At 44.8% G+C, this 288,358-nt stretch overlaps 2 protein-coding genes and 1 pseudogene across 4 annotated transcripts; all 3 read right to left on the minus strand.

The window, feature by feature from the left end:
• Positions 1-2,664: 2,664 nt before the first annotated feature.
• On the minus strand, positions 2,665-15,602 carry LOC138645817 (uncharacterized). The gene is made up of 4 exons (XM_069735339.1): positions 15,489-15,602; positions 3,764-3,905; positions 3,508-3,658; positions 2,665-3,431 (listed from the first exon to the last, which is right to left on the minus strand). The coding sequence occupies exons 1-4, from the start codon at positions 15,516-15,518 to the stop codon at positions 2,777-2,779; spliced, it is 978 nt and encodes a 325-aa protein (XP_069591440.1). The 5' UTR covers positions 15,519-15,602; the 3' UTR covers positions 2,665-2,776.
• Positions 15,603-15,731: 129 nt separating this feature from the next.
• LOC138645813 (oocyte zinc finger protein XlCOF7.1-like) lies at positions 15,732-175,836 on the minus strand. 3 transcript variants are annotated; one of them, XM_069735331.1, is made up of 3 exons: positions 175,527-175,836; positions 21,277-21,385; positions 15,732-17,072 (listed from the first exon to the last, which is right to left on the minus strand). In XM_069735331.1, the coding sequence occupies exons 2-3, from the start codon at positions 21,335-21,337 to the stop codon at positions 15,790-15,792; spliced, it is 1,344 nt and encodes a 447-aa protein (XP_069591432.1). In that variant the 5' UTR covers positions 21,338-21,385; positions 175,527-175,836; the 3' UTR covers positions 15,732-15,789. The 3 variants fall into 3 exon arrangements, with proteins under 3 accessions (XP_069591432.1, XP_069591431.1, XP_069591433.1); XM_069735330.1 differs by lacking the exon at positions 175,527-175,836 and adding an exon at positions 92,416-92,537; XM_069735332.1 differs by lacking the exon at positions 175,527-175,836 and adding an exon at positions 75,216-79,119.
• On the minus strand, positions 144,238-192,521 carry LOC138645821 (zinc finger protein 585A-like; annotated as a pseudogene).
• Positions 192,522-288,358: the final 95,837 nt, after the last annotated feature.

The raw sequence follows: 288,358 nt of genomic DNA on the forward strand, positions 1-288,358 counted from the left end.
GCTGCTCATCACCTTGCGGTAAGTAACAATTTTTGGGGGGGAATGTTGTTAGGTCTGTATTTTACTTGTGTCTGTGTCCAGTATGTGTGATTAAACCCACCCAGTCCTCTTGTTGGACAGGGGGCACACATACACACACACACACACACACACGTGAGATACGGCTGAGTGTTGCATGGTAAACCACGGCCCTGCCGCCTGCACTCTGGAGCGGAGTCTGCACCCACATACCAATACATGGAACCGCACGCTCCACAACGGAGTGCATGCAGCAGGTCCGGGGATTACCATGCAACACTCGGTCATATCTCGCATGCGTGTGTGCACAAGTCCCATCATGCCTTATTAATGTTTTTAACACCCTTTGTGTTGTGCTGGGTGTTAATGCCAGCATTATTGAATGGTGCTGGACGCATATAATAGCGGCCTTAACTTGTGACATGTTGTAATTACCTTTTTGTGTGACATTTCTAATTTTCTTTTTTGTTTCTTTCCAGATTTTTGGCCACAGGAGAGAGCTATACATCCCTGCACCTCCAATTCAGAGTTGGTAAATCTACCATCTCTAACATTGTGAGGTGTACATGTAACATAGTAACATAGTTAGTAAGGCCGAAAAAAGACATTTGTCCATCCAGTTCAGCCTATATTCCATCATAATAAATCCCCAGATCTACGTCCTTCTACAGAACCTAATAATTGTATGATACAATATTGTTCTGCTCCAGGAAGACATCCAGGCCTCTCTTGAACCCCTCGACTGAGTTCGCCATCACCACCTCCTCAGGCAAGCAATTCCAGATTCTCACTGCCCTAACAGTAAAGAATCCTCTTCTATGTTGGTGGAAAAACCTTCTCTCCTCCAGACGCAAAGAATGCCCCCTTGTGCCCGTCACCTTCCTTGGTATAAACAGATCCTCAGCGAGATATTTGTATTGTCCCCTTATATACTTATACATGGTTATTAGATCGCCCCTCAGTCGTCTTTTTTCTAGACTAAATAATCCTAATTTCGCTAATCTATCTGGGTATTGTAGTTCTCCCATCCCCTTTATTAATTTTGTTGCCCTCCTTTGTACTCTCTCTAGTTCCATTATATCCTTCCTGAGCACCGGTGCCCAAAACTGGACACAGTACTCCATGTGCGGTCTAACTAGGGATTTGTACAGAGGCAGTATAATGCTCTCATCGTGTGTATCCAGACCTCTTTTAATGCACCCCATGATCCTGTTTGCCTTGGCAGCTGCTGCCTGGCACTGGCTGCTCCAGGTAAGTTTATCATTAACTAGGATCCCCAAGTCCTTCTCCCTGTCAGATTTACCCAGTGGTTTCCCGTTCAGTGTGTAATGGTGATATTGATTCCCTCTTCCCATGTGTATAACCTTACATTTATCATTGTTAAACCTCATCTGCCACCTTTCAGCCCAAGGTGATGCCTTCAGTACCGTCATCTGGCAGAAGTTGCAGCCCATGGTGATGCCTTCCCCAACCGAGGAGACTTGGCTGCAGGTTGCAGCAGGCTTTCAGTCTGTGGCCAATTTCCCAAACTGCATAGGTGCAGTCGATGGTAAACATGTTCGGGTTCAGCAGCCACCACGATCAGGATCACGCTTCTTTAATTATAAGAAGTATTTTTCAGTGGTCCTGATGGCGGTGGCTGATGCCCATTACAAATTTGTTGCCATTGACGTTGGTGCCTATGGTAGTACTGGGGATTCTCGGGTGTTGCGAACGTCACAGATTGGGATGCAAATTCTTCGAGATGGCGGCACGCTCCCAGCCCCACGACCTTTGCCGGGTTCCACACATCCAGTGCCCTTCGTGATGGTATCGGATGAGGCGTTTCCCTTAACGACAACCCTGCTGCGCCCATACCCACGAAGGGGACTGGATGCCCGACGTAGGATTTTTAATTATCGGCTGAGTCGTGCACGCAGATATGTGGAATGCACCTTTGGGATCATGACTAGTCAGTGGAGGATCTTTCACACTGCCATTCAGTTGGACACAGACACCGTTGATGCTGTGATAAAGGCTTGCTGTGTACTCCACAACTATGCTCGTGAGTACAACACTGACGTAGATGTGGAGCACCAGCAGCCAGTATTTAATCCAGTGGTCAACGGTGGTCTGGGCAGGCCGTCCAACTCTGGTGTGCGTGTGAGAGAATCCTTCACTGACTACTTTATGAGTCCTGAAGGTGCCGTGCACTGGCAATACTCCTGTGCTGGTGTTGAGCAGCCTGACCAGCAGAGAAGGATGCATCTACACTGACCCCCCAAAAAATGTTGCCGACATCGCTGATAACAGTTTTGACAACATCCCGAAGAATGAGAAACGCCAGCAACCAACACAAAAGTTTGAAAAAAAAATTTTTGTTTCATGTTACCAAAAACAGTTTTAAAAAATTGGTTGTAATATAAATAAAAAATCTATTTGGGTGTAATTTGTTTTCTTTTTTTTTTTATGTCTAAAAAATTGTTGGTGTTTTACGAAAATAATAGCAGTATGACGTATACAATTGTTAACACATCAACCCATAAACCACTAATTGATAGCCCATAAACCCAGGATAGCGGCCTTGTCCGCATTGTAATAAAGAAGAGAATATTATGTGTGAAATATAATATATTTAATAGAACACAAATTCTTTGTAATCTTTACAAAAGATTTTTCAATTAGAAAAAAAAAAAAGCCCCTTTCAAATGCAACAGGCAACTGGAGCTAAAAAAAAAAAAAAAAAAAACTTTGTACCACTGAAAACTTTTGCCCACGTTCAGTTCAGAAATGTATATTCGGGAGAATAGAGGAAATTTGATCCCTCAGATTGATACGGTGCTCCCCCCATATGCTGCCTGTCTCCAGAACTTCCTTGGCTGTGGGCCAAATACTGGGGTCTGGTAGCTGTTGTTTCCGGTGTTCGGTGTCGGGGCCTGAAAAGTCCCAACACCCCCATCAGAACCTCATTGTAGGGAGAAATCGGAGCAGGGTCCTCCAGAGCAGTGAGGGACATCTGGACCATAGACATGAAAAGAGATTGTCTATCCGGTGGCAGGGAGCGTGTTTTTCTTGCGACAGTTTGTGCAAATGAGTCGCAATGGTCATCGGAACTAGATTTTTTTAATAAATCTAACGTGTCACAAGCTATTTGGACAGTTTGGTCATCTTGGTTCTTCTTTGTTTTTTTTTTGTTTTTCTCTGCTGCCACCGGATAGACAGCTCTCTTCTCCACTCTCACAGCTTCTGCGGAATCAGATGCTTCAGCAGCTGCTGAACTAGATGTTGATGCAGCAGCTGCTGAAGTGGATGCTGATTCAGCAGAAGCTGTGGGAGTGGAGGTAGAGATGGTCCCTCCCACTCCAGAGGAACTGCCTGCTCCATCCTCTTTGTCGCTGTCCTCCAAATCAGCTACCGACATGTTTCCTTCCGTCCTGTTGGTGAAAAAAAAATAATTAATTTTTCGCACAACATATTATATATAAATAATCATGTGGAGTGGATTTTAACTTTCTCAATGTCCTACTGGTCACAAGAAACTGCAGCTCTTCACTAAAGGGGAATTTAGTTTTGCTTGGCGAAGAGCCACTCTTTGAGCATTCATTGAGGAACTTTGTAAAACGGTCTCTGATGGAGCGCCAACGTTTCCTCACATCGTTATCTACCAAAAAAAGGTTACAAAATACAACAACATTTTTTGTGAGATCTAAACAAATTATATTTTTAATATACTCAAGGTTTACTAAATAAATTTAATTAAAATTACCGATTTGCTGCTGTGTACTCCCTGGATATTTGTCCCAATCCGGGATAAGGTCGCGCACTATTTTTGTCCAGGCTAGTTCCCTGAAGTATTTATCCTTGTGTGATTCATCGGCTGGGTCCCACAAGGCCGGATAATCACGAACCTACAATAAATACAATAGTGTCATCTCATAATCTATAGCACGACCAAGTAATGTTACACAATTGCTGGAAAAACCCCTAATAATTGAACACAAGCACAAACTGAAAACACAAACACCAATAAAAACGTTTGTGTGCAGTTGTTTTACCACTAGCTCTGTCGCCGTCAATCCTGAGTGGTGCGTGCGACAATCAACAACATTCAGTAAAAAACCCACTATAAACTGAAATAGTTAGGGTAGGGTTAGGGCTCATAACCCTAAGCACCCTACCCCAAAAGGGATCCTAAACATAACCCAACCACAAAAGGGATCCTAACCCTAACCCTACCCCTAAAGGGATCCTAACCCTAACCCTACCCCTAAAGGGATCCTAACCCTAACCCTACCCCTAAAGGGATCCTAACCCTAACCCTACCCCTAAAGGGATCCTAACCCTAACCCTACCCCTAAAGGGATCCTAACCCTAACCCTAAAGGGATCCTAACCCTAACACTACCCCTAAAGGGATCCTAACCCTAACCCTAAAGGGATCCTAACCCTAACCCTACCCCTAAAGGGATCCTAACCCTAACCCTAAAGGGATCCTAACCCTAACCCTACAGGGATCCTAACCCTAACGGGATCCTAACCCTAACCCTACCCCTAAAGGGATCCTAACCCTAACCCTAACCCTAAAGGGATCCTAACCCTACCCCTAAAGGGATCCTAACCCTAACCCTACCCCTAAAGGGATCCTAACCCTAACCCTAAAGGGATCCTAACCCTAACCCTAAAGGGATCCTAACCCTAAAGGGATCCTAACCCTAACCCTACCCCTAAAGGGATCCTAACCCTAACCCTAACCCTAAAGGGATCCTAACCCTAACGGGATCCTAACCCTAACCCTAAAGGGATCCTAACCCTAACCCTACCCCTAATGGGATCCTAACCCTAACCCTACCCCTAAAGGGATCCTAACCCTAAAGGGATCCTAACCCTAACCCTAAAGGGATCCTAACCCTACAGGGATCCTAACCCTACAGGGATCCTAACCCTAACCATAAAGGGATCCTAACTCTAACCCTACCCATAACTATATTGGGATACTAGTGTTAATGATAGGGTAGCTATTGTAAGGTGGCATTAAGCACGGTTAATAATGGAGAGGCGTCAATAAGACGCCGATCCATTATTAATCCTATTAAGGTTTACTATAATATATGTGGACCCCCTAAAAAAAAAACGTGTTGGGGTCCCCCTATATTTTTAGGCCAGAAAGGCTAAGCAGACAGCTGTGGGCCAATATTTGAGGCCCGGGAAGGGGTTAAAATACCCATGGCTGTTCCCAGGCTATGAATATTAACCCACAGCTGTCTGCGTAGCCTTTCTGGCACTAAAATATAGGGGGCCCCGAAAAAAAAAACGTGTTGGGGTCCCCCTATATTTTTAGTCCAGAAAGGCTAAGCAGACAGCTGTGGGCCAATATTTGAGGCCCGGGAAGGGGTTAAAATACCCATGGCTGTTCCCAGGCTATGAATATTAACCCACAGCTGTCTGCGTAGCCTTTCTGGCACTAAAATATAGGGGGCCCCGAAAAAAAAAACGTGTTGGGGTCCCCCTATATTTTTAGGCCAGAAAGGCTACGCAGACAGCCGTGGGCTTATATTCATAGCCTAGGAAAGGGGCCATGGATATTTGCCCCCCCCTGGCTACAAATATAAGCCCGCAGCCGCCCCGGAAAAGGCGCATCAAAAAGATGCACCAATTCCGGCACTTAGCCCCTCTCTTCCCACTCCCGTGTAGCGGTGGGATATGGGGTAATGAGGGGTTAATGCCACCTTGCTATTGTAAGGTGGCATTAAGCCCGGTTAATAATGGAGAGGCGTCAATGAGACGCCTATCCATTATTAACCCCTTAATCCCATATGACGTACTATCCCGTCCAGGTGACCTGGGACTTAATTCCCATGGACGGGATAGTACGTCATATGCGATCGGCCGCGCTCACGGGGGGAGCGCGGCCGATCGCGGCCGGGTGTCAGCTGCCTATCGCAGCTGACATCCGGCACTATGTGCCAGGAGTGGTCACGGACCGCTCCCGGCACATTAACCCCCGGCACACCGCGATCAAAGATGATCGCGGTGTGCCGGCGGTGCAGGGAAGCATCGCGCAGGGAGGGGGCTCCCTGCGGGCTTCCCTGAGACGATCGGTACACGGTGATGTGCTCACCGTGTACCGAGCGTCTTCTCCCTGCAGTCCCCGGATCCAAAATGGCCGCCGGGCTGCATCCGGGTCCTGCAGGGAGCACTTCCGGGTCAGGATCAGGCTGCAGCTGCAGCTCTAATCCTGCCCGGCTGTATGTTAGATCACCGATCTAACAGAGTGCTGTGCACACTGTCAGATCGGTGATCTGTGATGTCCCCCCCGGGACAAAGTGAAAAAGTAAAAAAAAAAATTTCCACACTTGTAAAAAAAAAAATAAAAAAAAAATTCCTAAATAAAGCAGAAAAAAAAAAATATTATTCCCATACATTTCTTTACATAAAAAAAAACAAAAAAACAATAAAAGTACACATATTTAGTATCGCCGCGTCCGTAACGACCCGACCTATAAAACTGGCCCACTAGTTAACCCCTTCAGTGAACACCGTAAGAAAAAAAAAAAAAAGAGCCAAAAAACAACGCTTTATTATCATAACGCTGAACAAAGAGTGGAATAACACGCGATCAAAAAGACGGATATAAATAACCATGTTACCTCTGAAAACGTCATCTTGTCCCGCAAAAAACGAGCCGCCATATAGCATCATAACCAAAAAAATAAAAAAGTTATAGTCCTCTGAATAAAGCGATGCCAAAATAATTATTTTTTCTATAAAATAGCTTTTATCGTATAAAAGCGCCAAAACATAAAAAAAATGATATAAATGAGGTGTCGCTGTAATCGTACTGACCCGAAGAATAAAACTGCTTCATCAATTTTACCAAACGCGGAACGGTATAAACGCCTCCCCCAAAAGAAATTCATGAATAGCTGGTTTTTGGTCATTCTGCCTCACAAAAAAATCGGAATAAAAAGCGATCAAAAACTGTCACGTGTCCGAAAATGTAACCGATAAAAACGTCAACTCGTCCCGCAAAAAACAAGACCTCACATGACTCTGTGGACCAAAATATGGAAAAATTATAGGTCTCAAAATGTGGAGACGCAAAAACTTTTTTGCTATAAAAAGCGTCTTTTAGTATGTCACATACTGCCAGTCACGGCTGCCAATCATAAAAATCCGATATAAAAAACGCTATAAAAGTAAATCAAACCCCCCTTCATCACCCCCTTAGTTAGGCTAGGTTCACATTGCGTTAATGGGTTAACGCTAACGGACAGCGTTGCACGGCGAAAATGTCACAATTAACGCCGTGCAACGGGTCCGTTAGCACAACCATTGACAGCAATGTGATTTTCAGGTGTAGCGCATCGCTAGAGCGTGCCATTTTCGGCTCGCGCTAGCAAGGTGCCATTCTTTTGTGGCGCGCCTCAGACGCTGCTTGCAGCGTCCGCGGCGCGCCCGAGGTCCGATCCCCGATCTTCCAGAGCGGGGACGTTAACGCGACCACTAAACACGACACCTAAAAAGACATTGTGTTAGCGCAATCCGCTAGTGCTAAACGGATTTCCCTAACGCAATGTGAACCTAGCCTTAGGGAAAAATAATAAAATTAAAAAAAATGTATTTATTTCCATTTTCCGGTTAGGGTTAGGGTTAGGGCTAGGGTTGGGGCTAGGGTTAGGGTTTGGATTACATTTACGGTTGGGATTAGGGTTGGGATTAGAATTAGGGGTGTGTCTGGGTTAGGTGTGTGGTTAGGGTTACAGTTGGGATTAGGGTTAGTGGTGCGTTTGGATTAGGGTTTCATTTATAATTGGGGGGTTTCCACTGTTTAGACACATCAGGGGCTCTCCAAACGCGACATGGCGTCCGATCTCAATTCCAGCCAATTCTGCATTGAAAAAGTAAAACAGTGCTCCTTCACTTCCGAGCTCTCCCGTGCGCCCAAACAGGGGTTTACCCCAACATATGGGGTATCAGCGTACTCGAGACAAATTGGACAACAACTTTTTGGGTCCAAGTTCTCTTGTTATCCTTGGGAAAATAAAAATTTGGGGGGCTAAAAATCATTTTTGTGGGAAAAAAAAGGATTTTTTATTTTCACGGCTCTGCGTTGTAAACTGTAGTGAAACACTTGGGGGTTCAAAGTTTTCACAACACATCTAGATAAGTTCCATGGGAGGTCTAGTTTCCAATATGGGGTCACTTGTGGGTGGTTTCTACTGTTTGGGTACATCAGGGGCTCTGCAAATGCAACGTGACGCCTGCAGACCAATCCATCTAAGTCTGCATTCCAAATGGCGCTCCTTCCCTTCCGAGCTCTGCCATGAGCCCAAACAGTGGTTCCCCCCCACATATGGGGTATCAGCGTACTCAGGACAAATTGAACAACAACTTTTGGGGTCCAATTTATTCTGTTACCCTTGTAAAAATACAAAGCTGGGGGCTAAAAAATCATTTTTGTGAAAAAAAAAAGAATTTTTATTTTCACGGGTCTGCGTTATAAACTGTAGTGAAACACTTAGGGGTTCAAAGTTCTCACAACACATCTAGATAAGTTCCATGGGAGGTCTAGTTTCTAATATGGGGTCACTTGTGGGGGGTTTGTACTGTTTGGGTACATCAGGGGCTCTGCAAATGCAACGTGACTCCTGCAGACCAATCCATCTAAGTCTGCATTCCAAATGGCGCTCCTTCCCTTCCGAGCTCTGCCATGCGCCCAAACAGTGGTTCCCCCCCACATATGGGGTATCAGCGTACTCAGGACAAATTGGACAACAACTTTTGGGGTCCAATTTATTATGTTACCCTTGTGAAAATACAAAACTGGGGGCTAAAAAATTTTTGCGAAAAAAAAATAAATTTATTTTAACAGCTCTGCGTTATAAACTGTAGTGAAACACTTGGGGGTTCAAAGCTCTCAAAACACATCTAGATAAGTTCCTTAGAGGGTCTAGTTTCCAAAATGGTGTCACTTGTGGGGGTTTTTAATGTTTAGGCACATCAGGGGCTCTCCAAACCAACATGGCGTCCCATCTTAATTCCAGTCAATTTTGCATTGAAAAGTCAAATGGCGCTCCTTTCCTTCCGAGCTCTGCCATGCGCCCAAACAGTGGTTTACCCCCACATATGGGGTATCGTCGCACTCAGGACAAATTGCACAACAACTTTTGTGGTCTAATTTCTTCTCTTACCCTTGGGAAAATAAAAAATTGGTGGCGAAAAGATTATTTTTGTGAAAAAATATGATTTTTTATTTTTACGGCTCTGCATTATAAACTTCTGTGAAGCACTTGTTGGGTCAAAGTGCTCACCACACCTCTAGATAAGTTCCTTAAGGGGTCTACTTTCCAAAATGGTGTCACTTGTGGGGATTTCAATGTTTAGGCACATCAGGGGCTCTCCAAACGCAACATGGCATCCCATCTCAATTCCAGTCAATTTTGCATTGAAAAGTAAAATGGCGCTCCTTCCCTTCCGAGCTCTGCCATACGCCCAAACAATGGTTTACACCCATATACGGGGTATCAGCGTACTCAGGACAAATTGGCCAACAATTTTTGAGGTTCAATTTCTTCTCTTACTCTTGGGAAAATAAAAAATTGGGGGCGAAAAGATCATTTTTGTGAAAAAATATGATTTTTTATTTTTACGGCTCTGCATTATAAACTTCTGTGAAGCAATTGGTGGGTCAAAGTGGTCACCACACATCTAGATAAGTTCCTTAGGGTGTCTACTTTCCAAAATGGTGTCACTTGTGGGGGGTTTCAATGTTTAGGCACATCAGTGGCTCTCCAAACGCAACATGGTGTCCCATCTCAATTCCTGTCAATTTTGCATTTAAAAGTCAAATGGCGCTCCTTCCCTTCCGAGCTCTGCCATGCGCCCAAACAGTGGTTTACCCCCACATATGGGGTATCAGCGTACTCAGTACAGATTGTACAACAATGTTTGGCATCCATTTTATCCTGTTACCCTTGGTAAAATAAAACAAATTGGAGCTGAAATAAATTTTGTGTGAAAAAAAGTTAAATATTCATTTTTATTTAAACATTCCAAAAATTCCTGTGAAACCCCTGAAGGGTTAATAAACTTCTTGAATGTGGTTTTGAGCACCTTGAGGGGTGCAGTTTTTAGAATGGTGTCACACTTGGGTATTTTCTATCATATAGACCCCTCAAAATGACATCAAATGAGATGTGGTCCCTAAAAAAAAATGGTGTTGTAAAAATGAGAAATTGCTGGTCAACTTTGAACCCTTATAACTCCCTAACAAAAAAAATTTTGGTTCCAAAATTGTGCTGATGTAAAGGAGACATGTGGGAAATGTTACTTATTAAGTATTTTGCGTGACATATCTCTGTGATTTAAGGGCATAAAAATTTAAAGTTGGAAAATTGCGAAATTTTCAAAATTTTCGCCAAATTTCCGTTTTTTTCACAAATAAACGCAAGTTATATCGAATAAATGTTACTACTAAAATGAAGTACAATATGTCACGAGAAAACAATGTCAGAATCGCCAAGATCCGTTGAAGCGTTCCAGAGTTATAACCTCATAAAGGGACAGTGGTCAGAATTGTAAAAATTGGCCCGGTCATTAACGTGCAAACCACCCTCGGGGCTTAAGGGGTTAAGCCAATGAAAGGGTTAACAAAAAAAACACAAAGACTAGAAAAAATATTTTAATGAAATAAAGACACACACTTTTTGACCATATTTTATTTAACGCCTAATCCGTCCTGAAGACCCTCGACCTGAAAAAAAGGCAAAACAAAAAAACAAATTCATACTCCCTGGCCCTGTCCGCAGAAATCCATCGAGGGTCCCACGAAGATCTTCCATGGAGAACAGACACATCCAGAGATGTGTCTGCTCTCCATGGCTGCAGAAACACACTGACAGGAGCCATAGTTCCTGTCGGTGTGTTACTGCGCATGCGCGAGCGAGTTTACCGGCGGTCATTGACCCCGGCACTCTCGCTTAACGGCAGTGCTGCGTGGGAAAGTTCAACGCAGCTGTACTGCCGGTAACCGAGACGCCGGCGCCATTGAACTCCGGGACAGTACGCGATACACTGCTAGGAGCTTCGCTCCTGGCAGTGTATCGCCGGAGAGCAGCCGATCGTCGTGGGACAATCGTTTTATGGATTCTGCAGACAGGGAGTATGAATTTGGTTTATTATTTTTGGATTTTTTCCTTGAGGATCGAGGGCTTCGCCTACAAGTGTGGTGTATGGTGAGTATATACTCTATGTTATGTGTTGTATGTACTGTACTGTGTGTCATGTTTGTGTATTGTGTGTTTGTGTTTTGTGTTACTTGACAGTTGTGCTAAGTCGCCGGACACAGGGACAACTCTCCCATCCTAAATACCGGATGGGAGTAGTAGTCCGATACGGCGACTTAGCACAATGGAGGCATATCGTCGCATGGGGACGGACACACAGACTTACCAGATCAATCAGACGCCCGACATCGATCCCCATGCGACGGTATGCCTCCATGATGACAGTCTCTTCAGGAACGACACAACACGCCCACGCACTTCCGCCCACGGACTTCCTCCCGCTTCCCCACACTTCCTGCTGCAGCGGTTCTGCACATCAAGCCGCAGTAAAACCCGCAGATATATTTTGGATCTGCAGGTTTTACTGCGATTTTGACCTCACAATGGAGGTCTATGGGTGCAGAACCGCTGCGGTTCAGGAAAAAGAAGTGACATGCTCCTTTTTTGCCGCAGCTATTCTGCGCGGCTTTTTAAACGAAATTACGGATCATGTGCACAGCATAGTAACATAGTAACATAGTTAGCAAGGCCGAAAAAAGACATTTGTCCATCCAGTTCAGCCTATATTCCATCATAATAAATCCCCAGATCTACGTCCTTCTACAGAACCTAATAATTGTATGATACAATATTGTTCTGCTCCAGGAAGACATCCAGGCCTCTCTTGAACCCCTCGACTGAGTTCGCCATCACCACCTCCTCAGGCAAGCAATTCCAGATTCTCACTGCCCTAACAGTAAAGAATCCTCTTCTATGTTGGTGGAAAAACCTTCTCTCCTCCAGACGCAAAGAATGCCCCCTTGTGCCCGTCACCTTCCTTGGTATAAACAGATCCTCAGCGAGATATTTGTATTGTCCCCTTATATACTTATACATGGTTATTAGATCGCCCCTCAGTCGTCTTTTTTCTAGACTAAATAATCCTAATTTCGCTAATCTATCTGGGTATTGTAGTTCTCCCATCCCCTTTATTAATTTTGTTGCCCTCCTTTGTACTCTCTCTAGTTCCATTATATCCTTCCTGAGCACCGGTGCCCAAAACTGGACACAGTACTCCATGTGCGGTCTAACTAGGGATTTGTACAGAGGCAGTATAATGCTCTCATCATGTGTATCCAGACCTCTTTTAATGCACCCCATGATCCTGTTTGCCTTGGCAGCTGCTGCCTGGCACTGGCTGCTCCAGGTAAGTTTATCATTAACTAGGATCCCCAAGTCCTTCTCCCTGTCAGATTTACCCAGTGGTTTCCCGTTCAGTGTGTAATGGTGATATTGATTCCTTCTTCCCATGTGTATAACCTTACATTTATCATTGTTAAACCTCATCTGCCACCTTTCAGCCCAAGTTTCCAACTTATCCAGATCCATCTGTAGCAGAATACTATCTTCTCTTGTATTAACTGCTTTACATAGTTTTGTATCATCTGCAAATATCGATATTTTACTGTGTAAACCTTCTACCAGATCATTAATGAATATGTTGAAGAGAACAGGTCCCAATACTGACCCCTGCGGTACCCCACTGGTCACAGCGACCCAGTTAGAGACTATACCATTTATAACCACCCTCTGCTTTCTATCACTAAGCCAGTTACTAACCCATTTACACACATTTTCCCCCAGACCAAGCATTCTCATTTTGTGTACCAACCTCTTGTGCGGCACGGTATCAAACGCTTTGGAAAAATCGAGATATACCACGTCCAATGACTCACCGTGGTCCAGTCTATAGCTTACCTCAGCTTACCACTGCTTACCACAGCAGTGACTGTTTTCCATAGGGTTACATTGTTATGTACCCTGCATGGAAAACAGCTGCGGAACCGCAGCGGCAAAACCGCTGCGGTTCCGCAGTAAAAAACGCACTGTGTGAACATGGCCTTAAGGTTGCGATATCCCCTCTATGTACTGTACTAAAATGTTTAGAAACCATGGATACATTCCTAGTAGTAAAGTTAGCAATATTAGCATCCCTAATATGTTCTGTGATGCGCGTTTTTAATTTACGTGTTGTACAGCCTATATACGATAGTTGACAGGCTGTACATTCTACTTTGTATACTACATTTTTTGTATGACAATTAATGAAATTGTTTATTTTATAATTTTTATTTTTTTCTGAGTTGGTAAAAGTGTTCCCAGTTAGAGAATGTGCACACGTACTGCACGCTGTAGTGCCACATTTAAAGAAACCCTTATATTCTAACCATGTGTTCATTTTTGGTTTAGCTGTGATTGTATTTGGAGCAATAATGTTCCCAATAGTTTGAGCTTTTCTGGCTACCACATTGACCCCATCTTTTAAGATATCCATAAAAATATGATCTTCATACAAGATGGGTAATCTTTTTTTGATAATATTCCTAATTTGTCCAAACTGGGAACTATACTGAAGACACACATGAGGCTTATTATTATAATTACGTCTCGCAGAAAGGTTGTTTCTATTTGATGTCAGTAAATCATCTCTACATTTTTTATTCACTATTTCTGTGGCTCTATTTAACGACCAATGTGGATATTTACGGGCACTAAACTTTTTCTTCAATTCCCTAAATTCCCTTAATCTATCTTCCTCCTTGCTGCAATTGCGTTTGGATTCGCCGACCGGTATGGCTTTTATTGTGTGGGCTGGATGACTGCTAGCAGCATGTAAGATGGTGTTCCCACTTACCGGTTTAATATGCGTTTTGCTTGCAATAAATTCATCCTTTGTGCCAGAGAGATCAAGATCCAAAAAAGAAATATCTTGTGGGTCCCAGACGTGTAAATTTTATACTGAAATCATTAGCATTGATATACTCCACAAATCCCGGTATGGCAGACACATCGCCCCCCCCAAATAATGAGGGTGTCATCGATGTATCTGCCATACCAGGAGATGCAATCAATAAATGGGTTATTGGCCGAATAAATATATTCTTGTTCCCAAAAGGCCATAGTAAGGTTTGCCAAGGATGGGGAATATTTAGCCCCCATAGGAACTCCCGATGTCTGTACATATATCTCATCCCCAAACGTGAAAACATTGTGTTTCATAAGAAAAGATATAACCTGCAAGCAAAAATCAATCAAATTCTGAGAATATTCTCCATATTCAGTAAGGTGAAATTGTAAAGCTCTTATTGCTACATCATGTGGTATGCTTGTATACAGAGATACAACATCACAACTGAGCCATGTGTAACTCTGATCCCATTTCTTATTTTTGAAAATTTTCAATACCTCTCTTGAATCCTTAATATACCCTGGCATTCTCAATACCAAGGGCTGTAGCAAAGAGTCCACCCATTCACAAAAGTGTTCCAAACTTGATCCAATACCCGAAACTATGGGACGCATAGATGGAAAGCCATCCCTTTTGTGCACCTTTGGGAGGCCATACATAATAGGCAACTTTGGATATTGCACATAAATATAATCAGCCTGTTTCTTGTTTAACACTGCCAAATTCAAACCTTCCGCAATTAAATCAGCTATTTGTTCATTAATTCTTTTGGTCGGATCTTCTTTCAGTTTCTTATATGTTACAGTGTCAGATAAAAGTTCAGTCATTTTTTCTCTATATTTAAATAAAAATTATAAAATAAACAATTTCATTAATTGTCATACAAAAAATGTAGTATACAAAGTAGAATGTACAGCCTGTCAACTATCGTATATAGGCTGTACAACACGTAAATTAAAAACGCGCATCACAGAACATATTAGGGATGCTAATATTGCTAACTTTACTACTAGGAATGTATCCATGGTTTCTAAACATTTTAGTACAGTACAAAGAGGGGATATCGCAACCTTAAAAGTTCAGGGTATTGAGAAAGTTTACTTACATAGTCGTGGGGGTGATATAAAAAGGCGGTTATTAACCAGAGAAGCCTTTTGGATGTACAATTTAAACACCCGTTTCCCTGTAGGTTTGAACAAAAGGAATGAAATTTCATACCACTATTGCTAATATCTTTCATATGTATTTTCTATATGTATTTTTAGTGCATCTTTCCATTCTGTTGAGCGATAAAATGCATGCAGTCGCGATCTGTAGGACCTTTTCATTTATCATGTGACTCTGCCAGACTGGCTGTATACCTGTTTTTTTTTCTTTTCTTTTTTTTTTCTTTTGAAGGTTAGAACAAAAGGAATGACATTTCATATCACTACGTTTGATATTTTATATATGTATTCTTTCTATGTATTTTTATTGTACCTTTACATTCTGTCTTGTGATAAAATGCATGTAGTTGCGATCTGTAGGACCTTTCTATTTATCATGTGATTCTGTTAGAGTCTGTGATAGGTCCATTTTTTCTATATAAGCAAGACTGAATGTGGGTTTTATATGGGCATGAATAAGATCCTGTGTGATCGAAACGCGTTGCCTATATTCATGTAACCACCTGCGCCCTGTTTACTCTGTAAGGATGTCCGTTTTAATGAAGTTGGACTAATAAAGAATTTTTCCATTTTATTGGAGCTGGAGTTTCCACGTTTTCGTATACTGCAAAGGATTACAATGCCTTCTTCCCAATGTGAGTTCTCTGATGTTTAACAAGTTGAGTCTTAAATAAAAAAAAAATTCCACATTCAGGACATGAAAATGGCTTCTCTCCTGTGTGAATTCTCTCATGTGTAAGAAGACTTGATTTAACTGTAAAACATTTCCCACATTCTGAGCATGAAAATGGCTTCTCTCCTGTGTGAATTCTCTCATGTGTAACAAGAGCTGATTTGACTTTAAAACATTTTCCGCATTCTGAGCATGAAAATGGCTTCTCTCCTGTGTGAATTCTCTCATGTGTAACAAGAGTTGATTTGTCTTTAAAACATTTTTCACATTCTGAACATGAAAATGGCTTCTCTCCTGTGTGAATTCTCTCATGTGTAACAAGAGTTGATTTGTCGTTAAAACATTTTCCACATTCTGAACATGAAAATGGCTTCTCGCCTGTGTGAATTCTCTCATGTTTAACAAGAGTTGATTTGTCATTAAAACATTTTCCACATTCTGAACATGAAAATGGCTTCTCTCCTGTGTGAACTCTCTCATGTTTAACAAGTCGCAATTTATCTGTAAAACATTTCCCACATTCCGAACATGAAAATAGCTTCTCTCCTGTGTGAATTCTCTCATGTGTAACAAGTTGTGATTTCTGTGTAAAACATTTCCCACATTCCGAACATGAAAATAGCTTCTCTCCTGTGTGAATTCTCTCATGTGTAACAAGTTGTGATTTATTTGTAAAACATTTCCCGCATTCCGAACATGAAAATGGCTTCTCTCCTGTGTGAATTCTCTCATGTGTAACAAGTTGTGATTTATTTGTAAAACATTTCCTGCATTCCGAACATGAAAATGGCTTCTCTCCTGTGTGAATTCTCTCATGTGAAACAAGATTTGATTTGTCTTTGAAACATTTTCCACATTCTGAACATGAAAATGGCTTCTCTCCTGTGTGAATTCTCTCATGTGAAACAAGAATTGATTTGTCTTTAAAACATTTTCCACATTCTGAGCATGAAAATGGCTTCTCTCCTGTGTGAATTCTCTCATGTGTAACAAGATATGATTTGCGTTGAAAACATTTTTCACATTCTGAACATGAAAATGGCTTCTTCCTTGTGGGAGCTTTTTTATTTTCCACACTTCTTCTGTGACTTTTATTTTGTTTAACAATCTGTGATGAACTAGGACATTGTATATTAAAATGATCCATGTCTGAGATGTTGGCAGATACTTCATATGGGTTTTGTGCAATACTTTTTTCGATTTTGGAGCTGCTGGTACGACCATCTGTCAAGAATATAACTATTGTGAATTTTTAGCCAAATAACTTTAATACTTATATATATCTAAATATAAAAACATTAAGAAAATTAGAAATAAAAAAATTACATAGAAATTGCAAAGTGTGTAGCAAAGTTCTGTTATTAACTGACTGTGGTGTAATTTACATAATGTGATGATTTCACAAAGAATCAATTGTGCTAATGCTCATTCTCAATCACTGGCCAGTGCAAACATAAAATAATAAAACATTTGTCATTGGTCGCATATTTTATATATAAGACGTAGCGGGCTGTAGCGTCACCTCTCTCTGTTACAGCTCCATGCACCACCTCAATGACTGGAAGCAAGCGGCTGCAAGGAACATACTTCAATTTCTCCTGGTAAAAGCTCCCCCAGTAAAACAGCCTAACATGCTTTAAATACTTTTTACCTACAGGTTACCAATATACTTGCAAGTAAATAGCATTTTTGGAGCTGACAATTTTTTTTTGGATCTTTAGGGGTTGATTTACACGGGCAGGTTTTGACCTATAACAAGCACAGATTCATGATATGGGAGAAGCTTTGTTCTCCCCATAGAAAATAGATGAATGCTTGGTCGAACCGTCATGGCTATGGTGGATTTCAGAGACAGTGCGGTCAGCAGACTCAGGTACAAGTAATGTGTCTATACTAACATCTCTAATTACATATCTATGTCTGTGGTCTGGACTGTTTTAGAATAATAAAGCATAATTGTTTTCCATATTGCATCCCGTTGTGTGTGCTGTGGAAATTATGTCTATTCTTCACTGAATACTTCAAATCGACCACTAGCACCCCATCTTCCATGTGACAGAGTGAGGACTTGCTCATATTGTGTCACTTGTGCCTAGAGAAATGCTCAGGTGTCAGTACTACTAGGTGGTGTCTGTCTCACACAATTGCTGACCGCTACATGCAGAACAGAGGAGCCGTATGCTCGTGTATTAGGAAGTCATGGCCATGGAGCAAATAGAAAGCTGGATAAGCCCAGGCAATTCTCTGCTTTCTGTTATCATCTACTAATGGCTGTGACTATGAGACAATTGTCATAAAACAGGTTTTTTTAATCTCCATATAGTTCAGTATATCAAATAGGTTACTTAGGTTACATATTAATCCTGGAACCAGAACTCTGATGGATATGATGTAAAACACTAAACTAGATAATATGCCAATGAGGTCTGTCACGCATCTTTGATGATCTATCATCCCAGTCTATTCCTAAATCTATATTATAGATACGCCACTGGTCTTATTACATATTGCACTATTACACTATAATCTGTATTTTAGCTGAATGGGGAAATCTATGGCCAAAAAACTGATAAAACACATAATAAAAACCAGTAGTATAAAATAAATGCACACTGGCACTACACTGATTATGGAAAATAAAAAGGGGGGAGATTAATCTAAAAACCTGAGCTGCTGGTGAAAGAACAGGATCTGTGTAAAGCCCTGCTGATAATGAAACACAGAGGTATAAATGTATAGGAGCTATCACCTGCACTATAAAAGTGAAAGTGAACGTAAACATGATGAATTGCTGCTGGCACTGAGGGGAAAAAAAAACAAAGATATGCAAATACAAGAGTCCGAGAACAATACAGCAGTGTCGGTCACAGTGAGGACCTTCCTTATGTCTCAAGCAGAGAGATACTTAAGGTACCGTCACACTAAGCGACGCTGCAGCGATACCGACAACGATCCGGATCGCTGCAGCGTCGCTGTTTGGTCGCTGGAGAGCTGTCACACAGACCGCTCTCCAGCGACCAACTATGCCGGTAACCAGGGTAAACATCGGGTTACTAAGCGCAGGGCCGCGCTTAGTAACCCGATGTTTACCCTGGTTACCATCGTTAAAGTAAAAAAAAACAACCACTACATACTTACCTACCGCTGTCTGTCCTCGGCGCTCTGCTTCTCTGCTCTGGCTGTGAGCACAGCGGCCGGAAAGCAGAGCGGTGACGTCACCGCTCTGCTTTCCGGCTGCCCGGTGCTCACAGCCAGAGCAGAGAAGCAGAGCGCCGAGGACAGACAGCAGTAGGTAAGTATGTAGTGGTTGTTTTTTTTACTTTAACGATGGTAACCAGGGTAAACATCGGGTTACTAAGTGCGGCCCTGCGCTTAGTTACCCGATGTTTACCCTGGTTACCAGCGAAGACATCGCTGAATCGGTGTCACACGCCGATTCAGCGATGTCAGCGGGAGGTCCAGCGACGAAACAAAGTTCTGGACTTTCTTCCCCGACCAGCGACATCACAGCAGGGGCCTGATCGCTGCTGCGTGTCACACTGGACGATATCGCTAGCCAGGACGCTGCAACGTCACGGATCGCTAGCGATATCGTCTAGTGTGAAGGTACCTTTAGCACACATGCACTTACTGAATTATCTGTAGTGATGATACAGCGTGGCTACACTTACTCCCAAGGAGTGTTCAGTAGTCGGTCCCACAATAGAGTGGAGCTGGAAGGTCGTGTCAGGGCTTTCACAGCTGCAATCCTCCTCATTAACCACGGGAAGTTGGACTGAACCACCTGCCTCAGGCGTGCCCCGGCCGGAAGCGACGCCGAAGCTATGGTGGAAAATCAGTCAGGATCACCTGATCATAAATTGAGACCCCCCAACATTAGTGGGGATGAATAGATAAGATTAAAATTAGTAAGATTTAAAATCGATATACATTCCAAAAATAGCTATAGCTAATAAAATGTAAATGGGTGATGGCTCATAGATGTATTAACCGGTTGGAGAGTTAACCAGGAGATTAGAGTATACGCCTAGACTATAGAGATACGCATAGAGATACGCATAGAGTATAGTAGACTATACGCCTTTTAAGTCCCTTTGGGGCTAAACTATCAAGGGTGAAAATCCATTTGGATTCCACCCTAGACATCATTTTTACGAAATTGCCACCTCTAGCATTCTGCTGGATAGCTTGGATTCCACAGAAAGAGACATTAGTACTTGAGCAGTTATGATATTCTGCAAAGTGCCGAGATAAAGGGTGTCCTGTATAGCCCTTATTTATGTTATCTAGATGTTCTTTTATTCTAATTTTTTATTTTTTTTTGTTATGTATACACACACTTCTTAGCCCAATATTTTAATAAAGGCATGTTTTTATAAATAATGTTTATATAACTCGCACTATTCGCAATGTCTTCTCCATCTCACGCTTAATATACCCACCAATAAAAGGATATGTATTCATTACTTAAAGGATACACTATCTAATGATCCGCGTAATTGCGGTGTTATTTAGTTTCTAATAAGCGTATAAGATTACATGTGCATCCGTTATCGGTTTTTATATATATTTAATTATTTTTTTACCCTCTTTCTTATTATTTGTTATTATTTATTTCGTATTTTTTGTGTACGCCCAACTTAATCTGCTTCATACACTTGTTCCTCTGTGAATGGCCAAATGTAATCATCACCACCAGATGCAGCAAGTGGATTGTCCACTCGATCCCCTCTGTAGGTCACGTGAAGAGGCTAGGAAGGGGTTAATGTTTGAGCACTATATAGGGAGGGGCCCCACAGGGAACTGCAGCCCTGAGGAAGAAGGAATTTATCCTTCGAAACGCGTTGGATTGCTTTTGTTCCCATACGCGCCCCGTCCTCTTACCTGTGTGACGTCACATTCTATTCACGCCCCTTCCACACTCCACCATAGCTTCGGCGTCGCTTCCGGCCGGGGCACGCCTGAGGCAGGTGGTTCAGTCCAACTTCCCGTGGTTAGTGAAGAGGATTGCAGCTGCGAAAGCCCTGACACGACCTTCCAGCTCCACTCTATTGTGGGACCGACTACTGAACACTCCTTGGGAGCAAGTGTAGCCACGCTGTATCATCACTACAGATAATTCAGTAAGTGCATGTGTGCTAAGTATCTCTCTGCTTGAGCCATAACGAAGGTCCCCACTGTGACCGACACTGCTGTTTTGTTCTCGGACTCTTGTATTTGCATATCTTTGGTTTTTTTTTTCCCCTCAGTGCCAGCAGCAATTCGTCATGTGTTTACCTTCACTTTCACTTTTATAGCGCAGGTGATAGCTCCTATACATTTATACATAATAAAAAACGTCAAGCCCAAAATTATCCAGTCCCGTGAATGAGGAGATATTGAGTCTTCTCTGCTTTATTTAGTGGTTACTCCTCACTGGGGCAGTTACCTGTAGGAACGTCCTCTTTGCACCACTCATCATCCCGCACATCACTTTCTCCTTTCTCCATTATGGCTTCAGCTTTGATTTTCTTCAGATATTTGCCTGGATGTCAAAGCTGTGAAAGTAATAATGTAAAAATCACAGACAGAAGGAAAACTTGCATGGAATGTTCTAGATGGAGGCTTTTACTACAAGGTCATGGGGCACCTGAGCCACCAAAAGATACTGACATCTCCGCCTCCTATATCACTGGTGCTGCCCGCAGTCAGTACGGTGGTGTGTAGTGATAGAAGCAGGCATCACTGTAAGTAACTACAAAAACCTAAAACTAACAAGGATACCTAAAATATAACCTTTATTAATACTCACTAAAAAAGTACTCTTTCCATAGACTGCAAAAATAGAACAAACATAATTATGTACCTGTAGGGCCCTAGGAAGTACCTACACTGAGACCTACCTAGCAGTAGAGGTTGGCACCCTAAGTTACTGCGGTAGGCGCCCCCACTCAACGTCGACTCACCCTAGGGAATCCCTAGAAGACCCTAAATAGGGAACCCTAGAAAAAACCTAGAAAATCCCTGACGGAAGTCCTGCCTAGCAGTGGGGGTAGGCACCCTAATGTGAAGCGGTAGGCGCCCCCACTCCACGTCGACTGACCCTAGAAGCCCTAAAAAGTCCCTAAATAGGGATAGAATAAAGAAAATGTCCCAAAAACAAACCCAAGCACCCCAAAAAAAAGGAAAAGGAGAAATACCTTAAACAAAAAACAAATATAGCGAGAAAAAATATATATATAAATCGGAAAAATATAGAAAAAAAGAAAAATATATACAAAAAAATAAAGAATATGCAATGAGTCTTTTGCTACTGCTTAAATATGCGTATATTTTGTATAATAGACAATTATGTCTATAGCAGTGTCTGCCTGCAAAACATTCAAAAAATAGGGTGAATGAGAAGATACTAGTATTGTCCAGATTCAATAAATAAGTGCGATCTTTTCTGGGTTAAGGAGTACGATACTTGAGGTTTAGTCAAATGCTAAAATATAAGAACATGGTCACCCGCTATACAAAAAGTCAACCATATAGTATACTAACATCAGAAACCTCAGTTAAGCAGCAAGATACAGCAACCAGAAAACCAGATATATCACTCCTTCCACCCAATTGAAAAATATATATGCTTGATAGAGATTGCCCGTTTATCACATTGAAACAGTGCTTTAGGATAAGTACCAACAAATTGCTCGTAATGTAATTGTCGTTTCAGTACACATTTCAAAAGAGCAGGTGCTGTTATTGTTTCAATATATGTTACAAAGTGACAGGTCCACCATAACCCACCAAACCGAAACCCCCACAGGTACAGTAAATAGTAGGGCAGGACACAATGATCCCCCTCATAAGACAGCAAAAAAAAACAGAGAGCATTCAATACTCATCTGCAGGTCCGTGGTGGATATGAAGCAATGTTAGATAGATCCAGGTAACACGGGTCCGTGGTGGGTATACGGCTTCATCAGATGGATCCGGACATCTAATCAAGCAAAAGACAGCAGTCTCCCCGACCAATGCCCGACGCGTTTCCCCCCCATATGGATGGAACGGGGGTTCATCAGGGGTATTATAGCCGCAAGCAAGAAAAAGATAAGAGCTGTGAGTAACTACATTATGGCAAAGTCATTTCCTTCATTAATCCCTTATTGAGCGGGCCAAATTTTTGGTCAGAATTCAATGTCACTTTATGGGATAATAGCTCTGGAATGCTTCAACAAATCCCACTGATTTTGAGAATGTTTCTTCGTGGCACATTATAATTTATAATAATGATAAATTTAGGTTGATATGTTTTGTGTATGTTTATAAAAAATATAAGACATTTGACAAAAATGTAAAAAAATGGCAATAGTCAAACACAGAAAAACATTAATAAATGACATTTCCCTCATGTCTGCTTTACATCAGCACCATTTATAAAATGTTATTTTATTTTAGCCTTTTAGGAGGTTTAAAAATGTAGCAGCAGTTTTTCATTTTTTCATGGAAATTTACAAAATTTATTTTTTTGAGGTACCTATCCAGATTTGAAGTGACTTTGGGGGTCGTATATATTGTAAAACCTCGAAAGTGATACCATTTTGAAAACATCACCTCCCCCTCACATATTGAAAACTGCTTACTTTACCCTTCAGGTGATTTTAAGGAATTAATGCAAAATGGCATGACAGGAATGAAAAAGTGTATTTTTACCACCTAACTGTCGCTAACTTCTGAAAAGGCCGCTATGGCCGGGAGACTCTGAGGCCGCTATTTGGCTGTGAATTCCCATGACAAACCTCAGGATCACACAATCATGATCTCAGGGTGTCGATCAGATTAAAGCAGAAGTGCCCACAATCTGTTAAGCATATATATGATGTAGTCACTACTGACAGCAGCATCTAAGGGGATAAACAGATTTGGACGGTGCCAACACTGATCGTCGCTGATACAGCAAGTTGTCAGCTATAGTGGACAGCCAACAGCTGCTGGATTATCACCTGTATAGGGATGCTAGTCACTTATATTTCTGGTTAGTTAAAAGACGTATTAAGTGGTTAAATGCACTAGCAGTTTTATTTTTGCATTATTTAAGCAATGTTTTGTCTGAAGATGTTGTATTCTTGGGATCCATGCTATTTTTTTGTGAGGTTGGAAGCATTTTTTTCTTTTCATGGCATTCATTTCTGCTGATATAAATATCATGTTAGAAAAGTTGTCCATCCATTTTTTTATATTTACATGAAGTTCAGTATGGTTTGAACCACATATGTCAAACTCTGGCCTGCAGGCCAAATCTGGCAGGGCGATTATATTTGGTCCACGATGTTTGCACCAGTCCCTGCCCCCTTCCCAGCCTCACTCTTTCAACTGTTCGACATCCTGGATTGCTATACAGTTGAAGGCAATAATTAATGAGGGAATCTCAGCCATAATTCTCCTTCTGCATCTGATGTCTCAGCATAGCGGGTGCGATAACATCACTATTCCACTCCAGCTGTGCTGAGCAGTGACGAGCTTCACAGTACTCGCTGTTGAGTCTGGAGCACTGGGGAGAGCTGAGCATTTTTATTTTTAATGTGGGAACCATTATGCCATATGGAGTACTTCTTGGGGCCAATATACTGTATGAAGGGTTATGTGGGGCCTATTGTACTGTATGAAAGATGTATGGCTATTCTGTGTGGACGAGTGTGTGGGGCTCATTATATTGTATGGAGGACTATGTGGGGCTCAATATATGGAATAGAGGACTATGTGGAGTCTTTACACTGTATGGATGACTATGTGGGGCCCATTATACTGTATGGAGGACTAAGTGCGGCCATTATACTGGGCCATTATACTGTATAGAGGATTATGTGGGGCCATTATATACTGTATTGAGGACAATATAGAGTTACTACACTGTATGGAGGACAATTTAGTGCCCACTATACTGTATGGAGGACTATGTGGGGCCCAATATACTATATGGATGACTACGTGTGGCCATTTACAGTATAGAGGACCATGTGGAATCATTACACTGTACACCGTGTTCCAAATTATTATGCAAATTGGATTTACTGTATATACTCGAGTATAAGCCAACCCGAGTATAAGCCGAGACCCCTAATTTTGTCACAAAAAACTTGGAAAACTTATGGACTCGAGTATAAGCCTAGGGTGGGAAATGCAGCAGCTACCGATAAATTTCAAAAATAAAAATAGATACCAACAAAAGTAAAATTAATTGAGACATCAGTTGGTTAAGTGTTTTTTAATATCCATATTGAATCAGGAGCCCCATATAATGCTCCATAAAGTTCATGATTGGCCCCATAAGATGCTCCATTGAATATTATGCCCCATATAATGCTGCACACAGGTTGATGGCATCATAAGATGCTCCATATAAAATGTGCCACATATAATGCTGCATTAAAGGTCATTATGGCCCCATAAGATGCTCCGTATAAAAATATGCCACATATAGTGCTGCATTAAAGTTAATTATGGCCCCATAAGATGCTCCATATGAAAATATGCCCCATGTAATGCTGCATTAAAGTTTGTTATGGCCCCATAAGATGCTCCATATAAAAATATGCCCCATGTAATGCTGCATTAAAGTTCATTATGGCCTCATAAGATGCTCCATATAAAAATATGCCCCATGTAATGCTGCATTAAAGTTCATTATGGCCTCATAAGATGCTCCATATAAAAATGTGCCACATATAATGCTGCATTAAAGTTTATTATGGCCCCATAAGATTCTCCATATAAAAATATGCCACATATAATGCTGCAATAAAGTTCATTATGGCACCATAAGATGCTGCACATAAAAATATGCCCCATGTAATACTGGATTAAAGTTCATTATGGCCCCATAAGATGCTCCATATAAAAATATGCCACATATAATGCTGCATTAAAGATCATTATGGCCCCAAAAGATGCTCCATATAAAAATATGCCCCATGTAATGCTGCATTAAAGTTCATTATGGCCCCAAAAGATGCTCCATATAAAAATATGCCCCATGTAATGCTGCATTAAAGTTCATTATGGCCCCAAAAGATGCTCCATATAAAAATATGCCCCATGTAATGCTGCATTAAAGTTCATTATGGCCCCAAAAGATGCTCCATATAAAAATATGCCACATATAATGATCCATACAGTTCATTATAGCCCCATAAAATGCTCCATATAAAAATGTGCCACGTGTAATGCTACTGCAATAAAAAAATTATATACTCACCTCTCATTGCTACCCGATGCTCCTCAGCGTCCCGTCTCTCGGCAGTGACTGTTCAGGCAGAGGGCACTCACTAACACGTCATCGCGCCCTCTGACCTGAACTGTCACAGCAAGAGGACCGGGAAGGCTGAACGTCGCCTGGCGGTGGAACGGGGAAAGGTGAATATGAAATACTCAGTTGCTCCCAGCGCGGTCCCTGGCAGCTTCTCCTGGACAGATGGTCTCCGGGAGCCAGCAGCTTCTTCCTCTGTTCAGCGGTCAACTGGAACTGCTCATTACAGTAATGAATATGTGGCTCTACCCCTATAGGAGTGGAGTCCATATTCATTACTTTAAAGCGGTACCATGTGACCGCTGAACAGAGGAAGAAGCTGCTGGCTCCAGGAGACCATGGGACATGCAGGGGCCGCGCCAGGAGCAGGTGACTATGCGACAGTCATCGCTTCCCCTCACCCGTCAACCATGACTCGAGTATAAGCTGAGAGAGACCCTTTCAGCCCCAAAAAATGGGCTGAAAATCTCGGCTTATACTCGACTATATACGGTAAATGTCATAAAGATTTAATTGTTTTGTTTTTCAAATAAACTCATGGATGGTATTGTGTCTCAGGGCTCAATGGATCACTGAAATCAATCTTAAACACGTGATAATTAGTTTTCTAGGTGATTCTAATTAAAGGAAAACTACTTAAAAATGATGTTCCACATTATTAAGCTGGCCACGGTTTTCAAGTAACATGAGAAAAAAAAAGGTTCTCTCTGCTGCCGAAAAGCATCAAATAGTGCAATGCCTTGGTCAAGGGATGAAAACATTGACAAACCTGGGAAACACACATTCGCCAGAAGACTCGCTACACTCATCAGGAGGGCGTTAAACTAGAAGAAGAGGGGACGGAAAGAAAAACATTAGACTCGAACAAAGAAGACCCAGGAAAACATACTCAGAAGGGAGGTAAGAACATTTCTAAAACAATCCACAGCGAGGAGATTGGAACAAAACAAAATCCTCTAAACTGCATGCTCGCAAACGCCAGAAGCCTGACAAACAAGATGGAAGAACTAGAAGCAGAAATATCTACAGGTAACTTTGACATAGTGGGAATAACCGAGACATGGTTAGATGAAAGCTATGACTGGGCAGTTAACTTACAGGGTTACAGTCTGTTTAGAAAGGATCGTAAAAATCGGAGAGGAGGAGGGGTTTGTCTCTATGTAAAGTCTTGTCTAAAGTCCACTTTAAGGGAGGATATTAGCGAAGGGAATGAGGATGTCGAGTCCATATGGGTCGAAATTCATGGAGGGAAAAATGGTAATAAAATTCTCATTGGGGTCTGTTACATACCCCCAAATCAGAAATCATGGAAAGTCTACTTCTAAAGCAGATAGATGAAGCTGCAACCCATAATGAGGTCCTGGTTATGGGGGACTTTAACTACCCGGATATTAACTGGGAAACAGAAACCTGTGAAACCCATAAAGGCAACAGGTTTCTGCTAATAACCAAGAAAAATTATCTTTCACAATTAGTGCAGAATCCAACCAGAGGAGCAGCACTTTTAGACCTAATACTATCTAATAGACCTGACAGAATAACAAATCTGCAGGTGGTCGGGCATCTAGGAAATAGCGACCACAATATTGTACAGTTTCACCTGTCTTTTACTAGGGGGACTTGTCAGGGAGTCACAAAAACACTGAACTTTAGGTAGGCAAAGTTTGACCAGCTTAGAGATGCCCTTAATCTGGTAGACTGAGACAATATCCTCAGAAATAAGAATACAGATAATAAATGGAAAATGTTTAAGAACATCCTAAATAGGCACTGTAAGCAGTTTATACCTTGTGGGAATAAAAGGACTAGAAATAGGAAAAACCCAATGTGGCTAAACAAAGAAGTAAGACAGGCAATTAACAGTAAAAAGAAAGCATTTGCACTACTAAAGCAGGATGGCACCATTGAAGCTCTAAAAAACTGTAGGGAGAAAAATACTTTATCTAAAAAAACTAATTAAAGCTGCCAAAAAGGAAACAGAGAAGCACATTGTTAAGGAGAGTAAAACTTATCCCAAACTGTTCTTCAACTATATCAATAGTAAAAGAATAAAAACTGAAAATGTAGGCCCCTTAAAAAATAGTGAGGAAAGAATGGTTGTAGATGACGAGGAAAAAGCTAACATATTAAACACCTTCTTCTCCACGGTATTCACGGTGGAAAATGAAATGCTAGGTGAAATCCCAAGAAACAATGAAAACCCTATATTAAGGGTCACCAATCTAACCCAAGAAGTGGTGCGAAACCGGCTAAATAAGATTAAAATAGATAAATCTCCGGGTCCGGATGGCATACACCCACGAGTACTAAGAGAACTAAAGGTACCGTCACACTAGACGATATCGCTAGCGATCCGTGACGTTGCAGCGTCCTCGCTAGCGATATCGTCCAGTGTGACAGGCAGCAGCGATCAGGCCCCTGCTGTGCTGTCGCTGGTCGGGGAAGAAAGTCCAGAACTTTGTTTCGTCGCTGGACTCCCCGCAGACATCGCTGAATCGGTGTGTGTGACACCGATTTAGCGATGTCTTCGCTGGTAACCAGGGTAAACATCGGGTAACTAAGCGCAGGGCCGCGCTTAGTAACCCGATGTTTACCCTGGTTACCATCGTTAAAGTAAAAAAAACAAACACTACATACTTACCTATCGCTGTCTGTCCTCGGCGCTCTGCTTCTCTGGTCTGACTGTGAGCACAGTGGCCGGAAAGCAGAGCGGTGACGTCACCGCTCTGCTTTCCGGCTGCCCGGCGCTCACAGCCAGAGCAGAGAAGCACAGCGCCGGGGACAGACAGCGGTAGGTAAGTATGTAGTGATTGTTTTTTTTACTTTAACGATGGTAACCAGGGTAAACATCGGGTTACTAAGCGCGGCCCTGCGCTTAGTTACCCGATGTTTACCCTGGTTACCGGCATCGTTGGTTGCTGGAGAGCGGTCTGTGTGACAGCTCTCCAGCGACCAAACAGCGATGCTGCAGCGATCCGGATCGTTGTCGGTATCGCTGCAGCGTCGCTTAGTGTGACGGTACCTTAAGTAATGTAATAGATAAGCCATTACTCACTCTATAGTGACGGGGTCTGTTCCGCAGGACTGGCGCATAGCAAATGTGGTGCCAATATTCAAAAAGGGCTCTAAAAGTGAACCTGGAAATTATAGGCCAGTAAGTCTAACCTCTATTGTTGGTAAAATATTTGAAGGGTTTCTGAGGGATGTTATTCTGGATTATCTCAATGAGAATAACTGTTTAACTCCATATCAGCATGGGTTTATGAGAAATCGCTCCTGTCAAACCAATCTAATCAGTTTTTATGAAGAGATAAGCTATAGGCTGGACCACGGTGAGTCATTGGACGTGGTATATCTCAATTTTTCCAAAGCATTTGATACCATGCCGCACAAAAGGTTGGTACACAAAATGAGAATGCTTGGTCTGGGGGAAAATGTGCGTCAATGGGTTAGTAACTGGCTTAGTGATAGAAAGCAGAGGGTGGTTATAAATGGTATAGTCTCTAACTGGGTCGCTGTGACCAGTGGGGTACCGCAGGGTCGGTATTGGGACCTGTTCTCTTCAACATATTAATGATCTGGTAGAAGGTTTACACAGTAAAATATCGATATTTGCAGATGATATAAAACTATGTAAAGCAGTTAATACAAGAGAAGATAGTATTCTGCTACAGATGGATCTGGATAAGTTGGAAACTTGGGCTGAAAGGTGGCAGATGAGGTTTAACAATGATAAATGTAAGGTTATACACATGGGAAGAAGGAATCAATATCACCATTACACACTGAACGGGAAACCACTGGGTAAATCTGACAGGGAGAAGGACTTTGGGATCCTAGTTAATGATAAACTTACCTGGAGCAGCCAGTGCCAGGCAGCAGCTGCCAAGGCAAACAGGATCATGGGGTGCATTAAAAGAGGTCTGGATACACATGATGAGAGCATTATACTGCCTCTGTACAAATCCCTAGTCACACCGCACATGGAGTACTGTGTCCAGTTTTGGGCACCGGTGCTCAGGAAGGATATAATGGAACTAGAGAGAGTACAAAGGAGGGCAACAAAATTAATAAAGGGGATGGGAGAACTACAATACCCAGATAGATTAGCGAAATTAGGATTATTTAGTCTAGAAAAAAGACGACTGAGGGGCGATCTAATAACCATGTATAAGTATATAAAATATAAGAGGATTCTTTACTGTTAGGGCAGTGAGAATCTGGAATTGCTTGCCTGAGGAGGTGGTGATGGCGAACTCAGTCGAGGGGTTCAAGAGAGGCCTGGATGTCTTCCTGGAGCAGAACAATATTGTATCATACAATTATTAGGTTCTGTAGAAGGACGTAGATCTGGGGATTTATTATGATGGAATATAGGCTGAACTGGATGGACAAATGTCTTTTTTCAACCTTACTATGTTACTATCCCTGTCTCAGGGGTTCTCTTGATGGTAGAGAGGTCTGGGTCTCCAACCTTACTATGATCTTTTTAAACACTAATCTGTCCCCTCCCCTACCCCATGGGGCTTGGTACAGAAATGTAAGAGAAACAAGACACAAATACAAAACAGGGATAACTGAATATCACTATCATACAACAGCACTTACCTAAATAGACAGGAGGATAAGGAAATGGAGGAATACACAAACCATCGGATTCATTTATCAATCTAATCCCTATCCAGAACAATACTATATCCACCATGACTGCAGTTCATTGGTTAACCCCTTTACCCCCGAGGATGGTTTGCACATTAGAGACCAGGCCAATTTTTACAATTCTGACCACTGTCCTTTTATGAGGTTATAACTCTAGAATGCTTCAATGGATCCCGGTGATTCTGACATTAGTTTCTCGTGACATATTGTACTTCATGATAGTGGTCAAATTTCCATTTTATTGCTTACGTTTTTTGTGGAAAAAAATGGAAATTTGGCAAAAAATTTTAAACTTTCGCAATTTCCCGACTTTGAATTTTTATGCCCTTAAATTACAGAGATATGTCACATAAAATACATAATAAGTAACATTTCCCACATGTCTACTTTACATCAGCACATTAGGGAGTTATAAGGGTTAAAAGTTGACCAGCAATTTCTCATTTTTACACCACCATTTTTTTTAGGGACCACATCACATTTGAAGTCACTTTGAGGGGTCTATATGATAGAAAATACCCAAATGTGACACCATTCTAAAAACTGCACCCCTCAAGGTGCTCAAAACCAAATTCAAGAAGTTTATTAACCCTTCAGGTGTTTCACAGGAATTTTTGGAATGTTTAAAAAAAAAATGAACATTTAACTTTTTTTCACAAAAAATTTACTTCAGATCCAATTTGTTTTATTTTACTAAGGGCAACAGGAGAAATTGGACCCCAAAAGTTATTGTACAATTTGTCTTGAGTACGCCGATACTCTATGTGTGGGGGTAAACCACTGTTTGGGCGCATGACAGAGCTCGGAAGGGAAGGAGCGCTGTTTGACTTTTCAGTGCAAAATTGGCTGGAATTGAGAGAGGATGCCATGTCGCATTTGGAAAGCCCCTGATGTGCCTAAACAGTGGAAACCCCCCACAAGTGACACCATTTTGGAAAGTAGACCCCCTAAGGAACTTATCTATATGTGTGGTGAGCACTTTGAATCCCCAAGTGCTTCACAGTTTATAATGTATAGCCGTAAAAATAAAAAATGTAATTTTTTTGCAAAAATGATTTTTGCCCGCAATTTTTTATTTTCTCAAGGGTGACATGAGAAATTGGACCCCAAGCGTTGTTGTGCAATTTGTCCTGAGTACGCTGGGGGGTAAACCACTGTTTGGGTGCATGGCAGAGCTCGGAAGGGAAGGAGCACAGTTTTACTTTTTCAATGCAGAATTGTGTGGATTGAGATCGGACATCATGTTGCGTTTGAAGAGCCCCTGATGTGCCTAAAGCATGCAATCCTCCCAATTCTAACTCCAAGCCTAACCCTAACACACCCCTAACCCTAATCCCAACCCTAACCACACCCCTAACCCCAACACACCCCTAACCCCAACATACCTCTAACCCTAATCCCAACCCTAACCACACCCCTAACCAGAACACACCCATAATCCCAATCCCAACACATCCCTAACCCCAACACACCCCTAACGATAATCCCAACCCTAACCCCGACACACCCCTAACCCAACCATAAACGTAATCCAAACCCTAACCCCAACTCTAGTCCCTACCCTAACTTTTGCCCCATCCCTAACTTTAGCCCGAACCCTAACTTTAGCCCTAACCCTAATGGGAAAAAATAAATACACTGTTTTATTTTTTTTCCCTAACCAAGGTGGTGATAAAGGGGGGGTTTGATTTACTATTCATAGCGGGTATTTATAGCGGGTTTTTATGTTTGGCAGCTGTCACACGCTAAAAGACGCTTTTATTTCAAAAAATATTTTTTGCATTTCTACATTCTGACAGCTATAATTTTTCCATATTTTGGTCCACAAAGTCATGTGAGGTCTTGTTTTTTGCGGGACGAGTTTACGTTTTATGGGTACTGTAACGGGGTCTACCAAGCTGGGGTACCTCTTTCAGTACCACCCCGTGTTTCAGGGGGTCCAATCTGCTTTTGCTGGATTCTGAATGAAGGACGCTGGCCGGACTTCCTTGATTACGTGAGAGCATATAAAAGCTGACTGCTACCCCACGTATTTCCAGTCTAAGAACAACCTTTATTTACAGCACACAGAATATATAACACAGATACACAGGGCAGGCCAATAGGAAACAGCTGGCCACACATACATTACAATAGCCGCAGGGGGCCGGAGCCTGCCACTATTTACTGTGGGAATTACAAAGGTGGGGGGAGGTCAGAAAGAGAATATCTTGTCCAGGGGCACAGCATGTGGACTGATGCATTTCACATGGAACCTATTATACATAATATATACTGCATAACATATTCTTGGTGCTGGGGGTTCTGTAACACGGCTCCCCTTTTCAGTGACGCGATCGGCATACACAGTCTGATCCTTAACGGATCGGTTTTGGGGATGACCGAAGTTTATGGGGTTGGTACGAGTTCCGTTTGTCGACTTAGTCCATCGGCATTACCGTTTTGTTTGCCGGGTCTGTAGTGGATGGTGAAGTCCAGAGATTGTAGGGCTAAACTCCACCGCAGTAATCTGGCGTTGTCTCCGGAGACCCGATTAAGCCAGACTAGGGGATTATGGTCCGTTTGGAGGGAAAACTGTCATCCATACAAATATGGTTGTAACTTTTTCAGTGCCCATACTATTGCCAGGCACTCCGTCTCGATGGCCGCATAGCTCACTTCACAAGGCAGTAGTTTCCGACTCAGGTAAGCTACCGGGTGTTCTTGGCCGTCCGGCCCGACTTGGCTCAGTACTGCCCCCAATCCAAACATAGAAGCGTCTGTGTGGACAAGGAAACGTTTAGTTGGATCGGGTGCGGCCAATACAGGGGTATTGGTGAGGGCGTCCTTTAGCTGGCGGAAGGCTTCCTCACACTCTGGGGTCCAGGTTACCTGGCGGGGTTGGTTCTTATGGGTCAGATCAGTGAGGGGCTTGGCTACGCTGCTGTAATTGGGAACGAATTTCCTGTAATACCCCGCTGTCCCTAGAGACGCCATGACCTGGGTTTTAGTGCGTGGGGTGGGCCATTTGGCTATGGCCTCGATCTTGGCTGGTTCTGGTCTCTGTTTCCCACTTCCCTCCCAATGTCCTAAATACTGAACCTCTGCTTTGCCCACAAGACACTTGTTTGGGTTCAGGGTGACTCCGGCCTTGTGGATCCTGTCTAATACTGTCTCTAGGTGACTTAGATGCTCTTCCCATGTCGCGCTGTAGATGGCGATGTCATCCAGGTAGGCACACGCATAGTCCTGGAGACCATCCAGAAGCCGGTCAGCCAGCCTCTGGAAGGTCGCCGGGGCAGTCTTCATCCCGAATGGCATGACTCAAAACTGGAATAAGCCAAACGGGGTGACAAATGCCGACTTGGGAATAGCATCAGGACTAAGGGGAATCTGCCAGTAGCCTTTGCATAGATCGATGGTGGTCAAATACTTTGCCCCTGCCAGCCAGTCTAACAAGTCATCCACACGCGGCATGGGATACGCATCCATCACTGTTTTCTCATTGAGCTTACGATAGTCTACACAAAACCGTGTACTCCCATCCTAATTGGGCACTAACACTACGGGGGAAGCCCAGGGACTATCTGACTCTTCAATGACCCCTAAACGCAACATCTCTTGTATCTCTTGTCGCATCCCTTCTCGTACAGACTCAGGGACGTGGAAGGGGGGTTGTCGCAGGGGGGTCTGATCCTGGGTCTCAACCTTATGTAGTGCCAGGTGAGTGTACCCGGGTTTCCCCGAAAACATCCTCTGTCTCTGCCTCAACAACTACTCCGGCTGCTGTCTCTCCCGGGGACCTAAGTCTTCACCCCAGTGTACCTGGTCCCATGTTTTAGACTGAGTCCTCTCCCCTAAGACATCAGGCAAGGGAAGTCCGGCTAAATCCTCTGCTTCAGGTGCACAGATGACCACTACCTCTTCAGGGCGCTCCCGATAGGGCTTCAGCATATTCACGTGGAACATGCGGAAAACCCTGGGGTCGTTACAATCGGTGACATTATAGGTGGTGTCGGCTATTTTCCCCACTACCTGGTAGGGCCCCTGCCATGCAGCTTGGAACTTGTTCTGCCTAGTAGGCTTTAACACCAGGACCTTCTGCCCTATTTCCAAGGTGCGCTCTCTGGTCCTCCGATCGTACCATACGCACTGGCGCCGCTGGGCCACCTGCATGTTCCCACGTACAGCCTGGGTCAGCTCCTGTAGGCGGTCCCGGAATTACAGCAAATAGGGTACAATAGGTACCCCTTCTATGGTGCCCTCCCCTTCCCAGTGTTCTAGCACTAAGTCTAGGGGTCCCCTTACCCGTCTCCCGTATACCAGTTCGAATGGGGAGAACCCCGTGGATTCTTGGGGCACCTCTCGATAGGCAAACAGGAGGTGAGGCAAGAATTTCTCCCAGTCCCTGTAGGTCCTAGTAAAAGTCCCAATGAGTTGTTTTAACGTCCCGTTATAGCGCTCACACAACCCATTGGTTTGCGGGTGGTACAGGGCGCTTCTAATGGACTTTACGCCGCACAGCTTCCACAGTTGGTTGGTCACCTCTGCTGTAAACTGGGTACCCTGGTCTGAGATAATCTCCCGGGGAAATCCAACCCGTGAGAAAACCTGGAGCAAGGCAGCCACCACCGTCTCTGCCAGTATGTTAGGTAACGCAACCGCCTCTGGATACCGTGTGGCATAATCTACCACTGTCAATATATACCTTTTCCCTGACGGACTGGGTTTGGCTAACGGCCCTTTCAGATCGACCGCTACTCGGCTAAATGGTTCCTCCACAATGGGGAGGGGGCGTAATTTGGCCTTGCATCGATCTCCACTCTTGCCAATGCACTGGCAACTGTCACAGGTCTGGCAGTATTGACAAACATCATAGGTTACCCCCGGCCAAAAGAAGTTTTGTGTCAGATGATGCCTGGTGCGACTGACGCCGAAGTGCCCGGCCAAGGGTATGTCATGAGAGATTCGCAGTAACTCCTGCCTATACTTCTTGGGAACTACCAGCTGTCATTTTATAGTGGGGCTCGTCCCTGTGTGGTGCTGCTCTGTGATCCGGTAGAGGAGTCCCTGCTTCCATATAAACTGTTCCCCTTCCAGTACCCCTCTCCCCTCCTGTGCCTTCCCACGATATCCCTCCAATGAAGGATCCTCAAGTAACTCCCTCTTAAATTCATCTGGGGTGGCCCAAGAAATGTGTCTGGCTATGGGAATACGTGTAGGGCTGGGATGTCTTACCTGGGTCTCCTCTGAGTGTGATTCCACCTCCGCAGCTCGAGCTTGTCTCTGGGTGGTCACAGGATATGTCTCAGCCAGAGGGGCAACCGAGAAGGCAGACAACATGGGCCCCAAGTAATTTCCCAGCAAAATGTCTGCAGGCAAATCCTTCATCAAGCCGACCTCAACAAGGCCATCCCCAACTCCCCAGTTCAGGTGAATCCTGGCAGTGGGCAGTCGATGTATGGCTCCCCCTGCTACACGGACTGCCACTGTCCGGTCCGTCTTCTCTTGGTCCCGGATGAGATGAGGCTTCACAAGGGTCAAAGTTGCTCCGGAATCTCTTAGTCCCTGCATGCGTTTCCCATTAACCCACACGACCTATCAATGCTGTTGTTGATTATCTGCCCGGGCTGCCTGCATGGGGTCTACTTCATGTAGCACTTCCTCCATGTCTTCCACCCCTTGGTTAGTTGTAGCCCCCAATGCCGGGTCAGCTTCGCCTTGGTAGCAGTGTACAGCGGCCCGGCGGAAGGTAGCTGTTCCCGCCTTTGGCCACTGGGTATGCTGAGTCCGGTTGGGACATTGTCTTTGCAGGTGGCCCAGTGTTGTTAATTCCGTTCTTGGGCTCCCTCCTGTGGTTTTGAGTGGTATGGCTGCTTCTTGGATTTAGCTTCAGCAGCTGTTTTCACTGATCGTCTTTCTTGCTCGGCTATATTAGTCTGGCCTTTTCCCTCATTCAATGCCAGTTGTCATTGTTCCTGCCTGGAGTCTTGCTCTTAGGATTTTCCTGACACTCTGACCAATTCAGCAAAAGCTAAGTCTTTCCTTGTTCTTTTGCAGTTATCTTGTTGTTGACTTGTGGTTCTCCACTTTCTATGTTTTGTTCATTTGTCCAGCTTATCAGTATGGATCTATTCAGCTAGGCTGGAAGCTCTGGGCTGCAGAGTTTGCCCTCCACACCTTTAGTCAGGTGTGGAGATTTTTGCATTTCTCTGCGGTGGACTTTTTCTAGTCTTTATTACTGACCGCACAGCGCTCTGTCCTGTACTTTTTCCTATCTAGCTAGAAGTGGCCTCCTGTGCTAAATCTTGTTTCTTACTACGTATGTCATTTCCTTCTCCTCTCACAGTCATTATTTGTGGGGGGCTAATCTATCCTTTGGGAATTTTCTCTGAGGCAAGATAGGTTTCCTGCTTCTATCTTTAGGGTTAGTTAGTTCTCCGGCTGTGACGAGATGCATAGCCAGTGTTAGGAGCATTCCACGGCTGCTTCTAGTGTTGTGTTGAGCTTAGGAACTGCGGTCAGTATAGTTGCCACCTGCACAGAGCTTGACGCATGTCGCTCCTTAATCACCAGACCATAACAGCCCAGCTGATGGCAGGTGTGGCATCGCGCCCCAGGGGAACTGTGGTAGGCCGGGTTTCTAGCTGGTCCCCCTACAATCTTCGGTGGTTTGGGGCCCTCCAGGTCCATGGGCGGACCCCTAGTGACCATCTTTGATCCGGACAACTGAGGCCTCCTGGCGTCATGATGTTCATCGGCCAGACGAGCGGCTTCCTCAAGAGTCATTGGCCGCCTGTCCCAAAGCCATTCCTGTGTCTCGGGGTTTAGTCCATTAAAGAATCATTCTAACAAGAAGAGCTGGAGGACGTCCTCCTTAGTGGTTGCTTGGCTCCCTTGTACCCACTGTAGCAGTGACCGCCGTAATTTACAGGCCCATTCAGCGTGGGTACTCGTTTTATAAGTCCGCGGAACTTTTGGCGGTATGTCTCTGGTGTCAGCGCATACCGGGCCAAGATCACTTCTTTGATCCGCTCATAGTCCATACAGTCCTCATCAGGTACCGTGCGATAGGCGTCCGCTGCCCGGCCTGTCAGCTTGCTGGCCAGAATCTTAACCCGTTCCTCCGGCTTCACATGATGAAGGGCACACTGCCGCTCAAAGTCCTGCAGAAAGCCATCAATGTCTTCCTCTGCCTCCCCCAACTGTCGGAAGGCATTATACTGGATCTTTTTGTGGCTTACTGTTGAAGGTACCTGGGCGGAAGCCAGAGCTCCCCCTGCTCGCTGACTCTCCTCTCTCCGCTCTGCCATCTCCATCTTGGCCAGCTCCACTTTGGTCCGCTCTGCCATCTCCATCTTGGCTAGCTCTATCCTGGTCCGCTCGGCCATCTTTTCCTTCAGATCAGTACGCACATCAGCCATCACCTCTCGTATGATCTCTACTGCAGGGTTTGGGCCATAGAACACCAGTCTGTTCTTTACCTCCCTCTGGAATTCAGTCTCCTCCACGTTCACATTGGGGGGCACTGCACTGTCGTGTTCCATGATGGCTGCTATCAAGTCCGCTTTTGTTTTGTTGCTGGCGATTAACCCTCGGGTTTCCACCTGATCTTTTAATGTAGTCCTCTTTAACTTCTGGTAGTTGTCTTCCATTCATTCCTTTCCTCCTGTAGAAGGGGTATCAGATCCCGCTGTCTGCCACCAGTGTAACGGGGTCTACCAAGCTGGGGTACCTCTTTCAGTACCACCCCGTGTTTCAGGAGGTCCAATCTGCTTTTGCTGGATTCTGAATGAAGGATGCTGGCTGTACTTCCTTGATTACGTGAGAGCATATAAAAGCTGACTGCTACCCCACGTATTTCCAGTCTAAGAACAACCTTTATTTACAGCACACAGAATATATAACACAGATACACAGGGCAGGCCAATAGGAAAACAGCTGGCCAGACATACATTACAATAGCCGCAGGGGGCCGGAGCATGCCACTGTTTACTGTGGGAATTACAAAGGTGGGGGAGGTCAGAAAGAGAATATCTTGTCCAGGGGCGCAGCCTGTGGACTGATGCATTTCACATGGAACCTATTATACATAATATATACTGCATAACATATTCTTGGTGCTGGGTTTCTGTAACAGGTACCATTTGCGGACACATGACATTTTTTGATTGCTTTTTATTCCGATTTTTGCAGAATGAGCGAAAACCAGCAATTTGTGATATTCTTTGGGGGGTGGGGGGGGGGGGGTTTATACTGTTCCGCGTTTGGTAAAATTGATAAAGCAGTTTTATTCTTCGGGTCAGTACGATTACAGCGATACCTCATTTATATCATTTTTTATATTTTGGAACTTTTATATAATAAAAACTATTTTATAGAAAAAATAATTATAACTTTTTATTTTTTTGCTGATGACGCTGTATGGCAGCTCGTTTTTTGCGGGACAATATGACGTTTTCGTTGGTGCCATGTTTATTTATATTTGTCTTTTTGATCACGTGTTATTCCACTTTTTGTTCAGAAGTGTGATGATAAAGCATTGTTTTTTTTTTGTTTGTTTTTTACGGTGTTCACTGAAGGGGTTAACTAGTGGGACACTTTTATAGGTCGGGTCGTTACGGATGCGTTGATACTAAATATGTGTTTTTTTATTATTTACATAAAGAAATGTATGTATTGGAACAATTTTTTTTTTCAATTTATTTAGGATTTTTTTTTACACATGTAAATATTTTTTTTTTTTACTTTGTCCCAGGGTAGGACATCACTATGTAGTGTCAGATCGCTGATCTGACACTTTGCATAACACTGTGTCAGATCAGCGATCTGACAGGTTGTGCTGCAGGCTTGCCGGTGCCTGCTTTGAGTGGGCGCTTGCAAGCCATCTCCCTATAAGACTCGGAAGGAGCCCCGCAGCCGTATTGGATCTGGGGCCTGCAGGGAGGATGGAGGAGACGTTTGGAGCAACGCGATCACATCGCGTTGTTCTGAGGGTCTCAGGGTAGCACGCAGGGAGCTCCCTCCCTGCGCGATGCTTCCCTATGCCAGCGGAATGCTGCAATCATGTTTGATAACAGTGTTCCAGAGATTAATGTGCCAGGAGCAGTCCGTGACAGCTTCTGGCACATAGTGCCGGATGTCAGCTGTGATAATCAGCTGACACCCGGCCGTGCTCCCCCGGGAGTGCGGCTGATTGCGTTGGACGTACTATTCCGTCCATGGGAATTGGGGCCCACCCCACATGGACAGAATAGTACGTTCAATGGTAGAAAGGGGTTAAAGTTTCTATCCCTAGGATACACAGCCATTACTTGTGCTATCTAAAACTAACACATAGCTTCCCCTACAAGTTTTGCATAACATGCTTCCCCATAGGGTTGGGGCTATAATTTTTTTTACAGAGAATATAATAGTGAGATTGCACAGGCACACTGCTGTGTGTTTTTAATTTATATACCACAATTTTTTAACAAAATATAATAAAATCCATGTTTTAATGCATCCCTTAATTAGGGCTTATTTATCCTCTGGGTAATTTGGTATTATGACTTTTCCATCCCTATGGGCCCCATACAATGTTCCATACAGAATAATGGCTCGATATAATGTTCCATACAGAATAATGGCTCGATATAGTACTCCATACAGAATAATGGAACTCATATTTCCCCATACAGTATATTGGCCCCATATAATGTTCCATAAAGTATAATGGCCCCATATAATGCTCCATACAGTATATTAGCCCTATATATTGCTTCACACGTATATTGGCCCCATATAATGTTTGAAAGTTCCACACAGTATAATGGGCCCGATATGAATCTACATACAGAATAATCGCCCCATATAACCAGGGATTAAAGCTTGAGGAAAATTTGTATATTCCAGGTGCATTCTGGGAAAAGCGAAGAGTCTCCCTCAGCAAGATCTTTAAGTACAGCCAGGACCAGCTGCTTGGAAAGCATCGCCAAACCAGGGATTGAAGTTTGAAGAGGACAATTTGTATATTCCAGGTGCCTTCGGGGAAAAGCGAAGAGTCTCCCTCAGCAAGATCGTTGGGTACAGCTGGGACCAGCTGCTTGGAAAGCATCGCCGTAATTTTGCCCCTTGGACATTATAGCAAGAAAGCTTCTCTGATTGAGTAGATTACACAAGAAGAAAAACACACAGCAAGTCAGCAGGATCTAGGAGCAACATGGCAGATGTGACAACCTACATGGTGAGCTGCAACATGTGCTACATGTTCACAGATCGACCAGAAGAAGAATCCAACTTCACCTACCAGAAGTGTAGACTACTGTCTCTTTTAGAAGAAAAGGTGCGGGGTCTGGAAGAAAGAATTGCAACTTTGAAACTCAAAGAAAATGAAAACTTCCTAGACTAAAGAAGCATCTCTACTGGTCACAGAAGGCAAAGAAAGTGTCAGAGAACCTCCAAAGCAGACGAGAGGCACTACCAGCAGGCAAAGAAGAAACGGGCACACAGCAACACACAGAACTGACAACAAAAAAGTACAGCCAAGAAGCGAAGAGTGGTAGTGGTGGGAGACTCACTACTGAGAGGCACAGAGGCAGACATCTTCAGACTGGACATAACCGCAAGAGAATTATGCTGCCTCCCAAGAGCTAAGATCAAGGATGTGACAGATAGTAGTAATAATAATAATTTTTATTTATATAGCACCAACATATTCCGCAGCTCTTTACAATTAAGCGTGAAAATGTACAGACAATAAATTCAGAACAAGTTAAGACAATTTAAACAGTAACATTAGTAGTGAGGTCCCTGCTCGCAAGCTGACAATCTACAAGGAAATAGGGGGCACAAGAAGTGAAAAGTGCTTATTTCAGGTCTGGCAATTATAATAAATAGGGATTTTCATACAAAGCTGCTTGATCCGGTCATCAGCCCGTGTGTTTAAGTGCAATAGTCAAGTATCAAGTGCAGTTATCATGTGCATGGAGGGTGTGGAGACAGATGAATAGTAAGGTGCAGATTCAGAATAATATTTGGAAGGAGGGAACATGGCAAAGTTAGTTTACTGAGTAGTTGGTGTGGTAGTCATGTTTGAAGAGATGGGTTTTCAAAGCGCGCTTGAATAGGTCGGGGCTAGGTATCAGTCGGATTGTCTGGGGAAGTGCATTCCAGAGAGCTGGCGCAGCACGAGAGAAGTCTTGGAGACGGAGGTGCGAGGTTTGAATTACTGGGGATGTTAGTCTTAGGTCATTTGTAGAACATAGGGCATGTGTAGGGCGATAGACAGAGATGACAGAGTAGATATAAGGTGGTGCAGAGCTGTGGAGAGCTTTGGGGGTGAGAGCGACAGTAAGAGTCTCAGCAGTTTCAAAGGTGAGAAAAGGTCGGATTCTGGAGATGTTTTTAAGATGCAGGTGACAGGAGCGAGTGAGTGATCGGAAATAGGGAGTAAAGGAAAGTTCGGTGTCGAATATGACCCCAAGACAGCGGGCATGCTGCTTGGGAGTTATGGTTGAACCCTCCAGGGTAATTTCGATGTTCGGCAGAGTGAGGTTAGTAGAAGGGAGAAACACAAGAAGTTCAGTTTTGGAGATACTTAGTTTCGGATAGAGGGAGGACATGATGTTAGAGACAGCAGACAGACAATCCTTGGTATTTTGAATTAGGGTAGGGGTGATGTCAGGGGAAGAAGTGTATAATTGGGTGTCATCAGCATAGAGAAGATACTGGAACCCAAATCTGCTGATTGTCCAATAGGGGCAGTGTATAGAGAAAAGAGAAAGGGGCCTAGGACTGAGACCTGCAGAACCCCGATAGTAAGGGGACGAGGAGAGGAAGAATAGCCGGCAAAAGATACAGTGAAGGAGCGGTCAGAGAGGTAGGAGGAGAACCAGGAGAGGGCTGTGTCCTAGAGGCCTATGGAGCAGAGCATAGTGAGGAGGAGCTGGTGATCCAGTGTCAAATGCGGCAGAAAGATCCAGGAGGATCAGCAGAGAGCAATGATTTTTGGATTTAGCTATTATTAGATCATTAGAGACTTTAGTGAGGGCAGTTTCAGTGGAGTGTAAAGAGCGGAAACCAGATTGTAAGGCATCAAGAAGAGTTATCCAAGAGATGGCGGATTAGACGGGAGTGGACCAAGCGTTCCAGGAGTTTAGAGATGAAGGAAAGGTTAGAGACAGGTCTGTAGTTAGCAGTGCAGTTCTGGTCCAGGGATGGCTTTTTAAGTAAAGGGGTTATGATGGCATGTTTAAATGAGGAGGGAAAGATACCTGAGGAAAGAGAGAGATTAAGTATTTTAGTCAGGTGAGTGGTGACCACTGGTGAGAGACTGCAGGAGATGTGAAGGAATGGGGTCACTGTTGCAGGTTGTAGGCCGAGCAGAAGCGAGGAGCTTGGAAACTTCTTCTGAAACAGGCTCAAAGATGTCTAGTGAGCTTGAGGTGCGGCAGGGAAGGGGATCCAGGCACTGAGGAGATTGGGCTGAGATATCCTGATGGATGTGTTTTATTTTTTCTAGGAAATAAGTGGCCAGATCCTCACCGCTGAGGTTGGTGATGGGAGCCTGTACTTTAGGTTTCAGGAGGGAGTTGAAGGTTTCAAAAAGTCGTTTTGGGTTGTTGGATAGTGAGGTGATGAGGGTGGTGAAGTAGGATTGTTTGGCAAGATGAAGGGCAGAGTTATAGGTTTTGAGCATGAACTTATAGTGGATGAAGTCTTCTGCTAAGTGAGATTTTCTCCACTGCCGCTTTTCACACCTTGAGCAACGCTGAAGAAAGCGTGTTTGCATAGTGTGCTGGGGCTGCCGTTGTCTGTGTCGGGTCTTTCTGCTTGTAGAAGGTGCTGCTTCATTCAGGGCATTCTTCAGTGTATTATTGAAGTGTGATAAGCTGCTGGGTATTAATGGCACGTATATTCTGATAAGTGTGGTAAGTGGGGGTGTCCTGGGTGAGGAGACAATTCTTGACAGAGAAGGGAAGAAAGTTGGTGTCCGAGAGCGGGAGAGTGGATTTAGTAAAGTTGTGCAGCGAGCCAGGATGGGAGAAAACCATGTCCAGAGTATTCTTGTCCTCATGCGTAGGGGAATTAGTAAACTGTGAGAGGCCAAATGAAGAAGTTAAAGAAAGAAGATGAGAGGCAGATTGGGAGAGGGGATCATTGATGGGGATGTTAAACTCTCCCATGATAAGGGTAGGGATGTCACAGGATAGAAAGTGAGTAAGCCAGGTGGCCTAGAAACTGGCGGGAGGAGCCTGAAGGGCGATAAACAACCGCCACTCGCAAGGAGAAGGGCTTAAAAAGTCTGACGGCATGGACTTCAAAGGAAGGAAATGTAAGTGAGGGAACGGGGGGGATGACAGCGATGGCAGGACAGCAACGGGGGAAGCCATGCATAGCAGGACAGGGATGAGGGGACAAAGCATACCCGGCTTATATTCGAGTCATTAAGCTTACCCAGTTTTACAAGGCAAACTTAGGTGTCTAGGCTTATAGTCGGATCATCTTATACTCGAGTATATACGGTAATCAGTTTTTATGAAGAGGTAAGATATAGACTGGACCAAGAAGAGTCATTGGACGTGGTATACCTTGATTTTTCCAAAGCGTTTGATTCCATGCCACTGAGGAGGTTGGTACACAAAATAAGAATACTGGGTCTGGGGGAAAATGTGTGTAAATGGGTAACTGGCTTAGTGATAGAAAGAAGAAGGTGGTTATAAATAGTATATTCAATGAGTCGTGACCAGAGGGGTACCGCAGGGGTCGGTGTTGGGACCTGTTCTCTTCAACATATTTATTAACGATCTAGTAGAAGGTTTGCACAGCAAAATATTGATATTTGCAGATGATACAAAACTATGTAAAGCAGTCAATACAAGAGAAGATAGTATTCTGCTACAGATGGATCTGGATATGTTGGAACCTTGGGGCGAAAGGTGGCAGATGCGGATTATCAATGGTAAATGTAAGGTAATACACGTGGGAAAATGGAAACAATATCACCTTTACATGCTGAATGGGAAACCACTGGGTAAATCTGACATGGAGAAGGACTTGGGGATCCTAGTTAATGATAAACTTACCTGGAGCAGCCAGCGGCTGCCAAGGCAAACCGGATCATGTGGTGCATTAAAAGAGGTCTGGATACACATGATGAGAGCATTATGCTGCCTCTGTACAAATCCCTCTTTAAACCGCACATGGAGTACTGTGTCCAGTTTTGGGCACCGGTGCTCAGGAAGCATATAATAGAACTAGAGCTAGTACAAAGGAGGGCAACAAAATTAATAAAGGGAATGGGGAACTACAATGCCCAGAGAGATTAGCAAAATTAGTTTTTTTTAGTCTAGAAAAAAGATGACTGAGGTGCGATCTAACAACCATGTATAAGTAAGTATATAAGGGGACAACACAAATATCTCTCCGAGGATAGGTTTATACCAAGAAAGGTGACGGTCACAAGGGGGCATTCTCTGCGTCTGGAGGAGAGAAAGTTTTCCTACTAACATAGAAGAGGATACTTTAGGGTATGTGCACACGTTGCAGATTTGCCTGTGGAATTTTCTGTGCAGATTCTGCATCTCTTGGCAGAAAACGCAGGTAAAAATCTTCGCGTTTTTGATGCGGATTTTCATGCATTTTTGTAATCTAAATAAAGATCTATTATTTAACAAAAAAAAGAATTGTGATGTAATTTCTTTGTCCAACCTCTTATTTTACATACTCCATGGAAGAATAATGTTTACACACACAGACAGAAATAGATAGACAGACAGATAGATGATAGATGAGATATATAATAGATAGACAATACCAAGGCCGAAGTTTAGTAATGAACCTAATAAAATGGTACATAAATAGTTAAATAAAGACACACACAAAATCTGCACGCAATATCTTTAAAGGGGTTGTCCACGACTTTCAATTAACCCCCCAATGTATCCCCCCGGGCCCCCTAATGAATTTTGTCAATACATTATGTTGGCGGTTTAGCCTGTGAGTCCGGGTCACGTGACCCCCAGACTGCAGCCACCGCTAATTTCCGCTGATGTCACGTCAATTTCCAGACTCTGGAAATTGACGCGACATCATCAGCAGGCGTGACCCAGCCTCCACAGACAGCGGTCACTCATCAAGAGTGACTGGGCTGTGGGCAGTGGTGGGGTCTGCTTGTGGGGCTGTGCTGGTATCTGCTGGCGGGGCGGTCTGCTGGCTGTGCTGGGATGTGCGGCTGGTGCGTTGCGGTGCGGTGGGTCTGCGGGCAGTGCTGGGATGTGCGGCTGGTGCTGGGATCTGCATGCGGGGGGTAGGGGGGTCATTGGTATGTGTGTCTCTGTGTGCAGGCATCGTCGGATGGGACTACAAGTCTCATCCTGCTATGCCTGCTACAGTGACAGTGAGTGACACATTAGCCAATGATGAGACAGTAGCAGTCCCATCATCCTGCCAATGTGTTGAATGTAAAAAAACACATATACAGTACATATATACAACATACATTACACACATACAGTGCATACAACATACTCCATGCAACATACACCATGCACCATGCAACATACAACATGCACCATGCACCATGCAACATGCACCATGCAACATGCACCATGCACCATGCAACATGCACCATGCAACATACAACATGCAACATACAACATGCACCATGCAAAATACAACATGCAACATGAAACATACAACATGCAACATACAACATGCACCATGCAACATGCACCATGCACCATGCAACATGCACCATGCAACATGCACCATGCACCATGCAACATACAACATGCAACATACAACATGCACCATGCAAAATACAACATGCAACATGAAACATACAACATGCAACATACAACATGCACCGTGCAACATACAACATGCACCATGCAACATGAACCATACAACATGCACCATAAAACATACAACATGCACCATACAACATGCACCATTCAACACGCACCATGCAACATACACCATGCAACATACAACATGCACCATACAACATGCACCATGCAACATACGGCATGCAACATGCCACATAGAGTACATACATACAGTACATACATACAACATACATACAGTACATACAACATAGAGTACATACTCGCCATCACCTTGTCACCTTGATCACCAAAGCCAGTGTCACCTGTAAAAAATAATAAACAAACACTATACTCCCTGATACGCACATATCCAATTAATACGAGTGTCCCACGATAATCTCCCGTGGAGAGCAGCAGCATCAGCTGATGCGACCGCTCTCCAGGGGCTCCAGGAATACAATGACGGAAGGTATCCTTCCACACTGTATTCCTTCGCCCCTGTGAGAAATAGTCCCTAGTCTCATTTGTGGCATTGCTGTGTGGGAAAATTCTCACACACCTTTGCCATAAAGAGAGACTCTGAACTAAGGTAACCCCAGTGATGCACTGCAGGAGCCATTGTCTCCTGTCAGTATGTACTGTATGTGTGTAATGTATGTTGTATGTATGTTGTATGTCTATATGTATGTTGTATGTGCACAGCCCCGCACACACCCGAACAGTGCCACACACACACACTTCCCTCCTCCTGAACTGCAGCGTTTCTCGGACCCACATCCGCACACATCTGCAGCAAAACTGCAGATCTTTTTTACATCTGCGGTTTTGCTGCGGATGTGCCCGACTCAATGGAAGTCTATGGGTGCAGAAGCGCTGCAGTTCCACACAAAAGAAGTGACATGTGCACAACAAGTCTGCGGCTCCCATAGACTTACATTGGTTGTGCACTTCACTGCGGATTTGATGCAATTCCGTGCGGCAAAAAATGCTGCGGATCTGCAATCAAATCCGCAACGTGTGCACACAGCCTTAGAATTTAGTGAACCTAGCAAAAAAGCCAAGCAAAAAACAAGTGTAGTATTGCACTTTTTTTGCAATTCCATCGCACTTTGAATTTTTTTCACATTTTCTGTTACACGACATGGTAAAACCAAATGATGTCGTTCAAAAGTAGAACTTGTCCCGCAAAAGATAAGCCCCCACATGGCCATATTGACAAAAAAAATTATGGCTCTGGAAAGAAGGCGAGCGATAATCGAAAACTAAAAAACGAAATAAGCTCCAGGGATGAAGTGGTTTAAAAACATGGATATGGACATATCTATGGAAATGGTTATAGATAGATATATAGATATATCTCTGTATGTATCTATCTATCCACCCCATATATATCTATCATCTTTCCGTCTATCCGTGTGTAATGGAGTGTGGGTTGGACAAATGTAAAAGAGGAGGTTGGACAGAAATGCCATCACAAATCTTTTTGAAGATAGAGGAGGGAGGGGTTTGGGTGTGTTTTGGAGTGGGTGTGCTAGGTTCAGGCTTACAGGCCAGTGCAATGCATCATGGAACTTGTAGTATTAGGGCACAATAAGTCAGGAGAAAGGAAGTTGTCGATTAACCCCATGAGAGCTGGATCCAGCACTGAGGATGTGCTGCTACAGCATGATAAAAGGTAATATTGCTAAAATAAACACAGTGGATGTTTTCAGTGGCACATAATAGCAAGATTTATGAAAACAAAAAGTTATAGTAGTGGACAACTTCTTTAATTTAAAAAGGACAAAAATGGCGCGGGCATCCGCGCAATTTTCTACACCAGAGAGGGAAAGTCGACGGCTGGGGGCCAATGTTTCTAGCCTGGGAAAGGAGTAATACCCATGGAGCTTCCCAGGCTATGAATATCAGCCTGCAGCTGTATAATTAGCCTTTACTGGCTATTAAGATAGGAGACCCCCCCTCAAAAAAAATGACGCAAGGTTCCCCTATAATTAATCGCCAGAAAGGCTACGCAGACAGTTGCGGGCTGATATTCATAGCCTAGCGAGGGGCCATGGATATTGCCCCCCACCCCAGCTACAAATACCAGCCCCCAGCCGCCCTAGAAATGGTGCATCTGTAAGATGCGCTAATTCCGCACTTAGCCTCTCTCTTCCCACTGCCCTGTAGTGGTGGCATATGGGGTAATAAAAGGTTAATGTCACCTTTGATTGTAAGGTGACATTAAGCCTGGTTAGTAATGGAGAGGTATCAATAAGACACCTTTCCATTACTAATCCTACAGCAGTGAAAGGGTTAAATAGAGACACAGCCAGAAAAAAAGTATTTTAATATTCTTAATTTCACCATACTTAAAACCATACCTAATTCCCCGAAACCATCGATCGCCTGCAAAAAATAAAAATTAATAAACCAACAGTATACTCCGTGTTCTGATGTAGTCCAATTAATGACGAGTGTCCCACGACGATCTCCCCAATAGAACACTGACAGAGATAATGGCTCCAGCAATGCATCGCTGAAGAGGTTACCGGAGTTCAGGCTCACTTTACGGCAATGCTGCATGGGAATTTTCACACACAGCACTGCCGGCGAGAGAATGAACTCGGGTGACCTCTCTCCCGGCAGCGGCGGAGGGATACATCGCAGAGGATAACCTCTGCCTGTCAGTTCATCGCAGTGGCCCTGTAGAGCACTGACATCTCCTGATGTTACTGTTCTACACGGAAGATCGTCGTGGGACATTTGTTATTAACTGGACTACGGCGGACAGGTAAGTATAGGTTGGTTTATTATGTTATTTTTATTACAGGGGATCGAGGGCTTCGGGGACTGATTGGCGAGTATGTACTGTGTTATATGTACTGTCTGTAATGTATGTCCTGTATGTATGCTGTATATTTATTTTACAACTGAACACATACATTGTCTGATGAGACTACTTTCCCATCATCGGCAATGCTTTCACTGTGAGCATTCACAGCCGGATGGGAGCAGTAGTCCCATCAGACAATGGCTGCTTACACAGACTCGCACACACATGCAGAGACACACACAGACCCGCACACACATATACACGCAGACCCCCACAGAGACGCACATAGTCTCCACCCACACACTTCCCTCCTCCCGATCTGCAGCGTTTCTCACACCCACATCCTCAGCAAATCCACAGATCTTTTTTACACGTGCGGTTTTGGTGCAAATGTGCCTGACTCAATGGTAGTCAATGGGTTCAGAAATGCTGCAGAACCGCAAAAAGAATTGACATGCTGTGAAAAATAAAACGTTGCAAATCTGCGCTGATTTTTCTGCAGCATGTGTACAACAATTCTTCATTTCACATGGAATAACATTGATGGTGCACTACTCTGCGGATTTGATGCAATTCCGCGTGTCCAAAATCGCTGTGGATCCGCTGTGGATCGCAACGGGTGCATATAGCCTTACTGTTAGGGCAGTGAGAATCTGAAATTCCTTGCCTGAGGAGGTGGTGATGGCAAACTCAGTCAAAAGATTCAAGAGAGGCCTGAATGTCTTCCTGGAGCATAACAATATTGTATCTTACAGTTATTAGGTTCTTTAGAAGGACGTAGATCTAAGGATTTATTCTGACGGAATATAGGCTGAACTGGATGGACAAATGTTTTTTTTTCGGCCTTGCTAACTATGTTACTATAGTGCTCCATATAGAATAATGGTGCCACATAATGCTCCCATCTCTCTTCTTGCTCCCTCTTTGACCGCCTACAATCTGGCTTCCGGTCACACCATTCCACCGAAACTGCCCTAACTAAAGTCACCAATGACCTCTTAACCGCCAAGAGCAAGCGACACTACTCTGTCCTCCTCCTCCTCGACCTGTCGGCTGCCTTTGACACAGTGGACCATTCCCTATTATTACAAACCCTCTCATCCCTTGGCATCGCAGACTTGGCCCTATCCTGGATCTCATCATACCTAACAGACCGGACATTCAGCGTCTCCCACTCACACACCACCTCCTCACCTCGCCCTCTATCTGTCGGAGTCCCACAAGGTTCAGTCCTTGGGCCCTTGCTCTTCTCCATTTACACCTTTGGCCTGGGACAGCTCATAGAATCTCATGGCTTTCAGTATCACCTCTATGCTGACGACACACAGATCTACATCTCTGGACCAGATATCACCTCCCTTCTAACCAGAATCCCTCAATGTCTGTCCACTATTTCATCCTTCTTCTCCGCTAGATTTCTGAAACTTAACATGGACAAAACAGAACTCATCTTCTTTCCCCCATCTCACGCGACCCCCCCAACGAACCTATCCATTACAGTAAATGGCTGCCCACTCTCCCCAGTCCCACAAGCTCGCTGCCTCGGGGTAATCCTTGACGCTGATCTCTCCTTCAAACCACATATCCAAGCCCTTTCCACTTCCTGCCGACTTCAACTCAAAAATATTTCACGAATCCGTTCATTCCTCAACCATGAATCTGCAAAAACCCTAGTCCATGCCCTCATCATCTCTCGCCTTGACTACTGCAACCTCCTGCTCTGTGGCCTCCCCTCTAACACTCTCGCACCCCTCCAATCTATTCTAAACTCTGCTCCCCGACTAATCCACCTGTCCCCCTGCTATTCCCCGGCCTCTCCCCTCTGTCAATCCCTTCACTGGCTCCCCATTTCCCAGAGACTCCACTACAAAACCCTAACCATGACGTACAAAGCCATCCACAACCTGTCTCCTCCATACATCTGTGACCTCGTCTCCCGGTACTTACCTACCCGCAACCTCCGATCCTCACAAGATCTCCTACTCTACTCCCCTCTTATCTCCTCTTCCCACAATCGTATACAAGATTTCTCTCGCGTATCACCCCTACTCTGGAACCCTCTACCACAACACATCAGACTCTCGCCTACCATCGAAACCTTCAAAATGAACCTGAAGACCCACCTCTTCCGACAAGCCTACCACCTGCAGTAACCACCGATCGACCAAACCGCTGCATGACCATCTCTACCCTCACCTACTGTATTCTCACCCATCCCTTGTAGATTGTGAGCCTTCGCGGGCAGGGTCCTCATTCCTCCTGTACCAGTTATGACTTGTATTGTTTAAGATTATTGTACTTGTTTTTATGTATACCCCTCCTCACATGTAAAGCGCCATGGAATAAATGGCGCTATAACAATAAATAATAATAATAATACAGAATAATGGACCTCATATAACGCTTCATACAGAAAAATGGACCCCATTTAATGTTCCATACAGAATAATGGACCCCATATAATGTTTCATACAGAATAACGGACCAAATATATTGCTCCATACAGAATAATGGACCCCATATAATGTTCCATACAGAATAATGAACCCCATATAATGCTGCATACAGTATAATGGTCCCATATATTGCTCCATTTATTAAAATAAAATAATTTCTCCCTGTTGTGTTCCCCACTGCCAGGGCTCCAGAGTCCACTGCTCCAGTCAGGTCTCCTCAGCATATTCTACGTTCTGACTCCCTGTGACGTCTCAGCACAGAGAGCGCTGTAGTGACAACAACGTGACCTCTGCACTGAGACGTCTCAGATAGAATGACTCTAAGCAGACTGGAGCAGTGGACACCAGCGCGCTGGCATCGGATTCGGGCCTCCCTAACTGTAGTGCACCGAGTCCCAGATCATCAGCTCACCTAGCCGGGAGCAGGAAGGTCTGCAGCAGAATTCTGCCATTTTCTGCCACCACCCTTCAGGCTCCCACATGACTCTTCTAGTCTTCTTCCGGGACAGGTCCTGTTTGTACTGCACATGGCAGCCTTTTTAGCGCATGCACAGTACAAACTTCAGGGGTGGGGAAGGAAATTCACTGGATGGTGTTTTTTTTCTGCCGGAGGCAACAGACAGCAGAGAAAAGCATCAGGTTTTTATGGACTGTAAATTTATAGACGGTTGGCAACTATGACCTTGATGCAAGCTCAATAACTGAGCCCACTTCTCTGCCAGCAGATGATGGATGTGATATTCAGAAATCATCTGCCTCTACAATTGCAAAATTAGAAACAACCAGCGCACCCCTGCTATATGAGTACGATTCTCAGTACAGGGGAAGCCACTCTTGCTACACTCCATGCTGTACAGATCCAAAAGAAAAAAATCCTCCAGACAGAAAATCCAGGTATAAAATAGAAATTTATCCCAGTGCGGTTAAAAAGTGAATGACATCTTCAATTCCATCCAGCAATATAGTATAAATTTCCTACGCATTTCTGACTATACACCAGTCCTTAACCCCTTCATGACCTTGGGATTTTTCGCTTTTCCGTGTTCGTTTTTCACTCCCCTCCTTCCCAGAGCCATAACTTTTTTATTTTTCTGTCAATTTGGCCATGTGAGGGCTTATTTTTTGCGGGACGAGTTGTACTTTTGAACGACATCATTGGTTTTAGCATGTCGTGTACTAGAAAACAGGAAAAAAATTCCAAGTGCGGTGAAATTGCAAAAAAAGTGCAATCCCACACTTGTTTTTTCCTTTGGCTTTTTTGCTAGGTTCACTAAATGCTAAAACTGACCTGCCATTATGATTCTCCAGGTCAGTACGAGTTTATAGACACCTAACATGACTAGGTTATTTTTTATCTAAGTGGTGAAAAAAAATTCCAAACTTTGCTAAAAAAAAAAAAAAAATTGCGCCATTTTCCGATACCGGTAGCGTCTCCATTTTTCGTGATCTGGGGTCGGTTGAGGGCTTATTTTTTGCGTGCTGAGATGATGTTTTTAATAGCATTTCGGTGCAGATAGGTTCTTTTGATCGCCCGTTATTGCATTTTAATGCAATGTCGCGGCAACCAAAAAAATGTAATTCTGGCGTTTTGAATTTTTTTCCTGCTACGCTGTTTAGCGATCAGGTTAATGCTTTTTTTTAGTTGATAGATCGGGCGATTCTGAGCTCGGCGATACCAAATATGCGTAGATTTTATATATTTTTTATTGATTTATTTTGATTGGGGCGAAAGGGGGGTGATTTAAACTTTTATATTTTTTTTATTTTTTTTACATTTTTTTCAAGTTTTTTTTTTTACTTTTGCCATGCTTCAATAGCCTCCATGGGAGGCTAGAAGCAGGCACAACTCGATCGCCTCTGCTACATAGCAGCGATCTGCTGATCGCTGCTATGTAGCAGAAATGCAGGTGTGCTGTGAGCGCCGACCACAGGGTGGCGCTCACAGCCACCGGCGATCAGTAACCATAGAGGTCTCAAGGAACTCTATGGTTACAATGGAGACGCATCGCCGACCTCCGATCATGTGACGGGGGTCGGCGATGACGTCATTTCCGGCCGCCCGGCCGGATGCGGTAGTTAAATGCCGCTGTCTGCGTTTGACAGCGGCATTTAACTAGTTAATAGGTGCGGGCAGATCGCGATTCTGCCCGTGTCTATTACGGGCACATGTCAGCTGTTCAAAACAGCTGACATGTCCCGGCTTTGATGCGGGCTCACAGCGGAGCCCTGTATCAAAGCAGGGGATCTGCCCTCGGACGTACTATCCCGTCCGAGGTCAGATAGGGGTTAATCATGGATACTAAAATTAAATAAACTATTGTGGTTGGGTGAAGTCATTTATTGTCACACTACTGTGTTTTCTCTTTCTAAATCATAATGACAACTCAAAACAACCAAATGACCCTGATCAAAAGTTCACAGACCCCATTTCTTAATACTGTATATTGCCCCCTCTAACATCAATGACAGCTTGAAGTCTTTTGTGGTAGTTGTGGATGAGGGTCTTTATTTTCTCAGATGGTAAAGCTGCCCACTCTTCTAGGCAAAAAGCCTCCAGTTCCTGTAAATTCCTGGGCTGCATGAACTCCCACAGTCCAAAGACATACTGATAGGGAATGTAGATTGTGAGCCCCATTGGGGACGACAGCGATGATTGTTTTGTTTTCAATGTTTTATTTATTTAGAATCATAAGATGGTTGACATCAGCAAACAAAGAATCAATTAGGGTAAACTCGAAAAACAGAAAAGGCATAGAAATTTCACTTTTTTTTTAAAGCCATTCAAGTCTCAAAGGAATAAATGTCATCTAGTAAAGTACCTAAAATGGCAGAAATAAGAAATACGGTAATATGCCTCCGTCAAAACATCATTAATACAGAAAATGAAAATTTTGGGGGGACAGCGATGATAATGTGTGCAAACTGTAAAGCGTTGCGGAATATGTTAGTGCTATATAAAAATAAAGATTATTATTACTATTATTAGCTCCGATTAATCAAAACCAGCAATTTTCTCGCTGATCTTGATGAGTGGAGGAATTGGAGCAAACGTTCCTGCTTCATTAAAGGGACACTGTCACCTGAATTTGGAGGGAACAATCTTCAGCCATGGAGGCGGGGTTTTTGGGTGTTTGATTCACCCTTTCCTTACCCGCTAGTACACGCCTGCGCAAGGTAAGATTGCCTTGTGCAGGCATGTACTACGGAGGACAGAGAATGAACTTCAATCCAATATTGCAGCCAGCATGCAGCCAGCGGGTAAGGAAAGGGTGATTCAAACACCCAAAAACCCCGCTTCCATGGCTGAAGATTGTTCCCTCCAAATTCAGGTGACAGTGTCCCTTTAAGGGGCGTACTTCATATATCAGGCGAGGCGCATAGTGGAGCACCCCCATAGGGCTGTGGGGTACTCGGTAACGGGTCCTGCGGTTCACAGGGGGGTATGTCACAGTGGCTGACCCGGTCCGTGGCCCTGGGACGTCCGTGTAAAAGGGGTAAGGTCTTTAAGGGGAATGTTTGGACACCACATGTGGTATTCGGTCAGGGTGACAGACTCTGCTTTAAGGGGTCCGCTGGGGTGATGTTATGGCAGCTAGATGGTATACCTTCCCACAGGTGAAGTATATCCCCAGGGCTTCCCGGTGTGTAGATGGTGAATGATGAATGGCACAGTGAAGAACGAGGACACAGGGTTGCAGTCTTTTTACCTTTACTGAAGACTTCAGCATCCACAGTCCAGGGCAACAGATCACAGGGCAGGCAGAATCCGGCCGGTTTGGAGGCAAGTCCAGAGTCCCCTTGTCCAGGTGGAAATCAGTAGCCTTCCCTTGCGCTGCAGTGGTGTAGTCCCTTACTGCCTATGGCTTCACATAAGGTCCTTACAGATGTAGCGTATTTCTCTCTGTCCCCCGTATAGGATAGGACAAACCCGTATGACTGGTGGCTAGAGGCTGTTTATAGGGACTCTAGCACGTCCCGGCCTCCACAGTTTGCCACCGTGCCTCCTGGGTGTAGGGCGGACAGGTAACTTGCAATTAGCTGTCCTGCTGGTCTCTGGAGCAAAGCATAAAGGTCGTTACTCCATTGATGTTTCAGCTACCGGGATTCTGTGCCTCAGAAGGAGGCAGCCTGTGTAGGGTTGGTCCCCTTCTGGTATCCACTCCTTTGCTATGACTTCCTTCACCCTCTTTGCAATACAGCCCTGCCTTCGAAGTGTCTCTTCCTGGTAGCTGCAGCTCTTAGGGCATGCACAGCTCCGTGTCCTTTCTCCTTCGTTCCCTGACAGGATCCCACCCCTGTCAGGGACCAACTCACTGAGCAGAGCTCAGCAAGCAACTCACTAACAGAACTCCTGTCTGGAGCTCTGTCAGGAACTAACTAACTTTCCCTACAGGCGACCAGTTTTAACTATGTGGGGAGTGACCTAATAAATAGGAGCAAGAGCTCCCCCTAGTGGCCTGGAGTGTGAAATGTGTTGCATGTTTGTGATACCTGGATGCAGTTGTCCTTCATTGCCTCCAAACGTAACATCACTCTCCCCTAGAGGAAAATGACATTACTGCAACGACCAGGACCCTGGGACGCTGCACATAGCGGTGTGCACCTCACTTAAGTAAGACTTGTGGTGAAGCGACCGCTACAATTCATGAATGTGAGGAGTGGGGGGCAGCCACGTCCCCACCCAAACCCACTTTTTCACAGCTGGGTGACAAAGGAGGACGCCAAAAGTCACAATTTTATTTTTTTTGAGCAACCGACTTGTGACAAAACTTTGACGAAACGCTCCCTTTGCTTGAGAAGCCATTTGAGAGACCGACTTTGATGCGACCCCCAGCCTGATCCAGGTGATAGGTCTCATGTGCATACATAGGGAGAGACCTGTCAATCATCTGAAGCAGGGTGGAGTCAAATTAGATTTTGTCAGAAACGCAGCAGCATTTTAGAGTAAAATATACCTGGCTGCAATTGTGCAGCATGAATCTAACTACAGGTTCTCTTTAACCCCTTTCTGCCAGCTGACGGGATAGTACGTCAGCTGGCAGACTCTCCCGCTTTGAGATGGGCTCCGGCGGTGAGCCCACCTCAAAGCCGCGACATGTCAGCTGTTATCAACAGCCGACATGTGGCCACAATGGGCACGAGCGGAATCGCGATCCGCCCGCGCCCATTAACTAGTTAAATACCGCTGTCAAAGTCTGACAGCATTTAACAAGCGCCGCAGGCCGCGCGGCCGGAAACGCTCACACCACTGACCCCCGTCACATGATCGGGGTCATCGGTGCATTGCCATAACAACCTGAGGTCTCCTTGAGTCCTCTATGGTTGTTGATGGCAGATTTCTTTGAGCGCCACCCTGTGGTTGGCGCTCAATGTAATGCTGCATTTCTGCTACATATAGGTGGACTATGCTTCACCTCTATGTAGCAGAGGTGATCGAGTTGTGCATGCTTCTAGCCTCCTGTGGAGACTATTAAAAGCATGCCAAAAAAAAAAACGATTTAAAAAAAATAAAAAAATATAAAAGTTTCTCCCCAATCAAAATAAAACAATAAAAAACCAAAAATTAAACATGCGCATATTTGGTATCGCCACGTTCAGAATCGCCCGATCTATCAATAAAAAAAGGATTAACCTGATCACTAGATGGCATAGTGAGAAAAAAAAATAAAAATGCCAAAATTATGTTTTTTTTGGTCGCCACGACATTGCATTAAAATGCAATAACGGGCGATCAAAAAATGTATCTGAACAAAAGTGGTATCATTAAAAATGTTAGCTAAAAATAAGCCCTCACCCGACCCGAGATCATGAAAAATGGAGACGCTACGGGTATCGGAAAATTGCGCAATTTTTTTTTTTTTTTTTTTAGCAAAGTTTGGATTTTTTTCACCACTGAGATAAAAAAAACCTAGACATGTTTGGTATCTATGAACTCGCAATGGCCTGGAAAATCATAATGGCAGATCAGTTTTAGCAGTTAGTGACCCTATCAAAAAAGCCAAACAAAAAACAAGTGTGGGATTGCACTTTTTTTTTTGCAATTTCACAGCACTTGGAATTTTTCTTCCCGTTTTCTAGTACATGACATGGTAAAACCAATGGTGTCTTTCAAAAGTAGAACTTGTCCCGCAAAAAATAAGCCCCCACATGGCCATATTGATGGAAAAATAAAAAAACCAATAAGAAAAAGATCCACAAAAGTGTATCTAAATGTTCGCGCTGATATAACCCCTATAGAATGGGTTTATATAAAAAAGTACATAAAAAACAGTCCATAAAAAACAATCCAATGATGGGAAAACACGCCTTAGGAATAATAAACGCCAGTATTCCTGGAAGTGTCACACAAATAGTATGTAAAAGCTGTAGCCTATGAAATACTCTTACCGCAAGCAGGTGAAGTCCATGCGGCTCAAGGGCGTCCTTATACGGCGAATGAAGATCCTGATGTTCAGCTGGTGAGTGCCGACTGTCCCGGCCGGCGACAGTATGGAACTCTTCACAGCCCCACGTGCAATAACGTGGTATCCAGCAGGCCGGCTCGTGCGCGATGTGAATGCGGTGCCGAGATAGGACCTGTGTACCGGAGTGAACCGTGTGACAGTGCACGTGATCTGAAACAGAGTACGGATGGTGGTGGGGACCAAGCAACTTCCGACGCGTTTCGAAGACGTCAGTCTCCTTCCTCAGGGATGGCCCCTGCCCCCAAATGAAGGTCCTTATATACCATTCGCACCACAGTTCATTGGAAACCAAACAATTCGATCTCACTATTAAGACCTCTAGGGATAATGGAATCCAGAATGAAAATCCATTTTGTTTCAGCCCTCGACATAATTTTATTAAAATTTCCTCCTCTCCAGTGCGGGGCTATTTTTTCGATACCCACAATTTCCATGTCTTGTATCATACCATTATGCTGTTCAATAAAATGTTTCGACAGCGGATGAGATAGGAATTTCTTCTTTATATTTCTGATATGCTCATTAATTCTTATTCTCAGGGGTCTTTTTGTCCACCCCACGTATACCTTTTTACATAGGCATGTGATCATATAAATGACCCCTGTGGTGGAGCACGTTATTGTCCGCCCCACGTATACCTTTTTACATGGGCATGTGATCATATAAATGACCCCTGTGGTGGAGCACGTTATAAATTCCTTAATGGAAAATATCATCTTATCTTTCTCGAAATGGGTTTGTTTTTTAGTCTTAACCTGCTTGCATATACTGCACTTTTGACATGGAAAAAAACCTTTCAAAAAATTCTTCGATAAGGTGGTTTGTTTATATAACGGTTTGTTTTGTATCGTGGGGGCAATCGAATTTCCCAAATTTCGGCATTTTTTGTATATGAAACGAGGATTTTTTCCCCCCCCCCCATAATTTTATCGTTTTTTAGTATATGCCAATGTTTTTTACAATTTTCCGCAGGATATTAGAATTCGCGTTAAATTGAGTGATGATAGGAATAAAGTCCGAATCCTCCTTTATTTGGCGTGTGGGGTTCAACAGCTCTTGCCTCTATGTCGAGATCTTGGGGCCTAGAGCAATTTCTATGAATGCGCATAAACTGACTTTTAGGAATATTTAATAGCCATTGGGGAAGATGACAGCTATCTAATGGGATAAAGCTGTTGGAATCAGTAGGTTTTTGATAAGTGCGTGTCTGTATGGTTCCTTCTTCGATAAAAATATTAAGGTCTAAAAAGTTAATGGAACAATTACTGGTGCTACCAATAAAATTTAAAAGAAAGTCATTTTTATTTAAATCAATTAAAAATTGGTTCAGTAGTTCCAGTAGTGACCACCGGACCAGATAAAAATCACATCATCTATAAAGCGTTGCCAGAGGACCAGGTTCGCGTGTAGCGGACCTCCCGGGTAAATAAAGATCTCTTCCCATCTGCCTACATACAAATTATGTATGGCAATTATGTAGGCAGATGGGAAGAGACCTTTATTTACCCGGGAGGTCCGCTACACGCGAACCTGGTCCTCTGGCAACGCTTTATAGATGATGTGATTTTTATCTGGTCCGGTGGTCACTACTGGAACTACTGAACCAATTTTTAATTGATTTAAATAAAAATGACTTTCTTTTAAATTTTATTGGTAGCACCAGTAATTGTTCCATTAACTTTTTAGACCTTAATATTTTTATCGAAGGAACCATACAGACACGCACTTATCAAAAACCTACTGATTCCAACAGCTTTATCCCATTAGATAGCTGTCATCTTCCCCAATGGCTATTAAATATTCCTAAAAGCCAGTTTATGCGCATTCATAGAAATTGCTCTAGGCCCCAAGATCTCGACAGAGGCAAAAGCATTAACTAACAAATTCCTGGAAAAGGGATATAACGAGGAAACATTAGGAATAGCAAAAAGTACGGCTTTTCCCAAATCACGTCAAGAGCTGTTGAACCCCACACGCCAAATAAAGGAGGATTTGGATTTTATTCCTATCATCACTCAATTTAACGCGAATTCTAATATCCTGCGGAAAATTGTAAAAAAACATTGGCATATACTAAAAAACGATAAAATTGTGGGGGATAAAATACCTCAAAATCCTCGTTTCATATACAAAAAATGCCGAAATTTGGGAAATTCGATTGCCCCCACGATACAAAACAAACCGTTATATAAACAAACCACCTTGTCGAAGAATTTTTTGAAAGGTTTTTTTCCATGTCAAAAGTGCAGTATATGCAAGCAGGTTAAGACTAAAAAACAAACCCATTTCGAGAAAGATAAGAAGATATTTTCCATTAAGGAATTTATAACGTGCTCCACCACAGGGGTCATTTATATGATCACATGCCCATGTAAAAAGGTATACGTGGGGCGGACAAAAAGACCCCTGAGAATAAGAATTAATGAGCATATCAGAAATATAAAGACGAAATTCCTATCTCATCCGCTGTCGAAACATTTTATTGAACAGCATAATGGTATGATACAAGACATGGAAATTGTGGGTATCGAAAAAATAGCCCCGCACTGGAGAGGAGGAAATTTTATTAAAACTGTCGAGGGCTGAAACAAAATGGATTTTCATTCTGGATTCCATTATCCCTAGAGGTCTTAATAGTGAGATCGAATTGTTTGGTTTCCAATGAACTGTGGTGCGAATGGTATATAAGGACCTTCATTTGAGGGCAGGGGCCATCCCTGAGGAAGGAGACTGACGTCTTCGAAACGCGTCGGAAGTTGCTTGGTCCCCACCACCATCCGTACTCCGTTTCAGATCACGTGCACTGTCACACGGTTCACTCCGGTACACAGGTCCTATCTCGGCACCGCATTCACATCGCGCACGAGCCGGCCTGCTGGATACCACGTTATTGCACGTGGGGCTGTGAAGAGTTCCATACTGTCGCCGGCCGGGACAGTCGGCACTCACCAGCTGAACGTCAGGATCTTCATTCGCCGCATAAGGACGCCCTTGAGCCGCATGGACTTCACCTGCTTGCGGTAAGAGTATTTCATAGGCTACGGCTTTTACATACTATTTGTGTGACACTTCCAGGAATACTGGCATTTATTATTCCTAAGGCGTGTTTTCCCATCATTGGATTGTTTTTTATGGACTGTTTTTTTATGGACTTTTTTATATAAACCCATTCTATAGGGGTTATATCAGCGCGAACATTTAGATACACTTTTGTGGATCTTTTTCTTATTGGTTTGTTTATGCACAATCTTGGGTGGTGATTGTTTGTGTTCGCAGCAGATGTATTAACCCCATATTATCTTAGCTACATTTTGCGCCACTTGAGATATATATTTTCACAGAAAAATAAAAAAAGTTATGGCTCTGGGAAGGAGGGGAACGAAAAAAAAAAAAAGCTAGGGTCATGAAGGGGTTAAAAGGGGTACTCCCATCTCCTATCCCAATATATAGTAAGTGTAATGATAATTATATTAGCAAATACCTCCAATTAGAAATGTAGCATAGTTCTTCTGATTAGCTATGTTGCAGGGCATTTCAGTAGCTTAGGTATCCATGGTCATGACCACTAACAACTCACTACATGAGTGGCCGTAACCATGGATACCTACACTACTGCAAAGTCTGCACATGAGGTATGCCCTGCGACATAGCTAATCAAAAGAACTATTTAATATATGTCTAACTGGAGGTATTAGCTAATATTATTCCATATTGGGACAGGATCTTGGAGATGGGAATACCCCTATAATCAGTCTCTAGCCCTCCATATGGAGAATACATTACTAGCAGATGGCCGCAGTACAGGGTCGGACTGGGGCATCGGGACACGGGAGAATCCTCCGGTGGGCCCCGCCCCCAGCCCCTGCCTCCCTCATTTGTGCCTGCCTTACATGCTCATAGCGTGCACCCAGCAGTGTGCACGCTATTATATTCTTCCACATCCACAAAGTCCTGGACAGCAGTGTAAATGCTGATTGGCTGAAATTCAGCCAATCGGTGTTAGTTTTCTTTGTGTGACCTCACAGTACAGCTCAGGCAAGGAGCTGTGCTGTGATTGGTCAGCTGTAGTGTTGAGCGATACCGTCCGATACTTGAAAGTATCGGTATCGGATAGTATCGGCCGATACCCGAAAAATATCGGATATCGCCGATACCGATATCCGATACCAATACAAGTCAATGGGACATCAAGTATCGGAAGGTATTCTCATGGTTCCCAGGGTCTGAAGGAGAGGAAACTCTCCTTCAGACCCTGGGATCCATAGGGATGTGTAAAATAAAGAATTAAAATAAAAAATATTGATATATTTACCTCTCCGGCGGCCCCTGAACTCAGCGCGGGTAACCGGCAGGCTTCTTTGTTCAAAATCAGCGCTTTTAGGACCTGAGAATCACGTCCCGGCTTCTGATTGGTCGCGGGCCGCCCATGTGACCGCCACGCGACCAATCACAAGCCGTGACGTCATTCGCAGGTCCTTAACGCGCTCATTTTTTAAAAATGAGCGCGGTAATGACTTTCAAAGACGTAGCGGCTTGTGATTGGTCGCGTGGCCGCGACCAATCACAAGCCGCTACGTCTTTGAAAGCCATTAACGCGCTCATTTTTAAAAATGAGCGCGTTAATAGCTTGCGGTGACGTCGCGGCTTGTGATTGGTCGCGTGGCGGTCACATGGGCGGCCCGCGACCAATCAGAAGCCGGGACGTGATTCTCAGGTCCTAAAAGCGCTGATTTTGAACAACGAAGCCTGCCGGTTACCCGCGCTGAGTCCAGGGGCCGCCGGAGAGGTAAATATATCAATATTTTTTATTTTAATTCTTTATTTTACACATCTCTATGTATCCGATACCGATACCCGATACCACAAAAGTATCGGATCTCGGTATCGGAATTCCGATACCGCAAGTATCGGCCGATACCCGATACTTGCGGTATCGGAATGCTCAACACTAGTCAGCTGCCCAAGCAGCACACAGCATGGCCATATATTGTGCAGAGGAGCAGAGGGATGGCTGCAGTCAGTGTGACTGAAAGTACATAAATAGTTATGATGCCGGCACCCTGAGTAGATCTCCAGCCACTAAGGCAGTTAGGGGAGGGGGCCCCATGCATCCTAAAGGTGACACAGGGGAGGGGGCCCACAGTGATATTCTAATTTTCTTGTGGGCCCCCTCCCCTATTGTGTCAACCACCTCTATTTTAGGGTATGTGCACACGTATTCTGGGTCCACTGCGGATTTTTCTGCAGCGGATTCCAGTGGATTTGATAAATCCGCAGTGGAAAACCGCTGCGAATTTATCGAGGATTTACCGCGTTTTTTCTGCGTCTTCCACTGCGGTTTTACAACTGTGGTTTTCCATAAGGGCAGTTGTAAAATCGCTGCGGAAAATGCAGAAAGAAGTGACATGCTGCGGAATGTAAACCGCTGCGTTTCCGCGCATTTTTTTTCCGCAGCATGGGCACAGCGTTTTTCGTTTCCCATATGTTTACATTGAACTGTAAACGCATGGGAAACTGCTGCGGATCCGCAGCAAAATCCACATCGTGTGCACATAGCCTTACTGTGGCTCCCCTTTCACTCTCTGAGCAGGCCCATAGGAAATTAGAGGTGAAATAGTGGGGGGAAAATAGAGGTGAAACAGTGGGGGAGGGGGCCCACAGGATATTGGGTGACACAGTGGTGAAGGGGGTTTTCAGGTGATTAACACCTTTACGACATCTGCCTTATATGTATGGCGCGTGTTAAATGCCAGTGTCAATCTCTGACTGCAGCATATAACACATGCCAGCATGCGTGCGTATCATTCTCTCACCCATTGGTGCCCATGAGGTCATCGTGGGTCGCCGATGGGTTTTAATGACAGCCAGGGGTCTTCTTCCTGTAGCCGAGCTTTAAAGGAGACCATAATTTCTTCTATATGCAGGGATGCTGTGGCATCACTGTATATAATAGCACGTGCGATCGGATGATGGCATCTTCATGTCCTCTAAGGCTATGTGCACATGTTGCGGATTAGGCTTAGGAATTTCTGGTACTGATTCTGCCTCTCCTGGCAGAAAACGCACCTGCGGATTTGTCGCATTTTTTGTGTGGTTCCGCAGCGTTTTTTATGTGCTTTTGCTACGGTTTTCTTGTGGATTTGTTGAGTTTTTTAACCCCTGCGGTTTTCTATAATGGAATGGGTACAAAAATGCTGCAGATTCACCAATAAGAAGTGACATGCTACTTCTTTTAAACCGCAGCGTTTCCGCAGCGGATTTTCCGCAAAGTGTGCACAGCATTTTTTTTCTCATTGATTTACATTGTACTGTAAATCAATTGCGGATCTGCAGCGTTTCTACACTGCCAAAAACGCTGCGGATTCGCAGAGAATCCGCAACGTGTGCACATAGCCTAAGGGGGCTAACTGTACCAGTGAAAGGTAAAAAGAAAATAAAAAAAAAATTCCTAAAAGTTCAAATCACCCTTTATATCTCATTGAAAATAAATATATTTTAAAAATAAAAAAACAACAAATATTTGGTATTGCTGGGTTCAGAAAAGTCCGATCGATCAAACCATAAAAACAATTAACTTGATCAGTAAACACCGTAAAAAGAAACAAATGCCAAATGTCCTTTTTTCTGTTCGCCACAATTCCACAAAAAAAGCTATAACAAATGATGAAAACCTTACATCTATCCCAAAATCATACTAATAAAAACAATGTCTTGCCCCCAACAGAAAGCTTTCCTGTGTGTAATAAAATATGCAGCAGTCGCCGTCTTCTGCCGCTGTGTCGTTGCTTGTGTCTTCATTGCAGTGGAATATGGACACCGGTAAGTATTTTACTACACACACTGGACCTACATTACTGCTCTCCTGTGTGGTGTAGTATATAGAGGATCTGTCAGCTCTCCTGTGTGGTGTAGTATATAGAGGATCTGTCAGCTCTCCTGTGTGGTGTAGTATATAGAGGATCTGTCAGCTCTCCTGTGTGATGTAGTATATAGAGGATCTGTCAGCTCTCCTGTGTGGTGTAGTATATAGAGGATCTGTCAGCTCTCCTGTGTGGTGTAGTATATAGAGGATCTGTCAGCTCTCCTGTGTGGTGTAGTATATAGAGGATCTGTCAGCTCTCCTGTGTGGTGTAGTATATAGAGGATCTGTCAGCTCTCCTGTGTGGTGTAGTATATAGAGGATCTGTCAGCTCTTCTATGTGGTGTAGTATATAGAGGATCTGTCAGCTCTCCTGTGTGGTGTATTATATAGAGGATCTGTCAGCTCTCCTGTGTGGTGTAGTATATAAAGGATCTGTCAGCTCTTCTATGTGGTGTAGTATATAGAGGATCTGTCAGCTCTCCTGTGTGGTGTATTATATAGAGGATCTGTCAGCTCTCCTGTGTGGTGTAGTATATAGGGGATCTGTCAGATCTCCTGTGTGGTGTAGTATATAGAGGATCTGTCAGCTCTCCTTTGTGGTGTATTATATAGAGGATCTGACAGCTCTCGTGTGTGGTGTAGTATATAGAGGATCTGTCAGCTCTCCTGTGTGGTGTAGTATATAGAGGATCTGTCAGCTCTCCTGTGTGATGTAGTATATAGAGGATCTGTCAGCTCTACTTTGTGGTGTAGTATATAGAGGATCCGTCAGCTCTCTTGTGTGGTGTAGTATATAGAGGATCTGTCAGCTCTCCTTTGTGGTGTAGTATATAGAGGATCTGTCAGCTCTCCTTTGTGGTGTAGTATATAGAGGATATGTCAGCTCTCCTGTGTGGTGTAGTATATAGAGGATCTGTCAGCTCTCCCGTGTGGTGTAGTATATAGAGGATCTGTCAGCTCTCCTTTGTGGTGTAGTATATAGAGGATCTGTCAGCTCTCCTGTGTGGTGTAGTATATAGAGGATCTGTCAGCTCTCCTGTGTGGTACAGTATATAGAGGATCTGTCAGCTCTCCCGTGTGGTGTAGTATATAGCGGATCTGTCAGCTCTCCTTTGTGGTGTAGTATATAGAGGATCTGTCAGCTCTCCTTTGTGGTGTAGTATATAGAGGATCTTTCAGCTCTCCTGTGTGGTGTAGTATATAGAGGATCTGTCAGCTCTCCCGTGTGGTGTAGTATATAGAGGATCTGTCAGCTCTCCTGTGTGATGTAGTATATAGAGGATCTGTCAGCTCTCCTGTGTGGTGTAGTATATAGAGGATCTGTCAGCTCTCCTGTGTGGTGTAGTATATAGAGGATCTGTCAGCTCTCCTGTGTGATGTAGTATATAGAGGATCTGTCAGCTCTCCTGTGTGGTGTAGTATATAGAGGATCTGTCAGCTCTCCTGTGTGGTGTAGTATATAGAGGATCTGTCAGCTCTCCTGTGTGGTGTAGTATATAGGGGATCTGTCAGATCTCCTGTGTGGTGTAGTATATAGAGGATCTGTCAGCTCTCCTGTGTGGTGTATTATATAGAGGATCTGACAGCTCTCGTGTGTGGTGTAGTATATAGAGGATCTGTCAGCTCTCCTGTGTGGTGTAGTATATAGAGGATCTGTCAGCTCTCCTGTGTGATGTAGTATATAGAGGATCTGTCAGCTCTACTTTGTGGTGTAGTATATAGAGGATCCGTCAGCTCTCTTGTGTGGTGTAGTATATAGAGGATCTGTCAGCTCTCCTTTGTGGTGTAGTATATAGAGGATCTGTCAGCTCTCCTTTGTGGTGTAGTATATAGAGGATCTGTCAGCTCTCCTGTGTGGTGTAGTATATAGAGGATCTGTCAGCTCTCCCGTGTGGTGTAGTATATAGAGGATCTGTCAGCTCTCCTTTGTGGTGTAGTATATAGAGGATCTGTCAGCTCTCCTGTGTGGTGTAGTATATAGAGGATCTGTCAGCTCTCCTGTGTGGTACAGTATATAGAGGATCTGTCAGCTCTCCCGTGTGGTGTAGTATATAGAGGATATGTCAGCTCTCCCGTGTGGTGTAGTATATAGAGGATCTGTCAGCTCTCCTGTGTGGTGTAGTATATAGAGGATCTGTCAGCTCTCCTGTGTGGTGTAGTATATAGAGGATCTGTCAGCTCTCCTGTGTGGTGTAGTATATAGAGGATCTGTCATCCCTCCTGTGTGGTGTGGTATATAGAGTATCTGTCAGCTCTCGTGTGTGGTGTGGTACATAGAGGATCTGTCAGCTCTCCTGTGTGGCGTAGTATATAGAGGATTCTGTCAGCTCTCCTGTGTGGTGTAGTTTATAAAGGATTCTGTCAGCTCTCCTGTGTGGTGTAGTATATAGAGGATCTGTCAGCTCTCGTCTGTGGTGTAGTATATAGAGGATCTGTCAGCTCTCCTGTGTGGTGTAGTATATAGAGGATCTGTCAGCTCTCCCGTGTGGTGTAGTATACAGAGGATCTGTCAGCTCTCCTTTGTGGTGTATATAGAGGATCTGTCAGCTCTCCTGTGTGGTGTAGTATATAGAGGATCTGTCAGCTCTCCTTTGTGGTGTATATAGAGGATCTGTCAGCTCTCCTGTGTGGCGTAGTATATAGAGGATTCTGTCAGCTCTCCTGTGTGGTGTAGTTTATAAAGGATTCTGTCAGCTCTCCTGTGTGGTGTAGTATATAGAGGATCTGTCAGCTCTCGTGTGTGGTGTAGTATATAGAGGATCTGTCAGCTCTCCTGTGTGGTGTAGTATACAGAGGATCTGTCAGCTCTCCTTTGTGGTGTATATAGAGGATCTGTCAGCTCTCCTGTGTGGTGTAGTATATAGTGGATCTGTCAGCTCTCCTGTGTGGTGTAGTATATAGAGGATCTGTCAGCTCTCCTTTGTGGTGTAGTATATAGAGTATCTGTCAGCTCTCCTTTGTGGTGTAGTATATAGAGGATCTGTCAGCTCTCCCGTGTGGTGTAGTATATAGAGGATCTGTCAGCTCTCCCGTGTGGTGTAGTACATAGAGGATCTGTCAGCTCTCCCGTGTGGTGTAGTATATAGAGGATCTGTCAGTTCTCCCGTGTGGTGTGGTATATAGAGGATCTGTCAGATCTCCCGTGTGGTGTAGTATATAGAGGATCTGTCAGCTCTCCTGTGTGGTGTAGTATATAGAGGATCTGTCAGCTCTCCTGTGTGATGTAGTATATAGAGGATCTGTCAGCTCTCCTTTGTGGTGTAGTATATAGAGGATCCGTCAGCTCTCTTGTGTGGTGTAGTATATAGAGGATCTGTCAGCTCTCCTGTGTGGTGTAGTATACAGAGGATCTGTCAGCTCTTGTTTGTGATGTAGTATATAGAGGATCTGTCAGCTCTCCTGTATGGTGTATTATATAGAGGATCTGTCAGCTCTTGTGTGTGATGTAGTATATAGAGGATCTGTCAGCTCTCCTGTATGGTGTATTATATAGAGGATCTGTCACCTCTCCTGTGTTGTGTAGTATATAGAGGATCTGTCAGCTCTCCTGTGTGGTGTAGTATATAGAGGATCTGTCAGCTCTCTTGTGTGGTGTAGTATATAGAGGATCTGTCAGCTCTCCTGTGTGGTGTAGTATACAGAGGATCTGTCAGCTCTTGTGTGTGATGTAGTATATAGAGGATCTGTCAGCTCTCCTGTATGGTGTATTATATAAAGGATCTGTTTGCTCTTGTGTGTGATGTAGTATATAGAGGATCTGTCAGCTCTCCTGTATGGTGTATTATATAGAGGATCTGTCAGCTCTCCTGTGTGGTGTAGTATATAGAGGATCTGTCAGCTCTCCCGTGTGGTGTAGTATATAGAGGATCTGTCAGCTCTCTTGTGTGGTGTAGTATATAGAGTATCTGTCAGCTCTCCTGTATGGTGTAGTATATAGAGGATCTGTCAGCTCTCCTGTGTGGTGTAGTATATAGAGGATCTGTCAGCTCTCCTGTGTGGTGTAGTATATAGAGGATCTGTCAGCTCTCCTGTGTGATGTAGTATATAGAGGATCTGTCAGCTCTACTTTGTGGTGTAGTATATAGAGGATCCGTCAGCTCTCTTGTGTGGTGTAGTATATAGAGGATCTGTCAGCTCTCCTTTGTGGTGTAGTATATAGAGGATCTGTCAGCTCTCCTTTGTGGTGTAGTATATAGAGGATCTGTCAGCTCTCCTGTGTGGTGTAGCATATAGAGGATCTGTCAGCTCTCCCGTGTGGTGTAGTATATAGAGGATCTGTCAGCTCTCCTGTGTGATGTAGTATATAGAGGATCTGTCAGCTCTCCTGTGTGGTGTAGTATATAGAGGATCTGTCAGCTCTCCTGTGTGGTGTAGTATACAGAGGATCTGTCAGCTCTCCTGTGTGATGTAGTATATAGAGGATCTGTCAGCTCTCCTGTGTGATGTAGTATATAGAGGATCTGTTAGCTCTCCTTTGTGGTGTAGTATATAGAGGATCCGTCAGCTCTCTTGTGTGGTGTAGTATATAGAGGATCTGTTAGCTCTCCTTTGTGGTGTAGTATATAGAGGATCTGTCAGCTCTCCTGTGTGGTGTAGTATATAGAGGATCTGTCAGCTCTCCTGTGTGGTGTAGTATATAGAGGATCTGTCAGCTCTCCTGTGTGGTACAGTATATAGAGGATCTGTCAGCTCTCCCGTGTGGTGTAGTATATAGAGGATCTGTCAGCTCTCCCGTGTGGTGTAGTATATAGAGGATCTGTCAGCTCTCCCGTGTGGTGTAGTATATAGAGGATCTGTCAGCTCTCCCGTGTGGTGTAGTATATAGAGGATCTGTCATCCCTCCTGTGTGGTGTGGTATATAGAGTATCTGTCAGCTCTCGTGTGTGGTGTAGTACATAGAGGATCTGTCAGCTCTCCTGTGTGGCGTAGTATATAGAGGATCTGTCAGCTCTCCTGTGTGGCGTAGTATATAGAGGATTCTGTCAGCTCTCCTGTGTGGTGTAGTTTATAAAGGATTCTGTCAGCTCTCCTGTGTGGTGTAGTATATAGAGGATCTGTCAGCTCTCGTGTGTGGTGTAGTATATAGAGGATCTGTCAGCTCTCCTGTGTGGTGTAGTATATAGAGGATCTGTCAGCTCTCCCGTGTGGTGTAGTATACAGAGGATCTGTCAGCTCTCCCGTGTGGTGTAGTATATAGAGGATCTGTCAGCTCTCCCGTGTGGTGTAGTATATAGAGGATCTGTCAGCTCTCCCGTGTGATGTAGTATATAGAGGATCTGTCAGCTCTCCTTTGTGGTGTAGTATATAGAGGATCCGTCAGCTCTCTTGTGTGGTGTAGTATATAGAGGATCTGTCAGCTCTCCTGTGTGGCGTAGTATATAGAGGATTCTGTCAGCTCTCCTGTGTGGTGTAGTTTATAAAGGATTCTGTCAGCTCTCCTGTGTGGTGTAGTATATAGAGGATCTGTCAGCTCTCGTGTGTGGTGTAGTATATAGAGGATCTGTCAGCTCTCCTGTGTGGTGTAGTATATAGAGGATCTGTCAGCTCTCCTTTGTGGTGTATATAGAGGATCTGTCAGCTCTCCTGTGTGGCGTAGTATATAGAGGATTCTGTCAGCTCTCCTGTGTGGTGTAGTTTATAAAGGATTCTGTCAGCTCTCCTGTGTGGCGTAGTATATAGAGGATTCTGTCAGCTCTCCTGTGTGGTGTAGTATATAGAGGATCTGTCAGCTCTCCTGTGTGGTGTAGTATATAGAGGATCTGTCAGCTCTCCTGTGTGGTGTAGTATATAGAGGATCTGTCAACTTTCGTGTGTGGTGTAGTATATAGAGGATCTGTCAGCTCTCCTGTGTGGTGTAGTATATAGAGGATCTGTCAGCTCTCCTGTGTGGTGTAGTATATAGAGGATCTGTCAGCTCTCCTGTGTGGTGTAGTATATAGTGGATCTGTCAGCTCTCCTGTGTGGTGTAGTATATAGAGGATCTGTCAGCTCTCCTTTGTGGTGTAGTATATAGAGTATCTGTCAGCTCTCCTTTGTGGTGTAGTATATAGAGGATCTGTCAGCTCTCCCGTGTGGTGTAGTATATAGAGGATCTGTCAGCTCTCCCGTGTGGTGTAGTATATAGAGGATCTGTCAGCTCTCCCGTGTGGTGTAGTATATAGAGGATCTGTCAGCTCTCCTGTGTGGTGTGGTATATAGGATCTATCCTGTGTGGTGTAGTATATAGAGAATCTGTCAGCTCCCCCGTGTGGTGTAGTATATAGAGGATCTGCCAGCTCTCCTGTGTGGTGTAGTATATTGAGGATCTGTCAGCTCTCGTGTGTGGTGTGGTATATAGAGGATCTGTCAGCTCTCCTGTGTGGTGTAGTATATTGAGGATCTGTCAGCTCTCGTGTGTGGTGTGGTATATAGAGGATCTGTCAGCTCTCCTGTGTGGTGTAGTATATAGAGGATCTGTCAGCTCTCCTGTGTGGTGTAGTATATAGAGGATCTGTCAGCTCTCCTGTGTGGTGTGGTTCATAGGATCTATCCTGTGTGGTATTTTTAAACTGCATGGTGGGCCCCAAGAATGATTTTTCTCTGGTGGGCCCAAGGTACTCCAGTCCGACGCTGCCGCAGTATATGGGGCACATAACAGACTTTGACAATTGGAAACATCAATACAAACATAACAAATCCCACGAGGCTGAAGTTGGTTTCTTAGGCTTTCACACATCCGTCTTTTTGTTTCAGGCTAAATCCGGCTCTTTAGAGAAAAACCGGAACCGGCAAAAATAAAAACCGGAACCGGTTTTTCCCCATTGACTTGTATTAGCGCCGGATGCCAGCCAGCCCCTAAGCACCATCCTGCCCGGCTGTACAGGGGACGTGCTGGGGCCGGTGCCCGGGCCTCCTGGCCGGATCTCCCCCCAAACCGCGCTGCTCCCACTAGATGGCGCCTGTATTCCTCATAGTGTGAAGAAGGAAATGCTGCAGTAATAAGCGCCATCTAAGCGGATCTGGAGGCCTCTCCTCACAGCTGTGGGCGGATATTAGCGGGGATTTGTTCGAGGCTGAAGTTGGTTTCTTATTCGTCAGTTTCTTATTCAGCAATTTTTTCTTTTCTGTTTTTTATAGGTTGGACAACAAAAAATAAGAATCATAATAATAAAACACAATGTAGTGAGGCGCCGTGATGTGAATACACTTAAAAACGGCTACAAAAACAATAAAACTGGCACAAAAATGGGCATCAAAGTGGGCACCAAAGAGCCCTGAAGAAAGGGTTATATGCCTTTGGGCCATTGATTTCACACTGCAGACATATAGAACAGGGCGCTCCACATCAAAACCAGTTATCTCCAGCCTGGCCCAAATGGGTTCTGGGCATCAGAACTGGCATCAAAGTGGGCAGTCAATTTTGGTCATTTGAATAAGTAACTGATGTTTTTAAGGGGTTAAATGCCTTTGGGCCACTGACCTGACACATAAAATACACAGATAGTGATGTCCCGCATCAAACTCATGTGCCTCCAGCCTGGCCCAAATGGGTTCTGGGCATCAGAACTGGCATCAAAGTGGGCAAACAGCCCATTTTCACAGATTTGAATAAGTATCTGATGGTTAAAAGGGGTTAAATGACTTTGGGCCTCTGATCTAACACTTAAAATACACAGATAGTTATGCCCCGCATCAAACCCAGGTCCCTCCAGCCTGGCCCAAATGGGTTCTGGGCACCAGAACTGGCATCAAAGTGGGCAAACAGACCATTTTCACAGATTTGAATAAGTAACTGATGTTTTAAGGGGTTAAATGCCTTTGGGCCACTGATCTGACACTTAAAATATACAGATAGTGATGCCCCGCATCAAACCCAGGTCCCTCCAGCCTGGCCCAAATGGGTTCTGGGCACCAGAACTGACATCAAAGTGGGCAAACAGACCATTTTCACAGATTTGAATAAGTAACTGATGTTTTTAAGGAGTTAAATGCCTGTGGGCCACTGATCTGACACATAAAATACACAGACAGTGATGCCCTGCATCAAACCCAGGTCCCTACAGCCTGGCCCAAATGGGTTCTGGACACCAGAACTGGCATCAAAGTGGGCAAAAGGCCCATTTTCACAGATTTGAATAAGTAACTGATCAGGGCCACTGATCTGACACTTAAAATACACAGACATTGATGCCCTGCATCAAACCCAGGTCCCTACAGCCTGGCCAAAATGGGTTCTGGACACCAGAACTGGCATCAAAGTGGGCAAAAGGCCCATTTTCACAGATTTGAATAAGTAACTGATGTTTTTAAGGGGTTAAATGCCTTTGGGCCACTGACCTGACACATAAAATACACAGACAGTGATGGCCCACATCAAACTCATGTCCCTCCAGCCTGGCCCAAACGGGTTCTGGGCACCAGAACTGGCATCAAAGTGGGCAAACAGCCCATTTTAACAGATTTGAATTAGTAACTGATGGTTTTAAGGGGTTAAATGACTTTGGGCCTCTGATCTAACACTTAAAATACACAGATAGTGATGCCCCTCATCAAACCCAGGTCCCTCCAGCCTGGCCTAAATGGGTTCTGGGCACCAGAACTGGCATCAAATTGGGCAAACAGACCATTTTCACAGATTTGAATACGTAACTGATGTTTTTAAGGGGATAAATGCCTTTGAGCCACTGATCTGACACTTAAAATACACAGATAGTGATGCCCTGCAAATGGGTTCTGGGCACCATAACTGGCATTATTTTCACAAATTTGAATAAGTAACTGATGGTTTTAAGGGGTTAAATGAATTTGGGTCACTGATCTGACTCTTAAAATATACAGACAGTGATGCCCTGCATCAAACCCAGGTCCCTCCAGCCTGGCCCAAATGGGTTCTGGACACCAGAACTGGCATCAAAGTGGGCAAAAGGCCCATTTTCACAGATTTGAATAAGTAACTGATGTTTTTAAAGGGGTTAAATGCCTGTGGGCCACTGATCTGACACTTAAAATACACAGATCATGATTCCCTGCATCAAACCCATGATGGGGAAATCAGGGACCACCTTAATAGATTCTTTAATTCACATATATATTTCTAATGTAGGTATTATTCAGTCCCACCATCCATCTATAAAAGACCACATGGCACTAATCAAGGACGCCCCAGACCCATTTGACTTGCCAATGGCCTTCTATAGATGGATGATAAGACTGAATAATACCTACACATGTACATGGGGGAAAATTGGGGACGCAAGAATGGAGTCAGTTTTGGAGGCAATAACAAGGGCAGGGAGATCATGTGTTTTAGAAGAGGACTTGGGAGCGTAGTATGTCAAAACTGTAGAATCGGGGGTGCACTTCCTAAAAGGACTACATACATGGTGCCAGGCGAGGGTGGGGGAATCCACAATTTCCCTTCGGGAGTAGTACAGGACCCCAATGACACAGTAGACCATTTCTGGGGAACTTGAAACTGAGACACTCAGATTTGGGTTATGAACAAATGGGAGAAGTAGATCAGAAAACAAAGCCAATACAGATACATTATGCTTTCAATGACGTTCAGGACAGTCACAGGACTAATGCTGCCAAAAAAGACCAACGACAGATTGAGTGCTATAACTGTGGGAAAAGGGGGCACATCAGCCATCAGTGCAGAGCACCCAGAAAAGAGAAACCAGCCCAAGACGGACGCTCCAACCCAAAACCCACAATAGGAAACAGGCAACCCCGTAGCCATCTACCCCCTTAGGGCACCCTCACACCCAAGCCCACAAGGGGTAGTCCCAGTACAGCTCCCAGATGGTAGAAAAATCCCATTCCTGGTGGATAAGGGGGCAGCCAAAACAGTAATCCGTCAGGAACATGTCAAATCATCAGACATATCAAACGATACCCTCTACACTCTAGGTTTTGTGGGACTGATCCAAGAATGTAAGTTGACTAAACCATTGCCCCTCCGATTAGTTGACCACACATGTCTCACAAGGCTACTGATCAGTGACAAATCACCTGATAATTTGCTAGGTTCTGGCATACTACAAGCAATACAAGCACATATCATGTACGAACCTGACGGTACAGTTAAGTTGATAGCTGGGATTCCAGAATCCACACTGTGTAAAGTACTGGCGCACCTGCATGTATCAGACTCCCCTCCCCAATTGAAGGCAATGAGTCAATGGCACAGGTCCCAGACATGCTATGTGCAAAGTCTAAAACTGATATCGACATATGCCAGTTCCTCCGGTAATGATTAACTTAAAACCAGGAGCAAAACCACCTCAAGTTAGACAGTACCCTTTGAATGCTGCTCAGGAAGAAGCTATAGGAAAGAATATCACAGATCTAATTGCTTCTGGGGCCATAAAACCTACAAAGTCTGTAGAAAACACTCCCTTATTTCCAGTAAAGAAAAAGGGTAGGAAAGGGGAGCCGGTCACGTATAGAATGGTACATGACCTTATGGGCAAAAATGCAGTCACTGACTTACTCACACTAGTGGTACCAAACTCACATACAATTATGTCACAGATCCCGACAACGGCAGCTTGCTTCACCTGCATTGACCTCGCAAATGCCTATTTCTCTGTGCCCCTACACCAGGACTGTCAATATCTTTTTGAGTTCACTTTCAGGGGCCAGCAGTATACTTGGATGATGTTACCACAAGGAGCCCACAACTCTCCAACCCTGTATACTGCAGTATTGCAACTTGTTTTGCAGGATTGGAATATTCCACATGCTGAGGTAGTCCTACTCCAGTATGTGGATGACCTGCTCCTTTGTGTCCCAGACAGAGATGTATGCTGTGCAGCTACAATCTCACTGCTTCAACACCTTGCTTCCAAAGGGTGTAAAGCTTCCAGAGAAAAGTTAGTTTTGTCAACTAAAGGTTGTATTTCTGGGACATTGCATATCACAGGGAGAACGCCACCTGACTGAGGACAGGAAAAGGGCAATTGAACTACTAAAGCCTCCCACAGGGATTCAACATCTACGCACTTTCTTGGGGTTAGCATCATATTGTAGACCTTGGATTCGCTCGGCATCCATTCTCATGCAGCCACTCTATGATTGTCTACCCACACAACCTTTTCACCTCAGTCAGGAAGCATTAGACAGTTTTTACTCTCTGAAACTGGCAACTGTCTCTGCTCCAGCCCTAGGTACCCCAGACTATGCAAAACTTTTTCTCCTTTATTGCACAGAAATGCAGGGACACGCTACAGGGGTCCTAACCCAGAAACATTGCCAAAATAACAGGCCTGTTGCATACTACTCTGCCCGATTACATCCTGTTGCCAGAGGAGCCCCATCATGTGTTCGAGCAGTAGCGGCCGTCTCACTTCTGCTAGACAAGCATCAGAGATTGTGCTTGACTACCAAGCAACCATCTACACTCCACATGATCTACACAGCATACTCAGCCAGGTCCAACCTAAGCACATTGCTGTAGCCAGACACCTCAGACTTCAATGTGCACTCTTAATGCCCCCCAATGTCACCTTAAAACGATGCTTGACTTTGAACCCAGCTACTCTAATTCCAATTGATGTAGTGGATTCAAAGTTGGGGGGGGGGAAGAGGAGGCAGGCCAAGGAAAACCATTGTTTTTGCAAAACTTGACAGAAGGACTATTTCATGCATACCATGAACATGACATGCCCTTATGGCTCAAGAAACTGCAGGTTTCTCACATGTTTCTGATGTACCTCTCACTAATCCAAATGTTAAGCTTTTTGTAGATGGTTCAAGGAGCATCGGAGAGGATGGCCGGTTCTACACTGGGTATGCAGTGGTCACACAGCATGAGGTAGTAAAAGCAGAACCACTCCCTCCTCATTTGTCTGCACAAGAGGCGGAGATGACGGCACTCATTGAAGCGCTTAAAGGGGCTGAAGGTAAACGGTACATTTACACAGACTCCAGATACAGTTTTGGAGCCGCACATGACTACGGTCCCATATGGAGGGCAAGAGACTTTCTTACATCAACAGGTACTCTTATTAAGCAAGTTCACCTCATCAAACAGTTAATGGACGCACTACTACTTCCAAAAGAGGTTGCCATAGTTAAGGTAAAGGCACACACCAGGCTCACTACCGACGAAGCACGAGGCAATGACAAGGCGGACCGAGCAGCAAAGGAAGCTGCAAGAAAGCCACGGCAACACGAAACCCCTGAGGTCCCCCCACTGATTATTGTAAGCACTGAGTATAACCAGTTGGACTTAAGTATCTTACAGGCTCTGACTCGGCAAGCAACCGGGGAAGAGAAAAAGGTCTGGTCGAAAGCTGGAGCTCGGGAGCATGAAGGTTTGTGGAAGGTGGGACAGCGGGTGTGTCTGCCAACATCTCTGTATCCTGCAATGGCCCAAGCGGCCCACGGTCCAACGCACCTGTCTAAGAATGCCATGTGTGCTTTGGTAGATAAGCAATGGGTCGCGTCTGGTTTCACAATGGTTGCTACTAGGTTTACACAGGCATGTGTCACATGTGCACAACACAATCCAGGTAGTGTAGTGAAAGTACCACAAAAACACACACCTAAGCCCCTCTACCCATTTCAATGACTGCAGATTGACTTCATACAACTTCCCAAGGTAGCATCGTAAGAATATGGTCTTGTGTGTGTCGACCTCTTCTCAGGGTGGCTGGAAGCTTTTCCGATGCCAAAAGGTACTGCAAGAGCCACTGCAGAGAAATTGATGTCAGAAGTTTTCTGTAGATTCGGACTGCCTGAAACCATAGAATCTGACAGGTACCCACTTCACAGGAGAGGTAATGCAAAATGTTATGCAAATGTTAGGGGTCACACAGGCATTTCACACCCCCTACAGACCACAAGCTAGCGGCAAGGTAGAAAGGCTAAATGGTACACTTAAGCTAAAGATCCAGAAAGCGAGTGAAGAATTGGGGAAGCCATGGACAGAGTGTTTGCCTTTAGCTCTGTTCTCCATCAGGTACACACCAAACAGAAAGACGACGGTGTCCCCTTTTGAGGTTTTGTTCGGGTCAGCACCAAGACTAGACCTGTACTTCCCCCAGACACTGCAGCTTCAGTGTGACAGCCTCACCAGCTATGTCCAGGGCCTTCAAAAGAGGCTCTCACTCGTGCATAAACAAGTGTTTGATTCTATTCCAGACCCAGAGAGCCGAGAGGGAACCCATTCTCTCCAGCCTGGAGATTGGGTGGTGGTTAAGAGACACACACGGAAACCACTGGAGGTTTGACGGACCCTTCCAAGTCCTCCTCATTACAGCCACATCAGTAAAGCTTGAGGGAAAACCCATCTGGATCCATGCAAGCCACTGCAAGATCCTGGAACAGAAGAGTGATCGTCCTGCTTCTGATGATGCTGATAACCTTATTCCAGAGAGGACAGAAGGCTCAGACAAGCCAAAGTGACACATAATAAAGCAGCCCCGTTTGGACTTGATTTTATGAGAAAGATGAACTGGATGAATTATCTTTACTATAATCAACAAAGCTTTATAATGTATGATAGGGATACACTGACAGAACTAGTAGACTCCTCTACAGACTGATAGAGGCACCATCAGTAAAATCATACACATAAAATTTAAAACCCCACAATGATGAATATGTTAGACGCTATAATTGAGAATAAGATATGACCTCCCCTCTTACGGGAGATTCGGCACAAGAAATTGAGAAGAAAGTCCGACACTGGCACTAGGCCTTTGGAGTACCTGTAGGTGAGGGGAAGATCCATATCTTTTCTCAAAAGGGGGGACTGATGGGGAAATCAGGGACCACCTTAATAAATTCTTTAATTCACACATATATTTCTAATTCTAACAAGACATGTCTAAGACATGTCCAGCTTTGCTATGTCATTTTGACCTTTGATTAGAACTGCTGACATGACTACATATTGTATTAGGGTGAGGCTAATTAGATGGACCTTGGGACCTTACAACACTAAACATGTATTCACAGTTCTTCTTATGGAAAATTACCTGATCAACCAAGAATGATCTCATATGTAATAAACAGCTGATGTGTGCATGATCAGAATGTACACGCCCACTCAAAAGAGTATATAAGGGCATGATAATTGTTTAAAACTTTATAGTTCTGGAAACAGATAATCTTTGTCTACAAAGCCTGCACATGAGGTATGCCCTGCGACTAGGGTTGAGCGACTTTTCCTTTTTTGGGGTCGAGTCGGGTTTTGCGAAACCCGACTATCTCAAAAGTCGAGTCGAGTCGAGTGAAATCGGCCGATTGTCTCGAAAAGTCGGGGATCGACCGAAACACGAAACCCAATGCAAGTCAATGGGGAAGCATAGTCGGCAGTGAGTGGGGGCCAGGAAAATACCTACAGTGCCCATTTTAATGGCAAAAACATCCATTCTTGTTACTGAAGCTTGTCAATCTTAATTTACCTTATATTAGTAGTTAGGCATTGGAAATTGGGGGTCATTTGGCTAAAGTTGTGGGGGGTAGGGCTGGTTCAAGTATTTAGTGGGCCCAGAAAATGTGGACCACGTCACGGCAGTGGAGCAGGGAGAGGTAAGTATTTCAACTTTGCAAGTGCTGTGATCCTGAGCAAGCAGGGGGGCCCACTCGTTGACATTGGCACTGACACAGGGCCCCTCAAAGTACGGCGGTGTGTTTGCACGGCGGTGGCGCCTCCCACCGGCAGCGACACTTTTGCGTACTATGAGGGGCCCTGTGCCAGTGACGTCGCCAACGAGTATTCCCCCCCCACCTGATGAAGGAACCTGCACTTTCATCTGCACCTTACTTTTTGTCCCTGTGTAAGGTGGTATAGTATGTGGGAAGGGGAACCTGACTTTCAGCAGGGTCACATTCTGGTTGTGTAGCATGCACGGGGAATGTAGCGTTCTGGGTCAACGTACCAGCAGACTCATCTATCAATGGCTGGGCAATTGGCAGGATGAGGAGGAAACACAGATATAGGCCCAAATAATAAAGTGGGCTAAATGCAGTTCAAAATTGGCAACAGGACTAACCAGGGGGCATTGCTTTGTTCAGTGGAGTACAACTGTAATGAGAGGCTGACACAGTGAGTAGGCCCAAATCCGTAAGTAGGCTAAATGCAGTTCAAAATTGGTAACAGAAGTAAACAGGCGGCACTGGTTTGTTCAGTGGAGGAGAACAGCAAGGAGAGGCAGACACCGTTAGTAGGGCCAACAAAACAAGTAGGCCAAATGCAGTGTTATATTAAAAACAATTTAACGAGAGCCTGAAGATAGAAGCTAGGGAAAGGCAACCTGGAGAACACCTTGGAGCGGAAGACACCGTTTGTAGAACCCAGACCCAACTTGTAGGCCTAATGCAGTGTTGTTTCAACAACTACTTAACAAGAGCTTGAAGATAGAAGCTAGGGAGAGGCAACCTGGAGAACACATTGGAGCGGCAGACACCGTCTTTAGAGCCCAGACCCAACTTGTAGGACTAATGCAGTGTTGTTTCAACAACTACTTAACAAGAGCTTGAAGATAGAAGCTAGGGAGAGGCAACCTGGAGAACACCTTGGAGCGGCAGACACCGTCTCTACAACTCAGACCCAACTTGTAGGCCTAATGCAGTGTTGTTTCAACAACTACTTAACGAGAGCTTGAAGATAGAAGCTAGGGAGAGGCAACCTGGAGAACACCTTGGAGCAGCAGACACCGTCTCTAGAACCCAGACCCAACTTGTAGGCCTAATGCAGTGTCGTATCAACAAATACTTAAAGAGAGCCTGAAGATAGAAGCTAGGGAGAGGCAACCTGGAGAACACCTTGGAGCTGCAGACACAGTTTGTAGACCCGAACGAAACTTGTGGCCCCAATGCAGTTTTAAAATTCCGACAGGCTGAAAACCAGACAATTGCAGCTCATTTTTTATTTTAAAGAGGAGGTCAGCTGTATTGAGTGGTGCAGACAGACACTGCTAGTAGGCCTTACACCACAAAGTTGGCTCGCTGCAGGTTTAAAAAAGGTTACATGGGTACACAGGCAGCATTGGTGTGGTCACCGGAGGACAATTGGTAGGAGGGACCGCAGACAGACTTAGAAGGCCTAAAATTAAAAACTTAGGCTCAATGCAGTTTGAATTATGTTGCAGGGGTACACAGGCAGCATTGGTGTGGTCACCGGAGGACAATTGGTAGGATGGACCGCAGACAGATTTAGTAGGCCTAAAACAACAAAATAGGCTCAATGCAGCTTCGATTATGTGGTAGGGGTACAGGCAGCATTGGTGTGGTCAGCGGAGGACAATTGGAAGGAGTGTCTGACACAGTTAGTACTCCCAAAAAATAAATAGATGTTAATGTCTCGCAAAACAACAAACCAAAAAAAAAGGGTGGCATGCTTAGGTACAGGGGTGGGCTCCTCTGCTGAGTTTCAGACATAGTAATTTGGCGCAAAGTATTTACTGGTGTAAATATAGAACACAGCCCCTGACTATTTTAACTAGCATCATACCTATCAACAAATTGGTATTGTCAGTGCCAGGCATTGAAAGATTTCAGCGCAATAGAATAAACATTGGTGGAGCTGTGAGAGATAATTTTGCAAGTGGTAGAGCACTGTTTGAGCTGGGGGGAGGGACACTCTTGTGGCCGGCGGTACAGGCCCAGGGCCTCTCATGTTACAACGGTGTGTCTGACGTTGGGTGCGCGCCACCACCACCAGAGACACTTCATTGTACTATGAGGGACCCAGTGGCAGTGCCGTCAACCAAAAGTGGGCACACCCACCTCTTCAGACAAACGGCACTCTCACGGGTGCTTGCACAAAGTGGCGAGACCACGGCCCCGTGGGGGGAGTTAGCCCATTTAGGGAGGTGTAAACATGTCGTATGCTGGACAAACAGCAGCTGCAAATTAAGAGATTGGAACAGTCAGTAAGACCAGTCCACAAGCAAGACCTTTTTATAGGAAAGCTAGGTGTCAGCCGGGAAAGGTGGGGCAAAATAATTAGAAATCCATGAGTGGTTCATTTTAATGAAGGTTAGATCATCAACATTTTGGGTAGCCAGACGAGTCCTTTTTTTGGTCAATATTGAACCAGCAGCACTGAATACTCTTTCTGATAGCACACTAGCTGCTGGGCAAACAAGCTCCTGCAATGCATATTCTGCCAATTCAGGCCAGGTGTCTATTTTGGATGCCCAGTAATCAAATGGGAATGACGGTTGAGGGAGAACATCGATAAGGGATTAAAAATAGTTAGTAAAAAAGAAGAATATGTGGCACTCACCCAGAAAAGCTGCTGAATTAAAGTCCTTTATTCATGATGCGATAAAACGGAACACCATACTGGACAAATGTTGTCTCCTGTCACTTTGAATTGATGCTGCAGTACCTGTCCTGTCTGCGGTCATTGCGAAATCACTCTACAACCTGGTCAGAAAACCCCTCTGTCCAACGCCACTTCTGATTTGTGCACCTCTAACACCTCTGCCCTGTTGCCCCCTGCAGCTCGTGTGAGAACCATCACCGGCGCTGTGTGCTGGGAATGCTTGAATCAAACGGTCTACAAGACTTGCTTGTTTGGTTGCCAATATTTGTTCGAGGTTTTCATGTGGCATAATATTTTGCAATTTGCCTTTATAGTGAGGACCAAGGAGGCAGGCCAACCAGTAATCGTCATCGGTCATCATTTTTATAATGCATGGGTCCCTTTTGAGGATGCGCAAGGCATAATCCGCCATGTGGGCCAATGTTCCAGTTGTCAAATCTGCGCTTGTGCTGGGTTGAGGGGCAGTTTCTGGCAAATCAACGTCACTTGTCTCCCTCAAAAACCCTGAACCCGGCCTTGCAACGTCACCAGTTTCTATTGCCCCCTGAGAAGCTTCCTCATCCAAAAAATACTCATCCCCATCATCCTCCTCGTCCTCCTCCTCTTCGCCCACCACCTCGTCCTGTAGACTGCCCTGAACAGACAATGGCTGACTTTCATCAAGGCTTCCCTCGTCCTCGGCTGCATACGCCTGCTCCTTTATGTGCGTCAAACTTTGCATCAGCAGACGCATTAGGGGGATGCTCATGCTTATTATGGCGTCTGCACTAACCAGCCGTGTGCATTCCTCAAAACACTGAAGGACTTGACACAGGTCTTTGACCACTGCACACCTGACAACTCCATGTCTGCCATCCAACTGCCTGCCCATGTATGTGTATCCTCCCACAAATACATAACACCACGTCTCTGTTCGCACAGTCTCTGAAGCATGTGCAGTGTGGAGTTCCACCTTGTTGTAACGTCGATGATTAGGCGATGCTGGGGAAGGTTCAAAGACCGCTGATGGTTCTGCATACGGCTGGAGTGTACGGGCGAATGGCGGATATGCGAGCAAAGTCTGCGCACTTTGAGGAGCAGGTCGGGTAACCCCGGATAACTTTTCAGGAAGCACTGCACCACCAGGTTTAAGGTGTGAGCCAGGCAAGGAATGTGTTTCAGTTGTGAAAGGGCTATGGCAGCCATAAAATTCCTTCCATTATCACTCAATACCTTGCCTGCCTCAAGATGTACAGTGCCCAGCCATGACTGAGTTTCTTTCTGTAAGAACTCGGACAGAACTTCCGTGGTGTGTCTGTTGTCGCCCAAACACTTCATTGCCAATACAGCCTGCTGACACTTGCCACTAGCTGTTCCATAATGGGACACCTCGTGTGCAACAGTGGCAGCTGCGGATGGAGTGGTCATGCGACTGTGGTCTGTCGACGAGCTCTCGCTTCTGCAGGAGGACGAGGAGAGGGGGCGAACGCCTACAGCCAACTGTTTCCTAGACCGTGGGCTAGGCAGAACTGTCCCAATATTGCTGTCCCCTGTGGACCCTGCATCCACTACATTAACCCAGTGTGCCATGATGGAGACGTAAAGGCCCTGGCCATGCCTACTGGTCCATGCATCTGTTGTCAGGTGCACCTTTGTACTCACAGACTGCCTGAGTGCATGGACGATGCGGTCTTTTACATGCTGGTGGAGGGCTGGGATGGCTTTTCTCGAAAAGAAGTGTCGACTGGGTAGCTCGTAGCATGGTACAGCGTAGTCCATCAGGGCTTTGAAAGCTTCGCTTTCAACTAACTGGTAGGGCGTCATCTCTAACAAGATTAGTCCAGCAATGTGGGCGTTCAAACCCTGTGTACGCGGATGCGAGGATGAGTACTTCCTTTTCCTAACGAGAGTCTCATGTAGGGTGAGCTGGACTGGGGAGCTGCAGATGGTGGAACTAGCGGGGGTGCCGGTGGACATGGCAGACTGAGAGAGGGTTGGAGATGGTATTCTTGCTGGTGCCCTACATACAGTGTTTCCTGCCACGAACCTGGTGATTCCCTGGCTGCTTTGGCCTTGCGACGAAACCTCCACATTTACTGCAGGTGGTGCGGTAAACGGTGGGCTTACAGTGAGGGAAGGGATGTAGCGTTGCTGACTAGCTTCATTGTGAGAGGGTGCTACAACATTAAGGGACGTTTGGTAGTTAGTCCAGGCTTGCAAGTGCATGGTGGTTAAATGTCTACGCATGCAACTTGTATTTAGATTTTTAACATTCTGACCTCTGCTGAAGGTCCTTGAACATTTTTTACAGATGACTTTGCACTGATCATTTGGATCTTGTTTAAAAAAAATGCCAGACTGCACTCTTCCTACTTTCGGATACCTTTTCAGGCATTGCACACTGAGTTTCTTTAACCGGATGGCCACGCTGTCCTACAACTGGTTTTGGTTTTGCCACACGTTTTTGGCCAGATACGGGCCTGTTGCAATGTTTATGCCTGCTGCAGCTCCTCCTCCTCCGCTTCACAGCTACTGCCGCCTGCACCCTGTTCCCCCAATGGCTGCCAATCGGGGTCAACAACTGAGTCATCTATGACCTCCTCTTCTATGTCGTGTGCAACTTCCTCTGTGTCACCGTATAAGCCGGTGCTATGGCGTTTGTGACGGGGCTCCATAGTCTCATCAGGGTCAGATTCTGGATCAGTACACTGCGAGGGCAATGTTCTGATCTGAGTCAGAGGAACAGCATAGTAATCTGGCTGTGGCTGTGCATCTGTGCCCTCCATGTCCGATTCATCTGGTAATGGGCATGGCCTGTTAACAATTTCCCTTTCTAACCCAGGAACGGTATGTGTAAAGAGCTCCATGGAGTAACCCGTTGTGTCGCCTGATGCATCCTTCTCTGTTGCTCTTGGAGAAGAAGTCAAGGAAGCGACTTGTCCCTGACCGTGAACATCCACTGACGACGCGCTGCTTTTAAATTTAGCAGTTTCAGAAGAGGAGGCGAAAGAGCTAGAGGCAGAGTCAGCAAGGAAAGCCAAAACTTGTTCCTGCTGCTCCGGCTTTAAAAGCGGTTTTCCTACTCCCAGAAAAGGGAGCGTACGAGGACTTGTGTAGCCAGACGATGACGCTGGCTTAACAACTCGAGACTTAGGTGCTATATTGCTTTTCCCATGACCACCTGATGCTCCACCACCACTACCATCATTACCAGCTGGCAATGACCGCCCATGGCCACGACGTCTTCCACCGGACTTCCTCATTGTTTGAAAAACGTAACCAAACAAACAAACAAACGGTATTTGTTACTGTAAAACCAGTTACAAGGTGTACTCAAACTTGTGGTGAATTTATATCTCCTTTTATAGGTGGGTGAGACTGCAGGGAAAATCAGGCCCACTGTATAACCGTATACAGCTTAAGTGGCAGATAGATATGGCACTAACAGGACTGACACAGATGCACACACTACCAATAAAAATCTCCCCCTTTTTATTTTTTCTGGGAGAATATTGAAGAAATCAGGCCCACTGTAATACAGTATATTTTCAGTGGTAGAAAATGAAAGACAGATGTCACAGACAGGACTGGCAGTGATGCAGATTTGCCAATCTTAATGTCCCACTTGTTTTATTTTTTTTCTGGGAGAAATGTGAAGAAATCAGGCCCACTGTTATACAGTAAGTTTTCTGTGGCAGAAAATGAAAGACATGCCACAGACAGGACTGGCACTGATGCAGATTTGCCAATTTTAATCTGCCCCTTTTTTTCTTCAGGGAGACTAGTGAATAAATCTGGGCCACTGTATTAGAGTATATTTTCTGTGGCAGAAAGTGGCTTGAAGAGATATAACAAAAAAAAGGGACTGTACTACAATTACTATCTCCCTACAGTAATCTCAGAAAAGTATGTCAGGCAGCAATAAAAAGGACTAAAGTGTGGACAAATAAACAAGATAGCTGTACAGAAAGGAAGGAGCAACAGGATTTGTGCCTTGAATAAAGCAGTTGGTTTGCACAGCGGCGTACAAACAGCAATGCAGCTATCAGGGAGCCTTCTAGGGCAGCCCAATGAGCTACAGAGCTGAGGAACAAAAATCTAGCCTCCACTGTCCCTGCAAACAAAAGATGGTGTTGGACAGTGTAAATCGCTACAGCACAAGTGGTTTGGGGGTTAATGTACCCTGCCTAACGCTATCCCTGCTTCTGACGAAGCGGCAGCAACCTCTCCCTATACACAGATCAGCAGCAGTAACATGGCGGTTGGCGGGAACGCCCCTTTATAGCCCCTGTGACGCCGCATAAAGCAAGCTAATCACTGTAATGCCCTTCTCTAAGATGGTGGGGACTGAGACCTATGTCATCACGCTGCCCACACTCTGCGTCCACCTTCATTGGCTGAAAAATGGCGCTGAACGCGTCATAGAAACGTGACTTTGGCGCATAGGTCGCCGACTGCGTGGCCGACCCCACACAGGGATCGGGTTTCATGAAACCCGACTTTGCCAAAAGTCGGCGACTTATGAAAATGACCGATCCGTTTCGCTCAACCCTACCTGCGACATAGCTAATCAGAAGAACTATATTATATATCTAACTGGAGGTATTAGCTAATATTATATCATATTGGGACAGGATCTTGGAGATGGGAATACCCGTATAATCAGTCTCTAGCCCTCCATATGGAGAATACATTACTAGCATATGGCCGCAGTGTATGGGGCACATAACAGACTGTGACAATTGGAAACATCAATACAAACATAACATATCCTACGAGGCTGAAGTTGGTTTCTTATTCCTTCAGTTTCTTATTCGGCAATTTTTTCTTTTCTGTTTTTTGTAGGTTTAACAACAAAAAATAAGCATCACAATAATAAAAGACAATGCAGTGAGGCGCCGTGATGTGAATACACTTATAAACGGCTACAAAAACAATAAAACTGGCACAAAAATGGGCATCAAAGTGGGCACCAAAGAGCGCTGAAGAAAGGGTTAAATGCCTTTGGGCCACTGATACCACAGTGCATACATATAGAACAGGGCGCCCCACATCAAAACCAGTTATTTACAGCCTGGACCAAATGGGTTCTGGGCATCAGAACTGGCATCAAAGTGGGCAAACAACCCATTTTCACAGATTTGAATAAGTACTATTGGGGGTATGTGCACACGGTCAGGAATTTTCGCATTTTTTGCACGCTTTTTCGAGATAAAAACACATAAAAAAATGCATCCAATCATATAGAATGTATTCTGCATTTTTTGTGCACATGATGCGTTTTTTTCTGCAAAAAAAAAAACGCATTGCGGGAAAAGAAGCATCATGTTCATTATTTTTGCGGATTTCCCATTGTTTTGAAGTGTCAGGAAAACGCAAAAAAAAAAAAAAAAAGGGCAAATAAAAATGCATCAAAACCGCACAAAAAACGCTAAAAAAAAACACATGCAGAATTCCTGCGGAAAACCTCAGGTTTATCTCAGGAAAATTCTGCATGCATTCCGGACGTGTGCACATACCCTGAAAATACACAGATAGTGATGCCCTGCATCAAACCTAGGTCCCTCCAGCCTGACCCAAATGGGTTCTGGGCACAAACATGGGCAAACAGTCCATTTTTGCAGATTTGAATAAGTAACTGATGCTTTTAAGCGGTTAAATAACTTTGGGTCACTGATCTGACTCTTAAAATATACAGACAGTGATGCCCTGCATTAAACCCAGGTCCCTCCAGCCTGACCCAAATGGGTTCTGGGCACCAGAACTGGCATCAAAGTGGGCAAACGGCCCATTTCCACAGATTTGAATAAGTAACTGATGTTTTTAAAGGGGTTAAATGCCTTTGAGCCACTGATCTGACACTTAAAATACACAGATAGTGATGCCCTGCATCAAACCCATGATGGGGAAATCAGGGACCATTTTAATAGATTCTTTAATTCACATATATATTTCTAATGCAGGTATTATTCAGTCCTACCATCCATCTATAAAAGACCACATGACACTAATCAAGGATGCCCCAGACCCATTTGACTTGCCAATGGCCTTCTATAGATGGATGGTGGGACAGAATAATACATACAGTAAAGTCCATATATATTTGGACAGAGACAACATTTTTCTAATTTTGGTTATAGACATTACCACAATGAATTTTAAACAAAACAATTCAGATGCAGTTGAAGTTCAGACTTTCAGCTTTCATTTGAGGGTATCCACATTAAAATTGGATGAAGGGTTTAGGAGTTTCCGCTCCTTAACATGTGCCACCCTGTTTTTAAAGGGACCAAAAGTAATTGGACAGATTAACCCCTTACCGGCATCGGACGTACTATACCGTCCGATGCCGGCTCCCCTGCTTTGATGCAGGGCTCCGCGGTGAGCCCGCACCAAAGCCGGGACATGTCAGCTGTTTTGAACAGCTGACATGTGCCCGTAATAGGCGCGGGCAGAATCGCGATCTGCCCGCACCTATTAACTAGTTAAATGCCGCTGTCAAACGCAGACAGCGGCATTTAACTACCGCTTCCGGCCGGGCGGCCGGAAATGACGTCATCGCCGACCCCCGTCACATGTCCGGGGGTCGGCGATGCGTCTCCATTGTAGCCATAGAGGTCCTTGAGACCTCTATGGTTACTGATTGCCCGTCGCTGTGAGCGCCACCCTGTGGTCGGCGCTCACAGCACACGTGCAATTCTGCTACATAGCAGCGATCAGCAGATCGCTGCTATGTAGCAGAGCCGATCGGCTTGTGCCTGCTTCTAGCCTCTCATGGAGGCTATTGAAGCATGGCAAAAGTTAAAAAAAAAAAGTTTAAAAAAATGTGAAAAAAATAAAAAAAACATAAAAGTTTAAATCACCCCCCTTTCGCCCCAATCAAAATAAATCAATAAAAAAAATATCAAATCTACGCATATTTGGTATCGCCGCGCTCAGAATTGCCCGATCTATCAAATAAAAAAAAGTATTAACCTGATCGCTAAACAGCGTAGCGGGAAAAAAACTCGAAACGCCAGAATTACGTTTTTTTGGTCGCCGCGACATTGCATTAAAATGCAATAACGGGCGATCAAAAGAACGTATCTGCACCGAAATGCTATCATTAAAAACGTCATCTCGGCACGCAAAAAATAAGCCCTCAACCGACCCCAGATCACGAAAAATGGAGACGCTACGAGTATCGGAAAATGGCGCAATTTTTTTTTTTTTTTTTTTTAGCAAAGTTTGGAATTTTTTTTCACCACTTAGATAAAAAATAACCTAGTCATGTTTGGTGTCTATGAACTCGTAATGACCTGGAGAATCATAATGGCAGGTCATTTTTAGCATTTAGTGAACCTAGCAAAAAAGCCAAACAAAAAACCAATGTGGGATTGCACTTTTTTTGCAATTTCACCGCACGTGGAATTTTTTTCCCGTTTTCTAGTACACGACATGTTAAAACCAATGATGTCGTTCAAAAGTACAACTCGTCCCGCAAAAAATAAGCCCTCACATGGCCAAATTGACGGAAAAATAAAAAAGTTATGGCTCTGGGAAGGAGGGGAGCGAAAAACGAACACGGAAAAACGAAAAATCCCCTGGTCATGAAGGGGTTAAATAATTTTAAATAAAATGTTCATGTCTAGTACTTGGTTGAAAACCCTTTGTTGGCAATGACTGACTGAAGTCTTGAACTCATGGACATCACCAGACGCTGTGTTTCCTTCTTTTTGAAGCTCTGCCAGGCCTTCACTGTGGTGGTTTTCAGTTGCTGTTTGTTTGTGGGCCTTTCTGTCTGAAGTTTAGTCTTTAACAAGTGAAATGCTGCTCAATTGGGTTTAGATCAGGTGACTGACTTGGCCATTCAAGAATATTTCACTTCTTTGCTTTAATAAACTCCTGGGTTGCTTTGGCTTTATGTTTTGGGTCATTGTCCATCTGTAGAATGAAACGACGACCAATCAGTTTGGCTGCATTTGGCGGGATCTGAGCACACAGTATGTCTCTGAATACCTCAGAATTCATTCGGCTCCTTCTGTCCTGTGCCACATCATCAATAAACACTAGTGCCCCAGTGCCACTGGCAGCCATGCATGCCCAAGCCATCACACTGCCTCCGCCATGTTTTACAGATGATGTGGTATGCTTTGGATCATAAGCTGTACCACGCCTTCGCCATACTTTTCTCTTTCCATCATTCTGGTAGAGGTTGATCTTGGTTTCATCTGTCCAAAGAATGTTCTTCCAGAACTGTGCTGGCTTTTTTAGATGTTTTTTTAGCAAAGTCCAGTCTAGCCTTTTTATTCTTGATGCTTATGAGTGGCTTGCACCGTGCAGTGAACCCTCTGTATTTGCTTTCATGCAGTCTTCTCTTTTTGGTAGATTTGGATATTGATACGCCGACCTCCTGGAGAGTGTTGGTCACTTGGTTGGCTGTTTTGAAGGGGTTTCTCTTCACCATGGAGATTATTCTGCGATCATCCACCACTGTTGTCTTCCGTGGGCGCCCAGGTCATTTTGCATTGATGAGTTCACCAGTGCTTTCTTGCTTTCTCAGGATGGACCAAACTGTAGATTTTGCCACTCCTAATATTGTACCAATTTCTCGGATGGGTTTTTTCTGTTTTCGCAGCTTAAGGATGGCTTGTTTCACCTGCACTGAGAGCTCCTTTGACCGCATCTTTACTTCACAGCAAAACATTCCAAATGCAAGCACCACACCTCAAATCAACTCCAGGCCTTTTATCTGCTTAATTGAGAATTACATAACGAAGGGATTGCCCACACCTGTCCATGAAATAGCCTTTGAGTCAATTGTCCAATTACTTTTGGTCCCTTTAAAAACAGGGTGGCACATGTTAAGGAGCTGAAACTCCTAAACCCTTCATCCAATTTTAATGTGGCTACCCTCAAATGAAAGCTGAAAGTCTGAACTTCAACTGCATCTGAATTGTTTTGTTTAAAATTCATTGTGGTAATTTCTATAACCAAAATTGGAAAAATGTTGTCTCTGTCCAAATATATATGGACTTAACTGTACACGTGTACATGGGCAGGAGTTCATCTTAAGGGGGAAAATTGGGGACGCAAGAATGGAGTCAGTTTTGGAGGCAATAACGAGGGCAGGGAGATCATATCTTTTAGAAGAGGAGTTGGGAGCGTATTATGTCAAAACTGTAGAATCGGGGGTGCACTTCCTAAAAAGACTACATACATGGTGCCAGGCAAGGGTGGGGGAATCCACAATTTCTCTTCTGGATGTAGTACAGGGCCCCATTGACACAGTAGACCATTTTTGGGGGAACTTGAAACTGAGACACGCAGGTTTGGGTTATGAACAAACGGGAGAAGTTGGTAGAAAGCTTTTCCATGGGGCATTTATAGCAGGGCTTAAGCCACAGCTCAGACAAAGGGTCCAAACAGCTAAGCCCGACTGGAGAACTTGTCCAATAGAGTAATTGGTGCGGGTGGCAAAAGGGGTTGAACTAGATCAGAAAACAAAGCCAATACAGATACATTATGCTTCCAATGACGTTCAGGACGGTCACAGGACTAATTCTGCCAAAAAAGACCGACGACAGATTGAGTGCTATAACTGTGGGAAAAGGGGGCACATCAGCCGTCAGTGCAGAGCACCCAGAAAAGAGAACCAGCCCAAGACGGACGCTCCAACCCAAAACCCACAATAGGAAACAGGCAACCCCGTAGCCATCTACCCCCTTAGGGCACCCTCACACCCAAGCCCACAAGGGGTAGTCCCAGTACATCTCCCAGATGGTAGAAAAATCCCATTCCTGGTGGATATGGGGGCAGCCAAAACAGTAATCCGTCAGGAACATGTCAAATCAGACAATACCCTCTACACTCTAGGTTTTGAGGGACTGATCCAAGAATGTAAATTGACTAAACCATTGCCCCTCCGATTAGTTGACCACACATGTCTCACAAGGCTACTGATCAGTGACAAATCACCTGTTAATTTGCTAGGTTCTGACGTACTGCAAGCACATATAATGTACGAACCTGACGGTACCGTTAAGCTGACAGCTGGAATTCCAGAATCCACAGTGTGTAAAGTACTGGCGTGTCTGCATGTATCAGACTCCCCGTCCCCACCTGAAGGCGATGAGTCCCAGATATGCTATGGGCAAAGTCTAAAACTGATATCGACATATATGCCAGTTCCTCCGGTAATGATTAACTTAAAACCAGGAGCAAAACAACCCCAAGTTAGACAGTACCCTTTGAGTGCTGCTCAGGAAGAAGCAATAGGAAAGAATAAAACAGACCTAATTGCTTCTGGGGCCGTAAAATCTACAAAGTCTGTAGCAAAGACTCCCCTATTTCCAGTAAAGAAAAAGGGTAGGAAAGGGGAGCCGGTCACGTACAGAATGGTCCATGACCTTAGGGCCAAAAATGCAGTCACTGAATTACTCACACCAGTGGTACCAAACCCACATACAATTATGTCACAGATCCTGACAACGGAAGCTTGCTTCACCTGCATTGACCTCGCAAATGCCTACTTCTCTGTGCCCCTGCACCAGGACTGTCAATATCTTTTTGCGTTCACTTTCAGGGGCCAGCAGTATACTTGGATGATGTTACCACAAGGAGCCCACAACTCTCCAACCTGTATACTGCAGCATTGGAACTTGTTTTGCAGGATTGGATTATTCCACATGCTGAGGTAGTCCTACTCCAGTATGTGGATGACCTACTCCTTTGTGCCCCAAATAGAGATGTGTTGTGAATTCTGTGGCTGAATTCACTCCTGTGGTCACGGGTGGTACTGCAGCTTCTGGGCTTCCTCCCTCAGGTGTTCTGGTGAGCTCGTTGGCTGCTTTGTTATTTAACTCCACCTGATTCTGTCTTCTTTGCTCCTTGTCAATGTTCCAGTGTTGGATCTGAGCTTTGGATCTTTCCTGTGGCCTGCTGCTCTGCTTAGATAAGTGCTTCTTTGCTTTTGTTGCTATTTTTTCTGTCCAGCTTGTCTATTCGTTTTGCTGGTAGCTCTGAGACGCAAAGGGTGTACCGCCGTGCCGTTAGTTCGGCACGGTGGGTCTTTTTGCCCCCTTTGCGTGGTTTTTTGTTTTAGGGTTTTTTGTAGACTGCAAAGTTCTCTTTGCTATCCTCGCTCTATCTAGAATATCGGGCCTCACTTTGCTGAATCTATTTCATCCCTACGTTTTGTCTTTTCATCTTGCTAACAGTCATTATATGTGGGGGGCTGCCTTTTCCTTTGGGGTATTTCTCTGAGGCAAGCCAGGCTTGTTTTTCTATCTTCAGGCTAGTCAGTTCCTCAGGCTGTGCCGAGTTGCATAGGTAGTGTCAGGCGCAATCCACAGCTGCCTTTAGTTGTGTTTAGGATAGGTTCAGGTATTGCGGTCTACAGAGATTCCACGTCTCAGAGCTCGTTCTATTGTTTTTGGGTTATTGTCAGATCACTGTATGTGCTCTGATTGCTGGCACACTGTGTCACTGGATTGCCATCATAACAGTACAAGGAGCCATACTAATGATTCTCAATAGAGGGGAAAAAAGAAGTTCTGACATCATTTTTTTTTCTCAGCTCTGTGTTCAGTCTTTTTTTTCCCCTAGACATTTGGGTGCTTCAGGACACAGCTGTGGACATGGATATTCAGGGTCTGTGCTCTTCAATGGATAATCTCGTTATAAATGTACAAAAGATTCAAGATACTATTGATCAGAAATCTATGCTAGAACCAAGAATTCCTATTCCTGATTTGTTTTTTGGTGATAGAACTAAGTTTCTGAGCTTCAAAAATAATTGTAAGCTATTTCTGGCCTTGAAACCTCATTCTTCTGGTAATTCAGTTCAACAGGTTTTGATTATTATTTCTTTTTTGCGCAGCGACCCTCAGGACTGGGCATTTTCTCTTGCGCCAGGAGACCCTGCATTGAGTAGTGTCGATGCGTTTTTCCTGGCGCTCGGATTACTGTACGATGAGCCTAATTCAGTGGATCAGGCTGAGAAAAATTTGCTGGCTTTGTGCCAGGGTCAGGATGATATAGAAGTATATTGTCAGAAATTTAGGAAGTGGTCAGTACTCACTCTGTGGAATGAATCTGCGCTGGCAGCTTTGTTCAGAAAGGGTCTCTTGAGGCTCTTAAGGATGTCATGGTGGGTTTTCCTATGCCTGCTGGTTTGAATGAGTCTATGTCTTTGGCCATTCAGATCGGTCGTCGCTTGCGCGAGCGTAAATCTGTGCACCATCTGGCGGTATTGTCTGAGATTAAACCTGAGCCTATGCAGTGCGATAGGACTATGACCAGAGTTGAACGGCAAGAACACAGACGTCTGAATGGGCTGTGTTTCTACTGTGGTGATTCCACTCATGCTATTTCCGATTGTCCTAAGCGCACTAAGCGGTTCGATAGGTCTGCCGTCATTGGTACTGTACAGTCCAAATTCCTTCTGTCCATTACCTTGTTATGCTCTTTGTCATCGTATTCTGTCATGGCGTTTGTGGATTCAGGCGCTGCCCTGAATCTGATGGATTTGGATTATGCTAAACGTTGTGGGTTTTTCTTGGAGCCTTTGCGGTGTCCTATTCCGTTGAGAGGAATTGATGCTACACCTTTGGCCAAGAATAAACCTCAGTACTGGGCCCAGCTGACCATGTGCATGGCTCCTGCACATCAGGAAGTTATTCGCTTTCTGGTGCTACATAATCTGCATGATGTGGTCGTGTTGGGGTTGCCATGGCTACAAACCCATAATCCAGTATTGGATTGGAACTCTATGTCGGTATCCAGCTGGGGTTGTCAGGGGGTACATGGTGATGTTCCATTTTTTTTTTTCTATTTCGTCATCCACTCCTTCTGAGGTCCCAGAGTTCTTGTCTGATTATCAGGATGTATTTGAAGAGTCCAAGTCCGATGCCCTACCTCCGCATAGGGATTGTGATTGTGCTATCAATTTGATTCCTGGTAGTAAATTCCCTAAAGGTCGTATATTTAATTTATCCGTGCCTGAACACGCCGCTATGCGCAGTTATGTGAAGGAATCCCTGGAGAAGGGACATATTCGCCCATCGTCATCACCACTGGGAGCAGGGTTCTTATTTGTAGCCAAGAAGGATGGTTCGCTGAGACCGTGTATTGATTACCGCCTTCTTAATAAGATCACTGTTAAATTTCAGTATCCCTTGCCATTGTTATCTGACTTGTTTGCTCGGATTAAGGGGGCTAGTTGGTTCACTAAGATAGATCTTCGTGGTGCGTATAATCTGGTGAGAATCAGGCAAGGAGATGAATGGAAAACTGCATTTAATACGCCCGAGGGTCATTTTGAGTATCTAGTGATGCCGTTCGGACTTGCCAATGCTCCATCTGTGTTTCAGTCTTTTATGCATGACATCTTCCGTGGGTATCTGGATAAATTCCTGATTGTTTACGTGGGTGACATTTTGATCTTCTCAGATGATTGGGAGTCTCATGTGAAGCAGGTCAGAATGGTTTTCCAGGTCCTGCGTGCTAATTCTTTGTTCGTGAAGGGATCAAAGTGTCTCTTCGGTGTGCAGAAAGTTTCATTTTTGGGGTTCATCTTTTCCCCTTCTACTATCGAGATGGATTTGCTAATTTTTATCGTCGCTTCATCTGTAATTTTTCTAGCATTGCCAAACCATTGACCGATTTGACCAAGAAGGGTGCTGATTTGGTTAATTGGTCTTCTGCTGCCGTGGAAGCTTTTCAGGAGTTGAAGCATCGTTTTTGTTCTGCCCCTGTGTTGTGTCAACCAGATGTTTCTCTTCCGTTCCAGGTCGAGGTTGATGCTTCTGAGATTGGAGCAGGAGCGGTTTTGTCACAGAGAGGTTCTGGTTGCTCAGTGTTGAAACCATGTGCTTTCTTTTCCAGGAAGTTTTCTGCTGCTGAGCGTAATTATGATGTGGGCAACCGAGAGTTGCTGGCCATGAAGTGGGCATTCGAGGAGTGGCGTCATTGGCTTGAAGGAGCTAAGCATCGCGTGGTGGTATTGACTGGTCATAAGAACCTTACTTATCTCGAGTCTGCCAAGCGCTTGAATCCTAGACAGGCCCGTTGGTCGTTATTTTTTGATCGCTTCGATTTTGTGATTTCGTACCTTCCGGGCTCTAAAAATGTGAAGGCGGATGCTCTGTCTAGGAGTTTTGTGCCCGACTCTCCGGGTTTATCTGAGCCGGCGAGTATCCTCAAGGAAGGAGTCATTGTGTCTGCCATCTCCCCTGATTTGCGGCGAGTGTTGCAAAAATTTCAGGCTAATAAACCCGATCGTTGTCCGGCGGAGAAACTGTTCGTCCCTGATAGGTGGACTAGTAAAGTTATCTCTGAACTTCATTGTTCGGTGTTGGCTGGTCATCCTGGAATCTTTGGTACCAGAGAGTTAGTGGCTAGATCCTTCTGGTGGCCATCTCTGTCACGGGATGTACGTACTTTTGTGCAGTCCTGTGGGATTTGTGCTAGGGCTAAGCCCTGCTGTTCACGTGCCAGTGGGTTGCTTTTGCCCTTGCCGATCCCGAAGAGGCCTTGGACACATATTTCGATGGATTTCATTTTTGACCTTCCCATTTCTCAAAAGATGTCGGTCATTTGGGTGGTCTGTGATCGCTTTTCTAAAATGGTCCATCTGGTGCCCTTGGTTAAATTGCCTTCCTCCTCTGATTTGGTGCCTTTGTTCTTCCAGCATGTGGTTCGTTTGCATGGCATTCCTGAGAATATTGTTTCTGACAGAGGTTCCCAGTTTGTTTCGAGGTTCTGGCGAGCCTTTTGTGGTAGGATGGGCATTGACCTATCTTTTTCCTCGGCTTTCCATCCTCAGACTAATGGCCAGACCGAACGAACCAATCAGACCTTGGAAACATATCTGAGATGTTTTGTTTCTGCAGACCAGGATGATTGGGTGTCCTTTTTGCCGTTGGCTGAGTTCGCCCTTAATAATCGGGCCAGCTCGGCTACCTTGGTCTCTCCATTTTTCTGCAATTCTGGGTTCCATCCTCGTTTCTCTTCAGGACAGGTTGAGTCTTCGGACTGTCCTGGTGTGGATTCTGTGGTAGACAGGTTGCAGCAGATCTGGACTCAGGTAGTGGACAATTTGACCTTGTCCCAGGAGAAGGCTCAACTTTTCGCTAATCGCAGACGCCGTGTGGGTCCCCGACTTCGTGTTGGGGATCTAGTTTGGTTATCTTCTCGTCATATTCCTATGAAGGTTTCCTCTCCTAAATTTAAACCTCGTTTTATTGGTCCGTATAGGATTTCTGAGATTCTCAATCCTGTGTCCTTTCGTCTGACCCTCCCGGACTCCTTTTCCATACATAATGTATTCCATAGGTCGTTGTTGCGGAGATACGTGGCACCTATGGTTCCATCTGTTGAGCCTCCTGCCCCGGTTTTGGTGGAGGGGGAATTGGAGTATATTGTGGAGAAAATTTTGGATTCTCGTGTCTCTAGACGGAAACTCCAGTATCTGGTTAAATGGAAGGGTTATGCTCAGGAAGATAATTCCTGGGTCTTTGCCTCTGATGTCCATGCTCCAGATCTTGTTCGTGCCTTTCATGTGGCTCATCCTGGTCGGCCTGGGGGCTCTGGTGAGGGTTCGGTGACCCCTCCTCAAGGGGGGGGGGGTACTGTTGTGAATTCTGTGGCTGAATTCACTCCTGTGGTCACGGGTGGTACTGCAGCTTCTGGGCTTCCTCCCTCAGGTGTTCTGGTGAGCTCGTTGGCTGCTTTGTTATTTAACTCCACCTGATTCTGTCTTCCTTGCTCCTTGTCAATGTTCCAGTGTTGGATCTGAGCTTTGGATCTTTCCTGTGGCTTGCTGCTCTGCTTAGATAAGTGCTTCTTTGCTTTTGTTGCTATTTTTTCTGTCCAGCTTGTCTATTTGTTTTGCTGGTAGCTCTGAGACGCAAAGGGTGTACCGCCGTGCCGTTAGTTCGGCACGGTGGGTCTTTTTGCCCCCTTTGCGTGGTTTTTTGTTTTAGGGTTTTTTGTAGACTGCAAAGTTCTCTTTGCTATCCTCGCTCTATCTAGAATATCGGGCCTCACTTTGCTGAATCTATTTCATCCCTACGTTTTGTCTTTTCATCTTGCTAACAGTCATTATATGTGGGGGGCTGCCTTTTCCTTTGGGGTATTTCTCTGAGGCAAGCCAGGCTTGTTTTTCTATCTTCAGGCTAGTCAGTTCCTCAGGCTGTGCCGAGTTGCATATGTAGTGTCAGGCGCAATCCACAGCTGCCTTTAGCTGTGTTTAGGATAGGTTCAGGTATTGCGGTCTACAGAGATTCCACGTCTCAGAGCTCGTTCTATTGTTTTTGGGTTATTGTCAGATCACTGTATGTGCTCTGATTGCTGGCACACTGTGTCACTGGATTGCCATCATAACAGAGATGTATGCTGTGCAGCTACAATCTCACTGCTCCTACATCTTGCTTCCAAAGGGTATAAAGCTTCCAGAAAAAAGTTACAGTTTTGTCAACTAAAGGTTGTATTTCTGGGACATTGCATATTACAGGGAGCACGCCACCTGACAGAGGAAAAGGGCAATTGAACTACTAAAGCCTCCCACAGGGATTCAACGTCTACACACTTTCTTGGGGTTGGCATCATATTGTAGGCCTTGGATTCACTCTGCATCCATCCTCATGCAGCCACTCTATGATTGTCTACCCACACAACCTTTTCACCTCAGTCAGGAAGCATTAGACAGTTTTTACTCACTGAAACTGGCAATTGTCTCTGCTTCAGCCCTAGGTACCCCAGAATATACAAAACTTTTTCTCCTTTATTGCACAGAAATGCAGGGATATGCTACAGGGGTCCTAGCCCAGGAACATGGCTGTAATAATTATGAGGGAAAACTCAGGAGACTCTTTGCGTGGAACAAGACAACTACAGGACACAGTTTTATAAGTGGTAAAGTCTATATTATTACACGGTGATTCAAACAGGTGCAGAGAGAAACTCAAGTCCACAACACTTGGTGTAAATATTAAACACAGCTTAGCAGTCTATAGGGAGCTTCAGAGGAAAATGACATCAAGCAGAAAGTCTAGGATGCAAAGGTATCCTTGAGGATACCTTTACACGAATAAGTCCTTGTTTAGTCCAAACACATAAATATGCTTATAAGGCAGATCAAGCAAAGTCTTATCTCAACCAGGAAGGCTTGGGGGATAATCTCAGGTTTAAGCAAAGCAGCAACAGCTTACATGTCCAGCAAATGCAAGTCAACACAAGTAGCCAGATGAAGGAGGATTACTGGAAACCGGTGTATGCAGCAGGAACTCAGAGCAGAGTAGCAGGATCTCCACACAGGTTCACAGGAGTAGGTACAAAGCCAGGAAGCCACCAGGGTCAGAAGCTGGATGCAAGGCAGAATACTCTAGCACAGACTAAAGGCTGGGTTGGAGTTATATAGCAGGAAGACAGAGTGCACATGAGACCAAAGACACCATCTTGAAAAAGGGCAGTAATGCACAAAAGGTAATAAAAAAATGTTCAGAGTCCTGACATTACTCCCTCCTTAGAAGCGGTCTCAGGACAATCCTGGACCTGGTTTTTCAGGGAATCTGATGAAAACGAGAAATCTTCTGTTGGGCATTGACGTTTTCCACATGTTCCCAAGAGTCTTCCTCAGGGGGATATCCCTGCCATCTTATCAGATATTGGAGCCGATTCCTGCAAATCCTGGAATCAATAATTTCCTCCACCACAAATTGTTCTTGCCCATCAATCACCACAGGCTGTGGAGGTGGCACAACACATCCCTGGAAGGTATTAGGAGATACAGGCTTTATTAAAGATACATGGAAAACTGGGTGTACCTTCATAGTCATAGGCAGCTTCAGACGGCAGGCCACAGAGCTCACAATACTGTTGATCTTGAAAGGGCCAATACATTTCTGTCCAAGTTTTTGTGAAGGAATGTTTAACTTCAGATTCTTAGTTGCCAACCACACGCAATCTCCTACCTTGAATATGGGTGCAGGTTTACGGAATCTATCAGCCGATCTCTTATAACGTTCTTGAGCTGTGGTCAGGGATTCCTTCAGAACCTCCAGATTTTGCCTCATCGCATTCAGCCTTTCTTCCACTGCTGGAACCGGAGAATTAATCGGAGACCTAGGTAAGATACACGGATGATAACCCAGATTGGCAAAGAAAGGTGTAAATTTAGTGGAGGCGCTCTGAGAATTGTTATATGAAAATTCGGCTAACGGCAGCAACTCCAACCAATCATCCTAGAGATGGCTGACATAGCATCTTAGATATTGTTCCAGCGTCTGGTTAGTACACTCAGTCTGACCATTTGTCTAGGGATGGTAAGCGGAAGAGAGACAAACATTAATATTGAGTGCAGAGAAAAACCCCTTCCAGAATCCACGGTCAGAGATGATCTTATCCGGGACCCCATGCAACCAAAAGACATTCTGTATAACTTCTATCTTTAGCTGAGTGGAGGCCGGTGCATTGATATAGACCTGAAGACACAAAAGAGAATGGTAAAACCAAAAACACTCAGTTTGAAAAAATGTTTGCAGTAATCCGCAAGTGCTAGTAAAAGATGTAAATAACAGGGTATTTGGTTGATACGTTTTTTGCAAAAAATGTATACTAAGCTGCTCTACCAATCTTCACGGTATACCCATATCAGAGCAGTCCTAACTAATGTATGCAATCCCTATCTGATGTATTTAAAAACCTGATCATCTGTATATTACCTGTGTGAACAGGGTTCAGAGAGGAAAAATCCATGTGTGCATACAGGGTAGAACAGCTTTTGTGCAGCTAGCCCAAGAGGAGTGGTGGAACTCCCCAGTCTTGTAGACACAAGAGAACAATTATGGAAACAGGAACACATGGGCTACTTGCACAGTGAACAAGTCTGTAAGAACATGTTCACACACCACCAAGAAACCTGAAGACACAAAAGAGAATGGTAAAACCAAAAACACTCAGTTTGAAGAAATGTTTGCAGTAATCCGCAAGTGCTAGTAAAAGATGTAAATAACAGGGTATTTGGTTGATACGTTTTTTGCAAAAAATGTATACTAAGCTGCTCTACCAATCTTCACGGTATACCCATATCAGAGCAGTCCTAACTAATGTATGCAATCCCTATCTGATGTATTTAAAAACCTGATCATCTGTATATTACCTGTGTGAACAGGGTTCAGAGAGGAAAAATCCATGTGCACACGTATCAACCAAATACCCTGTTATTTACATCTTTTACTAGCACTTGCGGATTACTGCAAACATTTTTTCAAACTGAGTGTTTTTGGTTTTACCATTCTCTTTTGTGTCTTCAGGTTTCTTGGTGGTGTGTGAACATGTTCTTACAGACTTGTTCACTGTGCAAGTAGCCCATGTGTTCCTGTTTGCATTGATATAGACCCCCAAAAGTGGGACGGAACAGGTAATGGTTGCAGAAGACCCGTTGTAAGGATTTGGACTATACATCTGTTCCTGTCTGCTGTTGCCCTCAGTTCGGTTACTTTAGCCCTTACCTAAGATGGAGTCACTGGCCTCACGGGGGCCATCTTGCTTCCTGTCAGACTTTCCTTGTTCCTGTCTGTGGTGTATATAAGGGAGCTCTGTATATTACTCATTGCTTGAGTATCTTGTTCCTGGACTTGTGATCAAGCTGGAAGAACTGCTATCTTGCTGGTTTCTTCGTTACCTTGGGATACCCCATCTGTCTCCGGATCTACATCTCTTCATCGTAAGACTTGTTTCCCTGGATCTGCTCTGCACTCGTCTCTGCTGCTAGACTGTTCCCTGCTAGGAGGCCTGGCCTGGTCTCCAGGTCTCTGGATCTGACATACTTGGACTTCCACGGTCTGTACACGTGCTTACTGCTTATCCAGCTCTGTCATAGCTGTTTACCTGCATACCATCATAAATATTATTGAACTCTTAACCTGTTGTCTCTCGGCCTCTTTTCTGACCCATGATACTTGTCTCCACTGCACTTAGCACTAAGTTTATAACACCCGTAGGTGCCACATGAGGAGTCTTGTAACGAGCACATACCTCGCAAGAGAGAACATAGTCCTCGGTATCCTTCAGGCAAGTTGGCCACCAGAAAAATCGGCTTAGGAACTCGTGTCTTCTACACCCCCCTGTGACCAGCCAACTTGAAGTCATGTACCAACTTGAGGATCTGCAGACGGACGACCTCAGGGACGTAGATACGTCGATCTCTGAACCACATGCCACCCTTAAAGACAAGATTAATATCCACAGGTGGGTTGGCCAGAAATACATCACCGTCATTAGCCTCTCTGCACTTCTTCCACAAGTCCTGATCGTGGATAACTCCGATGAAATTGGCATCAGATAGAATGGTCTTGGACGGAGCTCCAGGTACGGAATCCGCAGCATGGATTCGGGATAAAGCATCAGCCTTCCCATTACGAGAACCTGGACGTTACGAGATAACAAAATTAAATTGATTTAAAAATAAGTTCCAATGAGCCTGACGAGGAGAAAGACATCTAGCGGATCTAAGGAACTCTAAATTGCAATGGTCAGTTAGCACTATGATCTGTTGCGCAGCTCCTTGCAGATGATGCCTCTATTCTTTGAAAGCCGCAATAATAACAACCAGCAATTCCTTGTCTCCGACGTCGTAATTCTTCTCTGCTGAGGTTAGTCTATGGGAAAAGAAAGCACAAGCATGTAGCAGACCCTTCTCTCCAGTTCTTTGGGAGAGAATAGCCCCCAAAGCATTATCAGAAGCATCCACCTCCACAATGAATGAAAGTGTTGGATCTGGGTGTATCAACAGCGGTGCTGAGGTGAAACAGATCTTAAACCAATCAAAAGCTTCTTGAGCCTGTGATGACCACTTAAAGGGCTTCTCCTTTGTTAAGGAAGTAATGGGACGGACAATATCAGAAAAATTTTAAATAAAGCATCTGTAGAAGTTTGCAAAACCAATAAAACATTGGACCTCCTTAACGTTCTTGGGTACCGGCCAGTCAAGGATAGCCTGAATCTTACCAGATTCCATGTTCAGCCCCTGGGGAGAGATGATATAACCGAAGAACTGTATTTCAGAACGATGGAACTCGCATTTCTCCAGATTAATATACAGATGGTTCTCTTTCAGACGTCTTAAAACAGTTTTGACATGTTCTTCATGTTCCTGTAGAGAGTCAGAAAAGATTAGTATATCGTCCAAATAGATAACCACAAACTGGTCCAACTGATAGGGAAATCAGGGACCACCTGAATGTATTATCATAATTCATTCATATGTCTCTGAAATATGCCCAGGCATGTTCCACCTGACTAAGACTGATACTGCTGACTATTGACTAAAGTTGTTTACGAGGTGAGGCCAATCTAGATGGGACTTAGGACCTCCAACACTACGTGTCTTAAACCCAAGTTACCCCTTAGGTATCGATCACCTGATGATTTAAGAATGATCTCATATGTAATAAACAGTTGATTTGCGCACGAATATGATGTATACGCCTACTTAAAAGTGTATATCACTGAAGGTCCTTCCTGGAATTAAACTCACGGTTAGATACAGATTCATCCCTGTCTCTGTCCGTCATTCTCCGGAGCAACTCACATTTGGCAGCCATCCAATATCCCTGAGGGTCTGACTTGCAGACCGCCCCAACATTTTTGGCGTCCCTTGGGCGGGCGGCCAAACTGAAGACCACCAATATCTGGAAGTCCGGCAGCCGCAGACCTGAGACCAGGACACACAGACAACATCACCGGTGAAGGTAAGAACCTTAGCTTCTTACAATCTCTCTGTGTCTCCACCTGTCTCACAAATCTGCAGCCGGATTTCAAGGTATAATATAGTCGGATCTTCCTACAAGGCCGTCCATATTATTTGGCAAAGAACCATAGAATATCCTACGTGATACTTTAAAGGCACATTGGATTGGTCAATTTCATGTGCTGCTATCCCTGTTATATGTCTAGCACATGACTGAAGAGTGAATGAGTGTGTGAATTTACCCATGAGGAGACGTCCTTTTGGGCGGGTGAAAGAGATACGGTCTGAAAAACCGGTTGAATCGGGTTAGGGTCTCTGCAGTTCCCTACGGTGACTCCTTGGGGCATCCTGGGTCAGAGATCAAGTTTGTCTGTGTCTATCTGTCCTTGCACGCACAAGCTGCCCCTCTCTAGATGGTGTTGGTAGGTCATGTGATAATTTTGGTCACATTAATCTGCCTGCTGTTAGCTAGTTTTGTTCTCTGGTTAGCATACAGGGTTTCTCTGTATGCCATACTAAGTCTGAAGGAAGTGCCCTTAGATACATAGACCAGGAGGCCTAAGTGGGATTAGTGAGTGACGCTGCGGCGGTCACAAGGGCCAAATCACTAATCATTATCCCCGCAGTCCGCACGCCTATTGGCTGAGTTCTTTAGCGTAGGTTACAAAATGAGTGGAGAAGGGGAATGACGTTTCTGCACACCTGCACACCTGAACTGTGAAAACGGTGGAGGTTAGAAAGTGTAGATATTTAGGGTAGATAAATAGAGGCCGTGAGAAAAAGTTGGCACAATAAGGGGCTACACAGTGAAATATCAGTTATCAGTGTCAGTCAGAAAGACCAGAGAACGCAGACAGAGAGAGAAAGAGCAGGCAGAAATGGGGAACATAGATAGTAAAGAGCACAGGGAGGGGTGCAGCGCCCATGAGATAGTGAAGAAAAGAAAAGGCAAAATTGCTGTAAAGGACTCTAGTAAGTTGTTAAAAGTATTAGGAATGAAGAATGACCCCCTAGATTCTTTTCTTTGGGACTCAGCTCTAGCAGGGAGTATGGGATGGATTACGGATAACAAGTTGTTGGCACAGGCAAGGGCTTGGGCAGATGTAGCAAAAGAGTTAAAAAGAGAAGGAGGATGGGTTAAGGTAGAAACACCGCAAGGAATGAGGTTCAGACAGAAAGCAAAAACGCCTCCGCCATATCAACCTCATCTGACGGCTCCTGCTCTGCCAGGTCCGGAAGGGTGGGTGTGTGTGTGTGGACAGCAAAACCCCGACTGGCGTGAACAATGTTCTGCTTGCGGGAGACCAAGACCCTACGGGGCAACAACGACAGGACTTTATCCTGTCATTCACACACAAACAAGGACACAAGACCCTGGGCGCAATATGACAATAAAATCAGAAAGAAACATAGGCACATCAGTAGATGACGGAGACTATCAACCTCCACTCCTCCACACCTTGGACGAAACTGGCGCTGGGGCAGCCACATCCACCCCCATGCGCACAACCGCACCTATGATAACAACTGCCTCCCATTACAAACCATGGGGCCCAAAAGACCACATGACACTAGTCAAGGATGCACCAGACCCATATGACTTACCCATGGCCTTCTATAGATGGATGGTAGGATTGAATAATACCTACACATGTACTTGGGTAGACCTAGAGTCCATCTTGAGGGGGAAAATTGGGGACGCAAGAATGGAGTCAGTTCTGGATGCAATCAAAAGGGGCACAGGGAGAGGATATAGTTTAGAACAGGACTTGAGGACACAATATGTCAGAACTATGGAATCAGGAATAGACTTCCTACAGGGTCTACATACATGGTGCCAAGACAGGGTGGGGGAATCTACAATTTCCCTACTAGACATAGTACAAGGTCCCAATGATACAGTAGAACATTTCTGGGATAATTTGAAGCTTAGACACGCAGATTTAGGCTATGGAGACATGAGGGAAGCAGGTAGGAGACTTTTCCATGGGGCATTCATAGCAGGGCTTAAACCACAGCTCAGGCAGAAGGTCCAGGCAGCTAAGCCCGACTGGAGAATATGCCAGATAGAAGAATTGGTGCGGGTGGCAAAAGGGGTGGAATTAGATCAGAAGGCAAAGCCAGTGCAGATACATTATGCTTCCAATGACGTTCAGGGGCATAGGACATTCTGCCAGAATAATTATAGGGAATAACTCAGGAGACTCTTTGCGTGGAACAAGACAACTACAGGACACAGTTTTATAAGTGTTAAAGTCTATATTATAACACGGTGATTCAAACAGGTGCAGAGAGAAACGCAGCTTAACAGTCTATAGGGAACTTCAGAGAAAAATGCAATCACGCAGAAAGGCTATGAAGCCTAATTATTCTTGAGGATACTTGACACGAATAAGTCCTTGTTTAGTCCAAACACAGATAGATATGCTTATAAGGCAGTTCAAATAATATCTTAGCTCAACCAGGGAGGCCTGGGTAATAGTCTCAGGTCTTTGCAGAGCAAAAACAGCTTACATGTCCAGCAAATGCAGATGGAAGAAAAACACAAGCAGCAGATGAAGGATTACTGGAAACTGGTGTATGCAGCAGGAACACAGAGCAGAGTAGCAGGATCACCACACAGGTTCACAGGAGCAGGTGCAAAGCCAGGGAGTCACCAGGGTCAGGAGCTGGATGCAAGGCACAATACTCTAGCACAGACTGAAGGCTGGGGTGGATTATTATAGCAGGAAGACACAGTGCACATGAGACCAAGGATGCCATCTTGGAAAAGGGCAGTAACGCACAAAGGTAATAAATAATGTTCAGAGTCCTGACAGGCTGCAGGGAAGTGCTACTGTATAAGGATTTATTTAATAAGACCATACTATTGCACTATATTAGCACGTTCATTATGGCATGCCTTCCTGATTTATGTGATACTGGCAGCTACGTGGGGTATATGGCACTCATGATCTTTCGTGTCATCCTGTTGTAATTTTTACTGTGTGTTACACGTTATTAAATTTTCACAATAAAATACTCTTTTTAACCTAAGTACTCCCTTTTCCTCCTAATTTTTCTAGATAGTATATGGAGTTGGTTTCCTTTGCTGTCCTCTTTTTTGAGTCTTTGTTTTGCATAATTTTATACAATGTATTTAGACAATGTGGGTATCTGGTATCTATGTCTCACAGTGCAGACTATGCGGTGACCGTCCACCTCTGCCGCACACACCTGGAACGAACAGTTCGGCAGTTTTCAAACTACAGTTCCCAGAAAGCCAGAATGCAACATGGAACACGCCGCAGGGAATTGTGGAGCTCTACGCTCCGCCTGCCGCACGTGACCTACTCCGATACCATGATGCGATCATACGCCTGTTACCTAGACAACAGCCACAGCCTGACACTTCACATGCGCAATATACCGTGACGTGATTTGGAGGAGACCGGTCCTCGTGCAGGAGAACTGGAGGATCTTCGGAGAGGACGTCTCTCCAGTCCCTGGTAAGAGGAGCGTGAGGGGGAAGCTGACAGTGCGGAAACCTCTTGTTATGGAGGGGGGGAGGGAGGCCTCAGCTTAGTTTATAAGGCTGAGAACTGAGCGGTGACCTCTGCGGTATGAGGACACATGACCCAGTACTGCACCCTGTTATGCGCCGTGACCTCTCAGCAGCACATATACTAGCATATAATTATCCTCTGCAGCTAATTAAAGGGGATGACCTAACATGACTTTTTCCACTATCAGGACTTATTTTCCAGAGCACACACGTAGACTAGTAAGTGACCACTCATTACTATATATTAGGTCGGACTCGGAGTTCCACTTGCGAGAGCCTCGCATCACTTCACCCTGCACAGCCGCCCGTTCTTTAGACGGGAGTGTGCAGCTGCACAGAAATATGGACGTTTTGGATGATGCAATGCAAGGCTTGCGCATTGCTCTTGCAAGTGGGACTCCGACCTTACTGCAATTATTGGTCTCGATCCCAACTGCTTATCTTCCTGTTTGCATGGGAAAATTGCAGTCAATCCCTACTTCCTTTTATAGTTGCATAAATAGCAACAATCATCTGAGACCTTAACATGTTGCAGTTATCAGCCACACGAGACCAGGTTAATGCTCATGGCCGATAGTTGCTATAAAAATCATAAAGTTGACAACAACAGAAAATGCTCTTGATTTCACAGCATTTTTAGGCTAAAATGTAAAGTATTGATCAAGCCAAAGAACTTTCAGATGAACAGGCACCTCCATCCAAGAAGCACAAGTCCGGAAGTCAGAAAAGAAAAGAGAAGCAGTTATTGGAAGAGAAAGTGAAGAAGCTCACTACCATTGAGCACAATTTTAGGAAGTCTACACAAAAGGACAGTGGAGAGTCAACCAGTTGCACTGCAGCAGGAATTCAACCAAGTTTGAGTGTCTCTGTGGAATCATTTTCCAGCACTGATGAAGTTACTGAAGAAATTGAAGATTATTCACATCAGCAACTCCTTCTCAGTCTTTCTGAACCTCGGCCAGAACTAACCGATGATCCTGCTGAATGGCCTGATATAATTTCTGATGTGCTGAGATGCCAGGCAATAAAAAGGGGTCCCAAACAAGTGAGATTGAAAAATTTCCCGCTTACAAACTTTTTTGATGGTTCAAAGAGACGCTTCGCTTGTACCCATTACTATAGGTTGATGGGTACTGGAATAAAGGTTTTACGAGACTGGCTTGTTTACTCCACGGTTGGAGATTGCATATATTGTTTCTGTTGCCGGTTGTTTGACAATGAAGCAAAATCTGTGTTTTTGAGTCCTGGTGGTTTCAGGAACTGGAAACATGTCAGTGGTAAGGAATCTTTACACTCCCACAAAATATCCAGCCATCACTTCTCCAATTATGCAAAATGGAAAGAGCTGGAAGCTAGCTTAACATCTGGAAGAGCCATTGACACAAATTTAGGCAAATCCATTTGGAAGAACAACAATGGCGTGAAGTTTTGTTTTGGATACTGAAGGGGATTCGATGGTTGGAAAAACAATCTCCCATTCAGAGGATCATCAGATACTGTATTCAAAGAACACAACGGGATTTTTCTCCAGTTACTGGAACTGATCTCTGAATTTGATTTGGTTCTGAAGGAACACTTGCAGCATGCTAAAAAAGGCACAATATTGCATTATTTGAACAAAGATATGCAAAACAACTTTTTATATTTGATTGGAGATACAGTAATTCAAATAATAATGGAAAAAGTGAAGGGAGCTAAATTTTTCAGCATAATCGTAGACTGCACACCTGACATCTCTAAGCAAGAGCAGTTGTCCCTAGTGCTGTGATATGTGGTCTTGGATGAAATTAGCAAAACAGTGGAGGTCAAAAAAAGCTTCTTGGAATTTCTGCATGTCACAGACATAACTGGAAGAGGCCTAGCAATAATTGTGTTAGAAAGATTGACAGCATAGCATCAACTGTGTGTCTCAAATATTTGTGGCCAGTGCTATGATAATGGAGCTAATATGGGGGGACAATATAAAGGAGTGCAGGCCATTGTTTTGGAGAAAAACCCTCATGCATTCTTTGTGCCATGTTCTCCACATAACTGGAATCTTGTAGTCATACATGCTGCAGAGAGTTCCAACCGATCAAAACAGTTTTATGACCTTCTGAGTCGCATTTATGCATTCTTTTCTGGAGCAACTAAGAGGTGGGAAGTGGCCAATAAGCATTGATCACAATTAACACTAAAGGCTCTATCTCAGAAACGATGGTGTGCTCGGCTTGAATCAGTAAAAGCCATTTTGTTTCAGTTTCCTCAGCTTGTTGAAGCTTAAAAGTCTTTGTACATGGCACTAAATATTCTAGTGACACATACAGCGAGGCAAAGATTCTATTGGATTCTCTTTGTGAGTACCCTTTTGTAGTATCATTATGTGCTTGGTATGACATCTTGCTGCAGGTCAACCAAATCAGTTTGGCTCTACAGACGAAAACTATGAACCCCTCCAACACACACAATTCCACTGGTTGAGGCCATCACTACTGCCTTCACAGAGTATTTCACATTGGGGTTCAAACAAGCAGAAAGCAAATCTGCTAATATATGTAAGAAGCTTGATATACCCACCGAGTACCCAGCAAACAGAATTAGGAAAAAAACTCGGCAATGCAATGATAAAGATTGTAAACAGCAAGAGCACAAGAAGAAGGTTCAGAGATCCTCCAAAAAATAGAAAAAAAACAGCAAAACAAGGCAGAGCTTCTTACCTGCCTAGGCCTCTAAACAAATGCACTATCAGGATGCAGTGGACCCATGTGGTTAAGATGGAGACAACACAGGTGCAGCATAACCGATGAGGCAGCCACTCTCAGCCTACCAAACTAATGGAGGGGGTGGCTGCTTGGCACAATGCTGCACATAAAAGACTTGTATGTGGCGCTGTTCACACAATGGAGATGCACAGCATCCAGGCAAGCCTAGTAGTGACACCCTTCTATTAGATCAGGCGGGCCTGCCCAGCGCTATCCAAATGCACCCCATGTGAACAGACACCACAGTTTACAAGACAAAAATGGGCCCAACTGCACCCCGAAAAAAAGTGCAAAAAACACAAAAACATATAATTTTTTTTTTTTGTGAGGTATTAGTTTATACTTTGGCCAAAATACGCAAGCTCGTAACCCGCGTCAAGGGTCCCCACACTTACGAGTCCTAATTCTGAGGCTGAGAGTAGCTGCCTCATCGGTATTTATGCACCTGTGTTGTCTCCATCTTAACCACATGGGTCCACTGCATCCTGATATTGCATTTGTTTAGATGCCTAGGCAGGTAAGAAGCTCTGCCTTGTTTTGCTGTTTTTTTTTCATTTTTTTGGAGGACCTCTGAATCCTCTTCTTGTGCTCTTGCTGTTTAGAATTAGGACTCGTAAGCGTGGGGACCCTTGACGCGGGTTACGAGCTTGCGTATTTTGGCCAAAGTATAAACTAATACCTCACAAAAAAAATTTTTTTTATATGTTTTTGTGTTTTTTGCACTTTTTTTCGGGGTGCAGTTGGGCCCATTTTTGTCTTGTAAACTGTGGTGTCTGTTCACATGGGGTGCATTTGGATAGCGCTGGGCAGGCCCGCCTGATCTAATAGAAGGGTGTCACTACTAGGCTTGCCTGGATGCTGTGCATCTCCATTGTGTGAACAGCGCCACACACAAGTCTTTTATGTGCAGCATTGTGCCAAGCAGCCACCCCCTCCATTAGTTTGGTAGGCTGAGAGTGGCTGCCTCATCAGTTATGCTGCACCTGTGTTGTCTCCATCTTAACCACATGGGTCCACTGCATCCTGATAGTGCATTTGTTTAGAGGCCTAGGCAGGTAAGAATGATAAAGATTGCCAAGAGCCAGCGAGCAAGTGGAACGTTATATTTAAACCCAAGAGAATTTGAAGAAACATTCTTCCAGCCTTTACTTAAAACTGTGCTTGATGAAATCGAAACAAGATTCGTTTTCTTTAAAAAAAATTCATGGCCAAGTTTGGATTTCTCAATGACATAAAAAAGCAGCTACTGACTTGCCAACAGAAGGCCGGAGTCACACATGCGAGAAACACGTCCGTGTCTCGCATGTGAAACCCAAGCTCTGGCGCCGGCACTTGGGAGCGGAGCGTGCGGCTCCATGTGTTGCTATGCGGCCGCACTCTCCGTTCCGAAGTGCCGGCGCCACAGCTTGGGTTTCACATGCGAGACACGGACGTGTTTCTCGCATGTGTGACTCCGGCCTTAGAACAGCAATGTTTAATCTTTGCTGATCCAGCAGTTAATGGAAAGATTCTGCTGAAGGAATTGAAGACACTGGCTAGGATGCTGCCTGATAATCTAACTGCACAGGAAACACTGTTTTCTAACTTACTGAATCTGGCATTCCCAAATCTGGTATTGGCATTGAAGCTCCTGTTAACAGTGCCCGTTTCAGTTGCGTCAGCTGAAAGAAGCTTCAGTAAACTGAAGCTTATTAAAAATTTCCTCAGGTCCCAGATGTCGCAAGAAAGGTTAATGCATTGGCAATTCTTTCAATTGAGTCACAAGAAGCAGAATGTGTAGATTTTAGTCATGTTTTGCTGCTGAAAAAAAACAGGAGAAAAGCTTTTTAGCAATTTTCAAATAAAATCTTTGGTTTGCCACCAAATTCCACTACAGGTTTATTTTTTTTATTTTCTTGCTTTTATAGCTCTTAGGCCGGTTTCACACGTCAGTGGCTCCGGTACGTGAGGTGACAGTTTCCTCGCGTACCGGAGACACTGACTCACGTAGACACATTAAAATAAATGTTTCTCTGTACATATCAGCGTGTTTTCACGGACCATGTGTCTATTTGAAAAACACGGAGACATGTCAGTGTTTGTGGGAGCGCACGGATCACACGGACCCATTAAAGTCAATGGGTCCATGTAAAACACGTACCGCACACGTGTGCCGTGCAGGAGACAGCGCTACAGTAAGCGCTGTCCCCCAGCTTGTGGTGCTGAAGCCCCATTCATTTCTTCTCTCCAGCAGCGTTCGCTGGAGCGAAGGAATGAAAAATCTTTTTTTTTTTTTGCGGTGTAAATAAAGTTCCCTGTAACCAACCCCCTCCCTCCCCCTGTGCGCCCGCCCGCTGGAAAGAAAATACTCGCTACCCATAGGGGTGGAGCCGCATATTCATCACTGTAATGTGCGGCACCACGTGACTGCTCATACAGGACAAGCAGCGATGCTGAGAGGAAGCGCCGAGGGAGCTGGGTATTTTAATGCCAGCGGGTGGGCGCACAGGGGGAAGGAGGCGGGAGCTGACCGGAAACTTTATTTTAAACACACACACAAAAAAAACCCCAATGATTTTGCATTCCTTCTCTCCAGCGAACGCTGCTGGGAAGAAGGAATGAATTCTGGATTCAGCACTCAAAGCAGGGGACAGAGCTTAACTCTAGCGCTGTCTCCTGCACAGTGCGTGTGGTACCCAGTCGGCACACGGACGGCACACGGCTGCCGCACGTGTGCCACACTGATGTGCCACGTGAGCACACGGACACGGATAACTCCGGTACCGGAATTATCTGGACGTGTGGGAAAGGCCTTAAGCTGCATTTTTGCACATGTCACTTATTGGGGTCAGTCATCAGCACTACAAATCGACAGTGAATTCAAAACAATGGGACAACGAATACTGATGTGTTGTCATGCTGCAACCCATTTTGCACTTTTACAAACGTTCTACGTTAACCCCTTTCTGACATATGACGTACTATCCCGTCGAGGTGGGGTGGGCCCGTATGAACACCGACGGGATAGTACGTCATAGCGATCGGCCGCGCTCACGGGGGGAGCGCGGCCGATCGCGGCCAGGTGTCAGCTGACTATCGCAGCTGACATCCGGCACTGTGTGGCACATTAACCCCCGGCACACCTCGATCAAACATGATCGCGGTGTGCCGGCGGTATAGGGAAGCATCGCGCAGGGAAGGGGCTCCGGGAGCAACGCGATGGTTTTCCACCGCTTGTCGCTTACCGGCTTTTATTTAACAACCTCCTGTAACTGATGGTCACAATTGACCGAAACGTTTTCCTGTACTTACTACAATAAATTTTTCCTGCTGCATCTTACCTAAACTTGAGTGCTAGGTCTCTTACTATTAATGATAGGTTACCATGGTGATGATGACGTCAGAATGGTTGCCATGGCAAAGATGATGTCAAATGAATATATGGGTATGGAACTATGGGATGATGTGTGATGGGTATATGGGCATGGGACTATGGGATGGAGGATATGTATGATGGGAATATGGGCAAGGGACTATGGGATGGAGGATATGTATGATGGGTATATGGGCACAGGACTATGGGATGGAGGATGTGTGATGGCTCTATTGGCATGGGGCTATGGGATGGAGGATATGTACTGTATGATAGGTATATGGGCATGGGACTATGGGATGGAGGATGTGTATGATGGGTATATGGGCACGGGATTATGGGATGGAGGATAATCATTACAATTTGTTATAACTAACCACAGTTAGTTACTATGCCCGGGCAACGCCGGGCTCTTTAGCTAGTAATAATAATAATAATAATAATAATAATAAAAGATGGATAACCCCAGGCAATTCTCTGCTTTCTCTTACAATCTACTCCTGGCTGTGACTATGAGACAATTACCTTAAAGCAGGTTGTTTTAAAGGGAATGTCACCTCATTTTTCACATATAAGCTGCGGCCACCGCCATTAGGGCTTATCTACAGCATTCTATAATGCTGTAGATAAGCCCCCGATGTAACCTGAAAGATAAGAAAAACAAGTTAGATTATACTCACCCATGGGCAGTCCAGAGCGGTCCAGGTCCGATGGGCTTCGCACGTCTGGGTCGGCGCCTCCCATCTTCATGCAATCACGTCTTCTTCCCTGCTTCTGTCATGGCTCCTGCGCAGGCGTAATTCTCTGTCCTGTTGAGGGCAGATCAAAGTACTGCAGTGCGCGGGCATCGGGAAAGCTCAGAGGGATCAGCGCCTGCACACTGCAGTATTTTACTCTGCCCTCAACAGGGCAAATCAGTACCCTTGCGAAGCAGTCGTGACAGAAACAAGGAGGATGACATCGTATGAAGATGGGAGGTGCCAGACCCGGACCTGCGATGCCTATCGGACCCGGATCGCATCGGACCAACCCTGGGTGAGTATAATCTAACTTGTTTTTCTTATCTTTCAGGTTATATCATTATTGAATGCTGTAGATAGGCCCCTAATGGCGGTGGCCGCATCTTATAGGCGAAAAATGAGGTGATAGATTCCCCTTAAAGGGAACCTGTCACCCCGTTTTTTCAGATTGAGATAAAAATACTGTTAAATAGGGCCTGCGCTGTGCATTACAATAGTGTATGTAGTGTACCCTGATTCCCCACCTATGCTGCGAAATACATTACCAAAGTCGCCGTTTTCGCCTGTCAATCAGGCTGGTCAGGTCGGGTGGGCGTGGTCAAATCAGGCTGGTCAGGTCGGGTGGGCGTGGTCACAGCACTGTTACTTCCCCAGCTTTACGTTGGTGGCGTAGTGGTGTGCGCATGTCCCAGTGCCGAATGCACTTGCGCGCACGTGGACAAACAGCACGCGATCTGCGCTATTACTGTCTTCGGTGGGGGCGGCCATCTTCCTGGGGCCACGCATGCGCAGATGGAGTGCTCTGCTGCACGGGGCTTCAGGAAAATGGCCGCGGGATGCCGCGCGTGCGCAGAAGAGATCGCGGCGGCCATTTTCCTGAAGCCGAGATGCAAACTCCGGTGGTTGTAGGTGGTAATGCAGTTGTCCCTGAGTTGCAGTCCTGGGCAGGTGTATCTGCTGATTGCACTTCTGACTGGGGCATTAAGTTGTGCAGGATTCATTAGTCTTTGCCAGTTGTCTATGGTTTTTGGGAGGTGTTGGACCTCTGTCTGGATCCTCCTGCCTTGCTGCCAATTCAGCAAAGTGTCTGGTTTTGTTTCTGTGGCACACATGCTGTGTACTTTGGGATTCAGTGCTGTTCATTTGTTTTTTCTTGTCCAGCTTAGATTGTGTTAGTATTTTCTCAGTCTTGTTGGATTCTCAGGAGTTGCAGATATTCGTTCCACGTCTTTAGTTAGATGTGGAATTTTTTGTATTATCTGCTGTGGATATTTTTGGAAGGGTTTTAATACTGACCGCTTAGTATTCTGTCCTATCCTTTCCTATTTAGCTAGAGTGGCCTCTTTTGCTAAAACCTGTTTTCTGCCTGCGTGTGTCTTTCCTCTCCTACTCACAGTCAATATTTGTGGGGGCTGCCTATCCTTTGGGGTTCTGCTCTGAGGCAAGGTAGAATTCCTATTTCCATCTATAGGGGTAATTAGTCCTCCGGCTGTGTCGAGGTGTCTAGGGTTTGTTAGGCACACCCCACGGCTACTTCTAGTTGCGGTGTCAGTTTAGGTTTTGCGGTCAGTACAGTTTCCACCTACTCCAGAGAAAGTTCCATGCGGCTCCAAGGTCACCGGATCATAACAATTGTCATCCATATAGTATTACGTGCTTTATGTTACATTTCGATGGTATATAACACACTCCAAAAAAGCATTTAAAAGTTTCTCTGGATTCAATTAGTAATCCATACAGTTTTACATGGTGTGTGTCACAATGAACAAATAAGGCGGGCACCACCAATATTATAAGATATGGATATCAACTCAAAGCATATAAAGAAGACATAAGTAAAAACAAAGAAAAAGATATGCAAAGCTGTGAATTTCTCCTGGTATATGAAAATGTGTTTATTCAGATTAACACATGATATATATAAAGAAAACAAATGTAATTAAAAAAAAATCCAATTCAAACATACATGGGAAGTGGGTTTACAGAAATGCTCCTCTATCCTTATAGGATTATTGACCGATCATGATCAATGTGTGTTGAAACAAGTGAGGGAGGAGATTAATCCCTTAACTACCACCGATATGCTTTTTAACGGCTGTTGTTACAGGTACGTATTCTACAGTGCAGGTTTTTAACGGCACTAAGGAATAAGAGTATAGTGGCGCGGGTGACAACTGACACCCTGTGGTATTGGCCCTGGCTGGTTTTGTAACCGATCAGGGCCAAATAACCCTTGTTAATCATGACAGCGGTATTTAACTTGTTACCAGGGGTCACAAGATCCCCTTGGTAACCATCGGTCTTGAGACGAGTGATCAAAATAAAAATTTTACATGTCTCACAGTGAAAACATGTAAAAAAAAAATGAAAAAGTAAAATAGAATATGTAAAAAAAGTAAAAAAACAAACAAAAATAAAGTGCACAGAAATCACTAAAATCTGTTTCGCCACTGAAGATGCCATATTAGTGACAAAAACAAAAATAAACAAAAAAAGTACACATAATTGGTATCACCACGTCAGTAACGACCCACTCTATAAAACTGGTTCGATATTCAGTTTGGCGAACGCTGTAGATAATAAAAAACAGGCATAAAATGTCGCTTCTTCATCATAGTGACTCACATAACAGTGAATTAAAAGTAATACAAAAGTCATATGTAAAAAAAATTGGTAAAAATGAAAACGCCAAACCGTCCCGCAAAAAGCAAGCCCTCATATGGCTCAATCGGCAAAAAAAGTAAAAACAAGTTACAGCTTTCAGATTATGATGATGCAAAAACAAATTCATTTAGCTAAAATATTGTTTTTAGTGTTGTGTTAAAATAGCAAATCAGTGCAGCGCAGGGGTCCTGGGTTCAAATCCCAACTGTTGTATTAAAATAGCAAATCAGTGCAGTACTGGGGTCCTGGGTTCAAATCCCACCAAGGACAATATATGCAAGGAGTTTGTATGTTATCCCTGTGTTTGCGTGGGTTTCCTCCGGGTACTCCGGTTTCCTCCCACATTCCAAAAACATACTGATAGGGATTCTAGATTGTGAGCCCTATCGGGGACAGCGATGATAATGTGTGCAAACTGTAAAGCGCTGCGAAATATGTTAGTGCTACCTAAAAATAAAGATTATTATAATTATTATTAAAAAAATATAAATCTTGTATAGCTGTAATCATACCGACCCAACAAACAAATTGGTCATATTTCTTTTACCACCCGGTGAACGGCGCAAAAAAAAAAACCTTGAATTGCTGGGTTTTGTTCATTCTCTGTCTGAAAAATCTGAATTAAAAGCGATCAAAAAATATTATGTACCCCAAAATAGTACCAAAGAAATCTGCAACTCGTACTGCAAAAAATAAGCCATCCTACACCTGTTTGCCAAAAAAATAAAAAACTTACAGCTCTCAGAATATGGTGACAAAAAAACTACTTTTTATAAGAAAAGCATTTTTACTGTGTGATAGCAGCAAAACCTAAAAAAAACGATATGATTCTGGTATCGCTGTAGTTGCACCAACCCGAGGAATAAATCTGCCTTATCACTTATACTGCACGGTGAACCACACAAAAATAAAAGTAAGAACTATTCTTGTACTACTGTCTTTTTGTTCATTCTACCCCTCAAAAATCAGAATAAGGCTCACATTTATCTTGCGCTCTCCGCTGAGCGCTTATATGTGGGGTTATCGTGTAAATTCCCCAAAACCGCAATTCAGACAAAACTCCGACAGAACCACTCACGTATGAGGCAGATGGCGCCATTTTGGACTCTTCCAGACGTGTCTCGTCATTTTAGACGTCTTTTTAGCACATAACTGTCTGCAAGCACAGATCTGTGCACGCCTAAAAAGATGGATAACACTGAAGCAGATTCCAAATAGAGTACAAAGTGTCTCTATCTGCCTCATGGTGGGAGGCTCTGTTGGGGGTTTCATCTGAATCACATTTTTGAGGGATTTACATGGAAACCCCGATGTGGAGACACAACATTGTATCTTATTTTTAGCAAGCCAGAAAGAATAGACTGTTGTCTATATGTTGACTTCTATTTCTATTTTTTTCTGGTTGATGAAGAAAACAGACTTTTGCTTGTGTAAGCCTTTAATATTGACTTGTAAGTTGACATTTGATATAGCATATTGTGCTCTTATCCTTGATAACTAGTGATGTTTACTGATATGCTAATTATACATTGTCTAGGCCAGATAGTTTGTTGATTTTTTTACATAACAGAGGAGGGCAATCTATGCAAATAGATTATATAATCAAACAGTGTGACTTGGTCCTCACCATTTTTCCCCTTATCTGTGATGCTGGGTTGAAGGACACTTATTAAGAAAAAAAGAGATGATATGCCTCTATGAGACAGAGAGACAGAGATTTAGCCAAGACATCCAAACATCCAAGGACTCTACAGGACTGCAGCCAAGACATCATGGGTCCATCACAAGGGACACGGATTTATTATTCTACAAGATGCCAGTTGGAAGAATACAGATCTGCTCCATTGACCATAGCGAACCCATGGATATGTTTGGAGAAAGCCAGGATTGGTACCTGCCGGTCACCTGGCTTCATGGAGATGTTTGAAGCCAGGTTGTGACCCTCGGGTCAACTGGCCTTGCACCTCAATGGACTGTCATTTTCCTAAGCTTGTTGTTACCTTTTCTCTGTGTGCGTGCCACAGCTGGAGTAATCGACCCTGGAAGATGAAGCCAGGTTGCGACCCTATGGTGAACTGGCTTTGTACCTGAATGAACTGTCATCTTCCTATGCTTGTTGTTACCTCCTCTCTGCATGTTTCTAGTGGGGCAGATGACCCTGGAAGCTCTGAAGTAACAGCTGCCATTATCCTGGTGAGTCAGCAGAAGGGTAAGACTCTGTAATGTGCAGCATCATGGACTATTTTACTGGGATTGTTCTACTTGTTATCTGTCTGTTTTGTGGTTCAATAAAGCATTGCCACACTGTTTTCTGTTATGATCTGGTGGTTTAGGAACAACATGAGACAAGCTCTGAAGAAGGTGGTCTCTGTACTGACCGCAAACCCTGAACCTAGCAGCGCAACTAAAAATAGCCGTGGGGGGTACCTGATGCTCCCTAGACCCCTCAGCACAGCCTAAAATCTAACTTCCCCTAAAGATGGAAACAGGAAACCTATCTTGCCTCAGAGAAAATCCCCAAAGGAAAGATAGCCCCCCACAAATATTGACGGTGAGAGGAGGGGAAAATAACATACGCAGAAATGAAATCAGATTTTAGCATAGGAGGCCAGTCTAGCTTGATAGATAGGACAGGAAAGGATACTGTGCGGTCAGTATAAAAACTACAAAACAATCCACACAGAGTTTACAAAATCTCCATACCTGACTAAAGGTGTGGAGGGTAAATCTGCTTCCCAGAGCTTCCAGCTAACAGAAAAAAATCCATACTGACAACTGGACAAAAATAGAATGCACAGAACAATAAGTCCACAACATGTGGACTGAAATGAGCAAAGCCAGAACTTATCTTTGCAGAACTGGTCAGGAAACCAGGAGAATCCAAGCAGAGATGTGAATCCAGCTAGGAACATTGACAAGTGGCACAGGCTGAATAAAGAGCCAGACTTAAATAGCAGACAATAAGTGGAGGCAGCTGAAGACAGCTAACTCCAAGGGGCAGCCATACCACTAGAAACCACAAGAGGGAGCCCAAGAGCAGAACTCACAAAAGTGCCACTTACAACCACCGGAGGGAGCCCAAGAGCGGAATTCACAACAGTACCCCCCCTTGAGGAGGGGTCACCGAACCCTCACCAGAGCCCCCAGGCCGATCCGGACGAGCCAAGTGAAAAGCACGAACCAAATCGGTAGCATGAACATCGGAGGCAACAACCCAAGAATTATCCTCCTGGCCATAACCCTCCCACTTGACAAGATACTGAAGCCTCCGCCTCGAAAAACGAGAATCCAAAATCTTCTCAACCTCATATTCCAACTCTCCCTCAACCAACACCGGGGCAGGAGGGTCAACCGAGGGAACAACGGGTACCACATATCTCCGCAACAAAGATCTATGGAAAACATCATGAATAGCAAAAGAGGCAGGAAGAGCCAAACGAAAAGACACCGGATTAATAATTTCAGAAATTTTAAAAGGACCAATAAACCGAGGCTTAAATTTAGGAGAAGAAACCTTCATAGGAACATGACGAGAAGACAACCAAACCAAATCCCCCACATGAAGCCGGGGACCAACACGCCGGTTAGCAAAACGTTGAGCCCTTTCCTGAGACGTCAAATTGTCCACCACATGAGTCCAAATCTGCTGCAGCCTGTCCACCACAGAATCCACACCAGGACAATCAGAAGGCTCAACCTGCCCAGAAGAAAAACGAGGATGAAAACCAAAGTTACAAAAGAAAGGTGAAACCAAAGTAGCTGAACTAGCCCTATTATTAAGGGCAAACTCGGCCAACGGCAAGAAAGACACCCAACCATCCTGATCAGCAGACACAAAGCATCTCAAATATGTCTCCAAGGTCTGATTAGTTTGCTCAGTTTGGCCATTAGTCTGAGGATGAAACGCCGAAGAAAAAGACAAATCAATGCCCATTCTAGCACAAAAGGCCCGCCAAAACCTAGAAACAAACTGAGAACCTCTGTTAGACACAATATTCTCTGGAATGCCATGCAAATGAACCACATGCTGAAAAAACAATGGAACCAGATCTGAGGAGGAAGGCAACTTAGGCAAAGGTACCAGATGGACCATTTTAGAGAACCGGTCACAAACAACCCAGATAACAGACATCTTCTGGGAAACAGGAAGATCCTAAATAAAATCCATGGAAATATGCATCCAGGGCCTCTCAGGGACCAGCAAAGGCAAAAGCAACCCACTAGCGCGGGATCTGCAAGGCTTGGCCCGGGCGCAAGTCCCACAGGACTGCACAAAAGCACACACATCGCGAGACAAGGAAGGCCACCAAAAGGACCTAGCAACCAAATCTCTGGTACCAAAAATCCCAGGATGACCAGCCAACACTGAACAATGAACCTTAGAAATCACCTTACTTGTCCATCTATCAGGAACAAACAGCTTCCCCACTGGACAGCGGTCAGGCCTATCAGCCTGAAATTCCTGAAGCACCCGCCGCAAATCAGAGGAGATAGCAGAAAGAATCACCCCCTCCTTAAGAATGCCAACCGGCTCCAGGACTCCAGGAGAATCAGGCGAAAAACTCCTAGAGAGGGCATCAGCCTTAACATTCTTAGATCCCGGAAGATACGAGACCACAAAATCAAAACGGGAGAAAAACAGGGACCATCGAGCCTGTCTAGGATTCAGCCTGTTATGAACTGGTGTTTCAGAACCACAAGGGACCTAGTGGTTAAGAGCACACAAAGTGACCTGATAGTTACTAATAACATAGGACGAGCTCTGAGACGTGGGAACTCTGCTGACCGCAATCCCTAATCCTATCATACCACACTAGAGGTAGCCGTGGAGCGCTCCTGACCAGACCTAGGCGCCTCGGGCACAGCCTGAGAAACTAGCTAGCCCTGAAGATAGAAAAATAGGCCTATCTTGCCTCAGAGGAATTCCCCAAAGGAAAAGGCAGCCCCCCACATATAATGACTGTGAGTAAAGATGAAAATACAAACACAGAGATGAAATAGATTTTAGCAAAGTGAGGCCCGACTTACTGAATAGACCGAGGATAGGAAAGATAGCTTTGCGGTCAGCACAAAAACCTACAAACAACCACGCAGAGGGCGCAAAAAGACCCTCCGCACCGACTAACGGTGCGGAGGTGCTCCCTCTGCGTCTCAGAGCTTCCAGCAAGCAAGAAAAACCAATATAGCAAGCTGGACAGAAAAAATAGCAAACAAAAGTAACACCAGCAAAACTTAGCTTATGCAGGGTAGACAGGCCACAAGAACGATCCAGGAGAAAGCAAGACCAACACTGGAACATTGACTGGAGGCAAGGAACAAAGAACTAGGTGTAGTTAAATAGAGCAGCACCTAACGACTTAACCTCGTCACCTGAGGAAGGAAACTCAGAAGCCGCAGCCCCACTCACATCCACCAGATGAAGCTCATAGACAGAACCAGCTGAAGTACCACTCATGACCACAGGAGGGAGCTTGGCCACAGAATTCACAACATCAGCCGCTTGGCCGACTCGAGGTAAATCAGATTCTTATGATCGGTCAAGACCACAACACGGTGTTTAGCTCCCTCAAGCCAATGTCGCCACTCCTCAAACGCCCACTTCATAGCCAACAACTCCCGATTGCCGACATCATAATTGCGTTCCGCAGGCGAAAACTTTCTGGAAAAAAAAGCACACGGTTTCATCAAAGAACCATCAGACTCCCTCTGAGACAAAACGGCCCCTGCCCCAATCTCAGAAGCGTCGACCTCAACCTGAAAAGGAAGAGAAACATCCGGTTGACGCAATACAGGGGCAGAAGTAAATCGGCGTTTAAGCTCCTGAAAGGCCTCAACAGCCTCAGAGGACCAATTAGTCACATCAGCGCCTTTCTTCGTCAAATCAGTAAGAGGTTTAACCACACTGGAAAAGTTGGCAATGAAACGGCGATAGAAATTAGAAAAGCCCAAAAATTTTTGAAGTCCCTTCACAGATGTGGGTTGGATCCAGTCATGAATAGCTTGGACCTTAACAGGATCCATTTCTATAGACGAGGGAGAAAAAATAAAACCCAAAAAAGAGACCTTCTGAACTCCGAATAGGCACTTAGACCCCTTCACAAATAAAGCATTATCACGAAGGATCTGGAACACCATCCTTTCCTGCTTCACATGAGACTCCCAATCATTGGAAAAAATCAAAATATCATCCAAATATACAACCATGAATTTATCAAGATAATTGTGGAAAATATCATGCATGAAAGATTGGAACACAGATGGAGCATTAGAGAGCCCAAATGGCATCACAAGGTATTCAAAATGGCCTTCGGGCGTATTAAATGCAGTTTTCCATTTGTCACCCTGTTTAATACGAACAAGATTATATGCCCCTCGGACGTCAATCTTAGTAAACCAACTAGCCCCCTTAATCTGAGCAAACAAATCAGTAGGCAGAGGCAAGGGGTATTGGAATTAACCGTGATCTTATTAAGAAGACGATAATCAATACAGGGTCTCAAGGAGCCATCCTTCTTAGCAACAAAAAAGAAACCCGCTCCCAATGGTGACGAAGAGGGCTGAATATGCCCTTTCTCCAAAGATTCCTTAACATAGCTCCGCATGGCGGCATGCTCTGGCACAGACAGATTGAAAAGTCGGCCCTTAGGGAACTTACAACCAGGAATCAAGTTAATAGCACAATCACAGTCCCTATGTGGAGGAAGGGAACTGGACTTGGGCTCATCAAATACATCCTGGAAATCCGACAAAAACTCAGGGACCTCAGAAGAGGGGGAAGAGGAAATTGACATCAAAGGAACGTCACTATGTACTCCTTGACAACCCCAACTAGTCACCGACATAGTTTTCCAATCCAGCACCGGATTATGTTCCTGTAACCATGGAAATCCCAGCACAACAACATCATGCAGGTTATGCAACACCAGAAAACGGCAATCTTCCTGATGTGCAGGAGCCATGTACATAGTCATCTGTGTCCAGTACTGAGGTTTATCCTTGGCCAAGGGTGTAGCATCAATACCTCTCAAAGGAATAGGGCTCTGCAAAGGCTGCAAGGAAAAACCACAGCGCCTGACGAATTCTAAGTCCATAAGGTTCAGAGCAGCGCCTGAATCCACAAATGCCATGACAGAAAAGGACGACAATGAGCAAATCACGGTCACAGATAAGAGAAATTTAGGCTGTATTGTACTAATGGTAACAGACCTAGCGACTCTCTTAGTACGCTTAGGGCAATCAGAGATAACATGAGCCGAATCACCACAGTAAAAGCACAGCCTATTCTGACGTCTGAATTCCTGCCGTTCTATTCTAGTCAAAATCCTATCACATTGCATAGGTTCAGGACTATGCTCAGAGGATACTGCCATATGGTGCACAGCTTTGCGCTCGCGCAGACGCCGATCAATCTGAATGGCTAGAGACATAGATTCGCTCAAACCGGCAGGCGTAGGAAAGCCCACCATAACATCTTTAAGGGATTCAGAAAGACCTTTTCTGAAAATAGCAGCCAGAGCCTCTTCATTCCATTTAGTGAGCACAGACCATTTTCTAAATTTCTGGCAGTATAACTCTGCCGCTTCCTGACCTTGACCCAAGGCCAACAGGGTCTTTTCTGCATGATCCACAGAATTAGGTTCGTCATATAATAATCCGAGCGCTTGAAAAAATGCATCTACATTCAATAATGCCAGATCCCCTGTTTCATGAGAAAAAGCCCAGTCTTGAGGATCACCACGCAGCAAGGATATGATGATTTTCACCTGCTGAATGGAATCACCAGAAGAACGGGGTTTCAAAGCAAAAAACAATTTGCAGTTATTTTTAAAGTTCAAAAACTTGGATCTGTCCCCAAAAAACAAATCAGGAGTAGGAATTCTGGGCTCTAAAGCCGGAGTCTGGACAACATAGTCCTGGATATTCTGTACTTTTGCAGCAAGTTGATCCACACGAGAAAACAAACCCTGAACATCCATGCCAAAACATATATCCTGAACCACCCAGATATCAAGAGGGAAAAAAAAGACAAACCAAAGCACAGAAAAAAAAATGGTTCAGAACTTTCTTTTCCTTCTTTTGAGATGCATTTAATTCATTTTTGGCCACTTGTACTGTTATGATCTGGTGGTTTAGGAACAACATGAGACAAGCTCTGAAGGAGGTGGTATCTGTATTGTCCGCAAACCCTGAACCTAGCAGCGCAACTAAAAATAGCCGTGGGGGGTACCTGACACTCCCTAGACCCCTCGGCACAGCCTAAAATCTAACTTCCCCTAAAGATGGAAAGAGGAAACCTATCTTGCCTCAGAGAAAATCCCCAAAGGAAAGATAGCCCCCCACAAATATTGACGGTGAGAGGAGGGGAAAATAACATACGCAGAAATGAAATCAGATTTTAGCATAGGAGGCCAGTCTAGCTTGATAGATAGGACAGGAAAGGATACTGTGCGGTCAGTATAAAAACTACAAAACAATCCACACAGAGTTTACAAAATCTCCACACCTGACTAAAGATGTGGAGGGTAAATCTGCTTCCCAGAGCTTCCAGCTAACAGAAAAAATCCATACTGACAACTGGACAAAAATAGAATGCACAGAACAATAAGTCCACAACATGTGGATTGAAATGAGCAAAGCCAGAACTTATCTTTGCAGAACTGGTCAGGAAACCAGGAGAATCCAAGCAGAGATGTGAATCCAGCTAGGAACATTGACAAGTGGCACAGGCTGAATAAAGAGCCAGACTTAAATAGCAGACAATAAGTGGAGGCAGCTGAAGACAGCTAACTCCAAGGGGCAGCCATACCACTAGAAACCACAAGAGGGAGCCCAAGAGCAGAACTCACAAAAGTGCCACTTACAACCACCGGAGGGAGCCCAAGAGCGGAATTAACAACAGTTTTCCCCTCACCCTGTGTTGTCTGAGTAGTTATGCCCACGTTAAAAGGAGAGCAGGCATTTGGTGGGACATTCCCTGGTCCATGTGGTTTTGGCTAGCGGACAGGGGCGCCTGCCGATTCCCCGTGTCTCCACACCCAACCTAAGTGCTCAGTGTAGAATGCAAGAATGTGATCCAGTCTTAGTTTGGAAGCGATCAAAAAATATTATGTACCCCAATGTTACCAATAAAAACCCTAATTTATCCCGCACAAAACCAGCCCACATTCAGGTCCATCATCTGTCACTGGAACTATAGGAGGTTCCCACGTTACTGCTAAAACAAAGATTCTGGAAAAGCGACATGGGTCCCGAACCATCGAATAAAATCCAGGGAATTCTGCGCTCCCAAATCCAAATGCCTCTCTCCTTCTGAGCATCACTGTGCCTAAACCACAGTAAGCTGCAACAAATTTGGCATTATTGTAATGGAAAGAAGGCACTGAATGTTACAAAATAGTCATTGCAGCCTTAGATGAATTGATTGAGAGGTGCAGTTTCCACAATGAGGTCACTTTTGGGGGTTTTATGCTCTGGCACCTTCGGGGCATCGCAAATGTCACCCGTAAACTATTCTAGCAAAATCAGTGCTCCAAAAGCCAAATAGATTCTCCTATGGGGCATCACCGCATTCATGAGAAATTCTGCAATAAATTGTAGTGTCTAGTTTCACCTATTAGCCCTTGTGTACCTGCCAAATTTGCAGCAAATACAACAATTACATTTTACCACTAAAATGTCATATTTCCACATGTTCAATGTTATAGAATTCTGTGAGGCACCTATGGGTTAAAAAAAATCACTACACCCCTAGAAGAATTCCTTGTTGGGTCTAGTTTCCAAAATGGGGCCACGTATGGGGTATTTCTGCTGTTTTCATATGTCAGGGGCTCTTCAAATGCAAAAAGCCACTTTAGACCTCTGTTATGACCTGGTGGTCAGGACAATAATGGACCTGGTGGTTAAGAGCACACGGAATGACCTGATAGTTACTGATAATAAGGACGAGCTCTGGGACGTGGGAACTCTGCTGACCGCAATCCCTAAACCTATCAAACACACTAGAAATAGCCGTGGATTGCGCCTAACGCTCCCTATGCAACTCGGCACAGCCTAAGAAACTAGCTAGCCCTGAAGATAGAAAAATAAAGCCTACCTTGCCTCAGAGAAATTCCCTAAAGGAAAAGGCAGCCCCCCACATATAATGACTGTGAGTAAAGATGAAAATACAAACACAGAGATGAAATAGATTTAGCAAAGTGAGGCCCGACTTACTGAACAGACCGAGGATAGGAAAGGTTACTTTGCGGTCAGCACAAAAACCTACAAAAAGACCACGCAGAGGGCGCAAAAAGACCCTCCGCACCGACTCACGGTGCGGAGGCGCTCCCTCTGCGTCCCAGAGCTTCCAGCAAGCAAGACAACAAATTAAATAGCAAGCTGGACAGAAAAATAGCAAACCAAAGAAATACAAGCTGGAACTTAGCTTCTGATGGGAAGACAGGTCACAAGAACGATCCAGGAGAGAACTAGACCAATACTGGAACATTGACAGGTGGCATGGAGCAAAGATCTAAGAGGAGTTAAATAGAGCAGCAGCTAACGAATTAACCTCGTCACCTGTGAAACTCAGAAACACCCACCAGAGGAAGTCCATGGACAGAACCAGCCGAAGTACCATTCATGACCACAGGAGGGAGCCCGACAACAGAATTCACAACAGACCTCCACTAGGCTCACATGCTGTTGAGACTTTCATTGATTTTGTCCAAGACACATTCCATACATTACGGGATGATATTAACAGGGGTAGGTTATTTTATCCCCCTAATATCACTGTCACAGAACGCCAGGCCCTTCGTGGCCTACAGGAGGACAAAAGTCTGATAATTAAACCAGCCGACAAAGGCGGTGCCTTGGTGGTTATGAACAAATCAGACTATTTGTGTGAAATTTCACGCCAATTGACCGACACCACCATCTATCAAAGACTCCAAGGGGATCCCACTGCCACCATACGCCAGAAAATCACAGCTCTCCTTCAAAAATATACACACCTGGGGGTTCTAGACGCCAAAACCTGCGATTATCTTACTAACCCACATCCAGTAATACCGGTTTTCTATACTCTCCCGAAAATACATAAAAATTTGGAAAAACCTCCTGGAAGACGCATAGTGGCCTCCACGGACTCTACACTCTCCCCCATTGCTGTGTATTTAGAGAAAATCCTTACCCCTTTGATACAGACATCTAAGTCCTTTATCCTTGACACAGGGGCTTTCCTCAAGGTCCTGAAGGATCTGGGCAATATCCCCCCTAATGCAATACTGGTCACGTTGGATGTAAAAGATCTGTACACATCCATTCCACATGTTGAAGGCATTAATTCCGTTCACCAGCTACTCACGCACTCAAGAATGCATGAGGACCAGATCAATCTATGCGTGGAACTTCTAACCATCATTTTAACCATGAATCATTTTATGTTCCAGGATTTCTACCTTCAGATCCGCGGCACCGCAATGGGCTCCAACGTAGCGCCCCCTTATGCAAATTGCTATATGGCTGATTTTGAGGAGATCTCTATCTACAATCATTCTCTCTTCCTCACTAACGTTTTCCTTTGGAGACGTTATATAGACGACGTCTTCTGCATCTGGGGGGGGCTCGTTGGAGTCCCTTGCCTCTTTTTTTGAATGACTCAATGCATCATGGTCAGGTATCTCTTTTACTATGGCACACGATCCACATAGGATCAATTTCTTAGATACCATGGTCATACTGAATCCTGATGGTTCACTCTATACTGACCTCTATACGAAAAGCACTGATCGCAACAGTCTGTGCATTACACCAGTCTTCATCCTCCTTCCACGAAGTGATCCATACCGAAATCTGTTTCACCGAGTCTCTAACATTGTCTCTGATACAGACCTCCATTCGCTAAGGTTAAAAGACGTGTCAACCAAATTCTCACAACGGGGTTATCCGGCTGCAGTTCTCAGCAACGCCACTGTTCCCTCCCGTTCTAGACCCAATAGATCCTCAGGTCGTATTCCATTTGTACATTCATTCCACCCGTTCGCTTACATTTTACATAAATCGATATGCAGGCATTGGCATTTACTGACTAGTGCCCATCCAGACATCCCGGAATTTTGAGAACCCTTTCTACCCTGTTTTAGACAGGCTCCCAATTTGAGAGACTCACTGGTAAAAGCGGACATTGGAACAAACAAATTAGTACCCCGTCAACGATTCCTCCAGAATCCTAGAAAAGGGACTTTCCCCTGTCTCCATTGTACACAATGTCACAATGTCCTCAAGGGTCCGTCATACCACCATCCCCAGTCGGGCAAGACATTTAACATTCCAGATTTCTTGACCTGTGACACGTCATTGGTAGTATACCTGATAAAATGCCCATGCGGCCTGTTATATGTGGGTGAGACCACAGTCTATTCGTGACAGAATATCTAAACACAAATGCACAATACGCTGTCAACACCTTCTCTTGCCAATTCCCTCCCATTTTGCCACTCGGGGCCATAGTGTCACCCAGCTGAGATTTCAGGTGATCGAACATATACCACCACCCAGACGTGGTGGCAATAGGATCGCCCTACTTAAACGCCGGGAGGCCTTCTGGATACACACCTTGGAGACTCTACATTATTATTATTATACATTTCTATAGCGCCATTTATTCCATGGCGCTTTACATGTGAATACGGGGCAAATATAGACAAATACATTAAACATGAGCAAATAAGGCACACGGGTACATAAGGAGGGAGGACCCTGCCCACGAGGGCTCACAGTCTGCAGGGGATGGGTGATGAAACACTAGGAGGAGGGTAGGACAGGTTGTGCGGCAGTTCAGTAACTTCAGGATCACTGCAGGCTGTAGGCTTACGAAAAAAAACAGCAACCAGCAGCACTCAATCAGTCATGATGCACGCTCCAACGTCCATGGATCCACTGGACTGATACTCACAATATAGAAAAAGAAGCAGCATCCATTCCAGGTGAAAGGTATAAAGTCTTTATTCCACCACCATCATACAACGTTTCGGCCAGGTCTGGCCTTAGTCAAGTACTTGACAAAGGCCAGACCTGGCCGAAACGTTGTATGATGGTGGTGGAATAGACTTTATACCTTTCACCTGGAATGGATGCTGCTTCTTTTTCTATATTGCAGGCTGTAGGCTTGTCAGAAGAGGTGAGTCTTCAGGTTCTTTTTGAAGGTTTCTATGGTAGGCGAGAGTCTGATGTGTTGGGGTAGAGTTCCAGAGTATGGGGGAAGCACGGGAGAAGTCTTGGATGTGGTTGTGGGAAAAAGATATGAGAGGGGAGTAGAGAAGGAGATCTTGAGAGGATCGGAGGTTGCGTGTAGGTAGGTACCGGGAGACCATGTCACAGATGTATGGAGGAGACAGGTTGTGGATGGCTTTGTATGTCATTGTGAGGGTTTTGAACTGGAGTCTCTGGGCGATAGGAAGCCAGTGAAGGGCTTGACATAGGGGAGAGGCTGGGGAATAGCGGGGAGACAGGTAGATTAGTCGGGCAGCAGAGTGTAGGATGGATTGGAGTGGTGCCAGAGTGCTAGAGGGGAGTCCAGAGTAGAAGGTTGCAGTAGTCAAGGCGGGAGATGATAAGGGCATGGACTAGCGTTTTTGCGGTGTCGCGGTCAAGGAAAGCACGGATCCGGGAAATATTTTTGAGTTTGAGACGGCAGAAGGAGGCAAGGGCTTGGATATGTGGCTTGAAAGAGAGGGTAGAGTCGAGGATCACCCCGAGGCACCGGGTGTGTGGGACTGGGGAAAGTGAGCAGCCATTGACATTGATGGATAGGTCTGGTGGAGGGGTAGAGTGAGATGGGGGAAAGATGAATTCTGTTTTGTCCATGTTCAGTTGTAGAAAGCGAGCAGAAAAGAAGGCTGAAATAGCAGACAGTGCAGGATTTTGGTAAGTAAGGAGGTGAGGTCAGGTCCGGATAGGTAAATTTGCGTGTCGTCAGCGTAGAGATGGTACTGCATACCGTGGGATTCTATGAGCTGTCCCAGGCCGAAAGTGTAGATGGAGAAGATTAGGGGTCCTAGAACAGAGCCTTGAGGAACACCGACTGACAAGGGGCGAAGTGAGGAGGTGGTGTGGGGGAGGGAGAAACTGAATGTTCGGTCTGTCAGATACGACGAGATCTAGGAAAGGGCCAAGTCTGTGATGCCAAGAGATGAGAGGATTTGTAGCAAAAGGGAGTGGTCCACAGTGTCAAAGGCAGAAGACAGGTCCAGGAGGAGGACAGAGTAGTGTCGCTTGCTCTTGGCGGTTAGTAGGTCATTGGTGACTTTAGATAGGGCAGTTTCAGTTGAGTGATGGGAACAGAAGCCTGATTGTAACCGATCAAAGAGGGAGCAGGAGGAGAGGTGGCAGGACAGTTCAAGATGGACGTGTTGCTCCAGCAATTTGGAGGCATAAGGGAGAAGAGATATTGTGCGATAGCTAGACACAGAGGATGTGTCGAGGGAGGGCTTTTTGAGGATGGGTGTGATCTTGGCATGCTTGAAGGATGAGGGGAAGACATCGGTTGTGAGTGAGAGGTTGAAGAGGTGCGTTAGGGTTGGGATGAAGACCGTGGAAAGGTTAGGGATGAGGTGGGACATCCAAAAGGCATCAATAGAGATTACGACCTGGCGTCCTTCATATGATTATGTTATACTATTTGTTACGTATTTTTCTGTCTGCCATGGGAACCATGTTCCCTTATATTGAAGTGTCTAATTTCTATCCCACACGGCTACATCCATACCCCAATATAAGCTTATAACTGTGCCTTTAAATGTATAGATCTGACTGTCTTATATGAGGTATCTGCCGCCTATGTTATGCATTATTTATTTATTAATCTGCTCATGGGGCTCTGTTCCTAATAATCTTCTCCTTTTCTTATAGAGCCGATTATATTGAGGTCATAGGTGATTTCATCTGTTCACCACAGCTCCCTGCACCGAGGTTATCTCCACTGGATCGCTTCACTTCCACGCGCTGTCCACCTAGCATCCCTATAGTCTTCACCACAGCGCTGTCAACACTACGGAGGTTATAGGCACCTCCCCTCTCCAGGAACCTCCCCCTACATCAGCACATACCGCCCACAGAATCTGTGAAATGCATACCGCCGACCTAGTGACACGCACGGCCATAGCACATCTGGCGATGTCACCTCAAGCCTCGGCAGACGCACTGCAATTGCCGAGCCACCCATTCCCGGCACCGCCCCCTGCCAATGCCAATGTAATGCATGCACTTTTTAGTCCACACTAGACGAGCGGGGGACACCGTGTCTAGGACTACAGCAGCACACACCAGCAAAACGAGGTAATACAGATTCATCGTCGGCACTGGGCTCCTACTTTATGCAATTTTCTGTGTCTACTGCGCATATATACCTAGGTGGTATACTAATGATACCATCACTTATTTTTATTCCCAGTCCACTTTCGTGCTAACTTATTAACTGCTCAATATCCGGTACGTTCCCAAGCTCCTCCCACATATGTCTTCCATATGCACTGACGCCAGTAGCAACTTTTACCTTATATCACTACAGACGCAGACCACGCTGTACCTTTTCTCTGACATCAGTGTCACCATTTCCAAATAACTCACAACCAGTACGGTATGTTCCACCACCTCTTCTCCCGTTCTTCAGTCAGCTTGATATAGCTTTTGGTCTCATTCGGCTGGACATCTATTGTCTATCCTGTTTTTCACTATGACCTTAGGAATTCCCGTTATGGATTTGTCCTTGTTGTATTTTGTATATACTTTGTTTTTTTCTTTGTTGCTTTTTGCATTTGTAAATATTATTGTTTTTCACATTTGTAGTAACTGATGAAGATCCTGACATAGGACCGAAACGTTTTGGTACTACGATTAAATTTTTCTCACGAGCATTAAGTTGAGTGCCTGGTTCTTTCTTTCTAAGTTTCACATGGTGTGGGAACCTACATGGGCACCATTCATTAGTAGTGCACACGTCTCTACCTTCCACTTCAAATGCAACATGGCATTCACAATATATCAAAGGCAAATAGTGTTTTTTCCTTTCCTAGCGCTGCCATGTGCCCAAGCAGAAGTTTTTACCACATATGGGGAATAATTGTGTTCGGGACAAATTGTGCAACAAATTATGGGGTTCATTTTCTCCCATTATCCATTGTGAAAATAAATTTGGGGCTAAAACGTTTTTATGAAAATTAAACTTTTCAATATGATGACCTAATGTTATCAAATTTTGTGTACTTCATTTGGGTTCAAAATGCTCACTTTACCCCTGGATTAAATCCTTGAGGGGCTATAGTTTCCAAATTGGCGTCACTTATGGGGAATTTTCACTATTTAGGCACATAAGGGGCTCTCCAAACACGACATGATGCCCACAGACATTCCATCAAAGTCTGCATTCCAAAACAAACGCCTTCCTTTCCAAGCCTTGCCGTGCACCCAAAGAGTAGTATTCCCCCACACATGGGGTATCGCCAAACTCAGGAGAAATTGTACAACACATTTTTAAGTCCATTTTCTCCTGTTATCCTTTTGAAAATAAATAATTTTGGGCTAAAAGTACAATTTTGTGGGTAAAATGTAATTTTGTATTTTTAAAGCTCTATGTTATAAACTTCAGTAAAGCACCTGGGGGTTTAAGATGCTCATGACACATCTAGATAAGTCCCTTGAGGGGTTTAGTTTAAAAAATGGGGTCACTTTTGGGGGTTTTCCACTGTTTAGGCACTTTAGGGGCACTCCAAACACGACATGGCATCCGCTCTCTGTTCCAGCCATTTTTGCGTTCAAAAAGTCAAATGGTGTTCCTTCCCTTTCAAGCCCTGCTCTGCACCCAAATAGTAGTATTCACCCACATATTGGGTATCGGCATACTCAGTAGAAATTGTACAATACATTTTTACATCCATTTTCTCCTGTTACCCTTATGAAAATAAAAAAATTGGGACTAAAATATATTTTTGCGTTTAAAATGTCATTTTTTATTTTCACAGATCTACGTTATAAACTTCTGTGAAGCACCTAGGGGTTCAAGATGCTCACTACAAATCTAGATAAGTTACTTAAGGTTCTAGTTTCCAAAATGTGGTCAGTTGTGGGAGTTTCCACTGTTTAGGCACATCAGGGGCTCTTCAAATGCGACGTGGCGTCAGCTAATGATTCCAGCAAATTTTGCATTCAAAAAGGCAATAGCGCTCCTTGTCTTGTGAGCCCTGCCATGCGCCCAAACAGTAGTATTCAATCACATATGGGGTATACGTGTGTGCTCAGGAGAAATTGCAAAACACCTTTTTGAGTGCATTATTTCTCTGTTACCCTTGTGAAAATAAAATTTGGGTCTAAAGTAACATTTTTGTGAAAAAACATTAAATGTTAATTTTTTACTTCTACACTCCATTAATTCCTGCATAGCTCTGTAAGAGAATGGTCTGTCATAATATACTGAACAGCCATGTTGGCTCTAGCAGCCATCTTTTGCAAAGTTATAAACGAACTGACTTTGTTTCTAAAAAGCCAATAAGATGTACTTCTGAAAGTCATAGACAAATTGGAGACACAAGATGAGATCATTCCATTGCCATTCTGCTGCCGTGCCACACTATGGCACGGTTATGGCCAGACCATCGGCCAGATGTCCCAGCGTCGCTTTGTCTGTCTGGACTTCTGTTCGTGCCTGCATGCTTTATTTCACTATCCATGTGCTGTTCTGCTGTGAATCTAAACTTCAGTCTCAACTTGTCTACATATTTTTCCCAGCTCCTACAGCTCTCAGTAAGGACTTTCTTACAAGCTCATTAAAAGTTAATAAACTACTTGAATGTGGTTTTGAGCACATTGGGGAGTGCAGTCTTTAGAATGTTATCACTTTTGAGTACTTTCTGTCATATAGACTCCTCAAGGTCACTTCAAATGTGATGTGGTCCATAAAAAAGTTTTTTTAATTTTATTGTAAAAATGAGAAATCACTGGTCAACCTTTAACCCTTCTAACTTCCTAACAAAAAAATTATGTTTCAAAAATTGTGCTGATGTAAAGTAGACGTGGGAAATGTTATTGTTTTAACTATTTTGTGTAACATGACTCTGATTTAAAGGAATTAAAAAAATAAGAGATTGAAAAAAGGTTCTACATTTTTCCACAAAAAAACGCAAGTCATATAGAAGAAAGCATACCTCTATCATGAAGTACAATACAGTGGGGGAAATACTTATTTGATACACTGCAGATTTTGCCAGTTTTCCCACCTACAAAGAATGGAGAGATCTGTGCATTTAATACAGGTAGTAATAATATTTATTTATATGGCGCCAACATATTCCGCTGCACTTTACAATTAATCAATAATAAGGTAATGAGTGCAGAGTAGGAGGGATTCTTAAAGGAAAGTGAACAGGTCTGTCACGATAATCCCAAAAATGCTATATTATATTGTGAGTTTAGTTTCAGAAGGACATGGCTTTCTACACACACACAATGCAGCTGCGACCCCCTCTTTCTCCCCCCCTCTGCATTCCTCCACCCAAAGGCAAAGCCTAGAGCAGCGACACTGGGTAACTTGAAACTAGAGTGTGAGCAGAGTGTGGCTTTAAACTGCAGGTGACCAATCCTGCAAAGCCACCCATTGTCCCTCCCCTCTCACTCAGGAATGCCTTTGTCTGAGACTTTGGAAAAACCTAAATAACTATCAGATCAGTGCATATCATTAATCAGCCCTTTAGTGATGTCACAAGCTCAGAAGTATAAAGGTACCTTCACACATAACGATATTGTTAACGATATCGTTGCTATTTGTGACGTAGCAACGATATCGTTAATGAAATCGTTATGTGTGACAGCGACCAACGATCAGGCCCCTGCTGGGAGATCGTTGGTCGCTGAATAAAGTCCAGAACTTTATTTCGTCGCTGGACTCCCTGGAGACATCGCTGGATCGGCGTGTGTGACACCGATCCAGCGATGTCTTCACTGGTAACCAGGGTAAACATCGGGTAACTAAGCGCAGGGCCGCGCTTAGTAACCCGATGTTTACCCTGGTTACCATGCTAAAAGTAAAAAAAAACAAACACTACATACTTACCTACAGCCGTCTGTCCTCCAGCGCTGTGCTCTGCACTCCTCCTGTACTGGCTGTGAGCCGGAAAGCAGAGCGGTGACGTCACCGCTCTGCTTTCCGGCTCACAGACAGTACAGGAGGAGTGCAGAGAAGCAGAGCGCAGCGCTGGAGGACAGACAGCGGTAGGTAAGTATCTAGTGTTTGTTTTTTTTTACTTTTAGCATGGTAACCAGGGTAAACATCGGGTTACTAAGCGCGGCCCTGCGCTTAGTTACCCGATGTTTACCCTGGTTACCGGCATCGTTGGTCGCTGGAGAGCGGTCTGTGTGACAGCTCTCCAGCGACCAAACAGCGACGCTGCAGCGATCCGGATCGTTGTCGGTATCGCTGCAGCGTCGCTTAATGTGAAGGGGCCTTAAGTCACTATACTCTTAGCCCAGCCTTCAGTCTTGGCCCGGGAAGCGATCTAACACCAGCTTGGCAAAGCTGTTCCATGCATCTGGATGTATTTATCCTCCTAAGCCACAGGCCAGCCAAGATGATACCATGACATAACCTGCAAGTGTGCTCTTTTCAACGTTAATCCTATTTTATTTTGTAATCTGTAATGTATATATGAATTGTCTCCTTTCTAATATCTTTTTATACTTTGTAAACACTGCCTAATTTTTCATGGAGTAAAATATTTAATTGCTAGTTTGTATCTTCTGCTCTATATGACTGTGCTTCCTCTGAAGTGAATTACGGTACTGATTTGGGTTGGCTTTGGACCCGTGAATCAGAGCTGGTGGCAGCATACTTTGTTCTGTGTGATTGGGAATCTTTGCAGTGAAGGCGGCGTTGATAATTATTGTTCCTGCCTGTGTGGGAGTAGTTATATTGCCCTCGCTGCAGTGTGCCCAATGGCAAAGTACATAGCGGCAGCCTTTCTGGCGACTAATTACCCTTGGTGCAGTACCTAATCTGACCTGAGGGTAAGGGGGACGCCGGAGAGCTCCAAGTTCCAAACCGGAACTGGGATAGATAAATCCCCTTCAGAAGGAACCAGGGGGGCAACCAAACAACTCCGGTTCATGACAAATTGGTGTGAGTAGTGGGGAGGATAAAGATATCCTTCCCGGGATCCCTGACATACTGCTGGAAACACGTGACATATTGTTGGCAGCACGGTGTGAACCATGACATATTGGTTGCAGAGCGATGGGATAATAGAGCATTAGTGATCTGGCTTGAGCACTCATTCCTCTCACTAAAAACTTGCAAAATTCTTGCGAGGACTCTGCACAAATAAGTTTGGAGAGCAAGCTCAGTGTTTACTACCATAGTACTGAGACAATTGTGTGTACTTATCATTACCCCTATCCCTTTCTCTTCGTTTTTCTATCCTATCTTTTATTTGGCAATGTTGGCCCCAAAAGGAGAAGCGTGGTACACCCAGCAGGACACTTGTTGGAGTATGCATGTACCATGGCCTGGACTCCCATGGCAAATCCAAGGCTCAAATGGTCACTGAACTGATGCAGTTTGAAGCAGACCAAGCCTGGCCTCAGAGCCCAGCAGACGAAGAAGCCAGCACCAGCAAAGGTGGTGCTGTTGCCGAGGTCCAACCGCTGAATGCCGGCCCTACTTGCAACCAGGGGAACGCCTGCAACTGACTCTGCAGCAATGCTCCGCAGATGACACAGAGAGACATCTGCAGCTGGTCCTGCAATTCGAACAGGCCCAGCGGGAAGTGGAGAGCCCAGCGGGAGGCTGAGAGAGCCCAGCGGCAAACGGAGCAGGAGCACCAGCTGGAGTTAGCCTGACTCCAAATGCAAGGGTTGTCCCAGTCCAGCCGTGAGCACAGCGGCGCTCAGATCCCAAAATCCCGGCCAGAGCACTTTCCTGTAATGGAAAAGGACGGGGACTTGGACACTTTCCTGCGGACCTTTGAGAAAGCCAGCAGACAGTACCAGCTGCCTGGGGACCAATGGGCCCGATACCTGAACCCAGGGCTAAAAGGCAAAGCTCTGGAGGCATTTGCTTCTCTTCCGCCAGACCAAGATGACGACTATGAGGCCATCAAGCAGACCCTGATAACCAAATACCAGCATACACTGTACTGTTGTGAATTCTGTTGTCGGGCTCCCTCCTGTGGTCATGAATGGTACTTCGGCTGGTTCTGTCCATGGACTTCCTCTGGTGGGTGTTTCTGAGTTTCACAGGTGACGAGGTTAATTCGTTAGCTGCTGCTCTATTTAACTCCACTTAGATCTTTGCTCCATGCCACCTGTCAATGTTCTAGTATTGGTCTGTTCACTCCTGGATCGTTCTTGTGACCTGTCTTCCCATCAGAAGCTAAGTTCCAGCTTGTATTTCTTTGGTTTGCTATTTTTCTGTCCAGCTTGCTATTTAATTTGTTGTCTTGCTTGCTGGAAGCTCTGGGACGCAGAGGGAGCGCCTCTGCACCGTGAGTCGGTGCGGAGGGTCTTTTTGCGCCCTCTGCATGGTCTTTTTGTAGGTTGTTGTGCTGACCGCAAAGTAACCTTTCCTATCCTCGGTCTGTTCAGTAAGTCAGGCCTCACTTTGCTAAATCTATTTCATCTCTGTGTTTGTATTTTCATCTTTACTCACAGTCATTATATGTGGGGGGCTGCCTTTTCCTTTGGGGAATTTCTCTGAGGCAAGGTAGGCTTTATTTTTCTATCTTCAGGGCTAGCTAGTTTCTTAGGCTGTGCCGAGTTGCATAGGGAGCGTTAGGCGCAATCCATGGCTATTTCTAGTGTGTTTGATAGGTTTAGGGATTGCGGTCAGCAGAGTTCCCACGTCCCAGAGCTCGTCCTTATTATCAGTAACTATCAGGTCATTCCGTGTGCTCTTAACCACCAGGTCCATTATTGTCCTGACCACCAGGTCATAACACATGTCACTACAGACCTCAAGGACACCGGGGCTGAACGGAGCCTCATCCGACCCGAACTGGCGGCCCCTGAAGAGATCATTCCATTGAAAACCCTAACGAGATCATTCCGTTGAAAACCCTAACGGTCACCGGGATTGGGGGCATCAGCTGTCCCTTGCCAATGGCCCGGGTTTATACAGATTGGGGTGCTGGGAGCGGGGTGAAGGAAGTGGGGGTGTCCGCAAACTTGCCCACTGATGTTTTATTGGTGACTGATTTGGGGAGGATGGTTGCATACTACGTCCCTGACACACCTCCCCAATCTGCTAAAAAGTGTAACGTTAACCCTGATGAAGATGATGATGGGAAACTGAATGTGTTACCTGACAATGCTTTATCGAGTAATGATGCATCTGATAACCATTTTTTCCCTAGGAATGATGCTGAAAATGATGTAAATGTGCCAACTGAACCTGATAACCATTTTTCTGCAAAGGTTGAAGTGTCCACAGGTGCAGGAGTGCTCAGCCACATCACTCCGCGTGGTGGGATGGCTGAGGAACCCTTAACAGGAACAAGTGTCGGTGCTCAAGAAAATGGGGAGGTGCATGGGAACTGTTAGGAAGGTGATGCCATGCAATTGACCAGTGCCACCGAGGAAGGTAGCTGGCCCATAAGTAGCACTGCTCCTGGAATGTTTGGGGTGGATGGGGAGGTAGGACCCATAGCAGCGCCGGCTGATGGGTCTGTGGAAATCCCCAGGGAGACAGCCTATGTAGCTGCTGTCACCCCCAGAGTGCCCGGAACACAGATAACGTTCTGCCTTCTGAATCCTCCTCAGTCACCATTGTGACTGAACCAGATGGACACAGAGCAGGTCCCAGAGGGTTCCCGTGGGGAAAGGACCCTGATGTCGCTTCTGGCATCACCTAGCCAGGAGTTCCAGGCCGCTCTGCGCTCAGATGCGAGCCTAGAGAATTTGAGAGAACTTGCCAAGACGCCTACCTCCGTGGCTGATAAGGAGAGGGTGTTCTGGGAACGAGGGAGGTTGTACCGGGAAACAGTACCCGGAAAATCGCAAAAGTTATCGCGTTCTAAACTGTAGTAAAACACTTGGTGGTTCAAAAGCTATCAAAACACATCTAGAAAAGTTCCTTAGGGGGTCTACTTTCAAAAATGGTGTCACTTGTGGGGGGGTTTCAATGTTTAGGCACATCAGGGGCTCTCCAAACGCAACATGGCGTCCCATCTCAATTCCAGTCAATTTGCATTGAAAAGTCAAATGGCCCTCCTTCCCTTCCGAGCTCTGCCATGCGCCCAAACAGTGGTTTATCCCCACATATGGGGTATCGGCATACTCAGAACAAATGGCACAACTTTTGGGGTCCAATTTCTTCTCATACCCTTTCGAAAATAAAAAATTGGGGGCAAAAAGATCATATTTGTGAAAAAATATGATTTTTTATTTTGTCGACTCTGCATTATAAACTTCTGTGAAGCACTTGGTGGGTTAAAGTGCTCACCACACATCTAGATAAGTTCCTTAGACCACTTTCACACTAGCGTCGTACTCGGCCCATCGCAGTGCGTCGGGCCGACGTACCGACGCTAGCAGTGAATGCGCCGCACAACGGGGGCAGCGGATGCATTTTTCCAGGACACAATGGACACAACGCTGCAAAAAACGTTACATGTAATGTTTTTTGCAGCCGACGGTCCGCCACAGCACGGCGCAACCGTCGCATGACGGTTGTGACGTTTGGCAAAGCGTCGCAATGCGACGCTAATGCAAGTCAATGGAGAAAAAACGCATCCTGCAAGCACTTTTGCAGGATGCGTTTTTACTACAAAACGACGCATAGCGATGTGCAGTGCATGACGCTAGTGTGAAAGTAGCCTTAGGGGGTCTACTTTCCAAAATGGTGTCACTTGTGGGGGTTTCAATGTTTAGGCACATCAGGGGCTCTCCAAACGCAACATGGTGTCCCATCTGAATTCCAGTCAATTTTGCATTGAAAAGTCAAACGGCACTCCTTCCTTTCCGAGCTCTGCCATGCACCCAAACAGTGCGCGGTCGGAAATGCTGCACACGACGCACCAAAAAACGTTACATGCAACGTTTTTTGTGCCGACGGAGTGACGCAACACGACGCACAACGGTTGCGACGTGTGGCAATGCGTCGCTAATGTTAGTCTATGGGGAAAAACGCATCCTGCAGACAACTTTGCAGGATGCGTTTTTTCCCCTAAACGAAGCATTGCGACGTATTCAAAACGATGCTAGTGTGAAAGTAGCCAAAGAGACCAGAAATGAGGGGGAGTAAAAACCTTCCCCCCTTTGGAATGCCGGAACCTCCGCTAGTACTTGTTTGGATAACAGGTCTCTAATTTCCATCTCTAATGCCTCCTGCTGAGCCTGGGACTTTAGAGACGTCAATAGAAAAGAGTTCATAGGTTTCCGAACAAATTCTAACATTAAGCCAGATGATATGATGTTAATTGCCCAGGATTTAGCTGTGATCTCTCTCCATTGATGGCAGAAATGGAGTAGTCTGCCTAGCACCGGTAGGGTGGAGTTATCTAGTCTTATCTCCAGACTTGAAGGGGCATCTGTTAAACAGGTTACCCTTCTGCTTGAACTTTCTATTATTCCAGTGGTCCTTATAATCTCTTTTCCTGCCAAACGACGGCTTCCTGAATGCCCTCCTGTAGGAGGGAACGTATGGATTAGGAAACCCTTTTTTCTTTCTCCTGCTTTGGTCAGGATGTCATCCAATACTGCCCCAAACTGGTACTCACCCTGACAGAGTTTAGCGCAGAGCTTGGATCTGGTTTGAGCGTCACCTTTCCATCCCTTCAACCACAAAGCCCGGCGGGCTGCATTGGTTAGACCCGCCGTGCTGGCCACTAGGCAGTCAATTGAAGCGTCGGATAAGGCTGCCGCACCTCTAATTAAGGGACTGGAAGAATATAATGTCTCTGGACATACCGTTCTTAATATTCTGCTCTAGCTGGTCTAACCATACCAGCATAGACCTCCCAGTACACGTGGCCGATATTGCTGGTTTGAATGCTCCTATGCAAGACTCCCAGGATCTTTTAAGGGCATCTGACTTACGATCCATGGGATCAGTTAATATTCCAGCATCCTCCACCGGCAGGGAGGACTGACGGGAGGTAGAGACAACTGCCGCATCTACCTGGGAGGCTTTAGCCCAAGAGGCCACATCTTCATCATCGAATGGATATCGCCGCTTAGAATTTGCGGGCATGAAGCCTCTTTGCCCTTGTTTTTTCCATTCCTTTTTTACCAGCTCTTTTATCACTGGGATAACCGGAAATGCTTGGCCTTTCCACTGGGAGAGACCTGCAAACATAATCTCCTGAGGAGTTTGGGGTTCCTTAGCCTCTGACAACCCCATCGTGTCTCGTACCGACTTGACCAAATTGTTAATACTGTTAATCGGAAAACATGTGTGCTCCTCCTCCTCAGAGGATAAGGACTCTCGGGACGTATCTGAAAAGCTCCCCAGTGTCTGAAGGGGACTCGGCCCTGGGAGAAGTGAACTTGCTGCTGGATCATCTCCGCACGATACTAGAACCCCCCAGGGACTGTAGTTCTTCTCTGATCATTAACTGGATGTCCTCCGTTCTTACTGAACCCTCCTCTTGTAGGGTATTCCCAATACAAATTTGACATAACCTCTTAGGATAAGTGTCCGGAAGGGACTGGGAGCATAGTGCGCATTCCTTATGTTTGGATTTTTCATTCTTTTTAGCCTAAGGATACACAGAAAGGGGGGCATGAGTGTGATAGGTGTGATCAATAACACTCACGGAATGAAGCTTGTCAGCAAGATAGCGGCTTCGGAGACGAAGGCACAGGACTTCTTGTCCTTTCCAGCTTTGTACGTTGAACTACTCTGCTTAGAGTGTCCACTACCACTCTATCTGCTACTGATGCGTGTAGGCACCATTAGCTCCTCCAGTGGGCGTGAAACAGGGTCACTTTGGGATGACATTGCTGCGCACCAGCACACTGACAGGCCGGCGTTTTATATGTAGCTTCCCCTAAGTGACTCATTTTTTTTTCCTTACCCGGAAGTGCTCCACCACTTCCGGGTCCTGTGCCTCCATGCATGCGCCCGCCGTGCATCTCCCTGATAACCCCGGAAGTATTGCAAACTACTTCTGGGGAACTTTGCTGAGTGCGCACGCGCACACCGGCCTGCTCTCGGCCGCGTCCCAATCACAAACGGGCTCTGCCTAAACACACTTGCGGCAGCACCCTGATCAGCTGGAACAGGAGCCGTGACCAGATGACACGCGGCTCCCACAGACCTGCTCAGGTAGGGCAGCCATTGCGCTGCATCTCCCGGTGGCTTTTCCGGTCAAGGGGAGGACTTTGCCCCTTGGAAATATCCTCCGGCAGCACCATACCTCCTCACGTGAGCCAGGACGTCCATACCCGGGTTCTGGCCTCACGTATATCAGCTGAGGGAGGAACTAAAACAGAATCCCTCCGACGCTGCCTCTGGCACCGAAACCCCTGCCGCTCTTAACAAAACTTCACAGGGGGCAATCTAGCCCAGGCATCCTCTTTTCTCCACAGGTTCCCTTCTAGGAACAGGAAACCAACTGAGGAGCGAGGGGGGCTGCCCCTTTCTATCTCTCTGTAGGTTTCCTGTTCCATGGGACGGATCCCCTCTGTCAGTGGGTTATGTCGTGGCGAAAAGAAAAAAAAAGACTGACACCCTGCGTCTCTGGCTGTCTTATGTTTACCCGGCTGCAATCTGGATGATCAAGCGTGCAGTACACGGCGTGAGTAAAGTGTCTTGGTACCGGCGTGCGGTTGCCCACGGAAACTAGACAAAGGGAAGTCTGGCCTGATTAGGGACTGCACACTAAAGTCGTATACTATGTATTTCTAATGGACTGTGTGAAGAAGCCGTGCACTGTGTATTTCCAGTAGTCTGGGTGAAGAAGCCGTGTATTGTGTATTTCTAATGGACTGTGTGAAGTAACACATTAAAGGAATGTTTTGTCTGAACTTGCTTGGGTCACTGCCGGTTCACTGCGTATGGTGCTATCGCTGCATCACAACATTCAAAGCTGGAATATTGCATATTTTTATTTATTACATTTATTACCAAAATAAAGCACAACATATAAGGAAAAAAATATTTTCAGAATTACTGGGATATCAGACATTCCATCGGTATTACTGCAAAAAGTGACATGTCAAATTTCAAAAACTAGGTTTGGTCACTAATGGATTACAATGCCTTCTTCCCCAATGTGAGTTACCTCATGTCTAACAAGTTGAGACTTTAAATAAAAAAATATCCCACATTCGGGACATAAAATGGCTTCTCTCCTGTGTGAATTCCCTCATGTGTAACAAGATTTGATTTATGTGAAAAACATTTCCCACATTCTGAACATGAAAATGGCTTCTCTCCTGTGTGAATTCTCACATGTTTAACAAGAGTTGATTTATCTGAAAAACATTTCCCACATTCCGAACATAAAAATGGCTTCTCTCCTGAGTGAACTCTCTCATGTATAACAAGATGTGATTTGTGATTGAAACATTTTCCACATTCTGAACATGAAAATGGCTTCTCTCCTGTGTGAATTCTCTCATGTGTAACAAGAGTTGATTTGTCTTTAAAACATTTTCCACATTCTGAGCATGAAAATGGCTTCTCTCCTGTGTGAATTCTCTCATGTGTAACAAGAGTTGATTTCCCTGAAAAACATTTCCCACATTCCAAACATGAAAATGCCTTCTCTCCTGTGTGAACTCTCTCATGTGAAACAAGAGTTGTTTTCCTTGTAAAACATTTTCCACATTCTGAACATGAATATGGTTTCTCTCCTGTGTGAACTCTCTCATGTGTAACAAGATATAATTTTAGAGCAAAACATTCCCCACATTCCGAACATGAAAATGGCTTCTCTCCTGTGTGAACTCTCTCATGTGTAACAAGATATGATTTCTGTGAAAAACATTTCCCACATTCCGAACATGAAAATGGCTTCTCTCCTGTGTGAAGTCTCTCATGTGAAAGAAGATTTGTTTTCCTTGTAAAACATTTTCCACATTCTGAACATGAAAATTGCTTCTCTCCTGTGTGAACTCTCTCATGTGTAACAAGATATGATTTCCGTGAAAAACATTTTCCACATTCTGAACATGAAAATGGCTTCTCTCCTGTGTGAATTCTCTCATGTGTAACAAGATGTGATTTGTGTTTGAAACATTTTCCACATTCTGAACATGAAAATGGCTTCTCTCCTGTGTGAACTCTCTCATGTGTAACAAGATGTAATTTTAGAGCAAAACATTTCCCACATTCCGAACATGAAAATGGCTTCTCTCCTGTGTGAATTCTCTCATGTGTAACAAGATGTGATTTGTGTTTGAAACATTTTCCACATTCTGAACATGAAAATGGCTTCTCTCCTGTGTGAACTCTCTCATGTGTAACAAGATGTAATTTTAGAGCAAAACATTTCCCACATTCCGAACATGAAAATGGCTTCTCTCCTGTGTGAATTCTCTCATGTGTAACAAGATGTGATTTGTGTTTGAAACATTTTCCACATTCTGAACATGAAAATTGCTTCTCTCCTGTGTGAACTCTCTCATGTGTAACAAGATTAGATTTCCGTGAAAAACATTTTCCACATTCTGAACATGAAAATGGCTTCTCTCCTGTGTGACTTCTCTCATGTGTAACAAGATTTGATTTTTGGATGAAACATTTCCCACATTCTGAACATGAAAATAGCTTCTTCCTTGTGGGTGCTTTTTTATTTTCCACACTTCTTCTGTGACTTTTATTTTGTTTAAAAGTCTGTGATGAATTAGGACATCGTACTTTAAAAGGATCCATGTCTGAGATGTTAGCATGTTCTTCATATGGGTCTTGTGCAATACTTTTTTGGATATTGGAGCTGCTGGTACGACCATCTGTCAAGAATATAACTGATATGATTTTTGAGTCAAATTAACCTTAATACTTATATTTATCTAAATATAAAAAGTAAAAATAAAAAAAATACATAGAAATTGAAAATTGTGTAGCAAAGAGCTGTTATTAACTGACTAACGGTGAAATTTACATGATGTGATGATTTCACAAAGAATCAATTGTGCTAATGTTCATTCCCAATCACTGGCCAGAGGACACATCAAATAATAAAACATTTGTCATTAGTCACATATTTTATATAAAAATAAAAACGATCGTTGTTGACAGCACATTATCCCCTTTGTGTAAATTGAGGATGTTCTGCAAAAATAAAAAAGCCAAGAGATAAGGAAACAAATCATCATTCCTTCATCAAAATGAAAGCTAATAAGCCCCAATCACCTTCTATACCATCAATCACTGCTCATTGATGAAATTATATTCTCCTTGCAGCCGCTCGATTTTATTCTTCAGGAGACATAGAGGGATGTAGCAGTCACCTCTCTGTGTTAAGAGCTTCATGCACCACCTCAAGGACTTTAAGCGAGCGGCTGCAAGGAACATATTTCAATTTCAATTGGTAGCCGCTCTCCCAGTAAAACAGCCTAACATGCTTTAAATACAGGTCACCAATATATGTGAACGTAAATAGCATTTTTGTAGCTGACAGGTTATCTTTGTTCTCTCTCCCCATAGACAATAGATGAATGCTTGGCCGAACCGTTATGGCTATGTTGGATATCAAGGGCAGTGCGGTCAGCAGACTCAGGTAAAAGTAATGTTTATACGAACATCTATAATTACATGTCTATGTCTGTGGTCTGGACTGTTTTAGAATAATAAAGCATAATTGGTTTCCATATTGCATCCTCTGAGTGCTGTGGTAATTATGTCTGTACTTCACTGAACACTTCACATCGACCACTGGCACCCAATCCTCCATGTGAAGAGTGCAGGACTTGCTCATATTGTGTCACTTGTGCTTGGAGAAATGCTCAGGTGTCAGTACTACTAAGTGGTGTCTGACTCACACAATCGCTGACCGCTACATGAAGAACAGAGGAGCCGTATGGTCGTGTGTTAGGAAGTCATGGCCATGGAGAAATATAAAGATGGATAAGCCCAGGCAATTCTCTACTTTTTCTTATAATATACTCCTGGCTGTGACTATGAGACAATTACCTTAAAACAGTTTTTTTTTCTAATCTCCAGCTGGTTCCGTATATCAAATAGGTTACTTAGGTGATATATTAATCCTGGAACCAGAACCATGATGGATATGATGTAAAACACTAAACTAGATACTTTGCCAATGAGGTCTATCATGTGCCTTTGATGATCTATCATCGCAGTCTATTCTTAAATCCATATTATACACAACCGGTCTTATTACATGTTGCACTATCACAATGTCAACTCTATGTAATCTGTATTTTAGCCGAATGGGGAAATCTGTGGCCAAAAAAACACGCAAATTGGCTCTTCAGAGAGGAAGAGAACTAGAACTCTAGTGCCACCTATTGGAAGTAGCAATCCTAAAAGTCAATGTCGACCCTTTAACGAGCCTTGTCACAAGACTCAAGATAAAAGCCAAACCAGAATCTCAATTTGCAGATACTGTGTTTCAGGGTACTGAAGTCATGCAACAAGGCTCGTTAAAGGGTCGACATTGACATTTAGGTTTGCTACTTCCAAAAGGTGGCATTAGAGTTCTAGTCCTCTTCCTATCTGAAGAGACAATTTGCATATTTCCAGGAGGAGCATTGCAGCTTTAAGTCTCCTCATCTCGGCATGCTTAGCATGTCAATGTCCGCAAGGAGAAACAATACTTCTTGGATATAAAAAAAACACATAACATAAAACTTCAATTGTCCGGTCCGGTGAATGAGTAGAATGTGACTCTTTTCTCTGCTTTATTTAGTGGTGACTCCTCACTGGGGCAGTTACCTGTAGGAACGTCCTCTTTGCACCACTCATCCTCCCGCACATCACTTTCTCCTTTCTCCATTATGGCTTCAGCTTTGATATTCTTCAGATATTTTCCTGGATGTCAAAGCTGTGAAAGTAATAATGTAAAAGTCACAGACAGAAGAAAAACTCACATGGAATGTTCTAGATGGAGGCTTTTACTACAAGCTCATGGGGCACCTGAGCTGCCAAAAGATGCCGACATCTCCGCCTCCTATATCACTGGCACTGCCCTCAGTCAGTACGGCAGCGTGTAGTGATAGAAGCAGGCGTCACTGTAAGTAACTGCATTATGGCAAAGTGATTTCCTTCATTAAAGGCACTAGCAGTTTTATTTTTACATTATTTAAGCAATGTTTTGTCTGGAGATGTTGTATTTTTGGGATACACGCTATTTTTAGTGAGGTTGGAAACATTCTTTCTTTTTATGGTATTCATTTCTGATATAAATGTCATGTTAGAGAAGTTGTCTACCAATTTTTTTATATTTACATGAAGCCCAGTATGGTTTGAACCACATATGTCAATGTCTGTCCTGCGGGCCAAATCTGTCTGGCAAGGTGATTATATCTGGCCCACGATGTTCGCACCACCCCCTCCCCCTTCCCGGCATCACTTCAACTGTTCAGCATCCAGGACCGATACAGTTGAAGGTAAAAATGAATGAGGGATCTCAGCCATAATTCTCCTTCTGCATCTGATGTCTCAGCGCAGCAACTGCATCTGATGTCTCAGCGTAGCAACTGCAATAACTTTACTATTGCGCTCCAGCTGTGCTGAAAAGTGACGAGCTTCAGAGTACTCACTGTCGAGTCTGGAGCACTGGGGATAGCTGAGTATTTTTATTTTTAAAGTGGGGACCATTATGTAATATGGAGTATTTCTTGGGGCCATTATACTGTATGGAGAGATATGTGGGGCCATTATAGTGTATGGAGGACTATATGGAGGCATTACACTATATGGAGGACAAGTTGGGGCCCATTATACTGTATTTAGGTGTCACGCTGTGACAGATGTAAGTGAGAGGGGCCTAAAACAGTCCCGGGGAACTGCGTCCCTAACTATCCCTGTCTCAGGGGTACTCTTAATGGTAGTGAGGCCTGGGTCTCCAACCTTACTATGATCTTGTCCAGCAAGGGCCAGCTGGTGTAGATTGCCTTGACGCTACAATGGAAAGGGAAACAGTGGCTATCCTGGAAGAACGTGAAAGGGAGAACACCACCCCTGCCCAAGGTACCTTCCCTGCGTCTGTTCTGTCCAGGTCTACCACATTATTCTCCTTTTCTTTATGTCCACAAATCGAGTTTTGTGTTGGCAGATTTTCAAAATATTTCAAGTTACAGGAGGAGGAACAATTTAACTAGGGCACATCGATGGGTGCTGAAGGAATGAAAATTGATGAAGGATGCGCTTATTAAGCCAGTGGACAAGGTTTTTTTTTTTGGGGGGGGGGGGGGGGAGTGGTCATCTGGCCGACGGACCTGTATGAAAAGGAGGCTTTCCGCCAACTCAGGGATAGGGCAGCATACATTTCATTATCTAAAAATCCTGTTGGTGATTTCTCTGCAATCCTTAGTGGAATATTGGAAAAAGCTTTCAACAGGGCATCATCCCCAAGAGAATCTATGAGGGCCTTGTTGTCAAAAATCTGGTGATCCCTACTTTTTACTTGCTGCCTAAAGATCCACAAGAATTCATTGAATAGTACCTTCATCCATTGGTGGAGACGCTGCCCTCCTATGTCAGGAACACTACAGACGTCCTGGGGAAATGAAGTATGCAACCAGACATGCTCCTGGTCACAACTGATGTGGAGTCGCGCTATACAAGTATTGGACATTCCAATGGCTTAAGGGTGGCAAGATTTTTTCTTGAAACCAGCAATCTAGATCCTGATCTGCGCTCTCTCATCCTGGAACTGCTGGAATTTGTGCGGATACAATTTTTTTTACCAAAGGACCGGTTCTTTCTCAAGCAACGGTTCACTGAGATGGGTACAGCGTGTGCGCCATCGTACCCAAACCTCTTTCTCGGATTCTGGGAGAGGGAGGTCCTTGGTGATGGCGCTCGCGCCGCTTCCCATGCGCAGTTCTAGTATCGGTATATAGATGATTTTTTCAGCGTTTGGCAGGGTCCCAAGCCTGGGCTTCATGATTTCATCCATAAGCTAAATCAGAATCACTATAATATCAATTTAACGTATAAAATCGCAGTAAAAGAAATTGATTTTTTTGGACATCAGTTAAGATTGATGATATTGATGTCAGGGTCGTCACGACAATACCCTTCATCCACCAGTCATTCCAAATCAGATTAAGAGCATTGGTACCGGAGTGAAGGATGAGTCAGACAAAATGCTGGTTCAAACTCATTGCATGCTCGTACTTCCACACGTAGTGGGAACGTCACAGCAACTGGACTTTATTTCCTGATACACATTATATGATCTATTGGGGGAAGGTGTGCAGAGGGCGGGGTTAGGCGGGGTTTAAGCAATGTATCTAGTATTCAGTCCTTCTTGTTGGTCTGACGTCATCTGATGGATCCTCCTTCCTCCACGTCACTTTAAGTTTCCATTTCTCCAGAAACGATACTTTAGCTTCAGAAACGAAAGTAGATTCTTGGCAAGAACAAAAACTAAGGCAAAGGTGAATACTGGCAGCCATCTTAAATACAATTACATATGCATTAGCAAGCATGAAGGAAAAACTTATTGTTTCACAGCATAAGAATATATATAAAGTACAAAAGTGTATAAAGACATATATTTTCACCTTGACATTGATATGGTGCAGACTGACGTATTCCGTAAGGAAACGTCGGTCAATTCATTATTACATGTGTCTAGTGCACGTCTCCTCTACGATACGAGCTGTCCCAATAGGGCAGTTCCTACAGATGAGGAGGTTTTGCTCAGTGGATGGGCAGTTTGACGCCTAGGCTCTTGACCTCTCCAGAAGATTCCGGGATCGAGGTTACAGCCATAGGAGCACTAAACAGGGTTACCAATGGGCCAGGAAAGCAACGAGAGATCAACTTCTCTGTTCAACAACGACCAGCACTAAAAAGGATCAGCCTTTGCATTTATTACCACATTTAACAATCAATGGGGATCCATTTGTAGGATTCTACAGAAACATTAGCAAGTGTTAAAAACAGAACCCACTCTTGAACGAGTGATTCCGGACCATCTGCTTCTGACGGCGAGGTAGAAATTTGTGTGATATTTTGGTTAGAAGCCACTATGTGGCCAATCCTGCAAATCCTTTTGGGGCAGGTAGCCAAAAATGGTGTTGTTCTTGTGCAGCTTGCCGGAATATTGTCCGAGCTACATCATTTACAACAGCTAATGGTAGTAGGGATTACCGGATAACTAGTTATATCACATGTAGTACCACCCATGTGGTGTACTATGCCATCTGCATCTGTAACCTAATTTATGTGGGGCTTACCTTGCGTGAATTTAGGATTAGGACACGAGAGCATGTGAGGGACATCGTGGCGGCCAAACAGTTGGATGGAGATGTTGAGCGCAAAACCATTCCTAGGCATTTAAAGCTGTGCGATTACTCTGAACTGATCGCATTAAAGATCCGTGGGATAGATAAGGGGCATTGTGGTACGAGAGGTGGGGATTTGAAACAGGTCCTTGCGCAGCTTGAATGCCATTGGATTGTTACTTTGGGCACGATGTTCCCGCATGGTCTCAATGAGAAATTATCCTTTGTTCCTTTTTTATGAATACACTGCTGCATTTCCTTCATGGCCTGTATTAGGAGTCACTAGTTAGCATTATTTATGCTCACCTATGTAGCTGTTTGTTTTTGGTTTATAGATGGTTTTTGCATTTCCTTTTTCTTTTCTCCCCAATAAAGTTGTATGTTTTTATTTTTTCTCTTTTTTATGTTCTTTTTAACAGTGTTATATCACTAGGGACATCTTAGGGGATCTTCACCACTTCATTAGATGGTTCTCTATTCCTAATTATTGAATGGACTTCAGTATAATGTAGCGGACGGATATCGTATAAAATAGTGAAGATATTTATAAATATATGTGCTGAAGTCTTTATCTTCTGTCTTTCATGACCTATGTTCATTATATTCTTGTTCCTTCATTATTTGTTGTTTTCTATCTTTTTCATATATATTCATAGCATACTGCATTAATATACTTACCAGGCATGCTTTAATCTATTGCCCACATTTAAAATTGGTGCGGCATTGAGAGCATGTGCGGTGGGTCCCTTGCCGCCTCACGTCATTGAAGGCATCCTTTTGGCTCGGTGTGGGTAGATGACGTCACAGGAAGTTTTCTCCTTACACGCTCCATAGCCTGGACAGCTGGAGGTGACGTGTTATGGATTTTCAATCCCCATGGGTTACATATAATGTTCTATACAGAATAATGGACCCCATATATTGCTCCATACAGAATAATGGAACTCATATTGCCCCATACAGTATAATGGCCCCACATAATGCTGCATACAGTATACTGGCTCCATATAATGTACCACAGTATAATGGAACCCATATGAATCTACATACAGAATAATGACCCCATATAATGCTCCATATAGAATAATTGACCCCCATATAATGCGCCATACAGAATAATGAAAAAGAAAAAATAATCTCCAGCATGAATCTTCTAAAAAGTCAATTTATTGAAAACACTTTAAAATGCAAACATTTGCAAAAAAGAGATGGGGGTCCCAGGTGGTCAACGCCGACGCGTTTCGACCATCAGGTCTTAGTCATGGCATGAAAATGGAACCACATATTAACATTTTATTATTATTGGTTGTATAAAATGTTAATATGTGGTTCCATTTTCATGCCATGACTAAGACCTGATGGTCGAAACGCGTCGGCGTTGACCACCTGGGACCCCCATCTCTTTTTTGCAAATGTTTGCATTTTAAAGTGTTTTCAATAAATTGACTTTTTAGAAGATCCATGCTGGAGATTATTTTTTCTTTTTCATTGCTGGCTCTGGACTACGCCCCTGACCAAGGCGGCTCCGTGCATGGACATCATTGCACTGTTGAGGGATTGGTGAGCTGACTTATTTTCTTCCCATTTTTTCCTTTTTCCCTATTTTTGTATTATACAGAATAATGGACCCCATATAATGTTCCATACAGAATAATAGATCCCATATAATGCTGCATACAGTATAATGGCCCCATATATTTCTCAACACAGAATAATGGGCCCCATATATTGCTCCATTTATAAAAAAAAACAAAAACAAGAACAAATACTCCATTCTCCCGTTGTGTTCCCCGCTGCCAGTGCTCCAGAGTCCTCTGCTCCGGTCAGGCCTCCTCAGTATATTCTAAGTTCTGACTCCCTGTGACGTCTCAGCACAGAGAGCGCTGTAGTGACAACAACGTGACCTCTGCACTGAGACGTCTCAGATAGAATGACGCTAAGCAGACTGGAGCAGCGGACACCAGCGCGCTGGCATCGGATTCGGGCCTCCCTAACTGTAGTGCACCGAGTCCCAGATCATCTACTCAGCTAGCCGAGAGCAGGAAGGCCCGCAGCAGAATTCTGCCACCACCCTTCAGGCTCCCACATGACTCATCTAGTCTTCTTCTGGGACAGGTCCTGTTTGTACTGCACATGGCAGCATTTTTAGCGCATGCACAGTACAAACTTCAGGGGTGGGGAAGGAAATTCACTGGACGGTGTTTATTTCTGCCAGAGGCAACAGACAGCAGAGAAAAGAATCAGGTTTTTATGGACTGTCCATAAATTTACAGACTGTTGGCAACTATGACCTTGATGCAAGCTCAATAATTGAGCCCACATCTCGGCTAGCAGATGATGGATGTGATATTCAGAAATCATCTGCCTCTAAAATTGCAAAAATAGAAAAAAAAAAAACAAACAAAAAAAACAGCTCACCCCTGCTATATGAGTACGATTCTCAGTACAGGGGAAGCCACACTTGCTACACTCCATGCTGTACAGATCCAAAATAAAAAAATCCTCCAGAAAGAAAATCCAGGTATAAAATAGAAATTTATCCCAGTGCGGTTAAAAAGTGAATGACATCTTCAATTCCATCCAGCAATATAGTATAAATTTCCTTCGCATTTCTGACTATACACCAGTCCTTATTCATGGATACTAAAATTAATCATAATGACAACTCAAAACACCCAAATGACCCTGATCAAAAGTTCACAGACCCCATTTCTTAATATCGTATATTGCCCGGGGCGTGGCCTGAATGTCCATGTGAACGGACGCTTGGCTGAGCGCTCCCGCTGCTGTTTTGTTAAAATCCTGTAAGATCGCCGCTGACCAGCTTCTTGCGGTGCTTACCGGCTGTCAGAGGGTCCCGGGAGAGCAGCGGTGTTCAGCGGCAGCCCCGGGGTCAGTAAATATGACCAGGAGACGGCAGAAGGACGCCGGAGCCGGGGATGCAGGGGCCGGCCAAGATGTCGCCGATGCAAGGGAGAAGGCAGACAAGGAGAACGCTGCATGCCAGAAACGAATGGCGGTGGCGGCAGAGCTCCAGCAGTTTGCTAGAGTGGAGGCCGCAGAGGAAGCCGGAGCTGACACTGAGGAGGAGGAGGAGAGCCCTGCAGAAGAGCAAGAGGTACAGCAGAGGAGCGGGGATGGCAGCATGGCGGTGGTAGTAGGGGGATCTGAAGACATGGCGTCAGGAGCAGAGCCCACCCTCAGAGACGTTTTTGTGCTGGTGTCTTCATGCAAACAGTCACTGACCCAGCAGATACAGGATGTCAAGGGAGACACAGCTCAAATAAATGCAGCCCTGCAGAAGATTGACAAACGCATGGGGGTGGTAGAGGAGAGAGTGAGCACTGCGGAAGATCATATAGTGCAGCTGCAAAAAGCTGAGAAGTTTGCTCAAGCAATATCAGAGCTAGCTGCAAAAAATGAGGCTCTGGAGAATAGGTCCAGAAGAAATAACATACGTATAGTGGGCATCCCTGAAAAAACTGAGGGGAGGAATCCCACTGAGTATATTGAAAGCTGGCTGTTGGAGACCTTTGGTGACGCAATGCTGACAAAAGTGTTTGCGGTTGAGAGAGCTCATAGGGTCCCACCGAAACCACCTGTCCCTGGAGCGATCCCCCGTACCATGCTTGCCAAAATTCTAAATTACAGAGACATATCCTGAGGAAGGCTAGAGATATGACGGATTTGACAGTTGGAGGTCAAAGAATTGCTATCTACCCCGACTATTCCGCCCTGGTCCAGAAACAATGGATGATGTTCACGGGTATCAAGAGATGGCTGAGAGAACTGGGAGTGCAATACTCCATGATGTTTCCAGCACGACTAAGAGCGGTCACGTTTGATAAGATTCATTTTTCCAGACGCCGGAGGACACTACTCAGTGGATTGGCATCAATGCTAAAAGACTTAAAGGAAAGGGAGATTGAAATTATGGGGTGATCCGGATGGGGGATATTTCACTGTCAAAAGAAAAGAGATTTGTGACTGACAGTATATTTGTTATGAGGATGTGAAAGTTTGAGGGTGGAGCTGGGCATTACTAAGTAAATGGCCTGGGAGTGTTGAAAGGGCTGTTGGGTAAGGGGGAGGAAGGGTATGCGGCGTACTATAAGTTTATTTAGTTTTTTGCATTTGCAATTTAATACAAGTTGGAATCTTTTATTCTGTTAAGAATTGCACAGAATTTTGTTATAAACGGTAGCGGGAGGCGGGTGGAGAAGGTAATGTTAACAAGAGTGTTCGCAATGGGCGATGGTGCCCCACTCTTGAAAAGAGGCAGAATGTATAGTGTTGGGGGGATAGTGGGGGGAAGAGGGGTTTGGATAGGGGGGAGGGAAGTTAGACAGCTCAAGACCAAGAGTAACGACATATCTAAAGATGATGAGTCACATGATGGGGGGCCGCTTTAGGATACTGAGTTGGAATGTGAGAGGTTTGGCGGATAAGGCTAGGCGAGCTGCGAGTTTGCAGTATGCAAGGGACCAACGGGCTTCTATGATATGCTTGCTGGAGACGCACTTGGTGCGGGAGAAGGTGGACGTACTAAATAGAAGATGGATTCAGAAGGGATATCATTCTACCTTTTCGACGTGCTCAAGGGGTGTTTCAGTCTTGGTACCGGTGGGAGTGCAGTATGAAGAGGTGAAGATATGTGTGGATGGTCAGTATGTGGTGATACAATGTATATTATATGGAGTGAGGGTGTGCATTGCGGCAATGTATATTCCATCTCCCTGTTCAAGCAGGAAGATTAGAGAGGTGTTGGAGAAGGTGGAACCATGGGGACCGATACCACTGTTAATTATTGGGGACTTGAATAATATTTGTGATGATTTTTGGGATAAAAATAAGAACACCCAGAATAAGTCGGGGGGGGGGGGGGGGGGGGGGGGGAAGCACACTACAACAGTTGGCACCTATGTCCGGGAAATAGGTATGATTGACCTGTGGAGAGTTAGACATGTTGGAGAGGGAGGGTACTCATGTTATTCACCAGATCATGCTACGTTGTCCAGAATTGACATGGCGCTGGGTAATCGTCTGTTAGACACCATGGTGGGGGAGGTGCGTTATCTGTCGAGGGCCCTTTCGGATCATAGTCCAATTGAGGTGGAGTTTAAATTGTTGGGGACACAGGCCGTAAACAGGAGAGAATGGAAGATCCATCCTAATTGGTTACATAGTATTGATTTGGAATGTATAGGGCAGGAGGTGGCGGAATTCTTTGTTTTAAATGAGGGGAGTACAGATGCTCTTACTGTTTGGGATGGAATGAAGGCGTACCTGAGAGGGCTACTATTTAGAGATATTAGTAGGTGTAAGCGGAAGACGAGAGAGGCAGAAAAGGTGGTGGTTGATGAGTTGAGGGCTGCAGAGGACGAGTGGAGTGTTGGGAACTCCTGAGGCTGGGAAAAGGTTGAGAACAGCGCAAAATCATATGGGAAAAATTCTGTTGGGAAAAGCTGAAAGGAAGCGGGAATTTCAAAGGGTGACTTATTTTCAGGAGGGAGAAACAGTGGGCCACATGCTGTCGTTGGTGGCTTCTGCTCAGAGAAGTACCTCATATGTCCATTCGTTGGCATCTGTTGGTGGAAGCAGAGTATCTGAAACATCTGAGATTTTAAAGGTTTTTGCGGACTTCTATTCCTCCCGGGTTGATGAGTCGGTCGGAGATACAGTGGCTTTCTTGGAGAGTCTTGGGTTGCCGAAATTGAGTGAGGTGGATAGGGAGAGCTTGGAAGCCCCTATCACAGAGGAGGAACTGAGTCGGGCACTGAAGTCCATGGCCAGTGGGAAGGCGCCTGGGGTCAATGGGTTGCCCGCTGAAATTTATAAAAGCTTGGGGGAGGTCTTGATTCCTAGATTAAAGTCGGTTCTGGAGTCAGGGGTGCCTGCCAGCTTCTATGAGAGAGGCCATTATAGTGGTTATTCCGTAGGAGGATAAGGATTTGGGGAAACCTGAGTCATATCGTCCAATCTCTTTGCTAACCATGGATGTCAAGCTTCTGGCCAAGGTGTTAGCTTCCCGTCTGTCTAGTGTCATCAGTAACCTGGTGCATCCGGATCAGTCTGGCTTTATGCCCGATAGATCTACAGCGGTTAATCTGCGGAGGCTGTATATGAATCTGCAGTTGAAGTCTGATAACTGTGGCCAGAAAGTTATTGCGTCCTTGGATGCCCATAAGGCACTTGATAGTGTGGAGTGGGGATATCTCTGGCAGGTATTGAAGTGTATGGGTTTTGGACCGCAGTTTGTATCCTGGATTCAACTGCTATATTCATTGCCGACGGCTAGAATCAGAGTAAACGGGGAACTATCTCAGCCTATAAAGCTGGCTAGAGGCACAAGGCAGAGATGCCCACTCTCACCTCTTTTGTTTGGTCTGGCTGTGGAGCCCTTGGCCGCCAAGACTCGACAGTCTGATGAGGTCCCCGGGTTTAGGTATGGGAGGGTTGAGGAAAAGATAGCGCTGTATGCGGACGATGTTTTGTTGTTTTTGGCTGACCCGGATGATTCCTTGAGAGGGGCCATTGAGATCATTGAGAGTTTTGGTTCCTTGTCGGGGCTGACGATAAATTGGGATAAATCGGTCCTGTTCAAGGTAGATGGTGTGGGAGAGAATGTGAGTGAGCCATTGGGAGAGGGGAGGCTGAAGGTGGCATCTCATTTTAAATACCTTGGGATATGGATTTCGGTGCCAGTTACGGAGTTTTTACAGAGGAATTTGACTCCGGTCATGGGAGTGCTTAAGGCAAAATTAGATGCGTGGAATAAGCTACATTTATCGGTGGTAGGTAGGGTTAATCTTATTAAAATGGTGCTGATGCCCAAAATACTATACGTCCTTCATAACGCGCCAGTTTGGATTCCACGTGGGAAATTTCGTCAGATTAATGCCCTTTTTAGAAGTTTGATATGGGGAGGCAATACCCACGTATTAGCCTGGAAACGCTTCAGCGACCCAAGGAAGATGGTGGTTTGGCTTTGCCCAACCCTGAATTATATTGCAGCCCAGAGTCAACATTTGAAGGGCTGGGCGCGGGAGGCGTCTTCCAGTGCGGTACAACACTTGATGGAGGGGGTGACAAACCGACGTCCGGTGGTGCAGTGTTTGGAGGATGGCTCCTTGGGAGCTCTGGGGAAACTGTATCCAACCATGTTTCTGATACGTAAGTTGTGGAACAGATTGAGGCAGATTCGGGGGGTTACGGGATTGACTAAATTCACACAGATATGGTTTAATAATAATTTAGTGGAGTTTGCGGCTCTGGGGGTGCCGACGGAGTGGCAGGCTAAGGGAATCTGTTTTGTTAGTCAGATAGTTCAACAACGAGTGTTAAAATCCTTTTCCAAATTGCAGGGAGAGTTCGGACTGAGACCCTCTGGGGAATACCAATATACTCAGATGAGACACGCCTTTGGAGTTCAAAACAGGGGCGCTGGCATTAGGATTCAAGAAGACATAGTATTGGAATATGCGTGTGGTGACGGAACTACAGGGGAGTTATTTCCACCCTGTATAAAGACCTATTGCATACACATTTGTTGGATATTCCTATAAAAGCGAGAGCTAAGTGGGAGAGAGATCTAGGCCCAATGGAGAATGAAACCTGGGAGTCGGTATTGGAGTGGGTTCCACGAGTATCATTAAGTGAGCCGTATAGGCTGTCGCAGCTATACATCTTGCATAGAGTCCCCGGAAGTCTTGCATAAAGCGGGGTTGCGTGCCGACTGAGTGCCCGAGATGTGGGGCTGAGAATGCAGAAAAATTTCATATGATGTGGACGTGTCCAAGGCTGGCTGCTTTTTGGTTGGTTGTTCTGAGTCGTGTGGAAGGCGCGTATAGATGTAGGGTTCCGAGAGATCCGATAGTGTGCTTACTGGGATATGTGGATGAAATTGAAGTGGATAACACCTGGAAGATAGCAATTGCTAGTCTATTATATATGGCTCGGAAAGTGATTGCAAGGAACTGGATTAAGGAGGAACCGCCTGCAAGGGGAGAATTCCTTCAATATGTAAAACCTGGTCTCAAACTGGAAAAGGGGGTCTACAAGAGACGCGGGAAAATAGAAACGTTTAATAAAATGTGGTCTCCGTGGATTGAGCTGGGATGAGTAGGTAAAGGGAATGGGAGGCTGAGGGCCTTTGAATGGTGGAGACTGCTAGACGAATAAGTGGTCATGAGTGAATTAAGTGGTTTAGAGAGTCATTAATGCCAAATATAGAAGTTCTAATGGAGATGAGCTGTTTTTGGGGCGCTGGGTGGAGTTTGTTGGGTTTGGGGGGGGGGGGGGTTGGAAAATTGGGAAAATTTGTATGTAACAAACTTGAACGGTGGTTGAAAATGTAACCTTTATGTTTATTCTTAATAAAAATCTATTTAACCCCTCTGTGACCTTAGACGTACTGTGCAAACTGTCAGATCACTGATCTGTGATGTCCCCCCCTGGGACAAAGTAAAAAAGTAAAAAAAAAAATTTCCAAATGTGTAAAAAAAAATAAAAAAAAATATTCCAAAATAATGAACAAAAAAAAAAAATATTATTCCCATAAATACATTTCTTCATCTAAATAAAAAAAAAAAACAATAAAAGTACACATATTTAGTATCGCCGCGTCCGTAACGACCCGACCTATAAAACTGTCCCACTAGTTAACCCCTTCAGTAAACACCGTAAGAAAAAAAAAAAAAAACGAGGCAAAAAACAACGCTTTATTATCATACCGCCGAACAAAAAGTGGAATAACACGCGATCAAAAGGACAGATATAAATAACCATGGTACCGCTGAAAGCGTCATATTGTCCCGCAAAAAAAGAGCCGCCATACAGCATCATCAGCAAAAAAATAAAAAAAAGTTATAGTCCTGAGAATAAAGCGATGCAAAAATAATTATTTTTTCTGTAATATAGTTTTTATCGTATAAAAGCGCCAAACCATAAAAAAATGATATAAATGAGGTATCGCTGTAATCGTACTGACCCGAAGAATAAAACTGATTTATCAATTTTACCAAACGCGGAACGGTATAAACGCCTCCCCCAATAGAAATTCATGAATAGCTGGCTTTTGGTCATTCTTCCTCACAAAAATCGGAATAAAAAGCGATCAAAAAATGTCACGTGCCCAAAAATGTTTTCAATAAAAACGTCAACTCGTCCCGCAAAAAAACAAGACCTCACATGACTCTGTGGACCAAAATATGGAAAAATTATAGCTCTCAAAATGTGGTATTGCAAAAAATATTTTTTGCAATAAAAAGGGTCTTTCAGTGTGTGACGGCTGCCAATCATAAAAATCCGCTAAAAAACTCGCTATAAAAGTAAATCAAACCCCCCTTCATCACCCCCTTAGTTAGGGAAAAATAAAAAAAAATGTATTTATTTCCATTTTCCCATTAGGGCTAGGGTTAGGGCTAGGGTTAGGGCTAGGGTTAGGGCTAGGGTTAGGGTTAGGGTTAGGGCTAGGGTTAGGGCTAGGGTTAGGGTTAGGGCTAGGGTTAGGGCTAAGGTTAGGGCTAGGGTTAGGGCTAGGGTTAGGGCTAGGGTTAGGGCTAGGGTTAGGGTTGGGGCTACAGTTAGGGTTGGGGCTAAAGTTAGGGTTAGGGTTTAGATTACATTTACAGTTGGGAATAGGGTTGGGATTAGGGGTGTGTCAGGGTTAGAGGTGTGGTTAGGGTTACCGTTGGAATTAGGGTTAGGGGTGTGTTTAGATTAGGGTTTCAGTTATAATTGGGGGGTTTCCACTGTTTCGGCACATCAGGGGCTCTCCAAACACGACATGGCGTCCGATCTCAATTCCAGCCAATTCTGCGTTGAAAAAGTAAAACAGTGCTCCTTCCCTTCCGAGCTCTCCTGTGTGCCCAAACAGGGGTTTACCCCAACATATGGGGTATCAGCGTACTCAGGACAAATTGGACAACAACTTTTGTGGACCAATTTCTCCTGTTACCCTTGGGAAAATACAAAACTGGGGGCTAAAAAATAATTTTTGTGGGAAAACAAAAAGATTTTTTATTTTCACGGCTCTGCGTTATAAACTGTAGTGAAACACTTGGGGGTTCAAAGTTCTCACAACACATCTAGATAAGTTCATTGAGGGGTCTAGTTTCCAATATGGGGTCACTTGTGGGGGGTTTCTACTGTTTAGGTACATTAGGGGCTCTGCAAACGCAATGTGACGCCTGCAGACCAATCCATCTAAGTCTGCATTCCAAATGATGCTCCTTCCCTTCCGAGCCCTCCCATGCGCCCAAACGGTGGTTCCCCCCCACATATCGGGTATCAGCGTACTCAGGACAAATTGGACAACAACATTTAGGGTCCAATTTCTCCTGCTAACCTTGGAAAAATACAAAACTGGGGGCTAAAATATAATTTTTGTGGAAAAAAAAATATTTTTTATTTGCATGGCTCTGCGTTATAAACTGTAGTGAAATACTTGGGGGTTCAAAGCTCTCACAACACATCAAGATGAGTTCCTTAGGGGGTCTACTTTCCAAAATGGTGTCACTTGTGGGGGGTTTCTACTGTTTAGGTACATTAGGGGCTCTGCAAACGCAATGTGACGCCTGCAGACCATTCCATCTAAGTCTGCATTCCAAATGGCGCTCCTTCCCTTCCGAGCCCTCCCATGCGCCCAAACGGTGGTTCCCCCCCACATATGGGGTATCAGCGTACTCAGGACAAATTGGACAACAACTTTTGGGTCCAATTTCTCCTGTTACCCTAGGGAAAATACAAAACTGGGGGCTAAAAAATAATTTTTGTGGGAAAAAAATTTTGTTTTATTTTTATGGCTCTGCATTATAAACTTCTGTGAAGCCCTTGGTGGGTCAAAGTGCTCACCACACATCCAGATAAGTTCCTTAGGGGGTCTACTTTCCAAAATGGTGTCACTTGTGGGGGGCAACATGGCGTCCCATCTCAATTCCTGTCAATTTTGCATTGAAAAGTCAAACGGCGCTCCTTCCCTTCCGAGCTCTCCCATGCGCCCAAACAGTGGTTTACTGCCACATATGGGGTATCAGCGTACTCGGGACAAATTGGACAACAACTTTTGAGGTCCAATTTCTTCTCTTACCCTTGGAAAAATAAAAAATTGGGGGCAAAAATATAATTTTTGTGAAAAAATATGATTTTTTATTTTTACGGTTCTGCATTATAAACTTCTGTGAAGCACTTGGTGGGTCAAAGTGCTCACCACACCTCTAGATAAGTTCCTTAGGGGGTCTACTTTCCAAAATGGTGTCACTTGTGGGGGGTTTCAATGTTTAGGCACATCAGTGGCTCTCCAAACGCAACATGGCGTCCCATCTCAATTTCTGTCAATTTTGCATTGAAAAGTCAAACTGCGCTCCTTCCCTTCCGAGCTCTCCCATGCGCCCAAACAGTGGTTTACTGCCACATATGGGGTATCAGCGTACTCAGGACAAATTGGACAACAACTTTTGAGGTCCAATTTCTTCTCTTACCCTTGGAAAAATAAAAAATTGGGGGCAAAAATATATTTTTTGTGAAAAAATATGATTTTTTATTTTTACGGTTCTGCATTATAAACTTCTGTGAAGCACTTGGTGGGTCAAAGTGCTCACCACACCTCTAGATAAGTTCCTTAGGGGGTCTACTTTCCAAAATGGTGTCACTTGTGGGGGGTTTCAATGTTTAGGCACATCAGTGGCTCTCCAAACGCAACATGGCGTCCCATCTCAATTTCTGTCAATTTTGCATTGAAAAGTCAAACTGCGCTCCTTCCCTTCCGAGCTCTCCCATGCGCCCAAACAGTGGTTTACTGCCACATATGGGGTATCAGCGTACTCAGGACAAATTGGACAACAACTTTTTGGGTCCAATTTCTCCTGTTACCCTTGGTAAAATAAAACAAATTGGAGCTGAAGTAAATTTTTTGTGTAAAAAAGTTAAATGTTCATTTTTATTTAAACATTACAAAAATTCCTATTAAACACCTGAAGGGTTCATAAACTTCTTGAATGTGGTTTTGAGCACCTTGAGGGGTGCAGTTTTTAGAATGGTGTCACACTTGGGCATTTTCTATCATATAGACCCCTCAAAATGACTTCAAATGAGACGTGGTCCCTAAAAAAAAATGGTGTTGTAAAAATGAGAAATTGCTGGTCAACTTTTAACCCTTATAACTCCCTAACAAAAAAAAAAATTGGTTCCAAAATTATGCTGATGTAAAGGAGACATGTGGGAAATGTTACTTATTAAGTATTTTGTGTGACATATCTCTGTGATTTAATTGCATAAAAATTCAAAGTTTGAAAATTGCGAAATTTTCAAAATTTTCGCCAAATTTCCGTTTTTTTCACAAATAAACGCAGGTACTATCAAAGAAATTTTACCACTATCATGAAGTACAATATGTCACGAGAAAACAATGTCAGAATCACCAGGATCCGTTGAAGCGTTTCGGAGTTATAACCTCATAAAGGGACAGTGGTCAGAATTGTAAAAATTGGCCTGGTCATTGACGTGCAAACCACCCTTGGGGGTAAAGGGGTTAAATAAAAAAAAATATATCATTTATTGCCCCCTCTAACATCAATGACAGCTTGAAGTCTTTTGTGGTAGTTGTGGATGAGGGTCTTTATTTTCTCAGATGGTAAAGCTGCCCACTCTACTTGGCAAAAAGCCTCCAGTTCCTGTAAATTCCTGGGCTGCATGAACTCCCACATTCCAAAGACATACTGATAGGGAATGTAGATTGTAAGCCCCATGGGAGACAGCGATGATAATGTGTGCAAACTGTACAGCGCTGCGGAATATGTTAGCACTATATAAAAATAAAGACTATTATTACCGTATATAATATACTGGTGTATAAGCCGAGTTTTTCAGCACATTTTTTTTGTGCAGAAAACGCCCACCCCCTCTCTCAGCTTATACACTAGTCAATTGTGCTAGAGGGCAGGCAGGGGAGGGGGAGCGGCGGGTCACAGGGGCATGAGCCGACGGCGGTAACTGTGCCGTTAAAAAGAGAAACAAATCTTCATTTCTCTAAGGGTATGTGCACACGTATTTTGGAGCACTGCGGATTTTTCCACAGCGGATTTCTGAAATCCGCAGGTAAAACGCAGTGCCTGTTACTATTACTGCGGAATTAGTGCGGATTTCACTGCGGTTTTACACCTGCGGACTCCTATTGAGGAGCAGGTGTAAACCGCAGTGGAATCCGCACAAAGAATTGACATGCTGCGGAATATAAAACGCTGCGTTTCCGCAAGTTTTTTTCCGCAGTGGGCACTGCGGATTGCATTTCCCATAGGTTTACATTGTACTGTAAACGCATGGGAAACTGCTGCGGAACCGCAGCTGCAGTTCCGCAGCAAAATCCGCAGCGTGTGCACATAGCCTTATAGCGCACAGTGACATCCGCCAGCTTCAGCACACATTCTACTCACCTTCCTGTACGCCCTCGCTGCATCTCGTTGGTTCTGGCATCAGCAGCATTTCTGTCCGAGTGATGACATGACATGGCCCTGCTCATTAAGGTAATGAATATGCATGCCTCTCCTCTCCCATAGGCGTGGAGAGCATATTCTTTACCTTAATGAGCGGGGCCATGTGATCGCTCGGCAGGAAGAGCTGCAGGAACCGGAATGGGATGCTGCGAGGACGGGCAGGCAAGTAAGTAGGATGTTTGTTTTCTAATAGGAAACATGCATACAAGGACAGAGACAGGGGAGTCATGCATACAAGGACGGGGAGCCATGCATACCAGGACAGGGATGGTGGAGCCATGCATACAAGGATAAGGGATAAGGAGCCATGCATACCAGGACAGCTATGAGGGGACAATGCATACCCGGGCTTATACTTGAGTATATATGGTATTATTATTAGCTCCGATTTATCAGAACCAGAAATTTTCAGATTTGCAGTGTGCACCTCACCGCAAATCTTACTCCAGTCCCTGCTTGAGTAAGACTTGTGGTGAAGCGACCGCTACAAGTCATAAATTTGACGAGTGGGGGCAGCCACGTCCCCACCCAATCCCACTTTTTCAGAGCTGGGATACAATGGAGTGAGGACGCCAAATGTCACAATTTTATTTTTTTTGACCATCCGATTTGTAACAATACTTTGACGAATCGCCTCCTTTGCTTGAGAAGCCATTTGAGAAACCGACTTTGATGCGGTCCCCAGCCTGATCCAGGTGATTGACAGGTCTCATGTGCGTACATAGGGAGAGACCTGTCAATCATCTGAAGCTGGGTGGAGTCAAACTAGATAGTGTCAGAAACGCAGCAGCATTTTAGAGTAAAATATACTTGGCTGCAATTATATAGCTATACTTATGCTGCTTGTGGTTCAGGCAGAATTAATCTAATGACAAGTTCACTTTAACCCCTTTCTGACAGCTCCGGCGATGAGCCTGCATCAAAGCCGGGACATGTCAGCTGTTTTGAACAGCTGACATCTGCCCGCAATAGCGGCGGGTGGAATCACAATTCACCCGCCGATATTAAGAAGTTAAATGCCGCTGTCAAACGCTGACAGTGGCATTTAACTGGCGCTTCCGGCTATCGGGCCGGAAGTGAGCGCATCGGTGGCACTTGTGACACGTGACTGGGGGTCAGCGATGCGTCGGCATGACAACCAGAGGTCTATTGAAGACATCTATGGCTGTTGATGCCGGCTTGCTGTGAGCACCACCCTGTGGTCGGCGCCCATAGCAAGCCTGTAATTCAGCTACATAGGAGCGATATGAGCATCGCTCCTATGTAGCAGAGCCGATCAAGTTGTGCCAGCGTCTAGCCTCCCATGGAGGCTATTGAAGCATGGCAAAAGTTACACAAAAAAAAGTTTTAAAAAATATGAAAAAAAAATAAAAAATATATTAAAGTTTAAATCACCCCCCCTTCGCCTCATTCAAAATAAAACAATTAAAAAAAATTCAAACCTACACATATTTGGTATTGCCACGTTCAGAATCGCCTAATCAATAAAAAAAGATTAACCTGATCACTAAACGGCGTAGTAAGGAAAAAAAAAATTGAAACGTTAGAATTACGTTTTTTTGGTCGCCGTGACATTGCATTAAAATTTACGGTAATAACAGGCGATCAAAAGAACGTATATGGACCTAAATGGTATAATTAAAATCATCAGTTCGGCACACAAAAAATAAGCCCTCACCCAACCCGAGATCACGAAAAATGGAGATGCTACGGGTACTGGAAAATTGACCAAATTTTTTTTTATTTAGCAAAGTTTGGATTTTTTTCCACTTAGTTAAAAAAGAACCTAGGACTTGAGGCCTGGAACGCATCAGTGAGTCTCTGCGTGCGGTTCACGCATGCGCACGCGCTATTTTCACCTTGTCAGATGATCGGATGTGACCACTATTTATATGGGACTGGGATCTTGATTAAGCCACACCCCCTGAGGAAGCAACGACTTTTGAACGCGAAACGCGCGTTGGGGTATGTGACCAGGATCCAGCCGGGACCCCTACTTCACTCCACATGGGTAATTAAACCTTGTCTAACTGCATTTTTTGCACACTGGTTCATGGCCATTATGATAGCACTTCATGTGCTCACACTATTAAGTTAGGCCGTTTGATACCAGTAAATACGTTTATGTGCACTTGCTAGCAGCATATTTGCTGTTGTTCATGTATTGGTAATACATTGTGTCACTGTCCCAGACTGTGCTTTTAGGTCATTACTGTATCAATGGATTTAGTCACGAATCTGTCACTCTTTTTTATATGGTAATACTATGTATACGGTAATTATGTGTTTTCAATAAATTTTGTATTTTTGGTCTACCTTGCTGGCTACTATTTGACTCATGGTTCTCCTATCCTTGTAGCATTTATGGTTGAGTCGCCATTTTTTTGTGAATTACGGCTGATGTTTATTTATGTATATGTTTGGTGTCTATCAACTCGTAATGACCTGGAGAATCATAATGTCCGGTCAGTTTTAGCGTTTAGTGAACCTAGCAAACAAGACAAACAAAAAACAAGTGTGGGATTGCACTTTTTTTGCAATTTCACTGCACTAGGAATTTTTTTTTCCCGTTTTCTAGTACACGACATGGTAAAACCAATGGTGTTGTTCAAAAGAACAACTAGTCCTGCAAAAAATAAGCCCTCACATGGCCATATTGACGGAAAAATAAAAAAAGTTATGGCTCTTGGAAGGAGGGGAGGGTAAAAAGAAAACGGAAAAAAGCTAGGGACATGAAGGGGTTAAAAGGTGTACTCCCATCTCCAGGATCCTATCCCAATATATAGTATATGGAATAATAATATCATGACTAGGGTTGAGCGAAACGGATCGGACAAATTCAAAAATCGCCGAATTTCGGCAAAGTCAGGTTTCATGAAACCCGACCCGATCCTAGTGTGGGATCAGCCATGAGGTTGGTGATCTTCGTGCCAAAGTCGCGTTTCGTATGACGCGTTCAGCGCCATTTTTCAGCCAATGAAGGATGACGCAGAGTGTGGGCAGCGTGATGACATAGGTCTCGGTCACAACCATCTTAGAGAAGGGCATGACAGTGATTGGCTTGCTTTCTGCGGCATCACAGGGGCTATAAAGGGGCGTGCACGCCGGCCGCCATCTTACTTCTGCCGATCGTAGCATAGGGAGAGGTTGCTGCAGCTTCATCAGAAGAAGGGATATAGTTAGGGAGGGAAGATTAACCCCCAAACCGCTTGTGCTGTAGCAATTTCCACTGTCCAACACCAACTTTTCTTTGCAGGGACAGTGGAGGCTATATTTTTGTGCATCAGCTCTGTAGCTTATTAGGCTGCCTTATAAGGCTCCCTGATAGCTGCATTGCTGTTTGCACGCTGCTGTGCAAACCAACCGCTTTTTTAAAAGCAAAAATCCTGTTGCTCTTTCTGCACAGTTCTCGTTTATTTGTCCACTCCACACTTGTGTGCAGCAGTCCTTTTTATTGCTGCCATACTTGTCCTGAGATCATTGTAGAGAGATTGAAATTGTACTACAGTGCTTGTATTTTTTCATATATCTTCCAGCCACTTACATTGTGTTGTTTTATACACAGAGCCTGAGTTTTGGTTCAGTCTCCCCCCCAAAAAGGGGAGATTTAAATTCTCAAAGTGAAAACTCCTCAGTCCTGTTAGTTTGTTGTATATCTTCCAGCCACTTTCTGCCACTTACATTGTGTTGTTTTATACACTGGGCTTGAGTTTTGGTTCAGTCTCCCCCCAAAAAAGTGAGATTCAAATTCTCACAAAGTGGATATACTTCTGTCCTGTTAAGGTACCGTCACACATAACGATATCGTTAACGATATCGTTGCTTTTTGTGACGTAGCAACGATATCGTTAAGGAAATCGTTATGTGTGACAGCGACCAACAATCAGGCCCCTGCTGGGAGATCGTTGGTCGCTGAGGAAAGTCCAGAACTTTATTTCGTCGCTGGACTTCCCGCTGACATCGCTGAATCGGCGTGTGTGACACCGATCCAGCGATGTCTTCACTGGTAACCAGGGTAAACATCGGGTTACTAAGCGCAGGGCCGTAAACGTTAAAAAAACAAACACTACATACTTACCTTCAGCTGTCTGTCCCCAGCACTCTGCTTCTCTGCACTCCTCCTGCATCCTGTGTCAGCGCCAGCCAGCCGGAAAGCACAGCGGTGACGTCACCGGCGCTGACAGTGCAGAGGAAAGCAGAGCGCCGGAGGACAGACAGCTGAAGGTAAGTATGTAGTGTTTGGTTTTTTTTACGTTTACGCTGGTAACCATGGTAAACATCGGGTTACTAAGCGCGGCCCAGCGCTTAGTAACCCGATGTTTACCCTGGTTACCGGGGAACTCGGGATCGTTGGTCGCTGGAGAGCTCTCTGTGTGACAGCTCTCCAGCGACGCTGCAGCGATCGGCATCATTGTCGGTATCGCTGCAGCGTCGCTTAGTGTGACGGTACCCTTAGTTCTTCATATATCTTCCAGCCACTTACATTGTGTTGTTTTATACACAGGGTCTGAGTTTTGGTTCAGTCTCCCCCCACAAAAAAAAGGGAGATTTAAATTCTCACAAAGTGGATATACCTCAGTCCTGCTAGTTTGTTTTATATCAGCCAGCCACTTTCTGCCACTTAGATTGCGTTGTTATATACACTGGGCCTGAGTTTTGTTTCAGTCTCCCCCCCAAAAAAGGGAGATTCAAATTCTCACAAAGTGGATATACTTCAGTCCTGTTAGTTTGTCGTATATCAGCCAGCCACTTTCTGCCACTTACATTGTGTTGTTTTATGCACAGGGCCTGAGTTTTCGTTCAGTCTCCCATAAAAAAAGGGAGATTTAAATTTTCAACAAGTTTACATACACCTTCTACCTTGTTTTACAGTACCATATAACGGTTGTTATTTTGGTTAGATTTTCAAAAAAAAATGAGGAAGTCTGGTGGAAGAGCCCGTGGGCAGAGGTTGCCAGCTGGTACTGATGGTGGTGGTGCATCTGGTGGTAGTGCCAAAAGCACAATAACACCAAAGGCTGGAGGTGTTGAGCCAGCGTCATCGTCTGGCTACACAAGGCCTCGAAGTCTCCCTTATCTGGGAGTAGGAAAACAGCTTTTAAAGTCGGAGCAGCAGGAAAAAGTTTTGGCTTTCCTTGCTGACTCAGCCTCTAGCTCTTTCGCCTCCTCTTCAGAAAGTTCCAAATATAAAAGAAGCGAGTCGTCAGGGGATGCTCCCGGTCAGGAAAAAGACGTTTCCTTGTGTCCTTCACCCAAACCAAAAGTGAAGGATGCGGCAGGCGACACTACAGGTTACTCCATGGAGCTCTTTACACATACCGTGCCTGGGTTAGAAAGGGAAATTGTTAACTGCCCATTACAAGATGAATCGGACATGGAGGCAACTGATGCACAGCCACAGCCAGATTACTATGCTGTTCCATTGACTCAGATCACTACATTGCCCTCGCAGTGTACTGAGCCAGAATCTGACCCTGATGAGACTATGGTGCCCCGTCCCGAACGCTATAGCACCTTACACGGTGACACAGAGGAAGGTGCACAAGACAATGAAGAGGAGGTGATAGATGACCCAGTTGTTGACCCAGATTGGCAGCCATTGTGGGAAGAAGGTGCCGCTGCCAGTAGCTCAGAAGCGGAGGATGATCCGCAGCAGCCATCCACATCTCAACAGATGTCATCTGGCAGGCCCGTATCAGGCCAAAAGCGTTTGTCAAAAACAAAAACAGTTTTAGGACAGCGTGGCCATCTGGTGAAAGTAGCACAGCGTGCAATGCCTGAAAAGGTATTCCATAGTATGAAGAGTGCAGTGTGGCAATTTTTTAACCAAGATCCGAATGATCAGACAAAAGTTATCTGTAAGAAATGCTCAAAGACCTTTAGCAGAGGGAAGAATCTTCAAAATTTAAATACAATGTGCATGCTTAGACATTTAATCAGCATGCACTTGCAAGCCTGGACTAACTACCAAACGTCCCGTACCGTTGGTGCACCTGCTCAGAATGAAGGTAGTCAGCAACGCTACATTGCTTCCCTCACTGTAAGCCCACCGGTTAGGACACCACCAGCAGCAAATGTGGAGGTATCGTCGCAGGGCCAAAGCTGTCAGGGAATCACAAGGTTCTTGGTAGGAAACACTGTATGTAGGCCAACATCAAGAATACCATCACCAACCCTCTCTCAATCCGCCATGTCCATCACCCCCACCGCTAGTTCCACCATATGCAGCTCTCTAGTCCAGCTCACCCTACAAGAGACTCGTTAGGAAAAGAAAGTACTCATCCTCTCAGTTGGTTGAAAGCGAAGCTTTCAAAGACCTGATGGCCTACGCAGTACCACGCTATGACCTCCCAGTCGGCACTTCTTTGCGAGAAAAGCCACCCCAGCCCTCCACAAGCATGTCAAAGACCGCATTGTCCATGCACTGAGGCAATCAGTCAGTGGAAAGGTGCACCTCACAACAGATGCATAGACCAGTAGGCATGGCCAGGGACGTTACGTGTCCATCACGGCGCACTAGGTTAATGTGGTGGATGCAGGGTCCACAGGGGACAGTTCTGCCTAGCCCACGGTCTAGGAAACAGTTGGCTGTAAGCGTTCGCCACCCCTCCTCCTTCTCCAGAAGCGAAAGCTCGTCCACAGAGCGCCGTCGCACGACCACTACATCCGCAGCTGCCAGTGTTGCACATAAGGTGTCCCATTATCGAACAGCTAATGGTAAGCGTCAGCAGGCTGTGTTACAAATGAAGTGTTTGGGCGACAGACACCGCGGAAGTACTGGCCGAGTACTTGCAGCAACAAACTCAGTCATGGCTGGGCAGTGCATATCTGGAGGCAGGCAAGGTAGTCAGCGATAACGGAAGGAATTTTATGGCTGCCATAGCCCTTTCAGAACTGAAACACAAACCTTGCCTGGCTCACACCTTGAACCTAGTGGTGCAGTGCTTCCTCAAAAGTTATCCGGAGTTACCAGCCCTGCTTCTGAAGGTGCGAAGACTGTGCTCGCACATCCGCCGGTCACCAGTACACTCCAGCCGTATGCTGAACCATCAGCGATCGCTGAATCTTCCCCAGCACCGCCTAATAATCGACGTTGCAAAAAGGTGGAACTCCACACTGCACATGGTTCAGAGGCTGTGCGAACAGAGGCGTGCTGTAATTAATTTGTGAGAGGATACACATACACGGGAAGGCACTTGGATGGCAGACATGGAGTTGTCTGGTGTGCAGTGGTCAAAGCTACAAGACCTCTGTCAAATCCTTCAGTGTTTTGAGGAATGCACACGGCTGGTAAGTGCAGACGACGCCATCATAAGCATGAGCATCACACTAATGCGTCTGCTGATGCAAAGTTTGACGCACATTAAGGAGCTGGCGTCTGCAGCCGAGGAGGAGGGAAGGCTTGATGACAGTCAGCCATTGTCTGCTCAGGGAACTCTCCGGGACGAGGTGGCGGACGAAGAGGAGGATGATGATGGGGATGAATATTTATGGGAGGAGGATGCTTCTCAGGGGGCAATAGAAACTGGTGGCGTTGCAAGGTCAGATACAGGGTTTTTGCGGGACACAAGTGATGTTGATTTGCAAGAAAGTGCTCCTCAACCCAGCACAAGCAGTGAATTGACACCTGGAACATTGGCCCACATGGCTGAGTATGCCTTGCGTATCCTAAGAAGGGACCCCAGCATTATCAAAATGATGACCGATGACGATTACTGGTTGGCCTGCCTCCTGGATCCACGATATAAAGGAAAATTACAAAATATCATGTCACATGAGAACATTGAGCAACTATTGGCTACCAAAGAAGCAACTCTTGTAGACCGTTTGGTTCAGGCATTCCCAGCACACAGCGGCGGTGATGGTTCTCACACGAGCCGTAGGGGGCAACATGGCAGAGGTGTTAGAGGTGCACAAATCCGAAGTGGCGTTGGACAGAGGGGTTTCATGACCAGGTTGTGGAGTGATTTCGCAATGACCGCTGACACGACAGGTACTGCTGCATCGATTCAAAGTGACAGGAGACAGCATTTGTCCAGTATGGTTACAAACTTATTTTCCTCCCTTATCAATGTTCTCCCTCACAGGTCATTCCCCTTTGATTACTGGGCATCTAAAATAGTCACTTGGCCTGAATTGGCAGAATATGCATTACAGGAGCTTGCTTGCCCTGCTGCTAGTGTGCTATCAGAAAGAGTCTTCAGTGCTGCTGGTTCAATACTGACCGAAAAAAGGACCAGTCTGGCTACCCAGAATATTGATGATCTAACCTTCATAAAAATGAACCAATCATGGATTTCAAATTATTTTGCCCCACCTTTCCCTGCTGACACGTAGCTTGCCTGAAAAAATGTCTTGCTTTTGGCCTCCTCTTACTGACTTCTCCATTTCCTCTATTTGCAGCTGCTGAATGTCTACCACAGGCCATTTTTATACCTCCCTAAATGGGCTGACTTCCCCCACAGGGACATGGTCACCACCTGGCGCAAGCACCCGTGCGAGTGCCGTTTGCCTGGACAGGTGGGTGTGCCCACTCTTGGGCGACGGCACTGGCACAGGGTCCCTCATTGCACAATGAAGTGTCTCTGACGGTGGTGGTGCACAACCAACGTCAGACACACCGTCGTAATATGAGGGGCCCCGTGTCAGTACCGCCGCCCACGAGAGAGTGTTCCCCCCCCCCCCAGCTCGAACAGTGCTCCACCACTTGCAATACTTACCTCTCCCTGCTCCACCACTGTGTAGTCTGTGCTGTTAAATCCTTCAATGGCACTGCCAATACAAATTTGTTGAAATGATAGATGATAGTTAAAATATACAGGGGCCTGGTCTCCATTTAGACCAGTTAATACTTTGCGCCTACTACCACTGTCTGCTACTCAGCAGAGGAGCCCACCCCCGTACCTAGCTATGCCACCTGTTTATTTATGAACAATTTATTGGCAGACATTTAGCCCACTTTCTTATTTGGGCCTGCTGTGTCAGCCGTCATTATAGTTGTCCTCCACTGAACAAAGCAATGCCGCCAGTTTAGTCCTGTGACCAGTTTTGAACTGCATTTAGCCCACTTTATTATTTGGGCCTATATCTGTTTTTCCTCCTCATCCTGCCCATTGGCCAGCCACTGCTAGATGAGTCTGCTGGTACATTGACCCAGACCACTACATTCCCCTTGCACTCTACAGTCAGAATCTGACCCTGCTGAAAGTCAGGTTCCCCTTCCCACATGCTATATCACCTTACACGGGGACAAAGAGGAAGGTGCAGATGAAAGTGCAGGTTCCTTTATCAGGTGGGGGGGGGAAACACTCGTTGGCGACATTACTGGCACAGGGCCCCCCATTGTACGCAAAAGTGTCTCTGCCAGTGGGAGGCGCCACCCGCCGTCAAACACACCACCGTACTATGAGGGGCCCTGTGCCAGTGCCAACTAATGGCCCCCCCCTGCTTGCTCAGGATCACAGCACTTGCAAAGTTGAAATACTTACCTCTCCCTGCTCCACCGCCATGACGTATTCTGCGTTTCCTGGGCCCACGAAAATCTTGAGCCAGCCCTACCCCCCCACAACTTTAGCCAAATGACCCCCAATTTTCAATGCCTAACTATTATTATGAAGTAAATTAAGATTGACAAGCTTAAGTAATAAGAAATGATGTTTTTGGCATTAAAATGGACATTGTAGGTGTTTTCCTGTCCTCCACTCACTGCCGACTTTGATTCCCCATTGACTTGCATTGGGTTTCATGTTTCAGTCGGCCCCCCGACTTTTCACAATAATCGGCCGATTTCACCCAACCCGACTTTTGACAAAGCCGGGTTTCGCGAAGCCCGACTTGATCCGATAAAAGTAAAAGTCGCTCAACTCTAATCATGACCACTAACAACTCACTACATAAGTGGTTGTAGCCATGGATACTTACACTACTGCAATGCCTGCACATGAGGTATGCCCTGCGACATAGCTAATCAGAAGAACTATACTGCAGTAGTTTTAATTGGAGGTATTAGCTAATATTATTCCTGCCCCAATATGGATCTCGGAGCCGGAATACCCCTATAATCAGGCTCTAGCCCCCCACATGGAGAATACATTACTAGCAGATGGCCGCAGTGTATGGGGCACAGAACAGACGGTGAAACAGAACAAATCCCCGCTAATATCCGCCCACAGCTGTGAGGAGAGGCCTCCAGATTAGATGGCGCTTATTACTGCAGCATTTCCTTCTTCACACTATGAGGAATACAGCGCCATCTAGTGGGAGCAGCGCGGTGTGGGGGGAGATCCGGCCAGGAGGCCCGGGCACCGGCCCCAGCACGTCCCCTGTACAGCCGGGCAGGATGGTGCTGCAGCCCCGGGGAGAGCTCCGGCCTCACGCCCGCCCGCTCAGCATTATCACATCATATGGGGACGAGAAACAGAAAATCCCCGTCACCCCCAGAAGGCGCCATCCATAAATCTCACCGTGGCGATCACCGCACAGCTACAGGCGCGACATTCCGCCCCAGCACCAGACACGGGCACTGGAACCTTCCGCCGTCTACCGCGCAGCACACATCCCAGAAGCCATTGCGCGAGTGACGAGATCTTCTCTACGTCCCAGATAAAACCTTCCAATCTAATCGCACACAATGTAATAATAACCCAGATCGCCAATAATAATCGTCGCCATCTCCGTTATTCGTACGTTAATCCGTTGCAGTAAAGCGATTTGCATTGGGAGGGACTATATAGTTTAGCGGAGGGATACTACTTGTAAGAACCCCAGCTATAGTTTGTCTTATGATGTCATCAGCCTGCGACGGCAGCGTCAGAATGACGTTCTGCAATCCCAATGGCTGTCACGTTGCCGAGTCTGGTTAGGGAGTGCTAATAAAGCTTGGTTGCAGAGTCATAAAGTTCATATAATCTATCTACCTATATAATTGTCTAAGGGTCACTTCCGTCTTTCTGTCCTTCTGTCTGTCACGGATATTCATTGGTCGCGGCCTCTGTCATGGAAATCCAAGTCGCTTAACTCTCTTATTAATCCTGTGTGACCAACATTTTACTATTGATGCTGCCCATGCAGCATCAATAGTAAAAAGATCTAATGTTAAAAATAATAAAAAAATCGTTATATACTCACACCCACCGTCCGTCCGCCCCCGCATCCAGAACCGGCCTTTACTGCTCCTCGCGACGCTCCGGTGACCGCTCCATGCATTGCGATCTCGCGAGATGATGATGTAGCGGTCTCGTGAGACCGCTACGTCATCATCTCGTAAGACCGCAATGCACTCTTGAGACCGGAGCGCGCGAGGAGCGTCGGTAACCGCTTCTCCTGGATCCAGGGGCCAACGGAGGGTGAGTATATCACTATTTTTTATTTTAATTCTTTTTTTTAACAGGGATATGGTGCCCACATTGCTATATACTACGTGGGCTGTGCAATATACTACATTGGCTGTGCGATATACTACGTGGGCTGTGCAATATACTTCGTGGGCTGTGCAATATACTACGCGGGCTGTGCAATATACTTCGTGGGCTGTGCAATATACTACGCGGGCTGTGCAATATACTACGCGGGCTGTGCAATACACTACATGGGCTGGGCAATATACTACGTGGCTGTGCTATATACTACGTGGCTGTGCGATATACTACGTGGGCTGTGCGATATACTAAAAAAAAACAAAGCCACAAGGATCCCTAAAATATAACTTTTAATAGAAAAAGCTAAAACCACTATAGTTCCAAAATTGAGGACATCAACAAAAAATAGAAAAAATATATAAATAAATAAATAACCACAGGAAAAAATGTAATAGGAACTAACTGACCTTATCAATTCCCCTATTACTCTCCACTACCTGTCTGCAGAGGTTGGCACCCTAAGTTTCTGCGGTTGACGCCCTCGCTCAACGAAGACTGGCCCTAATAGCCCTATAAACTCCCTGTAGTCCCTACTAAATATCACACGTACTTTAATACCCAAAAAAGAAAGCAATATAAAAAATTAGCAAAAAGTATGTGAAAAATATAATAAAAAAATCAAAAAACAGAACACAGCAAAAAAACAAAAACAGTTTTATAAGCAAATAACCCTAAATAGGGTAATCATGAAGAGCCAGCCATTCCATAGAAAAGGATTACCCTTGTAGGCCAAAATGAAGAGTATCAGACAAAGTGGGATTAACCCTATGGATGCACAGCCCACATTACTCACAGGACTAGCTATATATATATATACGGCCCACAGATTCCTCATGATTTCTGATCAAAAATCTGCCTAGGCAGATAATTTTTATTCAATAACAAGAACCAATATAAGAAAAAATAGGAAAAATATGAAAAAAAAATGAAAAAAATCAAGCAAGACAAAACTCAGCAAAAAAAAACATATTAGTTCCTTTAGCCATTACCCTAAATAGGGTAATAATGTATATATTGTACCAATTTTGGGCAAAAAAGAGAGAATTATTGATGTCCCATTTATGCAAAAAAATACTCAATCATGGAGGACCACTCAAAACTGACCCATAACACAATAGTGAGGTCAGTATTACTTAAATGCAAGAAGCCGTATTGTTGAATCAACTTGCAGCAAAAAAATTATCACAGAGTGGTAGCCCCAGAGTGTAGTACACATACATATCCCAGGAGATATACACACACTGCGTCATTTAGTAGCTACAATGGCAATATCCTCTCAAGATAAATCATTAAGAACCACAAAAAGCATTTTTACTCATCCGATTCACAGAAATCCCTCAGTAGTGCTACGGATATCCATTTAGCCATAGACGAAAGCCTCCATACAGGATGTCATCCCTTATAATACTTGACGCGTTTCCCCAAACCCGTGGGAATGCCGGGGGTTCATCAGGGGGTATTGACCGTCCAAATAATGAGAGGGTAGTGAGATGCCGCTCATCAATACACTATATATAGCCTGCCATCTTACCGGCTCCACTGCCTCGTGGGGTTAGTCTCCACCCACCGGCGTGCGCCCACAATGCTTCTCATTGGGTCGCAATGCATTCTGGCCCACATGGATGACGTATCAGCAAGATGTAATCAGACATCCAGGGACAGCGCATGCGTCACTTGGACCGCAAATGCGCTCCAGGGTAGCCAGGAGGCTGGGCAGCAAATCCCCGCCCCTCATCCTCCCACAAACCATAGCGCCGTAATATACAGCCAGGGACAGTGCACGCGTCACATGGACCGCAGATGCGCCCCAGCACAGCAGGAAGGCCGGACGGCAAACCCCGCCCCTTCACCTCCCGCAGGTTCCAATGTCCTATAGAGGAAAGTAACACTGGCGCGCAGCAAGACAGCAGACAGACGGACTACAAATCACTCATAGCCGTCATACAGAAGTGTAAGAAAGTATATCTCGCCCTAAAAATCAGGGCATAAACGTCCAGTGGACTGAATGTAGGGGTATTAAATACAAGATGGATAAATGTTTTTAAACCAGAAAGTAATGGGCTAAAACACTTGAACAACCACAGCAGTCAATATAATTCAGTGCAAACCCCAGTGTATAAGATGAGACGGCGATACAATGCAATTAACAAGCATAAAAACAAAAAAGGAACTAAAATATATCACAAATAGACCCATTTAGTCTCTCCAAGGGTAACAATAAACCCAGGCAGAAATATTATATAATTTCAACAATGTTAGATAAAGCTCACGAAGGACAGCTGTTCATTGAGGCCAGAAGGACTCACAGACCCCATCAAATAGATCCACCTTGTCTCTTGTTGAACAATTCTCCTGTCCCAGCCCCCCGATCTAACTGAAGGAGGAATTACCTCAATAACCACAAATGCCAAAGAGCCAGGATCCCCCCCATGTACTGCATTAACATGTCGAGCCAAAGGGGTGTTGGAACTATAGTGGTTTTAGCTTTTTCTATTAAAAGTTATATTTTAGGGATCCTTGTGGTTTTGTTTTTTTTTTGGTATGTAGGATTCCGTTTTGTATTTGCGTCATGGTTTGTTGTCTGTGCGATATACTGTGGGCTGTGCAGTATACTACGCGGGCTGTGCGATATACTGCGTGGGCTGTGCAATATACTACGTGACTGGGCAATAGTCTACATGGCTACATGGCAATATACTATGTGGCTGGGCAATATACTATGTGGCTGGGCAATATACTACGTACTACGTGGCTGGGCAATATACTACATGGCTGGGCAATATACTACGTGGCTGGGCAATATACTACGTGGCTGGGCAATATACTACGTGGCTGGGCATTATACTACGTGACTGGGCAATATACTACATGGCTGGGCAATATACTACGTGGCTGGGCAATATACTACGTGACTGGGCAGTATACTACATGGCTGGGCAATATACTACGTACTACGTGGCTGGGCAATATACTACGTGGCTGGGCAATATACTACATGGCTGGGCAATATACTACGTGGACATGCATATTCTAGAATACCCGATGCGTTAGAATCGGGCCACCATCTAGTATAAATATAATTGTCTAAGGTCCACTTCCGTCTGTCACAGAAATCCCGCGTCGCTGATTGGTCGCGGCCGGCTGGGGGCGAATTGGCCCCTCCCTACTCCCCTCCAGTCAGTGCCCCCTCCATACTCCCCTCCAGTCAGTGCCCACATAGCATTTTAGCAGTCCGTTAACGCTGCCATTAACCCTGTAAGTGTGACCAACTTTTAACTATTAATGCCATACCTCCCAACATTTGAGGAAGGGAAAGAGGGACAAAGTTAGTGGCGCGCTGCGGCAAATTTTGGCTACGCCTCTGACTACATCCATTTCACAATTAGTCACGCCCCAACCACACCCATTTAGCACTGCTGATCACAATGTTTCATAAACAATAATTATAAAAAAAAAAAATATGGCCACACAGTGCTCCATACTGTATAATAGCCCCACATGATGCTCCATACTGTATAATGACCACACATGATGCTCCATACTGTATAATGGCCACACATGATGCTCCATACTGTATAATGGCCACATATAGTGCTTCATACTGTATAATGGCCCCAAATGATGCTGCGTACAGTGTACTGGCCCCACGGCATGCTCCATACAGTATAATGGGCCCACATGATGCTGCATACTGTATAATGGCCACACATGATGCTCCATACTGTATAATGGCTCCACATGATGTTCCATACTGTATAATGGCCACACATGATGCTCCTTACTGTATAATGGCCACACATGATGCTCCATACTGTATAATGGCCACACATGATGCTGCGTACTGTATAATGGCCACACATGATGCTCCATACTGTATAATGGCCACATAATGCTCCATACTGTATAATGGCCCCACATGATGCTGCGTACAGTATACTAGCCCCACATGATGGTCCATACAGTATAATGGGCTCACATGATGCTTTGTACAGTGTAATGGCCCACACGATGCTGGGTACAGTATAATGGCCCCACATGATGCTGGGTACAGTATAATGGCCACACATGGTTACCCCTCCCCCATCATTACCTTCTCCATCACTACACACACACACTTTTCACCGCGCTCCCTAGCAACAGCCGGCAGCTTCCACTCCCACCGCGCTGAATGATGTCATCCAGCTGCGCCGCTGACTGCTTACGTGACTGCAGCTGTGATACACCACTGATAAAGACCTCTCCGTGTCTCCTGTGCCAGTCAGTGTCAGAGAGGAGCAATATCTGCTCCAATCCGACACAGCTAGCATCCGCTCCGTACACCTCATACACACACGAATCCGATCCGTACACCTCGTACACACGTGGCTCCGTTCCGTACACCTTGTACACACATGGCTCCACTCTGTACACCTCGTACACACACACGGCTCCGCTTTGTACACACGTGGCTCTGCTCCGTACACCTCGTACACACATGACTCCGCTCCATACACCTTTCACACGCTGCTACGATCCGTAGACCTCGTACACACGTGGCTGCACTCCGTACACATGGCCACGTACACCTCTTACACACACGACTCCGCTCCATACACCTTTCACACACTGCTCTGGTCCATACACCTCGTACACACTCTCTGCTACATCCACTCTGTAAACGCCATCTGACCTCACACATACGCCTACCCTCGTCCAGCGCCGTGACAACCAGCAGAGTCCTGTACATGGAGGCCCTCCCGATCATGTGACCCCTGACTCCTCCCATCCTGTGACCTCATCACAGGTCCTGTGCGCACAGAGCAGCCAATATGTGGTGTGCTGCTCTGCGGGGGCAGGGTCTCCGGGAGCTGACCGGGTGATATAACACACCTCCCAACCAGTGCGGGACAACTAATGTCCTGCCCGTGATCGCAGGGCTGACTGTCAAAATCGGGACAGTCCCACTGGATGCGGGACGGTTGGGAGGTATGATTAATGCTGCCTATGCAGCATCAGTAATAAAAACATATAATGTTAAAAATAATAATAAAAATCATATTCTCACCTTACGGCTTCCGCAGCAGCCTTTCCCGCTCCTCGCGACGCTCCGGTCCCAAGAAGGCATTGCGGCAATGACCCCAGATGACGTAGCGGTCTCGTGAGACCGCTACATCATCATGGGTTATTGCCGCAAGGCGTTACTAGGAACGGAGCATCGCAAAAGGCCTGGGATGGATCCGGGGCCGCCGGAAGGTGAGTACATAACTATTTTTTATTTTAATTCTTTTTTAACATGGTTATGGTGCCCACATTGTTATATACTACGTGGGCTGTGTTATATACTACGTGGGCTGTGTTACATACTGCATGGGCTGTTATATACTGCGTGGGCTGTGTTATTGTTTCCGAACAAATTCTAATCTTAAGCCAGATATGATGTTAATTGCCCAGGATTTAGCTGTGATCTCTCTGCATTGATGGCAGAAATGGAGTAGTCTGCCTAGCACCGGTAGGGTGGAGTTATCTAGACTTATCTCCAGACTTGAAGGGGCATCTGTTAAACAGGGTACCCTTCTGCTTGAACTCTCTATTATTCCAGTGGTCCTTATAATCTCTTTTCCTGCCAAACGACGGCTTCCTGAATGCCCTCCTGTAGGAGGGAACGTATGGATTAGCAAACCCTTTTTTCTTTCTCCTGCTTTGGTCAGGATGTCATCCAATACTGCCCCAAACTGGTACTCACCCTGACAGAGTTTAGCGCAGAGCTTGGATCTGGTTTGAGCGTCACCTTTCCATCCCTTCAACCACAAAGCCCGGCGGGCTGCATTGGTTAGACCCGCCGTGCTGGCCACTAGGCGGAGTCAATTGAAGCGTCGGATAAGGCTGCCGCACCTCTAATTAAGGGACTGGAAGAATATAATGTCTCTGGACATACCGCTCTTAATATTCTGCTCTAGCTGGTCTAACCATACCAGCATAGACCTCCCAGTACACGTGGCCGATATTGCTGGTTTGAATGCTCCTATGCAAGACTCCCAGGATCTTTTAAGGGCATCTGACTTACGATCCATGGGATCAGTTAATATTCCAGCATCCTCCACCGGCAGGGAGGACTGACGGGAGGTAGAGACAACTGCCGCATCTACCTGGGGGGCTTTAGCCCAAGAGGCCACATCTTCATCATCAAATGGATATCGCCGCTTAGAATTTGCGGGCATGAAGCCTCTTTGCCCTTGTATTTTCCATTCCTTTTTTACCAGCTCTTTTATCGCTGGGATAACGGGAAATGCTTGGCCTTTCTGCTGGGAGAGACCTGCAAACATAATCTCCTGAGGAGTTTGGGGTTCCTTAACCTCTGACAACCCCATAGCGTCTCGTACCGACTTGACCAAATTGTTAATACTGTTAATCGGAAAGCATGTGTGCTCCTCCTCCTCAGAGGATAAGGACTCTCGGGACTTATCTGAATTTAGCTCCCCGGTGTCCGAAGGGGACTCAGCCCTGGGAGAAGTGAACTTTCTGCTGGATCATCTCCGCACGATACTAGAACCCCCCAGGGACTGTAGTTCTTCTCTGATCATTAACTGGATGTCCTCCGTTCTTACTGAACCCTGCTCTTGTATGGTATTCCCAATACAAATTTGACATAACCTCTTAGGATAAGTGTCTGGAAGGGACTGGGAGCATAGTGCGCATTCCTTATGTTTGGATTTTTCATTCCTTTTAGCCTAAGGATACACAGAAAGGGGGTCATGAGTGTGATAGGTGTGATCAATAACACTCACAGAATGAAGCTTGTCAGCAAGATAGCGGCCTCGAAGACGAAGGCACAGGACTTCTTGTCCTTTCCAGCTTTGTACGTTGAACTACTCTGCTTAGTGTCCACTACCACTCTTTCTGCTACTGATGCGTGTAGGCACCATTAGCTCCTCCAGTGGGAGTGAAACAGGGTCACTTGGGGGTGACATTGCTGCGCACCAGCACACTGACAGGCCGGCGTTTTTATGTAGCTTCCCCTAAGTGACTCTCATTTTTTTTTTTTCCTTACCCGGAAGTGCTCCAACACTTCCGGGTCCTGTGCCTCCATGCATGCGCCCGACGTGCATCTCCCTAATACCCCCAGAAGTATTGCGAACTACTTCTGGGGAACTTTGCTGACTGCGCACGCGCACACCAGCCTGCTTTCGGCCACGTCCCGATCACAAACGGGCTCTGCCTAAACACGCTTGCGGCAGCACCCTGATCAGCTGGAACAAGAGACGTGACCAGATGACACGCAGCTCCCACAGACCTGCTCAGGTAGGGCAGCCATTGCGCTGCGTCTCCCGGTGGCTTTTCCGGTCAAGGGGAGGACTGTGCCCCTTTGGAAATATCCTCCGGCAGCACCATAACCTCCTTGCGTGAGCCGGGACGTCCATACCCGGGTTCTGGCCTCACGTATATCAGATGAGGGAGGAACTAAAACAGAATCTCCCCCGACGCTGCCTCTGGCACCGAAACCCCTGCTGCTCTTAACAAAACTTCACAGGGGGCAATCCAGCCCAGGCATCCTCTTTTCTCCACAGGTTCCCTTCTAGGAACAGGAAACCAACTGAGGAGCGAGGGGGGCTGCCCCTTTCTATCTCTCTGTAGGTTTCCTGTTCCAAGGGACGGATCCCCTCAGTCAGTGGGTTATGTCGTGGCGAAAGAAAAAAAAAAAAGAGACTGACACCCTGCGTCTCTGGCTGTCTTATGTTTACCCGGCTGCAATCTGGACGATCAAGCGTGCAGTACACGGCGTGAGTAAAGTGTCTTGGTACCGGCGTGCGGTTGCCCACGGAAACTGGACAAAGGGAAGTCTGGCCTGATTAGAGACTGCATACTAAAGTCGTATACTATGTATTTCTAATGGACTGTGTGAAGAAGCCGTGCACTGTGTATTTCCAATGGTCTGGGTGAAGAAGCCGTGTGTTGTGTATTTCTAATGGACTGTGTGAAGTAACACATTAAAGGAATGTTTTGTCTGAACTTGCTTGGGTCACTGCCGTTTCACTGCGTACGGTGCTATCGCTGCATCACAACATTCAAAGCTGGAATATTGCATATTTTTATTTATTACCAAAATAAAGCACAACATATAAGGAAAAAAATATTTTCAGAATTTCTGGGATATCAGACATTCCATCGGTATTACTGCAAAAAGTGACATGTCAAATTTCAAAAACTAGGCTTGGTCACTAATGGATTACAATGCCTTCTTCCCCAATGTGAGTTACCTCATGTCTAACAAGTTGAGACTTTAAATAAAAAAATATCCCACATTCAGGACATAAAATTACTTCTCTCATGTGTAAATTCCCTCATGTGTAACAAGATTTGATTTATCTGAAAAACATTTCCCACATTCTGAACATGAAAATGGCTTCTCTCCTGTGTGAATTCTCACATGTCTAACAAGAGTTGATTTATCTGAAAAACATTTCCCACATTCCGAACATAAAAATGGCTTCTCTCCTGTGTGAACTCTCTCATGTGTAACAAGTTTTGATTTCTCTGAAAAACATTTCCCACATTCCAAACATGAAAATGGCTTCTCTCCTGTGTGAACTCTCTCATGTGAAACAAGAGCAGTTTTATTTTTAAAACATTTTCCACATTCTGAACATGAAAATGGCTTCTCTCCTGTGTGAACTCTCTCGTGTGTAACAAGTTGTGATTTCTTTGCAAAACATTTCCCACATTCCGAACATGAAAATGGCTTCTCTCCTGTGTGAACTCTCTCATGTGAAACAAGAGTCGTTTTCCTTGTAAAACATTTTCCACATTCTGAACATGAAAATGGCTTCTCTCCTGTGTGAACTCTCTCGTGTGTAACAAGTTGTGATTTCTTTGCAAAACATTTCCCACATTCCGAACATGAAAATGGCTTCTCTCCTGTGTGAATTCTCACATGTCTAACAAGAGTTAATTTATCTGAAAAACATTTCCCACATTCTGAACATGAAAATAGCTTCTTCCTCGTGGGAGCTTTTTTTATTTTCCACACTTCTTCTGTGACTTTTATTTTGTATAACAGTCTGTGATGAATAAGGACATCGCACTTTAAAAGGATCCATGTCTGAGATGTTAGCATGTTCTTCATATGGGTCTTGTGCAATACTTTTTTGGATATTGGAGCTGCTGGTACGACCACCTGTCAAGAATATAACTGATATGATTTTTGAGTCAAATAACCTTAATACTTATATTTATCTAAATATAAAAAGAAAAAAATTCATTGAAATTGAAAATTGTGTAGCAAAGAGCTAAAATTAACTGACTAATGGTGTAATTTACATGATGTGATGATTTCACAAATCAAATCAATTGTGCTAATGTTCATTCCCAATCGTTGGCCAGAGGAAACATCAAATAATAAATATTTGTCATTAGTCACATATTTTATATGAAAATAAAAACGATTGTTGTTGACAGCACATTATCCCCTTTGTGTAAATTGAGGATGTTCTGCAAAAATAAAAAAGCCAAGAGATAATTGGTTTTCATATTGCATCCTCTAATGAGTGTTGTAGTAATTATATCTATTCTTCACTGAACACTTCACATTGACCACTGGCACCCCATCCTCCATGTGAAGAGTGCAGGACTTGCTCATATTGTGTCCCTTGTGCTTAGAGAAATACTCAGGTGTCAGTACTTCTAGGTAGTGTCTGACTCACACAATCGCTGACCACTACATGCAGAACAGAGGAGCCCTATGGTCGTGTGTTAGGAAGTCATGGCCATGGAGAAATATAAAGATGGATAAGCCCAGGCAATTCTCTACTTTTTCTTATAATCTACTCCTGGCTGTGACTATGAGACAATTACCTTAAAACAGTTTTTTTTCCAGGTCGTCCACATGACAGCACCACAGGAGGTTGCTCTTCATATCCTTGATAGGGACAGGAACACAGAAGAGGTTAAATAGCCCCTCCCCACCTCCACCCCTCAGTGTTTTTCCTGTCCCTATCAGGGACGGACGCAGGAGAGAGATCTCCAAGAAGATCAAGATTTTACCTGATGGGAAATCAGGTTTCGGTCGAGCAGGAGCTCCCGTGTGCGGTCCCATCCTCCTGGAGGGGGCTCTGGCCGCGAGGATTCGGAGGTCGCAGGATACCGACGGAGGTCCCTCCGCGACCGGGTAGAGCTGTGTGCTCCCCATAAAACTGCCTCATCCCCTTTACAAGGGGCTCTGAGACAGCAGCTGCGGTGCTGAGCGCTCCCCTCAGGCTCCACGTGCGGCCGGTGCTGGCGTTGTACCCGGGACTTCCGGTCCGGCGCTCCGGTCGAGTGACTACTTCCAGGGGGCGTGGCCGGATTCCCGGGGTCGGCAGCGCAAAGGCATTTCCGGGGCGCCGGGAAGCTGCGGGAAGGCCGGGGGGGGGGGGGGGGGAGAGCAAAGACCGGAACAGCATCCGGACTATGCGCCAGGAAAGGTCCCAGGCTGGTCGGCGTGCGTTCCAGATGACGCATGCGCAGTACAGCTGGGGACCTGAAATCACCGTGGAGGCCAGCAGCTGAGCTCGGAAGGAGGACGAATCAGATGTCTTGAAGCTGGGTAAGATTGACTACTTAATGACGGACATCTGACAGCACATTTGACTCAGGAAGATGGAAGGTGCTACTCGCCCAGACGTCCAATCCTTAGAGCTAGCCACGGACCATGATAAGGACATTCCCGAGAGGTCAGCTACTAAAAAAAGGACTATTAGATGCCCATTGTGCACCACCAAACTCCCAGAAGGATATAAGAAGAAATTATGCGAAAAATGCATCGCTAAACTTCTTAAAGACGAACAGGCTTCGCTGTTGGATAATATCAAATCCATGATTAGAGACGAAGTCCAAGCTACAGTGTCTACAATGGTGCCACCCCAGTCTCCGCGGCCTAAAAGGCCTAGATGGGATATAGATGCGAGTTCCGAGGAAGGAGAGGTCTCAGGTTATTCCGATCCGGGCTCGGATGAAGAGGACAATACATTTACTGTGCTTCCAGAAGAACGGAAGAAATACTTGTTCTCATCCGAAAATACGGATATACTACTAAAAGCAGTAAGAAGCACGATGAAAATAGAAGACTCGTCTGAGCCTCTATCGGTTCAAGACGAGATGTTTGGGGGCCTGAGAACTCGCAGGAATAGAGTTTTTCCGGTCAACAATCACATAACTGCGATGATAATGGAAGAGTGGGAAGACGTAGGGAAAAAATTAGTAGTCCCGAGAGACCTCAAATACCGTCTTCCCTTTGACCCAGAAGAAACTAAAGTCTGGGAGTCGGTTCCAAAGATCGACATTCCTGTGGCCAAAGTCACAAGGAAAACGGCTATTCCCTTTGAGGACTCGTCAGGGTTAAAAGACCCAATTTATAAGAGGTCAGAAGATCTTCTTAAGAAAGCCTGGGAATCGTCAGCCGCCATTATGAAGAAGAATATAGCGGCTACCTTTGTAGCAAGGTCCATGAGTCTTTGGGTGGACGAGCTGGAGAGTCATATTAAAAATAGAACTCCAAGGGAAGAAATCCTTAAATCCTTTTCAGTTTTAAAGATGGCGACTGATTTCATGGCAGATGCTTCAGCGGAATCCGTACGCTTTGCTGCCCGGAATAATGCACTGTCAAACGCAGCAAGAAGGGCCTTATGGCTGAGATCGTGGACGGGAGATACCCAATCCAAGAACAAGCTGTGTTCGATTCCATTCTCAGGTTCTCACGTCTTTGGTCCAGTCCTTGACGAGCTACTTGAAAAAGCATCTGATAAGAAGAAAGGCTTCCCTGAGGAGAAGCCAAAGAAACCGCAATTCTTCCGAAAAACTCGCTCCCACCCAAGACAGGACTATAGAGGCAAGGGGAAGTCCGGTAGGTGGAGCTACCCTAAAGGAGGCAGAGGAAGAGGTTCCTTTCGAGACCAATCAACAGGACCCAGCAAACAATGACGCCAACAATATAGGAGGGAGACTACAATACTTCCAAGAAGGATGGCAGAACATAACTCCGAATCAGTGGATTCTACAGACAGTGGCACAGGGTTACAGGATAGAGTTTACTCATCTACCCCCCAAGAGATTCTGCGTAACAGAGTCATCAGCAGTACATCAAAGGCTGATAACAGACATACAGGAACTCTTAGAATTAAATGTCATAATACCGGTACCCCATCATCAACATTTTCAGGGGCATTACTCCAGTCTGTTCTCCATAAGAAAACCAAACGGAGATTACCGAACAATAATAAACTTAAAACCATTAAACAAATGGGTGGCGTACAAACGCTTCAAGATGGAATCTCTCAAATCAATTACACCGTTAATAAAAAAGAACTCTGTAATGTGCACGCTAGATCTCAAACATGCTTACTATCATGTTCCCATCCATCCCTCAGATCAAAAATTCCTCAGGTTCGCAATAAGAAACCACAAGAAAACACTTCATTTCCAGTTTCAGTGCCTACCATTTGGTCTCTCCTCTGCCCCAAGGATATTTACTAAGCTCATGGCGGAGGTCATGGCCTACTTAAGAGAGAAGGAAGTTCTCATTGCACCATATCTGGACGATCTGTTGCTGATCGCAGATTCATCCCAACAGATGGAAGAATCCTTAGAAATTACCACGTCACTCCTGAAACGTCTGGGGTGGGTAATAAATGCAAAAAAATCGAGTCTCGAACCAGAGACGCAGAAGATATTTCTAGGGGTACTACTAAATTCCGAACTAGAATACTCCTTCCTACCAGACCAAAAACAACGGTCAATAAAAAAAGAACTTCAATCAATAAAAAAACGGAAATACATCTCCATCAGGAAAGCAATGAGGATTCTAGGTCTGATGACCTCATGCATTCCCAGTGTACAGTGGAGCCAGTTTCACTCCAGAACGCTTCAAAGGGAAGTTCTTTCGGTATGGAACGGAAGAAAAGATTCACTAAACAGGATGTGGTTACCCAGCAGGGTAAAGCAGTCCCTCTCATGGTGGATCAACATAAAAAACCTCAAAAGAGGAAAACCATGGAAAATATCTCCATGCATAAATATAACCACCGATGCAAGCTCAAGGGGCTGGGGAGCCCACATAGAAGGTCGATACCTTCAGGGGACATGGCCACCATCGATGCGCGACAGTTCCTCCAACTACAGGGAACTCAGAGCGGTCTGGGAAGCACTAAAAAGGTGCCAACACGAGATTCAGGGACACCACATCCGAGTCTTCTCAGACAACTCGACCACGGTAGCTTTTCTCCTACATCAAGGAGGACCAAGGCACCGTCCACTTCAGGCACTAGCAGAAGAAATATTCTCCTGGGCGGAAAATACCGTAAAGTCCATCACGGCAGTACACCTAAAAGGTTCACAGAACCAAATAGCGGACTTTCTCAGCAGAGAGAAGGTACAGCCATCAGAATGGTCTCTAAACGAAGAAATCTTCATTCAGTTAATCCAACAGTGGGGCACCCCACAAATAGATTTATTCGCCTCAAGGAGCAATACAAAAACGAAAATTCTTTTCGCTAAATCCAAGAGACAATCCAACTGGCATAGATGCATTGGCTCAACAATGGGACATGGAACTCGCATACGCGTTCCCGCCACTAGCCCTAATTCCCAGAGTTCAGAGGAAAATCCAGGAAAGTCTAGCGGTAGTGATCCTAATAGTGCCATATTGGCCCAAGAGGAGCTGGTTTCCTCTGCTGAAGTGGATGGCGGTGGAAGACCCAGTGTTACTACCACTGAGACGGGATCTTCTAATACAGGGACCATTGGTCCATCAAAATCTAAAGATGCTACAACTCTCAGCATGGATCTTGAAAGGGAGATCTTGAGATCAAAGGGACTGTCTGAGTCAGTTATCTCAACTATGAAAAAAAGTAGAAAGCCGGTGACCTCTGCTATATACCAGAAGATTTGGAAGAAATTTTGTGCACAGACCAATACTCCAATATCCGTTCTCCAACAACCAGATATTCCTCAAATACTAAATTTTCTCCAAACAGGTTTTGATATGGGCTTGAGATCTAGTACGCTAAAGGTATAAATCTCAGCTTTAACTGCCTTTTATGACTATCCACTAGCGAATCATCCCTGGATAATGAGATACATCAAAGCTACACAACGTCTTAGACCAACAATACGAAGCTCAGTACCCTCATGGAACCTCACTTTGGTACTAAATGAGCTACGGAAAGCTCCATACGAGCCACTTGATCAGGCAGACCTAAAATTCTGTGACATTCAAGACTGTTTTCCTCGTCGCAATAACGACAGCAAGGCGAATAGGCGAAATTCAAGCCCTGTCCATAACAGATCCATACTTAAAGATACAGGAAGATTGCATCGTTTTAAAGTTGGATCCTTCATTTCTTCCAAAAGTTGTGACGGACTTTCACAGAAACCAGGAAATAGTTTTGCCTACGTTCTGCCACAACTACAATAACGAAAAAGAACGTTCTCTTCATTCCCTGGATGTTAAGAGAACAGTATTGCAGTATCTAAAACTTACAGACAGCTGGAGAATTGACTCAAATCTCTTTATCCAGATGTCTGGGAAGAATAGAGGCAAAAAAGCCTCAAAAGCGACTCTGGCTAGATGGATCAAATCTACCATTTGCGCTGCGTATATTTCAGCCGGTGAATCTCCTCCAGATCACCTAAAAGCCCACTCACTGAGAGCAGTATCTGCTTCATGGGCAGAGAGTGCGGGTGCATCCATGGACCAAATTTGCCGGGCGGCAACTTGGTCTAGCTCAAATACCTTTTGCAAGCACTACAAGCTGGACGTTCTCTCAAAGCAGCAGACTAGCTTTGGGAGAAAAGTCCTCCAAGCTGTAATCCCGCCCTAATAGGAGTTATTTGGTATTTCTCCTGTGGTGCTGTCATGTGGACGACCTGGAAACTGGGAGTTAGTCATACCGGTAACGGTATTTCCAGGAGTCCATCATGACAGCACCCATTATTTGCCCCCCCTTGAACTCTTGTCTAATATGTGATATGAACATGTAGAGAGGAAGTTCAATAAAATTGTGTTGTATCCATCCTGATGTGGTACTTTGTAAAATCACTGAGGGGTGGAGGTGGGGAGGGGCTATTTAACCTCTTCTGTGTTCCTGTCCCTATCAAGGATATGAAGAGCAACCTCCTGTGGTGCTGTCATGATGGACTCCTGGAAATACCGTTACCGGTATGACTAACTCCTAGTTTTCTAATCTCCAGCTGGTTCCGTATATCAAATAGGTTACTTAGGTTATATATTAAACCTGGAACCAGAACCATGATGGATATGATGTAAAACACTTATCTATATACTTTGCCAATGAGGTCTATCATGTGCCTTTGATGATCTATCATCGCAGTCTATTCTTAAATCCATATTATAGATACACAACCGGTCTTATTACATGTTGCACTATCACAATGTCAACTCTATGTAATCTGTATTTTAGCCGAATGGGGAAATCTATGGCCAAAAAAAAAACACGCAAATTATCTCTTCAGAGAGGAAGAGAATTAGAACTCTAGTGCCACTATAGGAAGTAGCAATCCTAAAAGTCAATGTCGACCCTTTAACGAGCCTTGTCACAAAACTTAGGATAATAGCCAAACCAGAATCTCAATTTGCAGATACTGTGTTTCAGAGTACTGAAGTCATGTGACAAGGCTCGTTAAAGGGTCGACATTGACTTTTAGGATTGCTACTTCCAAAAGGTGGCATTAGAGTTCTAGTCCTCTTCCTATCTGAAGAGACAATTTGCATATTTCCAGGAGGAGCATTGTGGCTTTAAGTCTCCTCATCTCGGCATGCTTAGCATGTCAATGTCCGCAAGGAGAAACAATACTTCTTGGATATAAAAAAAAACACATAACATAAAACTTCAATTGTCCGGTCCGGGGAATGAGTAGAATGTGACTCTTTTCTCTGCTTTATTTAGTAATGACTCCTCACTGGGGAAGTTACCTGTAGGAACGTCCTCTTTGTACCACTCATCATCCCGCACATCACTTTCTACTTTCTCCATTATGGCTTCAGCTTTGATATTCTTCAGATATTTGCCTGGATGTCAAAGCTGTGAAAGTGATAATGTAAAAGTCACAGACAGAAGGAAAACTCACATGGAATGTTCTAGATGGAGGCTTTTACTACAAGCTCATGGGGCACCTGAGTCGCCAAAAGATGCCGACATCTCCGCCTCCTATATCACTGGGGTTGCCCTCAGTCAGTACGGCAGCGTGTAGTGATAGAAGCAGGCATCACTGTAAGTAACTGCATTATGGCAAGGTCATTTCCTTCATTAAAGGCACTAGCAGTTTTATTTTTGCATTATTTAAGCAATGTTTTGTCTGGAGATGTTGTATTTTTGGGATACATGCTATTTTTTGTGAGGTTGGAAACATTCTTTCTTTTTAGGGTATTCATTTCTGATATAAATGTCATGTTAGAGAAGTTGTCTACCAATTTTTTTATATTTACATGAAGCCAAGTATGGTTTGAACCACATATGTGAATGTCTGGCCTGCGGGCCAAATCTGTCTGGCAAGGTGATTATATCTGGCCCACGATGTTCGCACCACCCTCTCCCCCTTCCCGGCATCACTCCAACTGTTCAGCATCCTGGACCGATACAGTTGAAGGTAAAAATGAATGAGGGATCTCAGCCATAATTCTCCTTCTGCATCTGATGTCTCAGCGCAGCAACTGCAATAACTTTACTATTCTGCTCCAGCTGTACTGATCAGTGACGAGCTTCAGAGTACTCACTGTCGAGTCTTGAGCACTGGGGATAGCTGAGTATTTTTATTTTTAAAGTGGGGACCATTATGTAATATGGAGTATTTCTTGGGGCCATTATACTGTATGGAGAGATATGTAACCAATATAGTGTATGGAGGACTATATGGAGGCATTACACTGTATGGAGGACAAGTTGGGGCCCATTAAACTGTATTTAGGTGTCACACTGTGACTGATGTAAGTAAGGGAGAGGGGCCTAAAACAGTCCCTGGAACTGCATCCCTAACTATCCCTGTCTCAGGGGTACTCTTAATGGTAGTGAGGCCTGGGTCTCCAACCTTACTATGATCTTGTCCAGCAAGGGCCAGCTGGTGTAGATTGCCTTGACTCTACAATGGAACGGGAAACAGTGGCTATCCTGGAAGAACTTGAAAGGGAGAACACCACCCCTGCCCAAGGTACCTTTCCTGCGTCCGTTCTGTCTACCACATTCTTCTCCTTTTCTTTATGTCCACAAATCGCGATTTGTGTTGGCAGATTTTCAAAATATTTCGAGTTACAGGAAGAAGGACAATTTAACTAGGGCACATCGATGGGTGCTGAAGGAATGAAAATTGATGAAGGATGTGCTTATTAAGCCAGTGGACAAGGGGGGGGGAAGAGTGGTCATCTGGCCGACGGACCTGTATGAAAAGGAGGCTTTCCGCCAACTCAGGGATAGGGCAGCATATATTTCATTATCTAAAAGTCCTGTTGGTGATTTCTCTGCAATCCTCAGTGGAATATTGGAAAAAGCTTTCAACAGGGCATCATCCCCAAGAGAATCTATGAGGGCCTTGTTGTAAAAAATCCGGTGATCCCTACTTTTTACTTGCTGCCTAAGATCCACGAGGATCCCCTAGTTCCGCCAGGGCATTCTATTGTTTCTGGCATTGGGGGGCTATGTGATCCAACATGTAAATTAATTGAATATTACCTTCATCCATTGGTAGAGACGCTGCCCTCCTATGTCAGGAACACTACGGACGTCCTGGGGAAACTAAGTATGCAACCAGACATGCTCCTGGTCACAATTGACGTGGAATCGCGCTATACGAGTATTGGACATTCCAATGGCTTAAGGGCGGCAAGATTTTTTCTTGAAACCCTAGGCCCTGATCTGCGCTCTCTCATCCTGGAACTGCTGGAATTTGTGCGGATACAATTTTTTCACCAAAGGACCGGTTCTTTCTCAAGCAACGGTTCACTGAGATGGGTACGGCGTGTGCGCCATCGTACCCAAACCTCTTTCTCGGATTCTGGGAGAGGGAGGTCCTTGGTGATGGCGCTCGCACCGCTTCCCATGCGCAGTTCTAGTATCGGTATATAGATGATTTTTTCATCGTTTGGCAGGGTCCCAAGCCTGGGCTTCATGATTTCATCCATAAGCTAAATCAGAATCACTATAATATCAATTTAACGTATAAAATCGCAGTAAAAGAAATTGATTTTTTTGGACATCAGAGTTATGATTGATGATATTGATATGGTGCAGACTGACGTATTCCGTAAGGAAACGTCGGTCAATTCATTACTACATGTGTCTAGTGCACGCCTCCTCTACGATACGAGCTGTCCCAATAGGGCAGTTCCTACAGATGAGGAGGTTTTGCTCAGTGGATGGGCAGTGTGACGCCTAGGCTCTTGACCTCTCCAGAAGATTCCGGGATCGAGGTTACAGCAATAGGAGCACTAAACAGGGTTACCAATGGGCCAGGAAAGCAACGAGAGATCAACTTCTCTGTTCAACAACGACCAGCACTAAAAAGGATCAGCCTTTGCATTTATTACCACATTTAAAGAGCAATGGGGATCCATTTGTAGGATTCTACAGAAACATTAGCAAGTGTTAAAAACAGAACCCACTCTTGAACGAGTGATTCTGGACCATCCGCTTCTGACGGCGAGGTAGAAATTTGTGTGATATTTTGGTTAGAAGCCACTATGTGGCCAATCCTCCAAATCCTTTTGGGGCAGGTAGCCAAAAATGGGGTTGTTATCCTTGTGGTTCTTGTGCAGCTTGCCGGAATATTGTCCGAGCTACATCATTTACAACAGCTAATGGTAGTAGGGATTACCGGATAACTTGTTATATCACATGTAGTACCACCCATGTGGTGTACTATGCCATCTGCATCTGTAATCTAACTTATGTGGGGCTTACCTTGCGTGAATTTAGGATTAGGACACGAGAGCATGTGAGGGACATCGTGGCGGCCAAACAGTTGGATGGAGATGTTGAGCTCAAAACCATTCCTAGGCATTTAAAGCTGTGTGATTACTCTGACCTGACCGCATTAAAGATTCGTGGGATAGATAAGGGGCATTGTGGTACGAGAAGTGGGGATTTGAAACAGGTCCTGGCGCAGCTTGAATGCCATTGGATTGTTACTTTGGGCACGATGTACCCGCATGGTCTCAATGAGAAATTATCCTTTGTTCCTTTTTTATGAATACACTGCTGCATTTCCTTCATGGCCTGTATTAGGAGTCACTAGTTAGCATTATTTATGCTCACCTATGTAGCTGTTTGTTTTTGGTTTATAGATGGTTTTTGCATTTCCTTTTTCTTTTCTCCCCAATAAAGTTGTACGTTTTTATTTTTTATTTTTTATGTTCTTTTTAACAGTGTTATATCACTAGGAACATCTTAGGGGATCTTCACCACTTCATTAGATGGTTCTCTATTCCTAATTATTGAATTGATTTCAGTATAATGTAGCGGACGGATATCGTATAAAATAGTGAAGAAGATATTTATAAATTTATGTGCTGAAGTCTTTATCTTCTGTCTTTCATGACCTATGTTCATTATATTCTTGTTCCTTCATTAATTGTGGTTTTCTATCTTTTTCATATATATTCTTTGCATACTGCATTAATATACTTACCAGGCATGCTTTAATCTATTGCCCACATTTAAAATTGGTGCGGCATTGAGAGCATGCGCGGTGGGTCCCTTGCCGCCTCGCGTCATTGAAGGCATCCTGTTGGCTCGGCGCGGGTAGATGACGTCACAGGAAGTTTTCTCCTTACACGCTCCATAGCCTGGACAGCTGGAGGTGACGTGTTATGGATTTTCAATCCCCATGGGTTACATATAATGTTCTATACAGAATAATGGACCCCATATATTGCTCCATACAGAATAATGGAATTCATATATTGCCCCATACAGTATAATGGCCCCACATAATGCTGCATACAGTATACTGGCCCCATATAATGTACCACACAGTATAATGGAACCCATATGAATCTACATAAAGAATAATGACCCCATATAATGCTCCATATAGAATAATGGACCCCCATATAATGCGCCATACAGAATAATGGACCCCATATAATGTTCCATACAGAATAATACATCCCATATAATGCTGCATACAGTATAATGGCCCCATATTTTTCTCAACACAGAATAATGGGCCCCATATATTGCTCCATTTAGTAAAAAAACAAAAAAAAAATACTCCTTTCTCCCGTTGTGTTCCCCGCTGCCAGTACTCCAGAGTCCTCTGCTCCAGTCAGGCCTCCTTAGTATATTCTAAGGTCTGACTCCCTGTGACGTCTCAGCACAGAGAGCGCTGTAGTGACAACAACGTGACCTCTGCACTGAGACGTCTCAGATAGAATGACGCTAAGCAGACTGGAGCCGCGGACACCAGAGGGCTGGCATCGGATTCGGGCCTCCCTAACTGTAGTGAATCGAGTCCCAGATCATCAGCTCACCTAGCCGGGAGCAGGAAGGTCTGCAGCAGAATTCTGCCATTTTCTGCCACCACCCTTCAGGCTCCCACATGACTCTTCTAGTCTTCTTCCAGGACAGGTCCTGTTTGTACTGCACATGGAAGCCTTCTTAGCGCATGCACAGTACAAACTTCAGGGGTGGGGAAGGAAATTCACTGGACGGTGTTATTTCTGCCAGAGGCAACGGACAGCAGAGAAAAGCATCAGGTTTTTATGGACTGTCCATAAATTTACAGACTGTTGGCAACTATGACCTTGATGCTCAATAACTGAGCCCACATCTCTGCCAGCAGATGATGGATGTGATATTCAGAAATCATCTGCCTCTAAAATAGGAAAAATAGAAAAAAAAAAAACAAACAAAAAAAACAGCTCACCCCTGCTATATGAGTACGATTCTCAGTACAGGGGAAGCCACACTTGCTACACTCCATGCTGTACAGATCCAAAAGAAAAAAATCCTCCAGACAGAAAATCCAGGTATAAAATAGAAATTTATCCCAGTGCGGTTAAAAAGTGAATGACATCTTCAATTCCGTCCAGCAATATATTATAAACTTCCTACGCATTTCTGACTATACACCAGTCCTTAATCATGGATACTAAAATTAAATAAACTCTATTGTGGTTGGGTGAAGCCATTTATTGTCACACTACTGTGTTTTCTCTTTCTAAATCATAAGGACAACTCAAAACACCCAAATGACCCTGATCAAAAGTTCACAGACCCCATTTCTTAATACCGTGTATTGCCCCCTCTAACATCAATTAGAGCTTGAAGTCTTTTGTGGTAGTTGTGGATGAGGGTCTTTATTTTCTCAGATGGTGAAGCTGCCCACTCTTCTTGGCAAAAAGCCTCCAGCTCCTGTAAATTCCTGGGCTGCATGAACTCCCACATTCCAAAGACATACTGATAGGGAATGTAGATTGTGAGCCCCATCGGGGACAGCGATGATAATGTGTGCAAACTGTACAGCGCTGCGGAATATGTTAGCGCTATATAAAAATAAAGATTATTATTACCGTATATAATATACTGGTGTATAAGCCGAGTTTTTCAGCACATTTTTTTGTGCAGAAAACGCCCACCCCCTTTCTCAGCTTATACACGAGTCAATTGTGCCAGAGGGCAGGCAGGGGAGGGGGAGCGGCGGGTCACAGGGGCATGAGCCGACGGCGGTAACTGTGCCGCTGTTAAAAAGAGAAACGAATCTTCATCTCTCTAAGGGTATGTGCACACGTATTTTGGAGCACTGCGGATTTTTGCACAGCGGATTTCTGAAATCCGCAGGTAAAAGGCACTGCGTTTTACCTGCGGAATTAGTGCGGATTTATTGCGGAATTAGTGCGGATTCCACTGCGGTTTTACACCTGCGGAATCCTATTGAGGAGCAGGTGTAAACCGCAGCAGAATCCACACAAAGAATTGACATGCTGCGGAATATAAAACGCTGCGTTTCCGTGCTTTTTTTTTCCGCAGTGGGCACTGCGGATTGCATTTCCCATAGGTTTACATTGTACTGTAAACGCATGGGAAACTGCTGCGGACCCGCAGCAAAATCCGCAGCGTGTGCACATAGCCTTATAGCGCAGTGACATCCGCCAGCTTCAGCACACATTCTACTCACCTTCCTGTACGCCCTCGCTGCATCTCGTTGGTTCTGGTGCCAGCAGCATTTCTGTCCGAGTGATGACATGGCCCTGCTCATTAAGGTAATGAATATGCATGCCTCTCCACTCTCATAGGCGTGGAGAGCATATTCTTTACCTTAATGAGCGGGGCCATGTGATCGCTCGGCAGGAAGAGCTGCAGGAACCGGAATGAGATGCTGCGAGGACGGGCAGGCAGGTAAGTAGGATGTTTGTTTTCTAATAGGAAACATGCATACAAGGACAGACACAGGGGAGTCATGCATACAAGGACGGGGAGCCATGCAGCCATGCATACCAGGACAGGGATGGTGGAGCCATGCATACAAGGATAGGGGATAAGGAGCCATGCATACCAGGACAGCGATGAGGGGACAATGCATACCCGGGCTTATACTTGAGTATATATGGTATTATTATTAGCTCCGATTCATCAAAACCAGAAATTTTCAGATTTGCAGTGTGCACCTCACCGCAAATCTTACTCCAGTCCCTGCTTGAGTAAGACTTGTGGTGAAGCGACCGCTACAAGTCATAAATTAGACGAGTGGGGGCAGCCACGTCCCCACCCAATCCCACTTTTTCAGAGCTGGGTTACAATGGAGTGAGGACGCCAAATGTCACAATTTTATTTTTTTTGACCATCCGATTGGTAACAATACTTTGAGACGAATCGCATCCTTTGCCTGAGAAGCCATTTGAGAAACCGACTTTGATGCGGTCCCCAGCCTGATCCAGGTGATTGACAGGTCTCATGTGCGTACATAGGGAGAGACCTGTCAATCATCTGAAGATGGGTGGAGTCAAACTAGATAGTGTCAGAAACGCAGCAGCATTTTAGAGTAAAATATACCTGGCTGCAATCATATAGCTATAGTTATGCTGCTTGTGGTTCAGGCAGAATGAATCTAATGACAAGTTCACTTTAACCCCTTTCTGACAGCTCCGGCGGTGAGCCTGCATCAAAGCCGGGATATGTCAGCTGTTTTGAACAGCTGACATGTGCCCGCAATAGCGGCGGGTGGAATCGCGATTCAAACGCCGATATTAAGAAGTTAAATGCCGCTGTCAAACGCCGACAGTGGCATTTAACTGGTGCTTCCGGCTATCGGGCCGGAAGTGAGCGCATCGGTGGCTCTTGTGACACGTGAAATGACAAAAAAAGACTCGCACATCCAAACTAGTGTGAATAGTTGCATACCAGGAGCAGCTACCTCCATACATAAATATACAAAAAAGGTTGCACTCTATCGTGCAAAAGCATGTCTAATATGAAATATATGAAATATGAATAGCAAAATGGCTTTTGAACATTAGGAAAATATTTAAGAGACGCTTTGCACAGAATTTGATATAATCAAATAGTGTGAGCCCATCAACCAGTCGTCAAGGTGGTCTCATAAACCTGATGGGTCCCTGACCCCCCTGTCCAAATGTGAACACTTACCAAAGGCCAATGTCTGTATGCCTGGGTGAATGTGGACACCTCTGTTCAAAAGCCATTTTGCTATTCATATTTCATATTAGACATGCTTTTGCACGATAGAGTGCAACCTTTTTTGTATATTTATGTATGGAGGTAGCTGCTCCTGGTATGCACCTATTCACACTAGTTTGGATGTGCGAGTCTTTTTTTGTCATTTCTATATTATCTTACTGACTGCGCACTCCTCCCATCACCATGTGGTTTTTAATTGCATCTCATCACACTTGGTCCCGGCCAACTCATATGTAGGCTTTACTGAACAGAGGTGTCCACATTCACCCAGGCATACAGGCATTGGCCTTTGGTAAGTGTTCACATTTGGACAGGGGGGTCAGGGACCCATCAGTTTTATGAGACCACCTTGACGACTGGTTGATGGGCTCACACTATTTGATTATATCAAATTCTGTGCAAAGCGTCTCTTAAATATTTTCCTAATGTTCAAAAGCCATTTTGCTATTCATATTTCATATTAGACATGCTTTTGCACGATAGAGTGCAACCTTTTTTGTATATTCTTGTGACACGTGATCGGGGGTCAGCGATGTGTCGGCATGACAACCAGAGGTCTATTGAAGACATCTATGGTTGTTGATGCCGGCTTGCTGTGAGCGCCAACCCTGTGGTCGGCGCCCATAGCAAGCCTGTAATTCAGCTACATAGCATCGCTCCTATGTAGCAGAGCCGATCAAGTTGTGCCAGCGTCTAGCCTCCCATGGAGGCTATTGAAGCATGGCAAAAGTTACACAAAACAAAATGTTTTAAAAAATATGAAAAAAAAAAATATATATATAAAAGTTTAAATCACCCCCCTTTCGCCTCATTCAAAATAAAACAATGAAAAAAAAATTCAAACCTACACATATTTGGTATTGCCATGTTCAGAATCGCCTGATCAATAAAAAAAGATTAACCTGATCACTAAACGGCGTAGTGAGAAAAAAAAAAATTGAAACGTTAGAATTACGCTTTTTGGGGTCGCCGTGACATTGCATTAAAATGTAATAACGGGTGGAAATGGCATTGGCTCCCTTTTGCATATCTGGTGGGGCTGCCCCTTGATTAGAACATTCTGGGACCAAGTGTTCAGAAATTATGGTTTGATCACAGGCAAGCACATCACCGGTACTCCGGAGATGGCATTGCTCTCCATGATTCCCGGTTCGGTGAGATCCCAAAAAAAGGATATCCTCAAATTTTGTCTAGCGGCTGCTAGAACGGTGATCCCCCGCCGATGGCGAGACCAGGTTCCCCCCGATATTGTGGAGCGGTTTTCAGAATTTGAAACCATCTTTAGGATGGAGGAAATTGATGCAGACCTTTCACAGACAAGGGTCTCCTTTTTAGGTATCTGGACTGAATGGATTCTATTTAAAGATTCTGCTCGTTTCCCTAAGCTGTTTACCTGAATACACCTGTCTATTCTACAGTCGATTACTATGCTACTCTTCCTTTCTTTTCGTGTTCTCATTTTATATTTCTTTTCTTGAGCCCCACCTACTCGGGCTCCCCCCTCTATTTCTTCTTCTTTCAATCTCCCCCCTGGGTGAGCTGTTCACCTGCCACCAGCTCGGTGTGATAGGTCTATACCATGATTTATCAGTTACTTTTAGGGCCCCTTTCCACTTGTGAGAAAAACGGACGAGTGCAATCCGATAAAAAATCGGATTGCACACGGACCAATGTTTTTCAATAGGTGACATTCCATTTGCGATTTTTTTTTTTTTTTTCCCAGCCGAAATCGGACTGAGAAAAAATCGCAGCATGCTGCGTATTGCTGAGATTCTCGGACGAGACTCGCCAATGCAAGTCAATGGGTGCGAGAAAAAAAACGCACAGCACTCGCACCATGCGAGTGCTGTCCGATTTTTACGCACCCGTGTCCTTAGAAAAGCCGGCAATTCAGCGCAGAGTACAGTAAAATCACAGTGACAGGTTAGATGAGAGTAGATATATACACATAGTATATACACATAGAATAGGTATATATACATATATATATGTCAGGGAGACACCTATATATATATATATATATTTATATTTAATGCAGCGCGAGATAGCTTTAAAGCTGGTAATTCAATTACCGGCTTTTGCTTTCTCCTTCACAAACCCGACATGATATGAGACCTGGTTTACATACAGTAAACCATCTCATATCACCATTTTTTTTGCATATTCCACACTACTAATGTTAGTAGTGTGTATATGCAAAATTTGGGCGTTCTAGCTATTATATTTAAGGGTTAAATGGCGGAAAAAATTGGCGTGGGCTCCCGCACAATTTTCTCCGCCAGAGTAGTAAAGCCAGTGACTGAGGGCAGATATTAATAGCCTGGAGAGGGTCCATGGTTATTGGCCCCCCCCTGGCTAAAAACATCTGCCCCCAGTCACCCCAGAAAAGGCACATCTGGAAGATGCGCCTATTCTGGCACTTGGCCACTCTCTTCCCATTCCCGTGTAGCGGTGGGATATGGGGTAATGAAGGGTTAATGCCACCTTGCTATTGTAAGGTGACATTAAGCCTAATTAATAATGGAGAGGCGTCAATTATGACACCTATCCATTATTAATCCAATTGAAAGAAAGGGTTAAAAAAATACACACACACACATTATTAAAAATTATTTTAATGAAATAAAAACAAAGGTTGTTGTAATTTTTTATTTAACGCCCAATCCACTCAGTGAAGACCCTCGTTCTGTGATAAAAAAAAAATAATAAACCAACAATATACTTACCTTCCACAGATCTGTAAAGTCCAACGATGTAAATCCTTCTGAAGGGGTTAAAACATTTTGCAGCCAGGAGCTTTGCTAATGCAATGCTACTCCTGGCTGCAAAACCTCAGGGAATGAGGCTAAATATAGATCACTGAGCTATATTTAGCTTCATTTGCGGTGAGGCGCCCTCTGCTGGCTGTTCATAGATCGTGGGAACTTTCCTTTAACCATAAAATGTAATAACGGGCGATAAAAAAAGAACGTATATGCACCTATATGGTATTAAAATCATCAGCATGGCACACAAAAAATAAGCCCTCACCCAAACCGAGATTACGAAAAATGGAGATACTACAGGTACCGGAAAATTGACCAAATTTTTTTTTTTTTTATTTAGCAAAGTTTGTATTTTTTTCCACTTAGTTAAAAAAGAACCTAGACATGTTTGGTGTCTATCAACTCGTAATGACCTGAAGAATCATAATGGCCGGTCAGTTTTAGCGTTTAGTGAACCTAGCAAACAAGCCAAACAAAAAACAAGTGTGGGATTGCACTTTTTTGCAATTTCACTGCACTTGGAATTTTTTTTCCCGTTTTCTAGTACACAACATGGTAAAACCAATGGTGTTGTTCAAAAGAACAACTCGTCCTGCAAAAAATAAGCCCTCACATGGCCATATTGACGGAAAAATAAAAAAAAGTTATAGCTCTTGGAAGGAGGGGAGGGTAAAAAGAAAACGGAAAACAGCTAGGGTCATGAAGGGGTTAAATGGTGTACTCCCATCTCCAGGATCCTATCCCTATATTTAGTATATGGAATAATAATATCAGCAAATACCTCCAATTAGAAATGTAGTATAGTTCTCCTGATTAGTTATGCTGCAGGGCAGTAGCTTAGGTATCAATGGTCATGACTAGGGTTGAGCGAAACGGATCGGACAAATTCAAAAATCACCGAATTTCGGCAAAGTCGGGTTTCATGAAACCTGACCCTATCCTAGTGTGGGATCAGCCATGAGGTCGGCGATCTTCGCGCCAAAGTCGCGTTTCGTATGACGCGTTCAGCGCCATTTTTCAGCCAATGAAGGATGACGCAGAGTGTGGGCAGCGTGATGACATAGGTCTCGGTCACAACCATCTTAGAGAAGGGCATGACAGTGATTGGCTTGCTTTCTGCGGCATCACAGGGGCTATAAAGGGGCGTGCACGCCGGCTGCCATCTTACTTCTGCCCATCTTAGCATAGGGAGAGGTTGCTGCAGCTTCATCAGAAGGGATATAGTTAGGGAGGGAAGATTAACCCCCAAACGGCTTGTGCTTTAGCGATTTCCACAGTCCAAAACCAGCTTTTCTTTGCAGGGACAGTGGAGGCTAGAATTTTGTGCATCAGCTCTGTAGCTTATTAGGCTGCCTTATAAGGCTCCTTGATAGCTGCATTGCTGTTTGCACGCTGCTGTGCAAACCAACTGCTTTTTTAAAAGCAAAAATCCTGTTGCTCCTTTCTGCACAGTTATCTTGATTATTTGTCCACTCCACACTTTTGTGTGCAGCAGTCCTTTTTATTGCTGCCATACTTGTCCTGAGATCATTGTAGAGAGATCGAAATTGTACTACAGTGCTTGTATTTTTTCATATATCTTCCAGCCACTTACATTGTGTTGTTTTATACAATGGGCCTGAGTTTTGGTTCAGTCTCCCCCCCCCCCCCCCCCAAAAAAAAAAGGGAGATTTAAATTCTCACAAAGTGGAAATTCCTCAGTCCTGCTAGTTTGTTGTATATCAGCCAGCCACTTTCTGCCACTTACATTGTGTTGTTTTATACACTGGGCTTGAGTTATGGTTCAGTCTCCCCCCAAAAAAGTGAGATTCAAATTCTCACAGAGTGGATATACTAATGTCCTGTTAGTTTGTCGTATATCAGCCAGACACTTTCTGCCACTTAGATTGCGTTGTTTTATACACAGGCCCTGAGTTTTTGTTCAGTCTTCCCCCCAAAAAAAGGGAGATTTAAATTCTCAACAAGTTTATATACACGTTCATCCAAAGAAAGAAAGCAGAAAAAGGCAGCACTCACCGATCCATCACGAGAGGTAACTTTTATTGTATCACGTAAAAAACATCACGGCTGGGAGTACAGATGTGCAGAGTGCGGCAAGCCTGACGACGGCCGTTTCGCGCCCTCCTGGCGCTTCCACGGGTCAGTGAGTGAGCGTCCAGGGAGACGGAGGAAGTAGGTGCACGGAGGTAAGATCCCTCCCCCCACCATCAAACCTACCTCGCCCCACCTGGCGCTACACTCACATACAAAATACATTAAAAACAACTTAAAAACAACAGTAACTTATTATGCACTAATCACATTAACAGATAGTGTTCTGGACAATGAACAATATGTATGGAAAATATTACGTGTTCTTCTCCCTAATCCCATTAGCTTTGATCACATTTGGATTAACCATATAACCAACGGGCTGATAACCATTCAAAACCGCACCTTCTAAACGGCAATATCATAAGGGAAAACATTATGATAATCATATATACTTAAATCTACCAAGAAAGGGTATCTATTACTAACTTATATTATAAAAAAAGGGTAAATTGGAGAGCGTCTATTTAAACTAGCTCACACCACAAAATGTCCATACCTGCTCACAAGAAAATGGACATGTCTATCCGATCGTTTAACCCTAAAGGGCCCATTGCCCGTGTATCCATGATCCATCTAGCTTCCCTCCTTAGCAACATATTGTGCAAATCACCTCCTCGACTAGGTAGGGTCACTTTTTCAATTCCAGCAAAACTCATAACAGAGGGGTCTCCTCTGTGGGTATCATGAATGTGATTGTGATCGATTAGTCTCGGTACACCTTTCTTGGTAGTGATTGATCTGAAATGTTCACGGAACCGCATATAAAGGCATCGAATCGTCTTACCTATATAGAATCTCCCACACTCACAAAAAAACACATATACTACGTACTTTGTTTTACAAGATATAAACTCGTTGACAGTGTGCCTTACAGGGCCAATATTTAGATCTTGTCCTGTGACAGGATACTGGCAATAGGAGCAGTGACCGCACCGATGGTTCCCCCTGGGTGCATTCCTTTCTAGCCAATTATTATTGTCTAATGTTACCCGATTACGAACTAGTATATCTTTTAACCTTGTACTGCGCTTGCTGGAAATTAGCGGGCCTCTACTTACAATATCACCCAGATCTCTGTCCCTTTCCAAGAGATGCCAGTTCTTTCTAATTACGGACTGTATTTGTTGGTCCATGGGACCGTACTGAAAGCAAAATGTAAACTGCTTAGAATCCGGGTGCTGTCGTGGGCTCTATAAAAGAGCATTACCGGTGAGTAATCCGGTATTTTCTATTCACCACGACAGCACCCACTAGAGAGAATTACAGAGACTATAGACTGGGTGGGTGTACTGAGTCAAGGACCGATACACCAAAGGTTAGATCAGAAGCAGAGGACAGATCTAATCTATAATGCTTATAGAAGGTATTAGGTGAAGACCAAGTTGCAGCCTTACATATAAGGTCTATTGGCACATTCGCCCTTTCTGCCCAGGAAGTCGACAAGGCTCTTGTAGAGTGTGCTCCTATATGCATTGGAGGATCTCTTCCTCCCGCTTTATACGCCAAGATTATGGCCTCTCTGATCCAGCGAGATAATGTGTTCTTTGTGACTCTGGCACCCTTGGTTTTACCCTGGAAAGACACAAAGAGAGCCCTACTCTTCCTCCAGTCCCTAGTTCTCTCTAAATAGGCCAAGACAGTCCTTTTTACATCTAGGGTGTGAAGTCTTTCTTCTTCTGGAGTTGAGTGGTTCTCATAAAAGGTAGGTAACAAGATTTCCAGGGATCTATGAAAGGTAGAGGCCACCTTAGGGAAATAACAAGGATCTGTTTTTAAAAGTATCCTATCCGATGTTACAGATAAAAAGGAAGGATCTATAGATAATGCATGAAGATCACTTACTCTTCTAGCAGAAACTAACGCCACTAATAATACAGTTTTCAAAGAAATATTTTTTAGTGAGGTTGCATGGAGAGGCTCAAAAGGTGGCTGTGTCAATGCATTTAGGACTATAGATAGATCCCACTGAGGAACCTGTGGTATACTAATTGGTCTCGATCTCTCACAAGCAGATATAAACCGGGATATCCGTTTATTACCCGCAACGTCATAATTAAAAAGAGCTCCTAAAGCTGAAACCTGAACCTTCAGAGTGCTTACGGAGAGTCCTAATTCCAGACCTTTTTGTAGAAATTCCAACATTGGAAATATAGGAACTTCAGAGGAAATTTGTGTAGTATGGAACTGAAGAAATTTCTTCCAAATTCTAACGTAAATCCTGGTAGTTGAAGGTTTTCTGCTTTTCATAAGAGTATCAATTAACCCATTAGAAAACCCCCTGAGATTTAGTAACCGCCTCTCAAACTCCATGCAGTTAAGTTCATGCCCTTTGCCTGAGGATGGAGGAATGGACCCTGAGAGAGCAAGTCCTTGGACTGAGGCAGAATCCATGGATCTGACACTGACATTGCCCTCAGCCATAAGAACCATGGCCTTTTGGGCCAGAATGGGGCTATTAACAGCACTCTTGCGCCTTCCTCCCTTATTTTTCTTATTACTATAGGCAATAGATTCCATGGAGGGAAAGCATAGGCCAGGTCGAATGTCCATGGCACCTGGAGGGCATCGAGTATGTCCGGCTTGTCCTCCCTGTTTAGAGAGGCAAACACCTTGACCTGCCAGTTGGATCTTGTGGCAAACAAGTCTATTTGAGGAACACCCCATCGAGTTGTTATCAATTTGAAAATTTTTCTGTTTAGCATCCATTCCCCCTGATGAAGAGTGTGACGGCTCAGGAAATCGGCACGCAAGTTGTCTGTGCCTCTGATGTGTACTGCTGACAGTGATAGCAGATGACCTTCAACTAACTCCATGATGTCTGATGCCACCTCCCTGAGTTTGTCCGACCGCGTACCTCCTTGATGGTTCAGATAAGCCACCGCAGTGGTGTTGTCGGAGAATACTCTTGTATGAGAGCCGCTGAGCTGAGGAAGAAAGTGAAGTAGGGAATAATATATAGCCCTCAACTCTTTGACATTCGAGGAACTATTAAGTTCTGAGCTGGACCAAAGATCCTGAACCCACTGATCCTGAAAATGTGCCCCCCAGCCTTCAGGACTAGCATCTGTGGTCACTATACTAGAAGGGGTGATTACCCATAGAACCCCCTTTGAAAGATTTTCCTGATCCAACCACCACTTAATGGAGTGTACTACTTCCGACGTTAGGAAAACTGTTTTATCCAGACATCCTCTATTCTTAATGTCCTCCTCCAATACAAATTTTTGTAGATGCCTAGTATGGAACTGTGCCCACTGGACCGCAGGAATGCACGATGTTAGAGAACCTAGTAACGACATGACCTGTCTTAGTGACATACTACGTTTTTTTATTGCTAAGGATACCTTATCAACTATGGAAATTTTCTTATCCTCAGGCAGCTTACAAATCTGGTCAACCGAATCCAGAAGGAGCCCAAGGAATTTCTGACACGTTACAGGCTGAAGTCTAGATTTTTCCCAATTAACCAGCCAACCCAGGAATTGTAAGGATAACACTACTTCCCGTAACCTCTGCTCACACTGTAGGGGATTTTTACCTACAATCAATAGGTCATCTAGATATGGAATGACCAAAGTATCCTTTACCCATAAAAAAGACATCACTTCCAATAGTAATTTAGTAAAAATCCTTGGGGCCATAGATAACCCAAAGGGCATTGCCATGTATTGTAGATGACGAATTTTCCCCTATATACTAACTGCTACCCGAAGAAACTGCTGGTGTGAATGATGTATAGGAATATGGTAGTAAGCATCTTTAAGATCCAATACTACCATGTAACAGTTTGGAAATAGATTTTTTTATAGCTGAACGAATGGATTCTATCTTGAATGTTTTAGGTCTTATAAAGGAATTCAGCTTTCTTAAATTAATTATAGTTCTGAAAGAGCCATCCGGCTTACTAATCAGAAACAAGGGAGAGTAAAATCCCCTCCCTATCTGGGAAGATGGAACCTCCACTAGGACTTGTTTGCGTAGGAAAGATTTAACCTCGGTATCCAGGCCTCAGCAAGAGGCACTTGAACTTAAAGTGGTAAGAAGGAAAGAATCCGGAGGGGTTCTAATAAAGTCTAATGTGAGGCCTGAAGATATTAATTCAATAGCTCATGGATTAATTGTTATTTCTTTCCATTGTTGACTAAATTGTTTTAGTCTTCCACCCACTGGAGAAATATAATTAATGGAATTTATCTGCTGGCTTGAAGGTGCGTTTATTAAACAAATTTCCTTTTTGTTTAAAATCTTTATTATTCCATCTGTCTCTGAAGCCTCCCCTCCTTCCGAATGGTGGCTTCCTGAACGCCCTTCTGTAAGACGGAATAAAGGGATTAGGAAATCCTTTCTTCCTTTCGCCCGCCTTAGTGAGTATATCATCAAGGACTGTTCCAAAAAGGTACTCACCCTGACAGGGTATGGCACATAATTTGGATCTAGAATGGGCATCCCCCTTCCAGTTTTTTAGCCATAAAGCACGCCGAGCCGTATTGGAGAGAATAGCTGTTCTGGCCGCGAGGCGGAGGGAATCAATTGAGGCATCCGATATAAAAGCAGCAGCATCCTTAATTAAAGGGATAGATGCTCGTAATTTCTCTCTGGATACGCCACTTTTAATATTTTGATCCAGCTGTTCCAGCCAGACTAGCATTGATCTGCTAGTACACGTGGCTGAAATTGCCGGCTTGAATGCCGTGACACAGGCTTCCCACGATTTCCACGGGTAAGGAGAAACGGCGAGATGTAGACGCAACTGCCGCATCAACTTTTGGTATTTTGGCCCAGGTATTCAAATCTTCGTCATCGAAGGGGTAGCGCCTCTTACAGGATATTGGCACAAACCCCTTTTGACCTCTACTCCATTCTTTCTTAACGAGGTCTTTTATGGCCTGGTTTACCGGAAATACGTGGCCTTTCCGCTGAGAAAGACCAGCGAACATGACTTCCTGTGGTGTTTGGGGTTCTTTTGACTCAGATACCCCCATCGTATTTCTCACTGACTTGACTAAGTTGTTTATGCCCTCAGTTGGAAAACAGACAAAGTCTTCTTCCTCTGAAGAATTGGACAGCTGAGAGACATCCGAGTCGACCTCCCCACTCTCTGCTGACGTGTCAGCTTTAGGTGAGGATACTCTTCTTTTTCTTTTTTCAATATTTACTGAAGAACCACCTCCTAACGACTGAAGTTCTTCCCGAATTATAAGCCGTATCGCATTCATTTTAACCGATTCCTCCTGCCGTAAGGTGTTATCTATACACGCCTGACACAGACTTTTAAGATAGGAGTCAGGCAGGGGTTCGGTACATATAGCACATTGTTTGTGCTTGCTCGTCTCCGTCCTCTTTGCCTAGAAACAATATAAGCAAAGGAATCAATATAAGCTTCAGTCAAGCTATATATACACTCACCCAGCGTATTATTTTATACCGGCTACGGGGTTGCCTTAGCTTGGGATGTAGAACGGGACGATTTCCTTCCTGATTTGTCAGTGGAGTCACTTATTTTAGAGTGTCCACTACTCCTTTTAATGGCTTCACCACTAGGTACTAGTGGCACACTGACTGCACTACTAACTTCACTTTATAGTGTAGCAACTCCCTGTACACATCCCCCCTTTTTTTTTTCTTTTTTTTTACTCACAAGTCCGGCGTCAGAGCAATGGGACCGCATAGAGGAATCCAATATGGCGGTTCCCCCGGAAATGGTACTCTAACCCCCGCGACCCGGAAGTTAAGGCCCTTTCCGGGACGCTGACGCTACTGCGCATGCGCCCGCGTCTCTGCTCCTCACCGGAAGATGCCGCTGTAAGTGCTGCACCCACCACCATGTCGCCTCTTACCTTGGAGGGACAGGAGGGAAAACCAGATCGGAGAGTCGTCACACCGCCGCTCAGCTCCACTCAGGAGGGCACCACTGGTCCGGTCGGATAAGGTACTTGCCGCACTGTCAGCGCTTACCCAACGGTGTCCCAGCAGGGAGACCGTTGGTAACCTTCAGGCTTCCTGTCAGCCGCACCAGATGAGGGGGGAGCCCGCAGGATCATTCCCCCGACACTGTCTACCCGCTCTGGGGCCTCTGTCGCTCAGCAGTCGGTACAGGCGGTAGCCCAGGCAGGTCTTCCTCTTCTTAGTACCATAGAGTCTTCTCTGTGGGTTCCCATCTAGGAACAGGAAACCAACTGAGGAGCGAGGGGGGACCGCCCCTTTTATCTCTCTGTAGGTTTCCTGTTCCTAGGGGCGGATCCCCTCTCTCTAGTGGGTGCTGTCGTGGCGAATAGAAAAAAGACGTTTCCTTGTGTCCTTCACCCAAAGCAAAAGTGAAGGATGCGTCAGGCGACACTACAGGTTACTCCATGGAGATCTTTACACATACCGTGCCTGGGTTAGAAAGGGAAATTGTTAACTGCCCATTACAAGATGAATCGGACATGGAGGCAACTGATGCACAGCCACAGCTAGATTATTATGCTGTTCCATTGACTCAGATCACTACATTGCCCTCGCAGTGTACTGAGCCAGAATCTGACCCTGATGAGACTATGGTGCTCCGTCCCGAACGCTATAGCACCTTACACGGTGACACAGGAAGGTGCACATGACAATGAAGAGGAGGTGATAGATAACCCAGTTGTTGACCCAGATTGGCAGCCATTGGGGGAAGAGGGTGCCGCTGCCAGTAGCTCAGAAGCGGAGGATGATCCGCAGCAGCCATCCACATCGCAACAGCTGTCATCTGGCAGGCCCATATCAGGCCAAAAGCATTTGTCAAAAACAAAAACAGTTTTAGGACAGCGTGGCCATCTGGTGAAAGTAGCACAGCGTGCAATGCCTGAAAAGGTATTCCATAGTAGGAAGAGTGTAGTGTGTCAATTTTTTAACCAAGATCCGAATAATCAGACAAGTTATCTGTAAGAAATGCTCAAAGACCTTTAGCAGAGGGAAGAATCTTCAAAATTTAAATACAACGTGCATGCTTAGACATTTAACCAGCATGCACTTGCAAGTCTGGACTACCAAACGTCCCGTACCGTTGGTGCACCTGCTCAGAATGAAGGTAGTCAGCAACGCTACATTGCTTCCCTCACTGTAAGCCCACTGGTTAGGACACCACCAGCAGCAAATGTGGAGGTATCGTCGCAAGGCCAAAGCTGTCAGGGAATCACAAGGTTCTTGGTAGGAAACACTGTATGTAGGCCAACATCAAGAATACCATCACCAACCCTCTCTCAATCCGCCATGTCCATCACCCCCACCGCTAGTTCCACCATATGCAGCTCTCCAGTCCAGCTCACCCTACAAGAGACTCTCGTTAGGAAAAGAAAGTACTCATCCTCTCATCTGCGTACACAGGGTTTGAATGCCCACAATTCTAGACTAATCTCGTTAGAGATGATGCCCTACCGGTTGGTTGAAAGTGAAGATTTCAAAGACCTGATGGCCTACGCAGTACCACGCTATGACCTACCTAGTCGGCACTTCTTTGCGAGAAAAGCCATCCCAGCCCTCCACTAGCATTTCAAAGACCGCATTGTCCATGCACTGAGGCAATCAGTCAGTGGAAAGGTGCACCTCACAACAGATGCATGGACCAGTAGGCATGGCCAGGGACGTTACGTGTCCATCACGGCGCACTAGGTTAATGTGGTGGATGCAGGGTCCACAGGGGACAGCCATAGTTGGACAGTTCTGCCTAGCCCACGGTCTAGGAAACAGTTGGCTGTAGGCGTTCGCCACCCCTCCTGCTCCTCCAGAAGCGAAAGCTCGTCCACAGAGCGCAGTCGCACGACCACTACATCTGCAGCTGCCAGTGCTGCACACAAGGTGTCCCATTATCGAACAGCTAGTGGTAAGCGTCAGCAGGCTGTGTTACAAATGAAGTGTTTGGGCGACAACAGACACACCGCGGATATACTGGCCGAGTACTTGCAGCAACAAACTCAGTCATGGCTGGGCAGTGTATATCTTGAGGCAGGCAAGGTAGTCAGTGATAACAGAAGGAATTTTATGGCTGCCATAGCCCTTTCAGAACTGAAACACAAACCTTGCCTGGCTCACACCTTGAACCTAGTGGTGCAGTGCTTCCTCAAAAGTTATCCGGAGTTACCAGCCCTGCTTCTGAAGGTGTGAAGACTTTGCTCGCACATCCGCCGGTCACCCGTACACTCCAGCCGTATGCTGAACCATCAGCGATCACGGAATTTTCCCCAGCACCGCCTAATAATCGACATTGCAAAAAGGTGGAACTCCACACTGCACATGTTCAGAGGCTGTGTGAACAGAGGCGTGCTGTAATTAATTTGTGAGAGGATACACATACGCGGGAAGGTACTTGGATGGCAGACATGGAGTTGTCTGGTGTGCAGTGGTCGAAGCTACAAGACCTCTGTCAAGTCCTTCAGTGTTTTGAGGAATGCACACGGCTGGTAAGTGCAGACGACGCCATCATAAGCATGAGCATCCCACTAATGCGTCTGCTGATGCAAAGTATGACGCACATTAAAAAGCTGGCGTCTACAGCCGAGAAAGAGGGAAGGCTTGATGACAGTCAGCCATTGTCTGCTTGGGGAACTCTCCGGGACGAGGTGGCGGACGAAGAGGAGGAGGATGATGATGGGGATGAATATTTATGGGAGGAGGATGCTTCTCAGGGGGCAATAGAAACTGGTGGCGTTGCAAGGTCAGGTACAGGGTTTTTGCGGGACACAAGTGATGTTGATTTCCAAGAAAGTGCTCCTCAACCCAGCACAAGCAGTGAATTGACACCTGGCACATTGGCCCACATGGCTGAGTATGCCTTGCGTATCCTAAAAAGGGACCCCCGCATTATCAAAATGATGACTGATGACGATTACTGGTTGGCCTGCCTCCTGGATCCACGATATAAAGGAAAATTACAAAATATGCCACATGAGAACCTTGAGCAAATATTGGCTACCAAACAAGCAACTCTTGTAGACCGTTTGGTTCAGGCATTCCCAGCACACAGCGGCAGTGATGGTTCTCACACAAGCCGTAGGGGGCAACATGCCAGAGGTGTTAGAGGTGCACAAATCCGAAGTGGCGTTGGACAGAGGGGTTTCATGACCAGGTTGTGGAGTGATTTCGCAATGACCGCTGACACGACAGGTACTGCTGCATCGATTCAAAGTGACAGGAGACAGCATTTGTCCAGTATGGTTACAAACTTATTTTCCTCCCTTATCGATGTTCTCCCTCACAGGTTATTCCCCTTTGATCACTGGGCATCTAAAATAGACACTTGGCCTGAATTGGCAGAATATGCATTACAGGAGCTCGCTTGCCCTGCTGCTAGTGTGCTATCAGAAAGAGTCTTCAGTGCTGCTGGTCCAATACTGACCGAAAAAAGGACACGTCTGGCTACCCAGAATGTTAATGATCTAACCTTCATAAAAATGAACCAATCATGGATTTCAAATTATTTTGCCCCACCTTCCCCTGCTGACACGTAGCTTGCCTGAAAAATGTCTTGCTTTTGGCCTCCTCTTACTGACTTCTCCAATTCTGCCATTTGCAGCTGCTGAATGCCCACCATAGGCCATTTTTATACCTCCCTAAATGGGCTGACTCCCCCCACAGGGCCGTGGTCAACACCTGGAGCAAGCACCCGTGCGAGTGCCGTTTGCCTGGACAGGTGGGTGTGCCCACTCTTGGGCGACGGCACTGGCACAGGGTCCCTCATAGTACAATGGAGTGTCTCTGACGGTGGTGGTGCACAACCAATGTCAGACACACCGTCGTAATATGAGGGGCCCTGTGTCAGTACCGCCGTCCATGAGAATGTTCCCCCCCCCCCAGCTCGAACAGTGCTCTACCACTTGCAATACTTACCTCTCCCTGCTCCACCACTGTGTAGTCTGTGCTGTTAAATCCTTCAATGGCACTGCCAATACAAATTTGTTGAAATGATAGTTAAAATATACAGGGGCCCTGGCCTCCATTTAGACCAGTTAATACTTTGCGCCTACTACCACTGTCTGCTACTCAGCAGAGGAGCCCACCCCCGTACCTAGCTATGCCGCCTGTTTATTTATGAACAATTTTTTGGCAGACATTTATCCCACTTTCTTATTTGGGCCTGCTAACTATGTCACCCATCATTACAGTTGTCCTCCACTGAACAAAGCTTTGCTGCCTGTTTAGTCCTGTGACCAGTTTTGAACTGCATTTAGCCTACTTTATTATTTGGGCCTATATCTGTGTTTCCTGCTCATCCTGCCCATTGCCCAGCCACTGCTAGACGAGTCTGCTGGTACATTGACCCTGACCACTACATTCCCCTTGCACTCCAACCAGCCAGAATCTGACCCTGCTGAAAGTCAGGTTCCCCTTCCCGCATACTATATCACCTTACACGGGGACAAAGAGGAAGGTGCAGATGAAAGTGCAGGGGGGGGGGAGAGGGGGGGGGGGACACTCGTTGGCGACATCACTGTCACAGGGCCCCTCATAGTGCGCAAAAGTGTCGCTGCCGGTGGGAGGTGCCACCCGCCGTCAAACACACCACCGTACTATGAGGGGTCCTGTGCCAGTGCCAACTAATGCCCCCCCCCCCCCCTGCTTGCTCAGGATCACAGCACTTGCAAAGTTGAAATACTTACCTCTCCCTGCACCACTGCTGTGACATATTCTGGGCCCACGAAACTCTTGAGCCAGCCCTACCCCGCCCCCCCCCCCCACAACTTTAGCCAAATGACCCCCAGTTTTCAATGCCTATTATTATGAAGTAAATTAAGATTGACAAGCTTCAGTAATAAGAATTGATGTTTTTGGCATTAAAATGGGCACTGTAGGTGTTTTCCTGTCCTCCACTCACTGCCGAGTTTGATTCCCCATTGACTTGCATTGGGTTTCCTGTTTCGGTCGGCCCCCGACTTTTCGCAATAATCGGACGATTTCACCCGACCCTACTTTTGACAAAGCCGGGTTTCGCGAAACCCGACTCAATCCAAAAAAAAGTAAAAGTCGCTCAACTCTAATCATGACCACTAACAACTCACTACATAAGTGGTTGTAACCATGGATACCTACACTACTGCAATGCCTGCACATGAGGTATGCCCTGCGACATAGCTAATCAGAAGAACTATACTATACAGGTCCTTCTCAAAAAATTAGCATATAGTGTTAAATTTCATTATTTACCATAATGTAATGATTACAATTAAACTTTCATATATTATAGATTCATTATCCACCAACTGAAATTTGTCAGGTCTTTAATTGTTTTAATACTGATGATTTTGGCATACAACTCCTGATAACCCAAAAAACCTGTCTCAATAAATTAGCATATCAAGAAAAGGTTCTCTAAACGACCTATTACCCTAATCTTCTGAATCAACTAATTAACTCTAAACACATGCAAAAGATACCTGAGGCTTATATAAACTCCCTGCCTGGTTCATTACTCAAAACCCCCATCATGGGTAAAGGTACCGTCACACTTAGCGACGCTGCAGCGATACCGACAACGATCCGGATCGCTGCAGCGTCGCTGTTTGGTCGCTGGAGAGCTGTCACACAGACAGCTCTCCAGCGACCAACGATCCCGAGGTCCCCGGTAACCAGGGTAAACATCGGGTAACTAAGCGCAGGGCCGCGCTTAGTAACCCGATGTTTACCCTGGTTACCAGCGTAAAAAAACAAACAGTACATACTTACATTCAGCTGTCTGTCCCTTGCCGTCTGGTTCCTGCACTGACTGCTGGCCGCAAAGTGAAAGTGAAAGCACAGCGGTGAGTCACACAGCGGTGACTCACCGCTGTGGCTGTGCTCTGCTTTCACTTTATGGCCAGCAGTCAAGGCAGGAACCAGACGGCAAGGGACAGACAGCTGAATGTAAGTATGTACTGTTTGTTTTTTTACGCTGGTAACCAGGGTAAACAGCGGGTTACTAAGCGCGGCCCTGCGCTTAGTTACCCGATGTTTACCCTGGTTACCAGTGAAGACATCGCTGAATCGGTGTCACACACGCCGATTCAGCGATGTCTGCGGGGAGTCCAGCGACGAAATAAAGTTCTGGACTTTCTTCCCCGACCAGCGATCTCCCAGCAGGGGCCTGATCGCTGCTGCCTGTCACACTGGACGATATCGCTAGCGAGGACGCTGCAACGTCACGGATCGCTAGCGATATCGTCTAGTGTGACAGTACCTTAAGACTAGCGACCTGACAGATGTCAAGAAGGCCATCATTGACACCCTCAAGCAAGAGGGTAAGACCCAGAAAGAAATTTCTCAACAAATAGGCTGTTCCCAGAGTGCTGTATCAAGGCACCTCAATGGTAAGTCTGTTGGAAGGAAACAATGTGGCAGAAAACGCTGTACAACGAGAAGAGGAGACCGGACCCTGAGGAAGATTGTGGAGAAGGACCGATTCCAGACCTTGGGGAACCTGAGGAAGCAGTGGACTGAGTCTGGTGTGGAAACATCCAGAGCCACCGTGCACAGGCGTGTGCAGGAAATGGGCTACAGGTGCCGCATTCCCCAGGTAAAGCCACTTTTGAACCATAAACAGCGGCAGAAGCGCCTGACCTGGGCTACAGAGAAGCAGCACTGGACTGTTGCTAAGTGGTCCCAAGTACTTTATTCTGATGAAAGCAAATTTTGCATGTCATTCGGAAATCAAGGTGCCAGAGTCTGGAGGAAGACTGGGGAGAAGGAAATGCCAAAATGCCTGAAGTCCAGTGTCAAGTACCCACAGTCAGTGATGGTGTGGGGTGCCATGTCAGCTGCTGGTGTTGGTCCACTGTGTTTCATCAAGGGCAGGGTCAATGCAGCTAGCTATCAGGAGATTTTGGAGCACTTCATGCTTCCATCGGCTGAAATGCTTTATGGAGATGAAGATTTCATTTTTCAGCACGACCTGGCACCTGCTCACAGTGCCAAAACCACTGGTAAATGGTTTACTGACCATGGTATTACTGTGCTCAATTGGCCTGCCAACTCTCCTGACCTGAACCCCATAGAGAATCTGTGGGATATTGTGAAGAGAAAGTTGAGAGACGCAAGACCCAACACTCTGGATGAGCTTAAGGCCGCTATTGAAGCATCCTGGGCCTCCATAACATCTCAGCAGTGTCACAGGCTGATTGCCTCCATGCCACGCCGCATTGAAGCAATCATTTCTGCCAAAGGATTCCCGACCAAGTATTGAGTGCATAACTGAACATTATTATTTGATGTTTTTTTTGTTTGTTATTAAAAAACACTTTTATTTGATTGGATGGGTGAAATATGCTAATTTATTGAGACAGGTTTTTTGGGTTATCAGGAGTTGTATGCCAAAATCATCAGTATTAAAACAATAAAAGACCTGACAAATTTCAGTTGGTGGATAATGAATCTATAATATATGAAAGTTTAATTGTAATCATTACATTATGGTAAATAATGAAATTTAACACTATATGCTAATTTTTTGAGAAGGACCTGTATGTCTAACTGGACGTATTAGCTAATATGACTCCATATTGGGGCAGGCGCTCGGAGCCGGAATACCCCTATAATCAGGCTCTAGCCCCCCACATGGAGAATACATTACTAGCAGATGGCCGCAGTGTATGGGGCACAGAACAGACGGTGACAACTGGAAACATCACTAGAAACAGCACAAATCCCCGCTAATATCCGCCCACAGCTGTGAGGAGAGGCCTCCAGATCCGCTTAGATGGCGCTTATTACTGCAGCATTTCCTTCTTCACACTATGAGGAATACAGCGCCATCTAGTGGGAGCAGCGCGGTGTGGGGGGAGATCCGGCCAGGAGGCCCGGGCACCGGCCCCAGCACGTCCCCTGTACAGCCGGGCAGGATGGTGCTGCAGCCCCGGGGAGAGCTCCGGCCTCACGCCCGCCCGCTCAGCATTATCACATCATATGGGGACGAGAAACAGAAAATCTCCGTCACCCCCAGAAGGCGCCATTCATAAATCTCACCGTGGTGATCACCGCATAGCTACAGGCCGACATTCTGGCCCAGCACCAGACACGGATACGGACACTGGAACCTTCCGCCGTCTCTCGCTCACCACACATCCCAGAAGCCATTGCGCGAGTGACGAGTTCTTCTCTACATCCCAGATAAAACCTTCCAATCTAATCGCTCACAATGCAATAATAACCCAGATCGCTAATAATAGTCACCATCTCCGTTATTCGTACGTGAAACCTCTGCAGTAAAGCGATTTGCATTGAGAGGGACTATATTGTGTAGCGGAGGGATACTACATGTAAGAACTCCAACTATGTAGTGTCTTATGATGTCATCAGCCTGTGACGTCAGCGTCAGAATGACGTTCTGCAATCCCAATGGCTGTCGCCGAGTCTGGTTAGAAAGCGCTAATAAAGCTTGGTTGCAGAGTCATAAAGTTCATATAATCTATCTACCTATATACAGTGGGGCAAAAAAGTATTTAGTCAGTCAGCAATAGTGCAAGTTCCACCACTTAAAAAGATGAGAGGCGTCTGTAATTTACATCATAGGTAGACCTCAACTATGGGAGACGAACTGAGAAAAAAAAATCCAGAAAATCACATTGTCTGTTTTTTTAACATTTTATTTGCATATTATGGTGGAAAATAAGTATTTGGTCAGAAACAAACAATCAAGATTTCTGGCTCTCACAGACCTGTAACTTCTTCTTTAAGAGTCTCCTCTTTCCTCCACTCATTACCTGTAGTAATGGCACCTGTTTAAACTTGTTATCAGTATAAAAAGATACCTGTGCACACCCTCAAACAGTCTGACTCCAAACTCCACTATGGTGAAGACCAAAGAGCTGTCAAAGGACACCAGAAACAAAATTGTAGCCCTGCACCAGGCTGGGAAGACTGAATCTGCAATAGCCAACCAGCTTGGAGTGAAGAAATCAACAGTGGGAGCAATAATTAGAAAATGGAAGACATACAAGACCACTGATAATCTCCCTCGATCTGGGGCTCCACGCAAAATCCCACCCCGTGGGGTCAGAATGATCACAAGAACGGTGAGCAAAAATCCCAGAACCACGCGGGGGGACCTAGTGAATGAACTGCAGAGAGCTGGGACCAATGTAACAAAGCCTACCATAAGTAACACACTACGCCACCATGGACTCAGATCCTGCAGTGCCAGACGTGTCCCACTGCTTAAGCCAGTACATGTCCGGGCCCGTCTGAAGTTTGCTAGAGAGCCTTTGGATGATCCAGAGGAGTTTTGGGAGAATGTCCTATGGTCTGATGAAACCAAACTGGAACTGTTTGGTAGAAACACAACTTGTCGTGTTTGGAGGAAAAAGAATACTGAGTTGCATCCATCAAACACCATACCTACTGTAAAGCATGGTGGTGGAAACATCATGCTTTGGGGCTGTTTCTCTGCAAAGGGGCCAGGACGACTGATCCGGGTACATGAAAGAATGAATGGGGCCATGTATCGTGAGATTTTGAGTGCAAACCTCCTTCCATCAGCAAGGGCATTGAAGATGAAACGTGGCTGGGTCTTTCAACATGACAATGATCCAAAGCACACCGCCAGGGCAACGAAGGAGTGGCTTCGTAAGAATCATTTCAAGGTCCTGAAGTGGCCTAGCCAGTCTCCAGATCTCAACCCTATAGAAAACCTTTGGAGGGAGTTGAAAGTCTGTGTTGCCAAGCGAAAAGCCAAAAACATCACTGCTCTAGAGGAGATCTGCATGGAGGAATGGGCCAACATACCAACAACAGTGTGTGGCAACCTTGTGAAGACTTACAGAAAACGTTTGACCTCTGTCATTGCCAACAAAGGATATATTACAAAGTATTGAGATGAAATTTTGTTTCTGACCAAATACTTATTTTCCGCCATAATATGCAAATAAAATGTTAAAAAAACAGACAATGTGATTTTCTGGATTTTTTTTTCTCAGTTTGTCTCCCATAGTTGAGGTCTACCTATGATGTAAATTACAGACGCCTCTCATCTTTTTAAGTGGTGGAACTTGCACTATTGCTGACTGACTAAATACTTTTTTGCCCCACTGTAATTGTCTAAGGGTCACTTCCGTCTTTCTGTCCTTCTGTCTGTCACGGATATTCATTGGTCGCGGCCTCTGTCTGTCATGGAAATCCAAGTCGCTGATTGGTCGCGGCAAAACAGCCACGACCAATCAGCGACGGGCACAGTCCGGCGGAAAAATGGCCGCGCCTTCCTCCCCGCAGTCAGTGCCCGCTCCATACTCCCCTCCAGTCAGCGCTCACAGGGTTAATGGCTGCATTACACCGCGTTATGCTGCGGTGTAGCGCACTCCCTTAACTCTCTTATTAACCCTGTGTGACCAACATTTTACTATTGATGCTGCCCATGCAGCATCAATAGTAAAAAGATCTAATGTTAAAAAAATAAAAAATTGTTATATACTCACACTCACCGTCCGTCGGCCCCCGCATCCAGATCCGGCCTTTACAGCTCCTCGCGACGCTCCGGTGACCGCTCCATGCATTGCGATCTCACGAGATGATGATGTAGCGGTCTCGTGAGACCGCTACGTCATCATCACGTAAGACCGCAATGCACTCTTGAGACCGGAGCGCGCGAGGAGCGTCGGTAACCGCTTATCCTGGATCCAGGGGCCAACGGAGGGTGAGTATATCACTATTTTTTATTTTAATTCTTTTTTTTTAACAGGGATATGATGCCCACATTGCTATATACTACATGGGCTGTGCAATATACTATATGGGCTGTGCGATATACTTCGTATACTTCATGGGCTGTGCAATATACTACGTGAGCTGTGCAATATACTACATGGGCTGGGCAATATACTACGTGGGCTGTTCGATATACTACATGGGCTGTGCGATATACTACGTGGGCTGTGCAATATACTACGCGGGCTGTGCAATATACTACGCGGGCTGTGCAATATACTACGCGGGCTGTGCAATATACTACGTGGGCTGTGCGATATACTACGTGGGCTGTGCGATATACTGCATGGGCTGTGCGATATACTGCGTGAGCTGTGCGATATACTACGCGGCTGGGCAATATACTACGTGGCTGGGCAATATACTACGTGGCTGGGCAATATACTACGTGGCTGGGACATATACTACGTGACTGGGCAATATACTACGTGGCTGGGCAATATACTACATGACTGGGCAATATACTACATGGCTGGGGAATTTACTATGTGACTGGGCAATATACTACGTGGCTGGGCAATATACTACGTGGACATGCATATTCTAGAATACCCGATGCGTTAGAATCGGGCCACCATCTAGTATTATATATACCCCCTGACGAAGCAGCTAGCGAAACGTGCGTTGGAGTGGTGTGTGCGGGGCAGCGGCATCCCTATACTGGTTGGTGTATTTTATAGTTGAAATTGCACTATATGTGTGTGATGTACTTGGCAGCATGTGTGATCTGGTTTATAATTATGTCTTTGTGATTTATTTTTGTAACACATTGTTTAGTTGTATTTAATTAAATTGGCACATCATTTATAGATTCATTACACCAAGGACACTTTATTCTTTACTAATTCAATTAATTAAATATTTGTTGTACAATTTTTTTTTATATATATATATATATATATATATATATATATATATATATATATATATATATATACACATATTTTTTTTATATATACACACATATAGATTTTTCACATGATATATACTTTTTCACATTTAAATTTTATTTAGTCATGCAGATATAGTTTTCGGATCGCATATGCTTTCATATTACATACATATTTTGTATGATTCTATTTATTGTTTACGTTAAGAAATTTTTATATATATTTTTCTCATTTTTTTATATATATAGATTATATGCCAATCAGTTGGGGTTTGCCCTGTCCTGCACATACAGGGATTGTGTTTAAATAAATTATAAATTAAGATAATTAAATGTAATATTAAATATCAGATACTAAATCCCTAATAAAATTTCTGTCATCAAGAGAGTCATTTATGCATATACATTCAAGAGCATTCTAATATATTGTTTTTTTTTATATTTTTTTGTATTTTTTTATTTTGTGTAAATCTTTATTTATTTATTTTTATTTTTCATGCTTTTTTGGTCTTAATAAAAGGTTTCCATATATATGTGCATGATTATGGTAATATTATTGTGTCTTTATTGTTATGTTTTTATTTGAATAAAAATACTTTGTATATATTTTCTGGTCTGATGAATTTTTTTAGGAGTTTATATATATAATTGTCTAAGGTCCACTTCCATTTGTCACAGAAATCCCCCGTCGCTGATTGGTTGCGGCCGGCTGGGGGCGAATTGGCCCCTCCCTACTCCCCTCCAGTCAGTGCCCCTTCCATACTCCCCTCAAGTCAGCGCCCACATAGCGTTTTAGCAGTCTGTTAACGCTGCCATTAACCCTGTAAGTGTGACCAACTTTTAACTATTAATGTCATACCTCCCAACTTTTGAGGAAGGGAAAGAGGGACAAAGTTAGTGGCGCGCGCTGCGGCAAATTTTAGGCCACGCCTCTGACCACACCCATTTCACAACTAGTCACGCCCCAACCACACCCATTTAGCACTGCTTATCACAATGTTTCATAAACAATAATTATATATAAAAAAAGAAAAATATGGCCACACAGTGCTCCATACTGTATAATGGCTCCACATGATGCTCCATACTGTATAATGGCCACACATGATGCTCCATACCGTATAATGGCCACACATGATGCTCCATACTGTATAATGGTCACACGTAATGCTCCATACTGTATAATGGCCACATATAGTGCTCCATACTGTATAATGGCCCCAAATGATGCTGCGTACAGTGTACTGGCCCCACGGCATGCTCCAGACAGTATAATGGGCCCACATGATGCTGCATACTGTATAATGACCATACATGATGCTCCTTACTGTATAATGGTCACACATGATGCTCCTTACTGTATAATGGCCACACATGATGCTCCATACTGTATAATTGCCACACATGATGCTGCGTACTGTAATGGCTCCACATGGTGCTCCATACTGTATAATGGCCACATTATGTTCCATACTGTATAATGGCCACATTATGCTCCATACAGTATAATGGACTCACATGATGCTTTGTACAGTATAATGGCCCATACGATGCTGTGTACAGTATAATGGTCCCACATGGTTTCCCCTCCCCCATCATTGCCTTCTCCATCACTACACACACACACCTTTCACTGCACTCCCTAGCAGCAGCTGGCAGCTTCCACTCCCACGGCGCTGAATAATGTCATCCAGCTGCGCCGCTGTCTGCTCACGTCGCTACAGCTGTGATGCGCCACTGATAAAGACCTCTCTGTGTCTCCTGTGCCAGTCAGTGTCAGAGAGAGGAGCAATATCTGCTCCAATCCGACACAGCTAGCGTCCGCTCTGTACACCTCATACACACACGAATCTGCTCCATATACCTTGTATACGTGGCTGTGCTCGTACACCTCATACACACACGACTGCGCTCCATACACATTGCATACTCTTCTCCACTCCGTATACCTTGCATATGCGGCTCCGCTCCGTACACCTCTGTCCCGATATGGTATGAAATATTATAAGTAGTTTTCTTGCTAGCCTGCGTGGGCTAAGCCCCCCTTCTTGGAGTGATGCTGCAGCAGTTTGTAGCTTCAAATTCCTTCCCTTTCACTCAGCCAAGAGCTGCTTTGCCAATGCATGGGGGAAGAGAAGTTTTATGGCCGAACGGTATTTACGACCAGGTTAGAATCTTCCACTATCTGGAACTGGAAAAATGGCTCCAAAATTCATGAAAGATTCTTTGTTTGGGTTTTGTACGATACTATGCACCAGGTTTACGTTAAGACCACGAAAATATATATTCGTATTCTCACTCGGTGTATCGACCCATCCCCCGAAACACGGGCTTCTAACTCCATCTGGTAAAGAAGTAGGGTTTTCTTGGTAAATATGTATCCCAGATAGGACATATTTGATCTCATTAGAATGCTCACGTTAATCCGAGATGAATTATGGGTTCATTATGACTATGACATGTTTTGTAGCGAAGTTATAGCAAGTAGATAAATTTAAGATTGAAGTACTCAGAATGTAGAGAGAGGAGGGTCTGGATAAGACAGCCTTTCTGTGATGTCACAGCCTTCAGGTTTTAAGTGTCTGGCAGGCATCCCCAGCTTCTTCTTGTCCTATTTTCCTGGAAGAGCGGAGTACATCCCATGAGCTGGGACGTATGGAAAACTGCCCTAGCCTGGGTGCCTGCCATGCTTTGAACATGTGAGTGTTATCTTTTCTCCTTTATTCCCTTTATGTTATGATTACCCGTGTACATATTTGCAATTGTCTCATTTGTAACATCTTTATAAAATATTTTTGATAAAGCACTGCCAAATTTTTATGGGATATAATATTTAATATTAGTTTGTTCTCCTGTTCTAAACCGTACCCTAAGTCTTCTGAAGGGAAATACGCTACTGTTGTGTTGGGTTAGCTTCGGACCCGTTTAATCGAAGCTGGTGGCGGCGATACCATGTGCAGGCTTTTGGGGTGCTGCTGTAGCGACTGCGGCGTTGATAATTATTGTTCCTGCCTAAGTGGGAGTAGTTTATCGCGTCGCTGCAGCGTGCCCAATAGCCAGTACATAGCAGGCAGCCTGTCTGGTGACTAATTACCCTAGGTGCAGTACCTAATCTGACCTGAGAGTAAGGGGGGCGCCAGAGAGCTGCAAGTGTTAAGTGGAACTGTAAGCGGGATATACATAAATCCCTGCAGTTCGTGGTATATAGAAAAGCAGTGGGATACCTAAAATAAGCCCCTGCTGTAAACTAAGAGGTCAATAGCCTTGTGTGTGGTTTTTCATCACATCGTGGAGTGGAGGGATAACTAAGATAAGCCCCCCTGCACATGTGATAGCCGTCTGTTGGCCTAAAGTCACCTCAATCCGTGATGTAGGGGTGACGGTCACGGTGTGAATCCTGACCAATTGGTGACAGCGGTCAGGGGAATCGTGATAACCTCGTACACACACACGACTCCACTCCGTACACCTCATACACACACATAACTCCGATCCGTACACCTCGTACACACGTGGATACATTCCGTACACCTTGTACACACACACGACTCTGCTCCATACACATTGCACACTCTGCTCCGCTTCGTATACCTTGTACACACACGGCTCCGCTCTGTACACACGTGGCTCTGCTCTGTACATCTCGTACACACGCAGCTCTGCTCCGTACACCTCGTACACACATGACTCCGCTCCATACACCTTTCACGTGCTGCTCCGATCCATAGACCTCGTACACACGTGGCTGCACTCTGTACGCATGGCCCCGTACACCTCTTACACACATCCGGGACGGTTGGGAGGTATGATTAATGCTGCCTATGCAGCATCAGTAATAAAAACATAATGTTAAAAATAACAATAATAAGAAAAATCATATTCTCACCTTCCGGCGTCCGCGGCAGCCTTTCCCGCTCCTTGCGACGCTCCGGTCCCAAGAATGCATTGCGGCAACGACCCCAGATGACGTAGCGGTCTCGTGAGATCGCTACATCATCACGGGTTATTGCCGCAAGGCATTACTGGGAAAGGAGCATCGCGAGGAGCATCGCAAAAGGCCTGGGCTGGATCCGGGGGCTGCCGGAAGGTGAGTATTATTATTATTATTATTTATTTATATAGCACCATTGATTCCATGCTGCTGTACATGAGAAGGGGTTACATACAAGTTACAAATATCACATACAGTAAACAAACTAACAATGACGGACTGGTACAGAGGGGCGAGGACCCTGCCCTTGTGGGCTTACATTCTACAGGATTATGGGGAAGGAGACAGTAGGTTGAGGGTTGCAGGAGCTCCGGTGTTGGTGAGGCGGTAGCTCCGGTGTTGGTGAGGCGGTAGCTCCGGTGTTGGTGAGGTGGTAGCTTCGATAGTGATGAGGCAGCAGCGGTGTCAGTGCAGGCTGTAGGCTTTCCTGAAGAGATGAGTTTTCAGGTTCCGTCTGAAGTATATAACTATTTTTTATTTTAATTCTTTTTTAACATGGTTATGGTGCCCACATTGTTATATACTACGTGGGCTGTGTTACATATTGCATGGGCTGTTATATACTGCGTGGGCTGTGTTATATATTGCGTGGGCTGTGCTATATACTATGTGTACTACGCTATTGACTACGTGGGCTGTGTTATATACTATGTCGCTGTGCTCTACACTACGTGGGCTGTGCTATATACTACGTGGCTGTGTAATATACAACGTGGCTGTGCTATATACTATGTGGCTGTGTTATATACTACGTGGGCTGTGTTCTATACTGCATGGGCTATGCTATATACTATGTGGGCTGTGCTATATACTATGTGGGCTGTGTTATATACTGCATGGGCTGTGTTATATACTCCGTGGGCTGTGCTATATACTGCGTGGGCTGTGCTATATACTACGTGGGCTGTGCTATATACTACGTGGGCTGTGTTATATACTGCGTGGGCTGTGCTATATACTATGTGGCTGTGCAATATACTACATGGCTGTGCTATATACTACTTGGCCGTGTTATATACTATGTAGCTGTGCTATATACTACGTGCCTTGTTGTGAATTCTGTTGTCGGGCTCCCTCCTGTGGTCATGAATGGTACTTTGGCTGGTTCTGTCCATGGACTTCCTCTGGTGGGTGTTTCTGAGTTTCCTTCCTCAGGTGACGAGGTTAATTCGTTAGCTGGCTGCTCTATTTAACTCCACTTAGATCTTTGCTCCATGCCACCTGTCAATGTTCTAGTATTGGTCTAGTTCACTCCTGGATCGTTCTTGTGACCTGTCTTCCCAGCAAAAGCTAAGTTCCAGCTTGTATTTCTTGGGTTTGCTATGTTTCTGTCCAACTCGCTATTCTTATTGTTGTCTTGCTTGCTGGAAGCTCTGGGACGCAGAGGGAGCGCCTCCGCACCGTGAGTCGGTGCGGACGGTCTTTTTGCGCCCTCTGCGTGGTCTTTTTGTAGGTTTTTGTGCTGACCGCAAAGTAACCTTTCCTATCCTCGGTCTGTTCAGTAAGTCGGGCCTCACTTTGCTAAATCTATTTCATCTCTGTGTTTGTATTTTCATCTTTACTCACAGTCATTATATGTGGGGGGCTGCCTTTTCCTTTGGGGAATTTCTCTGAGGCAAGGTAGGCTTTTTTTTCTATCTTCAGGGCTAGCTAGTTCCTTAGGCTGTGCCGAGTTGCATAGGGAGCGTTAGGCGCAATCCACGGCTATTTCTAGTGTGTTTGATAGGATTAGGGATTGCGGTCAGCAGAGTTCCCACGTCCCAGAGCTCGTCCTTTATTATCAGAAACTATCAGGTCATTCCGTGTGCTCTTAACCACCAGGTCCATTATTGTCCTGACCCACCAAGTCATAACAGTACAGGTGGCCCAAAGTACTAATGATTTGTTTTTTGGTGATAGATCTAAGTTCTTGAATTTCAAAAATAATTGTAAATTGTTTCTTGCCTTGAAACCTCGCTCCTCAGGTGACCCTGTTCAACAAGTAAAGATCATTATTTCTTTGTTACGTGGCGACCCTCAAGACTGGGCATTTTCCCTTGCGCCAGGAGATCCGGCATTGCGTGATGTTGATGCGTTTTTTCTGGTGCTCGGATTGCTTTATGACGAACCTAATTCAGTGGATCAGGCAGAGAAAATCTTGCTGGCTCTGTGTCTGGGTCAGGATGAAGCGGAGATATATTGTCAGAAGTTTAGAAAGTGGTCTGTGCTCACTCAGTGGAATGAATGTGCCCTAGCAGCAATCTTCAGAAAGGGTCTCTCTGAAGCCCTTAAGGATGTCATGGTGGGGTTTCCCATGCCTGCTGGTCTGAATGAGTCTATGTCCTTGGCCATTCAGATCGATCGACGCTTGCGTGAGCGTAAAGCTGTGCACCATTTGGCAATACTATCTGAGCATGGGCCTGAGCCTATGCAATGTGATAGGACTTTGACCAGAGCTGAACAGCAAGAACACAGACGTCGGAATGGGCTATGTTTTTACTGTGGTGATTCCACTCATGCTATCTCCGATTGTCCTAAGCGCACTAAGCGGTTCGCTAGGTCTGCCACCATTGGTACGGTACAGTCTAAATTTCTATTGTCTGTTACTCTGATTTGCTCTTTGTCATCCTATTCTGTTATGGCATTTGTGGATTCAGGCGCTGCCCTGAATTTGATGGACTTGGAGTATGCTAGGCGCTGTGGTTTTTTCTTGGAGCCCTTGCAGTATCCTATTTCATTGAGAGGAATTGATGCTACGCCTTTGGCCAAGAATAAGCCTCAGTACTGGACCCAATTGACCATGTGCATGGCTCCTGCACATCAGGAGGATATCCACTTTCTGGTGTTGCATAATCTGCATGATGTGGTCGTTTTGGGGTTGCCATGGCTACAGGTGCATAATCCAGTATTGGACTGGAAATCTATGTCTGTGTCCAGCTGGGGTTGCCAGGGGGTACATGGTGATGTTCCATTTTTGTCTATTTCATCTTCCACTCCCTCTGAAGTTCCAGAGTTTTTGTCGGATTATCGGGATGTATTTGATGAGCCCAAAGCCAGTGCCCTACCTCCTCATAGGGATTGCGATTGTGCAATTAATTTGATTTCTGGTAGTAAGTTTCCTAAGGGCCGATTGTTCAATTTATCTGTGCCAGAACACGCCGCTATGCGGAGTTATATAAAGGAATCCTTGGAGAAAGGCCATATTCGCCCGTCGTCATCACCGTTAGGAGCAGGGTTCTTTTTTGTGGCCAAGAAGGATGGTTCTTTGAGACCTTGTATGTCATGATCCCAATGGCAGGGGATCACAAAAAGGACAAGCACAGATACAAACAAGCTCTAGGGCGATGGAACCTGAGCTGACCGCGACCCTGAACCTAACACACAAATAAAAGTAGCCGGGGAACGTGCCTACGATGATCCTAGACGTCTCGCTCCAGCCGAAGATCTAACTTCCCCTATCAGAAGAAACACAGACCTCTCTTGCCTCCAGAGAAATACCCCACAGCAAATAGCAGCCCCCCACATATAATGACGGTGAAATGAGAGGAAAGCACATACGTAGTATGAAAACAGTTTCAGCAAAATGAGGCCCGCTAAAGCTAGATAGCAGAGGATACAAAAGTGAACTGCGCGGTCAGCGAAAAACCCTTCAAAAAAACATCCTGAAATTACTTGAACTCATGTGCCAACTCATGGTACATGAAAAGCAATTTCAGCCCACTAGAGCAACCAGCAGCAGAGAATCACATATCTGCAGGCTGGACTAAAAACCAAATTAAGCAAAACACAAAACAGGAAAATCCAAACTTAGCTTGTCCAGAAGGTTCTAGGAGCAGGGAGCAGAGGTAACAAGACACACTGGATACATTGATAACCGGCGAGGAAATGCCAGCAAAGCCAGGTTAAATAGGAAACTCCCATATGCTGATGGAACAGGTGGAACCCAGAAACCCAGGAAAGACAAGTCACCCAGTACCATCAGTAACCACCAGAGGGAGCCCAAAGACAGAACTCACAACAGTACCCCCCCCTTGAGGAGGGGTCACCGAACCCTCACGAGAACCACCAGGGCGACCAGGATGAGCCCTATGAAAAGCGCGAACCAAATCATCAGCATGAACATCCGAGGCAACCACCCAAGAATTATCCTCCTGACCATAACCCTTCCACTTGACCAAATACTGGAGTTTCCGTCTGGAAACACGAGAATCCAAGATCTTCTCCACAACATACTCCAATTCTCCCTCCACCAGCACTGGAGCAGGAGGCTCAAGAGAAGGAACAACAGGTACCTCATACTTCCGCAACAACGACCGATGAAACACATTATGAATAGCAAATGATGCTGGGAGATCCAAACGAAACGACACAGGGTTAAGAATTTCCAAGATCCTATAGGGACCGATGAACCGAGGCTTGAACTTAGGAGAAGAGACCTTCATAGGAACAAAACGAGAAGACAACCACACCAAGTCACCAACAAGAAGTCGAGGACCCACGCGGCGACGGCGATTAGCAAACTGCTGAGCCTTCTCCTGGGACAACTTCAAATTGTCCACCACATGACTCCAAATCCGATGCAACCTATCCACCACCATGTCCACTCCAGGACAATCAGAAGGTTCCACCTGACCAGAGGAAAAACGAGGATGAAACCCCGAATTACAAAAGAAAGGAGAAACCAAGGTAGCAGAACTAGCCCGATTATTAAGCGCAAACTCGGCCAGCGGCAAAAAGGTAACCCAGTCATCCTGATCAGCAGAAACAAAACACCTTAAATAAGTTTCCAAGGTCTGATTAGTTCGTTCAGTCTGGCCATTCGTCTGAGGATGGAATGCAGACGAAAAGGACAAATCAATGCCCATCTTAGCACAGAAAGTCCGCCAAAATCTAGACACAAACTGGGATCCCCTGTCAGAAACAATGTTCTCAGGAATCCCATGCAAACGAACCACATTCTGAAAAAACAGAGGGACCAACTCAGAGGAGGAAGGCAACTTAGGCAAGGGTACCAGATGAACCATTTTAGAAAAGCGATCACACACAACCCAGATGACGGACATTTTTTGAGAGACAGGGAGATCCGAAATAAAGTCCATGGAAATGTGCGTCCAAGGCCTCTTCGGGATAGGCAAAGGTGACAACAATCCACTGGCCGATGAAACCCAGGAAAGACAAGTCACCCAGTACCATCAGTAACCACCAGAGGGAGCCCAAAAACAGAACTCACAACACTTGTATTGATTACCGCCTTCTTAATAAAATTACAGTCAAATTTCAGTATCCTTTGCCGTTGCTGTCTGATTTGTTTGCTCGTATTAAAGGGGCTAGTTGGTTCACCAAGATAGATCTTCGAGGGGCGTATAATCTTCTGCGTATTAAATAAGGCGATGAATGGAAAAGAGCATTTAATACGCCCGAGGGCCATTTTGAGTACCTGGTTATGCCATTAGGGCTTTCCAATGCTCCATCAGTATTTCAGTCCTTTATGCACGATATCTTCCGAGAGTACCTGGATAAATTCCTGATTGTGTATTTGGATGATATTTTGGTCTTTTCGGATGATTGGGAGTCTCATGTGAAGCAGGTCAGAATGGTGTTCCAGGTCCTTCGTGCGAATTCCTTGTTTGTGAAGGGGTCAAAGTGTCTCTTTGGAGTTCAGAAGGTTTTATTTTTGGGGTTCATTTTTTCCCCTTCTACTATCGAGATGGACCCTGTTAAAGTCCAGGCCATTTACGATTGGACTCAGCCGACATCTGTGAAGAGCCTGCAAAAGTTCCTGGGCTTTGCTAATTTTTATCGGCGCTTCATCGCTAATTTTTCTACTGTTGCTAAACCGTTGACTGATTTGACCAAGAAGGGTGCTGGTGTGGTCAATTGGTCTTCTGCAGCTGTAGAGGCTTTTCAGGAGTTGAAGCGTCGTTTTTCTTCTGCCCCTGTGTTGTGCCAGCCAGATGTTTCGCTTCCATTTCAGGTCGAGGTTGATGCTTCTGAGATTGGAGCAGGGGCTGTTTGGTCGCAAAAAAGTTCTGATGGCTCGGTGATGAAGCCATGTGCTTTCTTTTCTAGAAAGTTTTCGCCTACTGAGCGTAACTATGATGTTGGTAATCGTGAGTTGTTGGCCATGAAGTGGGCATTCGAGGAGTGGCGTCATTGGCTGGAAGGAGCCAAGCATCGCTTGGTGGTCTTGACAGATCACAAGAATTTGACTTATCTTGAGTCTGCCAAACGGTTGAATCCGAGACAGGCTCGATGGTCGTTGTTTTTCTCCCGTTTTGATTTTGTGGTTTCGTACCTTCCGGGCTCTAAGAATGTGAAGGCTGATGCCCTTTCAAGGAGTTTTGTGCCTGACTCTCCGGGTGTTCCTGAGCCGGCGGGTATTCTCAAAGAGGGGGTAATTTTGTCTGCCATCTCCCTTGATTTGCGGCGGGTGCTGCAAAAATTTCAGGCTGATAGACCTGACCGTTGCCCAGCGGAGAAACTGTTTGTCCCTGATAGATGGACTAGTAGAGTTATCTCTGAGATTCATTGTTCAGTGTTGGCTGGGCATCCTGGAATCTTTGGTACCAGAGATTTGGTCGCTAGATCCTTCTGGTGGCCGTCTTTGTCACGGGATGTGCGTTCTTTTGTGCAGTCCTGTGGGACTTGTGCTCGGGCTAAGCCCTGCTGTTCTCGTGCCAGTGGGTTGCTTTTGTCCTTGCCGGTCCCGAAGAGGCCCTGGACGCATATTTCTATGGATTTTATTTCGGATCTCCCCGTCTCTCAAAAGATGTCGGTCATTTGGGTGGTCTGTGATCGCTTTTCTAAGATGGTCCATTTGGTACCTTTGTCTAAATTGCCTTCCTCCTCTGATTTGGTGCCATTATTTTTCCAGCATGTGGTTCGTTTACATGGTATCCCGGAGAACATCATTTCTGACAGAGGTTCCCAGTTTGTTTCGAGGTTTTGGCGATCCTTTTGTGATAGGATGGGCATTGATTTGTTTTTCTCCTCGGCTTTCCATCCTCAGACAAATGGCCAAACCGAACGAACTAATCAAACTTTGGAAACATATCTGAGATGCTTTGTTTCTGCTGATCAGGATGATTGGGTGTCCTTTTTGCCGTTGGCTGAGTTCGCCCTTAATAATCGGGCCAGCTTGGCTACTTTGGTTTCGCTGTTTTTCTGCAATTCTGGTTTCCATCCTCGTTTCTCTTCAGGGCAGGTTGAGTCTTCGGACTGTCCTGGTGTAGATACTGTGGTGGATAGGTTGCAGCAGATTTATACTCATGTGGTGGCAAATTTGACATTGTCCCAGGAGAAGGCTCAACGTTTCGCTAACTGCCGGCGCTGTGTGGGTCCCCGACTTCGTGTTGGGGATTTGGTTTGGTTGTCGTCTCGTTATGTTCCTATGAAGGTTTCCTCTCCTAAGTTTAAGCCTCGTTTCATTGGTCCGTATAAGATTTCTGAGGTTATCAATCCTGTGTCATTTCGTTTGGCCCTTCCTGCTTCTTTTGCCATCCATAATGTGTTCCATAGGTCGTTATTGCGGAGATACGTGGCGCCTGTGGTTCCATCCGTTGATCCTCCTGCCCCAGTGTTGGTTGAGGGGGAGTTGGAGTATGTGGTGGAGAAGATTTTAGATTCTCGTGTTTCGAGACGGAAACTCCAGTACCTGGTCAAGTGGAAGGGTTATGGTCAGGAAGATAATTCCTGGGTTTCTGCCTCTGATGTTCATGCTGCCGATCTGGTTCGTGCCTTTCATTTGGCTCATCCTGGTCGGCCTGGGGGCTCTGGTGAGGGTTCGGTGACCCCTCCTCAAGGGGGGGGTGCTGTTGTGAATACTGTTGTCGGGCTCCCTCCTGTGGTCATGAATGGTACTTCGGCTGGTTCTGTCCATGGACTTCCTCTGGTGGGTGTTTCTGAGTTTCCTTCCTCAGGTGACGAGGTTAATTCGTTAGCTGGCTGCTCTATTTAACTCCACTTAGATCTTTGCTCCATGCCACCTGTCAATGTTCCAGTATGTCAATGTTCCAGTATTGGTCTAGTTTACTCCTAGATCGTTCTTGTGACCTGTCTTCCCAGCAAAAGCTAAGTTCCAGCTCGTATTTCTTGGGTTTGCTATGTTTCTGTCCAGCTCGCTATTCTTATTGTTGTCTTGCTTGCTGGAAGCTCTGGGACGCAGAGGGAGCGCCTCCGCACCGTGAGTCGGTGCGGAGGGTCTTTTTGCGCCCTCTGCGTGGTCTTTTTGTAGGTTTTTGTGCTGACCGCAAAGTAACCTTTCCTATCCTCGGTCTGTTCAGTAAGTCGGGCCTCACTTTGCTAAATCTATTTCATCTCTGTGTTTGTATTTTCATCTTTACTCACAGTCATTATATGTGGGGGGCTGCCTTTTCCTTTGGGGAATTTCTCTGAGGCAAGGTAGGCTTTTTTTTCTATCTTCAGGGCTAGCTAGTTCCTTAGGCTGTGCCGAGTTGCATAGGGAGCGTTAGGCGCAATCCACGGCTATTTCTAGTGTGTTTGATAGGATTAGGGATTGCGGTCAGCAAAGTTCCCACGTCCCAGAGCTCGTCCTTTATTATCAGAAACTATCAGGTCATTCCGTGTGCTCTTAACCACCAGGTCCATTATTGTCCTGACCACCAGGTCATAACAGTGCCTGTGCTATATACTACGTGGCTGTGCAATATACTACGTGGGCTGTGCTATATACTGCATGAGCTGTGTTATATACTGTGTGGGCTGTACTATATACTACGTGGCTGTGCTATATACTACGTGGCTGTGCAATATACTACGTGGCTGTGTTATATACTACGTAGCTGTGCTATATACTACGTTGGCTGTGTTATATGCTACATGGGCTGTGAAACTCTTTTGCCCGGGGCCCTCAAAAACCTGGAGCTGGCTGTGGCTTCACTGATTGGTCGTGCCCGGCTGGCCGCGAACAATCAGCGACAGGCGCAGTCCGGCCGCGGATTGGCGCGGGATTTGAACCACGCCTTGCTAATTGGTCGCGCCCGGCCGAATCCTGTGTATTCATTGCATTATTCTGAAATCTACAAAAATAAATTACATACATATTCTAGAATACCCGATGCGTTAGAATCAAGCCACCATCTAGTCAGAGATAATCGAGAATGAAAAGTCATTAATTATATCGTGACCAGACACTTTTTTTTCTATTCTTTAGATTTTTTTCTTAAATGCTTTTTTTTAATAGCTCTAAATGTTTTCTCATTTCAGCACCCAAATAATTTTTTCCTTTTTTTCAGTGACTCCTTGTTTGAACTTTAGTTTTATGCTTTTTTGTCATTTTTATATTCTTATCTTTTTTTATATATTTTTTTTCTTTGATATCAAGGGAAAGTGTTGAAAAAAAGGAAATATCTGGCTTGTTTTCACACATTTTTTTTAAACTTTTTTATTTTTTGCCACCACATGGGACCCCTATCATATATTCTAAATTGGGTTCCCATTAGGTAGCAATTATTTTTATACATTGAATAGTTGGAGGACGGGGGACTCGGCAGGGCTAGAAACAGGGATACAGATTGGCCTTTCTTTTTTTTATTATTTTGTTAGTATTTTTTTCATATTTTTTCTTTATTTTTTTTCATTATTTTTTATTTTACTTGCTAATATCGCGCCTTTAATTCCACAGCACTTTACAGACATTATCATTTTTCATTTATTTCATACATTGTACCCCACTGAGGTCATAAAAGACCTTTGGGGGGCGGTCAACTCAATATTTATACATTTCATTTAATTGGTAAACATATAACCCCAGCCCATTCTCCTACATATAGGGTGGGCAACACTCTGTCAAATATGTCAACATACTGACCATTTGGCCATTAAACCAAACCATTCACGAGATGGCCCCCTTTCTAAATAGGTACCCTGATCAAGTGAAGGCGGGTATTATTTTTTATGGTTTTGCAGATGGTTTTAGGATTCCTCCCCTGTGTCACGAGGTTCCTTTCTCGATTAAGAATTTGCGGTCGGCAATGTTGCATGCCGAGGTCGTTGATACTAAGCTAAAAAAAGAAGTGGAGCTGGGTAGGATGTCGGGGCTGTTTTTGCACCCGCCGACTGAAGGGATGGTTGTTTCCCCTTTGGGGGTAGTGTTGTGAGTTCTGTTTTTGGGCTCCCTCTGGTGGTTACTGATGGTACTGGGTGACTTGTCTTTCCTGGGTCTCTGGGTTCCACCTGTTCCATCAGGATATGGGAGTTTCCTATTTAACCTGGCTTTGCTGGCATTTCCTCGCCGGTTATCAATGTATCCAGTGTGTCTTGTTACCTCTGCTCCCTGCTCCTAGAACCTTCTGGTCAAGCTAAGTTTGGATTTTCCTGTTTTGGTGTTTTGCTTTATTTGGTTTTTAGTCCAGCCTGCAGATATGTGATTCTTGCTGCTGGTTGCTCTAGTGGGCTGAAATTGCTCCTCATGTACCATGTGTTGGCACATGAGTTCAAGTAATTTCAGGATGGTTTTTTGAAGGGTTTTTCGCTGACCGCGCAGTTCACTTTTGTATCCTCTGCTATCTAGCTTTAGCGGGCCTCATTTTGCTGAAACTGTTTTCATACTGCGTATGTGCTTTCCTCTCATTTCACCGTCATTATATGTGGGGGGCTGCTATTTCTGTGGGGGATTTCTCTGGAGGCAAGAGAGGTCTGTGTTTCTTCTAATAGGGGAAGTTAGATCTTCGGCTGGAGCGAGACGTCTAGGATCATCGTAGGCACGTTCCCCGGCTACTTTTATTTGTGTGTTAGGTTCAGGGTCGCGGTCAGCTCAGGTTCCATCGCCCTAGAGCTTGTTTGTATCTTTGCTTGTCCTTTAGTGATCCCCTGCCATTGGGATCATGACAGTATAACCGGCCCACAAAGTGTTAATTGTATTGGCTGAAGTAGGAGGATAAGTAGTCTGAGGAAGTTTTTTTTTTTTTTTTTTTCTTTTCTTTCTCGTTCCCTCAGAGTTTGCTGCCTAGCCTTATTGCAGCCTGGCTACTTCCTCCTCCTCTTAATCTTTGAATGGCTCTGATCCCAGCTGTTTATCATGGACGTCCAGAGTTTGGCTTCCAGCCTGAATAATCTTGCCACTAAGGTTCAAAATATACAGGATTTTGTTGTACATGCTCCTATGTCTGAACCTAGAGTTCCTGTCCCAGAGTTTTTTCTGGAGATAGATCTCGTTTTCTGAATTTTAGGAACAATTGCAAGTTGTTTCTTTCTTTGAAATCTCGCTCCTCTGGAGACCCTGCTCAGCAAGTCAAGATAATTATATCTTTCCTGCGGGGTGACCCTCAGGATTGGGCATTTGCATTGGCACCAGGGGACCCTGCGTTGCTTAATGCGGATGCGTTTTTTCTGGCATTGGGTTTGCTCTATGAGGAACCTAACCAAGAGATTCAGGCTGAAAAAGCTTTGTTGGCCCTCTCTCAGGGGCAAGATGAAGCAGAAATTTATTGTCAAAAATTTCGGAAGTGGTCGGTGCTTACTCAGTGGAATGAGTGCGCTCTGGCTGCAAAGTTCAGAGATGGCCTTTCTGAGGCCATTAAAGATGTTATGGTGGGGTTCCCTGCGCCTGCTGGTCTGAATGAGTCTATGACTATGGCTGTTCAGATTGATCGGCGTTTACGGGAGCGCAAACCTGTGCATCATTTGGCGGTGTCGTCTGAACCGTCACCTGAGATAATGCAATGTGATAGAATTCAGTCCAGAAGTGAACGGCAAAAGTATAGGCGGAAAAAAGGGTTGTGCTTTTATTGTGGTGATTCAGCTCATGTTATATCAGCATGCTCTAAACGCACAAAAAAGGTTGATAAGTCTGTTGCCATTAGTACTTTACAGTCTAAGTTCATTCTGTCTGTGACTCTGATTTGTTCATTATCATCCATTTCCGTCGATGCCTATGTGGATTCAGGCGCTGCCCTGAGTCTTATGGATTGGTCATTTGCCAATCGCTGTGGGTTTAGTCTGGAGCCTCTGGAAGTCCCTATTCCTTTGAAGGGAATTGACTCTACACCTTTGGCTATGAATAAACCTCAGTACTGGACACAAGTGACCATGCGTATGACTCCCGTTCATCAGGAGGTGATTCGCTTCCTGGTACTGTATAATTTGCATGATGTTCTAGTACTTGGTCTGCCATGGTTACAAACTCATAATCCAGTCCTTGACTGGAAATCAATGTCTGTGTTAAGCTGGGGTTGTCAGGGGGTTCATGATGATGCACCTCCGATTTCTATCGCTTCATCTACTCCTTCTGAGATTCCTGTATTTTTGTCTGACTATCGGGATGTTTTTGAGGAGCCTAAGCTCAGTTCGCTTCCTCCTCACAGGGATTGCGATTGTGCTATAAATTTAATTCCAGGCAGTAAATTTCCTAAAGGTCGTTTGTTCAATCTGTCAGTGCCAGAGCATACTGCTATGCGGGATTATGTTAAGGAGTCCTTGGAAAAGGGACATATCCGTCCATCTTTGTCCCCTTTGGGAGCAGGTTTTTTTTTCATGGCCAAAAAAGATGGTTCCTTGAGGCCTTGTATAGATTATCGTCTTTTGAATAAGATTACCGTAAAATATCAGTATCCTTTGCCATTGTTGACTGATTTGTTTGCTCGCATTAAGGGGGCTAAATGGTTCACTAAGATTGATCTTCGGGGTGCGTATAATCTTATACGAATAAAGCAAGGTGATGAGTGGAAAACCGCATTTAATACGCCTGAGGGCCATTTTGAGTATTTGGTAATGCCTTTTGGACTTTCTAATGCTCCTTCAGTCTTCCAGTCCTTTATGCACGATATTTTCCGTGAATATCTGGATAAATTTATGATTGTGTATTTGGATGATATTTTGGTTTTTTCTGATGACTGGGAGTCTCATGTTCAGCAGGTCAGGAAGGTGTTTCAGGTCCTGCGGGCCAATTCCTTGTTTGTAAAAGGCTCAAAGTGTCTCTTTGGAGTCCAGAAGATTTCTTTCTTGGGGTATATTTTTTCCCCTTCTACTATTGAGATGGATCCCGTCAAGGTTCAGGCTATTTGTGACTGGACGCAGCCTACATCTCTTAAGAGTCTACAGAAGTTCTTGGGCTTTGCTAATTTCTATCGTCGTTTTATAACTAATTTTTCTAGTGTTGTTAAGCCTTTAACAGATTTGACTAAGAAGGGTGCTGATGTTGCTAATTGGTCTCCTGCGGCTGTGGAGGCCTTTCAGGAACTTAAGCGCCGGTTTTCTTCTGCTCCTGTGTTGCGTCAGCCAGATGTTTCGTTCCCTTTTCAGGTTGAGGTTGATGCTTCCGAGATTGGAGCGGGGGCGGTTTTGTCACAGAGAAGCTCCGATGGCTCAGTGATGAAGCCATGCGCGTTTTTTTCTAGAAAGTTTTCGCCGGCTGAGCGGAATTATGATGTTGGTAATCGGGAACTTTTGGCCATGAAGTGGGCATTTGAGGAGTGGCGTCATTGGCTAGAGGGTGCTAGACATCGTGTCGTGGTCTTGACTGATCACAAAAATTTGATTTACCTTGAGTCTGCCAGGCGTCTGAATCCTAGACAGGCTCGTTGGTCACTGTTTTTCTCTCGTTTCAATTTTGTGGTTTCATACCTGCCAGGTTCAAAGAATGTGAAGGTGGATGCTCTTTCTAGGAGTTTTGTGCCTGACTCCCTTGGAAATTCTGAGCCCTCTGGTATCCTTAGGGATGGGGTGATTTTGTCTGCTGTCTCCCCAGACTTGCGACGTGCTTTGCAGGAGTTTCAGGCGGGTAAACCTGATCGTTGTCCGCCTGAGAGACTGTTTGTTCCGGATAATTGGACCAGTAGAGTCATCTCCGAGGTCCATTCTTCTGCGTTGGCAGGTCATCCTGGAATATTTGGTACTAGAGACTTGGTGGCCAGGTCTTTTTGGTGGCCTTCCTTGTCGAGGGATGTGCGTTCTTTTGTGCAGTCTTGTGAGGTTTGTGCTCGGGCTAAGCCTTGCTGTTCTCGGGCCAGTGGATTGTTGTCACCTTTGCCTATCCCGAAGAGGCCTTGGACGCACATTTCCATGGACTTTATTTCGGATCTCCCTGTCTCTCAAAAAATGTCCGTCATCTGGGTTGTGTGTGATCGCTTTTCTAAAATGGTTCATCTGGTACCCTTGCCTAAGTTGCCTTCCTCCTCTGAGTTGGTCCCTCTGTTTTTTCAGAATGTGGTTCGTTTGCATGGGATTCCTGAGAACATCGTTTCTGACAGGGGATCCCAGTTTGTGTCTAGATTTTGGCGGACGTTCTGTGCTAAGATGGGCATTGATTTGTCCTTTTCGTCTGCATTCCATCCTCAGACGAATGGCCAGACTGAACGAACTTATCAGACCTTGGAAACTTATTTAAGGTGTTTTGTTTCTGCTGATCAGGATGACTGGGTTACCTTTTTGCCGCTGGCCGAGTTTGCCCTTAATAATCGGGCTAGTTCTGCTACCTTGGTTTCTCCTTTCTTTTGTAATTCGGGGTTTCATCCTCGTTTTTCCTCTGGTCAGGTGGAACCTTCTGATTGTCCTGGAGTGGACATGGTGGTGGATAGGTTGCATCGGATTTGGAGTCATGTGGTGGACAATTTGAAGTTGTCCCAGGAGAAGGCTCAGCAGTTTGCTAATCGCCGTCGCCGCGTGGGTCCTCGACTTCTTGTTGGTGACTTGGTGTGGTTGTCTTCTCGTTTTGTTCCTATGAAGGTCTCTTCTCCTAAGTTCAAGCCTCGGTTCATCGGTCCCTATAGGATCTTGGAAATTCTTAACCCTGTGTCGTTTCGTTTGGATCTCCCGGCATCGTTTGCTATTCATAATGTGTTCCATCGGTCGTTGTTGCGGAAGTATGAGGTACCTGTTGTTCCTTCGCTTGAGCCTCCTGCTCCAGTGCTGGTGGAGAGAGAATTGGAGTATGTTGTGGAGAAGATCTTGGATTCTCGTGTTTCCAGACGGAAACTCCAGTATTTGGTCAAGTGGAAGGGTTATGGTCAGGAGGATAATTCTTGGGTGGTTGCCTCGGATGTGCATGCTGATGATTTGGTTCGTGCTTTTCATAGGGCTCATCCTGGTCGCCCTGGTGGTTCTCGTGAGGGTTCGGTGACCCCTCCTCAAGGGGGGGGTACTGTTGTGAGTTCTGTTTTTGGGCTCCCTCTGGTGGTTACTGATGGTACTGGGTGACTTGTCTTTCCTGGGTCTCTGGGTTCCACCTGTTCCATCAGGATATGGGAGTTTCCTATTTAACCTGGCTTTGCTGGCATTTCCTCGCCGGTTATCAATGTATCCAGTGTGTCTTGTTACCTCTGCTCCCTGCTCCTAGAACCTTCTGGTCAAGCTAAGTTTGGATTTTCCTGTTTTGGTGTTTTGCTTTATTTGGTTTTTAGTCCAGCCTGCAGATATGTGATTCTTGCTGCTGGTTGCTCTAGTGGGCTGAAATTGCTCCTCATGTACCATGTGTTGGCACATGAGTTCAAGTAATTTCAGGATGGTTTTTTGAAGGGTTTTTCGCTGACCGCGCAGTTCACTTTTGTATCCTCTGCTATCTAGCTTTAGCGGGCCTCATTTTGCTGAAACTGTTTTCATACTGCGTATGTGCTTTCCTCTCATTTCACCGTCATTATATGTGGGGGGCTGCTATTTCTGTGGGGGATTTCTCTGGAGGCAAGAGAGGTCTGTGTTTCTTCTAATAGGGGAAGTTAGATCTTCGGCTGGAGCGAGACGTCTAGGATCATCGTAGGCACGTTCCCCGGCTACTTTTATTTGTGTGTTAGGTTCAGGGTCGCGGTCAGCTCAGGTTCCATCGCCCTAGAGCTTATTTGTATCTTTGCTTGTCCTTTAGTGATCCCCTGCCATTGGGATCATGACAGGGTAGTGCCTCAAAAAGAGCCGAATAAATTTCGGTTGATTCAGCATTTATCCAAAAGGCCGGTCGGTAAATGATGGCATCGCCCGAGAGCTGTGCTCTGTTGAATATACATCATTTGACGCAGCGGTACAGTGGGTGAGGAGACACGGCCCCGAGGCTTTGTTGGCAAAGATGGATATTGAATCGGCCTTCCGTTTGCTTCCGGTGCACCCGGATAGTGTTCCGCTGTTAGGTTGTTTTTGGAATGGTGGTTACTATTTGGATAGATGTTTACCAATGAGTTGCGCCATTTTTTGTTCAATGTTCGAGACATTCAGTACTTTCTTGGAGTGGGCGGTTAGGGAAGTTGCGGGAGTTCAGTCAGTTATCCATTATTTGGATGATTTTTTGTTTATTCGTCCGCCTGATTCAGCAGTATGCCGGAATGCGTTAATGGCTATGTTTTGGGTTGCGGAGCGTTTTGGGGTTCCGTTAGCGGCGGAAAAGACGGAAGGTCCCAGTACAGTTATGAGTTTCCTGGGCATTTTAATTGATTCCGAGAGAATGGAGTGTCGGTTGCCAGAGGACAAGCTGGCCCTCCTGCAACAAGAGGTGGATAGAGTTAGGAAGATGCGGAAGCTGACTTTGAAAGAGTTGGGTAGGTTGAATTTCGCGTGCAGGATCATAGCCATGGGTAGGATATTTTGTCGCAGGTTGTCGGTCGCGACGTTTGAACAAGGAGCACAGGGATGACTTGCTAGTGTGGCAACGTTTTTTGAATAATTACAATGGGCGGTCATCAGAGGCGTAGCTAGAGCTTTTGCCGCCCGGGGCTGTTCCCGAGTTTGGCGCCCCCCCCTCCCCCGGCTCAATACACACAAAGGTTACCAAAAAATGGTTTTCCTGTTTTGTAGAACTTAAACTGGGCCTAATGGTGTCACCCCCACATGCCAAACCTGTGACTTAATACCACCACACCATGACCAGACCACATAGTGACCGAATAATACTACATACAAGGGACAAATACCACCGCACCATTTCCAGACCACATATTACCACCACATAGTGACTGAATACTACAATACTGATCAGGAATTAAAAAAAACAACAACACAATACTATCACCATAAGTGCCAGTATTCACAGGAGATCTGTACTTAGTATGCAGTGTCTGTGTAGAGGTAATACAGAGATCACTGGTGGTATTATACACAGGAACTCTGTATATAATGTATAGATAATACAGTGATCACTGGTGACATTGTACACAGGACCGCTGTATATAGTATACAGTGTATAGTGTCAGTGTATAGGTAACACTGACTCACCAGTGACGTCTCTAGGTGAAGTCCTTCATCTTTCATCCAGCACAGACCGCCATCATTCCTTCCAGCCAGGACTCGTTTCTGCAGGAAATAACACAGTTATCTCGAGCTCCGCTTGCAGAACACATTACTTAATTTTTCACAACTTCTACATTACACCACATGAAGAAAAAAAGGTGACATAGTGTCACTCTGCACAGTAACAGGACCGCCCCCTCATTTAAAACAGTATACTCAAAAAATAAAATAAATACATCACTGCAGTAATAATATCCCTTAATTACCCCCTATGGTAATAATATTCCCCACCCTGGCCCCGTTTATCTCATTCCTGGCTCCAGCCATATGTTCTTGCATCCTGCCCTCATGAGTATCCATTCTACCCCATATGATTTCCCCATCCTGCCCCACCAGCCTCCATCGTATCCGTCCTGCCCCATGATCCAATCCTGCCCCATGATCCAATCCTGCCCCGTGTCTCCAATCATGCCCCGTATCTACATTCTGCCCATGCCTCAAGTCCTGCCCCCAGTGTGTCCAGCATATTACCCCCATGTTGTCCAGCATTGCCCCAGTGTGTCCAGCATATTACCCCCAGTGTGTCCAGCAATCTGCCCCAGTGTCCAGCATTGCCCCAGTGTGTCCAGAAATCTGCCCCAGGGTCTCCAGCATTGCCCCCAGTGTGTCCAGCATTGCCCCCAGAGTGCACAGCAATCTGCCCCAGAGTGCACAGCAATCTGCCCCAGCATGCACAGCAATCTGCCCCAGCGTGCACAGCAATCTGCCCCAGCGTGCACAGCAATCTGCCCCAGCGTGCACAGCAATCTGCCCCAGCGTGCACAGCATTGCCCCAGCGTGTCCAGCAATCTGCCCCAGGGTCTCCAGCATTGCCCCAGTATGTCCAGAAATCTGCCCCAGTGTGTCCAGAAGTCTGCCCCAGGGTCTCCAGCATTGCCTCAATGTGTCCAGAAATCTGCCCCAGGGTCTCCAGTATTGCCCCAGTGTGTCCAGCAATCTGCCCCATGGTCTCCTGTATTGCCCCAGTGTGTCCAGCATTCTGCCCCATGGTCTCCAGTATTGCCCCAGTGTGTCCAGCATTCTGCCCCATGGTCTTCAGTATTGCCCCAGTGTGTCCAGCATTCTGCCCCATGGTCTCCAGTATTGCCCCAGTGTGTCCAGCAATCTGCCCCATGGTCTCCAGTATTGCCCCAGTGTGTCCAGCATTCTGCCCCATGGTCTCCAATATTGCCCCAGTGTGTCCAGCAATCTGCCCCATGGTCTCCAGTATTGCCCCGGTGTGTCCAGCAATCTGCCCCATGGTCTCCAGTATTGCCCCAGTGTCTCCACCATTGCCCCCAGAGTCAGACATAAAGAAAAAAAAATCCTCACCTCTCCCGTTCCTAGCGCAGGTCCGGTGCAGCCAGTCAGCGTCTCTCCGTCTCTGCAACGCTCAGGACAGAGAGGCTGAGCGGCGCGCACAGTGATGACATCATTGCGCCCTCTGCCCTGAGACGTCGCAGAGTCAGAGGGCGCTGAAGACGCTGCAGCTGCCGGCGCCGCAGGAACCAGGAGAGGTGAGTATTAGGCCGGCGTCACACTTGCGAGTTTTATGGACGTAAGAGCGCAGAAACTACGTCCGTAAAACTCGCAAAAAATACGGCACAATTATTCTCTATGCCCCTGCTCCTATCTGCCATATTTTACTGATCAGTATTATACGGCTTTCTACGGCCGTAGAAAATCGCAGCATGCTGCGTTTGTCACCGTATTGCTCAAGTAAAACGCCAATGAAAGTCTATGGAAGCCCCAAAAATACGGATTACACACGGACCAGCAGTGTGACTTGCGAGAAATACGCAGCGCTGTTACAGAGAAAAGCCGGTAATTCAGTGCGGTGTACAGTAAAATCACACTGACAGCTTACAGTAGAATAGGTAGAATAAATATGTACACATAGAATAGGTATATATATATATGTCAGTGAGACACATATATGTATATATATTCTTACTTCATACAGCCGCGATATAGCAAAAAGCCGGTAATTCAATTATCGGCTTTTGCTTTCTCCTTCCTAAAACCCGACATGATATGAGACCTGGTTTATATACAGTAAACCATCTCATATCACCATTTTTTTTGCATAATCCACACTACTAATGTTAGTAGTGTATATCTGCAAAATTTGGCCGTTCTAGCTCTTAAAATAAAGGGTTAAATGGCGGAAAAAATTGGCGTGGGCTCCCGCACAATTTTCTCCGCCAGAGTAGTAAAGCCAGTGACTGAGGGCAGATATTAATAGCCTGGAGAGGGTCCATGGTTATTGGCCCCCCCCCTGGCTAAAAACACCTGCCCCCAGCCACCCCAGAAAAGGCACATCTGGAAGATGCGCCTATTCTGGCACTTGGCCACTCTCTTCCACATTCCCGTGTAGCGGTGGAGTATGGGGTAATGAAGGGTTAATGCCACCTTGCTATTGTAAGGTGACATTAAGCCTAATTAATAATGGAGAGGCGTCAATTATGACACCTATCCATTATTAATCCAATTGAATGAAAGGGTTAAAAAAAACACACACACATTATTAAAAATTATTTTAATGAAATAAAAACAAAGGTTGTTGTAATATTTTATTTAACGCCCAATCCAATCACTGAAGACCCTCGTTCTGTAAAAGAAAAAACATAATAAAACAACAATATACTTACCTTCCGCAGATCTGTAAAGTCCTGGGAGCTTTCTAGGTAAGTTCCCACGATCTATGAACAGCCAGCAGAGGGCGCCTCACCGCAAATGAAGCTAAATATAGATCATTGACCTATATTTAGCTTCATTCCCCGGGGTTTTGCAGCAAGGAGCAGCCTGCATTAGCGGAACTCCTTGGTGCAAAATGTTTTAACCCCTTCAGAAGGATTTACATCGTTGGACTTTACAGATCTGCGGAAGGTAAGTATATTGTTGGTTTATTATGTTTTTTTACTTACAGAACGAGGGTCTTCAGTGACTGGATTGGGCGTTAAATAAAATATTACAACAACCTTTGTTTTTATTTCATTAAAATAATTTTTAATAATGTGTGTGTTGTTTTTTTAACCCTTTCATTCAATTGGATTAATAATGGATAGGTGTCATAATTGACGCCTCTCCATTATTAATTAGGCTTAATGTCACCTTACAATAGCAAGGTGGCATTAACCCTTCATTACCCCATATCCCACCGCTACACGGGAATGGGAAGAGAGTGGCCAAGTGCCAGAATAGGCGCATCTTCCAGATGTGCCTTTTCTGGGGTGGCTGGGGGCAGATGTTTTTAGCCAGGGGGGGGGGGTGTTAGAGCAGGATCCATTTTATACTGCTTGCCTCCATTTTGTGTAAGTGTTATTATAGGTCAGATATGTTGGCATATGCAACAGATTGGGACTTATTATAAGTGAAAGGAGGACTTTATACTAACCAGACAGCAGATGGCGATAGTGTGTAAAGTAATATACTTGCTCTAATGTGGGGAGGGAAGCTCTCAGTGGTTGGTTTTTTTTTGTTACTTTCGGTTTTGCTTTTCTTCATGAATGTGTTGTCTTCAGTGCACGGACTGTGTGACACTGAATTGTATCTCATGTTTATCCAGTATGAAGTAAATACTGTTTACTCAAGATATCTTGCTGATTGAAGCTTTCCTAAGTACAGCGGTGACTGCAAGAAGACGCACTCTGCAACAGGTTATGGGCCCAGGCACCCCAGATAACCCCAGACATCCCAGGCATCCCAGATAACTCCAGGCAATCCAGGCACCCCAGACACTACAGGTCTGCACTACAAGCTCAGGCAGAAGGATCCTGGTTTATAGCCCAGATAACGGAGCACACAGATAAGCTCTGTAAACAGAAGGAACTAAATCCAGATACAGAGTGACAGAGGAATTCAGCATCCCAGGAGCTGGATATAATTGCAGAGAATTCACAGGACATACAGGAGAATATCTTCAGTACAACTCTCTAAACAAGTAAGACTATATAAAGATGATGAGTAACACAGAACTGAAATTTACAGTAGCTAAACTGAATAGTGAAAATTATCAGTTATGGAAATTCAAAGTAGAGATGTTGTTATCTAAGGATGATCTATGGGAAGTAATTGTTACAGCAAGACCAGATCAAGATAATCAGACATGGGATAAGAAGGATATAAAAGCTAGAGCCACGATTAGCTTATTAGTGGATGATGCTCAATTAATACATATAAGAAATGAAGAAACAGCTAAGGGAATGTGGGAAGCATTAAGAAAACTGTATGAAAGACCTAGCTTGAATCACAAGTTATTTTTATTAAGAAAGCTGTACAGTATGAGATTGAGTGCAAATGACGATATGCAGAAGCACATATTCTCAATGATGGAAGTGATATCACAGCTAAGATCTATTGGTGAAGATGTTAAAGAAAGTCATGTAGCAGCTATATTGTTGTGCAGTTTACCAGATTCATATACAGCCTTGATAAATGCCCTTGAGACGAGACCAGAAACTGACATTACATTAGATTTTGTGAAAACAAGACTAATAGATGAATATCAGAGAAGAAAAGAACAAAGAAATGATTCTTCTACTGAAAAGGACAGTGAAAACGCTCTTAAAGCTACAGAATTCCAAAAACCCTATAATAAAGAGACAAGAGAATGCTTCAGATGTAAGAAAAAAGGCCATTTAAAGAAAGACTGTACCATATGGAAAGCAGAACAACAAAAATTACAACATAATAAGCATACAGAGAAAGTAAAAAACACAATTTCCGATTCATGTGAGAATAATTGGAATGGCACATTTAAAGTAACAGACAAGAAATCATCACTTGGTTGGTTTATTGATTCAGGAGCAACGAGTCATATGACAAGTGACAAGAATTTCTTTACTGATCTTGATTTAGATAAGAAAGAAGCTATTTATCTCGCAGATGGAAGCAAAATAACCGCAGAAGGTATCGGACAAGGTATGCTAAATTGTTCAAACAAGTTCGAGCAAGATTCAAAGATACTTGTACAAGATGTGTTGTATGTTCCAAAATTGGAAGGCGGATTATTATCTGTGAAACGTTTAACAGCAAAAGGACTTACAGTGAAATTCAAAGACAATGAGTGTGCAATTATTGCAGGAAACAAGGTGATAACCAAAGTCAAGGCAGATGAACAATTATATCATTTTGACACACCAAAGGAACAGATGAAGGTATGTACACATGATCACAAAAACTGTATTCACATGTGGCATAGACGTCTAGGACATAGACACCCTGACAGTATAAGCAAACTACAGAGAAAAGAATTGACAAAAGATTTAAAGATATCAGATTGCTCAATTACCATAAGATGTGATTGTTGTATAAAATCCAAAGCCACAAGGATATCTATTCCAAAAGAAAGTGAGATGACAAGCGAAAGACCACTTGATTTGGTGCATACTGACGTATGTGGACCCATGAAAGTGACTACATCAGGAGGCAATAGATACATGTTGACTTTTATAGATGATTACTCAAGATACACAGTCACATACTTAATTAAAAACAAAAGTGAAGTTTTTGATAAACTTGTAGACTATGTAACAAAATCAAGTAACAAATTTCAAAGGAAGCCAATTGTCATCAGAAGTGATAATGGAGGTGAATTTACAAGTCACAGAATAGAAGACTACTTAAGACAAAATGGGATAGAACACCAGAAAACTGTTCCATACACACCTGAACAAAATGGAGTAGCAGAAAGGAAAAACAGAACTCTAACAGAGATAAGATGTATGCTGACGGATTCCAAACTACCAGAGAAATATTGGGGTGAGGCAGCAATGACAGCTACTTATCTACAGATCCGACTTTTTTCCAGAAAACTGACGAAAACTCCATATGAACTGTGGCAAGGTATGAAACCAAGTGTCAATCATTTAAAAGTTTTTGGATGTAAAGTTTTCATATTCATTCCAACAGAAAAACGTTCCAAACTTCAAAACAGATCCATGGAAGGAATATTTGTTGGATATAGTGAAAATTGCAAAGGATACAGAATCCTAGATCCCAAAACAGACAGAGTTACGGTGAGTAACAGTGTGACATTCATTGAAGATTTAAATGAAAATATTATGATTTCAGTTGAAACTAAAAATGAGAAAACCAATAATGACACAACTGAAGAAATATCTGATGAGAAAGAAGTAGAAGTTAATGAAGAACAAAATACTGAAAGTGAAGAATCACAACTACAAACAGACACAGAACCAAGACGTTCAATGAGAGAGAACAAAGGAAAACCACCAAAACGTCTCTCATACAAGACAAGCACAAGAAAAATCTATGAGCCTACTTCTTGGGAAGAAATATCTAAACTGCCTGTAGGAGAAGACTATGATGAGACATTTGCTCCAGTTGTCAAACACACTACAATAAGAACTTTACTTACAGTTGCAGCAATGAAACAGATGCAACTGAGACATCTGGATGTAAAGACAGCTTTTCTGAATGGAGATTTAACAGAAGACATTTATATGGAACAACCTCCAGGATTCAAAGATGAAAGAAATCCAAACAAAGTTTGTAAACTACAGAAAAGCATATATGGTTTAAAGCAAGCAGCTAAAGCGTGGAATGACAAAATCACGGAAGTACTTACAAATGAAAAAGTTCAAAGAAGCAAAGCTGATCCATGCTTATACACAAGAAGGCTGATTAATAGATGGATTTACATACTCATATATGTAGACGACATTTTGATTTGTTTTGAACAAGAAAGGGATAACGAAAATATTCTAAAAATCCTGAAGCAACATTTCGAAATCAAAGACTTGGGAAATGTAAAACAATACCTAGGAATACAAGTAGAAAGAGAAGAAGATGGAAGTTTCCTACTGAATCAAAATCACATGATTCAAGACATAACAGAAAAATGTGGATTAAAGGATGCAAAAACAGTAAAGTCTCCAATGGAAACTAATTATCTCAAAGAGATGAACAGTGAACAAAATATGCTACCAAATAATGAAGAATACAGAACAGCAATAGGAAAACTACTGTATCTAGCAACCGTTACAAGACCAGACATCGCAGCAGCAGTAGGAATCCTGAGTAGAAAGGTATCAAAACCAAATAAAGCTGATTGGAATGCCGTGAAGAGAGTAATACGTTATTTGAAAGGAACTAGCAATGTTAAGCTGAAATTACCCACAAGCGATGATTGCATTTTAACAGGATATGTTGATGCAGATTGGGCTGGAGATCCAACTGACAGAAGATCTACCAGTGGACATATTTTTTTCCTCTCAGGTGGACCAATAAGTTGGACAAGTAAGAAACAGTCAATTGTGACACTATCTTCAACAGAAGCAGAATATGTTGCCGCAGCACACGCGAGTCAAGAAGTACTGTGGTTAAGACAATTGTTGACAGAATCAGGACAACCACAGTTGGCACCAACAAAACTAAAAGAGGACAATCAAGGATGTCTTGCTCTTGCTCAGATGGAAAGAGTCAATCCAAGAACCATACATATTGATGTGAAATATCATTTCTTGAGAGATCATCAGGAACAAGGAGTCTTGAAGTTAGAGTACTGCCCTACTGAAGAAATGACAGCAGACATTTTCACGAAGGCGTTGAATGCTGATAAACATCAGAGACTAATAAAAAAGTTGGGTTTGATTGAATAAGTCCTTACTGTTGAGAAAGGGTGTTGGCATATGCAACAGATTGGGACTTATTATAAGTGAAAGGAGGACTTTATACTAACCAGACAGCAGATGGCGATAGTGTGTAAAGTAATATACTTGCTCTAATGTGGGGAGGGAAGCTCTCAGTGGTTGTTTTTTTTTTTGTTACTTTCGGTTTTGCTTTTCTTCATGAATGTGTTGTCTTCAGTGCACGGACTGTGTGACACTGAATTGTATCTCATGTTTATCCAGTATGAAGTAAATACTGTTTACTCAAGATATCTTGCTGATTGAAGCTTTCCTAAGTACAGCGGTGACTGCAAGAAGACGCACTCTGCAACAAGATAAACACGTTGTTATTCACTATTCTTCATTTTAGCTGTTATTGCAGATTGTAGCAGGGAATGTCCTTGGTAAAATAACGAATAATGTACTGTGTAAAAATATGTTTGCGAAACCATAGGGAGGCAAGGGAGTAATACACTCCGACGCTTAGCCCATAATATGGAGAATCCGCCTCCAACACAAGAATGCATAAAAAGTGTGTGTAAGCTTATTAAAACTAGAGATATACTTCAGATACAGCCCTGGTGCATTGTGTCTTATCGCTCCGGTGCCGTGACGTCATCTCTACGGTGGACTCATCAGAGAGTAGGTCGAGACCTGCGACAACAATTCTGGCGCCCGAACAGGGACCTGAGTGCTTCATCTGAGACCCGGCCGACTCCAGTAATGGACCAGGGGACTTCCCGGGACTAGTGGCATCACACAGCGCTGGGGTGAGAATACTGATTATATTCTGCCTACATCATTCCACTTGTGGACGGGTTCTCCCCTTCTTCTAGTCGACCAGGATCAGGTAAAATCACGGGCTTGCCCGGCTCAGGTACCCTTGAACCCAGATATTGACCCTCATTGTGTTGTTACTGATGACTCCACTGTTAGACTAGAATGATTTACCCCATGATCTTTGTGTGGTGTGCTTGTGGAGTGTTTGTTGTTTGTCTGTTCATATACCTGTGCTATCAATCTTGGAAGCAAGCTAATACAGTAACCTGTGAGCACAGTAAACCTGTAGTTTAGGACTAAGGCAGGAGGACATAGCCTACTCTAGGTGAGGAGGAAAGGTCCGTCTGATAGTTTTCAGCCTGCATGTATAGGACTAACGCAGGATGACATAGCCTACTCTAGGTGAGGAGGAAAGGTCTCTCTGATAGTTTTCAGCCTGCACGTATCGTAGGAGGACATAGCCTACTCTAGGTGAGAAGGAAAGGTCCGTCTGATAAGTTTTCAGCCTGCAAGTATACTAGCAATAGAATTGGGAACCAAGTACAGGGTTCCATAGTGCTAGAGAATTAGTCCAGGGAAAGTAATCCAAGAGAATTAGTCCAGGGAAAGTAATCCCAGAAGCAGGTTAGTGTGCTCTTGAAGGCAGGAGGCTTCCACCCCTCAGGGGAATTAGATTCAGGTAAATGACATGACTTCATGAAAACCAGTCTCAAGTGGTACACGATCCAAATTAGAGGACGGTGCAGCTGACAGTGGACCTCCGACTTACCATGTTGCTAGTAGGTATCAGCCATGGTCTCCCACAGAACAGATGTCTTTGACTGCACAGCTGCCAGACATTAATCAACGACCTATGACTTTTGCCAGACAGTGTGGGGTGATACAGCACACTTACCAGGCAACCAGACAGGATATGCAACAGTTAGTGCGTTCAGCCCTGGGGGAAGCACCTTCTACCCGACTGACAGCTGAGACATTTAAAATGTACCCAGGGGGAAATGGTCCCCAAGGCGGAGAACCTAACAATGCCAGGTCAGGGTCTGACTTTGTTGAGGCACTAGAAAAAGCCTGTAAGATTAGACAGGAGGAAGTATCGGTGCATTTGGAAGACTGTGTACAGGACCCGAAGGAGCTCCCCATTGATTATTTCTACAGGTTGCAACAACGATAGTCTGATATGGGTTATGGTGAAGATGATAGAACTGCGACATGTTTGTTAAGTCATGCATATATGCAAGGGATTGATAAGTATGTGAGAGAGAAGGTGATGGCAAGTAGACCAGATTGGAGATCCTGCCCCCCAGGCAATCTTGCTAAGATTGCACATGGAGTCAGTTTGGACTCGCAGAAGCAAAAGACTAAGGTTCACTTTCAGAGGAGTGGACCCTCACAGAGAAGTGGAGGACCCACTATGGGTCCTAGATTGTGTTACGGATGTAAGAAACCAGGACTTTAGGAAAGAATGTCGCACAAACCCATACCCAGATAAGGTTCCCACCCCTGCTACCCCCCAGACCGACGAATAGGTAATTGGCAGCCTGCAACTGTGTCCTCTAGTCCAGGGGTCCCCAACTCCAGTCCTCAAGGCCCACCAACATGTCATGTTTTCAGGATTTCCTTAGTCTTGCCCAGGTAATAATTGCATCACCTGTGCAATGCAAAGGAAATCCTGAAAACATGACCCGTTGGTGGGCCTTGAGGACTGGAGTTGGGGACCCCTGCTCTAGTCACTCTACCTCCCACCCCCGATTGTACAGTACAGGTGAGCCTGCCAGGAGGAACTACAGCAGACTTTCAGGTTGACACGGGAGCTGACAACTCAGTTATCATGCTTTCAGACTGTCCATTACCCTTCCGTGACACCACTGACTTTGTCATGGCCACACCTTTCAATGTGCCGACCCAGACCTTGGGACTGACAGAACCCATTCCCCTCTCCATTTGTGGGAAGACCATTCTGACTCAGTTAATGGTAGCCCCCAGGGGACAATGTAATTTGCTAGGTGCTGACGTTTTACGGAAACTACAGGCGGTTATTACTTACCATGATGATGGAACAGTGACTATGACTCCTCAACTTAAACCCAGTACCCTCTGCAAGATCATGGCCCTGGATGCAGCTGCAAGTACTGCAGAAGGTGATCCGCCTATTGCACCTGCCCTGGATCAACTCCCCACTGATCTGTGGGCAAAAGACAAAACTGATGTGGGAAAACTCAAAGTTCCTCCCATAATAGTCAAATTGAAACCAGGGGCAGCACCGCCCCTATTGCGTCAGTACCCTCTGAGTGCTGCTCAGGAGGCTGTAATAGACACACAGTTACAAAAATTGCTGGAATCAGGGGCTGTTGTGCCTACACAGTCCGTTTGCAACACTCCCCTGTATCCAGTAAAGAAGAAGGTTAGGCCTGGGGAGCCGGTGAATTATAGAATGGTCCATGACCTCAGAGCAGTCAATGCCGCAACAGAACTGCTTGCTCCCTTGGTTCCTAACCCACACACCTTGTTGGCACACATACCTGTTAATAGTATTTGTTTTTCAGTGATTGACTTAGCAAATGCCTTTCTCAGTGTTCCATTGCACCCAGATTGCCAGTATCTTTTTGTTTTTACCTTCCGCAATAAGCAGTATACTTGGGCTGTCCTACCACCAGGAGCCCAGAATTCTCCTACTATCTTCTCACAGTGCATGGCACAAGTCCTACAAGGCTGGCATGTTAAAGGAGTAGTTCTCATTCAGTATGTTGATGACCTATTGCTGTGTGCTCCTTCTCGTTCTTTTTGTAAGATGGCCACGATCTCTTTACTCTTTTTTCTTTATGAACAGGGGTGCAAAGTATCCAAACAAAAATTTCAGTTTTGCTTAAGTACTGTCGTGTTTTTAGGACATTGTCTCTCTCCAGGGAAAAAGCACCTCACCCCTGAGCGAAAACAGGCTATCATGGACATGCAGCCCCCACAGAATGTGCAGGGCCTCCGTGTGTTTCTACCGTGTTTCCCCGAAAGTAAGACCCTGTCTTACATTAATTTTAACCCAAAAAGTCCCACCCTGTCTTACTTTCGGGGGAGGTCTTACATTAGCCGAAAAAAAAAATGACAATTTCTTTTTAACCAATAAATTAACATTTATTAACATACCATACCATACCATAACAGTGCCGTATCCCACTGCACACAGCCCCATACCCCATAACAGTGCCGTATCCCACTGCACACAGCCCCATACCCGATAACAGTGCCGTATCCCACTGCACACAGCCCCATACCCCATAACAGTGCCGTATCCCACTGCACACAGCCCCATACCCGATAACAGTGCCGTATCCCACTGCACACAGCCCAATACCCCATAACAGTGCCGTATCCCACTGCACACAGCCCCATACCCCATAACAGTGCCGTATCCCACTGCACACAGCCCCATACCCTATACAGTACATGTTTCCCTACTTGGTTTTTAAATGCTGGACGTTTTCCTCTGCGGTGCGGCTGTGGGTGCGGAAGGCCTGTGCTGCAGGGAACGCTGTGCCAATCAGCAGGGAAACAGCGGTGACGTGGGGCTGGGGCGGCCAATTACAGCCCGAGCTGCTGGGCCAATCAGCACTCGAGCTGATTGGCCAATCAGCGCTCGAGCCGGGGGCCGGCGGTGACGTGGGGAGCAGGGGCGGCCAATGAGCTGTTGAGCTGGGCGGATTGCGGGGTTAACACGGCGAGTTAACCCCATGAGCGCCGGACCCGCCCAGCTGCACCTGAGGAAACCTCTGGAGCCTGGGGACCCAATGGGGGACAGCGGCGGCCCAAAGGTAAGGGCCTTACATTTCACAGCGGCCCCCCCAACCCTGCCTTACATTCGGGGGAGGCCTTACATTGGAGGACCCCCCCGAAACCCCCACCCTGTCTTACTTTCGGGGGGGTCCTACTTTCAGGGAAACACGGTAGGACTAACTTCCTACTGTCGTCCATGGATTCGTTCTGCCTCCATCTTAATGCAACCTCTATATGACTGTATGCAACCTGTCCCCTTCTGTCTTACACCAGAGGCACTTGACTGTTTTTACTCTCTGAAATTATGCATTGTTTCCTCTCCAGCTTTGGGCATCCCCAATTATGCCCTTCCCTTTAACCTCTTTCTTCATGAAAATGCAGGACATGCTACGGGTGTGCTGACTCAGCTTCATGGAGACAAACAGAGACCTGTTGCTTATTACAGTGGCCGCTTGGATACAGTGGCAAGAGGAAGTCCTTCCTGTGTTCGGGCTGTGTTGTCTGTCCAGCTGTTGCTACACAAGTCTTCAGAGATTGTTTTGGATCACCCACTGACAGTCCATACCCCACATGATGTACATAGTATCCTTAACCAAGTACAACCTAGCCACCTGTCCATGGCTAGACAGCTGCGACTTCAGTGTGCTATTCTCATGCCTACTAATGTGACTTTGAAAAGGTGCACTGTCCTAAACCCCGCTACTCTTCTCCCAGTTCCTATGGATCCAAATGGGGGAGGGGGAGGTGACGACATGGAAAAGGGCACTCTTTTTCTTTCTAGAATGGATCCAGAGGAACAAGATCAGGTTTCCAAACCACATGATTGTCTAGAATTGATGTCTCAGGAAACAGCTGGTCTCCCTACTGTCTCTAGTGTGACCATACCTAATGCTGATTTTGAGCTCTTTGTAGATGGATCCCGTCACCAAGATGACCAAGGACGCTTCTGTACCGGATATGCTGTGGTCTCAGAACATGAGGTAATCAAGGCAGAGTCAATGCCAGCTCATATGTCTGCACAAGAAGCAGAGCTCAAGGCGCTTACAGAAGCGTGCAAACTAGCAGAAGGTAAGACTGTAAATATCTACACTGATTCCAGGTATGCCTTTGGCATTGCACACGACTATGGGCCTATCTGGAGAGCCAGAGCTTTCCTGACAGCAAATGGCCACCCCATTAAACATGCTGAGGCAGTCCAGCAACTTATGAATGCACTACAGCTTCCCACCCAAGCAGGCAGCATAAAGGTAAAGGCACATACCAAAGGCACTGATGGACAGACGAAGGGTAACGCACTGGCAGACCAGGCTGCTAAGAAAGCAGCAAGCAGTCCTGTAGCCTCTAAAGTACGTCACCTGGACACCCCACCATCTCCACTTGTGTCAAAAGACATCTTAGCCCGGTTACAAGAACAGGCAAGTAAGGAGGAGAAAGAAAGGTGGCAAAAGATAGGAGCCTGCTCTGACACAGTCACTGGACTATGGGGGAGGGGTGAAAAGGTCTGCCTACCACAGGCACTGTACCCAATGATGGCACAGGTTCTGCACGGGAATGTGCACCATTCGAAGACGGCCATGTGTGACACCTTACAGAAACAATGGATTGCTCCCGGGTTTTCCACCTGCTCAGAAAGGCAGGTACAGAGCTGCATGATATGTGCCACACATAACCAGGGTAGGACAGTGAAGACTCCATCCAAACACACTCCCCGACCCCTTTACCCATTCCAGAGACTGCAGATTGATTATATTCAGTTGCCTAGGGTAGGGACGTATGAGTATGTGTTGGTCTGCATTGATTTATTTTCAGGTTGGCCAGAAGCCTACCCAGTTGCCAAAGCTACGGCTAAGACAACGGCGAAGAAACTGATGGCTGAGATCATATGCAGGTATGGAGTTCCTGAAGTCATTGAAAGCGATCGGGGTTCCCATTTTACTGGAGAGATCATGTCAGAGGTAATGGCAGCACTGGGGGTAAGTCAAGCATTGCATACTCCATACCATCCACAGAGCAGTGGAAAAGTGGAGAGACTAAATGGAACTCTTAAGCTTAAAATCCAGAAGGCAATGGCAGAGACTGGTAAACCATGGACAGAATGCCTTCCACTGGCTTTGTTTTCAGTAAGATATACCCCAAACAGGAAGACAGGACTGTCACCGTATGAGATTCTGTTTGGCAGGGGCCCCAATCTTGGATGTTTCTTTCCACAACAGTTGCAGCTCAAGTACCAGGACTTGACTAGCTATGTGCTGGCCTTACATGGACACCTTGCTAAAGTGCATTTAACTGTCTTTAGTTCTCTTCCAGACCCAGACAAGGTTCCTGGATACCATCCCTTGGAGCCAGGAGACTGGGTAGTGATAAAGCGGCACGTCCGGAAGAGCCTGGAACCAAGATTTTACGGACCATACCAAGTGCTCCTGACCACAGCCACAGCTGTCAAGCTAGAAGGAAAACCTAGTTGGATCCACGCATCACACTGCAAGCGAGTTAAAGAACCCGATAGCCGATAAAAGAAACAATGTTTTGGCTGGTTTTGATTTCCATGATATTAGGCGTAATCGCATGGGGCAGTCTGAATTCTCCAACATCCTTGAACAATAAGTTTGTGCAACATCACAGAAAACTGATAGATGACTTGTTGAGAAATTCCCAGCCCTTATCAGACTGTTGGATCTGTACGCATTAACCGACATCAGCCACAAGTATTCCCTTCCTAGCCATCCCTGTGTCACCTGAGGAACTGTTTGCCTGGACTGTTTGTTCTGACACACTTGCCAACAATGCCACGAACAATGTTAAGTTATGGAACACTACCGTCGGTATACCGATTGTAGGATGGGTGGGATACCCTTGGTGGCAAGGTAATCTCTCAGGAAAGTAGTACACATCTACAATATTTGGCCTATAAGGGCCTGGGTACCTAGGAATAAGACTGGACTAACTGATTTAGGGCAAGTTCCAACATATGGTTTGCAAATTAGTTTTGATGTGACTCCATACTCTACTGATGCTTTCAAACCAATACTGTTAGAAAGAATGATACATAATACGTCATGGAAATTTTCTAGTCTCCACCTTGGTGCATGTTTCAGAATATGTCTGCATTTATAGACTTGGTTCATAAATTGGAGATACGCAGGCAATACCTAAACATACGTTATATAAAAGAGCTGCAGATAACTCACTCCGCCCTTCAGGGAGACCACACATAGTGCAAATGGGTATAGCCAATAAAATTGTCAGTTCTATTTACCCTATGATTACACAAATGTGGGATAAATTGGTTAGGGCTACAGATTATCTAGATGACCAAATTTGGGATATATTGGATATACTGAATACCACCATTGCTGTCCAAAATCAACTCATTATAGTAACCAACCAGAATACTATAGTATTAGACTATCTAACAGCAGCACAAGGTGGTATGTGTCAGGTTATTGGACCCGCTTGTTGTCATTATATAGATCCAAATAGTACTATAAAGATGAAGCTAAAGTTAGAAGATGTTCAAAGACTCAGAGACCAATATGACAAAGATAATGATCGCACTAAGGACAGCTGGTGGTCCGATACTTTCTCTTTCCTCAACCCAGCCAATTGGTTTAAGGGGATCAGGGGCTGTGGGTAGTTGGGATTTTACAAAGCCTATTGCATATTGCTGCGATTGTCCTTATTGCATTTATAGTGTTCAAAATAGTTTTTAAGTGTATCTCTGTATGTACTGGGAAATTCTGCACTCACACAGCTGATGATGATATATACTAACAAATCCTACGGCCAGTACAGTTTATTAAGAATAGTGAATAAAATGGGGGAATTTGTTAGAGCAGGGTCCATTTTATACTGCTTGCCTCCATTTTGTGTAAGTGTTATTATAGGTCAGAGAAACACGTTGTTATTCACTATTCTTCATTTTAGCTGTTATTGCAGATTGTAGCAGGGAATGTCCTTGGTAAAATAACGAATAATGTACTGTGTAAAAATATGTTTGCAAAACCATAGGGAGGCAAGGGAGTAATACACTCCGACGCTTAGCCCATAATATGGAGAATCCGCCTCCAACACAAGAATGCATAAAAAGTGTGTGTAAGCTTATTAAAACTAGAGATATACGTCAGATACAGCCCTGGTGCATTGTGTCTTATCTCTCCGGTGCCGTGACGTCATCTCTACGGTGGACTCATCAGAGAGTAGGTCGAGACCTGCGACAACAGGGGCCAATAACCATGGACCCTCTCCAGGCTATTAATATCTGCCCTCAGTCACTGGCTTTACTACTCTGGCAGAGAAAATTGTGCGGGAGCCCACGCCAATTTTTTCCGCCATTTAACCCTTTATTTTAAGAGCTAGAACGGCCAAATTTTGCAGATACACACTACTAACATTAGTAGTGTGGATTATGCAAAAAAAATGGTGATATGAGATGGTTTACTGTATGTAAACCATGAAATCCAGAGAGTCTATATATACACTACCAATGGCACTTCTACTAACATTTGACAATCAATGGCGGACTAACATTAAATTAACCGCATGAAGAGATCCATCATGATAAAACACAATACTTTTATTAAACATCAATAAAAACAAACATATAACAAGGCTTTTTGTGATACATTTAACAAAGTGTCCAGTGGGAGGAGAAATACCCGACACTATAGGTACATATATATAATGGTAAGTATCAACAGGTACTCATCTACTGTGGTAAGTCTTACTAACCATATAGCCAAGCAACTTCGGTATGAACTAGTGAATCGCTGACATGAAGGAATCAACTAAGGAACGGGAAAATATTAGTATATACGAGGGGGCTATTCATACCACTCAATGCCTCTGTATTACCCTTATACCCGTACCAAATACGCAGACAGCTGCACCCACACCATAAATGCTGCTAATGTAGCGACTAGAAGGCAGAAGAATGGAAAAACGTAATATAATATTACCAGATTGTGCACAGATATCCAGCTCCCACGAGCGCCCCGACGCGCGTTTCGCCCTAGCTTCTTCCGGGGGCGTGACTAGTGTGAACTAAAACCATCCTTATATATCACCCACCACCAATAGCAATACGAAAATTAATGAGGAGGCGTGACCAAACATAGAATACAAGCGTCCCGTGGCATTGCGGCGCATGCGGCACCTGGCTGCTCCGGAGATAGAAACAAGCACTTCCGGGATCGCGCTCACTGGAACGCAAGCTGAATCGCAAGCGTCTCCAGGATAGAGCGCTCCCGGAAGGCACGGAGTAACAGCCATGGAGCGCATGCGCACAGCGAGGGGAATGAAAATAGCAGCCGCCTAAGTATAATGATCAGAAGATACACCTGTTTGGCCCTAATGTGTAATAGCAGGTACCACCTCAGTCTGTGAATTTTATAAATGTAAAACATATATATATATAAAAATAATATCGTAAGAGGTCTAAAAGGACGTGACATAGAGTCATAACTAATCAATCAAAACTTTTAAATAATCTGTATATGTGTACTAATATAAAGTGAACCAGAATATGAAAGATGAAAAATAAATACATAGATGAATGAATAGTAAGTGAATAAAAATTATTTATTATTATTAAAGTGCAATCAGCGGTGATATCCCAAACGGGAAATTAGTGTCACTTATAAATATCATAACTATATAAGTTAAAAGATTAAAGTATCAATTATACGTGAAATTAAAAATAATGTAAAGAGAGGAAACGGGATGTGAGAGTGAAGAATGGGGGGGGGGAGGTGAGGGGGGTGATAAAAGACTACGTTATTAAATATACAGAAAACATATTACAAACCTCCTACAAGGTGCTAAAGTGCTGGGCCTGTAGTTAATATAGTATAGTCCACACGGGGACAATAATATACAAATATAGTCTTAAAAATTCAGAATATAAATTGGAAGTGTGAAGAAAAATATTTTATAAAGACGGGGATCCTATTTATAGCACCTATACCTATAGATATATACAGTCTAAAAAGGCAAAAAATAAACTACATATATAGTGTACATGCGAGAAGAACCCCTAAAAGTATTATATAAACATATTCCTCATACAAGACATATGGGGAAATACATAATTCTCTATTCCTTGTTACAATTTTCTTGTTCTTCTCCAGAGGTATATACGTCCGTAGGTTGCTATCTTCAAGATTCTATAAGATAGAGATATACCTCCACAGGCTGTGGGGGACAAAAAAATTGGTCATCGTATAACACATCCTCTCCGATTTATCTAATTAAAAAAATAAAATAAAAAAATTAGTGACATATCAACAAAACAAATATAACAGCTAAAAAATCACACTAAAAAGGAAGTCCCAAAAATCTATAAAAAGGAAACTAGCCTGTAAATACAGAAGGTATGCTTATAAAAATGCTGCAAATCCAAGACTTTCGTTGAGACCCTGTGGGCTCATGGCTCCTAGACGAAAGATCCACCTACTCTCTAGTTGAGCCAGCGCTCTACCAAGGTCACCACCTCTGGTTCCCATATGTACCTGGTCTATGGCTCTAACTGTCAAGTTACTACTCTGGCATCCATGATGTAATTTAAAATGCCTCGGTAGTGATTTTAAAGTGCTGACATCATCAGTAGTTTTAGCTTTGTCAATATCCCTTACGTGTTCTCTGGTCCTTATGCGGAGTTCTCTGGTAGTAAGACCCACATAGATTTTGCCACATGTACAGGTAGCTTGATAGACTACTCCTTTGGATGTGCAGCTAAGATTCTTACGAATTTCATAAAGACGAGTGCCATCATGATTAGAAAAGGAAGTGGCCTTAACGTGGTTCAAGCAACCTTTGCAAAGGCCACATGGAAAAAATCCATTGCGTGTGCCTTTTGTGGACCTTTCTCTCCCTCCCTTTTTTCGGGGCTCAAAGTGACTGTGGACAAGAATGTCTTTCAGGTTAGCCGCTCTTTTTGCCACAAAGGATGGCTGTGTAGGCAGGATTTTCTTAAGTATAGGGTCAACCTTCAGCACATCCCAATGTTTGCGGATGATAGTGGTAAGTTCTTGCCACTTATTATTATAAGTAGAGATGAATCTTACCTGTCCCTCATCCTTTTGATGACTCTTCGCATTAGGTGGACCATAGAGTAATTGATCACGCGAGGCCTTTGCTGCTCGTAGGTATCCCCTTTTGATTGTTCTTTTACTGTACCCTCTTTGTACGAATCTAGCAGTCAGGTCTTCCGCTTGCTTTTCGAAGAAGGCGTCTTTAGAGCATATTCTTTTAGCTCGTAAAAACTGGCCGATGGGAATGCCACGGATAGTAGATTTCAAATGTGACGAATCCGCTCTTAATAGGGAGTTGGTTGATGTCGGCTTTCTATACATATCAGTTATGATATGTCCCTCCAGGTCTGTCGTAATTTTGATGTCAAGGAACTCGATACTTCTGCCGGAAGTAAATGACAGTTTTATATTCTGGTTATTGTCATTCAATTTATGCATCAATACATCTAATCCCTTGAGGTCGCCTTCCCAGAAAAACAGTACATCATCGATGTACCTCATCCAATTATGAACATTGTTCATTTCTTGGATGAGGCCATCTTGGAAAATCCCTCTTTCCCACGCCCCGAGAAACAAATTCGCGTACGCCGGGGCGCAGAAGGCCCCCATTGCTGTACCTTGTAACTAAAGAAAAATTTGGGAGTCAAAAATAAAAACATTATGATGTAATAAAAACTCCAACAAAACCAAAATCAGTTCAGCAAGGGGACCATCCAAATTGCTAGAGAGAAGAAATTGTCGGACTGCTCGTAACCCGTCACTATGCTTAATGGACGTATATAAGGATTCAACGTCGGCAGTCACAATTACCATATTTTCTTCAAGAGATAATTGATCCAAACGTTGCAAAGCCGACGTAGTATCACGAATGTACGAAGGTAATGTGCTGACAATTGGTCTTAGAAAATAGTCAACAATGTCTGAAATAATTTCGCATAGTCCCCCGTTACCTGCAACAATAGGGCGTCCAGGGGGGGTCCACTGGGTTTTTGTGCAGTTTAGGTATTAAATAAAAGGTTGGGAGCCTTGGTTTCAGATCTTTAATTCTGTCCAGCAGTTTCTTAGAGACGATATTTTGATCAAATGCTTTTTCCATAATTTCAATAAGTTGTGCCTGAAACAGAGAGATGGGATTATATGGCAACTTACGATAGCATTTGACATCATCCAATAAGATTTTAGCCTGTTTCTCATATAATTCAACCGGCCAGATGACGAGGTTACCCCCTTTATCTGCCGGTTTATATAAGACATCCTCCCAGGATTTCAATTCTTCGATCGCTTGTCTTTCCAATCCCGTAAGATTAGAAAATCTTTTTGGAGATTGAGCTAACACCTCTATGTCTTCAGTGACCAATTTCGTAAAGATGTCCACCGCAGGACACAGACCCAATGGGGGAAATTTAGTAGATTTTGAAAATAAATTGGGCGGAATCGCACTGACCTCAGAGATGGTGTTTTCCTCCTCCAAAGATATCAAAATGTCCAATGTTTCTTGTTCTTCTGTTGTTGAAGGGAATAAATGATCCGACATCTTATTCCTAGCGTGTAATCTTTTGAGGATCAATTTTCTCGCGAAAAGGTGAGTATCTTTTACGGACGTGAATACATCTAAATTGCGGGAGGGAGAGAAGGTTAGACCACGTTCAAGAACGTTCAATTGGATAGCAGACAGATTATGTTCTGAGAGGTTAATAACCTGAAACTTGTCTTTATTCCTTTTCCCTTTTTGTGCCTTATTGAACATTTCAGGAAATTTCCTCTTTAAATTTCCACTGCGTAAGTGGAAATCTCTAGGGCCTTCACTTTCACTTATAGAGGCAACACTCTCTCTATCCGAAATGCTTGAAATGGTAGATTCATCTTGCTTTCTACTAGTTGGTTGGGGTCTTTTCTTAGGATTTTGCCATCTAAAAATTTTGTCATTATCATAATCTCCCACATCACGCTGAAATTTTTTTAATTTTTCTTTACTGACATGATCTTGACACTTAGTGATGTCAACATCGAGTTCCTTAATCCATTTGTCAAGTTGATCCTTTATCATACCCTTTACTAGGGATTTCTGAAGCTCCTCTAAATTCTTGTCAATCTCATTCAATGAGTTGGTATTATTCTCAATTAATATTTGAATGAATTCCAGAGAACATGTGGATGCTGCAGTTATCCACCTTTTCACTAATTCTGTATCCCCTAGTTCATATGTGGGGTGCAACTGGATACGGAGACCTCGAGGTATAATCTTCTGATTATGGTAATTTTGTAACGTGGCACGATTCCACCACAGTCTGATTTTACGTTGTATTGCATTTCTGTATTGAAAAATGAGATCCTTAGTTTCCACTGGGACATCCTGCGAAACTGTCGGGACACTTTGTTTAAAAATATCGACAGCCTTAGTACGCCAGGCCGTTTCCCTAGCTTTGAAATCCATAAGATCGACTATCTGTTGAAACAACAGCACGAACGTGAAATCCAGAGAGTCTATATATACACTACCAATGGCACTTCTACTAACATTTGACAATCAATGGCGGACTAACATTAAATTAACCGCAAGAAGAGATCCATCATGATAAAACACAATACTTTTATTAAACATCAATAAAGACAAACATATAACAAGGCTTTTTGTGATACATTTAACAAAGTGTCCAGTGGGAGGAGAAATACCCGGCACTATAGGTACATATATATAATGGTAAGTATCAACAGGTACTCATCTACTGTGGTAAGTCTTACTAACCATATAGCCAAGCAACTTCGGTATGAACTAGTGAATCGCTGACATGAAGGAATCAACTAAGGAACGGGAAAATATTAGTATATACGAGGGGGCTATTCATACCACTCAATGCCTCTGTATTACCCTTATACCCGTACCAAATACGCAGACAGCTGCACCCACACCATAAATGCTGCTAATGTAGCGACTAGAAGGCAGAAGAATGGAAAAACGTAATATAATATTACCAGATTGTGCACAGATATCCAGCTCCCACGAGCGCCCCGACGCGCGTTTCGCCCTAGCTTCTTCCGGGGGCGTGACTAGTGTGAACTAAAACCATCCTTATATATCACCCACCACCAATAGCAATACGGAAATTAATGAGGAGGCGTGACCAAACATAGAATACAAGCGTCCCGTGGCATTGCGGCGCATGCGGCACCTGGCTGCTCCGGAGATAGAAACAAGCACTTCCGGGATCGCGCTCACTGGAACGCAAGCTGAATCGCAAGCGTCTCCAGGATAGAGCGCTCCCGGAAGGCATAAGTCACTCAGGCTCCCATAAGTCACTCAGCCCTGAGCTATCTGAGGAGACACTGCCTCTAACTCTACCTTCTGGCTGGGTGGCTGGGTACTTCCACCCCTTTGTCCACATTTCGGGTCGAAAGTGGCCACCATCTTCTTCGCCTTTCTGGCAGCTGTTTATTGACTTGCAGTCTCTAAAGTCTCAGCTGCTCTACTTCCCTTAGGTATGCCATGCGATATTCCAGGAGCATACGGATATTCTCAAGACTCTCTGGATCCAACAACAAGGAATGGAACCATCCCATCTTCACCCATGACCTGGACCTCGTCATCAGCCGGTATCTTCAGTCTCTTCACACCGGATTTATCCACCATCTCTCCATGCATCACTCTCCCCAGTCTCCCAATGACTTTCGCCACCAGAACTTTGGGTACTTGGACTGTGTCTTCCACTAAGCCCCGCCGACTAACAGCTATCCTTTTATGCTCCAAACGTCGAACAGCTTCATCATTCTTCAAAATGATCCTCTGTTTTGTAGGCAGTGTAGGTGCATATCCCTCAGGACAGCCACCCGCTTCACTGTGACTTCCTTAGTCGACAGTATGACCAATTGCTGCGTCTCAGGCACCCAGTGCACACTACACGCCTCTATTGCCTTTCTAAAGGCCTCATGCACACCCTTCCTGGAGCACGCTTCTCGCATGTCTTCGTGTACTTCTATAATGCTCTTGAAAAGCGGGGTCTCATCTTCACGGACATCTGCCACGACCGGGTGACTGTCTTGTTCCGTTTTTAGCACAAACTCTTCCTCAGTCTTTTCTTCTGCTTGAGCCTTCGCCAAGATGGGCATTGGCAACTCCTCTGCCAGGCAGCGACGCTCCTCCTCTCTCTGGAGAAGCTCCTGCTGATGCTTTTCTTGGGCCATTCTGAGTACGTCCATATTTTCCAATATGGTCCTATTCATGGTTTGACATGCCGACAGGTGACATCTGAGCTCAAAGACCTCCCTCTCCAGCTCGTCCACTCTGTACACAACCGCTTGCCTCAGAACTCTTTCTTGTTCGAGAGACTCTTTGAGCAGCTCTATCTCGCTTCTCCAATCCTCCGGATTGGTGGAGCATGCGTCACATGAGGAGGTATCTACTTCAGGCACCACTTCTTTGGTGGCCTCCTCCACTTCTGCACCCTCAGACTCAGCACTGTCAGCGTCAGCCCTCTCTTGGGTCTCAGCGGTGACATCCTTAGGTTCGTCCCGTTCCCCTGGGACTTTAAAGTACTTCAGACACTCCAAGTCCTCAGCACCAGGTTTTCTAGAGCCTTCACCATCTTCCGTCAAACCTTCACAAGGTGCAACTGATTCAGCCCCTTTGCCTTTTTTACGTCTCCGGCGACGGGAGGTAGACTTGCCATTTGTACCTGAGTCAGCCTTACTATATAACATAAGAAATGGAGGGCACCACCTAACATATAACCTATAAACAAAAATGTCCCGAATCCCCCTCAACATGAATAAAGTCACCAGAAACCACATAGAAAAAAAGACATGTTGTAAAGGAGATAAACAGGACTAAATGGTAAGCGAAAATATCAAAAAGTTGATAAACATGATAAGCAAACAACACCGTTAAAAACAATTAAAAACTACCCGTGATAACGGGAATGCAAAACATATCCCACAGACTAAAGTGTAGTAATATCGATTGGCACCTGAGAGGTAAAGGACACAATTATTGGCAACAGAACATCTACATAATAATAATAATAATAAATCAGTTTGTACCAGATTGCTTATACATATATACAATGAAATGACAATATGGAATGCCTGTCCAAGCTAATGCCTACCAAACATAATGCATGAAAGAAATGGAGGATATGGACCACATGCAGGTCTATGCACTCTCCAACGTAAGACTCCTACCATAAATATAATGAGGACACATCTGCCCAACTACCATGCCACCATAGTGACCGCTGCATTTTGAGTAAAATAACCCAAGCAGGAAAGTGCAAAGAAGGCAGTCTAAATCACAGGAGAATCACGCATATGCATACCAACAGAGTGCATTACGCTCAAAGCCTATTCAGAGCAATGACAAATAAGTCATAAGGTCCAGTCCGTCCTGTCAGTCAGGGTGCCTAAGACAGTCCGTGGGGCTATGTAGCCCTACGCGTGTCGCTGCAAAGAAACAGCTTCATCAGGGGCAAGTATGTCCGCTTACACAAACATGTGCTTATATGCAACTTACATTAGAATGCGATGAACCTCAGCTGAGGAAGGAGCGTCAGACCCGGGGCCGGAAATGATAACAGCGTTGTTATCTGTATAGTGCGCAGGCGCCGAGATAAGCAGATGATGTCACTGCTAAAGCCAGGCCATGCGGCCGGAAATAAACATTGTGGGGAGTAACCATAGCAGCTGGATAAGTAAACACAGGAAGAGGGGAGACAAATAGAGAACATTGCAACTGCGATTGAATGAGAGTATCTCACAAGTTCAAACCCAACAACATTGCTGACCCCAACAGTTACAGATCTTATAGGAGAAGATGAGAAAATAATCAAAACAAAATAATAAAAATTATTATAGCGGTGTCATTTACTAACTGCGCACGCGCAAGGGTGCACAATAATAAAAAAAAAAATAGAAAAAACAAAAACAAAATAATCAATTAGTTGATGCAAGAATGCTTATATATATATATATATATATAAGATGGAATAACAATATAAGATGCCTGTCCAAGCTAGTGCCCGCCAAAAACATAATGCATGAACAGAACGAAAAAAAACTAAAAAAATGGACCACATTGAACTCCTACCATATGTATAATGAAGACATAACTGCCTGGCTACCATGCCACCATAGTGACCACTGCATGTTGAGTGGAATAGCCTGAGTAGGGAGGTGCAGAAAGATAGTCTAATTTGCAGGAGTATCATGCATATGCATGCCGACAAAGTACGTTACGATCAAAGCCCATTAAGAGCAATGACAGGTAAGTCATGGGTCCAGTCCGTCCTGTCAGTCAGGGTTCCTAAGAGAGTCAATGGGGCTATATTGCCCGCCCTAAAGATTTTCAAATACGCGATGGTGACTATGAGGATGGAGTTCAAATAGAATAATTGCTTGATACTACAAAAAAGAATATATACAGTGCAAAAACAAAAATTATATAAGAACACCAAATGATGCCAGCGCTATATATCATTCATACTGACATAATAAGTCCTAGTAAGAGTGATTGACTGGTAATGTTGCGGTCACCCACGCATGGCCACCAAATAGACGCACACTCAGAAGGAGACCAAAATAATAATGAAACCACGATAACAATTATATATATACACAAGCATAATTGTATTGATGAGAAGAACAGTGTCCAACTAAAAAGCTGAACACTTCCAAACCAAGGTGGTCGCAATCTTGGCATAGAGAAATACTCATATTACAAACCAAGGATAATGACTGTGGAATTTTTAAAAAAAACGACCCTGATGGTGACAGCCTAGATAAGCTAGAGTTTCATATGCTAGAGGTAACGATGTTAGACCTATAGGATGTGTCCCTGGAGCCAGATTTTACCAACTCAAGATGTTGTCAGTATGGCCAAAAAACGCCATAGCAAAGATAAATCGTAATTGCCAAACGCCTATATGGTCATGTACAAGTCCAAGTTGTGTAATGGGGGTCCAAGTTGTGTTAACTTCAAGAGGCCATCATGGTGGGCAGGACTTAGATGGTACACTAGGCCAAATTTTCCCAGGGGGGCAATAATAGTGAGCTAGCGCCCACCTTATAATTATACAAGCATGGCAAGACATACTAGCTATTAAAGTTGTCTGTATAAACGGCAATACCAGTAGAAAATTCCTCTTGATACAAGGAACACATAAAATGCATAACAGAATACATTTTCCTGCTCAGGTGCCAAAAAAAAGCTAGTTACAAACAAACCGAGTCCAAAAAATTATTAGGTGTCATATAGAGTCCAAAAGAGTCAAAGTTGTTTATAGAATCCCGTGAATAACAGGTTCTCATTCAATCAATTTGGAGAGCAACTCTGAAGCTCATAAATCCATTTGGATTCGCAACGGAGGAGAGCATTTGTGATGTTTCCGCCTCTAATGTTGGTAGGTACACTCTCCAGGCCCATGACCTTGAAACCCGAGGGATGCCCCTGATGTTTCTCCAGAAAGTGAGCCGCCACGGAAGACAAGGTTTTGTTTCTTTTCTGATCCCTTGATGCAGTAGAAATATTAGAAAGATGTTGCTGCATCCTTCTTCTGAGTTCCTGCGATGTCTGGCCCACGTATGTCTTAGGACACCCGCAAAAGATAGCATATACCAAATTTCTTGACCGGCAATTAAAGTATTCCCTAGGGCGTATCTGGAAAGGCAAAGAAGAGACAAAATGACCGTCGCTAGCTATTAAAAATTTGCACACATTGCAATGGCCACAGGGGTAAGAGCCAAAAATTCTAGTACCACGATTCAGTTTTACAGAGGGCCTTTGATAATGACTATGGCATAAGTCATCTTTCAGATTTTTTGCCCTTCTGGCCACCAGGTTGGGGGTCTCAGAAATAAGGGGAATGATTTTCTTGTCACTCTTTAAGATGTCCCAATTTCTTGATAGGATTCCTCTGATATCAGACCATTGGTTATTGAATGTGGTAATCAAAGGTACAGTACGAAGAGGTTCACGTACCTTTTTCTCCAGAAGGTTCGATCTATCCTGACCACGGGCATATTGAAATGCTTTAGAGATCACTCCATGCGGATAGCCCCTTTGTTTAAATTGTTTTGTGAAATCTTTTGCTTGTCCCAAGAAGTCAGTGTTGGCGCTGCAGTTCCTCCTAAGTCGGAGGAACTGTCCCTTGGGGATACCGTTTTTCAGGTGTTGCGGATGGAAACTCCCATAATGGAGTAAACTGTTTGTGGCGGTTACTTTCCGAAATAGGTTACAGTTAATCCTGGAGTCTTCAATGGATAATTTGATGTCAAGAAAGTCCACCGAATATGCTGAAATGACAGATGTTAATTTCACATTAAGGGAGTTACGGTTAAGGTCTTCAACAATGTGCCTACAATCTTCCAAAGAGCCCGTCCAAAGGAAGAGAACATCGTCTATATACCGTTGGCATATTTGGACCCCCTGAATGAAGGCTTCCAAACTGTAAACGATTGTCTCCTCCCACCACCCTAAGAATAGATTCGCATAGGATGGCGCGCAATGGGCACCCATAGCGGTGCCCGAGATCTGTCTATAATATTTTCTGTCAAAGACAAAGTAGTTTTTATCCAAAATAAAAAATAACAGTTCCAGGAGGAAGTTGTCATGTCTTCTGTCTTTTTTAGCCTTTTTGTCCAGAAAATATTTTACAGCTAGCATACCTAGATCGTATGATATGCTTGTGTACAGGGCTTCGACGTCCAAACACACCAGGTAGGTATCTGTTATGTTTGCTAATGACAGGTGTTATGAAGGCAATCCAGAGACACAGTGTGCTTAGCGATCAGAGCGCACACAGTGATCTGACAAATACCCAAAAATACAAGAATGAGCTCTGAGACGTGGAAACTCTGTAGACTGCACACCTGATCCTATCCTAAACACAACTAAAAGCGGCTGTGGATTGCGCCTAACAACTACCTAGGCAACTCGGCACAGCCTAAGAAACTAGCTAGCCTGAAGATAGAAAAATAGGCCTGACTTGCCCCAGAGAAATTCCCCAAAGGAAAAGGCAGCCCCCCACATATAATGACTGTGAGTAAGATGAAAAGACAAAACGTAGGGATGAAATAGATTCAGCAAAGTGGGGCCCGATATTCTAGGACAGAGCTAGGACAGTAAAGCGAACTTTGCAGTCTACAAAAAACCCTAAAGCAAAAACCACGCAAAGGGGGCAAAAAAAACCCACCGTGCCGAACTAACGGCACGGCGGTACACCCTTTGCGTCTCAGAGCTTCCAGCAAAACAAAAGACAAGCTGGACAGAAAAAAAGCAACCAAATAGCAAAAAGCACTTAGCTATACAGAGCAGCAGGTCACAGGAACAATCAGGAGAAGCTCAGATCCAACACTGAAACATTGACAAGGAGCAAGGATAGCAGCATCAGGCGGAGTTAAGTAATGAAGCAGTTAACGAGCTCACCAGAACACCTGAGGGAGGAAGCTCAGAAGCTGCAGTACCACTTGTGACCACAGGAGTGAATTCAGCCACAGAATTCACAACAGTACCCCCCCCTTGAGGAGGGGTCACCGAACCCTCACCAGAGCCCCCAGGCCGACCAGGATGAGCCGCATGAAAGGCACGAACAAGATCGGAAGCATGAACATCAGAGGCAAAAACCCAGGAATTATCTTCCTGAGCATAACCCTTCCATTTAACCAGATACTGGAGTTTCCGTCTAGAAACACGAGAATCCAAAATCTTCTCCACAATATACTCCAATTCCCCCTCCACCAAAACCGGGGCAGGAGGCTCAACAGATGGAACCATAGGTGCCACGTATCTCCGCAACAACGACCTATGGAATACATTATGTATGGAAAAGGAGTCTGGGAGGGTCAAACGAAAAGACACAGGATTGAGAACCTCAGAAATCCTATACGGACCAATAAAACGAGGTTTAAATTTAGGAGAGGAAACCTTCATAGGAATATGACGAGAAGATAACCAAACCAGATCCCCAACACGAAGTCGGGGACCCACACGGCGTCTGCGATTAGCGAAAAGTTGAGCTTTCTCCTGGGACAAGGTCAAATTGTCCACTACCTGAGTCCAGATCTGCTGCAACCTATCCACCACAGAATCCACACCAGGACAGTCCGAAGACTCAACCTGTCCTGAAGAGAAACGAGGATGGAACCCAGAATTGCAAAAAAATGGAGAAACCAAGGTAGCCGAGCTGGCCCGATTATTAAGGGCGAACTCAGCCAACGGCAAAAAGGACACCCAATCATCCTGGTCTGCAGAAACAAAACATCTCAGATATGTTTCCAAGGTCTGATTGGTTCGTTCGGTCTGGCCATTAGTCTGAGGATGGAAAGCCGAGGAAAAGGATAGGTCAATGCCCATCCTACCACAAAAGGCTCGCCAAAACCTTGAAACAAACTGGGAACCTCTGTCAGAAACAATATTCTCAGGAATGCCACGCAACCGAACCACATGCTGAAAGAACAAAGGTACCAAATCAGAGGAGGAAGGCAATTTAGCCAAGGGCACCAGATGGACCATTTTAGAAAAGCGATCACAGACCACCCAAATGACTGACATCTTTTGAGAAACGGGAAGGTCAGAAATGAAATCCATCGAAATATGTATCCAAGGCCTCTTTGGGACCGGCAAGGGCAAAAGCAACCCACTGGCACGAGAACAGCAGGGCTTAGCCCTAGCACAAATCCCACAGGACTGCACAAAAGTACGTACATCCCGTGACAGAGATGGCCACCAGAAGGATCTAGCCACTAACTCTCTGGTACCAAAGATTCCAGGATGACCAGCCAACACCGAACAATGAAGTTCAGAGATAAGTTTATTAGCCCACCTATCAGGGACGAACAGTTTCTCCGCTGGACAACGATCAGGTTTATTCGCCTGAAATTTTTGCAGCACCCGCCGCAAATCAGGGGAGATGGCAGACACAATGACTCCTTCCTTGAGGATACCCGCTGGCTCAGATAAACCCGGAGAGTCGGGCACAAAACTCCTAGACAGAGCATCCGCCTTCACATTTTTAGAGCCCGGAAGGTACGAAATCACAAAGTCGAAGCGGGCAAAAAATAACGACCAACGGGCCTGTCTAGGATTCAAGCGCTTGGCAGACTCGAGATAAGTCAAGTTCTTATGATCAGTCAATACCACCACGCGATGCTTAGCTCCTTCAAGCCAATGACGCCACTCCTCGAATGCCCACTTCATGGCCAGCAACTCTCGATTGCCCACATCATAATTACGCTCTGCGGGCGAAAACTTCCTGGAAAAGAAAGCACATGGTTTCATCACTGAGCAATCAGAACCTCTCTGTGACAAAACCGCCCCTGCTCCAATCTCAGAAGCATCAACCTCGACCTGGAACGGAAGAGAAACATCTGGCTGACACAACACAGGGGCAGAACAAAAACGACGCTTCAACTCCTGAAAAGCTTCCACAGCAGCAGAAGACCAATTAACCAAATCAGCACCCTTCTTGGTCAAATCGGTCAATGGTTTGGCAATGCTAGAAAAATTACAGATGAAGCGACGATAAAAATTAGCAAAGCCCAGGAACTTTTGCAGACTTTTTAGAGATGTCGGCTGAATCCAATCCTGGATGGCTTGGACCTTAACTGGATCCATCTCGATAGTAGAAGGGGTAAAGATGAACCCCAAAAATGAAACTTTCTGCACACCGAAGAGACACTTTGATCCCTTCACAAACAAAGAGTTAGCACGCAGGACCTGAAAAACCATTCTGACCTGCTTCACATGAGACTCCCAATCATCTGAGATCAAAATGTCATCCAAGTAAACAATCAGGAATTTATCCAGATACTCACGGAAGATGTCATGCATAAAAGACTGAAACACAGATGGAGCATTGGCAAGTCCGAACGGCATCACTAGATACTCAAAATGACCCTCGGGCGTATTGAATGCAGTTTTCCATTTATCTCCTTGCCTGATTCTCACCAGATTATACGCACCACGAAGATCTATCTTAGTGAACCAACTAGCCCCCTTAATCCGAGCAAACAAGTCAGATAACAATGGCAAGGGATACTGAAATTTAACAGTGATCTTATTAAGAAGGCGGTAATCAATACACGGTCTCAGCGAACCATCCTTCTTGGCTACAAAAAAGAACCCTGCTCCCAGTGGTGATGACGATGGGCGAATATGTCCCTTCTCCAGGGATTCCTTCACATAACTGCGCATAGCGGCGTGTTCGGGCACGGATAAATTAAATAATCGACCTTTAGGGAATTTACTACCAGGAATCAAATTGATAGCACAATCACAATCCCTATGCGGAGGTAGAGCATCGGACTTGGGCTCTTCAAATACATCCTGATAATCAGACAAGAACTCTGGGACCTCAGAAGGGGTGGATGACGAAATCAACAAAAATGGAACATCACCATGTACCCCCTGACAACCCCAGCTGGATACCGACATGGAATTCCAATCCAATACTGGATTATGGGTTTGTAGCCATGGCAACCCCAACACGACCACATCATGCAGATTATGCAACACCAGAAAGCGAATAACTTCCTGATGTGCAGGAGCCATGCACATGGTCAGCTGGGCCCAGTACTGAGGTTTATTCTTGGCCAAAGGTATAGCATCAATTCCTCTCAATGGAATAGGACACCGCAAAGGCTCCAAGAAAAACCCACAACGTTTAGCATAATCCAAATCCATCAGATTCAGGGCAGCGCCCGAATCCACAAACGCCATGACAGAAAATGACGACAAAGAGCATATCAAGGTAATGGACAGAAGGAATTTGGACTGTACAGTACCAATGACGGCAGACCTAGCGGACCGCTTAGTGCGCTTAGGACAATCAGAAATAGCATGAGTGGAATCACCACAGTAGAAACACAGACCATTCAGACGTCTGTATTCCTGCCGTTCAACTCTAGTCATAGTCCTATCGCACTGCATAGGCTCAGGTTTAACCTCAGGCAATACCGCCAAATGGTGCACAGATTTACGCTCGCGCAAGCGTCGACCGATCTGAATGGCCAAAGACAAAGACTCATTCAAACCAGCAGGCATAGGAAATCCCACCATGACATCCTTAAGAGCCTCAGAGAGACCCTTTCTGAACAAAGCTGCCAGCGCAGATTCATTCCACTGAGTGAGTACTGACCATTTCCTAAATTTCTGACAATATACTTCTATATCATCCTGACCCTGGCACAAAGCCAGCAAATTTCTCTCAGCCTGATCCACTGAATTAGGCTCATCGTACAACAATCCGAGCGCCAGGAAAAACGCATCGACACTACTCAATGCAGGGTCTCCTGGCGCAAGAGAAAATGCCCAGTCTTGAGGGTCGCCGCGCAAAAAAGAAATAATAATCAAAACCTGTTGAATAGGATTACCAGAAGAATGAGGTTTCAAGGCCAGAAATAGCTTACAATTATTTTTGAAACTTAGAAACTTAGTTCTATCTCCAAAAAACAAATCAGGAATAGGAATTCTTGGTTCTAACATAGATTTCTGATCAATAGTATCTTGAATTTTTTGTACATTTATAACGAGATTATCCATTGAAGAGCACAGACCCTGAATATCCATGTCCACACCTGTGTCCAGAATCACCCAAATGTCTAGGGGAAAAAAAAAAGTGAACACAGAGCAGAAAAAAAAAAAAATGATGTCAGAACTTTTTCTTTCCCTCTATTGAGAATCATTAGTTTGGCTCCTTGTACTGTTATGTTTGCTAATGACAGGTGTTATGAAGGCAATCCAGAGACACAGTGTGCTTAGCGATCAGAGCGCACACAGTGATCTGACAAATACCCAAAAATACAAGAACGAGCTCTGAGACGTGGAAACTCTGTAGACTGCACACCTGATCCTATCCTAAACACAACTAAAAGCGGCTGTGGATTGCGCCTAACAACTACCTAGGCAACTCGGCACAGCCTAAGAAACTAGCTAGCCTGAAGATAGAAAAATAGGCCTGACTTGCCCTAGAGAAATTCCCCAAAGGAAAAGGCAGCCCCCCACATATAATGACTGTGAGTAAGATGAAAAGACAAAACGTAGGGATGAAATAGATTCAGCAAAGTGGGGCCCGATATTCTAGGACAGAGCGAGGACAGTAAAGCGAACTTTGCAGTCTACAAAAAACCCTAAAGCAAAAACCACGCAAAGGGGGCAAAAAAAACCCACCGTGCCGAACTAACGGCACGGCGGTACACCCTTTGCGTCTCAGAGCTTCCAGCAAAACAAAAGACAAGCTGGACAGAAAAAAAGCAACCAAATAGCAAAAAGCACTTAGCTATACAGAGCAGCAGGTCACAGGAACAATCAGGAGAAGCTCAGATCCAACACTGAAACATTGACAAGGAGCAAGGATAGCAGCATCAGGCGGAGTTAAGTAATGAAGCAGTTAACGAGCTCACCAGAACACCTGAGGGAGGAAGCTCAGAAGCTGCAGTACCACTTGTGACCACAGGAGTGAATTCAGCTACAGAATTCACAACAGGTATCAAGCGGTAACTCCTGACTTTCCAAGACTTGCATCAGGTGTGTCGAGTCCCTGGTGAAAGATTTTAAATTGAGAACAAATGGTTGCAGAAAATGGTCCACATATATACATGGACGTTCAAAAATACTGCCTATCTCCGACACAATTGGCCTACCTGGTGGTTCTTCAACAGATTTGTGCACTTTCGGGAGTGCTTAGAATGTAGGAACGACGGGAGACTGTGTTATCAAAAAATCGGCCTCCTTTTTAGTTATAATGTCACCATGGAGTGGCCTGAGCACAAGATCATCCAATTTGTCCTTAAAGAAAAGTGTGGGGTCAGATGGTAAAGACACATAACAATTCCCATCATGTAGTTGACGTAAGATCTCTTTCGTGTACTGTTCGTGGGGCCAAAGAACTATGTTCCCCCCCTTATCTGCTTCTCTGACGACAAATTCTTTATTGTTTTTTAGACTTTATAGGGCTCTTCTCTCCCCCCTGCTGAAATTATTCTGTTTGTTAGGGTCCAATTTTAGGAGGTGGATGTCCTTACATACCTTGTCGAAGAAGATTTGGACAGCGGGGAAGAGAGAAAAGGATGGTGTAGCCTGGGAGGGAAGTTGTCTCGGAAAAAGGCCTCTAGTCTCTGCCTGTTCATTTTCTTGTAGCAGATCCAGCAGGTCCAAAAACACTTGTTTCTCATTGTCTGGAAACGATTCTATGAGGCTTGGTTGATGATATAGTAGTTTGAACGTAACCTGACGACAAAACATATATACATCTTTCACAAGCGTAAATTTGTTAAGGGTGCTCATAGGGGAAAAAGACAGGCCCTTAGTTACCACCTGGTGTTCCAAGTCAGATAGTACATAGGACGAGAGATTAATGACTTGCAAATTACCTTGATCGTCCATTCTTTCCCTTGGGGTAATTACCGCTTCTTGTTGTGTCTGGTCTCCCTTCTGAATGTCGGTGACCAATTTCTCCGTGGGCGTGTGGTCCTCCTCTAAGCGCCTATGTTTCTTTCTTCTACCCCTCCTACAGCGCCTTCGGCGTCGCTGGTGTCTGAGGATAAAAAATTGCTCGAGGATGGTTCGCTTCTCAGAGTGATGTCATTTGCCCTAATAGGATCTCTTGGTGGCTGACGTTTGTTGCCATGATGCACCCAGTTATAGGCCTTCCCTCTATTAAAGTCCACTTTGTCTCTTTGGAATTTGTGTCGTTTCTTGGCAATAATCTCTTTCTCAAACTGATCAATCGTCACCTTGAGCTTCTCCTGAAAAGGGGTGACTAGGGTGCTCTTATCAAAATTACTCAATTTACTTTCACAATTCTTGATATCTTCCTTAATCTTTATCAAAAGTGCCTGATCATGTTCAATCAACATCTCAATCAGAATTGTGGAACATTTAGCTAAACCCCCCTCCCATACATTTTGAAAGTCTGGGGTCACCTCCCAAGAGGGAAATATCTGTACATGTAAACCGCGGGGTATAATCCCCACCTTTTTGTACTCCTCCAAACTCCTGATATTCCACCAAACCTTAGTTAAAGACACTCCAAGTCCTCAGCACCAGGTTTTCTAGAGCCTTCACCATCTTCCGTCAAACCTTCACAAGGTGCAACTGATTCAGTCCCTTTGCCTTTTTTACGTCTACGGCGACGGGAGGTAGACTTGCCATTTGTACTTGAGTCAGCCTTACTACACTCTTTCCCACTTGCGTCATCATCTGAATGGGAGTCACCACCACCGTCTGACTCACACCCCACAATACGGTGACCCCTCAAGTCACTCTTTAACCGGGTATCAGCTTCATAGGCTTTAGTAACCACTAGGCTTGAGCGAAACGGATCGTACAAATTCAAAAGTCGCCGACTTTTGGGAAAGTCGGGTTTCATGAAACCCGACCCGATCCTAGTGTGGGATCGGCCATGCGGTCGGCGATCTTCGCGCCAAAGTCGCGTTTCGTATGACGCGTTTGGCACCATTTTTTCAGCCAATGAAGGAGCGTGGGCAGAGTGATGACATAGGTCTTAGGGGCGTGGACACCTATCGCCATCTTGTCGCTTGTGCGCTGTAGCGATTTGCAATGTGTAACACCAGCTTTTCTGTTCAGGGACGGAGGAGAGAGAGAGAGCGAGAGAGAGAGAGAGAGAGAGAGAAAAAAAAAAGATTTCCCATTGACTTTGCATTGGGTTTCGTGTTTCGGTCGATCCCCGACTTTCCGCCATAATCGGCCGATTTCACTTGACTCGACTTTTGAGATAGTCGGGTTTCGCGAAACCCGACTCGACCCTAAAATAGTAAAAGTCGCTCAACCCTAGTAACCACGTCACCTAAAGTCAACTTGGGGTACCCATCAGGTGACATGTCCGTAAGTTGGGCAGATGCACCTTCCCCACTGGTCAACCCGTCGTCTGACCCACCAACTTTGGGAGATATAAATGCTTTAAGGAGAGCCCTCCATCCTCCTGTTGTAAAGAAGCTCCCTTCTCCCATAATTCTGTGAACAGCCCAGAGTTCCAGCCAATTATCACTGGGCAGGGTAAGGTTGAGACTATGGCCACATCATGGATTGCACTGTCCTTGGCCATCTCTAGGACCACCCTGGCCACTGGATAGCCCTTAGTGTACCCATGGATGCAGGTGACCGTGACCTTCCTACCGGGTATTTCGAATTCATTAGGTGCAACCCTCACTAGAGTCACCGGACCCCTAGAATCGACCAGTCCGTACATTTCCATCTCATGCATCCGCAGGGCACACCCCCGTAAACTTTCAACAAGTGGATAGTTCACACAGCATACCGGACATAAATAACTTACTCGCCCTGGCACCATTTTGTCTGCGGTACCTCTTTGGGACGCTCCGCCCCCTTTTGGGAAACCACCATTTCCCGAGATTCCACCTCTTTTTGGGCTCCTACCCCTCTTCGGGTTACCGCCCCATTTTGGGACTCCGCCCCATTTTGGGCAACCATCCTTGTTTGGGTCCCCGCCCAGTTTTAGGGACACCTCCTTCCCTGGGGTACACCCCGTGGACTTCCCCACGGCACTCAGGCCCCAGTTCACACCGTACACCACTGTCTCTGGGCTTGTACTGGCCCTTTAAGAGTCTGCACGACTTGAAGGGAAAAAAAAATTATTTTTTTTATATGTCACTTCACCAGCTTCTGCTGGTACTGCCACAGCTCCCGCTGCAGACGCATATAACCGGCACCTCCGGCTGCCGACGACAAGCCACTGCCACTGCAGCTCCGGCTGCTGCGCAACCTCTTGCTGCAACTGCAGCTATGCTCCACAAGGCTCTGCATGGCTCTACCGCAAACTTCGTGGACCCGCCGATCCACAGCAAGCTGCTTGTCACCTTCATGGACCCGCCGGTCCACAGCAAGATGCTTGTCAGCTTCGTAACCCCGCCGAGTTACAGCCAGACGCAATCTTCGTGGCCCCGCCGAGCCACAGCAAGTAACACTGAACGTGCAACCTGGAACGTTGCCCACATTCGAACGCCATATGTAAGATTGCACTTACTAACGGGTAGGGGATTACTCACTTGGCACGGGATTAACGTACACGGACACGGTTTTTCCAAACAAAGTAGTCCATTTGGTTTATTAAAGTATCATAAACCACATCATAAGCAGTCCATTAACACACTGGACCAGGACAACACATCAAGTCTCAGATCCTTAGGCTAGTTTCACACTAGCGTTTACCTGATCTGCGGCGGGCTGCGGACTTCCTCCGTGAAGCCCCGCCCTCCGCCACACCTCCGCTGCTAGCTCCGCCTACATCTGCATGCGGCCCGCATGCGGACTGCGTACCTATATTTAACATTAGGTACGCAGGTCGTGCGGCTGTATGCGGATGGTGCCGCATGCGTCGTTTTGATGATGCGGCGACCAGCGTAGGACGCAGCCTGTAGCATTTTTTTTTTTGCATCGTCAAAACGACGCATGCGGCACAATCCGCATACAGCTGCACGACCTGCGTACCTAATGTTAAATATAGGTACGCAGGCCGCATGCGGGCCGCATGCAGATGTAGGCGGAGCTAGCAGAGGAGGTGCGGCGGAGGGCGGGACTTCACGGAGGAAGTCCGCAGCCCACCGCATATCAGGTAAACGCTAGTGTGAAACTAGCCTTAGTCTGCGGTAACTAAACACGCTGTTAGGGCTAGCGGAACGCACCGAGTAATTAGTAGGTAGCTACAAGGTGCGTTCGCAGCCTGGGGTCCACCGTGCAGAGATATCTGCTGCTAAGTAATGGCGGATGGACTCTGAGCTCACACGTGGGTTAGGCTTCACCCCGTGTGAACTGGTAGCGAACTCTGTTGCCTCACAGAGTCGCGCTGTACACAATAACTAATACCCTAACTAGGCTAATTGCCCCCACTGACGCTAGCTGCCTGCCTGAGTGTACAGTCCCAATGCTAACAGCTTCACACCACATAAGAACTGAGTGGTATAGTATCCACTGGCATAAGCCAAAACACATTTGAAACTAGCGCATGGACGTGCGGCCATGCGAGCCTTATATAGCTGCAGCAAGTAAAAGACCTTCCAAGAAGGACCAAAGGGAGACTGCCATATCTGAGCATGTGACCCTAAATCTCCACTGAGAGATCTTGCCCTGGGCATGCTCAGTGTGTGCAAAGCAGGACTTAGACCTAGCACTTAAAGGACCTTCCAAGAAGGACCAATGACCTTAGCTGCAGTATCTGATCATTTGACCCTCGATCTCCACTGAGAGATCTTACTCTGGGCATGCTCAGAACGTGAAAAGCAGGACTTAGTCCCAGAAGCGTCTGCTCGCCGCTGCCCAGTACTGACTTCAATGGCAGAAGCAGGAAATGCAGCAGTAACTCTTAACACAGAGTCAGACTGAGCGAGACGCTAGGATCGCCGTCTCCGCTGAGCAGGCTCCACTACGGCAGGAGAAGAATGGGAGACCGCAGCGGAGATGGCCCGAGATTCCACCTGTGCAGAGGCAGGAACTCAACCCCTAACAATACCCCCCTGCTAGGGCCCCCCCCCCTCCTTGGGCCTCGCTACGCTCGAATGCAGCAATGAGCTGCGGAGCCCAAATGTGCTCAGCAGGCTCCCAGGATCTATCCTCGGGGCCGTAACCCCTCCAGTCTATCAAATAAATTTTTTGCCACGAACCACCTTGCACCCCAAAATAGCGTTCAACTCGTAATCGTCCGTAGACGAACCCGATGTCCCGGCAGATGACTCAGAAAACCGGGACATGTATACGGGCTTAAGGAGGGACACATGAAAGGTGTCGGTGATACCTAGGCGTGGAGGAAGGGCCAGATGGTAGACCACAGGATTAATCTGTTTGAGGACCTTGAAGGGACCCAAGTAGTGAGGAGCAAACTTAATGGACTCAACACGCAGCCTGATGTTACGAGCGGAGAGCCACACTAAGTCGCCAGGAGCAAAGGTCGGGGCAGGGCGCCGATGTGCATTGGCGGAGGACCTCATTCTCTCCTTGGAGGCCCGGATGGCATCCTGAGTGCAGTCCCATATGTCTCGTGCCTCCACTGCCCAGTCTGCCACCCTGGAGTCAGCAGAGGACACGGGCATAGGCACAGGAACCCGCGGATGCTGGCCGTAGTTAAGGAGAAAAGGAGTCTAACCGGTGGAGTCAGCTACAGCGTTGTTAAGGGCAAACTCTGCCCACAGTAACAAGGATGCCCAGTCATCCTGCCTAGCATAAACAAAATGTCGCAAATAAGTGACCAGAGTCTGATTGGCTCTCTCAACCAACCCATTCGTCTCGGGATGATAAGCCGAAGAGAGATTTAACTCAATACTGAGTAGACAACAAAGCTCCCTCCAGAATCGAGACGCAAACTGGGACCCCGATCACTGACAATCTTGTCTGGCATACCGTGCAAGCAAAAGATATGCTTGATGAACAAGGCTGCCAGAGCCCGTGCAGATGGTAGCCGTGCAAGAGGCACCAAATGAACCATTTTGGAAAAATCGTCGGTGATCACCCAGATAATGGTGCAACTACGAGACTTGGGTAAGCCCACCACAAAGTCCATCCCGACCATCTCCCAGGGCCTGTCCTGTTGTGAATTCTGTGGCTGAATTCACTCCTGTGGTCACAAGTGGTACTGCAGCTTCTGAGCTTCTTCCCTCAGGTGTTCTGGTGAGCTCGTTAACTGCTTCGTTACTTAACTCCGCCTGATGCTGCTATCCCTGCTCCTTGTCAATGTTCCAGTGTTGGATCTGAGCTTCTACTGCTTGTTCCTGTGACCTGCTGCTCTGTATAGCTAAGTGCTTTTTTGCTATTTTGTTGCTTTTTTTCTGTCAAGCTTGTCTTTTGTTTTGCTGGTAGCTCTGAGAAGCAAAGGGTGTAGCGCCGTGCCGTTAGTTCGGCACGGTGGGTCTTTTTTGCCCCCTTTGCGTGGTTTTTGCTTTAGGGTTTTTTGTAGACTGCAAAGTTCGCTTTACTATCCTCGCTCTGTCTAAGATTATAGGGCCCCACTTTGCTGAATCTATTTCATCCCTACGTTTTGTCTTTTCATCTTACTCACAGTCATTATATGTGGGGGGCTGCCTTTTCCTTTGGGGAATTTCTCTGGGGGCAAGTCAGGCCTATTTTTCTATCTTCAGGCTAGCTAGTTTCTTAGGCTGTGCCGAGTTGCATAGGTAGTTGCTAGGCGCAATCCACAGCCGCTATTAGTTGTGTTTAGGATAGGATCAGGTGTGCAGTCTACAGAGTTTCCACGTCTCACTCAGAGCTCGTTCTTTGTTTTTGGGTATTTGTCAGATTACTGTGTGCGCTCTGATTGCTAGGCACACTGTGTCTCTGGATTGCCTTCATTACACCTTTCATTAGCAGACATAACAGTACAAGGAGCCAACTAATGATTCTCAATAGAGGGAAAGAAAAAGTTCTGACATAATTTTTTTTTTTTTTTCTCTGCTCTGTGTTCATTTTTTTTTTTTCCCCTAGACATTTGGGTGATTCTGGACACAGGTGTGGACATGGATATTCAGGGTCTGTGCTCTTCAATGGATAATCTCGTTTTAAATGTACAGAAGATTCAAGATGCTATTGATCGGAAATCTATGTTAGAACCAAGAATTCCTATTCCTGATTTGTTTTTTGGAGATATAACTAAGTTTCTAAGTTTCAAAAATAATTGTAAGCTATTTCTGGCCTTGAAACCTCATTCTTCTGGTAATCCTATTCAACAGGTTTTGATTATTATTTCTTTTTTGCGCGGCGACCCTCAAGACTGGGCATTTTCTCTTGCGCCAGGAGACCCTGCATTGAGTAGTGTCGATGCGTTTTTCCTGGCGCTCGGATTGCTGTACGATGAGCCTAATTCAGTGGATCAGGCTGAGAGAAATTTGCTGGCTTTGTGCCAGGGTCAGGATGATATAGAAGTATATTGTCAGAAATTTAGGAAATGGTCAGTACTCACTCAGTGGAATGAATCTGCGCTGGCAGCTTTGTTCAGAAAGGGTCTCTCTGAGGCTCTTAAGGATGTCATGGTGGGATTTCCTATGCCTGCTGGTTTGAATGAGTCTTTGTCTTTGGCCATTCAAATCGGTCGACGCTTGCGCGAGCGTAAATCTGTGCACCATTTGGCGGTATTGCCTGAGGTTAAACCTGAGCCTATGCAGTGCGATAGGACTATGACCAGAGTTGAACAGCAGGAATACAGACGTCTGAATGGGCTGTGTTTCTACTGTGGTGATTCCACTCATGCTATTTCTGATTGTCCTAAGCGCACTAAGCGGTCCACTAGGTCTGCCGTCATTGGTACTGTACAGTCCAAATTCCTTCTGTCCATTACCTTGATATGCTCTTTGTCGTCGTTTTCTGTCATGGCATTTGTGGATTCAGGCGCTGCCCTGAATCTGATGGATTTGGATTATGCTAAACGTTGTGGGTTTTTCTTGGAGCCTTTGCGGTGTCCTATTCCATTGAGAGGAATTGATGCTACACCTTTGGCCAAGAATAAACCTCAGTACTGGGCCCAGCTGACCATGTGCATGGCTCCTGCACATCAGGAAGTTATTCGCTTTCTGGTGCTACATAATCTGCATGATGTGGTCGTGTTGGGGTTGCCATGGCTACAAACCCATAATCCAGTATTGGATTGGAATTCCATGTCGGTATCCAGCTGGGGTTGTCAGGGGGTACATGGTGATGTTCCATTTTTGTCGATTTCGTCATCCACCCCTTCTGAGGTCCCAGAGTTCTTGTCTGATTATCAGGATGTATTTGAAGAGCCCAAGTCCGATGCCCTACCTCTTCATAGGGATTGTGATTGTGCTATCAATTTGATTCCTGGTAGTAAATTCCCTAAAGGTCGATTATTTAATTTATCCGTGCCCGAACACGCCGCTATGCGCAGTTATGTGAAGGAATCCCTGGAGAAGGGACATATTCGCCCATCATCATCACCACTGGGAGCAGGGTTCTTCTTTGTAGCCAAGAAGGATGGTTCGCTGAGACCGTGTATTGATTACCGCCTTCTTAATAAGATCACTGTTAAATTTCAGTATCCCTTGCCATTGTTATCTGACTTGTTTGCTCGGATTAAGGGGGCTAGTTGGTTCACTAAGATAGATCTTCGTGGTGCGTATAATCTGGTGAGAATCAGGCAAGGAGATGAATGGAAAACTGCATTCAATACGCCCGAGGGTCATTTTGAGTATCTAGTGATGCCGTTCGGACTTGCCAATGCTCCATCTGTGTTTCAGTCTTTTATGCATGACATCTTCCGTGAGTATCTGGATAAATTCCTGATTGTTTACTTGGATGACATTTTGATCTTTTCAGATGATTGGGAGTCTCATGTGAAGCAGGTCAGAATGGTTTTTCAGGTCCTGCGTGCTAATTCTTTGTTTGTGAAGGGATCTAAGTGTCTCTTCGGTGTGCAGAAAGTTTCATTTTTGGGGTTCATCTTTACCCCTTCTACTATCGAGATGGATCCTGTTAAGGTCCAAGCCATCCAGGATTGGATTCAGCCGACATCTCTGAAAAGTCTGCAAAAGTTCCTGGGCTTTGCTAATTTTTATCGTCGCTTCATCTGTAATTTTTCTAGCATTGCCAAACCATTGACCGATTTGACCAAGAAGGGTGCTGATTTGGTTAATTGGTCTTCTGCTGCTGTGGAAGCTTTTCAGGAATTGAAGCGTCGTTTTTGTTCTGCCCCTGTGTTGTGTCAGCCAGATGTTTCTCTTCCGTTCCAGGTCGAGGTTGATGCTTCTGAGATTGGAGCAGGGGCGGTTTTGTCACAGAGAGGTTCTGATTGCTCAGTGATGAAACCATGTGCTTTCTTTTCCAGGAAGTTTTCGCCCGCTGAGCGTAATTATGATGTGGGCAACCGAGAGTTGCTGGCCATGAAGTGGGCATTCGAGGAATGGCGCCATTGGCTTGAAGGAGCTAAGCATCGCGTGGTGGTATTGACTGATCATAAGAACTTGACTTATCTCGAGTCTGCCAAGCGCTTGAATCCTAGACAGGCCCGTTGGTCGTTATTTTTTGCCCGCTTCGACTTTGTGATTTCGTACCTTCCGGGCTCTAAAAATGTGAAGGCGGATGCTCTGTCTAGGAGTTTTGTGCCCGACTCTCCAGGTTTATCTGAGCCAGCGGGTATCCTCAAGGAAGGAGTCATTGTGTCTGCCATCTCCCCTGATTTGCGGCGGGTGCTGCAAAAATTTCAGGCGAATAAACCTGATCGTTGTCCAGCGGAGAAACTGTTCGTCCCTGATAGGTGGACTAATAAACTTATCTCTGAACTTCATTGTTCGGTGTTGGCTGGTCATCCTGGAATCTTTGGTACCAGAGAGTTAGTGGCTAGATCCTTCTGGTGGCCATCTCTGTCACGGGATGTACGTACTTTTGTGCAGTCCTGTGGGATTTGTGCTAGGGCTAAGCCCTGCTGTTCTCGTGCCAGTGGGTTGCTTTTGCCCTTGCCGGTCCCAAAGAGGCCTTGGACACATATTTCGATGGATTTCATTTCTGACCTTCCCGTTTCTCAAAAGATGTCAGTCATTTGGGTGGTCTGTGATCGCTTTTCTAAAATGGTCCATCTGGTGCCCTTGGCTAAATTGCCTTCCTCCTCTGATTTGGTACCTTTGTTCTTTCAGCATGTGGTTCGGTTGCATGGCATTCCTGAGAATATTGTTTCTGACAGAGGTTCCCAGTTTGTTTCAAGGTTTTGGCGAGCCTTTTGTGGTAGGATGGGCATTGACCTATCCTTTTCCTCGGCTTTCCATCCTCAAACTAATGGTCAGACCGAACGAACCAATCAGACCTTGGAAACATATCTGAGATGTTTTGTTTCTGCTGACCAGGATGATTGGGTGTCCTTTTTGCCGTTGGCTGAGTTCGCCCTTAATAATCGGGCCAGCTCGGCTACCTTGGTTTCTCCATTTTTTTGCAATTCTGGGTTCCATCCTCGTTTCTCTTCAGGACAGGTTGAGTCTTCGGACTGTCCTGGTGTGGATTCTGTGGTGGACAGGTTGCAGCAGATCTGGACTCAGGTAGTGGACAATTTGACCTTGTCCCAGGAGAAGGCTCAACTTTTCGCTAATCGCAGACGCCTTGTGGGTCCCCGACTTTGTGTTGGGGATCTGGTTTGGTTATCTTCTCGTCATATTCCTATGAAGGTTTCCTCTCCTAAATTTAAACCTCGTTTTATTGGTCCGTATAGGATTTCTGAGGTTCTCAATCCTGTGTCTTTTCGTTTGACCCTCCCAGACTCCTTTTCCATACATAATGTATTCCATAGGTCGTTGTTGCGGAGATACGTGGCACCTATGGTTCCATCTGTTGAGCCTCCTGCCCCGGTTTTGGTGGAGGGGGAATTGGAGTATATTGTGGAGAAGATTTTGGATTCTCGTGTTTCTAGACGGAAACTCCAGTATCTGGTTAAATGGAAGGGTTATGCTCAGGAAGATAATTCCTGGGTTTTTG

The sequence above is a fragment of the Ranitomeya imitator genome, chromosome 7 (assembly GCF_032444005.1).
Source record: "Ranitomeya imitator isolate aRanImi1 chromosome 7, aRanImi1.pri, whole genome shotgun sequence".
Classification (NCBI taxonomy): Eukaryota; Metazoa; Chordata; class Amphibia; order Anura; family Dendrobatidae; genus Ranitomeya; species Ranitomeya imitator.

Coding starts and splice junctions, on each gene's coding strand:
- LOC138645817 (XM_069735339.1), bottom strand. CDS start 15,518: ATGCATTTTATCACAAGACAGAATGTAAAG. Junction 3,906..15,488: donor TCACAAGACAGAATGTAAAG/GTACAATAAAAA, acceptor TATTTATTGTAG/GTTCGTGATTATCCGGCCTT. Junction 3,659..3,763: donor GAGTACACAGCAGCAAATCG/GTAATTTTAATT, acceptor TTTTTTTGGTAG/ATAACGATGTGAGGAAACGT.
- LOC138645813 (XM_069735331.1), bottom strand. CDS start 21,337: ATGGAGAAAGGAGAAAGTGATGTGCGGGATGATGAGTGGTGCAAAGAG. Junction 17,073..21,276: donor CAAAGAGGACGTTCCTACAG/GTAACTGCCCCA, acceptor TATTCTTGACAG/ATGGTCGTACCAGCAGCTCC.